Source organism: Cotesia glomerata, linkage group LG2, assembly GCF_020080835.1.
Source record: "Cotesia glomerata isolate CgM1 linkage group LG2, MPM_Cglom_v2.3, whole genome shotgun sequence".
NCBI lineage: Eukaryota > Metazoa > Arthropoda > Insecta > Hymenoptera > Braconidae > Cotesia > Cotesia glomerata.
Window position 1 is genome coordinate 11,178,699 of NC_058159.1, and position 211,618 is coordinate 11,390,316.

Genomic DNA, 211,618 nt, shown 5'->3' on the forward strand with positions numbered 1-211,618 from the left:
AAATTAATTTATTACACTAAGAAAAAAAAAAATACTTTTACTCAATTAACAATTTCTTGGTACAAAAAATTCGATGACGATAAAATATTCTATTATTATCAATAATCAATTTCTGAAGAGAAGAGCATCAATATTTATCTTTGAATAATAGATAAACAAGAGAATAGCTTTATTTAAATTAAGTAAAAATTATTTCAATCAATTTAACAAGTTCTTGAGCTAAAAATATATATTCTTAAAAATTTTCGAGAACATGAATTCTTGTATCAAGAAAATTTTCTTAATAAAAGTATTTTTTTTTTCTCAGTGTATTAAAAAATATGACCAGACTTGACTCTTCGAATGTATTCAATGCCTGCCCCCACGACCAGCAGCACTCGCTTCGCTTGTGCCGCAAATGTCGGGGCAGGCATCAAAAACATATTTATCAACATTTAAAGTTAAAAAAAGTAAAATTAATAACGTACTTTCGGAGAACTCAAAATGATACGAAAATTATATTTTTGAGCTCGAAGATCTCAAAAACGTAATAAGTGCAATTTTAAATGCTTACACTGAAAAAAAAGTTTTCTACTCGGCACGATTTACTGTATAGTAAGAGTGAATCGTTACCGGTACGAACCGTAGAGGCTACGAGAGTAGCATTCTGGATAGTGACCGTCACGATCTATTCGGTGCCTTTCACGAAACGTATTGCTACCGTTAGTATACAATTTTCTTACCCTCACTCTCCTTTAAATAGTAAAGTGTAGATCGTGACAGTAGCGATCTCGTATCGTGCGGTGTAGAAAACTTTTTCTTCAGTGTAAGTATGGAATTAGCGGGAAGTTGCAGGGATGGCCGTTAAGGTCGACCGTTTTTCTAATTTTTAACTTCTCGCTAAGAAAATTGAAAATTTTCAAAAGTCGGGAAGTTATTGGTTTCACCCCGTTTCTTGAAAATCGAGTTTCCATCAGATCTCGACGTTTTGAGGTCTTAGGAAACTTCCCTGACTATTCTCGCGATGGTGCCTGTATGTCCGTATGTATGTATGTATGTATGTATGTATGTATGTATGTATGTATGTACGTGTGTGTGTGTATGTGTGTGTGTGTGTGTGTGTGTGTGTGTGTGTGTGTGTGTGTGTGTGTGTGTGTGTGTGTTTGTGTAAACCTCTTATAACTTTTGAACGGCTTAACCGATCAGATCGAGATTAGTGGTGATCTAAAGCATATCATTGTCCTTAAATTTCGTGAGAATTTGAATTAATTCCGTTCTGTAGATTATGATTTTAAAAAATGATTTGTTCAAAATATCTTTTGAATGACTCGACCGATCAATTCCAAAAACTAATCCGTTCTTATACTTGAAAAACCACGTCGATTGTCACCAGTCCCGTCAAAATCAGTTGATTCGTTCAAGAGTTATCGAAAACGAAAAATTTCGAAAAAAGTTTTTTTTTCACATAACTTCGACATTTCTTTTTGGATCGTTTCTGATGAAATAAAATTATTAGAGCCTAAAAAATCACGTAGATCACCACTAATAATGTGAAAATCCGTTGATTGGTTCGTGAGTTATCGTTGTCGACAAAATTCGGAAAAAGTGAATTCTTCAAATTTCTCTAAAATTTTCGGTCTGATCAATTTGTGTTTAAAAGTTAATCACAGGATTCAAAAAACTGCGTCGAATACTGCAAACCACGTGAAAATCGGTTAATTCATTCAAAAGTAATTTCAGTTTAAAAATTTAAAGAATAGCGTTTTATTAAACTGCTATCAGACTCTTAAGCTCGAAGAGTTCAAAAGCATAGAATAGCTAACTTTTTAAGCTGTATATACATATATAAACTTTTGAACTATATGTATTTTCTGAATCAGAATGACGAGCTGAGTCGAAATATAACAAAATTTTTCGAAAATTCCGTCACGAGGACAAATACAATAATTAGATTTTTATGAAATCTACTAAACATGTTCTTTTGAAATTACTTTTAGATTACAGTGCCGACTGATTCCAAAAATTAATAAGCTATTTCTTAGAAAACTGTATTGAATACCTCAAATAGAATTAAGAGCAGTTTAATCACTTGAAGTATATTATTGTTGAAAAATTTCCAAAAAAAATGTTTTCCTAACCTACTTGCTTTTCATCTTAACAATAATCGAACTGATTTTGCAGTCTTAAAGTTTCAAGTTCTCTCAACTATCTGAGCAAATGAAAAATAAGAATTTTTTTTTTTACTTTTAATATTCATGGTAATAGAATCTTTATGCTAAAAAAAAAACAAGTAAAAATTTTATGTAAGAATACTATATATATTCATTATAGTTAATCAAATAATCAATTAAAATTTTCTATGTGGCATGATTCTCGTTCCGTGATGATATTAATATTGATATCGATGAACATGATTCCTTAGCGCCAAACATTAATTCATTAACTCAAACAGTGTCGATATCTTACTTGACATATATAAAGATTGATCCATCTGATCGTTCAATGATCGTTAGTGTGAATCATAAAGAACGAGAAGACTACAAGCCATCACTTTTTTTCTTAGAAATCACCAGAAACAGAAAAGGAGAAAGAGAGAAAAATAAAAAAAGAGAATCTTTCAGGTTTTGCAGGTCCGAGACGTAGTAACGTGGGCGGTTAGGATAACGTCCTTGCCTTGTACCTTGTTCGGACTCCTTTTTACGGTGCGTTAACCTGAGAGGGGCCGCAAGACTCCGGTTCTAAATCCTCGGCTGCGGTATGTAAAAGCTAACCAAGTAACAAAAGTAATAAGCAACAAAGCAAAATACTATTGAAACACGTGTCATATTTGTATAGTTATAACTATAGTTATGGAGCCTCCGTTTCACTTAAACTATTCTTGAAAAATGTTTAATTTTAGCCTAGTATACTCGACCGATGAACTTGAAAATCTGACCATCTATACTATCTGAAAAACTGCATGAAATATTGGGTTTCATCAATATCGGTGTATTCGTTTAATCGACACTAACTAGATATTTTTGTCAAGAACTTCATACAAAACCGTGTTTTCAAAATTACTTTGAGATTTCTTAACCGATTGATTTTGCAAATCTGGTTAATCTTTTAGGTTAGAAAAGAAACTGCGATAAATACTATAAGTTCATCAAAATTTATTCATCCATTCGAAAGTATTGCTCATAAAATAAATATGCTTTTAACTGAATACAAAATTTCGTCAAATTTTTGTCTTACAGTAATACGATTGCTTTCTGCTGAGTGCATCAATCGAATATTGGATTGCATATAACAGCATATAACCTTTCACATAGATATTATTCTTCTATGTTGATATAAAACCAATTTTAGTAAAAAACAAAAATTTTTCTTCTATGTAATTCTAATTTAAATTTCTTAATGTAAAAGCGTATTGAGCAGACTTAATTATTATATTTTGTTTTGTAGCTCTTGTGGTAGGATATCTACTACTTTTTTGTTACATAAGAAGATCATAACCCAATCATTGAAGTTTCATCAAAATCGAAATTGATTTTTCAGAACTTACTCAACTAACTAAGACCTCTTCGAAAATCAAAATTGTAATGCAAAAGTTGTAATATAATGATTGATCACAAATATAAGTCAAGTTAACTGCAAATTTCGGCTTTCCAAATACAGTGCGCGTCATTGATTCATACCGGTTAAAAATTATATGGTAAAATAGAAAAATCAAAATTTCGACATCTGTAAATAAAGAAATCAATAAAAGGAAAATCTTTATAAGCATCAATTCAAACAAAATTGAAAAAATAATGAACTGTAAATAAATAACTCAAAATATCAATCACGATTAAAATAGAAATTTAAAATATTAGTAATTAAAATTATTACACTTTACAAAATAAATAATAGTAAATTTATGATATTTAAAAAAAAAAGACAACAATATAATTGGATAATTTTAAAATTTATCAAATATAAATATAGACATTGAATAAAATAAAATGAACTGAATTCTGACAAGTCAGTATGAAGACATTTGAATATTTATATTTATAAAAATATTGACAGTTATTAACATGCGAACTCTTAAACAATAGACATCTATAAATATAAACTAGCAAATTTAGAAACCCGTAATTTTAGACATCTGTAAATTTTGATTTCTATAAATTCATAAATTAAAATAAAAATACAATTAAATATATAATTGCAAGCAATTAAATATATAATTGCTTGCAATTTATGAGGTTATAAAAAATAAAAACAAAACTTCTATAATGTTCGAGAGCCCTCGACTACAACCCTTGGATGCTTACGGAGTCGGTTCTCCAGAAGGTTGCGGATCAGGCAGCGGCGAAATTCTCCGCGCTCCAAAAAATAACCTAGACAATTCTTAAATAACGAGTGTCGTGTTTATCAGAATTAGCTACTCATAATGGTTTACGGAGTCGGTTCTCCAGGAGGTCGCGGATCACGCAGCGGCGAGATTCCCCATGCTCCAAATAATAACCTAGACAATTTTTAAAAAGCGAGTGTCGACTTATCAGAGTTAGCTACTTATTGAAGTTGACAGAGTCGGTTCTCCAGGAGGTCTCGGATTAGACAACGGCGGAATTCCCCGCGCTCCAAAAAATAACCTAGACATTTTTAAAATAGCGTGTGTATTTCTCCAGACTGACGTTGTATATGTGCCCTAAAATTTTGCATTCTGTTATAATTTTGTTTTTAATATTATTTTTTTTAATATTTGATTACGATTTTTCTTACGTCGTGGACGCTTGTTTTTGACTGTAAACAAAGAATTTTATAAAATAAAGCAGAAACAGAAAAATAAAATAACCATTTGAAAAATTGACATGAAGATTCAAAACTGTACATAAATTTTTATATTTAATTAAAAACTATATGTAAAAAATAGGTTATTTTTTGCAGTGCAAAAAATCCATCCGCTGCCTGATCCGCAACTTCCTGGAGGACGATAAACCTCCATGAGTAGCTAACTCTGATAAACAGGACATTCACTATTTTAAAATTGCCTAGGTTATTTTTTGGAGCGCAGGGAATCTCACCGTTGTCTAATCCGAGACCTCCTGGAGAACCAACTCCGTCAACCTCCATGAGTAGCTCTCTGATAAGCTCGACACTCGCTTTTTAAAAATTGTCTAGGTTATTTTTTGGAGCGTGGGGAATCTCGCCGCTGCCTGATCTGCGACCTCCTGGAGAACCGACTCCGTAAACCATTATGAGTAGATAACTCTGATAAACACGACACTCGTTATTTAAGAATTGTCTAGGTTATTTTTTGGAGCGCGGAAAATTTTGCCGCTGCCTGATCCGCAACCTTCTGGAGAACCGACTCCGTAAGCATCCAAGGGTTGTAGTCGAGGGCTCTCGAACATTATAGAAGTTTTGTTTTTATTTTTTATAACCTCATAAATTGCAAGCAATTATATATTTAATTGCTTGCAATTACCCAGTCAGCATCCAAGTCAGAAAGATTTCAGTATGAAGTCTTTTAAAAAACTTCTTATAGAAATCCTAATGTGACGTCTTAAGGAGCTCTTTTTTACGAGGTCAGAACTAAGAGCTCTTAATGAACTCATAAGTTTGGAGTCAATTTTCTGACATCTAACTGTCCCTTTTTTGGACTTCTTTTTGAGTTGCGTATAATGAGCTTATAGACATTATAAACAAAAACACAAATTTCTTTTTAATATAAAGCTGTCAAAATCTTATTCATTTTTCATTTATTACTTTCCTGATTGAGAAATTAAATTGAAAATGATTAAAAATAATTCGAATTAAATGATTTAAAACAATTTGAATAGATTAATATATAGATATACACTTGGCATAGGTTAACTCATTTCTCTTAATCCAGGTTAATTAAATTTTTCAAAAATTTTAAATTATATTATAAAGTAATAGGCAATAATGTTAAAATCTGGTTCGTAATCAAACTAATTTAGATAAAATAATAAAATTGGATTCTAATCTGAAAAAATTATGTGAACTTTCTACATTTAAGGAGTACTTTGCATGTATCAATTTTAAACATTTTATTCGAATTTAACGATATCTTATAACTATATACTTATTAATTATTGTTGAATTTTTAATATTCATTAATTTATCTATTAGATTTTATATTGTGAAAAGTAAACAAGATTTATGTAGACTATTTAAAAAAATATTACAGGTAGACTTTTGAATATTTTTTAGTATATAAATATTCGTAAAAGTTACTTTTTCTCTATCGATACACAGTATCAAATAGAATAAATAATATAGACAATGATCGCAACATTTCATCACTATATAAACTTAGCTTATAACAATAATGAGATGTGTAACGACATATCGTTTGAACAGCGTAGGGGGTTAGGTATCGATCTAGCACGCGCGCGATACGGGTTCGAATCTTAGTTACGGCAATTGCGATTTTCACTTTCTCTCTTTAAACCGACAATATTAGGTCTAACTAAAATAATAAACATTCGAAATCAGCATCGGTGCTTCATGAAACTCTGAATTATTTTTCATAATTTACTTTTATTATGTTATTAAATGCTCAGGGGGGTTGTCCCCGAAGTCCGACTCTCCGAGGGCCCAGCCTGAGCTCCATCCATTACTGCTGGACCACTCCGCACAACAAGGCGGTTAGCGGCCACAGCAGGCCAAAGTCATTTCCCTAAGTAGACGGAGGGAACCTAATATTACAGCCTTCTGCATCCTGACAGCCAAGAACTCAGATTTTGACGTGCAAGCTGGAACTTTGGCAAGTGAGGATACAAAAGATTGTTTCATCCCTCCAAGGACGCCAACGATTAGGACGACTAGTTTGACACGGTAACCTGGGTAAAGTTTGCCAATTTCAAATAGGAGATCCTGATATATTTTTCTTTTGTGCTCTTCTTTGGCTGAGATGTTGTGTTCAGCCGGGGCCGAGAACTCAATGACATAAATGTCACGAGTGGCCTTGTCGAAGAGCACAATATCGGGTTTGTTGTGATCGATCCGCCGGGTTGTTGCAAATGGCATGTTCCAGTAAATTTTGCAACTGTCATTCTCAAGAACCTGGGGAATATCTCCTGGTAGATAAGGCAGCACTGGTGTCATATCAATACCGTAGTAATGACGAAGATAGTAGTACAGTACTCTCAGGGCAGCGTTGTGACGCTGGATATATGCACCTCTCGCCAGCACAGGACATGCCGACAAAAGGTGCATGAGCGTCTCCGGGTGTTGTTTACACATCCTACACGACGTGTCCAGAAGCTGCACCTGGAGCACCTTGCTACGGTATTCTAGAGTGTTAATGACACCATCTTGGCAGGCAAATATAAACCCTTCAGTCTCGGACATCAGGCCAGCTGACTTTAAGAAGGAAAAGGTCAGCTGGGTGGACAAGCCATGATCACGCACGTGTTTGAAGTACACGCTGTGCATGGACTTGTCCATCAGTTCACCTAGGAGTTGTTTTTCCTCGGCGTTCCTGATGACGCTCTTAAATTCTTCCTTTCGGAGTTCCATAAGAGCGTTTATCTCTCCAAGACCAAGGGTTCTTGCTGCATATATAGCTGCCTTATACAAGAACGACCCCTTATGCGCATTTTCATGTTTATGTACGATTTGCATAAGGAAGTCATCCTCGTCTGCAGTGAAATTGACAACCTCGAATGTTAAGCCCAGGACCAAACGATCATGCAGCCGCTCCAAACTCTGCAGACCTCTCCCACCGATGGACCGGGAGAGGTATAATCTGGCGACTGATGAATTGGGGTGCATGCTCCGATTCATATTGATAACCTTACGGGTTTTGATGTCGAGATCTCGTAAATCCTTTCGGGCCCATTTCAGGACACCGAAAGAGTATAGTAAGACTGGGACAGCGAGCATGTTAGTGGCGGAGACTTTATTTTTGCCGGAAAGTTCGGAGGACCAAATTTTCCGGAGTCTCCTAACATACTCACTACGGAGAGTTGCTCGGACTTCAGAGACCGCATGCATGCGGTGCTCTTCCATTCCTAGGTATCTATACAACTCTCCGGCGCCTAATTGTCTTAAGATGCTCCCATCTACTAACTCGACATCATCACCCGTATCAGAGCACTTACCCCTCGCCAGATGTATGACCGCACACTTGTCCAACCCAAAAGACATTCCGACATCTGGTGTGTACTCTGCTACGATGTTCAGGGCTGCCTGTAGATGATCTTCATTAGCACTATATAGCTTCAGATCATCCATGTAAAGCAGATGGGTGATCGAGTATTTTCGATCACCCGGAGGCCCCACAGAGTACCCATGGGTTTTACGGAGAGCAACAGACATAGGCAGCAGTGAGATGCAAAACAGCAGAGGGCTCAAGGAATCGCCTTGGAAGACCCCTCGTTTGTACTCTACAACTCCGGTTACGTGCAGTGCGTTTCCATTTCCTATATGGAAACGTGTTCGCCAGAGCTGCATTGTACGCCGAATGCATTCCACTGTTTCGGGATTGACCCCCAGGCACTTGAGGAGGTATAAAATCAACTCATGAGGAGTTGAGTCAAATGCCTTGCGATAGTCAATCCAGGCCATTGACAGGTTGCGTTAATAGTAGATCGCATCTTGTATGACACATCGATCAACTATCAGGTTTTCTTTGCAACCTGACAGGCCTCTTTTGTTGCCACGCTGTTCATATATCTGTTGCCATATAGGTCCTATCTCCTGCAAGATACGGTTATTCAAAATTTTTGTAAAAATTTTATAAACCGCATTCAGGCAGGTGATAGGCCTGTAATTCTTTGGGTCAGACAAGTCACCTTTTTTGGGTATCAGTACGGTTCGCCCTTCTACGAGCCAGTCTGGAATCGGTTCGTCAGCTCTAATGTAGGATGTAAATATACGGGCCAAATGGAGGTGGGTAGAAGTAAAATTCTTCCACCAGAAGACATTAATGCCATCTGGTCCCGGGGCAGCCCAATTTCTGCTGCCATCTAGAGCTAAACGAACTTCATTTACACTGACTGCAGGGCTCTCTTCATCAGCATTCTGTCGACGGTGTTTCCGACAAAATGCTTTGAAGTCATGCAGAGCTGGAGTGTTGGCGTTTACGTTTGGTTGATCTCCATACAACTCAGTCCAAAAGGCTTCCACCCGCTCAGGTGCTGGATAATTCCCGGTAACAACAGTCTTTGGTGTCAGAAAGCGTGAAGGGCTAGATCGAAACAACGAATTGTCGACCAGCCGTTTCAGCCTTTTCTCTAGTGACTTTTTGGCAGTCACTAGAGCTCGCAATTTATTAAGCGACTCTTCCTTGATGACAAGAAGAGTACTTTTATTCAATGTGTGATGACGCCACCGAAGTTCAGCAGCAATGTGACGTACTCGGGGCGTGTATGCTCGTTGAGTTGTTTCGAACTCAATCACACATTGGATGCGAGAGACATGTTTCCGGGATCTGTCAATTTTGTCGCCAAGTTGTGCGATGCGCTGTCTCAACTTTGCCTCGATTGAGAGACGATGTCTCTCTCTCGGAAAAGCCGAAACTGCTGCACCATACACAACCTGGTTCACAGCGAGCAGAGTGGAATCCTCCTGGATCTGTGTAAGGAGATCTTCATTGACCGTGTCAAGTTGTTGTTGGGAGTAAGTTATCTTTTTAGATATACTTACTTGCCGTCCTATAAAGGGATTATTGTTATCCAAGGAGGAACGGCGTCGCTCTTGGTGTAATTGCGTCGGAAAGGAAAGTCTATTAGACTGCCTTCTATCCGGCACAAGCGATCGTCTGTTACGCCGGAGATGAGCGGCATAGTTACGCAGGTGTTTCGGCGTAAAATGTGCTAGCTCCGGATGCATGTCACTCCAAAGAGTGTGCATCCGGGCTATGTAACCGATCATCTCCGGCTCGCTGCGCTGGTAACACGCCAAGAGATCGACTCGCAGTTCCTCCGTCCACTTAAAGTTAGTCCTTAAAGCGCCGGTGTCATCATCATTTATCGGGGCCGGTGTGCTCCTCCCACCTGATAAATGGTCCTCATCCGAAAAGGACCGGTTGTGGGGAGCACTTCTGAGATTATGTCTTGTTGTAACTCAGAGTTTCAATGCAGTGGGTAGTTGGCCCACTGCACCTGTTACGTCGTTTGCCTACAGACCTGGTGTTCTGGTCTGCGTTTCCCGCGGCGCACCACTTGGAGGCCACGTAACAAGCCCGCTTGTTATTATTATTATTATTATTATTATTAATATTATTTTTGTTGTGTTCTTATTATTGTTATCATTATAATAGCGTATAGAGATAAAAAATCATTCATTTGTGCGAGTTCAGAAAAAAGAGCTCTTTAAGAGCTCGTTTTGATGAGTTCTTAAAGTCTACAATAAGCGGCGCATTCGACCTCTTCAGAAGGTCTTAAAGACGTCTTTTAGACGTAGACTCTGACGTCCAAATCAGAAATCTGAGCTCATTCGAAATAACTTAATACGTCATTTTGCTATCTGGGTATATATTTAATTGTATTTTTATTTTAATTTATGAATTTATAGAAATCAAAATTTACAGATGTCTAAAATTACGGGTTTCTAAATTTGCTAGTTTATATTTATAGATGTCTATTGTTTAAGAGTTCGCATGTTAATAACTGTCAATATTTTTATAAATATAAATATTCAAATGTCTTCATACTGACTTGTCAGAATTCAGTTCATTTTATTTTATTCAATGTCTATATTTATATTTGATAAATTTTAAAATTATCCAATTATATTGTTGTCTTTTTTTTTTAAATATCATAAATTTACTATTATTTATTTTGTAAAGTGTAATAATTTTAATTACTAATATTTTAAATTTCTATTTTAATCGTGATTGATATTTTGAGTTATTTATTTACAGTTCATTATTTTTTTAATTTTGTTTGAATTGATGCTTATAAAGATTTTCCTTTTATTGATTTCTTTATTTACAGATGTCGAAATTTTGATTTTTCTATTTTACCATATAATTTTTAACCGGTATGAATCAATGACGCGCACTGTACTGCAATGAGATTACCGTCAATCTAACGCACCTATAGGGGTCAATTATTGCGTTTCAACCTTTGCTGCCAATTTGCTATCAATCTGTGTCTCAGATTAATACCAAACTGAGTCAGTAGATTAAGGTCAGTCTATTACCGAGTAGTTGTTGGGGTTCTTACATTCTAATTTTGAATATTCATTGATTCGATTAAGTATTCAATTGAAATTATTTTTAAAAAGTATTAGCTTTTTAAAATTAATAAAAATATTTACTCATTTAGTGTAGTTTTAGCTTCAACTAAGAAGCCATATCATATACCATTAATCCCGTGAAAAAATATTCTGATCAGGCTTGATATGAGCTGATAAGGCCATATAAATATTTTTGATATGTTCATATCTGGCCCGATATGATCTGATGTGTCCATATTTAATTTTTGATATGTCCTGATATGGCCTGATATGAAAATTGGCCGTATCAGGCCTGATCAAGCCTTATCAATTTGATATGTCTATATCAGACTTGATATAGCTTGATATGCTCATATCTCATTTTACATTATTTTTTAATAGTTCCTGATATGCCCTGATATAACCTTATAAAGTTATATATACTTTGATAAACTTGAAAAAAAAATCCCTGATCAGGATTGATATGGATTCATATAGTCTGATATACTCATACCCTTACCAGCACATAACTAGTCTTATGTACTCATATAAAGGCATACCCGAGTAAAAAAAACTATATATCATTATATATGATTCATATCTAATTATATATAATTATAAATGAATTACAAATGCTTCTATATATGGGGCATTCCACGCCAAATCGACCACTTTTGACCCTGACCCCTTTTGATTTGGCTGAAAGTTTACCATCCTTTTCTACTCTATCAAAAACGTCTCTCATAATTTTTTCAAATTTTTTTACCCAATAAAAAAAAGTTATGAATTTAAAAAAAAACCGCTTTTTTATTTTTAAATTGCCATAACTTTTTCAAAAATTGACTTATCGGGACGTTTTTTTTTTCAAAATTTTTGTTATTAAATGTTCTTTTTGGAAAAAAATATAAAAAAGTTATTCTAAACTATCTTCATCGTTATTTTTTAGATTTTCTGAAAAAACTCCGAATTTCTTGATGATAACCATTTTTAATTTCTTTTTTCTTTCTTTCATATAAAACTTTGACATTTTCTACAAATATCCTGAAATTTTCAGAAAGGTGTTTTTTCGATTTCTATTGTTTTTTTTTTGAGGATTCCCGGAAATTTTTGGACCGGTGTTATGAAAAATAAGATTAAAAAAAAAAAATTTTTTTTCATCATTCCGAGGCCGAAAGTTCGATTTTCTTCTGTTTTCTTGCATGAAGAAAGTTACTCATTTCAGACTGCTGACAATTAGTGACAGTTTCAATTACTGTATTTTTTTGTTTTATTTTTCCTCCCGTGACATTAATGTCAACACGATTATATACGCGGCAATAAAATTATAATTTAATTATATGTGTAGTTTAAAATAATAAAATTTGTTGACTTATATAAACAGAATAATTAAATAAAATATAATTAAAATAATAAATGAAATAATATAATAAAAAATTAAAATTATTTATATAAGTTTCAAGTTTTTTGTGATTTTTACGAGAATTTAATTAAAAATATCACTAAATAAACAAACTGGTGTATAAAAAAAATAAATAATGAGTTCATCGGAGTGTTCGTCTGAAGAATCCGAAGCTGAAGAAGTGCGATGAAATATTGCTGCGGAAGTTGCTGAAATTATCCAAAATTTAGCACCCTCAAAATCTGTGCAACGCTACAGAAATTGCTATGATCAATTTATCAGTTAGAAGGCTTTAAATCGTATTAATTTAATCAATGAAGATAGATAGATAGATAGATAATAATTTTATTTGATTCTGGAGCCTAGGCTCCCTCAGAACCATCATCAAATATACATTTATAATTAATGTATGATGTACAGAGTTTTAGATACATAAGAATAAAATCAAAATAAATATAGTAATTAACAGTAATAACATGTTAATCATGCTTATAAATAATACTTGTGTTATACAAAGCTCAACAACCTTCAATAGCAGTAATAAACGTTCAATATAGCAGATCAATAATTTTGGAAATAATAATCATAGCACAGTCTATGGAATATTTCGAAACTTTCGGCTTTTGTAATTTCAGCTGGCAGCGCATTCCAGATGCGTATACCACGAGCAAGAAACGAGTTATCATACATACAACAATTAGATCTAGGTAGCCGCAGATAATTTTCCCTTACATCGCCTCTACGCAACGCAACCGGCAAAAATTCTAAGTGACATTTAAATAGCTGACGATAATTTAAATATATTTCTTTGTAAAAGAGGCATGCTATAAAGTAGTTTCTTCTGTCACTCAGCTTTAACCAACCCAGCATCTTAAAGTACGGAGTAATGTGTTCAGCACTCGCAATTTTATAGATATAGCGAACACAGCAATTCATTTTGCGCTGTAATCGCATTTCCGAGTCATTAGTAATATTGCAGTAAGCCGTACAACAATAATCAAACACTGGGAATATTAACGTGGTGACAAGCTTTATACGAAGTTTTTCGTTGAAGATTTCATTATTAATGTTCAACTGCGCCAGAACCCGCATTGCCCTATTACAAACACTCATAACCTGATTTTCCCAGGTGAGAGTGCTATCAATTAACACGCCAAGATACTTAATTTTCGTATCGTAATGAATAATGCAATCATTTACGCGAATACAATCAGCATACTTACAATTATTACAGTTAACTTTAACTCTACTACCAAAAATCATAGCTTTTGTCTTCGATGCATTTAACTTAAGGTAATTGATATTGCACCATTCTAAAATTTTAACTATTTCCGCATTCAGGGTAGCAACACATTCATTTATCTGTTCTGGATAGTAGGGCAAGTATATTACTAAATCATCAGCATAAAGCAAATATCGACAGCTCAGCTGTTGAGAGAGATCCGAAATATAAAGATGTTTTATTAGTATATTTTAAAGATTTATTTAAAACGTTGGCACCCCCGACAATTTGGAGTCGCTGGTCAATGCTAAGAACCATGATTAGTATTAATCATAGCATCGAGATTAAAAATTACAATAGATTAAAGACACTAATTAAAAATAATGCTCAAGGTCATCGTCAGAAGAAAACAAAAGTATTCTCATGGAATGAGATAAAGAAGTTCATCGATGAGGCACCGGATGATGGTTATTTAATTGAAAAAGTAAGTAACAATTATTACATACTAATTTTTGTGCCTAAAATCGTCATTTATGTACATATTTATTTATTTATTTATAACAAGATAGGTTTATTTACATGTATTTATAAAAACTTCATTCCAGGTTGTTGCGATTTTTGGTATTGCTAGAGCAATGAGAGGTGGAGAATTTCCTGAATTACGAGTACAAGACGTCGAAGATACCGGCAGTCAGCTGATTGTTACCATCTTGAAGACAAAAATAGACTATCCTCGCACTTTTGTAATTGGCCCGGAATACCGCAATAAAATTTTGCAGTACAAAGCTCTACGACCTAAGAACTCCAATACGGATAGGTTTTTTTTACACTTTCAGAAGGGTCGATGTGTACGTCAAGTCATCGGTAAAAATATATTCGGACAAGTCCCTAAAAAAATTGCTACATATTTGAATTTACCCGAACCCGAGAAATATACCGGTCACAGTTTTCGGCGTACGTCAACAACGTTGTTGGCTGATTCTGGAGCTTCAATGACGACAATCAAGCAACACGGAGGTTGGAGATCAGATGCGGTAGCCAGTGGATATATTGAAAATTCGATCCGGAACAAAAAAGAGTTTATGATCAAATTATGAATATTAGTCAATCTTCGGCTACAGTGACACATACATTAACTTTGACAATTCAAACAGCACCAAACTTGCAATTGACAGCTCATCCAATGACAAAAGCTCCTAAGATTTATTCAACACCTATAACATCATCAGCTGTTACAAATACAGTTACATCGTCATCAGCAGCTGATACTCCAAAGACAATTGCATCACCCATTACACATAAAATTACATCAACAACAACAGCTCACACAACAACAACAACAACAACAACAACATCATCTACTTATCCCATAAATTCAACAGTTTTAAATAATACATCCAGAACATCATCAGAAGATATATCATCACCACTTGAAATGGATCATGATTTGGTAATGGACTATTTCAATGATGATTTCTCAGCTCCAATCGAGGAAAAAAAGACTGAGCACTTAAAATCCTCTTCAAAACCTGTCCGACCGAATACTCACTCTCCCAACAGTGGACTGCTTGATGCGAAGCAGAGGAAAAAAATTTCTCTAAACAATGATGACATCCAAAATATTTTAAAAAGTATTCCGGAAAATGCAAATATCAAATTTGGAAATTATAAATTTGAATTTCATTTTCACTATCATGAAGACAAAGAAAATTAATTACTATTTGATTGCATTAGATTCAATTTTATTTACTGTTTTGATAATTAAGTTCTACTAATTATTGTATCAATTATAATATTCAATGTTTCAAACGTTCAATATACATCCTATTCTCTTTACTATTTAGTATTATTATTTGAAGTATAATTATGTGAATCGTTTAAAATGTTCATATTACTATTGAAAATTATTAACTTTTTTTGTTTTGTCTGGAAGGTTGATTTTTGTTTTTTTTTTTAATTTATTTCAAAAATTAAAAAAATTGTTTTTTTATGACTGGGGGGGCTCCGCCCCCCCCCTACCCCCCGCCGGGGCTTCGCCCCTGGAGCCCATCGAGACTATCCCTGCATCTCAATATTAATTTAAGATTTACTTCAGTAAGTATGTTATATATAAAAAATTGAACTTTATGTGAATTTATATATTTATTTTAACCTCATTTGTCTTTATTTATTTTGTAGAATTATTATCGAACTTTCGGTCCTGGTATGATGAAAAATAGTATACGCGCCACGGGAGGATAGTAGAACATTTTCAACCCCCGCTTTTGTCACCCTCGCCTTCGGCTCGGGTGACAATATCACGCGGGTTGAAATGTCCTACTTTCCTCCCTAGGGACGTAATGTACTATTTTCAATTGAAAAAAAAAAAATAGAAATCGAAAAAACACCTTTCTGAAAATTTCAGGATATTTGTAGAAAATGTCAAAGTTTTATATGAAAGAAAGAAAAAAGAAATAAAAAATCGTTATCATCGAGAAATTCGGAGTTTTTTCAGAAAATCTAAAAAATAACGATGAAGATAGATTTGAATGATTTTTTTATATTTTTTTTCAAAAAGAACATTTAATAACAAAAATTTTGAAAAAAAAACGTCCCGATAATTCAATTTTTGAAAAAGTTATGGCAATTTAAAAATAAAAAAGCGGTTTTTTTGAAAAATTTATAACTTTTTTTTGGTTGGGTAAAAAAATTTGAAAAAATTATGAGAGACGTTTTTGATAGGATAGAAAAGGATGGTAAATTTTCAGCCAAATCAAAAGGGGTCAGGGTCAAAAGTGGTCGATTTGGCGTGGAATGCTCCATATAGAAGCATATGTAATTTATTTATGATTATATAAATGTATATATAATTCATATACAATTATATATCAATCATATAGAATTCTATATAATTTTTTTTACTCCAGTGGGTATTTTGTCATTACCATAAAACATTCTCTTTTTCTATCTAAAAGTCTGTTACTCTAATGATTAACAATCTTTTAATATAGTATTTTTCGGATGAAATAATAGGAACTTAAAAAAAAATTTTATTTCATAAAAATTATTAGTTTAGTTCAAAAATTGTTAGCCAGGCCCTCCAGCAATATATAGTTCCATATACTAAACAAATAATTCCATCAAAATTAGAGGTTGGCAATGGCCTGGTTGGCTCGGTGCTCGCTTTTCGAAAGAGTGGGACCCGGTTCGATCCCAGCACGCACCAATATTTTTCAGTGATTATAATTAAAAATATGTGCGTTACGTTACGTTGCCAGCCTCTGAAAGTGGCAGAGATAGCCGGACGGCACACGTCTGACTTGGGCGATCACACATTTTAAGCAACAACTTGAATGGGTGACCACTCTAGTCAGCGTTGGCTAGCGCGAGGGATCTCTGCACACTAGGAGAGGGGCCTAACGCTCCAGTGGTCGATAAAGAATAGTTTATTATCAATCACTGTAGAATTAACCCAGCTCCGACTGTACTAACATGGGTTTTCTCTGTGGTTTTCCCATGTTACTGTTCCAATAGCCGAGTGGTGAGGATCAGGGCAAATGCGGTACAGAAGGCACAAGTCGGTCCACAGCCGCAATGATAAGGCAGAGTTAACTAAGCAGAATGATAAGGCTTAGGGTGTAAAAGGGCGTTATTACGCCTGTACACTAGAAATCCGTATAATAATATAATAATAATTCTATCAAAATTTAAGCTTTCAATTTTGATTTTACCGCGATTATTTTTTTAATTTCAAAGAACCCAGTTAGCATCCAAGTCAGAAAGATTTCAGTATGAAGTCTTTTAAAAAACTTCTTATAGAAGTCCTAATGTGACGTCTTAAAGAGCTCTTTTTTACGAGATCAGAACTAAGAGCTCTTAATGAACTCATAAGTTTGGAGTCAATTTTCTGACATCTAACTGAGTCCCTTTTTTGGACTTCCTTTTGAGTTGCGTATAAGGAGCTTGTAGACATTATAAACAAAAACACAAATTTCTTTTTAATATAAAGCTGTCAAAATCTTATTCATTTTTCATTTATTACTTTCCTGATTGAGAAATTAAATTGAAAATGATTAAAAATAATTCGAATTAAATGATTTAAAACAATTTGAATAGATTAATATATAGATATACACTTGGCATAGGTTAACTCATTTCTCTTAATCCAGGTTAATTAAATTTTTCAAAAATTTTAAATTATATTATGAAGTAATAGGCAATAATGTTAAAATCTGGTTCGTAATCAAACTAATTTAGATAAAATAATAAAATTGGATTCTAATCTGAAAAAATTATGTGAACTTTCTACATTTAAGGAGTACTTTGCATGTATCAATTTTAAACATTTTATTCGAATTTAACGATATCTTATAACTATATACTTATTAATTATTGTTGAATTTTTAATATTCATTAATTTATCTATTAGATTTTACATTGTGAAAAGTAAAAAAAATTTATATAGACTATTTAAAAAAATATTACAGGTAGACTTTTGAATATTTTTTAGTACATAAATATTCGTAAAAGTTACTTTTTCTCTATCGATACACAGTATCAAATAGAATAAATAATATAGACAATGATCGCAACATTTCATCACTATATAAACTTAGCTTATAAAAATAATGAGATGTGTAACGACATATCGTTTGAAAAGCGTAGGGGGTTAGGTATCGATCTAGCACGCGCGCGACTCGGGTTCGAATCTTAGTTACGGCAATTGCGATTTTCACTTTCTCTCTTTAAACTGACAATATTAGGTCTAACTAAAACAATAAACATTCGAAATCAGCATCGGTGCTTCATGAAACTCTGAATTATTTTTCATAATTTACTTTTATTATTATTATTATTATTATTAATATTATTTTTGTTGTGTTCTTATTATTGTTATCATTATAATAGCGTATAGAGATAAAAAATCATTCATTTGTGCGAGTTCAGAAAAAAGAGCTCTTTAAGAGCTCGTTTTGATGAGTTCTTAAAGTCTACAATAAGCGGCGCATTCGACCTCTTGAGAAGGTCTTAAAGACGTCTTTTAGACGTAGACTCTGACGTCCAAATCAGAAATCTGAGCTCATTCGGAATAACTTAATACGTCATTTTGCTATCTGGGAAATTATAAGTTCTAAAGCAACGAAGTACCTTAACAATACATCGTAGAATCATTTTTGCGATTTCATGTATACATAGATAATTTTATAAATCTACATATAGATACCATTATTATATATAAATATTGGCAATTAATAATTAATAAATTAGATAAAAAATTTTGCTCACTACGAATCGATCATGTATACGATTTGAATTACTTGTAGTTATAATAAACTTTGTTCTTCAAGTAAGTCTCTTAGGTTAACGGGTAGTGAATTAGTCTTTCAATCAGTAGGTCCACGGTTCGACTCCCACTCGCGCCGATTTTTTTTTCCTATGGATATAGTTATACGTAATTATACATAATTATATAGGGCCATTTTTCATTTATAATTATGTAATATAATATACCGGGCGGGTACATAGTCTGATATACTTATATCAAGGCATATATAGTCTGACATGGCCAATTTCCATATCAGGCCTGATATGGACGGTTTATATCAGGCCTGATATAGTCTGATCAGAAAATTTTTTCACGGGATCACATACCATTAAATATAAGAAAAATTGCACTCAAAACAAAAAAAAATAATTTATTGTTTTAACCGTTTGTTACTAAAGAAAAAATTTTTTAACAGAAACAAGCTAATTTCATAAAAGTTTTATTCTATATTATTAATTTTTTTTTTATTTTATTTATTTACTTCCCAAAAAGATAGATATACAAAAATCGTACATATAAATCCTAAAGAGGAAACACAATGTTCCCTGTGCATAGGTTCGGGAAGAGTTAATAGGCATATATGGTTAATTTATCATATATGCCTATTTAACAAAATATACTTAGTATTGAAAAATTTGTACATTATTTATAATAGAAAAATATAAAGCGAAAACATAGAATAGCACCAGAAACGTGCAAGTTTTGTAAAAGTTATAATTATTATTCTTCATACGATTAAATACTATTATTACGACTAGCGCAAGTGACATATCTTTTATTCGGTTGCTAGTTGTTTCTGACTGGACGTCAACCATATTTTAATAATTTTAGCTAAACAAAATTTATTTGCAGTAAGTATTTTCGAAACAGCATTAGATACGTGGCAAAATTCTTCCGCTTGATATTTTCGTATATTTTGAACTTGACCATAGCGTGAAATTCTTGGAGTAGTTTATAGAATCAATCGTACTTCAGATTTTTTTTTCTCAGAGTATGTTGCAAAGTTATCACACAGCGGTATAACTAGAGTCAACGACTGTAAAACGTGCAATAGTATATTTATAGTAAAGGATAAAATCTGATGATTTTTATTTAGTTGAAAATTTGAAAACTGAATTTAATAATGTGCCATGCAATTGGGGATTTAATTTCTTTAGCTACTCAAAATAAAATAATTTAAGATCAATCATGTAAGGTTAAAACTAGTTGAAAAATTTAAAGACATAAAATAAACAAAAAGGATCTAATGGTCGGGAATGAAGTTAGAAATTACTGCATCTGCATCAAGCAGAAACCAGCTTGTTTCTTTCATGATACAAGAGGTGTGTAATTAAACGATATGGAAGAATAACTATATAAAAAAACGAAGAATATTATGAAAGAAGAAAGATCATAAAAAATGCACTCGCAATGTAATATTTATCCTTTTGATTAAATCACACAAGCTAATTATAAAAAAGTTAGGAAAACGGTTGACCCTGAAGGCCATCCCTGCAACTTCCCGCTAATTCCATACTTAGGCGCTTAAAATTGCACCAATGACGTTTTTGAGCTCTTCGAGCTCAAAAATACAATTTATGGGTTATTTTGAGCTCTCCGAGCTCAAAGAGATTGCTTTTCTATGCTTTAAAGCACTTCGAGCTCAAAAGTCTGATAGAGATTTGATAAGACACTATTTCTTGAATTTTTAAACCGCAATAACTTTTGAATGAATGAACCGATTTTTACGCGGTTAGAAGCATTCGATGCAGTTTTTCAAGCCTCACAAAGAATCTCAAATTTTGAATTGATCGCGCTAGAAATTTCGGAGTTATTTCGAAAAAACACTTTTTTCGGTTTTCTTTCGTTCACGATATCTCTCGAACGAATCAACCGATTTTGACCGGACCGATGGCGATTGACGTGGTTTTTTGAGGTTAAGAGCTGATTAGTTTTTGGAATTGAACCTTTAAGCCGTTTAAAAGTTATTCCAAAAAAACCACATTTGAAAAAAAATTTTTTTTCAGTTTTTTTAAGATTTCTCAAAATCTATTGATCTGAATCGGTCCAAATAGTTTTCAAAGTCTAAGTTTAGTCAAGTTCTTTCGAATGGCACCAACCGCGATAAAATCGGTCAAGCCGTTCAAAAGTTATAAGCGGTTCACATACTTTCACACACACACACACACACACACACACACACACACACACACACACACTCGGGGCAGAAGAGATACTGCTACCGGGCGCGTCTCCCCGAGCGGATGGGAGAACGCTCGCTGTCCTTGGATGACACTTAATCTCTTAGTTGATGAGGTACAGCGGGTAGGAGCCAAGCAAAATAACCAAACAAAATACGCTCCCGTGGACAAAACTCCCCTTTAATGGGTTGGTCGCACTAACTGACCTAACAAGACGATCGTTCTCTGCTGTGACCCACTGGGAGTGACCGGAGCCTGTATCGTAGTTTCCGACGATGCAGGCCACGGCTGATGTGAGCTTGCTCTACCGAGGTGTAAGTTGCAGCAGTGGATCAGGAGCCAGCCACTTCGGGCCTTGATCAGGAAGTACGCAGTGAGTGTTAGAGGTCGGAATCTTCACCGCTCCGAGCGAGTCTGGTCCGTCCGTGTATTCCGGGACTGGCTAAGTGTCGGCTAGGCCTCAGGGAACTGGGGTAGGAGTACTATCTCCGAGGGTACACCCGTTCCTAGTTATGACAACCCGCTCCACTCCGTACGATGCGCTGGTAAATCAAAAAGTATGAGTAATTCACAGGAAACAAACAAGAATGAAAACGGGCTTCATGCCCAACAAGCAGCGATTGAAGCGGGCGCTGAAATGAGGAGAGCGCAAGCGCTGGAACGCCTGGAGGAGCTGACTAATGAGTTAAATAATCTCGTTCAGTCAAAAGTCAATATCCACAAGGAGATCAAGACCAAGGCGACTAGTGCAACTAACGCCCTTCGAAGGTTCAAAAAACTGGATGAAGAATGGCGATTAGCATCGCGACGCACTCCCCGTGCTACACCGGGGCAAACCAACGAAGTTGTAGTTGTGACTGACGAAGCAATGGATACCGGAGCCGAAGGTGACGGTGAATCGGTCATCGAAGACAAACGAGAAACTGTCACGAAGACTGGAAAAAGGAAAGATCGATCCTCTCCAGACCCAACGTGCAGCCAAGTCACCAAGAAGAAGGACCTGAGACAAAGCCCTCCACAAAGAGCGACAATGCAAAGGGACGAACGGACAAAAGCGATTGCTTGGCAGAAAGTCCAGTCCAAGAAAGAACAAAGAAGGCAAAGGAAAGAACAGCTCCCAAAGCAATTTCCCGAGGAGCCCCGTCCTGAACCTAAACGGAAGAAATCGCGAAAGTGGATCAGGCCAGACGCACTGATCATCCGCCCAGCTGAGCCGGCGAAGTACGCTGAGATTTTGCGTAAAATAAAAAATGATGTCCCTGACGAGCAGGTCCGTACTACGGTGGATAAGATCCATAAAACTAGGGCCGGAAACATGCTGATTACGCTCTCTAGGAAGAGCTCCGATAAAGGCCAAGCTTTACAGAAAACCATCGAGGGCATCCTACAAGAAGAGGCCAAAGTGATCTGCAAAGGTCCACAGGAAGACGTCGAAATCCGAGACCTTGATGACACTACAACCAGGGAAGACATTCAAGCCGCCTTGCAGATGGCAACCGGAGAATCCTGCGAGGTATCGCTAGAGGCAATTAAGATCCGAAAGGCCTACAGAGGTACCCAGACTGCCGTAGTGACTCTACCAGCAGCTGCAGCGCGGAAGATATTGGAAGGAAGCGGTAAAATCCGTATCGGCTGGGTAAACTGCCGAATTAGAGCCACGAGAAGACCAACCCAATGTTTCAAGTGCTGGCACTTCGGGCATCATGGATTTCAGTGCAAAAGTAGCGTAGACCGATCTAAGCTTTGCATCAGGTGCGGACAAGAGGGGCACAAGATCGCTGGTTGTAAGAATCCAGCCAAATGTGCATTATGCGCTGAAAACCAAAGCGCAGAGAACTCTGCCCACTACGCCGGCAACCACAAATGCCCGGTATTCCAAGAGGCGCTTCAGAGGTTAATAAACAAAAGAACATGAAGATACTGCAGCTCAACCTCAATCATTGTGAGGCTGCACATGACTTGCTTCTGCAGACAGTGCGTGAACTAGGGCCTAACCTTGTACTAATAGCTGAACCATATAAATGCCTTAAAGGCAAATTATGGGAAACGGACACGACCACTAGGGCCGTCATTTGGTCCTGTGGCAAGCTCCCATTCCAGAGCGTAGTTAATAATTGCAATGCCGGCTTTGTAGCAGTATCAGTAGATGGCGTTCGCTTCTATAGCTGCTACGCACCACCTAGCCTCTCTATTGTTGACTTCACTAACTTTCTGGATCGACTGACAGAGGACGCGAAGCAGCATCATCCAGTCGCGATAGCCGGCGACTTTAACTCCTGGGCAGTAGACTGGGGTAGCAAGCTAACTAACGCACGAGGTAAAGCGTTACTTGAGGCTTTTACTGCATTAGACGTAGTCTTACTCAACAGTGGTGACACACCAACCTACACCAAAGGAGACGCAAGTTCCATCGTAGACCTCACGTTCGTCAGTAGCAGCCTCGCGAGAGGTAACCTCAACTGGAAGGTGCTGGATATCTACACTGCCAGTGACCACAACGCGATTCTCTGGGAGATATCAAATGACCAGGATACTAGAGGAACTAGTAGGTTACCTAACCACATTCGGTGGAGAGTACAATCTTTCGACGTGGGTACGCTGACGACTGCTTTTGGATAATGGCCCGATCACCGCTGGATGCGCAGAAGATCAGACTAAAGAACTTATGAAAAGAGTGACCGAAGCTTGTGACGCCAGTATGCCACGAAAACGAGGCATAAATAGAAGACCCGCGGTGCACTGGTGGAACGATCACATCAGCGCTCTTCGTAAAGAATGCCTCAGGAAAAGAAGAATATCACAGCGTGGCTTCCGTCGACCTAACCTTGCAGAACTGGTGGCAGAGTATAAAAAGGCCCGTCGGGAACTAAACAAAGCCATCAAGGATAATAAAAGACGCTGTTGGAAAGAACTCGTCGAAGAAGTGGAGAAAGCACCATGGGGCAAACCGTACAAAGGTGGTCACGGCCCACCTGAAATACCAGCCAATGCCGTCGCCTACGTGTCCGCGGCTCCTAGAGAGGATTGTTACTGTGCTGTTTCCTCAACAACCGGTATTCACCGGCCAGTTAAGGCAGCTAAACCCTGAAGACATTCCATCTGTCACGGAAGAAGAACTAATGGAGGCTTGTAACCGCGTAGGGAATAACAAAGCGCCGGGACTAGACGGAATCCCTAATATTGCCTTGAAAACAGCCATAAAGGCAGCACCAACGTTATTCTTGAAAGTTTACAATACGTGCCTCAAGGAAGGGACATTTCCTCGGAAATGGAAACAACAACGACTGGTTCTACTCCCTAAAGGAAAAAGCCACCAGAAGAGCCGTCATCTTACCGTCCACTTTGTATGCTGGATACAGCCGGTAAGATATTCGAACGCATAATTCATCAAAGAATAGAAGCAGTTGCAGATCCACTCCTGGCAAACAACCAGTATGGATTCCGAAAAGGACGATCAACCCTGGACGCGATCAATCTGGTTGTTACTACGGCCCAGGAGGCAATTGCAGGAACCAGATGGAAGGGTGGTACGAAGAAGTACTGCCTGGTGGCGACGTTAGACATCAAAAACGCCTTCAACTCTGCTAACTGGGACTGCATTATGCAAGCTCTTCAAGAGAAGAACGTGCCAGGATACCTAAGTAAAATAGTAGCTAGCTACTTCACGGATAGAGTCCTCAGATATGACACAAAGGACGGTCCGAAAGAGTACGAAATCACCGGAGGTGTTCCGCAGGGCTCTGTTCTTGGCCCACTGCTGTGGAATATCATGTATGACGGGCTTCTAAGGCTAAAGATCCCAAGAAATATTAAACTTGTAGCGTATGCGGACGACGTGGCCGTAGTGATTGTCGCTAAACACCTGGACGAGATTCACCACATGTTTGATCTAGCATTCCAGCAAGTAAACCAGTGGATGGACACAATGAATCTTCAACTGGCGAAACATAAGACTGAGGCAGTGCTTATTACCAGCAGGAAAGTGTTAGAGACCATCAATCTTAGAGTCGGCGAACAAGAAATCACATCACAACCTTATATCCGATATTTGGGAGTGATGCTTGATGCCCGTCTCAACTTTAAACAGCAAGTGGAACACGTCAGTGCCAAAGCGTCAGTAGTAAGGGCAAGCCTCGCACGATTGATGCCTAACGTCGGAGGCCCAAAGCAGAGCAGGAGACTATTGTTGGCAACTGTAGTCACATCAGTGCTTACGTACGGAATATCCATTTGGGCCGATGCGCTAGAATTACAAGAAGCATGGAGAAAGGCTGGACCAGTATATCGCCTGAGTGCCCTAAGAGTAGCTTGCGCCTTCCGCACAATATCTGAGGAAGCAGTGTGCGTAATTTCTGGAACTCTACCTCTCAGAGTCCTAGCTGAAGAAAGAAGGAACCTTTACCAACGAAAGAGGTCAACAACACTGAGCGCAGAAGAACTCAGAACGGAACAAAGACAGCACAGCATCGCACGATGGCAATCTCAGTGGGATGCCGCAGAGAAGGGTAGATGGACGCATCGTCTCATACCAAAGATCGACATTTGGCTGAACCGGAAACACGGAGAGGTCAACTACTACCTAACGCAGATGTTGTCAGGACATGGCTGTTTTCGGGCTTATCTTCACCGCTTTAGGCATGACGATTCTCCGGAGTGCCCGTCCTGCCCTGGAGTCACTGAAGATGCGGAGCACGTTTTTTTCGAGTGCTCGCGTTTTTAATCCACAACGTGAGGAGCTGGAGAGGATCTTGAAGAGGAGAAGTCAACCAGAGTCAGTCGTAGAAGCAATGCTGTCTTCAGAAGCTGCCTGGAATGCAACGAACACTTTTGTCACAGAAGTGCTTACAGAGCTGCGTTCCATCGAGAGAAAAAGAGCAAAAGACAGAATCTAGAAGGAAGAAATAACATCTTAGCCACCAGAAGGAAGAGCGGCAGCTAATTCCTCCCCCCGCGAAGAAATGCCTTACGGCGGTACCATGGGGGATCAGAGGATAGAAGAGAAAGGGGTTTAGGGTTTAGTGGGTAGGGGCGTTAGCGTCGAGTTTTTAGTATGACGCTGCGTCGAGTCGCCACATATCCAGGCCAAACAACTATGCCTAGAATCCGTAAAAAGGATTCCCCCCCCTAAAAGGGGAAAACACACACACACACACACACACACACACACACACACACACACACACACACACACATACACACACACACACACACATACACACACACACACACATCAGGACATGGGTGCTTTCGAGAGTATCTGCACCGCTTTAAGCACGACGATTCTCCGGAGTGCCCGTCTTGTCCAGGGGTTATTGAGGACGCAAGGCACGTTTTCTTTGTGTGTCCACGTTTCGATCCTCAGCGTGAGGAGTTAGAGAGGATCCTGAACTGGAGAATCCAACCAGAGACAATAGTAGATGCAATGTTGTCGAATCAAACTGCTTGGAACGCTACAAGCACTTTTGCCACAGAAGTGCTTACAGAGCTGCGTTCCATTGAAAGAAAAAGAGCAAATGACAGAAACTAGAAGGAAGGAAAAATAACACCTTAGCCACCAGAAGGAATAGCGGTAGCTGGATCCTCCCCTCACGAAATAATGCCTGACGGCGGTTTCCATGAGGGATTAGAGGAAAGAAGAAAAGGGGTTTAGGGTTTAGTGGGTAGGGGCGTTAGGGTCGAGTTTTAGTATGACACTGCGTCGAGTCGCCACATATCCAGGCCAAACAACTATGCCTGGAATCCGTAAGAAGGATTCCCTCCCCTAAGATAAAAAACACACACACACACACACACACACACACACACACACACACACACATACATACAGACACCGTGACAACCTCGCGGGTATAGTCAGGGAAGCTTCCTGTGACCTTCAAACGTCGAGATCTGATGAAAACTCGATTTTTGCAAAACGGGGTGAAAACAATAACTTCCCGATTTTTGAAAATCTTCGATTTTCTTAGCGGGAAGTTAAAAATTTGGAGCCAACGAAAATAACTTTTTTCATTAACCAAATAATTTTCGCTGCAAATTTAGGTATATAATGTGTTCATCTGCAATTTTTACAACACGTTAAAAGATTTATTATCCCTTTTTATATTATTATTTACGATAAATATTTTCTAATTTTAGATGGCTTTAGCAGTGTACTTATAAGTACGCTTCAAGGAGATCAATAAATCATTCCAAAAAGATCGAAGAACGACTAAAGAATTTTGCATGGGCGTATCAGAATCATAAAACTTTAAAATACGATAGTCCATCGTAGACAGTTTAATTGGTACGTTGTTGTCGTGGATACCAACTGTGATAAATTACACTATCAATACATTTGATTTTTCCAAGACTCTATTGATTATTCATTTTATTCGTCTATTTATAAAAATTAAATGATGATTTTATAACTATAAATAAGAAATTTCGAAGTATCAATTAAGTCATTGAAGATCAGCAAGAAAAATAAATGAGTGAAAACTTAACAAGGAAAGATTTATTAATTACAAATATCCACTATTTACAATAAAAAATGTCTAAAACAATATTTCTTGACAAAACTACGAACATAATGTATTTGAAATACTCTTGAATCTCTCAAAACTAAAATCACAAAATTTAGAGAAAAATTTTACAATAGATTGGATTAATCCACCAAAATTTAATAATTAAAGAAATTGACAATTTTTAGCTGTTTATATAATTTTCTAATGAATTTTATAGTTTTTATTGTTAATGATAAATATTTAATATTGTACAATAAATAAAATGGTTTCAATTTGTCGAATCATAAAGATGCTTTAAAATCTGTACATCGGTTTTGATTCGATTTTGATTCGTTAGGCAGCATTCGAAGTAATTTTTTACGTTAGAAAATTGTTCATGATGTCTTGAGTCGATGAATCGAAGAGTTTAAAAGTTATCTCAAAAAAACGATTATTTAAAAATTTTAATTGGCTACAACTTTTTAACACATCCTTCAATTATGACTGTTATTGTATTTCATATAAGCTAATAAATTATTAATGTATGGAATTTAATTGACCATAATGACGTATATTAAGGGCCAGTTTTTTAATCAATGATATTTTAATTTTAATCATTGATAGAGAAAACTGGCCCTAAGATCTAAATGTATAAATTGAAAACAAATCAATAAAGTTGTAACCCTTGAAGTTGTCGCTACTTCATTTTTTATATTTTTTGTTTGTTTAATATAATTTTTTAACATTTTACATTTCGACGAAATTATTATTTTCAAGGTTTAAGTAATCATTTTAATAATTTTACACTCGTAAAAATATTGATTTTACAAGTGTATTTTTATACCTTATATCTATTTAAACAATTGTAATGCGTTTACAATTTAACTGTTAATAACCAAACAAACTGTTAGTTTTATCAAATAGTACTCTATCATTTTATATAACTTGATCTAGCATACGACAATTCATAGCTAATAAGAAGACACGCAATGGCTATAAAGTGGATATGAAATGAACGTTGGATCTCGAGGGACAATCATCAAGGTAGTATGTCTACCCGCTTATTAATAACATCTGCCACGATAGCTTTTTATATTTTATTGGCCGTGATGCAAAGGTTAATAACCATTGTAAGTTTACTATAATCAGATATTGGTAAGGGTCTTAATATGGTACGAACCTCGCCTGCAAAATTCTTTCATAATGGGTATGACCTACGACTTTATGACGTAACGACTTCCTTAACCTTTTTTTCTGTTTTATTACACTACGGCACATTAAAATAATAAATAATATAATATTATTTATTTATATCGTATAATAATATTTTAAAAATAGTCTATAATTTACTACATGATACATATTATATAAAACGTTAATATTTGTTGAGTTAATTGCATGATTTGAATATAATTGGTATAGAAAAAAAAAAAAAAATAAGTTCCTAATAAAAACAATATCGATTCATAAAAACGATCATTTGCAGTATAACGAATTAAAAAACTATGCTCGTGCGAAATCAAATAACTTTTACGACTGACAGGTCAATTTAATATCGCTTTAATTATAAATTGATGTTAGATATATATCTTTATGTATTTTGTCGATTGCAGTTATACCAAAGTATTGCGGAGTGATAAACGGGTGAACGTTGTAAGTTCTACCAAGAAGTTAAGAATATTTAAATAAAATGAGTTAATTTTTACTAATATTATCATCATCATTGAATAATGAATTAAAATTAACGAATTTTTAACTGAAGAAATAATGTTTCTTTCAATAAATATTTTTGCATTATTACTTACTCAATCACTTACAACAGCAACAGGTATATTTTAAATATTAAAATTTATATTTATTTTATTGCCGTTTTTCTTTTAATAATCAAACTATTAATCTTATTGATTTGTACTTCGTGATTGTTGGTGCGATTGGAGAGTTAGATTCGAAGCCCCGACAGCTTGAATTCGATTATAAAGCTCCTGATAAGTGGAAAAATAAATTTCCGTCCTGCGGTGGAAGTAACCAGTCACCTGTTAATTTAGATTTCAAAAAATTTCGGGAAGTTGTTGATCCACAGAAACTTCAATTTCATCACTATGATAATGTACCCAAAAAAATGATTATTGTTAATAACGGACACACACGTAAAAACAAATTAAAAAAAATTATCCTTATAGTTTATTTCAAATTTTTTTATTTTAGATAGCTTTACTTTATAATTTTAGTGGAATTACGAGGTCAATGGCCGGATAACGAAATACCTTTTATTTCTGGGGGACCACTCCAAAGTCAATACATATTTAAGCAATTACATTTTCATTGGGGTATTAATAATCAAGAAGGAAGTGAGCATACAATTCATGGTAAAAGGTTTGTTTAAATTTAGTATCAATGGTTATTATTTTTAGTTTTTCACACTTATCAATTTACTTTATAAATATTATAGTTTTCCACTGGAAATGCATTTGGTCCATTACAAAAAAGATTATGATTCTTTCAATAATGCGCTGAATCATACCGATGGGATTTCTGTTGTTGCAGTATTCTTTGATGTAATAACATATTTACGATAATATTAATCAGTATATTTTTAAGAGGTATCATGAAAAAATAACATAATCAACGGAGTTTGTAAGCTAATTTTATAATTTCCGATTGACAAGCTTTATGATTTTTAAATTATTTAGCATTTTTCACGTATCAAAGAAGAAATAATATTTATTACTATCGGTTGCATAATTTTGATCATAATTTTAATTATAATTGGATATAAAATTTAAAAACAAAATTTACGGGTATACAATAAATATATATTCATGAAGTTTTGCGGCAAATTGCCAATTTGAAATTTTTAGCTACAAATGAAAATAATCTTAACCTTTAGTGTCTGAAAGATTATTTAAAAAATTCTATATTCATTCATCATTAATTTGATTACAACTACGTTTATTAGCTTTGTTTTTAAAAATATTGAAATACTTTTTTTTCAATCATTACACCGGCACACAAAAAAAATTAAGTAGAATGTGCATTTGACCGGACCTACCTAGGGTACGTATTTTGGTCCGCTAAATCCGAATTCGAGGTCAGTTTGACCCCTACACCCTCGAAATTTCGAGAAAACTTCGAAAAACCGTAAAAATGATGAAAATCAGCAGTTTTAATGACAAAAAAATTTTTTGGAACTAAACTAAGCGTGATTTTCATGTATTTCGATTCGCTGAATATGAATCGAAACTTTATTGAGACCACGAGCCGTTTTAAATGTAAAAAAATCACACAAACCCTCCAAAATTCCGAAAAAAGTAATTTTTTTTGTTTTTTTACTCTCGTTTTTGACTTTTGAAGACTTAATTGCTTGTGCCTGTAACCAGGGTACCTCCACGTGGTGACGGTGGGCAACAGAACCATCTGGCAGAGTCCCTGGGTTAACGGCGTGTGTGCCGTCATGGCAGGTACAAGTGATAAGTACTTTACGATGCAGGGAGTCGGAGCCCCAGTATCGGCGTCTGGTCAGGGTGAGAAAGCAGGCTCGCAGGCGTCGTCATCAAGCGACTGCAGCTCTTCAGAAGTGGGAAACTTGGCTACTGGAGAGTATACTATTACAAGAAGTAATTCTCATCTGTGTAATAAAAGTCCTGATTCATTTTGTTACATTTGTGGAGAATTCAATTTGGAAAGGAATCGAAGATCGTTATCTGATAAGATCAAACAAATTTATGAAGAATGTTTTGGTCTCCAAATTACTAATTTGGATTCAGCATGGATTCCACATACGATTTGTAGTCGATGTAACATGTGGAACCCATGCTACGTACCCTTAGGTAGGTCCGGTCAAATGCACATTCTACTTAATTTTTTTCGTGTGCCGGTGTTATTAAATATTAAAAATTCCGAGAGACTAGCGCTTAAATCAATAAATTTATCAAAAAAACTGTAGATGATAAATAGTTCAATCGAAACTTAGGTTATGAGATTTAGAATTTTCATATAATAATTTTTTTTTTTTTTTTTGTTTCAAAAGATACAACCAGACGGGTCGGAGGGGATAACAGACGTCCTAAAGAATGCATCTAATTTAGTGAGTCCAAATACCGAAGTAAACTTAGAACCATTCGCTCTTTCGAACTTTGACGGAGTTTTTACTGCACCTAAATACGCCAGTTATTATGGCTCATTAACTACTCCACCTTGTACGGAGGCTGTAACCTGGATATTTCCAGTCTCTGTTTTGGATGTTTCTAAATATCAAGTAATTTAAACAAATTTAATTATAAAAATCGTTAATAATGATGAATGTTAAACGTAAATTTTGATACAATTAATAACTTTTTTTTTCTTTTAGATGAAAACATTAAGATGTATAAACTTTAAACATGAAGACTTCCATAATTATCGGCCTGCACAAAAGTTAAACGATCGAATAATATACTTATTCAAACAACCACCAGACTAATATATTTATTTAGATTTAATGATCATTTATAATTGAATGAGATTATCAAGATTAATTATACTAAAACATTCATTGGCTTGCAAATATAAAAATTAACTTTTTTGGAATATTCAATCAAAACTATTTTCATTATTTGAAGAAAAAATAAAATTTTCGATACATTTATCATTATACAACTATCGTACACTTTTTTTTATGATCATGATTGATTGACTTCACTGATAGAAAAGTTAACTTCATTCAAGAAACAAAATCTTGAACTAAGTATACCATTTTGAAGATAATGATTTTTTTGAGTCAAGAGAAAAAATTCTTGGGCCAAGAAAAATTTACCTAAATCAAGAATAATTTCTTGACTCAAGAATTTTTCTTCTCAATGCAAGAAACTCAATGCATTTTCTTCGAAATGGTATTATTGGGTCAACATTTTTTCTCTTGAATCAAGTTATTTTTAACTTCCCGCTAAGATAATTGAAAATTTTCAAAAATCGGGAAGTTATTGTCTTTACCCCGTTTTTCGAAAATCAAGTTTCATCAGATCTCGACGTTTTAAGGTCCTAGGAAGCTTCCCTGACTATTCCCGCGATGGTGTCTGTATGTCTGTATGTATGTGTGTATATGTCTGTATGTATGTATGTGTGTGTGTGTTTTTTTTTTTTTTTTTTTTAGGGGGGGGAATCCTTTTTGCGGATTCTAGGCATAGCTGTTTGGCCTGGATATGTGATGACTCGACGCTAACGCCCCTACTCACTAAACCCTAAACCCCTTTTCTTCTTTCCTCTAATCCCTCATGGGAACCGCCGTCAGGCATTACTTCGTGAGGGGAGGAACTAGCTACTGCTCTTCCTTTTGGTGGCTAAGGTGTTAACTTCCTTCCTTCTATCTTCTGATATTTGCTCTCCTTCTTTCGGTGGAACGCAAGTCTTTGAGGACTTCTGTTGCAAACGTGTTGGTAGCGTTCCAGGCAGCTTCTGATAACAACATTGCTTCCACTAGTGAATCTGGTTGCATTCTCTGGTTCAGGATCCTCTCCAACTTTTCACGCTGTGGATCGAAACGAGGACATACAAAGAAGACGTGCTCCGCATCTTCAGCAACTCCTGGGCAGGACGGGCACTCCGAAGAGTCATCGTGCTTAAAGCGGTGTAGATACTCTCGAAAACACCCGTGTCCCAACAATATCTGCGTAAGATAGTATTTGACCTCGCCGTGATTCCGGTTAAGCCAAATGTCGATCCGAGGTATGAGGCGGTGCGTCCACCTATCCTTCTCTGCAGCATCCCATTGTAGTTGCCATCGGCCTATGCTGTTCTGCCGTTCCTCAATTCTAAGTTCTTCAGGGCTCAGTGCAGTTGACCTTTTTCATTGGTAAAGGGTTCATCTTTCCTCTGCTAGAACTCTAAGAGGTGAGGTTCCGGCAATGACGCACACTGCTTCTTCTGATATAGTGCGGAAGGCACTAGCTACTTGTAGGGCATTCAGTCGATATACTGGTCCAGCTTTTCTCCATGATTCTTGGGTTTCCAGTGTGTGTGTGTGTGTGTGTGTGTGTGTGTGTGTGTGTGTGTGTGTGTGTGTGTGTGTGTGTGTGTGTGTGTGTGTGTGTGTGTGTAAACCTCTCATAACTTTTGAACGGCTTGACCGATTTGATCGCGGTTGGTGTCATTCGAAGGGGTTTGACTAAACTTAGATTTTGAATACAAGTTGGACCGATTCGGACTGATAGATTCTGAGAAATCTTAAAAAAACTGCGAAAAAAAATTTTTTCAAATGTGGTTTTTTTTTAATAACTTTCAAACGGCTTCACCGATTAATTTCAAAAACTAATCAGATCTTAACATCGAAAAATCACGTCGATCGCCACCAAGCCGGTCAAAATCGGTTGATTCGTTCGTGAGTTATCGTTGACGAAAGAAATCGAAAAAAAGTGTTTTTTTCAAATTACACCGAAATTTCTGGTCTGATCAATTTGTGTTTGAAAATATATCATAGAATTTGAAAAACTGCGTCGAATGCCGCCAACAACGTGAAAATCGGTACATTCATTCAAAAGTTATTGCGGTTTGAAAATTCAAAAAATAGTGTTTTATCAAACTTCTATCAGACTTTTGAGCTCGGAGAGCTAAGAACTACACGAAAATATATTGTTGAGCTTTAGTCCTAACTACTAGATTATTGGTGTAACGATTTTTTAGACGGATAGAAAAAATTTTGAGATGAACAGAGAAACTATGCAACAAATTAGAGGATCAAATTTGCATCATTAATCAGTTCAGTGGATCTTATAGCATTCATAGCATTTTTTAAACTTAGTATTTACATTTTTAATCGATCGATCAAACAATAAAAGTTGTTGAAAAAAGAACTTTTTTTGAAAATTTTTTAAAATAGATATATCTTTCAGATGAATTGATAGATTGTGGCGCTTTATACGATACTTGAAATAGACTTTCATTTCTGATATTGTTGTATTTTTAAGAATTCTATTTAAAGATGAGCCGAATTTATTGTCCACTTATCAAGTGTTTAGAAAATGCATTTATTTTAACCTGTTACATTCCCGCGATCTCGCAATAAGAAAAATTAATCGCTTATGTGATCATCAGAAATAACATGTATGTAAAATTCTTAGTCCTTTCACTAAAGTAAATGTTATTGAAGTTTAATAGACATGTCCTAAATTTCATGTTTTAAGAAGTCCTACACTGAAAAAAAAGTTTTTTATACCAAGGAAATGTTTCCTCATAGTTAAAAAAAAAAGGTATTCTTAAAATAAGAATACCAGTTTACTAACCATAGGAATAAGTTTACTGGATATAAAAAAATTTGGTATTCTCATTATTAAAATACTAAAATCAATATGGCCGACTTAACCTCGCTTGGTCGACACGAATCTTCAGGATAGATAATTATGAGATAACATACTTTTATAATTCTTCATTTATAAATAATCTATAGTCCGGCCAATTTAGACATTCGAAGGTGCATAAAATCCCAACAAGCTGAAAATCAGTAAAATTGTTCAAAACATAATTATAAATAATATTTAGAAGTTCCCCATCATTCCCCTGTATGGAAAAAATTTTATTCAAGGTCAAAGGTCAAAAAAATGAGTTTTTCGCGATTTTCAACAAAACGGTAAGTTTTATCATAAAAGTACCTTAGACAAAAATTGTAGATCATAAAATTATCTATAAAAAATGTATCAATACTTTTTTTCTTACGAGCTACCGTTTCTGAGATATAACGATTCAAAAAGTTATAAAAGTTGTTATCGTCATAATTTGCACACGTTTCCGCGCCATCTATGAGGTAGTGTACTTAGCGCGTTTTTTTAACGTGGTTTCCCCAGTAGGCCTACTCCACGGGTCAGTTGTGATTCTGTTTAATGTGAAACTATTGCAAAATAACGGAAATTTTCAAAGATTGGAAAAGATAAAAGCGATGTAAATTAAAAAAAAGTGGTGAAGTTCATTCGCCTGATTCGTAAGTTTCAAATTCTTCTTGTTCTTCTTCTTGATCGTCTTCTTGTTGTTGTTGTTCTTCTTCTTCTCCTGCTTCTTCTTCATCTTCATTTTGGATGCAAGTAAATTGCGTCAATAGCGATGTATCGCATGACACTTCGTCGGAATCAAACGAATCCTCCATTGTTTGTGATTCAACATTAGAGCACGACCGGCCTTGACAATTTGTGCATGCCAGAGAACAAAACAGTCCGACTTTTTTGCAACCACATTTAGCTCTGCATCCCTTTTTGCAGTTGCAAAAAATTGTGTTCAGCAGTTTTTCCGGCGCAGGTGGGAGTAAAGTTTGAACTGGTTCTAATATATTGTTGACCAACTTCCAACCCCAGTCTGTAGGGTCTAGCTGATAACCAAGCCACACTTGAACTTGGTAATATACCCGAAAAAGATGTTGATAAGCAACAACTGAGGTTGGAGAAAGACAAGCTAATTGAACTTGTTTTTTATTTTTAGTATTTTTAACAAAACATGCATATCGATGCTTATCTAAACAGGTAGTTTTTGTTTTTTAGGAGCTCCGTACATAGAAAGAAGAAAGCGGATGCCGTTGGTGATAACTTCTTGTTGAGTTGAATTACTCTTTTTAAAAACTTCAGCACATTGAACTAAATCTTCTTTTTCAAACATTTTGAAAACTGCTGTTTTACCCCTCCTGTAAAATGCAGATGTCGTATCACAGCCAATTATTGCGTGTAAAAATAGTACATGATTTTGACACTTTACAAAAGTACACGGAGAAAAATTAATAATAGTATTTACTATAGGAAAATATTAACTCCTACTATCTGAAATGGTAGTAAAATTAAATAGTCACAAAATAATAGGTGTTATCATTGACAATTGTACTAGTTACTATTAATAATGGTAACGATTACTATCAAAAATGATAATTGTAATTATTTAAAATTATAACCGCTATAATCGAAGATGGTAACTGTAACCATCTCAGATTGTAAAAATTCTGAAAGAAAAAGTAATATAAATTTATTTAATTTAATTCTTTATTTGCATTCATATTTTAGTTATGAACATTTTTTCCTTTAAAATATTAAAACATATAATAACATGATCGTTTAAATCCATATATGATAAAAATTTCCAAATATTGAAGCTGCTATTGATTATTTTGAATGATTGACTATGATTATCAAAATAGTAATCATCCAAGATTTGGGTTACTAAAAAAGTCTTATTGTTATCAATTATTAATATTTTTTCACAAGATAAAATAATGAAACATCATTTGATGGTTCCATTATAATTGAATTAATTGTAATCCTATCATTTATATTATTAAGAGATATATCATTAAGAGAAAATACTCTATCTCTAGATTAATAATTAATAAATGACCTTATATCTTGTGAATTATTGACATTTTTACAGATATAAGCCCACTCCGACATTATACTCATCGAGACATTTCATTTGAGTACCCACATCAATTTTTCATATATTTATATATATTATAAGGTAAAAGACCCAATAGCGGAACGAGACCCAGTACAGGAACGATTTCAGGATTATTATATTATATCTTGTTGAGTATGATGTGGAATTTTAAGAATTTTTATTTTTTCGAAATCTCAATGTTTTGGGTATGAAATAAAATATACGTAAAATTTACAAGTTTATCAAAAATATTAAAAAAAAAAAATAAAAGTTATCGGACCAAGCTGAGTCCTATGACTTACCTCGATTCCTTAAGGAATTTGCTAAGAAAATAGTCAGTAGTCATAAGCTTGTAAAAAATTTATAAAGCAACTTTTTCAGTAATTTTTTTTTTTATGTGTTCGTAGAGCTATCAAGAATTCACAGTCTTAAGTGTTTATAAAAACGAAAATTAATTAAAAGTATTAATTGTTGCTGTTCATCTATTGGTACACTTAAAATTAGCTCGACCCAGTATCGGAACAGACTGCCATGTTTACTCTGCCGCCTGACACATGCAGTGTATTGTACTAAAGAGCAAGATTTAGTGCAATAAAAAAATTATTTGTGGTTTAATAATTAATACAGTGCGTACGTTTGTTATAAAAATATTATCAAATATGCATAAACTTCAGTTTTAAAAATAAAATTAAATTTTTGTAGTCAATATTTTTCTCTAAAACTAATTTATAAAGTTTAACCTCCAAATCTTGTGTTTATTTGTATTACCAAATTTAAATGATATATTTTTTCATGAAATATTATTTAATTCAAGAGTATTTCACACTATGAAAAAATATTCGTCGTTAAATTTATATATCAATTAATAAATTGTGTACAGGTTTTATTAAGATGCCAAAGGTCAAAGGGAATAATAAATGTTCAGTATAAAAATTATATTTTTTATAAATAAAATTATCTCTTTTATAATTAAATACTATTTTTAATAAGTTTAATTCCTCAACTAATCATTAACTTCATTATAATTTAGATGAAGCATAATTTTAGCATTTGGAGAAATTTTTATGATTCACTGTTCCGGTATTGGGACAACTATGTTGCCCGCTATTAGGGCTAGTCATTTTTAGCGTTCCGGTACTGGGTCTTTTAGACTTTTTCAAAAAACATTTTTTTTATATATTAAACTTTGATTAAACTTATATTAGAATTTGTACTCACACAACTAAATGTTTGTTTCAACCGATCTATAAAATTATTTCTTTTTCAAAGTTGCCTGTATAATTTTAAAATAATAAATACTGATACACGGTCTTCGTCGTTCCGCTATTGGGCCCTTTACCTTATATGTATACATTTTTTACAAATATAAATAACGCTGTGAAGCAGGAAAGAATAGGAGTTACGGTAATTATTACGTGAAGCGTTCCACATTCACGTAACGGGATATTGGTAGAAAAGGATTTAGAAAGGAATGTGGAGAGGATTATCTTAATGTGAGTTTATAGAATATGCGAGAAAAAATTATTAGATAGCTTGGACTGGAATTCGAACCCAGAACCTTCCGAAGACATGTCGGCTACTCTACCATTTGAGCTATCCGGTCTATCCGATCTACCAATATCCTGTTACGTGAATGTGGAACGCTTCACGTAATAATTACCGTAACTCCTATTCTTTCCCGCTTCACAGCATTATTTATATTTGTAAAAATGCTTGCCGTAAGATGGACGGTGTGGCTTAATGTATATAGAATAAGCGAAAGGAAATTTAGTATAGACCGGATAGCTCAAATGGTAGAGTAGCCGACATGTCTTCGGAAGGTTCTGGGTTCGAATCCCAGTCCGAGCTATCTAATATTTTTTTCTCGCATATTCTATAAACTCACATTAAGATGATCCTCTCCACATTCCTTTCTCAATCCTTTCCTACGAATATCCTGTTACGTGAATGTGGAACGCTTCACGTAATAATTACCGTAACTCCTATTCTTTCCCGCTTCACAGCATTATTTATATTTGTATATATGTATATATGAAAAATGTATCAAAAATGCAAGTGGGTACTCAAATGAAAGCTCGTTATGATTGTAATATCGGGATGAGCTTATATCTTTATAAATATCAATAGTTAAGAAAGTAAAGTACACTTTAACGAAAATCATTATACAATTAAGCAAAATTTTATTTATTATAGTTCGCAATTCTTGGCAGTCACATAGCGACTGCAGGTTGCTAGTTTTGATAATTTGTGCATTGAATTTCTTCAACAGAATGCATAACTTGAACAGGTCAATAAGTTTATTTCATCTGCTAGATTTAAGAATATTATTTAATTCAATGCAGAAGAAAAATTACATGTAGTCAAGCTGATTCGATGCATTTCAAAATACGATATCATCAACTGGAGCAAAGAGTATGTTCTCTTTAATTGCAATTGTTAAAGGGAAAATTTTAATTTAAATAATTAGATAATTATGATTAATAATTAGTTAAAAGCTTCATTGTATTTAAAATTTTTTTTTGAAAATCTTAGATTGTTTAAAAATTATGTTTTTTAAAAATTTTTTGTAAAATAAAATTTTTTTTTTTTTAATTTTAATTTTTTTTAAATTTGAATTTTATTGAAAATTTTGATTTCTTTGAGAATTTCAATTTTTTTTTTTTAAACTTGGCGTTGAAACTTGTTTTAGACAAATAAAAATTAAAACATATTCAATCTGAATTTAATCCCGATTTTTCGTGTACTACACTGCGCTACAACTGCTTTTAGTTCATTCAGAAATGTATCCACGCTAACGCAAATTTTTAATTTTTTTAATATTTTTTACTAGCTTAGATAGTAGCTATTATTATTATTGATGGTAACTGTAACCATCAGGTTATATTAGGAATTACGATTTTGGTAATAGTAGTAACTAGTTAAAATAATAATAGCTATTATTACTGATTACCATCATAATAGTAGTAGTTACCATCAGGATGGTAACTACTACATCTAATATCTAATATCTAATATCGTCGGATTTACTTTGACACTCACCAGTTAAAATTCTTAAAATTCTTTATTCTATGGTATACATGTGATTACTACCGAGTTAGTTTCTGTTATGTCATTACTGAATGACTTTTGCTTCAGGTGTAAATCTGTGTTGAGAACACCATTCACCTGTGATTCATGTTCCAAATCTTTTCACAGAAGCTGTGCATGTGACTACATTAAATCCAGAGCTCTAGAAGATTGCTGCAGAAAGAAATTTGCATATTTACTTGTTCCACTTGATTCAAAAAATAAAAATAAATCTAGTCAGTCTCGTCTACTGTCTTTGAGATCAGTTACCTCAAACAATTCATCTTCATCCAGTTTCAAATCAGCTCTATCTTCAACCTCTTCTATTCAAAACCGCATACCTAGTACAGAATCAAGATTAAGTATCTCGTCTCCAGTGACCCCTACATCTCCACAATCAGCACTTTCACCAACTAGCGACTCTGTTTTCTATCCTGAACAGCATAGTATTGGAGACAACATGGCGAACTCTGGTTCTTCTCAATCTACCAGTACATCGAAAGTAAATCCTACTGAATCTGGAAAAGTTGAAAATGAGGTATCTAATATTCCAAATCCTATGTTGGAAAACTCTCTACTCTCTGGATGGTTAACTTTATCGACTGACGACAAATTAACGCTAGTTATGCAATCAGTTGCTCAAATACCTCTTCTCACGATGGAATTTAAATCTTTATCGTCAAGAATAGATGTGTTCGGAAAACGTCTTGATGAACTGCAAGAAAAACAGTCATCCCCTAGCGGTATCGACGACTCAGAGTAAACTCGGAGTTTTCGCGGAGTTACTATGGAGTATACTCCCTCTTGGAGTTTAATCGGGGTATAAGCCGAGTTTACGCGGAGTTTTAGAGGTGTATGCAAGGAGTATTGTGTGCAGTTACGACACGGAGTCCCAAAAGTGTATTATTGGAGTTTTCGAGAAGTTTTTGACGAGTTTTTTCGGAGTCGCTATGGAGTTTTCCTCACGTTTTTGTCGAATATTTTCGGAGTTACAGTGGAGTTTTTTTGGCGTTTTCGTCGAGTTTTTGTTGAGTATTTTCGGAGTTGCTAGGGAGTTTTTGTCGAGTTTTTTTCAATGTTTTGCGGAGCTTTATAAGAGTTTCGCTGGTGTTTTTTCGGAGTTTTGGTAGTGTTATTGTGGAGTTTACTCGCAATTAATAATACTTCACGGCATGAAAATTAATTTTAATTTCACAAAGATGACTATAAATAAATCATTTTTCAATTACGGTGTACTTTTTATTAATTAATTAATTTATTTACAAGTTAAAATATATTTATCTACATAGAATATGTTATTTAATAAATGTATTATGAAGTTTATAAGTAAAATATATAATATATAAAAAAAATGACATCATAATGAAATTGTCAAAAGTTTACAGTTGTTACACTGAATCAATATTATCATAACTAAAATTAGAATATTATCAATACATAAAGCGATTCAAAACTTTTTCGGTTTCCGTAAGATAGACAGTGTTGTTTATTACTTGGTGGGTCTTATTATGTGACTAAATAGTTAATACTGATAATGTCTAAGATAGCTTGACCGATTGAGCCCTTGGCTAGAAATCAAATAGTCTGGGTTCGAGTCCCGGTCTGTACGAATTATTTTTTTCGGTTTTTCATTCATTATCCATTAAAAACTCCGATGAAACTCGCAAAATACTCTTGGAAAGCTCCACAATAGCTCGGTAAAGACGCTGACTAAACTCGACAGAAAACCCGTAAAAACACTGATAAAACTCGGGGAAAACTTCATGAGAACACCAGCAAAATTCCAACCAAACTCCGTAACGATCTCGATTAAACACCTATTAACCACTATCGTCTTTATGTGTCACAACTGCACACAATACTCCGAGTTTACTCCCCATATGCGCTGACTATACTCCGTCGTTATGCTGAGTTTCGGACGAGTTTCTACAGAGTTTTATCGGTGGCACCGAAACCGCTAGGGTCTACAAATGAAGTATTGGCCACCTTGAGTCAGAGCTCATCTTCACACTCTGCGGATATAAGAAAACTAAATAAAGAACTTGAAACACTTAAGGAGAACACTACTAAAAACAATGAACGACTGGCTGGTCAAATGTCCTCGTTGGTAACTAATATTACTTCTAATCTTAATTCATCAGTGGTATCTACCGCCTCTCAAGCAATTTCTGAATTGGTGATTTCTGGCATCCCTGATCCAGTTCCTGAACAGTTGTCTCCGTTGGATATCATCTCAAATGTCTTCAGTATGCTCAATGTGTTAGATCTCAAGTCTGACATTTTATCAGTTAGGAAAATAGAGAAAAAATCTATAACTAATAGTAATAATAATAATATTAATAGTAATGACAATATCAGTAATAATAGCAATAGAAATAAACCTGTTTTGTACTCCTATATAGTTAAAATGAAATCACCGCAAGTGCGTGATTACATCATTGATTCTAAAAGAAAAGTCAAAGATTTAACAGTAAACAAAGTATTTCCAGAATTGGTTAGTAATAACTTTAGGGGTAAAATTTATATTAATCAATTCTTGAGCCCGGAAATTCACAAGCTATTACTAAATACTAAACTGAAAGCTAAAAATTGTCATTTTAAGTATGTCTGGGTACAAAATGGTACTATATTTGTAAAGCGAGATGATAACCCTGTTTAAAATTTCCAATAGGATCCCATCAAAAGCGACAAAAGCCACTTAGAAACCCATAAATTTTATTGGTTTCTAAGTGGCTTTTGTCGCTTTTGATGGGATCTTATTGGAGATTTTCAACAGGGAAGTCTCAAAAACAAAAAATTCCTTCTGATTTAGATTTAGCGTCACTTGATTAACATCAAATTGATTTAGCTGATAACTCTTGTCGCAAGTTCACGTCTCTAAGGCTCTTGAGCCTGAATATAAACAGTCTAAATGGTCACATTGCTCAATTTCTTGATTTAGTTGCTGAGACTAAGCCTCATATTATTGCGTTGACAGAAACTTGGTTAAAACCAATGCATGATAATTCAATATTAAAACTTGATAATTACACAGTATTCAGAAGAGATCGTAATTTAACACATCCAGATACAGGTCGATTCATTATGGGTGGTGGTATTGCATGCCTAATACATAATTCTTTAAAAGCTAAAGTGATTTTTATTCCATGCACAGACCATATAAACCAACCAGGATACTTAGTCCTTGATGTCACATCAAGTACTGGTTCTCATCTCTTGTTAGCTGTAATTTACCGTAGGCCGAAAGGCAATTTATTAAACGAGTTCTTTGAAAGTATCTTAAAATTAATGGCAAATTATAAAAACATAATCATCACTGGTGACTTAAATTGTGATTTCCTAGATTCCTTGTTTGTTTCCAATCATTTAAAAACTTTTATCTCTGAATGTTCATTTTATTGTGTACCTTTCGGGGCTACTCATCATACAAATGATAAGGATTCATGGTTAGACGTTGTTTTAGTAGATAATCAACGTAAAGTGAGTAAATTCTACAAATCAAATCAACCATTTATTAATGGGCACGATTACTTGGTCTGTGATTATATCTTTGATACTCAAATTCAAATAGAGAAAACTGTAACCTATAGGAGATTCTCTGAGGCTAATCATGAAGCTCTTTGTACCTCTATTTTTCAGTCATTAAATTTTGACAGGAAATTTCTCGAGAATGCTGAGCTTGATTCTCTACTGAATATGTTTTATACCAACGTTGGTGCATCTCTTAATGAATTTGCTCCGTTGAAATCTTGCAAAATTAAAAGAGCTCCAAATCCCTGGTTCACTAAAGATCTTAAGATTAGATGTAAAAATCGTGATATTCTGTATAAACGAGCAAAACGTAGTAAGGACCCTAATCTCCTTCGACTTTATAAAATGATAAGAAGGGAATTAAAAGTTAATCTAAACAGCGCCCGTGAGAAATATCTGAGAAATGTTTTAATTGATCTCCCGTCTGGAGCTAATGTTTGGAGTAAGTTAAAGCACTTAGGCTTAATTAAAAATTCTACTTCTTCTCCTCTAAAGTATTTCGATGCCCCTGAACTAAATGATCACTTTGCCAACATAGTGAGACATCATCCACCGTGCGATGAAAAAGTCCTTAAGTCAATTGTTACGACATATAGTAGTACAGTTACTTGTTCTTTCTCTTGGGCTGAAATTGACATCGTGGATGTAACCAAAGCCTTACGTCTTACACTTAGCAAATCGAAAGGAAAGAGCCCTGACAATTTCGAACTTCGTTGGATAAAAAATTGCGTTCCTCAGATAACTAACTTTCTCACATTTCTTTTCAATAGATCGCTTGATACATGTACCTTTCCACAAATTTGGAAAGAAATTTTCATCATTCCCTTAAATAAAGTCTCTCCACCGCGTTCTCTCTCTCTGATACCAGGCCAATAGCGAACACCTCTCATTTAAGCAAAGTGTTTGAAAGGATAATAGCCAATCAGGTGGTAGATTATTTAGAGAATAACAATTTACTTGACAAGTATCAATCTGGTTTTAGGAAGTTTCACGGCACACAGTCTGCCATGCTAAGATTCGTTGAAGATATTAGTCGTGCTATCGATGCTCATAAACTAACCTTGGTAGTCTTTTTTGACCTGACTAAAGCCTTTGATTATGTCAATCCAGAAATTATCTTGAAGACTTTAGTAAAGTTAGGTTTTTCTATTGAAACTGTTCATTGGTTTCATTCATATTTAACGAATAGAAGCCAATCAGTGTTAGATGATCAAGGATTACCAGTTGAATTTTTGCATACTACGTCTGGTGTGCCTCAAAGCTCAGTTCTTGGACCTATTTTGTTCCTCCTAGTCATGAATTCGGCAGCAAGAAGGTTAATGCATTGTAGTTATGGTCTATTCGCTGATGACGAATATATATATTTACATTTCTATGCCTATCAATTACAAGAGGCAGTAATACAGATGACTAGAGATGCCCAGAATGTTGCCGATTGGGCGAGAGAGAATGGCTTGGAATTAAACCTTCATAAAACGAAAGTTATGTTACTAGGTTCTAAAAGTAAAGTAGCTTCTCTCCAGCGTGCTGGCCTGCCACAAATTGTGATTGACGGCGTTGCTCTCCCCTATACTGAGTCAACAAAGTGTCTGGGTTTGCATCTAACTTCTGACTTATCTTGGAATCTCCATATCTCTAAAACAGTTAGCAAAATAAACTCTGCACTTTATAGTTTAAAATTACGCAAAAATATCTATACACCCAATATTAAAAAATTACTAGTCTCAGCAACAATATTGCCTCTAATTGATTATTGCTCTATAGTATTGTCAAATTCTACTCATGATAACGACCTGAAACTCCAACGGTCTTTAAATTCAGCTATCCGATTTATTTTTAATCTAAAGCGTGACGAACACATCACACCTTACAGACGTGAACTGGGCTGGCTCACTATAAAAAGTCGTCGTATTTACTATATGTCATGCTATTTTTATAAATTGTTAGATATAAGAAAACCTTGTTATCTGCGTGAACTATTCATTGAGGATCCTAATTTGCGAAGATCTGAAAGACTTGCAGCGAAAAGAAATAATATTAGTTTCGTAATGCCCTTTTTTTCGACCACACAATACGAATCGTCATTTATTGTAACTGCTATTCGATTGTGGGAGGAATTGCCAGCAAACATCATAGAGTCAACTAGTCTAGAGAGCTTTAAAAATAAAATATTTGATCATTTATTTAATCTGGACATTTAATTATAGTTGTTGTTTATTGTCTTTTATTAGCTAAATCGATAAATCTCTGTCATATTTCTTAATATCCGCAAAATCAAAATCAAAATTGTTTTATGTTTCTTCTAATATTCTTGTTATTTATTAGTTATTTTATTATTTTTTTCATAAATTTAATTTGATTAATTTTTAATTATATTTAACTTGTTTTTAATTATATTTGTATACATTAAGAATTTTTTGTAATCTTCTTGTATATGCATGTAAAAAATTGCCATCTGGTACTAACTTTGGCATAAATAAAGTATTCTATCTATCTATCTACTACAATTCAGATGGTTTACATAATTATTTAAATAATATTTACTACTATCGAATTCAGTTAATAGATTTTATCATAACTAGATAATAAACTCTACTATAAAATTTTCTCCGTGTAAATAAACTTTTTGATGAATATATATCTGATTGATGTTGAGCTTTTCCTGGTTTTGAGAAAAAAAATAATTTATAGTTTACTAATTTATAGTTTTTTCAGTTGGCGTTCGAGCAGTGAGTAATACGAGTAAGTCTACATCTTCACCAACAACAATAGTTGTATTTGTCAAATTGAATTGCTCTATTGCTGTTTCAATAATCAATACATCAGCATCATTATTAGCTTGTTTTACCAATATATTTTCAGCAGTAAACTTTTCTTTCAACATTGAAATGAACCGAGACTTGTTATGAGTATTTGTAAGAAATTTCTGTTGACTGGTTGGAACTGTCATAAGTTCATCAAATAAAATATCAGAAGATGAAGATTAGGGTGTCCGTTATTTACCAAGTTGGCTATTTCCACTTGGGTACCGTCAAAATTATTTCTGCTTGACCTAAAAAAAATTTTAGAAACAAAAAAAAATTTTTACGATGCCGTTTAATCCTGCCTAAATAACGATACTTTTTCCATTTAATTAACATGGGATTATTGCACTTTTCAGCAAATAATTTTTATTTCGCTCATTATACTCCCTAACTTACCAACAATACTCGATTCTGTTTCTATTATGATCCCTTTAGATGGAGAAATTTTTAAATTGGCGCCAAAAATTTATATCATAACCTTTGAAAAGGCCAAAATTTATTTTTATAGACTTTTCTGGTTATTTTACTTAAACTACTTACTAATTAATTTTTATTTTGAATTTTGTGTAAGATCTTTTATTTGAAACTGTCAATAATCATACAGGTTATAAATATAAATTTTAACATTCAAATCATTATTGATTTTATTTTAATACATATGTTAATTATTGAACTTTTATTTTTGTTGTCAGGCATTCCTTAGTAGCATTTGAAAATTCATTCTTATACTTTTTTATCACCTGGAGAAGATATTGTTTTTGATTCTCATCTTTAGCTACCATATTTATACATTCTTGAGCCAATTGTACAGCTCTCTCTCTCTCCGCTACATCATTAACAACTTTAATCTTGATAGCAATCTCTTATCCTTTTATATAATCATCATCAAGAAAAGTTAATGCTTCCCCACTAGACATTGATCCACCCGCGCTTGTCAAACGCAATGGCAAATAGTTTTCTGAAAGAAAATCAATTATGTTTTATTGTTAAATAAATGCACTTAATAGATAATTCAACGTAATGATTGAGTTCAAGTCTAATACCTGAATTTTCTCTTGATAATTCAGAATCGTTCAACTGGTGTTCTATATAACAAGATGCTGCTTTAATGTTTTTAGAGGTTAACACTTCGATGGACCGATTATCATTTACAACAAGTGGATTATCAGAAGTTGATACTTCAGTAGGGCGATCATGATCTTGTTTCTTTGAAATACAATATATATTGAATTTTAAGTCACATGAAAAAATATTTTCAAGTATTTTATGAACGTTTCATTTATTAATTGACTAATATTTTATTGATATTACCAGATAAATCAATTACATTTCCTCGTTGATTGTCCGAAAAATTCAGATGGAATTATCTTTCTGATCGTTGATCGATTAAAAAGTTTTTATATCATTGCAGTCCAGTTAAAAACATCTGCCATGAGCTCTGTCAAATAAACTTTATAATTTCACTGAAAACTCTTGCTCTTTTTGTTGGTTTGAGGACACACCTGCATTTTTATGCAGATTTCTGTATTCATCGTGCAATTTTTACAATTTTTAAATACATCGTTTGTCATCTAAAATAAAAATACGAGCAAATATCCAAAACTTTTTAACTTTTTCAATAGTTATTTTACATCCATCGCACACTGTTATTTTCACGTTTTTAGTATAATAAAATAGTAACCTTAAAGCTTGTTCATCAGTAGCTAATTTATTACTATTTATATCATCCGTAAGGTTTTCCAATAAAAACATCGGTTTTCGTAAATTTTTTTCTAAACTCATGATGAAAGTTCTTGATTTTCAATAGATTGGAGCTCTCGCGGTTAGAAAGATATTTTTAGTTGGATACCGATCAATTTTTCCACTTTCAATTCATTGCACTAATCACTTCAACCTTACAATTAAAAATTTAATATTATAACATAAATTAAGGATTGTTCCGTTTACTATCCAAAAATGAAATATTGTCGTTAAAAGAACCACAACAACGAGAATAGACAGTGAGTTAAAAATTAATTTATCGTTTTTATTTACTTTAACGACCGTATACGACAATATATCTAGTTGTTTTATTAAATTTGTGTTGGTAATAACCGTATTACCGTACTTAATTCCTTCACAGAATCACGGTGTAATCCGTACTTAATTCCTTCATAGAATCACTGTGTGACTTCAGATAATTTATTAATTAAAATTATTTTTTTGGAAGAAAAAAATAAGAAACTTTAAATGAAATACAAAATAAAAATTAATTAGTAAGTAGTTTAAGCAAAATAACGAGAAAAATCGATAAAAATAAATTTTGACCTTACAAAAGGTTTTGTGATGAATTTTTTGGGCCGATATGGAAATTTCTCCATCTAAAGAGATCATAACAGAAGCAGAATCGAGCATTGTTGGTAAGTTAAAAAGTATAATGAGTGAAATAAAAATTAGTTGCTAAAAAGTGCAAAAATCCCATGTTAATTAAATGGGAAAAGTATCGTTATTTAGGCAAAGTTAAGCGGCATCGTAAAAATTTTTTTTTGTTTCTAGAATTGATTTTAGGTCAAACAGAAATAATTTTGACGATACCTAAGTGGAAATAGCCAACTTGGTAAATAACGGACACCCTAATGAAGATGTTGCTAAAGTTCGACGACGTTGTTCTGCAGCTTTGATATTTCTCGCGCAATCATCATAGCCATCAAATACGACAGTAACTCTGGAACCAAAATGTCGACGTACATATTGAACGTATTTATCTAAGATAACTTTGAATGTTTCTTCGCTATCCCACACAACGCGTTGTAGTAAGTATCCTCCGTCAATGATGTATGTCGCATTAGTGTCGTTAACCCTTCGTTGGTCGCGCTATGAGCGAATCGCCGCCTAACAACTACTTAACCTATAGAGACTCGCTATAGTGTGAGCGAGAAACTAAAAAAAGCGCGACCAATGAAGGGTTAATATCAATATTTACCTTTTCAAAACAATCGTAAATGCTAGGCTTCTGTGTTTTACGCATCCCGATGTCATCAAATAACGATAATATTATAATATATAATATATAACAACTCTAGAGATGTATATACGTGGCGTACTCATGCATAATTATGACGATAACAACTTTTATAACTTTTTGAATCGTTATATCTCAGAAACGGTGGCTCGTAGGAAAAAAAGCATTAATACATTTTTTATAGATAATTTTATGATCTACAATTTTTGTTTGAAATACTTTTATGATAAAACTTACCGTTTTGCTGAAAATCGCGAAAAACTCATTTTTTTGACCTTTGACCTTGAATAAAATTTTTTCCATCCAGGGAAATGATGGGGAACTTTTAAATATTATTTATAATTATGTTTTGAACAATTTTACTGATTTTCAGCTTGTTGGGATTTTATGTACCTTCACTCTCATTTTTTGGTCTAGATTGACCGGACTACTATCACACTAAAATTAATAAAAATGGAAAATAGTATATTAAGCCTTTCTTTCTTTATTTTTAATTCTTATTGTTGTCAAAAAATTTCAATTTCTTGCTAATAGCATTATTTTACTAATAACATTACTAAAGTAAAAGACCTAGTTATTGACAATGGCAATTTTATTTTAATTAAAAAAAATAAATAAACTCTGATGAATTAATAAACATAATTTTTGAATTATAAATCCGAACAAAAACAGTTTCACTGTAAAAAAAATCGCGCCAAGTCCACGTTCATAAGACTATTAAGAAATAGTATATTACACACCTAGGGAAGTAAAGTAAGAAATGTCTCAGATCACATGTAATTGTTGGCCGAGGCGAAGCCGAGGTCAACAAACATGTGATCTGAGGCTTTCTTATTTACTTCCCGAGGAGTGTATACTATTTTTTTGTCCGACGAAGGCGGAAAGCGGCAACTTAGTTTAGCGCAGCGGGACGAAAGTTGCCACTTTCCGCCCGGAGGGCAAAAAAAAAAATTTTATTTCTTTACAAAAAGATATAAAATAAAAAATTAAAAAATCCAAGTAACCGATATGATTGTATATGATTTTCGGAAATTAAAAAAAATTTTGTTGTAAATTTAAAAATTAAGAAAAAAATTTTGGAACGTATTTAGTGTGCGTGGTTGCAAAATATTTTACTTTTAATGAAATTCGTAAAATCTATTTACTAGGACTTTAAAAAAATTGAAATACACAATGACGCACACCAAGTACGTTCCAAAATTTTTTTCTTAATTTTTAAATTTACAACAAAATTTTTTTTAATTTCCGAAAATCATATACAATCATATCGGTTACTTGGATTTTTTAATTTTTTATTTTATATCTTTTTGTAAAGAAATAAAAATTTTTTTTCTTAATAGTCTTATGAACGTGGACTTGGCGCGATTTTTTTACAGTGAAACTGTTTTTGTTCAGATTTCAGTATTTTTTGTAATTATAATAAAAATTTGCAATTGGTACCAACTTAAATCTCAAGTTGGCTGCATTTTTTATAGCAAACTATCCCCTTGAAGCTACAGTTTATGTAAAAATAATTGCAGCGCACCCTGGCGGGTGTAGATGCAAGCTGTGAAATTTATTTTTTTAACTGTAGTTTCCCATCTATTGGACTATTACCATGCATTCTCGAATTACTTAGTCTGTGGCATGTCACTTTTTATATCGAAAAAAAGTCAGGATCGAAATTTTTGAGCTTGCTATAGTTTGTTCTGATAAAATTTAATAATTTCAAGTAGATTGATTGTTATAATTGAATATAATTAATTAATATCAGTAAAATAAAGTATGAATTACTGTTATAATATAAAATTTAGGAACAAGAAGTACCGTAGAATTAAATAAAATTTTGCAACCTCGAAATACCGTTCTGCTTACAGTAAACACACTCGGTAGTCTGGCGCTCCGTTTACAATGGATTTGAACGGAACTTGGCGCCAGATTCTACCGAATCTGTGGATATCAGTAAAATAAAGTATGAATTACTGTTATAATATAAAATTTAGGAACAAGAAGTACCGTAGAATTAAATAAAATTTTGCAACCTCGAAATACCGTTCTGCTTACAGTAAACACACTCGGTAGTCTAGCGCTCCGTTTACAACGGATTTGAACGGAACTTGGCGCCAGATTCTACCGAATCTGTGGATTTTAAGATAATTGGTTTTTTGAGAACATTTTATTTTCTTAATTAAAATAAAATTGCAAGTGTCAAACAACTAGACCAGTGTAAATAACTGGGTCTTTTACCTTATTATAAAAATTGATAATAAGGAAAGAATGTATTGCTAAAATGAATTATAAATTTGAAATAATAACAAGTAATATAATATATTTTCTATTTAATTTAATTTTTTATTTCTTAATTGTTTTATTTGTTATTCATATTATAAATAGTAAAGATAAAAAACTTTAATTAAAATGCGGCGGTTACTTCTAATAACAATGATGCAATATTATATAATTTTTATCAGCTTTTGATGTAAAACTGAGTTGTTTAAAATTCAATAAATTATCATAGCTGATAATAGAACAGCCTGGCATCATATCTGTAACTTCATAAACATGTTCATGTTATCGGAATATCGTTCTAAGTCTTTGATAAATAAAAAATGAAGTATCATTTCGAGTAAAAATAAATTTAATAAGTCCAAACACTGGTTCATTATTATTTTCATTCGTACATAGCACCATATTCGGCTTATAAGTACTACCATTTTTAGTTACCCAATTAACCTTTTGTATAGTAGTATTTATAAAATTTGGTTGTTAATTCAAGCTGTCGTTGAATATTATTGGCAAATCACTCAATTTACAAGATGACGAAGGCCCTTCTTCAAAAACAGGAGCAATATTAATTGCATAAAGTTGGCTGGTAAATTTCAATTGATGTTTAGTAACAATTGTTTGAGCAATATTTTTTTTGCAGTTACTCACAGAAGCTGGCACTGTTGATTCTCTATGTTAGCCATCTAGTTCTTCCATATAGTTAAAAATTTAATCTGAGGACCTGTTTTTTTAATTAGTTTTTGAATTATTTCCTCGTTGAGGTTTTTAAATGCAATTTCATCCACTTCTTCATCTATAATAGAAAAAAATTATCCTTAATTTTTCACCTAAATGTCACTAATTAGAAATTTTTTATCAACCGCCTAATTTCATACAGGATTATTGGGCGGAGAATTTAGTTTTTTTAAAAGAGAGAGACAGAAGATAGGCATAGCCAAGCTTTCTGATTGGTCGTGATAAATAAATTGTTTTTTGTTTTTCGCAATCAAGTGAAGACAGCAGCTTGAAAAAAAAATAAAAATTGGATTGCTAATCCAATAAGAAAATATCAAAAATATGTCAAAAAAAAAAACATGCTGGTTTGCAGATGTCAAGCTGCTTGTAAACAAATACAAGTCTGTACTGCTCAGATAAATAAAGAAGAGAATTTGAAGCACAGTGATGTGACTGAAATGTTCAATGAAATTAGTTTAAGGAAGTCCTTTCGCTCCAGTTGAGTCACAACAATTATAGTAGTCAATATTCGATAAATTAAAATAAAAAACCTATAAAAATTCCTAAAATTAAAAAATAAATAGTATATGAGGCATTAATCGTTGAAATTTTGAAAACTAAAAAAAAAAAAATAGTTAAATACAAAAATTAATTTGACTTTTGTAAATCAGCTGTTAGTAACCTGTTCGTGATTTGGCAACGCTATATATCGGTTGTTGACATTTTCATTTGCATAATATAACCTTAACCATGTTTAAGTTTTTGCAGTCAGTGTAAATAAATTAATTAATTAAAAATGTTTAGTCACAAAACCATAATATTCTAATGTCTCATGGCAAGAATGCTAGTATTTTTTAATTATTGTTTTATTATTCAATTATAAAATATGAAAATTTCTTAACAGTGAATTAATTAATAAGTAAGTACTATGCGTGACATTAATTTATCCCTGTTCGTGTTACTTTTGTATTAAAGGAAATGTGTATTTTTGGACATTTGAATAAATGGATATGGAAATTTCTAAAAATGGACATTTGATTTTTTGGAAATAATAATAAAAGTACTTAAGTAAAATTAGACATTAATATAAATGGACATTAATGAAAAAGGAAATAATTATAAATGTACAACTGCACTTATGGCCAACTTAAAAAAATGAAATCCCTATTTTTGAAAATATCTCCAAATGGAAATAAAAGTATTTGGTAAAGAGTTCAAATGAACAAATTGATTAATGGACATTTTCTTAAATAGACATTTATAAAAATGGATAGTAATATAAAAAGACATCAGTAAAAATAGTTAAAAATACAAATGTACAATCGAATAAATGGAATAGTCATTTAATGAACATATGATTTTATGAACAATTGAAAAAATGGATATTTAAATTTTAGGAAAAGTGAATAAATGGACATTTGTATAAATGCCCATCAATAAAAATGAACTCTGTAAAAATGAACATTTAAATAAATGAACTTCAATAAAAAAAATACTTACTTAAATGGAAATTAGTAAAAATGGACATTCATAAAAATGTAAATTAGTAAAAATGGACATTCGTAAAAATGGAGATTTCTAAAAATGGATAAATGATTTTAATTTAATTATAAATAATTATGAAGTTGATAAATTATAAAATTAGGGTTTTTGGTGTGCGTAAAGGAAAAAAGATGTCAGAAGAGCTGGGAACTTGGCTACCAAGACATCTTCTTCGTAGGTTTTTTCCGAAAACGATAAAACATCAATCAGCTCATCAAACATTACACTTAAATGATGTCAGAAGAGCTGGAAACGCAGCTACCAAGACATCTTCTTCATCGGTTTTCTCGGAAAACGATAAAACATCAATTAGCTCATCAAACATTAAACTTAAATGATGTCAGAAGAGCTGGAAACACGGATACCAAGACATTTTTTTAACATCATTTAAGTGTAATATTTGATGAGCTAATTGATGTTTTATCGTTTTTCGAGAAAACCGATGAAGAAGATGTTTTGGTAGCCGCGTTTCCAGCTCTTCTGACATCATTTAAATGTAATGTTTGATGTGCTGATTGATGCTTTATCGTTTTCCGAAAAAACCTACGAAGAAGATGTCTTGGTAGCCAAGTTCCAAGCTCTTCTGACATCTTTTTAGTAGATTTCATAGAAATCTAACTATTGCATTTGTCCTCATGACGCAACTTTTGAAAAATTTTGCTATTTCCTGACTCAGTTCGTCAAGCTGGTTCAGAAAATGCCATTAGTTCAAAAGTTTATATATGTATGTATTTATATATATATATATATATATATACAATATAACGCGGCTTATCCGGACGATAGCGTCTCTAATTCATAATGGATCCGTTTCAAACTCAACATACTTCATTTTTAGACGATTACCAAGGCCAAGTTCAAAGATGAGCTTAATCGGTCAAGTAGTTCAGAAATTACAGAGTTTCAAAATTTTCAAAATCCTAAAAATTCATTTTTTGGCAGATTCTTTCGCGCATAACTTTTGAATGAAATAACTTATCGAATTTTTGTAAATTTCATTTTAAAGCCCATTAAACAAGCTTCAATTTTTATGTCATTTTATTTACCTAAACTTAAAATAACCTATTCGTCTGTAGGTTTTTAATGAAATTTTACTTTTGCAGTCGTTTTTCAATTATTTTGTCCAATATGTCTCATAAAAAATCTATTTTTTATAGTTTTTATACAATTTATATTGTGTTTATAAGTAACCTTTTATTATATTCGTGCGTCTGTCAATCTGTCATGACACAGATTTCCGCATCACCTTTGAGGTACTGTGTAAAACGACGCGTTCCCTTTTGTAACGGGTAAAATTCGTGATAAAAGGGATTTTAACCCCTTTTATTTATCTAAACAGTTAAATTAAACCGAGTCTAGTTTTCATGATCCGAAAGTCCTGGAATAGACCGTACTAGACAATATCAATAAAATCCCCGGCTCGAATTTAGAGCTCGCCGATGTCCAGGGTCAACAGGGGATTGTCCGAATAAATCAGAACTAAACGTAATAGAAGAAACAATAGAAATCGTTTATTTAGTAACAATAATTAAACATTGTGGTGAAAAGAACACCCTCCTATCACCTTTACAAAATGGTAGTCACACTCATTCGTCCAAAACCGCGCTTCCCGGTATTTTTCTGTTTTACCGACTGATGGTAAAACAGGAATCTGCTTACCGACTTTTTAGTTTGATCGTTTTCTGTTTTACCGACTGATGGTAAAACAGGAATCTGCTTACCGACTTTTTAGTATGATCGTTTTCTGTTTTACCGACCGTCTGGGAGTTTCCAAAATTCGCGTTATTCAATTCGCGGCACTAGTGGGTCAGTTTCCTACTCGGGATTTCCCCGGAGAAACGAGAGGATAGTCTCCAGCTCCCTTCTCCCGCGGTGCTGCCCCCCAGGTCCCCGAAGTCGAGGTATCTAGCCGACTTCCTCGACCTCCTAATCGCCGTTCCCAAAGATAGAGAGGATAGCCTCCAGCTCGATCCCTCCTACTCGACTATGATCACCTGCCGCACCCTGACAGAAGGTCGGAGTACGGGGAGTCCGTTGTACCCCTAAGAGATGAGCTCCACTTACCTTGGTACAGTCGTACTCTGGGTAACTTGAGGTCCTTAGCGTTTTTCCTTCTGGATAGCCTCCACAGGGAAAATCGTCTCAGTGGTACTCGACGTCTCTTCCGCGATAAATTTGGGACTTTATCATTTTTCCAAAAAGTCACTTGCAACGAAACGGAAGGATCGTTTTAGACACCTATCGCCAGGTTTGGAAGCTCGATAAACGTCAATTAATTCTAAGTTTTTAATTTTCACTTTGAAAATTAAATATCAAATGCATTCAATCAATTCAACAGATTACTTCAATTTTCAACAGAATACGTTTCCATACAAATTTTTGCCTGGGACTTAGAATAATTTTGGGCGTTCTTACAGCTATTCTACGGCGCACTAAAATAATTTACACAGCGTTCTCCAGGCCAATTCTTATGATTTTGGATTCTCCAAAATTCGAGCCTATCCGGGCGGACATTTAGCGCATACCAAAATTAAACATAAATAATCATTACTTAACAATAATTATAATAAACAATCCTCGTTGTGCCCAAAAAAAACGAAACGCCCGAGGCAAAATAATTTTCCCTCATCGGATTTTATCGGCAAAATTCCGAATTCCGTATCAGTTTATACCAATATATGGTCTTTAATTAAACAATTAAAAAAAATGACAAAAGATATAAATAAACAATAAAATTTCGGCTCTTTAATGCCCTCTCGTGCCGGCTTAGCCGGCAGAATATACCCAATTCGCCGGGTGCGTCACACAAATAACAAAAATAATAAAACATACTTTAAACAAAATTAACTAACGAAACACATTAAATAATACATATAATAATTAACTAAAATCTGGATATAGTGTTGGGTTCCTGGGGTCGCCACGATGGTATCTATGTTGTATCAATGTTGCACTTTCTTTTACATGGCGGGTCCCCAGTAGGCCTATACCATGGCAAAATGACTAATACAATCCAAGAGTTTTTATTATTGTCGTGTTTATTAGTAATTTGGTTTATTATCAAATTTTATTTCATTAAGGTTAAATTTGATTATTTTTCATTTTCAACAGTATGGAATAGAATTTATTTTTTTTGCTCTCTTAGCCGAAAGTACGCTCTTCCTGGACGCACTTTATTCCAGGCAGAGAAAATTATATGGCAAGTTTTTTACGAATGATAGTTAAGCATATTTTCTTGGCGGCAGCACAGAACCTCGCTTTTTAGTAGATTTCATATTTTCGTACTTTCGTGGTACGACCGGCCTATACAGCGAATTTCAAATGTATATAACAGTCACAACTTTGTCTGTAGGTAACATGTCAGCGCATAAACTTACCAAAAAATGTCAAATAAATAATAAAAATAATTTCTAACTAGATTATTGTTAATGAACTATTTAATAACAATACTGCACAAATAATTTACATAAAAATTTTAGAAAATAAAATTTAAAAGTTTTCTTAGATTTTATTTGCTTCCGTTTATATTTTGACAGCTAGTAAAGCGATGTTTATAAAATAATCTATGTACTCTTCAAGCATCTAATAATTTAATGTCAATCTTTCTTAGCCGTCTAATAATTAAAAACTAATTTTTAATAAACTAAAAAAAAATTAATTCTGTTATAAAATAGAATTTAAATATTTGTGACAAGTTCTGTGCATGTTACCGATCTTAATCAGAGCGTTTGTTAGTAAATTCTAAAATAACTTATTTTTTTTTTATTTATTATTTTTTACTTTTTTTTTTTTTGCCTGCCCCGACCAGTAAAACCTCGGGGTTAATATTAAATATTATGAAATTTAATACTTCATAATAATATTATTCTATTACTCCAATTAATGAATAAATGAATTATGTTATTATTATATATAATTAATAAATAAATAAATTATTAATATTTATAATTAAAATTTGCTTTATGTGAAATCTACTTCCATTTCGGCTGCCGAATGGCCTTTTTTTTTCCTTTACGTACACCAAAAACCCTAATTTTATAATTTATCAACTTCATAATTTAATTTATAATTAAATTTAAATCATTTATCCATTTTTAGAAATCTCCATTTTTACGAATGTCTATTTTTACTAATTTACATTTTTATGAATGTCCATTTTTACTAATTTCCATTTAAGTAAGTATTTTTAACTTCCCGCTAAGAAAATTGAAGATTTTGAAAAATCGGGAAGTTATTGTTTTCACCCCGTTTTGCAAAAATCGAGTTTTTATCAGATCTCGACGTTTGAAGGTCACAGGAAGCTTCCCTGACTATCCCCGGGAGGTTGACACGGTGTCTGTATGTATGTATGTGTGTTCGTGTGTGTGTGTGTGTGTGTGTGTGTGTGTGTGTGTGTGTGTGTGTGTGTGTGTGTGTGTGTGTGTGTGTGTGTGTGTGTGTGTGTGTGTGTGTGTGTGTGTGTGTGTGAAAGTATGTGAACCGCTTATAACTTTTGAACGGCTTGACCGATTTCATCGCGGTTGGTGCCATTCAAAAGAACTTGACCAAACTTAGATTTTGAAAACTATTTGGACCGATTCAGATCAATAGATTTTGAGAAATCTTCAAAAAACTGAAAAAAAAATTTTTTTTAAATGTGGTTTTTTTGGAATAACTTTTAAACGGCTTTATGGTTCAATTCCAAAAACTAATCAGCTCTTAACCTCGAAAAACCACGTCGATCGCCACCAGTCCGGTCAAAATCGGTTGATTCGTTCGAGAGATATCGTGAACGAAAGAAAACTGAAAAAAGTGTTTTTTCGGAATAACTCCAAAATTCCTAGCGCGATCAATTCAAGCTTAAAGGTTTTTCATGAGGCTTCAAAAACTATGTCGAATGCTGCCAACTGCGTGAAAATCAGTTTATTCATTCAAAAGTTATTGCGGTTTAAAAATTCAAAAAATAGTGTCTTATCAAATCTCTATCAGACTTTTGAGCTCGAAGAGCTCAAAAGCATAGGAAAGCAATCTCTTTGAGCTCGGAGAGCTCAAAACAACCCATAAATTGTATTTTTAAGCTCGAAGAGCTCAAAAACATCATTGGTGCAATTTTAAGCGCCTAAGTATGGAATTAGCGGGAAGTTGCAGGGATGGCCTTCAGGGTCAACCGTTTTCCTAATTTTTTTATCGAAGTTCATTTATTTAAATGTTCATTTTTATAAATTGTTGAATATAGGTAAACCTAGCTACTTACGAGAACTATTTATTGAAGATATTGATACTAGACATTCTGTAAGACTTGCAGCAAAAAAGAATTATGTAAATTTCAAGTTACCTAAATTTACGACAGCTATTTATGAGTTATCATTTGTAGTTACTTGCATTCGTCTTTGGGAAGATTTACCAATCGATATGATAAATGCTCCCAGTATAGAAATTTTTAAAAATAAGCTTTATGATTACCTTTTTAATCTAGACATCTAAATCCAAACTAAATTTTCAGTTAAATCTCTAAAATTATTAAAATCAGTAAAATCTATTAAATCACTAAAATTATTAAAATTAAAATCTTTAAAATCATAATCATAAATATTGTAATCTATTAGTTCTAATTTTCACTTAAACAGTTTCTTCAAAATTAGCATATAAGCAATATTACCTTTACTAATATTTTATTATGTATAATTATAAATAAGTTCTAATTATTATGTTTAAATTAAAAATTTAAAAATGTATTGTATTCACAAAATGTATATTTTTCTTTTGCCATCTGAAGGCCAGTGAAGGCTTTGGCATAAATCAATAAATTCAATTCAATTTTTACAGAGTTCATTTTTATTGATGGGCATTTATACAAATGTCCATTTATTCACTTTTCCTAAAATCATATGTTCATTAAATGACTATTCCATTTATTCGATTGTACATTTGTATTTTTAACTATTTTTACTGATGTCTTTTTATATTACTATCCATTTTTATAAATGTCTATTTAAGAAAATGTCCATTAATCAATTTGTTCATTTGAACTCTTTACCAAATACTTTTATTTCCATTTGGAGATATTTTCAAAAATAGGGATTTCATTTTTTTAAGTTGGCCATAAGTGCAGTTGTACATTTATAATTATTTCCTTTTTCATTAATGTCCATTTATATTAATGTCTAATTTTACTTAAGTACTTTTATTATTATTTCCAAAAAATCAAATGTCCATTTTTAGAAATTTCCATATCCATTTATTCAAATGTCCAAAAATACACATTTCCTTTAATACAAAAGTAACACGAACAGGGATAAATTAATGTCGCGCATAGTATGTATAAAAAACATAAGTGCGTTAAAGTTTAGTTTGAATTTATTGAATGGTCTGAAGTTCGCGCGCTACGCAACGTTGCCAAATGTTCTGACGCCATTTAAATGTAGGTTACTCAAAAATTTTCTGTGATTTTATAATTATAATTTCTCCATAAATTCTACGGCAACCTATATATTTTATTGCAAAAAATGAAACCTGAATATTTCGAAAACCTTATTTTGAGTTTTTTTTTACCCCATCTAATCGGTGGTTAATCCCATAATTCGAGAAAGTTGTTAAGGTCTGACTTTCTCGTAAGACTCGGAAAAAATACTAACATTTTTAGAAAATTTTGTTTTAAAAATTTGCACGTCGAAGAATAAATTAAACTTGACTAGTAGATAAATAAGGACTTTAACTATTAGATAAAACTTAATTTTATGCATAATCTAATATTTTTTATTTAACATTGATTCCGAAAGGACCTCCTTAAAGTGAACAGTGAACAAGCTGGCAATTTCACTGGAGATCGCGTAAAGGAATTGCTCCGATCACACTGGTAATTTTGCTGGAGATCGCACTGACGGTCTTTTTGGAGGTCTCGCTAGAACTCTTGCTGACGGTCTCGCTGGAGATCACACTGACGGTCTTTCTGGAGGTCTCGCTGACGGTCTCGCTAGAGATCACGCTAACGGTCTCTGAAGGTCTCGCTGGAGATCACGCTGACGGTCTCTGAAGGTCTCGCTGGAGATCACGCTGACGGTCTTTCTGAAGGTCTCGCTCAAGATGACGCTGACGGTCTTGCTGGAGATCACACTGATGGCAGTCTTTCTGGAGACCACGCTGACGGTCTCGCTGAAAATCACGCTGACGGTATTGCTGGTGTTTTCATGATTAGTGTAATATGGTAAGCAAACTAACCCGCATAACGTTCAGCGAGATGAACAGCAAAAGAGTCAGTTAATGGCCATTTGAAGTCATTAGTTAAATAAGTATTCAAATCAGTAGTTTAGTTAAATTTCCAGCGAGACCATCAGCGTGATCTCCAATGAGACCGTCAGCGTGATCTCTAGCGAGACCTCCAGAAAGACCGTCAGTGTGATCTCCAGCGAGACCGTCAGCGTGATCTCGAGCGAGACATTCAGAAAGACCGTCAGCGTGATCTTCAGCGAGACCTCCAGAAAGACCGTCAACGTGATCTCCAGTGAGACCTTCAAAAAGACCGTTAGCGTGATCTCCAGCGAGACCATCAGCGCGATCACTAGCAAAATCACCAGCGAGACTGAAACGGGTGTTTTGTTTCCCTTGTCACTGGTGTTAAGAAGAATCACGTCCAGTGTGGCCATTGCCTTGAGAAGTGCTTTTCCACGTGTATTAGTGAACTTGCTGCCCCAGTCTGCTGCCCAGGAATCGAAGTCACCAGCTATTGTCACGGGAAAGTGTTTCCTTGCGTCCTCAGTTAGCTGATCAAAGAAGTCTTCAAACTGTTTATTAGAGAGACTAGGTGGTGCATAGCAACTGTAGAAGCGGAGGCCATCTACCCATGCTGCTACGAAGCCGGCTTCTTTATTGTTGACTGTTCTCTGAAAAGGACATTTACCGCAGGACCAGATGACGGCTTTGTTAGTGCTGTCGGATTCCCAGGGTTGGTTACTCAGGTGTCTATAAGGCTCACTTATAAGTGCTACGTCTACCTCTAATTTGCGCACAGTTTGCATGAGCAGGTCATGCGCAACCTCACAATGATTGAGGTTGACCTGCAATATCTTCATGTTCTTGGCTTCGTTATCTTCTGGAGCGCTTCTTGGAAGACGGGGCATCTGTTCGTGCCTGCATGGTGAGCCGCCTTTTCTACGCCGTGCTGTTCAACACACAGTGCACATTTAGCTGGATTTTTACAATCAACAATTTTGTGTCCTTCTTTTCCGCACCTTATGCAGTGCTTAGACCGGTCGACTTCGCTTTTGCACTGAGATCCGAAGTGCCCAAAGTGCCAGCATTTGAAGCATTGTATGGGTCTCTTCGTTGCTCTTATTCGGCAATTGACCCAGCCGATCCTTATTTTGCAGTTTCCCTCCAGTAACTTTTTTGCTGCAGCTGCTGGTAGTAACACTGTGGCTGTCTGCGTACCCTTAAAGGCTTTACGGATTTTGATTGCCTCTAGTGGGATTTCACAACTTTCTCCAGCTTCCCTTTTTAGAGCGGTCTGAATATGCTCTTTCGTCGTGTCGTCATCGAAATCTCGGATCTCGATGGTCTCCTGTGGTCCTTTGCAGATCACTTTGGCCTCCTCCTTAAGGATGTCTCCGATCGTCTTTTGGAGGGCTTGGCCTTTGTCAGTGCTCTTCCTCGAAATCGTAATCAACAAGTCGCCACTTCTTGTCTTGTTGATCTTATCTACCGTTGAACGAACCTGCTCATCTGGGATGTCCTGCTTTATGCGACGCAGAATCACGGCATACTTTGTTTTCTCGGCCGGGCGGATGATCAGTGCGTCGGGTCTGATCCATTTGCGTGGTTTTTTCCGCTTAGGATCTGGCCTGGGCTCCTTCGGCGGCTGCTTTGAGAGTTGCTCTTTAGCTAGCTTCCTCTTCTCCTTCTTAGACTATACTTTTTCCCAATCAGTCGCCTTCTTAAGTTCGTCGCCCTGCCCTGCCAGTCGTTAGAGAGGGCTTTTTTTCAAGTCCTTCTTCTTTGTGACTTTGTCGGTTGGCTCTGGCGAATTTCGGTCCTTTCTCTTTCCAGGCCTTGTGTTAGTTTCACCCTTGTCCTCAGCAGCAGATTCGCCGTCATTCTTGAATCTTCCAAGAGCATTGACTACACCGGTTGTCTTGGTCTTTATCTCCTTGTGGATATTGACCTTAGTTTGGACAAACTCTTGCAGCTCAATGGTCAGCTTTTCAAGGCGCTCCAGCGCTTGCGTTCTCTTCATTTCAGCGCTTGCTTCAATCGCTGCTTGTTGGGCATGAAGCCTGTTTCCACTCTTGTTTGCTTCCTGTAAATTACTCATACTTTTTGATTTACCAGCGCATCGTACGAAGTGGAGCGGGTTGTCATAACTAGGAACGGGTGTACCCTCGGAGATAGTACTCCTACCCCAGTTCCCTGAGGCCTAACCGACACTTAGCCAGTCCCGGAATACACGGACGGACTAGACTCACTCGGGGCGGTGAAGATTCCGATCTCTAACACTCACTGTGTACTTCCTGATCAAGGCCCGAAGTGGCTGGCTCCTGATCCGCTACTGCAACACACCTTGGCAGAGCAAGCTCACATCAGCCGTAGCCTGCATCGTCGGAAATAATCGACACGGGTTCCGGACACTCCCAGTGAGTTACAGCAGGGAACGATCGTCTTGCTAGGTCAGTTAATGTGACCAACCTATTAAAGGGGGGGGGGGAGTTTTGTCCACGGGAGCGTATTTTATTTGGCTCCTACCCTCTGTACCTTATCAACTAAGAGACCTAGTGTCATCCAAGGACAGCGAGCGTTCTTCCTGCTGCTGCAGTGTGTGTGTGTGTGTGTGTGTGTGTGTGTGTGTGTGTGTGTATGTATGTGTGTGTGTGTGATTTCATCGCGGTTAGGTCCATTCGAAGGGGCTTGAACAAACTTAGATTTTTAATACAACTTGGACCGCTTCAAACCGGTAGATTTTCAAAAATCTAAAAAAAACTACAAAAAAAAATTTTTTTAAATGTGGTTCTTTTGGAATATCTTTTAATTGGCTTTACCGATCGATTCCAAAAATTAATCAGCTCTTAACCTTGAAAAACCACGTCGATCGCCGCTGGTCCGATCAAAATCGGTTGATTCGTTCGATAGATATCGTGAACGAAAGAATACCGAAAAAAGTGTTTTTCGGAATTCCTTCGAAATTCCTAGTTCGATTAATTCAAGCTTAAAGGTTTTTCATGAGGCTTCAAAAACTATGTCGAATGCTGCCAACCGCGTGGAAATCGATTCAGTCATTCAAAAAATGCGGTTTAAAAATTTAAAAATTAGTGTTTTATTAAATCTCCATCCGACTTCTGAGCTTGGAGACCCATACAGGACAATACGACAAGTAGTCGTATAAAATAAGTAGTTGTTAGTTGAAATTATAAAAAAGGAATTTTTTAATTTCAATAATTTATTTCAATTTTGATGTAGAGCTAACGCAAATTTAGACGACTTAACTCTTAATTTAGACCTAACTTTCGCTAATTATAGAAATAAAGTGAAAATCGCATTTATCCCAACCGAGATTTGAACCTGAGCCGCTCGCTTGCCAGACCGACCACTAACCCCTACGCCGTACGACCGATAAGTTAACGCATATCTCACTATTCATATAAGCTAAATCTATATGGTGACAGAGTGTGACGGTTTATTATTTATATAATTTATGTTATTTAATATTGTGTTTTGATGAAAATTATCTATTTTTTACAAATGTTTATTAATTTAAAAAAAAAGCAAAAGTCAAGTCCCTGATAAAAAAAAAGTATTGAGACAAAGAAAAAAGTATTGAAAAGTATTGGTTTTCTAGTCAATCCAATACTTTTCAATACTTTTTTCTTTGTCTCAATACTTTTTTTTATTCAGGGGTTCTTAGACAAGATTCAAGATTCAAGATTCCTTGGACAATTAGCTGGTAAGATCCTTAAAATAAGCGAAATCCTTTAATTAGTTCAAAAATAGTAGCTTTTCAAAATGATCAAAATATTAAAAATTACGTTTTTGGTGACTTCATTTATGTATATATAGAGTTCAATTGAACCATTTTCAGGCAATGTGTAATACAACCTACTTATGTATGTTATTTGTTTAGTTATGTATCTTAGTCTTTTATAAGTTATGAAAAAATTGTACTATACTGTTAAGTTTACTCATGTTTTTTGAAATATTCGACAGACCTTTAACAAAGACGTAATAAAACTTAAAATTCGGAAATTTATGACAGTCAAACTCAAGTAGTTACCATTGTCAAATAATCCCTTTAATGACTTAGACTAACCTTCGACACAAACGGACAAATTTTACAACCCATCTGTTTATCAGATGGCAACCAGACTTTTTCCAACTTAGCAATCTTCTCACACTTAGTTTAAACAACCCTTCTTTAAATAAATAATACCCTCGCCAGAATCCTTTCATTTAACAACAATTCCCCAACTCCAGTTATTTTCCACCAACTAAAAACGGAAATACCCTTCCCAAAACTGCACTCTCTGACTGACGATAGTTTGACTAAAAATCGAACAAGACAGTTACTGATAAAACCTCTGACCACGCTCGCCGAGCGCCTTATACCTGACCTTTACCGACTTTAAAAGTATAGTCAGTTCTCAATTTAATAAATCATTACAAAAACGAAATATTTGTGATCTTTTTAATTAAAAATCTCAAAATTCTTGTTAAATTATTACCAAATTAATTTGCAAGAAACATTATTTTATCAAGAATTCTCAACAGATTCTAATGAAATTCGGTACACATATTTCTCGGACAAAAAAGATGAAAATAGTTTCTTTTCTAGTTAATTATACTTTTTTTTTTTTTTTTTTTTTTTTTTTAAGAAATCTGCCTTCCATCTCGGCTGTGGCCGAATAGGCTTTTTAGTAGATTTCATAGAAATCTAACTATTGCATTGGTCCTCATGACGGAACTTCTAAAAAATATTGCTATATTTCGACTCAGCTTGTCAAGCGGATTTTTAAAATGCATATGGTTCAAAAGTTTATATATGTTTATATATATAAGTTCTGTTTTTTGTAACATTTTCTGTTTTCTTCTGGTGTATCTCTTGTTAGCATCCAGCAAAAATCTGACGTCATGTTGACATTCTAATTTACTCGATACCAACGCTTCATTTCACTTAAGTCTTGATAAAATCGTATTCCTTGTTCCTCGCTGTAGTCTTCAAGATTTTCAGGAAAGTGGTCGACGTGAAAATCCATGAAGTGTAGTTTGAGGTTTATTAATTAACCTAAGAAAAGGAACCCACTGCGTAAGTCATTTGAAGATAAAAAAATTCGATACAAATGAACGACAGTCTGAAATTCGAAAATATGGTTTCGTACCTCCTTCTTACATGCTATTTTTTAAAGATTTAAAAATTTTTCAATTCTAAGATCATATTCCATCTATAAAAATGCACCCAAGTCATTAACAATCGTGTTTAATAGATTTTTTTCTCATATTCATAACTGTAATTTTCCCGATTTTTTTGGTTTTTTGAGATTTTTTTTTTTTTTATTTTAAAACGTTAAAGGAACAAGATTTCAGATTCAAATTTAGTGAAACAAAGTACATACAAATCATACTCAATCTTAATCCAAAAAATTTTTTTTATCTCAATAATTTCGATTTTTCATGATTTATTGCAATTTTTTTGGATTTTTTGTTATTTTTTCAAATTTTGACGGCTCAACGGGCTAATTTACGTTCAGATTCAGATTCAGTGAATTGAAATACATAAAAATCATACTTGATTTGACTCCACAAAATTTTATTCATCGCCGTGACTGCAGTTTTTCGTAATTTTTTGTCTTTTTTTGGGTTTTTTGGATTTTACTCAAAATTTTGATGGTGTACGGGCAAAATTGACTTCAGATTCGGATTCAACGCATCAAAATACCTAACGATATGTAGGTCCGATCAAAAGTACTGACAACTTTTTTTTTGTGTGCTCGTGTTATCGAAATAATTAATTTTAAGCTAATACACTGTAAAAATTTTTTATTATTGATGTATATTGAACAGTAATAAAGTAAGGAAATTGAATCAAACAAAGTTTTATATAATTTTAAAGAAAAGAAATTGCATTTTGGATCAAACTTATATTATTACTTTATTATTTTTCTATCGTATAATAATAAAATCTCAAATGTAAGTTAAATCTAAAGCCTTATGAAGCATTTAATTAAATTAATAGATAGTTCTTTTTTTTTGATACTCATCATAATAACATTTTTAACTTAACCCACAAGTAAATTTCGCTGCTTTTATTACCAAATGCATTTGAAGATAAATAATCATCTATTTATCATGCTTAACTGACTGTGTTGTAAATATTTTCTTCTTCTATCGTCGTGCTTGATACATTTGATACTTCTGAATGAGTAGCCAATTTCATGTACCCCCGATCTTTTCTATTGGTACATATTTTACTCAATTATGAATTTACTTTTGATGATCGACAGAAATTTTCCTTGGAGCCAATATTTGATGGATCACAGATTTCTGTGTAAATATCTTCTACTTTGAGAGGTGAAGCAGATGGAATTTGAGTTAGACTATCTCGTACTTTTGAGTAAGGAAAATTTGAACCAGTTTTTTTTTTGGATCTCAAGGGCACTAGTTGATATTGACCTATATACAAGCTGTCTCTGTGCATTGTCATTATAAAAATTTGAAGTTAATGCATTTGTATCAGATTCAAGACTACCGTATGGATCTGACACCTTCATACCAATTTCAGGTCGAACGGCAAAAGTAAAAGATGCTGATTTCTTAGCTGGATTCCTACTTTTATTACTATGAGTAATTTTTGATAACTGTCCAAGAAAGCTTGGATTACTGGAATTTCCACTACTTTTTGAGTAAGAGCGATCACAAATTGTTGTTTTCTTCATGTGTTCTAAACTGTCTTTCAAGCTTTGCAAAAGTGGTTTAGCTTCTAGTTGAGATTTTATTTCTTTAAGATGCAATTCTTTCAGATGATTATCACTGTTTACTAGTTTTAGTGGCACTATACGAGGTTCAGTTGCTCGTTGATCCAAGGCACGCCTGAAAAACAATTTATTTATTCATTATTTTATTATATTACAGACTTATATATATTTTTTTATCAATTTCAAAGAATTAATATCATAAAAATATACCTGCAAGCTGAAAGTAACCGTTGCATTTTAGGAGATCCAAGTAGTCTTGATTCAGACGGAAAACCTAATCGTACTCGTTTAACTCGTGGTACACCAGGACCTGTTGTAACTAATTCCAAAAGTTCTGGCGTGGTAACAGTAGGTCGTTCTGGTATCATAGGTATAGCACATCCTAGAACTATAGGACCATGTGTTGCATTTTCAAATTGCATTAAGCCATTATAATTCCTTGGCAATGGTATAGGCAAGGGACCAGCAATTAACCGTACCTGAAAACACACATTAATTTCTGCTAATCTTTCTTGTATTTTACTGTGGTAATTAGTTTCTGTTACTCTTTTCAATCAAATTAGTAGATTTCCACTATTTAGTAGTGCAATGTATATCAGTGATAAATATTGTCCAACAAAATAGTAAATATTCACTACCAAGTAGTCGAAGTCTACTAATTCGATTTAAGAGAGTATCTAATTGTTTTATATGTTAATAATGTAATGTTATTTCTTAAGAATAATATTAAATTGAAAAAATTATTTTTTTTCATAATTGTCATGATATAAGGTAAAAGACCCCATTAGTGGCACCTTTAACCCCTATTAGTGGCACTTTTTCTTTCAATGAAAAAATGTTCTACTTGGAATAAAAATTAAAAATTTTTTTGATCTAAAGGTCTTAAAGATTAGAAATAATATATTTTTTATTGAAATTATTGATTTCATCAATTAAATAAGTACCAAAATCAAAGAAAGTGTCAGTAATGGGGTCCCCGCCACTAATGGGGTCTTTTACCCTATTTATTTCTGTTTGTTGGTTCATTTTTTTTTTTAAAGTTCTTTATCGCATGTTTTATAGGCCGGAAAAGTGTGAGCAATATAATATGATACGCCTGGGTAACGATTATTATGAATATTTTATTTAAGGGGGTTCCTCCGTGCGATGGGTTCCAAAAATCGATTTTTTTGCATATATTGATTTCTTAACATGTGTAGAATATTCGTTATCTTGTAGAAAATTAAATTCTCTACAAAGAAGGTCTCCTTCATTTTTTTGCTAAAATGCATAGAAAAAAAGTTACAGGGCTTTAAAAAACGAAAATTATAAAAAGTCAAAAATAGGTTTTTTTTTTGTTTTTCGACAACAAATTATTTTATTTCGTAAAATTATTTATATAATTCATCTATATTCAGTCTGTCAAATAGATCTAAATTTGATCTATATATAGAAGAAAAAAAATATATTTATTTATATTATATTTTTATATTATACATGGGCATTTCATGCCAAATCGACCACTTTTGAACCCGACCCTTGTCGATTTTTCTGAAATTTTGGTATCTTTCTCTAAACTATTGAAAACAATAGAATTTTTTATTGTTTATAGAATTTTTAGATACGAAAATAATAAAATACGAAAAAATAATTCAATGTTTCTTTTAATTTTTTATCTAACTTTATTGGAAATTAATCAAATGTTATCGATGATTGTCACTTTTAATTTTTATATTTTTTCTCAGATTTTAAAGTTTTCAAAATCTGCTAAAAAATTTTCAGAGTGGTATAACAAAAAACAAACATTTAAAAAATAATTTTTTTTTTTCATTTCTAAAAAAAAATAGAAAGAAAAAAATACCACTTTGAAAATTTCAGGAAATTCGCAGAAAATAATTAAGTTTTTTATAAAAAAAAAAAAAAAAAATCGAAAATCAAAAATGTCAATCATCTCGAAATTTTTGTTTTTTTCAAAAATTAAAAAAAAAAAACGCTGAATATGAATGCGAATTATAATTTTTTTTTCTAAAAAGTACATTTAAAAACAAAAATTTTAATAAAAAAATCATCCCAATAAGTTAATTTTCAAAAAAGTTATGGCTATTTAACAAAAAAAAGGTGTCTTTTTTAAATAACTCGTAACTTTTTTTTGATTGGGTAACAAAATTTGAAAAAATTCTGAAAATTATTTTCAATAGGGTAGAGAAAAATACCAAAATTTTAGAAAAATCGAAAAGGGTCGGGTTCAAAAGTGATCGATTTGGCATGGAATGCCCCATATATAATATAAAAATATAATATAAATAAATATATTTTTTTTTCTTCTATATATAGATCAAATTTAGATATAATTAACAGACTGGATATAAATGAATTATATAAATAATTTTACGAAATAAAATAATTTGTTGTCGAAAAAAAAAAAAAAAAGTTATTTTTGTCTTTTTATAATTTTCGTTTTTTAAAGCCCTGTAACTTTTTTCCTATACATTTTAGCAAAAAAATGAAAGAGACCTTTTTTGTAGAGAATTTAATTTCCTACAAGATAACAAAAAGGGAAATTAAAATTTTTTTTTGAAGATTTACAATGAAAATACAGAAAAAAGTTTTTATATTCCATATTTATGTGTTCATATTAATATTAACTTTTGTATGGAACTTTTCACTTTCTGTTAAAAAGAGTTATCATTACTGGCTAAGGTTTAAAGTCAAATTCAAATTTTCTACAGAATTCTCAACTAACGCCCTCTGAGTATTTATTGACTTTTTGCATAATTGATCAATTATCCGCTCGAAATCGGCAATTAGAGGACTCTATTGTCTTTAATTATAATTGGTCCTTAATTGAGGTTGGTTTTTTAATGAATCATTATCGTATCAACAATTATACCAGTTTATTGATGAACAATGTCTTGTAAAACAAGTAAAAATTACATTAACTTGGTTGGGTTCGAGTCAAAAACTTTAAGTGATTTGAAATTACCCACGAATCGTGATGTTTTATGTTTATTTTTCTATAAACATCGAACAGATAAACTATTCATTCGCGAAAGTGCTAGATTTGTTCTGTGTGAGGTTATCAAAGTGTGGAATAAGTTCACATTACCAGGAAACAATTCACATCGTTCAATTGGAAAAATTGAAAAATTACATAAAAACTGGCAAAAAACTCGTGCATAAAGCTCGCAAAAAATCTCTCGCACAACAATTGGCCGAAAAAACTTTTATCAATTCTCTCGACAAACTGTTCGATACTGCACCGCAGAATGTTTTGACAACATTAAGCTCACCACAAAGGAAAGTTTTGATTGCTAGTCGGGAAATTTGCAAACGTAGTCAGTTGATAAAGATTTCAGCCAATATTGAAGATGGACAAAATACATCGACCTTTTGTGTGGAAGACAATTCAAATTTTATTTCGATGGAAAGTGCTGGGAAAAATGTAAATACTAATGAAGTTGATGAAGCAGGTAAAATCGAATAGTTACTCGTTGCTTTTATTTTTAATAATCCATTTTAAAGAATTCTTCTCACAGCAATAACTTTACAATTAATTTTTAATTTATTATTCTGTGAATGATTTTTACACAGTAAAAAAATTTTCGTCTAATTTAACACAAATATTTGTTTTACTGACTGTTTTTACAGTCAGTAAATCGAGCACTATTATTATCTTATCAAATTTTTCTTTTCATTGTCAAAATTCTCGTCTACATTTTTTGATCAAATGAACCTCTTTCAGAAATAGATTTGAAAATCAGCAAATTTTAAAAATTATTTTGATTAATATTAGTTCTGATCGGGCTGAAAGGAAAACCTATGTGTTCGGTGAACAAGGCCCGGTAGCGATTAACTCGCTCCTGGGGGACTCCCAAATTCAAGAGACGCACCTGTCCACCGCTAGTTCCCGCAAAAATCGAACCGCCAATAGAAAATCAGCCTCTCGATCACGTCATGAATCGACCGCTTTATTGGCTGATCGCTCCCACTAGACATGCGCAATAGCCTTCTTCCCCAACTCAACGAGGAAGAAGACGGACTATTGTTATTATCTTTCGCTTCTACGCTTTCGCTGCATCAAGTCGCCATTAGTATTTCTTTACTTTCGCTTTTTGTTAATAAACCGCATTTCGCTTATTTTATAATTTAAATTGCTTAAATTAACCGCTAATAATTCGCTTTAATTTGTTATAGGTAAATTGTGTTAACAGTGCATTTATTTCACCGCTTTTTCAGTGCCGGCAAAGTGTTCAACCACGTGTCAACCGGCTTCGCTTTTGCAAACCACGCTGTAATTTACAAATCCGCTTTTATCTTAACAATCCGCTATTAAAAATATTAAATATTGAGTGTAATTAATGTAAATAAATTACTAGTGTTATTTTTGATAATAATTTACGCGTTTTAATTGAGATATCCAACCCTAAACCTGATCCCCGCTTTTCCGCTCTTTCTGTAATTATTCATTGGTCCCTCGAGCCGGATCAGGCTGGCTCTATCTCAATTAATTTAATTAATCATACCGCTAAAAATTGTTTTGTGTTAAGTGAAGTGTAATACCGCTAGGAAAGGTCGAGTGTCAGGAGCATCGCAGAGCACATCGGGTGCTGCTCCTGATAGTCATTCGTACACCGGTACGCTGAACTTTCCGTTTATTACGACTGAAAACTCGACTTCGGGCCTTAAATAACCTCGCTATGGACAATTACACAAAATAGTTGAAAAATGCAATTTGTGCTTCAACTTTCGTGTTCCGCACCGCGCCGCAGATTGCAAGACCGCTCAAGATTGCCGAAAATGTGGTCAACGTCACCACATGTCCATCCATTTTGGATGCACCAACGAAACCAGCTTCACCGCAGTCTACATCTTCCGCACAGATCCGCTTTCCGCTCAAGTATTGCTAGCTACCGCTTTAGTCCAGGTCCGCCCACATCATGGTAATCCAATCACCGCCAGAGTGTTGATTGATCAAGGTTCAGAGCTCTCATTTATGAGACAGTCGCTCTTCAAGAAGCTTGGACAACCGCTACAGCGTGACATGGTCATGCTCAAGGGCATTGGCAATGTCTCCGCAGGAAGCTCACTAGGTGTGAGCACGATTGAGCTTCGTTCGCTGTGTACGACCGCATCAATGCATGTCAGCATGCATATTCTACCAACACTGACGGTAGATCTTCCATCGTTCGTGATCGCTGATCCGAAATGGCCGCATCTTGAGAATCTCAAGCTCGCTGACCCGCAGTATCTACAGCCACGCCCTGTAGATATTATTCTAGGTGCATCACCAGCCGCACAGATTATGAACGCAGAGATTCAACGAGGACCTCGCAATGCTCCTATTGCACAATCCACCACGCTTGGTTGGATTGTCTATGGAGCTGTCACCGCTAAACACGCTTCAACATCACACGCAGCACTACATGCGTCAGTAGATACTGAATTAAAAGACGCTATCGCTAAGTTTTGGGAACAGGAAGAGGTTCCATCAGGTAATTCACCGCTCAACACCGCTGAAGAAGACGAATGTGAAATTCACTTTCGTCAAACGCATTATCGACAGCCTGATGGACGCTACGTAGTGAGATTACCGCTTAAGGCCCTTGAGAGTCAACTTGGCGACTCTATCAACGCAGCTATGGGGTCACTCCGCAGATTAATAACTCGCTTGTCACGAGAAAGAGAATATTCTGACATGTATCGGGCATTCATGGCAGAATACATTCAACTAGGACACATGGTACGAGTACCAGTCAACGAATTGCCCGCAAACGCTTACTTCTTGCCTCACCATGGGGTATTGAAGCTTGATAGTGCCACTACGAAGCTCCGCACAGTGTTCAATGGTTCCTGTGCAACATCTACAGGAATTTCATTGAACGACATTCTCCACGCAGGACCCAAAACGCAAATTGACATTTTTGATGTGATGTTGAGAATCCGTTGCAGCAGGATTCTATCCGCTACTGACATCACCAAGATGTTCAGACAGATTGAGGTCGACTCGCTTGATTGGCCGCTTCAGTGCATTCTCTGGATAGATGAGAATGACTTAATAGACGCTTACTGTCTCAAGACAGTCACATACGGAACCGCTAGTGCACCTTTTGACGCTGTACGTGTGCTTATCCAACTAGTAAAGGATGAAGGACACCGCTTTCCGCTAGCTGTTGCTCCAATGTTGAAAACACGCTACGTAGATGACATCTACGGTGGAGCAGACAACGAAGAAGACGCTATCAAGGCTGCAGTACAAACAAAAGCTCTGTGTGCAGCAAGCTGCTTCCCGCTTGCCAAATGGGCTAGCAAAAGCCCACGGTTACTCGCTGAAGTCGCTCCAGAAAAGCAACTGGATACACCGCTTAAAGAAATCAGTGATGCACCAGTAAAAGTCCTGGGCATGTACTGGAATTCACGCACTGACGCTCTCCAGTTCAAGTACACGCTACCGCCAGAGACGCCCAAGACAAAAAGAGCTATTTTGTCTGAAATCGCAAAGCTGTATGACCCGCTAGGACTTCTCGCACCAATAGTCGTCAAAGCCAAGACCTTTATGCAAGATCTGTGGCTAGATAGAGTGTCATGGGATGAACAATTGTCACCATCACTCATTCACAAATGGACTGGATACCGCGAGGATCTTCGAAACATCGAATCCATCCGCATTCCACGCTGGAATAATATAGCACCTGGAGCAACTATGGAATTGCACGGGTTCTCAGACGCTTCGCAAAACGCTATGGCTGCCGCTGTTTATTTGAGAGTCACTGACGCTGATGGGAACACAAAGGTCTCACTTTTGTGTTCAAAAACGCAAGTAGCACCGCTGAAGACCATGACAATCCCACGCTTGGAATTATCTGCCGCATGGTTGCTAACACAACTGATACTTCATGTCAAAGAAGTTCAGTCGCTTGAAAATGTCAGGATCAATCTCTGGACTGACTCCGCTGTGACTCTCGCATGGATTAAAAGTCCAGCAATCCGCTGGAAGACATTCGTCCGCAATAGAGTGGGAAAAATCCAAGAAACGCTTCGAGATGTCTCCTGGAAATTTATTCCAGGAAAACAAAACCCCGCTGACTGCGCTTCAAGAGGTATACCTACGCTAAAACTGAAACAACACGCTCTCTGGTGGCATGGACCAACTTGGCTTCATGAACCAGAATCCTCTTGGCCCACTCTGGAGCCTCCAACCGACAACGCAACGCATCGAGAAGAACGCCAAGGTCTGACACTAGTAACTTGGAAAGCAGAAAATTGCCTGCTCCAACAATTACTGTCGCATTACACGCAGCTGTTTCCACTGCTACGGAAGCTTAGCATCTGGCATCGTGCCATCGACCGCTTTAAAAGAGTTCCACAATCTTCGCTGGCCTACCCGCTTACTCCATCAGACCTGGAGCGCGCTAAATTGACCTTGATTAAGTTCACTCAAGGACAATACTTCGCTAGAGAGATTCACACGCTACAAGATGGTGATGGTCTGCCTAAAAATAACAGCATCACTAAGCTGACTCCGTTCATCGACCATCAGGGGGTCCTGAGAGTCGGTGGCCGCTTGAAAAACGCATTGCTGGACCCAGAAGAGAGGCATCCAGCGATTCTACCGCGACAATCACCGCTTACATCAATTTTGATTGATGATTCACACCGCAAAACGCTTCACGGAGGTACTCAGCTTACGCTCGCTGATTTACGAAAGCGTGTCTGGATCATTGGAGGCCGTGTTCCAGTCAGATCATTTATTTTACGCTGCGTTATCTGCACGAGACACCGTGGAGAACGCGCTCAACAGTTGATGGGTCAACTACCCGCCGCACGAGTACAGCCAACTCGAGCCTTCTTGCATACAGGACTCGACTACGCTGGACCTATCACGCTGAAAACGTTTCAAGGACGTGGAGCAAAAACATACAAAGGCTGGATTGCAGTCTTTGTATGCATGTTCAGTTCAGCTGTACATTTAGAGCTAGTAACTGACTACACCGCTGCCGCTTTCATCGCCGCTTATCGCCGCTTCACCAGTCGCCGAGGTATCTGCCACACGCTATATTCAGACTGTGGAACCAATTTTGTAGGAGCAGATAAAGAGCTGAAACGACTATTCGCTGCAGGATCCCGCACATTACGAGAATTATCAACCTTGATCGCTCAAGATGGCACGAACTGGAAATTCAATCCGCCTGGAGCTCCACATTTTGGAGGAAAATGGGAAGCCGCTGTGAAATCTATCAAATTTCACCTTCGAAAAACAATCGGAGACTCGCTGTTGACGCTTGAGCAACATTCAACGCTACTGGCTCAAATTGAAGCCATATTGAATTCCAGACCGCTCACACCGCTGAATGAAGATCCTGCTGACCTGGCTGTACTGACTCCAGGTCACTTCTTAATCGGACAGTCACTGACCGCTATCCCAGAGCCATCGCTGACAGATTTACAACCTGCTCGGCTCTCGCACTGGGAACAAGTCCAGCAAATGGTTCAACATTTCTGGAAACGCTACTACCAGGACTGCATCCACCGCTACCAGGCCATTTCAAAGTGGCATCATCGACGCAACCAGATCAAGGTGGGTTCAGTAGTACTGATCACCACTGAGGATCTCCCGCCAACCAAGTGGCCATTAGCCAAAGTAATTGCTGTCCATCCAGGTGAAGATGGACAAATCCGCGTAGTAACTGTTAAGACAGTTAACACAGAGCTGGTACGTCCAATTACAAAGCTCTGTGTCCTGCCGCTAACGCATGAAGAAGATGATCTTGTCGACGCAGCCGCCAACCCGGGGGAGAATGTTCGGTGAACAAGGCCCAGTAGCGATTAACTCGCTCCTGGGGGACTCCCAAATTCAAGAGACGCACCTGTCCACCGCTAGTTCCCGCAAAAATCGAACCGCCAATAGAAAATCAGCCTCTCGATCACGTCATGAATCGACCGCTTTATTGGCTGATCGCTCCCACTAGACATGCGCAATAGCCTTCTTCCCCAACTCAACGAGGAAGAAGATGGACTATTGTTATTATCTTTCGCTTCTACGCTTTCGCTGCATCAAGTCGCCATTAGTATTTCTTTACTTTCGCTTTTTGTTAATAAACCGCATTTCGCTTATTTTATAATTTAAATTGCTTAAATTAACCGCTAATAATTCGCTTTAATTTGTTATAGGTAAATTGTGTTAACAGTGCATTTATTTCACCGCTTTTTCAGTGCCGGCAAAGTGTTCAACCACGTGTCAACCGGCTTCGCTTTTGCAAACCACGCTGTAATTTACAAATCCGCTTTTATCTTAACAATCGGCTATTAAAAATATTAAATATTGAGTGTAATTAATGTAAATAAATTACTAGTGTTATTTTTGATAATAATTTACGCGTTTTAATTGAGATATCCAACCCTAAACCTGATCCCCGCTTTTCCGCTCTTTCTGTAATTATTCACTATAAAAAAATTCTGTGTCTCATTTTTATTAGTAGAGAATTTAAGAGTTAAAATGCTTTATTTCATCTCGAAATAGCAGCTTTTAATAAAGTAACATCCTTTCAGCACTCACTATAACAAATTGGAAATTATTTTACTCTACTAATTTTCTGACTTAGTAGCGTTATTCGCCTAGTACTCATTTAAAACCGGATCATAGTGTTTTCTTCAAACTCTAAATGATAATTGCGGTTAATTTATTGATTAGTCACAAATCTTGATTCAGATCCTCAAAATTCAATTACAAATTTTATATTTCAGGTAAAGCATGACCGAGACGATCATAAAGAGTTTTTAGAATTGGTGTTGATATTTTTAGGCGGTTCTCCAGAAAATTGAATAAGCTTTAAAGCTCCAGGACCCAACCACCGTGCCAGATGGATGTCAAAAGCTCTGTACGTTTTGAAACTGTTTATGTTTCGAAAAAAGTTTCAAATTAATTCCACTGAGGTAAATGGACTAAGATATGTCTGCTTATTCCTCGTCGAATTTTATGTCATTTCATGGTTTCAAGCACCTTCTGCGATAAAGTCACCTAATCAAGATTTGAATATGGTTAAAAATTTATATCAATACCGTTCTGTTCATAAAAAAATTGCTGACGTAGCAAGCTCGACATTATTAAGACATTTATGGTACTTATCCGAAGAGTTAGTCGGCTTAGCGTTATTTGATGACAGTGTAACCTTACAAATCAAAAGGCAAACCGTAGCTGCAATGAAAGTGCGAAACAGTAATGCTGCAAACTCGAAAAGGTTTATTGCCAAAGATATAAGCTTGTTATTATCGAAAAATCTCTGTGATTTTGATAGCAAGCAATCATTTCTTTTATTTCAACAGTTTGAATTACCGCATCAATTCATGGACAAGGATCCAGATCTCTGGGCATCTGATCAAAATTATTTACACTGTAAATCAGTGCTGTCTGACTTACGAATGATTAATGATCTCGCTGAACGAGGCGTAGCATTAATTCAGGAGTACAACAACTGTTTGACCAGGAGTGAAGAACAAAGGCAATATTTATTGCAAGTTGTTGAAGAGCATAGGAAAAAATTTCCTAACGTTACTAAGAGTTACTACATTACTAAGTTACAAACCAAATACGTTTAAATGTCTGGAAATATAATAGATCTGGTTTTTATATAGAAAACTTGTAATTGATGCCGGCATTATCCAATTTATTATTGTGTATCTGAATATAGTTTTAAAAATAACAATTATTTACTTGTAGTAAATTACTTCAATAAGGGCTCAATTTTTCAAAAATACCTTTTCTTATTCTTATGTATTCTGTTGAAACTAGTTGCTCCTCAAATTTGTTTTTTATACTGTGTATTTAATCCTTAACCATTTATCCGAAAATTCAGTTGATCCTGCAGACTATCCCTAAAACTTTCTGCTGGAGATTATGATTAAAAGCCTTCAAAAATTTTATTATTGGAACATTAAAACGCTTTTCTAACTCAATATAGAATTTAGTATGTTTTTCAGTTCGAAAAATAGAAGATCGTTTAAAATAGAAAAGAATTACAAAGTACTAGAAAGAATTTTATGTTTGATTATATCGAATACTTTTTAATCATTCAATTTTCTTATTTTTAATAATATATCTTGTGGGAATGGAATGTGTCAAATCATTTTCAATATGTTTACTTAATCGGGGTTGTCTTGAGGATTGGTTAAATAACCTCAATAGACCAAAAACGAAATAAATAACAATAATATTTGTTGACGTATTAAGCAAGTTATAATGTAAAAAATTAATCTAGGCTAACTTTTTAGAGAATTAAATATACTTTAAATTTTTAATTGAAATTTGTCATTTATCGTCAATAATTTAGAAAATATATTAAAGTTAATATTATCGTCCATAATTATCATAAATAAATTTTTTATCTCAGGAATGTGGACAAGATAGGATCATAATAACAAATTACATTATTATTTCTGCGACGTTTCGGTCATTTATTTGACCTTCCTCAGGCATCTGAAAATTTCACATGTTAATAACCAACAACATAACATAACAATTGTTACAAATACAATATACAGTTACCATAATACGAATTCTAACAATCACTATCTTACATTGCACAGTTGCCTTAGTCATATAAATCTTTACAGAATTAATAAAACTGGTAAATTTATTAATTAATTACAAACTCCAGAAATAAAGTCAACACGACACTTATAAAAATTGTTAATTGCATGGCACCAATTAGCCCGCCTCCAAAACATTAGGTACATGAATCATACTATACAATCTAAAAACATCTGTCATCTATACTAGCGCCAAACGCGCTAAGTATTAAATTCAAATTAAATATAAATACAAAATAAATATCAACTTTCCTTACAATGTAAAAATTATACAAATCACAATTACAATTAAAATTATTTCCTTCTTTTAGATTTATAATCTCTTAATATATTATTATATAAAATACTTAAATTATTAGTGTCAGTTCTTTTATTCACAGTATCATTTATTTTGATAAAGATCATTTCACTTACATTACGCTTCCACCAATTAATTTCTTTGTCTAAAATTTCTACATTTTCAAACGTGAAATTATGATGTTGATCAAAATAATGCGCTGCTAGTGCCGTTTTGTTCTCTTTTACTACGTTAATATTTTTACAATCGTATATATGTTGTTTTACTCTATTATTTAAATATTGTTTGGTTTGTCCAACATAACACTGCCCACATGAGCAAGGTATTCTATACACTATTCCAGCTTGTTGTTGTTTACTTACTGGATCTTTTAACTTCGAATAGATGGAATTCACTCCTAAGATGTTATAAAATGCTAATCTCACATTCGTTCCTATAAAACACCTATCTACCCAGTGAACACATGACGTTCATCTGACGTCAGTTGAATGTCATAAGAATGTCACAAAATTTTGACATAAGTTTGACGTAAAACTGATTTTCCCTATGATCTTATTATGATGTCACAACCTGTGATGTCATTTTTACATCATTCTGATATAAAAAATGTTATGTCGTATTAAAGTCATTATTGTACGTCATAATGACGTAACTTTACCATCAAACATTTACGTCACTGGTAAGTCACGGTTTTACGTAATACTGATGTAATTTTCAAGTTATACATTTACGTCACTGGTAAGTCACGATTCTTCGTAATACTGATGTGAGTTTCAAGTCCCTATTTTACATCAGTTAAAAGTCACAGTTGTACGTAATATTGATATAAGTTTAAAGTCATCTTTTTACATCACTGAAAAGTTCTGATTGTACCTAATACTGATGTAACTCTGAACTCTTTTTCTTACATTAGTGAAAAGTCACGATCGTACGTAAGGCTGATTTCATTTTGAAATCATCTTTATACCCTGTTAAAAAAAAAAAGTATTGAAGGTAATAGAAACCAGTTATGAAAAAACCAATACTTTTCAATTCTTTTGCCATACTTGTTTTTATCAGGATGCGTCAATGTTAAGTTACGGTTTGACATGATATTGATGTAACTTTGGAGCAATGGTTTTCCATCATAGATTCGTTGGAATTAAGCAGTAAAAAATTCATTCAAAAAAAGTATAGGGGAAGAGGGAGAACGAAATGGAATTTATCTAAAGAAATATTAAGTTTTTGGGGACCCAAATATTATTGTAAATCGTCTTCATTTTAATTCTGTTTAAGATAAATAGCACTAATTTTAAACTGCCGTTTAGAAAAAGATTTTTTATTTTTGAAGGCGAAACGGGGTACTCCTTAAAAAAAAGTCAAAAATAATTTTTTTACAAAATCAGTATCAGCTTTGACCAAGTCAAATTTTTGCGAGCAATTTTGCTACAAAAACTCACTTTTGACCTAATGAGTATGAGAGTGAAATAAGGCAAATTTTTTGTGAAACTTATTGTATTTTTTGGTAATTATTGTATCTATAATAGAAAATGAAAAATTTAATAGTGAGAAAAAACCGTGATCATTTAGAAGTTGGAATAAATTATTTTCTATGCATACTACCCACAAAGAAGTCTGAATTTTTCCCGATTTTTGACCTGCTGTATCTCAGTGAAAAATGATCGTATTGCATATCTAAAAAGATGCATTTTAAGGCTTTAAAACTCCATGATTATAGTTTATAGATTTTCTGACAAAAAATTTTAGCTAAAAATGGGATGAAGGAGAACTTTTTCAAAATTTTTGATTTTTTTTTTTCGTCTCAGAGGCTTAGAAAAATTTTTTCGATTCATGACTTGACAGGTCCTCATAGAAAATTCATTCCAGCTTCCGAAAATGTCTTCTAATTTGCTGTGCGACCATTGGTAGCTGAAATATTAATAGTTGAAGACAAATGGGCTTTTGCAAAAGTATTGCTTTCATGAAAGTAATATAATTCTCTTTAATTATGTTTTATGAATTTTCTTGAATTTAGGAAAATTTTATCAACTTTAAGTGGCATTTTGCGTTTAATTGGACAATCTAAACATTTTTGTTTTCAACTTTCAGAATTTATGACGTTAATATGACATCGTTATGACGTTCTTATGACCAATGAAATATTAATTCATGAAAATTCTGAAAATTTATAAAATTTAGAAAAAATTCATCAATTTCTATGCAATCTCATCATAAATCTTAATAAAACTTGAGAAAAACGTATAAACTTAATCCTTTCCAACTTTTAAATTCATATAGATTTAAATAAACGTTTTTAATATCAATCGTGATGCAGACAAGTGAGCAGCATTCAAGACTCCAAACTCAATGGACCCGAGTTCAAGCCTAGCACACGCCAGGATTTTTCAACTCCAAATCTTCTTCCTCAGCATGTAATCAGTCTTGAAATTATTATTCGAACCCAAAACCGCATAATTAAATGTTACTTTTTTTTCAAAAAATTTTCTTCCGCGTAATTAATTTTGACATCAGTTATATATCATAAGGACGTCATAATTACGTCATATAAACGTCATAAATGTCATGCAAGCGTCACACTTACATCATAGGTACGTCATACGTATTACGTAAGAATCTTACGTCAAGAAGTGGGAAATTATGAGTCATATGTGACTCATATATGACTTACATTTTACGTAAATCATGACGTAGCATGACGTCATTCTGACGTCAGTTTGACATAATTGTGTTCACTGGGTATTCTCTGTGATAGTTCTGCTACATAAGGAAACTGACAATATTTAATGCTATTATTAATATTACCCAAACTAGATGTTTTATTTTTCATGTTCTCTTTAAATCTATTAATAACGCTATCCACCAATGACAAATCATAATTATTCTTCAACAACATATTCCGAATCTTCTTGAAATTAACTTCATTGAAGTCACTACTACTCAGCCTCGACATTCTATCCAGTAAGCCTTTGATCATACCTATTTTTTGAGACCGAGGATGATTCGAATTCCAGTTTAACAGTCGACCTGAACTAATTGGTTTAATAAACCAATCAGTTAATAATTTCCCATCGGGTCTTTTAACTAACACATCCAAAAAAGATAAACTATTATCTTTTTCCACTTCCAAGGTAAATTGTATATTACTGTCAAAACTATTAAATAATTCCAAGATATTATTTACTTCACCCTCTGGTATCGCTACAATAGTATCATCTACATATAACCTCAAGAAGTGAACATCGAACGGCAAAAGCATTAGAATCTGACCAATCACGTAATTCATAACGATGTTAGCTATTACTGGACTCGTAGGGTTTCCCATGCTGCTTCCTTCCATCTGTGAATAGAACTCCCCTTGATACACAAAGTAACTTGAGTCATAACAAAATATTATGAGGTCCTCCAATACCTTCCTAGGAACTCTTACCAAGTGTTTGATATTATCCCATGTTTCCTCAATTACTTTAAGTATCAAGTCTCGACGTACATTTGTGAACAATGACACCACATCTAATGATATCAGTACATAACCTTCTGGTAAGCTAACTGTTTTACTGAACGCCACGAAGTCAAATGAATTTTTTACATTATATTGAAACGTTTCAATCACTGGAGACAATATTTCATGCAAGAACCTTACCAGATTATAGCTCGGGGAATTGACACAACTGACCACTGGTCTTAAACTACAAGTTTGTTTGTGAGTTTTCCTCAAACCATAAATCCTAGGTGCAACAGTATAATTTGCTTTCAGATGTTTACCTTGATGTTCATCCACTATTTCCAATGTTACTAACTCTTTCACTAAATCATTTGCTACCTTTTGCCATTTGTTTGTAGGATCCTTGCTTAATAATTTATACGTCTGTCATTTAACATCTTTCTCATCTCTCTTTCATACTCATCTTTAAACATTACCACTGTTGTGTTCCCTTTGTCAGCTCTTGCAACAATCAAGTCAGGTCTCTCTTTTAGAAATTTTTTAGTAATGTATAAATTCTTTATTATCACTTTATGATTCAGCTTATCTTCTTTATTATAAAAGTTCGACATTACATTAATAGCTTTTGATCTCCAATTGTTTTTAACAATTTCTTTTTCCGCAATGTTACAATTATCCAACTTCACAGCTCCAATTCCAAATTCCAAATCTTTGATCACAGTCGGTATTACATTCCATTTCTCTTTTATTTCAATATCAAACTTTGGTTCCAAGTTCAATATCATTTCAACTTCCGGTGGAAGCTGCACATCAGTATAATTGTAAATATGTTTACCATCACTTGATAGATTCTGACAGTTTATCTTCCGTTTTATTAATGTATCAAACTTTCCAACATTTCTATCTTTTATTTTTTTAAAAGTATAATCATATCTTCTATTGTTCATTACCACACATCTATTAAATAATTGCTCAGAGACTAAACCTTTAACATACTCCTCTATCTCCAAGATCCGTTTCTTTAGCCATATCAAAGCAAATTTTAAGGGAGTTGGGAAAGAACGGATAGGGGAAAGGGGGGACCTACTCAGTGGGAATTTTTCCGTAATTGAAAAAATAATCAGACAGCCCAGACTGGGGATCGAACCCAGATCTCTCGGATACGCGCCAAGGGCTCTACCAGTTAAGCTATCCGAGACAAGTACTGACTACTTTATTCAGTCACGTATATAAGACCCACCGAGAAAACAACGCCACCGTCCATCTTACGGTAAAGAGCCATATCAAAGCAAATTTTAAGGGAGTTGGGAAAGAACGGATAGGGGAAAGGGGAGACCTACTCATAATAATAATACGTGAGGTGAAGTTAAAAGATCCAGTAAGTAAACAACAACAAGCTGGAATAGTGTATAGAATACCTTGCTCATGTGGGTTGTGTTATGTTGGACAAACCAAACAATATTTAAATAATAGAGTAAAACAACATATATACGATTGTAAAAATATTAACGTAGTAAAAGAGAACAAAACGGCACTAGCAGCGCATTATTTTGATCAACATCATAATTTCACGTTTGAAAATGTAGAAATTTTAGACAAAGAAATTAATTGGTGGAAGCGTAATGTAAGTGAAATGATCTTTATCAAAATAAATGATACTGTGAATAAAAGAACTGACACTAATAATTTAAGTATTTTATATAATAATATATTAAGAGATTATAAATCTAAAAGAAGGAAATAATTTTAATTGTAATTGTGATTTGTATAATTTTTACATTGTAAGGAAAGTTGATATTTATTTTGTATTTATATTTAATTTGAATTTAATACTTAGCGCGTTTGGCACTAGTATAGATGACAGATGTTTTTAGATTGTATAGTATGATTCATGTACCTAATGTTTTGGAGGCGGGCTAATTGGTGCCATGCAATTAACAATTTTTATAAGTGTCGTGTTGACTTTATTTCTGGAGTTTGTAATTAATTAATAAATTTACCAGTTTTATTAATTCTGTAAAGATTTATATGACTAAGGCAACTGTGCAATGTAAGATAGTGATTGTTAGAATTCGTATTATGGTAAATATTGTATTTGTAACAATTGTTATGTTATGTTGTTGGTTATTAACATGTGAAATTTTCAGATGCCTGAGGAAGGTCAAATAAATGACCGAAACGTCGCAGAAATAATAATGTAATTTGTTATTATGATCCTATCTTGTCCACATTCCTGAGATAAAAAATTTATTAGAAAATATAGTTGAAAAATTATGAAAATATGACTTATCAGGCTTGTTACTCTGAGCTATTGCGGAGACAACGAATCTTTCTTATACAGCTTTGTAGCAAATTTAATGTACTAAAAAATAAGAACCAAATTTTTCGTATTTTTATCGATGGTTCACTTGAACAAAGCTAAAAATTAGAAAAATAGGATTTTGTTGGTCTGTAACTTTGAAAATATTGATGATACAAAAAATTTATCCAGCTGTTTTTTGTAGTGCGTCAAATGGACTACAAAATTGTCGTTTGATGTTTTGTTCTATCTTGGATAGTTTAGCTAAAAATTACGAAAAACACGAAATTTGGGGAAAATTGATACTGTAAAGCTTTATAAAAAGTCAGGCTTCGATGGTAGCAATATGACCCAATGAAATTTTTTGTTCAAAATTTAATCTCAAATGAGGTCTAATAGTTTATTTTATGAAAAAATGAAATCTTCAGACGTTGCGGCAGTAAAAATGGAAAAAAAAAAATTTTTTCCCGTGTTATTTAAATGGGAAAAACTTGAGAATCGATGGAGAACCTCTTAAAATTAAAATTAAGAACTCTCCTTTGGACAGGCCTTTTATTTCGACATCATCTACGATATTTTGAGCGGAAAGTGAAAAAAAAAAATTAGGAAAACGGTTGACCCTGAAGGCCATCCCTGCAACTTCCCGCTAATTCCATACTTAGGCGCTTAAAATTGCACCAATGACGTTTTTGAGCTCTTCGAGCTCAGAAATACAATTTATGGGTTATTTTGAGCTTTCCGAGCTCAAAGAGATTGCTTTCCTATCCTTTAAAGCTCTTCAAGCTCAAAAGTCTGATAGAGATTTGATAAGACACTATTTTTTGAATTTTTAAACCACAATAACTTTTGAATGAATAAACCGATTTTTACGCGGTTAGAAGCATTCGACGCAATTTTTTAAGCCTCACAAAGAATCTTAAATTTTGAATTGGTCGCACTAGGAATTTTGGAGTTATTCCGAAAAAACACTTCTTTCGGTTTTCTTTCGTTCACGATATCTCTCGAATGAATCAACCGATTTTGACCGGACTGGTGGCGATCGACGTGGTTTTTCGAGGTTAAGAGCTGATTAGTTATTGGAATTGAACCTTTAAGCCGTTTAAAAGTTATTCCAAAAAAACCACATTTGAAAAAAAATTTTTTTTCAGTTTTTTTAAGATTTCTCAAAATCTATTGATCTGAATCGGTCCAAATAGTTTTCAAAATCTAAGTTTGGTCAAATTCTTTCGAATGGTACCAACCGCGATGAAATCGGTCAAGCCGTTCAAAAGTTATAAGCGGTTCACATACTTTCACACACACACACACACACACACACACACACACACACACACACACACACACACACACACACACACACACACACACACACACACACACACACACACACACACACACACACACACACACACACACATACATACAGACACCATGACAACCTCGCGGGGATAGTCAGGGAAGCTTCCGATTTTTTCAAAACGGGGTGAAAACAATAACTTCCCGATTTTTGAAAATCTTCGATTTTCTTAGCGGGAAGTTAAAAATATCCGATTTTTTTGGCACACCCTATTATATACTATATATATATATATATATATATATATATATATAAATATAAACTTTTGAACCATATGCATTTTCTGAATCCGCTCGACGAGCTGAGTCGAAATATAGCAAAATTTTTCGAAAGTTCCGTCATGAGGACCAATAAAAATGTCCTAAAGTTATCTAAAAATTTTTAATATTTTTATTTTTTTGTAATGAAAAAATTGTAAAAAACTCTGGAAAACGGTTGACCCTGCAGGCCATCCCTGGAACTTCTCGTTATTATGTACAAAACAGCCAAAAAATTATCACTTTAAAACTTTAGATCTCTTCGAGCTCAAAAACACAACTTTTACTCTTTCGCGAACTCTTCGAGCTTGGAATTCTTATGATTGTTGAGGACATACTTTTTTGAAAATTGAGCGAAAATCAAGCAAAAGATGATATGAAAATGACAGATCAATTTCAAATATCGTCTACGGTGCAGAGGGGGGATACCTCAGTGCCGGCGAGGGAAGGCGTGCAAACGGGCCTGAACTCGTCGTTATCAAGCGACCGTTTGAACAGCGGAGTAGACCCCATGACTCTGCTGTCTAGCAATGCTAGCAAGGTTACAGGGAGTACGAAATCAGCCTAGATGGCAGAGAACGGACAGCTGAGCAACATTCCTCCAAAAAGTGGAGGACCTTTTGCTCCTGTCACTAATCAAACCTACCGAGGAAGAATCAACTCTGTATCAACCGTTACAGGCCAACATTCACCGATGGAAAGGCTCGGCAGCAAGATCGAAGAGTTAGCCGACTTCATAAAAAACAAGAAAAATCTCCATCATGAGATCAGAAAATTGGTTACGTCTATTAGTATGGCATATAGGATGGCCAACAAATCACCAACGACGTCGGCATCAACGACTCAAACATCTCCGAGTCTAAGCAAAAAATCACAGCCACCTCTGGTCACTCCTAAGAAATTATCCCAGCAAGGAGAGGGCAATAACAAGAATAGGCCGCTGTCCACGCCCAGTCCTTCCGCAGAAATTGACAAGCCAGCACAGAAAAAGACAGCCCGGGATGGAAGAAGACAAGAACTAAAGCTGTACTTGTTCCACCAGCTGAAGGGCGAACATACGCCGATCTCCTCAAGGAAATCAAGGCCAAGGTAAGCCCTGTCGAGACGGGCGTAGACATAAAGTTTATTAAAAAGACGAAACACGGAGGCGTTCTTCTTGAAATAGCTCGAAAGACCGAAGACAGCAAGGCTTTCACCGATGCAGTAAAGGCAGCCACTGCAAACATCGGCACAGTCAAGACGCTAACACCAACAACAACGATCGAGATCCTCGACTTGGATGAAATCTCTACCGAGAGCGAAGTCCGTGAAGCACTTAAACGTGAATTCACTGACAGCCTGGATGTCGAACGGGTAAATTTGACAAAACCTACACCACGAGGCAATCGGGCAGCCTTCTGCTAAGTAGACGAGGCCAGTGCGATTAAGGCCCTTGACAAGGCCCGTATAATGATCGGTTGGGTGAACTGTCGTATACGCCCAGTTGCAAAAGTAACACGCTTTTTAAAATGTCTTGGTTTTGGACACCAAACACGTCAGTGTGTGGGACCATACAGAAGCAAGTGCTGCTACAAATGTGGCGAAGAGAACCACAAGGCTGTAAACTGCAGGGAGAAGCCAAAATGCTTCCTTTGTGCTCCGGACAAAAATGCCCAGGATGGTCTATGCCATATTTCTGGCACTAGAGCTTGCAAGGCATTCCGCACAGCACTTGTAGAAGCCACGAGAGGGCAGAAATGACACGCATACTACAAGGCAACCTGAATAGGTGCACCTTGACGCAAAACCTGCTGCGCCAGCGTGTCTTTGAAGATAAAATCGATGTCTGCTTTATCTGCGAGTAATATCTAAACATCGAAGGTAAAACATGGTTCGCAGACGAAACTGGCATGGCAGAAATTTGGATTGTGAACACAAAGAACGTTACCGTCAACAACAGCGGAAGTGGAGCAGGTTTTATCTGGATTCAAACCCCCACAACCTACTTCATGAGCGTCTATCTCTCACCTAACGAAGGGATTAGTGTGTTCCGACAGAAACTGGCAAATATAGAAAATGCGGTCACTAAATTCGACGGCGAAGTCATCATAGCCAGAGACTTCAACGCTGAATCGGCTGAGTGCGGCGCTGCTTTCTCCGACACCAGAGATAACGAGGTCACTGATGTCGCGACTAGACTCGACCTTATAGTGCTGAACATCGGGAGCACCATGACCTTTAGAAGACCAGGGTACCAAGAATCCATCCTCGACATCTCGTTGGCGACTCCAAGGACTGCCAACATGATCGAAGACTGGACTGTATCCGAAGAATGCAGCGGCAGTGATCACCAGTTCGTGACATTCAACGTTGGATTGGCACCTGCTTCGGTTTCACAACGCGACCTTTCTAAGCGGAAGTGGAATGCCAAGAGGCTTGATCCAGAGGCATTGTAAGCTTCAATTGCACGGAGCTGGTCTATCCTTCAGAACAACCCAACTCCGGATACCTGCAGCGAGACGGAAAAGGCAGTGCTAAATACGATGAAGGAAATTGCTGCCGCATGTGACGCCTCTATGCCGCGGCTTCTCTAGGCCGGCGTTCTGGTGGTCAACAGACATAGCAGAACTCCGGAAAAAATGCCACAGACTACGTCGGCTAGCAACGAGAGCTGCGAAGCGCTCCCCCAATCAAGATCTACATTTGAGCGAGTATAAGCAGGCCAAAAAGAACCTAAACCGGGCAATCAAAGCAAGCAAAGCGAAATTGTGGCAAAAGATCTGTAACGACCTTGATAAAGATATCTGGGGTAAAGCCTACCAAATTGTCACCAAACGACTTGAAAAGGCTCCACCAGAGGCGCCGAAGTCTCCAGCCTTAATGGACAGCATTGTAGCGGAGCTTTTCCCCAAACACCCTCCGCGGGAGAAGAAACACTACACTAAAAACAGCGAAGTAACACACTTCACAACTAAGGAACTACAAGACGCGGCCAAGTCACTCAAAACAGGAAAGGCACCCGGCCCTGATGGCATCCCAGCATCGGTAATCAAGACTGTAGCCCTGGAATACCCAGACATACTCCTGAACACCTACAACGCATGCTTGGCAACTGGCACGTTTCCCGCGGTCTGGAAGCGGCAGAGATTGGTTCTGCTAGAGAAAGGCAAAGGTGGCCCTGTAACACCCTCGTCGTTCAGACCACTTTGTATGCTGGACATTGCTGGGAAATTGCTCGAAAAGCTTATACAGGGAAGACTACGAAACAACATCGATCGTGCTGGAGGCTTTGCCGCAAACCGACATGGCTTCCGGAAAGGACGTTCAACAGTCGGCGCGATCCAGACAGTCGTAGGGACAGCGAGAGAAGCATGAACTGGTAGCCTCAAAGCTCGTAAAGTATGCATTCTCCTCACGCTAGATGTCAAAAACGCATTTAACAGCGCGAATTGGGGAGATATCCTAGACGCTCTGGAACAAATTTGACGCAAAGCCAGTGAATTTGGCACTAATCGACAACTACCTTGAAGAAAGAAAGCTAATAGCGGAAACTACAGAAGGACCACAACAATACGCCATAACGGCTGGCGTGCCACAAGGCTCAATAATAGAGCCCGATTTATGGATCGCCGACTATGACGAGCTTCTTAAGATTCTATTACCAAAGCAAGTAGAGCTAACGGGCTTTGCAGACGACGTCGTGGCAACGATAATAGTAGACAGCGTAAAGGAGGCCGAACTACTAGTTGGGGAAACCATTGATGCCGTCGAGACTTGGCTCGATAAACACCACCTGAAACTCGCCAAGCACAAAACCGAGATGGTCGTTCTGACTAGAAACGGTAATGATAAACAAGAAACTATCTTTTCGCGAACATCTCAATAATACATGCCAGAAAGCCAGCAAGACGGTGTCTAGCCTAGCAAGAATTATGACCAACACCATGGGACCAAGAACAAAAAAGAGAAGAGTTTTTCTAGAAGCAGTCCACTCGGTACTACTACTACCACTCGGTAACATCTATGGGGAAAGGAGAGAGGAGGATGTTTAGTCGGTATTGTTGCAAAATAATATTGACTTCTGAGTCCGACATACCCAGGCACCAACACCTAGTCCTGGCACCAACACCAAGTCCTGGCATACGTAAATGTATTTTACCTCCTCTATAAAAAAAAAAAAAAAAGAAACACACACACACATACATACATAGATATACAGACACCATCGCGGGAATAGTCAGGAAAGCTTCTTAGGACCGCAAAACATCGAGATTCGATGGAAACTCGATTTTCATAAAACGGGGTGAAAACAATAACTTCCCGATTTTTGAAAATCTTCGATTTTCTTGTTGGGAAGTTGAAAAATTTGGTGAATTTTCAAACAACTATAACTTTTAAATGCCTCGTTCGATTTTCTTATTTAAGAAAGCATTCAACGCAGTTTTTTAAGCAAAAAAAATTAGGAAAACGGTTGACTTTGAAGGCCATCCCTGCAACTTCCCGCCAATTCTATACCTAAACGCTTGAAATTGCACTTATGACGTTTTTGAGCTCGTCGAGCTCATAAATACAATTTGTGTATTATTTTGAGCTCTCCGAATTACTTCGAAATTCTTGGCTCGATCGATTAAAACTTGAAGATACTTCAAGTCCCGCTAACCGCGTAAAAATCGGTTCATTCATTCAAAAGTTATTGCCGTTTGTAAATTTAAAAAATTGTGTTTTATTAAACTGCTATTAGAGTTTTGAGCTCGAAGAACAAGTACTGGTTGTTGCTGATTTTTCTGAAAATTATCCGTTTATACTTCAAAATAGCATTCAAGGAGTATATTAGAATAATACACAGGCAACAATTCATCCAGGTTCTTTTGCCCATTTACAAAGTTCTTCGGGTGTCTGAATTTGGTCATCAGTCGTTAGATGAAGGTTGGCTTGACTGGCATTTTGACTTCCTAAAAAACTCTTGGACTCTTCAGCAGCTTTCAGTAAAGAGTGGCCATTGTTTTCATCAGAAATAGATAAAATATCATCTTGTTGTACTTTTTCTTTCACCTTTTTTATTATGTATGTTGATGCGCCAAAAATATTTACAATTTTTTCTGTTGACCATCTTGATGGTAATACAGATAATATTCGCATTCTTTTAATATTGAAAATAACAAAATTAAATAATTATTTAACTTAACATCATCCGAAGTTTAAAAAAAAAAAAATTAGGAAAACGGTTGACCCTGAGGGCCATCCTTGCAACTTCTCGCTACTTTCGTAATTAAGCACTCAAAATTGTACTTATTACGTTTTTGAGCTCTTTGAGCTCAAAAATAAAATTTTCGTGTAGTTTTGAGCTCTCCGAGCTCAAAAGTCTGATAGAAGTGTAATAAAACACTATTTTTTGAATTTTCAAACCGCAATAACTTTTGAATGAATGTACCAATTTTTACGTGGTTGGCGGCATTCGACGCAGTTTTTTAAATTCTATGATATATTTTTAAATTTAAAATAATCAGACCGAAAATTTCAGTGTAATTCGAAAATAAACACTTTTTTTCGATTTCTATCGTCAACGATAACTCACAATCGAATCAACCGATTTTGACCGGCTTGGTGGCGATCGACGTGGTTTTTCGATGTTAAGAGCTGATTAGTTTTTGGAATTGATCAGTCAACCCGTTTGAAAATTATTAAAAAAAAATTAGGAAAACGGTTGACCCTGAAGGCCATCCCTGCAACTTCCCGCTACTTTCATAATTAAGCACTCAAAATTGCACTTATTACGTTTTTAAGCTCTTCGAGCTCAAAAATATAATTTTCGTGTAGTTTTGAGCTCTCTGAGCTCAAAAGTCTGATAGAAGTTTAATAAATTACTATTTTTTGAATTTTCAAACCGCAATAACTTTTGAATGAATGTACCAATTTTTACGTGGTTGGCGGCATTCGACGCAGTTTTTTAAATTCTATGATACATTTTTAAACTTAAAATGATCAGACCGATAATTTCAGTGTAATTCGAAAAAAACACTTTTTTTTCGATTTCTTCCGTCAACGATAACTCACGAACGAATCAACCGATTTTGACCGGCGATGTGGTTTTTTGACGTTAAGAGATGATTATTTTTTGGAATTGATCGGTCAAGCCGTTTGAAAGTTATTCAAAAAAACCACATTTGAAAAAAATTTTTTTCGCAGTTTTTTAAAGATTTCTCAAAATCTATCGGTCCGAATCGGTCCAACTTGTATTCAAAATCTAGGTTTAGTCAAACCCTTTCGAATGGCATCACCTGCGATCAAATCTATCAAGCGGTTCAATAGTTATGAGAGGTTTACATACACACACACACCCGTCGGAAGAAGCCAAACTCCCACCGGGCGCGTCCCCAGGTAGCGTATAGGAGGGGTCCTAACCGGTCGTAAGATCGGTGGATTGGGGCGAAATAAAATAGCCTTCGCGGACCAAATCAGGCATCGGAGCTGAAGAGTAACAGCCACCGTCCGTGTATCCTTGTGGGTCGGAGAAAGCTCGCTGTTCTTCGGAGCAGAGGGTAAGAGCGAAATAAAATAGCTCTCGCGGTAAAAAACGAAAACCCCCCTTTCGGCAGGAAGGGTTGGTCACACCATCTGACCTAGGGTCACGTACGCAAGCGGATACGGTGACGCTGCTCGAAAGAGATGTGCAAAATGATCCTTATAGCGCGGTGTACGTGGTAACTCCCGGCATCTACGTGCCGCACCCACGGGAGCAAGAGAAAGCCGATGAAGGAAGCAGGTGCAGGGTCGAAGCGGTTGAGATTTCCCGCTTCAATGACCGAAAGCTCTTATAGTAATGGAGGTAGCTGTAAGAGTGATCACCCCTCCACTTCCAGAGGCATCGCGTTCGAAGACGACCTTTTGCTTTAGAGTATCACTCAAAATCATGGAAGAAACGAAAAAACAAGAAAAGGACAGGAGTATTAGTGGGCCTCACGCTCAAGAAGCAGCGATTACAGTAAGCGCTGAGATGAAGCGGACGCAAGCGCTGGAACGCCTCGAAAAGCTGACCAGCGAACTGCATGAGTTTGTCCAATCAAAGGTCAATATCCATAAAGAGATAAAGGCCAAGGCAACCGGGGTAGTTAACGCCCTTCGAAGGTTTAAAAAACTGGACGAAGAATGGCAGTCACCTCGACGACTCACTCCTCGTCTTACGCCGGAGAAGAGCAGTCAACTTACTGTGGAGATCGAAGAATCAATGGACACCGGAGGCGATGGTGACGGTGAATCTGATGCTAAAGACGAAGGTCATACTTCCAACAAGTCTAACAAGAGGAAGGACCGAAACTCCCCAGATGGAATAGATGGGCGATTGACGAAGAGAAAGGACTTGAAACCAAGTCCTCCGAAAAACGTGATGAAGCAGAACGCCGAAAAAAAAGACGCGACTGATTGGAAAGATGTCCACACAAGGAAAGAGAAACGGAGGCTAGCCAAAGAACAGCTCCCAAAGGAGCCTCCAAAGAAGCCCAGGCCGGAGCCTAAGCGCAAAAAACCGCTCAAATGGATCAGACCCGACGCACTGATCATCCGCCCGGCCGAGAAAGCAAAGTACGCCGAGATTTTGCGTCACATAAAGAAAGACGTCCCTGATGAGCAGGTTCGCACAACGGTGGACAAGATCAACAAGACCAGAAGCGGGGACTTGCTGATTACGATTTCGCAGAAGAGCGTGGACAAAGGTCAAGGCCTGCAACAGACCATCGCAAACATTCTTAAGGAGGAGGCCGAAGTGATCTGCAAAGGGCCACAAGAGACATCGAGATCCGAGACCTAGATGACACCACAACAAAGGAGGATATTCAGGCTGCCCTGCATACGGTAACCAAGGAGCTCTGCGAAATACTACCAGAGACAATCAAGATCCGCAAAGCCTACAGAGGTACCCAAACCGCTGTCGTGACACTACCGGCTGCAGCAGCTCAGAAGATATTAGAAGGAAGCGGTAAAATCCGAATTGGCTGGGTCAACTGCCGAATTAGAGCCACGAGGAAACCTACCCAATGTTACAAATGCTGGCATTTCGGGCACCACAGATCCCAGTGCAGAAGCAAGACAGATCGATCCAAGCTATGCATCAGATGAGGCCAAGAAGGACACAAGATTGTGGACTGTAAAAACCCAGCGAAGTGTGTATTATGCGCGGAAAATAAGAGCGCAAAGAACGCTGCCCATCACGACGGCACATACAGGTGCCCGGTATACAAAGAGGCACTCCAGAGAATGACAAGCAAGCAAACATGAGGATATTACAGCTTAACCTCAATCACTGTGAGGCCGCGCATGACCAGCTCGTGCAGACCGTGTGTGAATTAGAGCTTGATTTAGTAATAATAGCAGAGCCATACAGATACCTGAATAACCAACCTTGGGAAACTGACAGCACCACCAAGGCTGTCATCTGGTCCTGTGGCAAACTCCCCTTTCAGAGCATAGTGAGCAATGATAGCATCGGCTTTGTAGCAGCGTCTATTAACGACATCCGTTTTTATAGTTGCTATGCACCACCTTGGCTTTTCCATTGCCGACTTTACTGACTTCCTGGATCGACTGACCGAAGACGCAAAGCAATACTACCCAGTAGCTATAACAGGGGACTTCAATTCCTGGGCGGTAGACTGGGGCAGCAAGCAGACTAATGCGCGAGGCAAGGCACTATGTGAAGCAATGGCCTCACTGGACGTGGTCCTTCTCAACATCGGTGAGACACCAACATATACCAAGGGAGAGGCTAGTTCGATAATAGACCTCACATTCGTCAGCAGCAGCTTATTGAAAGGAAACTATTCTTGGGAAGTCTTAAACACCGACACCGCCAGCGACCACAGTGCAATACTTTGGGAAATATCGGCTGGCCGGAGCCCTCAAAGAGCAACTAGACAAACTAATGCAGCTGGATGGAAAGTGAAAGACTTTGACTCGGAAGCTTTGGTAGTAGCCTTAGACATTGACTCGACCATCATCACAGGAAATGCTGTAGAGAAGACGAAGGACTTAATGACGAGAATTGCCCAGGCGTGCGACACCTGCATGCCCCGTAAGCGTGGCATCAATAAAAGACCATCGGTGCACTGGTGGAATGATCAGATTAACGCCCTTCGCACAGCCTGTCACAAAAAGAGAAGATTATCACAGCGTGGCCACCGACGACCTAACTCTGCGGAGCTGGTCGCAGAATACAAAAAGGCCCATCGAGAACTAAACAAGGCCATCAAAGATAGCAAAAGACGCTGTTGGAAGGAACTCGTCGATGAGGTAGAAAAGGACTCATGGGGCAGACCGTATAGGGTGGTCATGACCCACCTGAAGCGCCGGCCAATGCCATCACCTACGTGTCCACAGCTCCTGGAAAGAATAGTTTCTACGCTGTTTCCTCGACAAAGTAAGTTCGGCTATTCTTCATTGCCAGTAAATCGAGAAGACATTCCACCTGTCACAGAAGAGGAACTGATGGAGGCGTGCAATCGAGTAGGGAATAATAAGGCGCTGGGATTGGATGGAATCCCGAATGTTGCATTAAAAACAGCTATTAAAGCAGCGCCAAATCTATTCTTAGATACCTACGATTCGTGCCTCAAAGAAGGGATTTTTCCTAGAAGATGGAAACAGCAAAGACTTGTACTTCTCCCTAAAGGGAAGAAGCCACCGGACGAGCCATCATTCTACCGACCACTCTGCATGCTGGATACAGCGGGTAAGATATTAGAGCGTATAATGCACCAACGAATAGAAGCAGTCGTCGATCCACTCCTAGCAGAAGGCCAGTATGGTTTCCGGAAAGAACGATCAACGCTGGATGCGATCAACCTGGTGGTCGATACAGCTAAGGAGGCAATCGCTGGAAAGAGATGGGAACGTGGCAGAAAGAAGTATCGTTTAGTGGCTGCCTTGTACATCAAAAATGCCTTCAATTACGCTAACTGGGACTGCATCATGCGAGCTCTCGAAGATAAAGAAGTGCCAGGATACCTGCGCAGAATGGTATTAAACTACTTTACAGACAGAGTCCTCAAATATGACACGAAAAACGGTCCAAGGGAGTACGAAATAACCGGAGGGGTGCCACAGGGCTCGGTTTTGGGTCCTTTGCTGTGGAACATCATGTATGAAGATCTCCTGAGAGTTGCATTACCATCAGAGGTGAAACTTGTTGCATATGGCGATGATGTAGCGGTAGTGATTGTCGCGAAACACTTGGAAGAGATCAATCTGGCTTTCGATATCACATTTAGCCGGATTAACCTATGGATGGAGATGATGAAGTTGGAGTTAGCCAAGCACAAAACTGAAGCTGTGCTTATCACCAGCAGAAAGATCGTAGAAAACATCAAGCTGAATTTCGGCGAGCAGGAGATCGCATCGCAACCATTTATCCGATATCTGGGGGTGACGCTGAATGCCCGACTGAACTTTAAGCAACAGGTCGAACACGTAAGTGCTAAAGCATCAGCAGTGGTAACTAGCCTATCAAGACTGATGCCGAATGTTGGAGGCCCGAAGCAGAGCAGGAGACTATTGCTGTCGTCAGTAGTCACATCAGTGCTCACATATGGAATATCCGTTTGGGCAGACGCGCTGGAGACCCAAGAATCATGGAGGAAAGCCGGACCGGTCTACCGATTAAGTGCACTGAGAGTTGTAAGCGCCTTCCGCACAATATCCGAGGAGGCAGTGTGCGTCATTTCTGGAACTCTGCCTCTTAGAGTCCTAGCTGACGAAAGACGGAACCTATACCACCGAAAGAAGTCATCTACACTGAGCGCTGAAGAACTGAGAACTGAAGAGCGACAACATAGTATAGCAAGATGGCAACAACTATGGGATGCTGCGGAGAAGGGAAGATGGACTCATCGACTTATACCAAGGATTGACGTTTGGCTTAACCGGAATCACGGCGAGGCCAACTACTATCTGACCTAGATGTTGTCAGGACACGGCTGTTTCCGGGAGTACCTTCATCGCTTTAAGCACGATAATTCCCCAGAGTGTCCGTCTTGCCCAAGAGTTGCTGAAAATGCGGAGCACGTTTTCTTTGAGTGCCCTCGTTTTAACCCACAGCGTGATGAGTTAGAGAAGATCCTGAACAAGAAAATCACACCAGAGTCAATAGTAGAAGAAATGCTGTCATCCGAAGCTGCCTGGAACGCCACAAGCACGTTTACCACCGAAGTGCTTACAGAGCTGCGTTTCATTGAAAGAAAAAGGGCAAATGACAGAAACTAGAAGGAAGGAAAAATAACACCTTAGCCACCAGAAGGAATAGCAGTAGCTAGATCCTCCCCTCACAAAGTAATGCCTGACGGCGGTTTCCATGAGGGATTAGAGGAAAGAAGAAAAGGGGTTTAGGGTTTAGTGGGTAGGGGCGTTAGCGTCGAGTTTTAGTATGACGCTGCGTCAAGTCGCCACATATCCAGGCCAAACAGCTATGCCTGGAATCCGTAAAAGAGATTCCCCCCCCCCTAAGTTAAAAAAAAAAAAAAAAAACACACACACACAACACACACACACACACACACACACACACACACACACACACACACACACACACACACACACACACACACACACACACACACACACACACACACACACACACATACATACATACATACAGACACTATCGCGGGAATAGTCAGGGAAGCTTCCTAGGACCTCAAAACGTCGAGATCTGATGAAAACTCAATTTTCGAAAAACGGGGTAAAAACAATAACTTCCCAATTTTTGAAAATTTTCAATTTTCTCAGCGGGAAATTAAAAACCACATTTGAAAAAATTTTTTTTCGCAGTTTCCTTAAGATTTCTCAAAATCTATCGGTCCGAATCGGTCCAAGTTGTATTCAATCTAAGTCTAATCTAAGTCTAATCTAAATCTAAGTTTAGTCGAACCCTTTCGAATGGCACCAACTGCGATCAAATCGGTCAAGCCATTCAAAAGTTATGAGAGGTTTACAAACACACACACACACACACACACACACACACACACACACACACACACACACACACACTCGGGGCAGAAGAGATACTGCTACCGGGCGCGTCTCCCCGAGCGGATGGGAGAACGCTCGCTGTCCTTGGATGACACTTAATCTCTTAGTTGATGAGGTACAGCGGGTAGGAGCCAAGCAAAATAACCAAACAAAATACGCTCCCGTGGACAAAACTCCCCTTTAATGGGTTGGTCGCACTAACTGACCTAACAAGACGATCGTTCTCTGCTGTGACCCACTGGGAGTGACCGGAACCTGTATCGTAGTTTCCGACGATGCAGGCCACGGCTGATGTGAGCTTGCTCTACCGAGGTGTAAGTTGCAGCAGTGGATCAGGAGCCAGCCACTTCGGGCCTTGATCAGGAAGTACGCAGTGAGTGTTAGAGGTCGGAATCTTCACCGCTCCGAGCGAGTCTGGTCCGTCCGTGTATTCCGGGACTGGCTAAGTGTCGGCTAGGCCTCAGGGAACTGGGGTAGGAGTACTATCTCCGAGGTACACCCGTTCCTAGTTATGACAACCCGCTCCACTCCGTACGATGCGCTGGTAAATCAAAAAGTATGAGTAATTCACAGGAAACAAACAAGAATGAAAACGGGCTTCATGCCCAACAAGCAGCGATTGAAGCGGGCGCTGAAATGAGGAGAGCGCAAGCGCTGGAACGCCTGGAGGAGCTGACTAATGAGTTAAATAATCTCGTTCAGTCAAAAGTCAATATCCACAAGGAGATCAAGACCAAGGCGACTAGTGTAACTAACGCCCTTCGAAGGTTCAAAAAACTGGATGAAGAATGGCGATTAGCATCGCGACGCACTCCCCGTGCTACACCGGGGCAAACCAACGAAGTTGTAGTTGTGACTGACGAAGCAATGGATACCGGAGCCGAAGGTGACGGTGAATCGGTCATCGAAGACAAACGAGAAACTGTCACGAAGACTGGAAAAAGGAAAGATCGATCCGCCCCAGACCCAACGTGCAGCCAAGTCACCAAGAAGAAGGACCTGAGACAAAGCCCTCCACAAAGAGCGACAATGCAAAGGGACGAACGGACAAAAGCGATTGCTTGGCAGAAAGTCCAGTCCAAGAAAGAACAAAGAAGGCAAAGGAAAGAACAGCTCCCAAAGCAATTTCCCGAGGAGCCCCGTCCTGAACCTAAACGGAAGAAATCGCGAAAGTGGATCAGGCCAGACGCACTGATCATCCGCCCAGCTGAGCCGGCGAAGTACGCTGAGATTTTGCGTAAAATAAAAATGATGTCCCTGACGAGCAGGTCCGTACTACGGTGGATAAGATCCATAAAACTAGGGCCGGAAACATGCTGATTACGCTCTCTAGGAAGAGCTCCGATAAAGGCCAAGCTTTACAGAAAACCATCGAGGGCATCCTACAAGAAGAGGCCAAAGTGATCTGCAAAGGTCCACAGGAAGACGTCGAAATCCGAGACCTTGATGACACTACAACCAGGGAAGACATTCAAGCCGCCTTGCAGATGGCAACCGGAGAATCCTGCGAGGTATCGCTAGAGGCAATTAAGATCCGAAAGGCCTACAGAGGTACCCAGACTGCCGTAGTGACTCTACCAGCAGCTGCAGCGCGGAAGATATTGGAAGGAAGCGGTAAAATCCGTATCGGCTGGGTAAACTGCCGAATTAGAGCCACGAGAAGACCAACCCAATGCTTCAAGTGCTGGCACTTCGGGCATCATGGATTTCAGTGCAAAAGTAGCGTAGACCGATCTAAGCTTTGCATCAGGTGCGGACAAGAGGGGCACAAGATCGCTGGTTGTAGAATCCAGCCAAATGTGCATTATGCGCTGAAAACCAAAGCGCAGAGAACTCTGCCCACTACGCCGGCAACCACAAATGCCCGGTATTCCAAGAGGCGCTTCAGAGGTTAATAAACAAAAGAACATGAAGATACTGCAGCTCAACCTCAATCATTGTGAGGCTGCACATGACTTGCTTCTGCAGACAGTGCGTGAACTAGGGCCTGACCTTGTACTAATAGCTGAGCCATATAAATGCCTTAAAGGCAAATTATGGGAAACGGACACGACCACTAGGGCCGTCATTTGGTCCTGTGGCAAGCTCCCATTCAGAGCGTAGTTAATAATTGCAATGCCGGCTTTGTAGCAGTATCAGTAGATGGCGTTCGCTTCTATAGCTGCTACGCACCACCTAGCCTCTCTATTGTTGACTTCACTAACTTTCTGGATCGACTGACAGAGGACGCGAAGCAGCATCATCCAGTCGCGATAGCCGGCGACTTTAACTCCTGGGCAGTAGACTGGGGTAGCAAGCTAACTAACGCACGAGGTAAAGCGTTACTTGAGGCTTTACTGCATTAGACGTAGTCTTACTCAACAGTGGTGACACACCAACCTACACCAAAGGAGACGCAAGTTCCATCGTAGACCTCACGTTCGTCAGTAGCAGCCTCGCGAGAGGTAACCTCAACTGGAAGGTGCTGGATATCTACACTGCCAGTGACCACAACGCGATTCTCTGGGAGATATCAAATGACCAGGATACTAGAGGAACTAGTAGGTTACCTAACCACATTCGGTGGAGAGTACAATCTTTCGACGTGGGTACGCTGACGACTGCTTTGGATAATGGCCCGATCACCGCTGGATGCGCAGAAGATCAGACTAAAGAACTTATGAAAAGAGTGACCGAAGCTTGTGACGCCAGTATGCCACGAAAACGAGGCATAAATAGAAGACCCGCGGTGCACTGGTGGAACGATCACATCAGCGCTCTTCGTAAAGAATGCCTCAGGAAAAGAAGAATATCACAGCGTGGCTTCCGTCGACCTAACCTTGCAGAACTGGTGGCAGAGTATAAAAAGGCCCGTCGGGAACTAAACAAAGCCATCAAGGATAATAAAAGACGCTGTTGGAAAGAACTCGTCGAAGAAGTGGAGAAAGGACCCATGGGGCAAACCGTACAAAGGTGGTCACGGCCCACCTGAAATACCAGCCAATGCCGTCGCCTACGTGTCCGCGGCTCCTAGAGAGGATTGTTACTGTGCTGTTTCCTCAACAACCGGTATTCACCGGCCAGTTAAAGGCAGCTAAACCCTGAAGACATTCCATCTGTCACGGAAGAAGAACTAATGGAGGCTTGTAACCGCGTAGGGAATAACAAAGCGCCGGGACTAGACGGAATCCCCTATATTGCCTTGAAAACAGCCATAAAGGCAGCACCAACGTTATTCTTGAAAGTTTACAATACGTGCCTCAAAGGAAGGGACATTTCCTCGGAAATGGAAACAACAACGACTGGTTCTACTCCCTAAAGGAAAAAAGCCACCAGAAGAGCCGTCATCTTACCGTCCACTTTGTATGCTGGATACAGCCGGTAAGATATTCGAACGCATAATTCATCAAAGAATAGAAGCAGTTGCAGATCCACTCCTGGCAAACAACCAGTATGGATTCCGAAAAGGACGATCAACCCTGGACGCGATCAATCTGGTTGTTACTACGGCCCAGGAGGCAATTGCAGGAACCAGATGGAAGGGTGGTACGAAGAAGTACTGCCTGGTGGCGACGTTAGACATCAAAAACGCCTTCAACTCTGCTAACTGGGACTGCATTATGCAAGCTCTTCAAAGAGAAGAACGTGCCAGGATACCTAAGTAAAATAGTAGCTAGCTACTTCACGGATAGAGATCCTCAGATATGACACAAAGGACGGTCCGAAAGAGTACGAAATCACCGGAGGTGTTCCGCAGGAGCTCTGTTCTTGGCCCACTGCTGTGGAATATCATGTATGACGGGCTTCTAAGGCTAAAGATCCCAAGAAATATTAAACTTGTAGCGTATGCGGACGACGTGGCCGTAGTGATTGTCGCTAAACACCTGGACGAGATTCACCACATGTTTGATCTAGCATTCCAGCAAGTAAACCAGTGGATGGACACAATGAATCTTCAACTGGCGAAACATAAGACTGAGGCAGTGCTTATTACCAGCAGGAAAGTGTTAGAGACCATCAATCTTAGAGTCGGCGAACAAGAAATCACATCACAACCTTATATCCGATATTTGGGAGTGATGCTTGATGCCGTCTCAACTTTAAACAGCAAGTGGAACACGTCAGTGCCAAAGCGTCAGTAGTAAGGGCAAGCCTCGCACGATTGATGCCTAACGTCGGAGGCCCAAAGCAGAGCAGGAGACTATTGTTGGCAACTGTAGTCACATCAGTGCTTACGTACGGAATATCCATTTGGGCCGATGCGCTAGAATTACAAGAAGCATGGAGAAAGGCTGGACCAGTATATCGCCTGAGTGCCCTAAGAGTAGCTTGCGCCTTCCGCACAATATCTGAGGAAGCAGTGTGCGTAATTTCTGGAACTCTACCTCTCAGAGTCCTAGCTGAAGAAAGAAGGAACCTTTACCAACGAAAGAGGTCAACAACACTGAGCGCAGAAGAACTCAGAACGGAACAAAGACAGCACAGCATCGCACGATGGCAATCTCAGTGGGATGCCGCAGAGAAGGGTAGATGGACGCATCGTCTCATACCAAAGATCGACATTTGGCTGAACCGGAAACACGGAGAGGTCAACTACTACCTAACGCAGATGTTGTCAGGACATGGCTGTTTTCGGGCTTATCTTCACCGCTTTAGGCATGACGATTCTCCGGGTGCCCGTCCTGCCCTGGAGTCACTGAAGATGCGGAGCACGTTTTTCGAGTGCTCGCGTTTTAATCCACAACGTGAGGAGCTGGAGAGGATCTTGAAGAGGAGAAGTCAACCAGAGTCAGTCGTAGAAGCAATGCTGTCTTCAGAAGCTGCCTGGAATGCAACGAACACTTTTGCCACAGAAGTGCTTACAGAGCTGCGTTCCATCGAGAGAAAAAGAGCAAAGACAGAATCTAGAAGGAAGAAATAACATCTTAGCCACCAGAAGGAAGAGCGGCAGCTAATTCCTCCCCCGCGAAAAATGCCTTACGGCGGTACCATGGGGGATCAGAGGATAGAAAGAAAGAAGAGGGTTTAGGGTTTAGTGGGTAGGGGCGTTAGCGTCGAGTTTTTAGTATGACGCTGCGTCGAGTCGCCACATATCCAGGCCAAACAACTATGCCTAGAATCCGTAAAAAGGATTCCCCTAAAGGAAAAAAACACACACACACACACCCCGTGTCGGGCTGCTGGGACTCACATCGGGCGCCTCCCCAGGTGGCGGATAGGGGAATGCCTGACACATATGTCAGGTAACGAGGAAATCAAATACTCGGGGTGGACCAAACCCTGCAGAACAAAACGATATGGAAATGTCACAGAACTTTCAAAAATCGTTTACCGCACAGGGGAGGGATACTTCAGTGCCAGCGAAGGAAGGCGTCCAAACGGGCCTGAACTCGTCGTCATCAAGTGACCGTTTGGACAGCAGGGTGGACCCAATGGCTCTGCTGTCTAGTAGTGCTACAGGGAGTAACACAACAGCTCAGATGGAAGTAGACGTACAGCCGAGCAACTTTTCTATAGAGAGTGGAGGGCCTATTGCTTACATCAATACTCATGCTCACCGAGAAAGGATCAACTCTCTATCGACCGTCACTTGCCAAAAATCACCAATGGAACGACTCGGCAGCAAGATCGAAAAGTTAGCTGATTTCATTAAGGACAAAAGAAATCTCCATCACGAAATCAGAAAATTGGTTACGTCCATTGCCACGGCATATAGGCTGGCCAACAAATCACCAACGACGTCGGCAATAACCACGCAAATATCTCCGTAGATGACTACAAAAGCACAGTCACCTTTAGTCACGCCTGAGAAACCACAACAGCAAGGAGAGAAAAACAACAAGAAGAGGCTGCTGTCCACGCCCAGCCCTTCCTCAGTAAATGACAAGCCAGCGCAGAAAAAGACAGCCCGAAAAGATACCTGGACTAAACTGACTTGGCAAAAGAAAAAGAAGGAAAGAGAACAGGAGCTAGCGGCTCAATCTGCTACAGCCCAAAACCAGCCAAGCAATGATGGCTCCAAGAAACCGAGGAGGAAAAAGACAAGAACTAAAGCTGTGCGTGTCCAACCAGCTGAAGGGTGAACATACGCCGATCTCCTCAAGGAAATCAAGGCCAAGGTAAGCCCTGTCGCAGTGTTGCCGATGGGTCGAATCTCGATTACCCTTTCCTCAAAGTTCGATTACCCGTTTTTACCCAACACTGTTGCCAACTCTATTTTGAGAGCGGCAAATAATATGAAAATTTATTTATAATTTTATACCCTTACAGTATTGACAATATGAAATGCATAAAATAATTAATTATTAAATAAAATCCTTTATTTTATATAAAAATGTTATAATGTTTGTAGCAACATTATTATAAATTTAATGTTTAAAATTTTTACAAAAGTCATAACGTAACATGCATAAATATACTAATATTTAAACGTCTTTCTTATCCCAAATATTAGTATTTAACATTTCTTGATTTGGTTCAAAGTTAATAGTATCACTATCTTAGATTAGATTAGATTAGATTAATTTATTGTTATGCCAAAGCCAATTTGGCCAGATGGCAATATTCAGAAATTAAGTACATAAATTTGTTTAACAGTTAATTATACAATGATTATTTGCTATACCTAAATTATAACAAAATTGATATAATAAGTATTTATAAATATTAACGATTTTACATATCAAGTAACAATGTTAAAAATAAGAGTTTAATTCTGATAATAGTAAACAAATAAAACGATTTAACCAATTATAGTTAATGAGACAATAGAGATTAAATATCCAGATTAAATAAGTAATCGAACAGTTTATTCTTGAAGATTTCTAGGCTAGATGAGTTAAAAATGTCTACTGGAAGTTCATCCCAAAGACGTATGACCGTTACAACAAAAGAATATTCATAATGAGTTGTAGCAAAATTCGGCATTTTGAAACTACTGTTTTTCTTTGCTGCTAATCTTTCAGAGTGCCTAACAGTAAGATCTTCACAGAATAAATCTCGCAAGTAACAAGGTTTTTCTATGTCTAAAAGTTTATAAAAATAGCAAGCAACATAATAAATACGGCGACTTTTAATAGATAACCAACCAAGCTCACGTCTGTAAGGCGTGATGTGTTCATCCTGCTTCAAGTGAAAGATAAAGCAAATAGCTGAGTTTAACGCACGTTGAAGTTTACGATCATTTTCATATAATGAATTTGTTAAAACAATAATGCAATAGTCAATTAGGGGTAAAATAGTTGCTGAGACTAGAAGTTTTTTTATATTAGCAGTGTAAATATTTTTACGTAGTTTCAGACTATATAATGCAGAGTTTATTTTGCTTACTGTTTTTGCAACATGAAAATTCCAAGATAGATCACTCGATAAATGGAGTCCAAGACACTTAGCCGAGTCCGTATACGGGAGTGTCACACCATCAATGATGATAGGGGGTAATCCTTCACGTATAAGAGATTTCACTCTATTATTTGATCCTTACAGCATGGCTTTTGTTTTAAGAAGATTTACTTCTAAGCCATTCTCTCTGGCCCAATCAGCAACAGCTTGGGCATCAACATTTATCAGCCTTATTGCTTCATGGAGCTGATACGAATAGAAATGTAAGTAGATGTATGTGTCATCGGCAAATAGACCATATCGACTATATGCCAGCCGTTTAGTTACTAGGTTCATAACTATTAAAAATAATATAGGTCCTAGGACCGAGCCTTGAGGAACACCAGACGTGGTTTCAACAAAACCCACCGGAATCCCTTGTTCATCTACCACTGACTGACTCCTATTAGTCAGATATGAAAAGAACCAGATGATTGTATCAATAGAGAAGCCTAATTCAACCGAGGTTCTCAAAATAACTTTATGGTCAACATAATCAAAAGCTTTGGTTAGATCAAACAAGACTAAGAGCGTCAGTTTATTATTATCCATGGCTTTGCTGATGTCATCTACAAGTTTTAACAAAGCAGGCTGAGTACCATGATGTTTTCTGAAGCCAGATTGATAGTTATCAAGCAATTCATTGTCCTCAAGATAGTTCATCACTTGATTGGCTACTACTCGTTCAAATACTTTACTTAGATGCGAAGTATTAGCTATCGGACGAGTATCAGATAACGAACGCGGTGGAGAGACTTTGTTTAATGGGATAATGTATATCAACTTCCACGCTTGTGGAAATATGCCAGTATCTAGAGACCTATTAAAGAGCGCAGTGAGAAAAATAGAGATTTGCGGAATGAGATTTTTTAGCCAACGGAGATCCAGTCCATCAGGACTCTTACCCTTGGACTTACCTAATGTTATCTGCAATGCTTTAGTAACATCTACTATGTCGATTTTAGACCAATTAAAAGAGGAGGTAACTTGACTTTTGTAAATGGACTCCAACGATTGAACAAATTCAGAGTGACAAGCGGGATGCCGTTTAACTGTATTTGCAAAATGAACATTAAGATCTGATGCATCGAAATGTTTCAGTGGAGAGGAAGAAGATCTATTAACTAAGCCTAAATGTTTTAACTTGCTCCAAACATTCGTTGATTGTGGGAGATTGACTAACTCATTCTTCAAATAATTTTCACGGGCACTATTTAGCTGCAATTTTAATTCTTTTCCAAGTAGTCTATAATGTTTAAGGAGTTCAGCATCGTTGTTCCTTTTTGCACGTTTATACACAGAGTCACGTATCCTACATTTCTCTTTTAATTACTTAGTGACCCATGGGTTTGGTGCCCGAGCAATTTTACGTGATCGTAGGGGTGCAAATTCATCGAGTGAGGCAATGACATTGGTAATGAACAATTCTAATAAGTTATCAGGATCAGAGTTATTTAAAAGATTTCGGTCAACATTGAGTGACTGGAAGAGAGTGGTACATAGAGAATCAAAATTTGAATCAGGGAAACTCCTGAAAGTCACAATCTTATCCATTCTTTTTGGGGTATGAAAGAGATACTCACATACTAAGTAATCATGACCATTTATATATGGCTGATTTGACTTATAGAATTGACCCAATTTGAATTTATTGTCTAGTAAAACAACATCTAACCAAGAGTCTTTATTAAACGAATGGTGGGTAGCTCCAAAAGGAACATAAAACAGTGACAATTCGGAGATAAATGATTTCAAATGATTCGAGATATAAGAAGACTCTAATAAATCACAATTTAGATCACCAGTAATAATCAGATTATTATAATTTGGCATTATTTTCATAATAGTCTCAAAGAATTTATTTAAAAGATTACCTTTTGGTCTTCTGTAAATTACTGATAATATAAGATGCACGGCAGAGTTAGAAACGACATCAAGAATTATATATTCTGGCTGATTGATATGGTCTGAAAACGACACATGGACTATCTTTGCTTTCAATGAATTGTGAATCAAACATGCAACACCTCCTCCCATAACATGTCGACCAGTCTCTGGATGCACCAAGCCACGGTCTCTCCTGAATATCGAGTAATTATCAAGGCCAAAAATCGAGTCATCATGTACTGACTTAAGCCAGGTTTCAGTTAACGCAATAATATGAGGTTTTGTCTCAGCAACTAAATCTAAAAATTGAGCTATATGACCATTAAAACTATTTATATTTAAACTTAAAAGCCTTAAAGACGTGGACTTATTACTAGAATTATCACTGAATTAGTGAATTACTGAATTCAGAGTAGGTGTAGCTTCCTTTGAGATTGATCCTTCAGAGTTTCGATCCAAATTGTCCCTTGAGAAATTATCAGATTCCGGAAAAAACACTGAGTCACTAGCAGGAGATAGCAAGCCTGTAGGAGTACTCGGAGACAATATACTTGTTTTCAATTTAGTTTCATCACCCTGAGCAGGCGAGTTTGTTGATTTAGTATATTTAAAGCTGGAAGTTGACGAATTATTTGAAGTTACCGACCTTAATGAATTTACCCGGATATTATTAGTAATTCTAATTTTATTATTATTGATATTAGTGTCCAATGGTTCAAGCAAGTATGCGAACTTTAATCTACAACAATCACCCTTCGGTCTCGATTTGATGTAACCACACACACAACTTTTATGGAAAGATTTATTGCATGTATCACAGGTGTACGGTCTTCTGAGTACAGATTTACATCTGAAGCAGATATCATTCAATAATGACATACCGGAACATTAAGACATACAATAAAAACAATGCATGTTCACTCTGGGAGTTGTTGAGTAGCTAACATCAATTACATAGTGCATTTAGGCTTATAAGTGAAATACAACAATACACAATCTTGATGTCAACTATAGATGACAATCACATATATACACAGAGAGTATAGTGAATGGAACAAAGCAGATATCAGATTAGTAGAATGTGTGGCTCGTTGAGTTGTACACTTGCACTAGTGCAGTCTCCCGAAGATACGTGAAACTTGGACACATGGATGTACACTAATGACCAAGGACACTTCTAATTTAATCAACACACAGATACTGTTACTATAAGTGAAGCGCTGGAAAGTTGCGCAGGAAAACAGCTCAAACTTAACCTTACACTTTCTTATAAATTTTCACCTTTTAATTATTAAAATTTACTATAAAATACAACCAATTTATAAGAATTATTATATCACTTTGTAGAACAGAACCCTGCGTTTATAAATATACCAAAAACAGAATTTATATTCAGCACTTGATCACAGAAAAAATGAATTTTAGCCAGAGCAACAAATAGACAGTGTTTGTATCCACATGTCCACATGTCCAATATTAAATTTAAACGTCTTAATCATAATAGTCTAATAAGTAACATTTATAAATAATATCTAACTTGTATACATAGTTATAACTATGATAGATAAACTTTACATAATTATATTTATAACATTTATAACAATTTATTTTTTATTTTCCTTACTGGTGTAGTTCAGCTGGCCTCTATGAATCTTAGGATAAAAAGTTTTTAGTCATTAAAATAGACTTTAATGTATCAGTTAATAAGTTATTTCTATGATCAGTTTTTACATTTTTAATGACATTGAATTTATTTATCACTTGAAAATTTTTTAATTTTTTGTAACAAGCAAATTTCTTGAAATAAATTATTTTTAAAAAATTGCATTTTTAATTTTTTAAGATTTCTAAATGTCAATTTTTTTTATAATTATTTATTGTCATAATTTATTTGTTACAAAAATTCTTAAAATTATCAAATATCCGCTAAATTAATTATTATACATTTTTAATGTCACTGAAAATTCTCTCAACGGATACATTTGATAATGGTAAAACTTGTAATAAAAAGTATGTAACTTTTTTTAGATTCTTAAAGAATAGTTCACCATTAATGGTGAAATTAATTGGCTTTTTTTATATTAAATTTGATATCTTAAGATTTCCCTCCAATAATCTTCGGAGTCTAAATTTACATAAATATTGAAATCAGTCAAATCCAACAACGCGTGTCGATTCCATTTATTATCTAACTCTTGCAGTACAATATTTTTACAATATTCCATCTTGATTAACCCTTCAGTACCCTCGCTATGAGAATTTTTCTCACGCAACAACATTCAACTTATAGGATGTCGCTGCAGTGCAAGTGAGACACTAAAAAGAACGTGGGTACTGAAGGGTTAAGCTGATTACCCGATTTTACCCACCCAAATGTAATTACCCGTCGACTTACCCATTCGATATCGAATTACCCAAAAAAAGGGTAATTACACGGACATTGGCAACACTGCCCTGTCGAGACGGGCGTAGACATAAAGTCTATTAAAAAGACGAAACATGGAGGCGTTCTCCTTGAAATGTCTCGAAAGACCGAAGACTGCAAGACTTTCACCGATTCAGTAAAGTCAGCCACTCCAAACATCGGCACGGTCAAGACGCTAACACCAACAACAACGATCGAGATCCTCGACTTGGATAAAATCTCTACCGAGACCGAAGTCCGTGAAGCACTCAAACGTGAATTCATTGACAGCCTGGAGGTCAAACGGGTAAATTTGACAAAACCCACACCATGAGGCAATCGGGCAGCCTTCTGCGAAGTAGACGAGGTCAGCGCGATTAAGGCCCTTGACAAGGCCCGTATAATAATCGGTTTGGTGAACTGTCGTATACGCCCAGTTGTAAAAGTAACACGTTGTTTTAAATGTCTTAGTTTTGGACACCAAACAAGTCAGTATACGGGACCAGACAGAAGCAGGTACTGCTACAAATGTAGCGGAGAGAACCACAAATCCGTAAGCTGCACAGAAAAGCCAAAATGCTTCCTTTGTGCTCCGGACAAAGATGCCCAGGATGGTTCATGCCATATTTCTGGCACTAGAGCTTGCAAGGCATTCCGCACAGCACTTGTAGAAGCCACGAGAGGGCAGAAATGACACGCATACTACAAGGCAACCTGAATAGGTGCACCTTGGCGCAAAACCTGCTGCGCCAGCGTGTCTTTGAAGATAAAATCGATGTCTGCTTTATCTGCGAGTAATATCTAAACATCGAAGGTAAAACATGGTTCGCAGACGAAACTGGCATGGCAGAAATTTGGATTGTGAACACAAAGAACGTTACCGTCAACAACAGCAGAAGTGGAGCAGGTTTTATCTGGATTCAAACCCCCACAACCTGCTTCATGAGCGTCTATCTCTCACCTAATGAAGGAATTAGTGATTTCCGACAGAAACTGGCAAATATAGAAAATGCGTTCACTAAGTTCGACGGCGAAGTCATCGTAGCCGGAGACTTCAACGCTAAATTGGCTGAGTAGGGCGCTGCTTTCTCCGATACCAGAGGTAACGAGGTCGCTGACGTCGCGGCTAGACTCGACCTCATAGTGCTGAACACCGGGAGCACCACGACCTTCAGAAGGCCAGGGTACTAAGAATCCATCCTCGTCATTTCGTTGGTGACTCCAAGGACTGCCAACATGATCGAAGATTGGACTGTATCCAAAGAATACAGTGGCAGTGATCATCAGTTCGTGACATTTAACGTTGGATTGGCATATGCTCCGGTTTCACAACGCGACCTTTCTAAGCGGAAGTGGAATGCCAGGAGGCTTGATTCGGAGGCACTGCGAGCTTCACTTGCACGAAGCTGGTCTATTTTTCAGAACAACCCGACTCCGTATACCTGCAGCGAGACGGAAAAGGCAGTGCCAAACACGATGAAGGATATTGAAGCCACATGTGACGCTTCTATGCCGCGGCTGAAAAATCGGAGTTTCCACAGGCCGGCGTACTAGTGGTCACCAGACATAGCAGAACTCCGGAAAAAATGCCACAAACTACGTCGGATTGCAACGAGAGCTGCGAAACGCTCCCCCAATCAAGATATACTTTCGAGCGAGTATAAGCAGGCCAGAAAGAAACTAAACTGGACAGTCAAAGTAAGCAAAGCTAAATTGTGGCAAGAGATCTGTAACGACCTTGATAAAGATATCTGGGGTAAAGCCTACCAAATTGTCACCAAACGACATCTGACCAAACACCAACCAAGGGAAAGAAGACATTATGTGAAAAACAGTGTAACATTTTTCACAACCAAGGAGTTACAGGATGTAGCGAAGACCCTCAAGACAGGAAAGGCACCCGGCCCTGATGGCATTCCAGCATCGGTGATCAAGACTGTAGCCCTGGAATACCCAAACATACTCCTGAACACCTACAACGCATGCTTGGCAACTGGCACATTTCCCGCGGTTTGGAAGCGGCAGAGATTGGTTCTGCTAGATAAAGGCAAAGGTGCACTTTGCATGCTGGACATTGCTGGGAAATTGCTCGAAAAGCTTATGCAGGGAAGACTACGAAACAACATCGATCGTGCTGGAGGCTTTGCCGCAAACCAACATAGCTTCCGGAAAGGACGTTCAACAGTCGGCGCGATCCAGAAAGTCGTAGGGACAGCGAGAGAAGCATGGACTGGTAGCCTCAAAGCTCGTAAAGTATGCATTCTCCTCACGCTAGATGTCAAAAACGCATTTAACAGCGCGAATTGGGGAGATATCCTAGACGCTCTGGAACACAAATTTGACGCAAAGCCAGAGAATTTGGCACTAATCGACAACTACCTTGAAGAAAGAAAGCTAAGCAGAAACTACAGAAGGACCACAAGAATACGCCATAACGGCTGGCGTGCCGCAAGGCTCAATAATGGGGCCCGATTTATGGAACGCGGACTATGACGAGCTTCTTAAGATTCCGTTACCAAAGCAAGTAGAGCTAACGGGCTTTGCAGACAACGTCGCGGCCACGATAATAGTAGACAGCGTAGAGGAGGCTGAACTACTAGTTCGGGAAACCATTGATGCCGTCGAGACTTGGCTCGATAAACACCACCTGAAACTTGCCAAGTACAAAACTGAGATGGTCGTTCTGACTCGTCAAAAATGGTTCCCAAAACCATTCGCTGTGGACATGGGAGGAACAACACTAACGTAAACAAGGGCCATGCGCTATCTGGGAGTAATGATAGACGAGAAACTATCTTTTCGCGAACACCTCGATAATGCATACCAGAAAGCCATCAAGACGGTGTCTAGCCTAGCAAGAATTATGACCAACACTATGGGACCAAGAACAAAAAAGAGAAGAGTTCTTCTAGAAGCAGTCTACTCGGTACTGCTTTATGGAGCGGAGATATGGGCAGACATATTAAAGCAGAAGACCTACCGGCGAAAGATAGCAGCAGTACAGCGGCGAGGCGCTCTCAGGGTTGCCTGCGCCTACCGCAGTTTCCGAAGCGGCTGTATTGGTCATTGCGGGAGCCACGCCCATCGACCTATTAGCGTTCGAGAGAGCTAAACTCTATGACGCTAAAGATAGTGACAAAAACATGAAGGCCGCAAGAACGAGGATAAAGGCGGAAACGCAGCAAGAGTGGCAGGACCGATGGACATCGGGAGAGACGGGGAGATGGACAGCGCGCCTGATCCCAAACATCAACGTCTGGCTTTCTCGAAAGCACGGGGACACGGACTTCTTCCTGACCCAGCTATTGACGGGACATGGGCAGTTCAATGCCTATCTTTTCAAGATAGGTTTGCACAGCACACCAACGTGCTTATACTGCCCAGACAAAATTAACAACGCCGAGCACGCGTTTTTCGAGTGTGATCGGTGGAAGGACGACAGAATCAGCACCGAAGAAACAATAGGCACAACGCTCTCCTCTGAGAGCTTGGTCACCTGCATGATCAAAAAAGAAGAAAACTGGTCAGCTGTCGCAGCCTACGCGCTGCGCCTTTTAAAAGAAAAAATCGCAGAAAGGGATTAGAAACCAGTAGTAACAAGAAGTAGATGTCATGAGACACAACATGGACTGGATCGAAGTAATGTTAACACGGTCCCGATCCAGTCTTCCCTGTAACATCTATGGAGAAAGGAGAGAGGAGGATGTTTAGTCGGTATTGTTGCAAAATAATATTGACTTCTGAGTCCGCCATACCCAGGTACCAACACCTAGTCCTGGCACCAACACCAAGTCCTGGCATACGTAAATGTATTTTACCTCCTCTATAATAAAAAAAAAAAAAAACATACATAGATATATGTACATACATCCAGAGTGTGGTATGTATGTGTATTACACACATACATACCAGAGTTGCAAATAATGCATTAAATTTCTTAATGCATTAGCATTTTCATTGGTCATTAAATTTAATTTATTAATGAAAAATAATTTTATTAAGAATGTTATGTCCGAATTAATTATAATTAAATAATTATTGGTAGAGTGGGCCTTGAGGAGGGTCGGACACGCTTTTAGATAGATTTTCTCTTGTAGATAAACTACAAGAGTTTTATTTTTAATGTGGATTTCGAACGCCTCCCGGTAGCCAGGAGTTCCAAACGGCGAATTTAAAGAGAAGTCGATTACGGGAACTGAACTTACCTTCATCCCTTATGAATTCTATTGTTGATTTAGATTTGAGCTGCTGATCGGTAGATCCTGGATTGGTTTCTCTTCCTTCTCTCGTGGTTGAGATCGATGTAATGAAAGAGGTTCAGGAACTAATCTTAGAAATGATGGGTTCCACGATATTCGGAGTTTTACTATTTATTCAAAATTTTAGCCCTATTCACTTATAACTATATTTTGTGATTTAGAATGTTTAATTATGAGTTCGTGAACAGAGTAACGACTCCGGCGAATACTTAGATCCACCCTTAATTAAATAACAGATCGAAAAGTTGAAATTTAGAGAAAGATATCACTACGGACAACGGGGCCCTCGATCCTGCTCGAAGAGCACACTGGCGCGATTCGTAGACGATATAATTTAAAGAATCAAATAGGACAATAGTGAATTTAGAAGTTTGTATAAGCGACCTAGTGCTTTATACTGCCTCGTACGTAACGCGGTATAGGGACACACACGCGTTCTACGAGAATACCTTCCCTCGTATTCTTTGATAAAAAATTGAACGCGCGTGCCGCGGTGCTTAGGGTTTTTAAGCACTCGGGTCGTGACTTTTTGGGAGGGAATTGAACTTTGTTATTGGTCTAAAATTGCAAGTTTGACAGAACGTGGGCATGGTGTGCTCAAGGCGTGATCGAGGTGTTGTCCGATTGTCCTTCAAAGTGCAAGCGCTGCACTTTTCGTCGTGAGGCAGAGACCGCGAGTGTTATATGAGGCGACGCCGGATATAACAGCATCCTTCCCCAAAGAAGGGGTGCTTCGGCATCCCTACTTTTGAAAATTCGGGAGTCTCTCTCCCGTCGAAAAGTCATCGCTTGACTTTATTTCTTATTTAATAGTTTTATTTTTAACATTCTAATATTTATCTTTTACTTATTGAGTGAGCTTTTGCCCTTTACATGAATACATATTTATGGTAGTAGATAATTTATTGTATGTAGTTAACAAAACAAAAAAAAAAAAAAAAAAAAATAGTTATTTTATAATAGTATATTGTTTAGCCGTTACATTTAATTTAAATTTGCCCGCGTTGTCTTGTTGGCAGAGTTACTGTTTTATCAGTAGTAGGGGCACTTTTAGTTTTTGTGTGATTATTGCGTACAGATGGGGTTCTTGTCTTGCGCGCGACGATTTAAAGTTAGTCATCTGGTGGCGCATTAAATCTTATTATATTCCCGCTCTTTTATATCTTTGCTGAGCAAGGGTTTTACTGTTTTAACTCGTGGCAAAGTGTTAAGTGTCGGCGTAAGGAGAAATAGCGAAGGTTTAGTATTAATAAAATAGTACTGTAAGGTGTTTGTGTTGCGTAGTGGAAGAAAGAAAAGAAGATTTTGGTGATGTATACCAGTAAGAGGAACTATGAAGGATATGGAACTTGGTTCCAATATGTGACTGCTGTTTTCCAGGAGCGGGTGAGTTTCTAAAATTATTAGTAATAATACAAAGAAAATGAAGAAGTTAAATAATGAATTTTTATAGGATTTGCGGTACGGAGTGGAACTTACGTGCTTTGCAGGGACCAATTACTACGGGAGAGGCTATCGGGGTCGTTAGGCACCTTTGCGATCTTTTCGGGCCTGTGGCTCCAGAAGTAAGAAAGGCCGCCGCCTTCTATTTTTTGTTTGAGTTGGAGGATCCAGGCACTTATGAAGAGGTGGTCGATCCCAATTTAAAAAAAATAGAAAGAAAAAAAATACCACTCCGAAAATTTCAGGAAATTCGCAGAAAATACTGAAGTTTTTTATAAAAAAAATAAATCGAAAATCAAAAATGTCAATCATTCTAAAATTGTCGTTTTTTTCGAAAATTTTCAAAAAAAACGTTGAATATGAATCCAAATTATTATTTTTATTTTTAACTTCTCGCTAAGAAAATTGAAGATTTTCAAAAATCGGGAAGTTATTAGTTTTACCCCGTTTTGCAAAAATTGAGTTTTCATCAGATCTCGACGTTTGAAGGTCACAGGGAGCTTCCCTGACTATCCCCGCGAGAGTGTTACTATGTCTGTATGTATGTATGTATGTATATGTGTGTGTGTGTGTGTGTGTGTGTGTGTGTGTGTGTGTGTGTGTGTGTGTGTGTGTGTGTGTGTGTGTGTGTGTGTGTGTGTGTGTGTGTGTGTGTGTGTGTGTGTGTGTGTGTGTGTGTGTGTGTGTAAGTACATAAACTTCCTATAACTTTTGAACGGTTTAACCGATTTCATCGCGGTTGGTGCCATTCGAAATGGCTTAGCCAAACTTAGATTTTGAATACAATTTGGACCGACTCGGACCAATGGATTTCGAAAAATCTAAAAAAAACTGTAAAAAAAAATTTTTTCAAAAATGGTTTTTTTTAAATAACTTTCAAACAACTTTATCGATCAAGTCTAAAAACTAATCGGCTCTTAACTTTGAAAAACCACGTTGATTGCCGCTAATCCCGTCAGAATCGGTCGATTCGTTCGAGAGATATCGTGCAGGAAAGAAAACCCAAAAAAGTGTTTTTTCGGAATTACTCCAAAATTTCTTGATTGATCAATTCAAACTTAAAGATTCTTTATGAGGCTTGAAAGACTGCGTTGAATGCCGCCTGAAAATCGGTTCATTCATTCAAAAGTTATTGCGGTTTGAAAATTCAAAAAATAGTGTTTTATCAAAATTTCATTAGACTTTTCAGCTCGAAGAGCTCAAAAGCATAGAAAAGTTATCTCTTTGAGCTCGGAGAGCTCAAAATAACTCATAGATTGTATTTTTGAGCTTGAAGAGCTCAAAAACTTTGTAGGTGCAATTTTATGCGTCCAAAAATTTAAAAAAAAAACCGTCCCAATAAGTTAATTTTCAAAAAAGTTATGGTTATTTAACAAATAAAAGCTATCATTTTTGAATAACTCGTAACTTTTTTTTGGTTGGGTAGAAAAATTTGAAAAAATTCTCAAAATTGTTTTCAATAGGGTAGAAAAAGATACTAAAATTTCAGAAATATCGAAAACGGTCGGCGTCAAAAGTGGTCGATTTGGCATGGAATGCCTTAGATACAATCATATATTTTATTTAAACAATTCAACATATCAAAGATACATATTTAAACAGTATTTTGAGAAATTTTTATTCAAAAATTCCGAAAGCTCAGCCGTTGGTACCTCATCTCCCTTGACGTCTCAAAAAAAAAATTATTGCGACGGTTGACCCTAAAGGCCATCCCTGCAACTTCCCGCTCATTTTGTATTTAAGCGCCCAAAATTACATATTACGCTTTGAGCTCTTCGAGCTCAAAATCATGGTTTCTGTGAGATTTTGAGCTCTCCGAGCTCAAAACTCTAATAGCAGTTTAATAAAACACAATTTTTTGAATTTTCAAACCGCAATAACTTTTGAATGAATAAACCGATTTTTACGCGGTTGGCAGCATTCGACGCAGTTTTTGCAGCCTCATAAAGAATCTCTGAACATGAATTGATCGAACTAGGAATTTTGGAGTGATTCCGAAAAAACGCTTTTTTCGGTTTTCTTTCGACAACGATAACTCACGAACGAATCAACCGATTTTGACCGGACTGACGGCAATCGACTTGGTCTTTTGATGTCAAGAGCTGATTATTTTTTGGAATTGATCGATGAAGCCGTTTAAAAGTTATTTCAAGTAAACCACATTTGAAAAAATTTTTTTTTGTAGTTTTTTCGAGATTTCTCAAAATCTACCGATCCGAATCGGTCCAAAGTGTATTTAAAATCTAAGTTTGGTCAAGCCCTTTCGAATGGTGCTAACCGCGATGACATCGGTCGAGCCGTTCAAAAGTTATAAAAGGGTTACATACATACATACACACACACACACACACACACACACACACACACACACACACACACACACACAGACACACACACACATACACGCACGCACACACACACATACGAACATCGTCGCGAAAACATTCAGGAAAGCTTCCTAGGACATCAAAACGTCGAGATCTGATGAAAACTCGATTTTTGAAAAACGGGGTAAAACCAGTAACTTCCCAATTTTTGAAAATCTTTAATTTTCTTAGCGGGAAGATAAAAATTGTTTTGCCGTGGACAGCATAACTCATTATTGGTTTATCTAAAATCAACGAACCAAACATATTTCGTTAGTACATAGATAAATTTCGTTATTGGACGAAGGTTTTTTTTTTTTTATTACAACTAATTTTTTCGAGCAAATACATGGTGAAAATTTGACCAAAAAATGTGTTTTTTTTTCAAAGTCTGTCAAAAAGTCAAATTTCAATTTTTTTTCTTTCTCCTTCGTCCAATAACGAGATTTATCCATGTACTCACGAAATATGTTTGGTTCTTTGATTTTAGATGAACCAATCTAATGAGTTATGCTGTCCACGGCAAAAGCATTTTTTTTTACTCGTCAAGGAAGATGAGGTACCAACGGCGAAGTTTTCGGAATTTAAAAAAAAAATTTCACAAAAACTGTTCAAATATGTATCTTTGATATGCTGAATTGTTTAAATAAAGTATATGATTGTATATACTAAAAAAAAAAAAGTGTGTGTGTACTTATGTACGCACGTTAGAAGTTATATTTCTTTGGCGTAACAAGATGAAAATCTTTCTAAATATTTTATCTATCGCGTTATCCTACGTTTGTAGAAAAAACGACACTTATAATAGAAAAAAAGGTATTTAATACAATGAAAGTTTTATTATAACGCATTATCTAGTTAAATAAAGTTTATTTAAATATCATAAAAAAATTATTTCTACATAATTAAAGAAATCTGGAAATCGGTTGACCGTGCAGGCCAACCCTAGAACTTCCTGCTAAGTTTGCATTTCAAGCACGTTAAAATGTGTTTTTTGATTAATATTTGAGCTTTTCAAGCTCAATGCACAGTTTTTCACATTTTGAGCTCTTTGAGCTCAAAATGTATTTATTAACCAACGATAACTTTTGAATGTGTTGTTCGATTTTCTTTTTTAAAAAAGTATTCGACGCAGTTTTTAAAGCACAATAAAAAATGTACAGGTTTATATTGATTGGTTGAGAGATCTCGAAGATATCATAAAAAAATACCGAAAAACAGAATTTTGCAAATTTTTAAAGAACTATAACTTTTGAATGCGTCGTTTGATTTTTATTTTCAAAAAAGCTTTCGACGCAGTTTTTTAAGAACAAAAGATGTATACATAGTTTTGTCATGATTTTTTCGCACGCTTTGGAGTTATTTGTAAAAAACATAAAAATTCAAATTTTTTTTTTAATTTCTTCGGAATGGCTTGATGAATTATTTTTTAATTCTAATCAGATCTACGTTTTGATAGACCCTTTTGAATGACGTATCATAGAACTCAATCGGTTGATTCGTTTTTGAGAAACCGTACGAGAAAAATTTATTGACACTCACACACGGTCGGACACATCGGCAGGAATAATCAGAATGGCTTCCTGGGACCTTAAAACGTGGACGGGAGGTTAAAAGCGGGAAGTTAAAAATATATATTTGTATGAAATATCGTGAATACATAGTTGCCAATTCTCATGCAAACATACGTAGATGTACTTATTTTTATTTTGTTGGTAACTTTTTTTAAAAAACTAAAATATTAAGTAGCCAACTTCAGGGTGTCAGTTTTTCGTGACGGTGTGCGCGCGCATCGTAAAAATTTACCCTCATCATTTTTGCCTAACGCGCCAAAAGAAGTATAACTTAAAAAAAAAAAGTACAAATACCCTTTTTTTGAACCTCTGAAACCCACCTAACCCCTTTCATAATTACTGAAATTATTTTTACTCTCCAATTGATTAGAGTTTTGACCAATTATGTAAATAATTAAATTTAAAAACATGGATTTACAAATAAATATACATACCTATTTTAGAATGTGTTAAACTATAAGCTCGCAGAGATTTTGCCAGAAGAAAAGCAGGAACACCCGCTCTCACTAGAGCTCCGATTTTTCTATAAATTCTTGCACTACCAGTATGGTTGTTATTTGTTACTACAGAAAACCAACCTGTAAGAATAATACGAAAAATTGTAATAAACAAATTTTTTAAAAGGTTGATTGTAGGTGTCATACCAAGATATAATTTTTTTACTTCTCGCTAAAAAAAATTGAAAATTTTCAAAAATCGGGAAGTTATTGGTTCCACCCCGTTTTTCGAAAATCGAGATCTCATTAGATCTCGACGTTATGAAGTCCTAGGCAGCTTCCCTGAATGTTTTCGCGATGATGTCCGTATGTGTGTGTGTGTGTGTGTGTGTGTAAACCTAAGTTTTATTAGCTGCTGTTAGGACATGCTAAAATTAAACAACGCTTTTCGAAAATTCACGAGTTATACATTTTTGCAATTAAACGATGATATGAGAGTATTAAAATAACAGACATTTATTTCGAAAGTCTACTCAAACGAATCCAGAGTAGGAGCAAAAGCAAGAAATATGTTTAATACTTTCTCCTCGCCAGCATCCAACCTTGTATGGTGTAGTCGACTCACTCAACGTTCTAGATTTACTCTCAATTTCAGATAATTTAACGCTGTAGCAAACAAAATTCATTTGGCAAAAATTTTATTAATATTCAAACTCAGTAATATTTGAATAGATCATATAAATTTTTTAATGCAAGAAATCGTTTAATATAGTCATATAAAATAGTATCAAGTCATAGAATATAAAAATATTATTTTAGGTTCACTTGATAGGTAAATCAAATAAATTTTTCAGGGGCTAAAAAATTATGCTAGACAATGGCAAAATCTGAAAAACTTATGACTGGTTGACTTTGAAAGACTACAAGTTTCTCTCTATGTTATAGCAAGGTAAGATCTCTTCATGACCCTGCAATATTACTGCCGCCCGGTTAGGTGTTACGAATAAGATCCTAGAATGTTTCTTTATGCTTCTTAAAATACCCGAATGAAACAGTCGTCAAGTTACATCAACTGTATGTAGTATTTGCTTATTGTTCAACTACTCAAACCTTTTTTCCATAGATTTTGACAGGATAGATGTTATTATTCAAGTCAAAAATTAAACAATGCAAATGTAATCAACTAATCATATAATTTACTGGTTATGAGAACTATAAGTCTTACGATCTCTAATTAAAAAGAGCTATTTAAAATTATTGAAAATAATTTGAAAAGATTAAAAAAAATTGATTTGAATACTGTATAATGTTTAGATATATATTTTGTATTGAGGCAATCTTTTTAAATCTCTTTGTTTAATATTAAGGTTTTCTGTATTATACTCTTGTTTAAGAAAATTAAAATAATTGAGAAGAATCGGATTAATGCAAACTGTATATAGGTTATTTTAGATAAAGTGATTGTTGTAAGACAAATTTAAAGTATTGTTTTTATCATCGATTATATATTTATTGTTATATAAATTAGATCCGTCTAAATATCGCTGATCATTATTTAATTAATTTTTGCCTTAAGTTTTGTGATGAATGAGTATTCATTTGATCTGGTACTGGCATTCGAATGATTACTTGCAACCATAACGAATTAAGCTCAAATATTGCAATACATTTGTAACATCGACGTAATCGATCATTCAGATCGATTGAATGATCATTCAGGTTTCAGATATCGTAGCAACATCATGATTTATTTACATTAGACAAAACATTGAGCATTAATTAATAAAACTTATAAGTTTTTAGAAAATTTGTAACCAATTAGTCCGAAAATACTTTTCACTTTTAGATTGCTTAAATTTATAGAATTGGAATGAGTAATTTTTATCAATATTTAAATGGATAGACATTTCTAATGTATTGTGTTTTGAAAATTCGTTAGAAATATCAAGGCAATGGAAAATCTTTTATCCTCCAGATGAATATCTGGTAATTATAATTTGATCATCGAATAATTTAATTCGAAATAAGTTGGAAAACTTGTTAAGCTTTTCAATAAGTCTTTTATTCGTAAATAAAGTTATGTGATTTTTCAATTCATTAATAGCACTGTCTGCCACCGAATCCAAGTTTTATATTGGACACCCACTTGTAGTTAACTGGTTTTATTGTTGAAGTTCAATAAAACTATTTCAAGTTCTGATGATTTGAAAAGATTATTTTTGCATATTTCTGAAATTATATCGCTGTATTCATTAAATTATGAGCAAAAAACTGCCAAATGTTGCAAATTTTGATAAAATTGGTAGATTCGTTTGAAGAGATATTATTCAAATAGCTTCAACATTCCTAATTTATTTAACTACAATCCGATAGAATTTAACACTATAGAAATCGCAACAATTGCCGAAAGAACAGTTCAAATTGATTGACTCGTTAAACCTATATCATATTCACGTAAGTACTGAACTCACGTCTATTTTTTCGCTCGTCGTTTAGAACACTTTTTCTGCTTTTTTGCCTTCGGGCTTTTTGTTACAGACATCAGTTGCAAGCGCCTTTTTGCAATCTTCTGAGATTGCTAAAAATTATCAAAATATTTTCAATTTGGAGCTGGAGATCAATTTTTATTTTCCCAAGATATTGTGTTGAGGTTATATTCTATCTGGACGTGATTTTAGTTGATTTTAGTTGATCATTATTCTGTTTAAGTGACTTCAGCCTACAGTGTTACGAAAATCTACTGTCATCGCCACTTGCCAACGTACCGCTAATACCTCATAGGTGTCACTACACATCATAAACTGTTATCTACAAAATTTGACAGCTCGTTGTTTACATTTTCATTCTTATGGCCCTGTTATGATTTGTGTTAGGTGTAAGAGAGCTGTAACTAAATCTGTTTTCTGCAAAATCTGCAAGTCCACATATCATCCCAGTTGTCACAAAGAAGCACTAAAAACCAAATTACCAAATAGTTGCTGCATTACAGCGTGTATTACGCCTTCATCACCGATTGAATCAACTTCTACTGCTCATATACAGCCCTCACGTTTCAACTTTCAAAGACCGCCCAGTGTTTCTAGTGTTAGTCTGCGAAAATCGACTTTGTCTAGCACATCGACTCAGTCTAGCTTCAAATCGTTAACTTCCTCACCAGGAACACCGCCTATAGTATCTGTAGGAGAGGATTCTGTTTTTTCTCCAACAATCATCTCAAATTCACCAAAAATGACTGAATCCTCACAGAATAAACCAGATTGGTCTAATTTAAATATGGACGAAAAAATGAATTTGTTGCTTGACATTTCGTTTAAAAACAGTCAACAAATACAAAATTTCTCAGATAGCTTAAGTAAACATAGTGAAGATATAAAGAAGTTGTCTGAGAAATTTGAAATGAGCAACGATAAAATTACCAAGCTATCAGAAGATTTAACTACTGTAAATGGAATATTAGCTGAGGTCTCGGAACAACATGCTTCTTCCGTAAGACAAATCAAGAAACTGACAGATAATGTGTCTTCAAATACCAAGAAATGCGAAGAAAATTTCAATTCTATTGTGTCTCTAAATTCTAAAATGGATTCGCTTATAATTGTACCTAATTCTCATCAACAACTTGATTCTTCTTCTTCGTCTCAATTATTGGTTTCTGGTGTTCCTGAGACAGTGGTGTCTGAATTATCATCTTCGATAATTATAAAACAAATTCTGGATAAACTTGAGCTTTCTAACCTTGAAAACGACATCCTGAACATTCGGATATTAAAAGGAAAGAATGATCATTCAAGAAAATCATCATTCACTTCATTTATTGTCAATCTTAAATCACCGCAAATCCGTGATCATATTATTGATACCAAACGTCGCTCACAGAAGCTGTTAGTTAAAGATACTTTCAAGATTAATGGTATTTCTGCATTTGGAGGACAAGTCTTCATAAATGAATTCTTGCAAACGGAAACCTATAAACTTTTAAAGCTTACCAAAGCAAGAGCCAGAGAAATAAGCTACAAATATGCATGGGTATATAAAAGCATTGTTTATATAAAGAAGAACGATGATTCAGGAAAAATTGCCATTCATACTGTCGATGATTTAAATAAATTAGAATAGCCATCATTAAACCAGCCTACTATTTCTCCTACTACTCTCAAATTACTAAGTCTTAATATTATTGCAGCGACTTGTTAATAATGCTATTCGATTCATTTTTAATCTGAGGCGAGATGAGTACATCACACCATATCGACGGTCATTAAATTGGTTAAATGTAAAGTCACGGAGGTTATACTTTCTAGCCTGCGTGTTCTTCAAATTGTTATCAACAGGCGAACCAAAATTTCTACGTGATTTATTTATTGAAGAAGACCCTGTTATCAGACGATCACAAAGAATAGCCAGCAGAAATAATAATGTCACTTTTAAAATACCCAACTTTGTTACCACAATCTACGAGCATTCGTTTGTTATATCAGCTATACGGTTCTGGCAAGATCTACCTCCTGAAATTACAAATTCTCTTGGTCTAGAATCCTTCAAAACAAAAGTATTTGATTTTCTTATAAATCTCGAAAAATGACAAAATAGTGAGCTGGTTAATAACTTTAATATGTTTAAAAACATTATGTCCATTTGAACATTATATAAATTCTATATTTTATACTATCATGCAAATTTCATATTTCCATTATGTATATATTAGCTGTACTTATGTGAATTATAATTTTATGTATATCATTTTTGCCATTCGGCTTTGTGCCTTGGCATTTACACCAAATAAATAAATAAATAAAATAAATATATCGCTGGTTAATAAACTTGAAAATTATTGCCTCTGCAGCAAACTTTATAAATAAAAAAACTTAAATTTTCAATTTTAGAACTCGTAGATCTCATAAACGTCTCTTTTATTTTCATTTATGTCTGAAAAATGATCGATACATTTTTTTTTTAATTTTAAGTATGACACGCTTTCTAAATATTATGTTGCAGCATAATTGATTTATTATTTGCAATACGAAATCAACATGAAATGATCGAGTAATATGTATACCGTAAAGTGTAATATATTAAATTATACGATTATGGATTCGCGAATAACAATTATCATATGAGCCACTCCTTTTTTCCTGGGATCCTTCAAGGCGTGTCTGGCATTGCCTAAGCGAGTTTGTGTTTACTCTCAAAGCGATTGATCGATTTCCGGCTGTAGGCGTATGGTACGCACACGTGTGGCACGTGCCAAGTGCAAATGCATATACTCTTGTTTTCTATACATAAAATGAACTAACGCTAATGCGTTAGATGAAAATTTTTTATGTATAGGTAGGAAAAAGCAGAATTGATCAGCCTAAAAAATTGGTGAAAAAAAATTATTTTCCTGCGATCCTTTGATTGAAAGGCATCAACTTAAAAAGGAAAGTCACTTTTTATTCAAACTCCAACAGCAAAAATTTATATTTTTTTTTATTTGTAATTTTTCACGCCTTTGATTGAAGATTAGTTAACCCAGCTTTTCGATGGTTATCCATACCCGCGAAACTTCAAAAATTGTGCATGTGGCAGTAAAAATGAAGAAAAAATGTTAGTCCAGTTTTTCTGGGATAAAATAGGTAACCTCTCATACGAATCTCAGTAAAATTATTACTCGCCTGGATATCCTTCAGGGATAACAATTTCTGGACCAACTTTAATATCATGTCGATAACGATTCATCAGTAAAGTTGCAGTGACTCTTAATGATCGTGGTTGTTGCTTGTACAACAGTATTGGTCGACTTCCGCCATCTTCAATTCGTACGACTCTTGGTAAAGGAAATTTATCCAAAAATTCTCTCAGAGGCACAAAGCCACCATTTGATCCAAGAGTTTCTGTTGTCACTTTTTGAGAACTTAGCAAAGAATACTCATCAGTACCAGTTGTTTCACAACTGGAAAGAGCAGAACATTCGACACTCGATGACATGTTTGATATTCTATCCTATTATAATTTTACAATTCTACTTTCATATGAATTTTTACTTTTTAGCTACAGTCTGAGCATAAATTTTACGACACTTATTTTCACCATTAGAACTTTTGATATACTTTTCAAGCCCATCGACAAGGTATAACTTAATACAATCTAAAATAAAAGAATAAAATACATTCGTAAAATTGATAAATATTTCAAATTTATCCCAAATTATTTAATTAAAATCTAATTATGCTTCAATGACATTAGTTATTACTTGCGTAACATTGCGTATCATTATAATCAAATATTGGTTTTTTTTTCTTTAAAAAGAGTTAGATAGCACCAAGAATAAAAAAAAATATCCTTCTTGACAAATAATTACATCTAAAATTTTGAATGCAATTTATGATAACAATAATTCTGATCATGATTGTTATGGACTTATGAAGGTGATTAGCTCGTGATATTTAATTAACTGGTTAATTTTTTTACTTTTACTCTATTAATTATAACCAATTAAATACTTTCAATTGCATTATTTTTTCTATAAAATTTTTAACAAATACTAAGAAGAACAAAAGCACAAAAAATTAAAAACCTTAGCTATTTAGTACAAATTAAAATTTACAGAAAATTAATAGTAGTATGTCGTTATTATTATTTAGGTATTTTAAATATCAATAATATTATATATAAACATGTTGAAATTTTAGATAAAACTTAAGTATTTTAACGTTCACAATATTTTTAATGAAAAACCCAATATTAGTATACTTTCGGCATTAATCAGTATACCAAAAAGTAAATATTAATAGACTTTCATAATTGATTAAAAAATTACAGAAATTTAACACTAGCTAACTTAGCGAATGTATGAAAATAGTACGTTTTAAAAAATAATTGTAATAAAAATACGTTTATAGAACTTCATTTTATCGATATCGAAAGTATCATTCGTACTGACACAGTGAACAAGAGCGTAAGACTAAAGCACATTACATGCGTGTAGTGGCGAAAAGTCTGCCGTTATACTTTCAAAACTCCCTCCTGTATAATTGAATAAATGTCATTTTGTATTTTCCTATACGCCATAATAAACAAATAGAAATTTTGTTTCCTAAATTATTATTATTATTATTGAAAAAAAATTTTTTTAATTTCGTCAGTATATTAAAATATTTCTTTTGTATATGAGTATATCATGGATTAATGGATTTTGAATAAATCGCTTTATTCGCTGCGTTACTAGCATTACTGTACAAAAAACGTTCATTCTGTTGTCTATAACTTAATTTTTTTTACAGTTGTGAGTTTGAAAATTTGCAGAAAATTTTTTCCAAAACTATTTTCAGTTTAAAAATAAAAATAACTTAGTAATTAGTAGACTTTTTTAAGTAGTTTTCCATACTTTCCTTTTTTTTTTTGTCAAATAAATTATTTCTGTCATACATATTATTGGCAAACTTCAATGTAAATCAGTAATAACTTTAATTTACAAATCATTAAAAGTTTAGAATTTTTTGGCAGGAAGTAAAAAAAATGTGAGCCGTCACGGGATGCCTGGCAGATGTGAAACATCGACATTATTTTGTAAAAGTAATATGCAGAAAAGAACAGATTGTAATAGGAACTAAATATGTCATAATGATAAAATAAAATATTACGATTTTTTTTCCAGATAACGATGACTATTTATTGAATAAACATTTATTTTCATTAAATATAAAAATTTACGAATTTATTTCAAATCGTGACTACTTAATTCGTTTAATCAGTGACTTCGGTAATAGTTATATTCGATGTTGCCTCTGAGGACGGTATTACTGTGACAATTGGTCGATGGTAACTGAAGTATGTTACAAAAGTATTGGACATAACATTATCAAGATATCTAATAAATACAGCATCTATTGTTGTTCCGTATCTGGTGGTAGGTTCTCTTGGATTGTTATTAATTTGCAATTGAAATTCTTCTTGGAGAAACGTAATTAATGGCGTTGATTCATCTTATGCAAAATTTACATTGAAATCCCCAGCTAAAATCAATGGTAGTTTGTCTTTATTGGTTTTGAAAGTTATTGAACCTCTGTGACTGTACGGAAATAATCTCTCGTGTAAAAATGAAATGATGTCATTTATTTTTTTATTAGGAGAAATGTACACAACAACAATCATCATCAATTCACTTCCATCTTCTAGTTTAACGTGTGAAGCACATATATCGCCAATAGCCCAGTGAACACATGACTTCAATATGACATCATTTATAAGTCATAGGAATGTCACAATATTTTACGTAAATATGACGTAAAATTGACCTGTCGTAATCCAATTATGATGTAAAAATATATGATATATTTTTGACATCATACTGATGTAAGTTTATTACTTCTCTATGATGTAACGGAAATGACTTAGATATTACGTACCACTGACATAATATATAAACTACAATATTACGTAACATTAATGCCATCATTGTATGTCATAACGACGTAAGTTTAACATCATGCGTTTACATCAGTGACAAGTCACGGCTGTACGTAATCTTGACGTAAGTTTAACATCATGCGTTTACATCAGTGACAAGTCACGGTTGTACGTAATCTTGACGTAAGAATAATATCATGTGTTTACATCAGTGACAAGTCATGGTCTTACGTAATACCGATACCATCTGTGAGTCATTATTTAACATCAATAATTTGTCACAATTGTACATAATACTGACGTAATTTAAAAGTCATTTTCTAAATCAGTGACAAACGATTATTTTCCATAATATTGATAAAATTTGGGGGATGTATTTTTTTAATATTATCGATTGATCAAAATTTATCAAATATAAAACTTCTTCAACAAGATGTCTAATTTACAATTAATCGCTAAATATTAGTGAAAATTGGTTTAAAATTTAGTAAGAATCAGGAAGAGGTAAACAGCTGATTTAAGCTGGTACCTTGCAAATTTAAGTCTGCTCTTAATAACAAAAATTTATAATTTATAATATTAATGAATATATTTAACATATTAGCAAATAACATACAAAATATTTTTCATTTAAATTTCGTGAATGAAGTCAAAATTTCTTGACACTAAAACACTTCTTGCTCCAATATAACTTCGGCCTCCGTCAAAATTTTCTTGGTGCAAGAAATACTTTTTTTTCGTTGCATATGTTTCTCACTTATATTTTTTCCATGAATTTAGGTACTTTTATCCCTTGTAAAAATATTTTCGACTTCATTCAGTATAAATGATTTGGTGTGAAACTGATAACAAAATACTGAGTTCAATTTATGTGGCATGAACTCTAAATTTTTAAACCGTCAAGCGAGTAAACATATAATTTCTTATGATTTCGCGTCAAGAAATTAAATGTCAGTCATTTAAATATTGCACTATTACTTGAAAAATAATTTTCTGACATTAGTGCTGCTACTTATGAAACATTGTATTTGAAATAATTCAAACAGTTCCATGATTGTTATTGACGAGACTAATAGTATTTTACACAGTAAAAAATTTTGCGTCATTGCGTCAAAAACTTTAGTGTTAAAAATTTTTGTGTTAAATATTTAACTTTTTTAAGTGTAAATTTAACATTTATTGTGTTAAATCAACATAAAAAAATGTTAAATATTTAACATAAAAATTTTTAACACAAAAATTTTTGACACAATGACGCAAAATTACTGTGTACATCAAGACTTCATAATGTTGTTAGTATGTTAAATTAAAGAAATTCAAATTTCGAAAAAAATTGAAATTAAAAAGAAATATAGATAAAAAAAATGGTATACTTAAAAGAGTTGAAATTAAAAAAAAAAATCTAAATTTTGTAAATTGAAATTTTGAAGAAGAAAAATCCAAATGAAAAATACTAAATTTTCGGAAAAAATTAAATAAAAAAAAAATTCGAGTCTTGAGAAATCAATAAGTATTAAAAAATATTCAAATGACACGGATACATCGTTTACTCTGAAAAAATTTCACTCTGTGAAAGTTCTCTGTGTCCGCAGAGAGTCTAAAGTTCTCTGTGTCCGCTTTTAGACGAAAATTTTTGAAAGTGTAAGATTCAATCAATTCTTATGAAAATTTATAAATTGCCTATTCATTATCACAAGTTTCACTAGAGAGCCTTTTATAAAAGTTTTTACAAATTTTTATAGAACTTTATAAAATTTCATGAGTTTAATGAAATTTTATAAAATTGTATAAATTATTAGACTTGAATTTTATACAATTCCAGCTCTTAAAATCCATTTAATCTCAGAAAAAATTATGAAATAAGCATTTTTCGTCATGTAAGGCTTATCACATAAGTTATTTACTTCGTAACATGAACCGGTACTTGGACAAGTGAGCAGCGTTCCAGACTTCGATACGTGAGGACCCAAGTTCGAGCCCAGTATATTTCAGGATTTTTTCATCAAGTATCAACATATAACTAGTGTTTCAAACTTTGTAATAAGTCCACAACACTATAATTAATTTCAAAATTGCCATCTTTTTATTTTTGAGAAATTTTTTTTTTAATATTTTTTCTGAGGTACAATTCTTACATCACTTACATCACTTTTACGTCATAATGACATCATTATCATGATATAGACATCACAGGTATGTCATATTGACGTCATAAATGTCATTGAGACATAATACTGACGTCATGACTACGTCATATTTTTACGTCAGAATCTTACGTCAAGAAGTGTGAAATAATGAGTCATATATGACTCATTCGTGACTTGTATCTTACGTAAATCCTGATATAGCCCAATGTCATTTTGACGTCACATTGACGTAAACGTGTTTACTGGGAGATGTTTGGGATACATGAACTTCTGTAGCATTTAGAATTACTAAATCCATGTTGAATGTAGTAATATGTGAAGTATTGTTGTTTTTATAAATGGCAACTCCAGCGGCTCTAACATTTTGTCTCTTAAATTTAGCTATACAATGAAAATTAGGTAAGTCAACTGATTCATCTGCAGGAAGCCATGTTTCAGTTAGTAATAAAAAGTTACTCCTTTGACAAATAGAATCTTGTAAATCAGTAGTATGTTTTCTGAGACTTTGGCAGTTTAAAGTATAAATGGTGAATTTATTTCTGGAGTTTATAAATTAAGTGATTAGTCCTTGCAATGTAGTAAGTTTGCTTAGAGATAATCTTTTAAATTCTTGCTGTAAACTTGAAACTGATGGATCTCCCGAGTCAAAATTCGAGTCCCGTTTTGACCGTAAAAATGTCCCAACTCTTTGAAGTCTAATATGCCGCTAAAAATCGAGTCTGTTTTGACCGTACAAGACGGTATCGGAGAATAAGTACGGTTAAAACAGGCGTACGCAGGTCTGTTTCGACCGTAAAAATTTCCAGGAGTATAATATTATCATTATAAATATTATTACTATATTTGTCATCTTGTTGATTATTATTATTTCTCTTGCCATCTTGTAATTCTTAGGCGCGAAAATTTAAATTAATAAAAAACATGAAAAGTTGACATTTAAAAATTAAAAATTTAATAATAATAATAATAATAATAATAATAACAATAATAATCTCAGAGAAGGGTTTTTCTTTCAAAAATTTGAATTTTGGAAAAAAAATATTATTCTTTTCTAAATTCAGCTTAGTTCACATATTTTCACTGAAACAAGTTTTAAAATATATAAGAATCGCAGGTAATTGTTTAATTTCACATTTTTAAAAAGTAATTAATTTTTGATATTTTTTCATAGTTTTTTTTAATCCAACAACTGACGTTTTTCATATTTTTTACTCTAAAATTGAAATTTTTCAAAAAATTAAAAAAAATTTTTCTATTTTAGATTTACTCTGATAAAAAAAATATTTTACAAGTAGAAAAAAAAAATTTTTTTAATTATCGATTTTTCGATATTTTGCTAAAACTTTTTTTTAACCCAAAATTTGAAATTTTTCATAATTTATTTTTAGTTAAAAAATTGAAATGTTTCATAATTTTTCTTATCCCAAAATTAACATTTTGAAAAAATTTGAAAAATTTTTCTATTTTAGATTTATTCTAAAAAAAAAAATATCTATTAAGTAGAAAATAATCTAATCATGTTGATTTCACACCCTCGTGAAAATAAGCAGTTACCGAATCTTACAATTGAAAATAGAAGTATAAGATTAATAATTGAGAATGGATAGCTAAATTTCAATTTTGAATGTCTATAAATATAATTATTACTATTCATTTAATTTCTCCGTAAAGTTCTTTTTTCAGATTCCACTCAGAACTTAGTTATTTCAAGACGCGTCTTTTAAAAGTTTATGAGACTACTGAGATTCGCCTTTTACCAATCGGCAGTGTAGCGATGCGGGTAGCGCGTAAGTCTTGACGAGCGATAGGTTCCAAGTTCGGTTCTCGGTTAGGGCAAAGCGATTTTTATTTATTTCTTTATTTACGAAGCGTATTAGGTTAAGTTACCATAAGTAATCCTTTCCTCCCATCTCCTTACTCCTTAATATGTATAAACTGGACAATAAATAACCCCTGTTCGTAAAAAAATCAAATTTGGGAAATCATCCATTTTGTTTTTTATTACAAAATTAATTTATACATTTTTGTGTGCTCATAAACGATCTTGATAGTTGTAATTGTAATAATTGTTAATTACACATTTTTATGTTAATGACAATTATTATTAATTACTATTACTTATTTCTTATAACAATAATAATTATTATTCATAATAATAATTATTATTGCAGTGATTAAAGCAAAAAAAAAATAAATAAATGGGATTTCAATTGGATTTGAACCCGGATCCCTAAGAATTTTAAAATTTAATTTATTATTATTATTATTATTATCATTATTTCAAGCCTGGTTTGACCGTAATCGTGGTAGAATGGGACAAAACTCCACTAGTTACGGTGAAACCAGGCTCAGTTTAAATGAGCTATCAATACAGCGCCAAGTCTGTTTTGACCGTAAAATTGAGATGGGAAAAAATTACGGTTAAAACGGAACTCGAATTTCGACTCGGGCTACTCTTCTTCCATGATAAAATCTTAAATTATCGGGTGAGGCCTATTTCCCCGAAGCCCAAAATCCCGAAAATCTGTTTACCTTTAAATCAGATGACGACAAAGTTGCGCAAAGAGACAAGAGATGGTGCTAAGAGTACGATTAAGAGAAAATAGAGCATTTAAATGATGAAACGTGAAATATAGATGGGGATTGAAATACAAATGGGATACTTCGAATAAATACAAATAATTCGTGACTTGCACGTTTAGAAACTGCACGGGTGTACTTAATGCTCGTAAAATAAAGAAGGAACACAATTAGCTGACGACAGAGACAAAATTGATGTAAATAAAGATGACACTCGGTAACCTTTGACAATAATAAAGTGAAAATTAGTATCGAATTTTGAAAGATCCTCAAATGCAAGACACCCGTGTCGTTGTAAACGAGTGAATGAGATATTGACAATGAGAAATAATGAATAATATGACCTCACAAATAAAACCGATGTTAATTATTATTACAGGGTTGCTTTGATGAATAATGTAAGTGCCAATATTAAGTTAAATTTTAGAAATTGGAGGCATAAAAAACGCCCGTATGAATTTACGGGAGTAAACTTCGGATTTTTAGCTGCAATTATTGATAAAATTACTTGGCTATGCTAATTAATATTAATTAGGATAAGCAGGCAATTTTGAGTAACATAAATCCATAATTAAAGTCCAATTTTGAAAAATCTTCGACTGACATACACCCGTGTCAATTTGCACGGAAGAACTTGACAATTTGTACTTAAAGTTAAGAATAAAATCTGCTCTGTGTGTAAATCACTGGTAGTTTTTAAGATCAGGTAATTTTCAGTATAAAAAATTCAAAATTCAGTTCGAAATTTGAAAAATTGTCAAATTACACACGCCCGTGTGAATTTTCACGGGAGAACTTGACAATTTGTACTTCAAGTTATTAAAAAAATGTGTTCTCCGGATAAATCACTGGTACTTTTTGAAATTAGATAATTTTCTGTATAAAAAATTTAAAATTCAGGTCGAAATTTGAAAAATCGTCAAATTACACACGCCCGTGTAAATTCCCACGGGAGAACTTGACAATTTGTACTTAAAGTTAATAATAAAATCTGCTCTGTGTGTAAATCACTGGTAGTTTTTAAGATCGGGTAATTTTCAGTATAAAAATTTCAAAATTCAGTTCGAAATTGGAAAAATCGTCAAATTACACACGCCCGTGTGAATTTTCACGGCAAAACTTGACAATTTGTACTTAAATTTAATAATAAAATCTGCTCTCAGTGTTAATCACTGGTAGTTTTTAAGATTGGGTTTTTTATTAGTAGAAAAATTTCAAATTTCAGATCAAATTTTGAAAAATCGTCAAATTTAACACGCCCGTGTAAATTTGCACGGGAGAACTTGACATTTTTCACTTAAAATTGATAATAAAATCTGCTCTCAGTGTGAATCACTGGTAGTTTTTTAGATCGGGTGATTTTCAGGATAAAAATTTCAAAATTCAGTTCGAAATTGGAAAAATCGTCAAATTACACACGCCCGTGTGAATTTTCACGGGAGAACTTGACAATTTGTACTTCAAGTTATTAAAAAAATGTGTTCTCTGGATAAATCACTGGTATTTTTTGAAATTAGATAATTTTCTGTATAAAAAATTTAAAATTCAGGTCGAAATTTGAAAAATCGTCAAATTACACACGCCCGTGTAAATTTGCACGGGAGAACTTGACATTTTTCACTTAAAATTGATAATAAAATCTGCTCTCAGTGTGAATCACTGGTAGTTTTTAAGATCGGGTGATTTTCAGGATAAAAATTTCAAAATTCAGTTCGAAATTGGAAAAATCGTCAAATTACACACGCCCGTGTGAATTTTCACGGGAGAACTTGACAATTTGTACTTAAAATTGATAATAAAATCTGCTCTCAGTGTTAATCACTGGTAGTTTTTAAGATCAGGTAATTTCCAGTATAAAAAATTCAAAATTCAGTTCGAAATTTGAAAAATCGTCAAATTACACACGCCCCCTTGTGGAAAAATTTCTCTGAAAAAACAGTGAAAAAATTTTTAAAAGTACGAATAATAGTTCAAAAAGTTTTTTATTTTCTTAAAAAGTCCGAAAAAGTCTTATTAAGTCGGAAAAACTCTTCACCCGACTTAGGAAGTTTGATTTTTTGCAAGATTTTAGACTCTGCCAGAAGAGTTATCCAGAGTTATTAAAACTTCTTGTAGGAAATTTGTGCGGCTACGTAAAGAGTTATTCTGAGTTTTTTATACCTCATAAAAGTTTGTGTAAAAAAAATCGTGCGGCTGTCAAATGAATTATTCAGAGTTTTTCTGACTTATTAAAACTTTTTGTCGAAAATTTGTGCGGCTGCGTAAAGAGTTTTTCAGAGTTTTTTATACTTTTTCAAAATTTCTGTATAAATTTTGAGCGGCTGCGTAAAGAGTTATTCCGAGTTTTTTGTACTTTTTAAAATACCGCAGATAATTACTATTGCTATTAAAAGAATTCTTGGCAATTTTCCTTATAGATTATTAGATGAAAACTTACGTGCTTGTGAAATAATTAAATTAAAGAAGATAAATAGTACAACTATTTTAAAGGGTAAGTACTGTTAAGGTATATGCTATAAAAAGAAATGATTGAAAACACATTTTTATTATTTTTTATAACATATTTTTTAAAATATATTAAAATATAAATTATTTAATTAAAATATAAAAAAAAAAAAAAATAATTCATATCTTTAATAAAATTAAGAAAAAACTTTAACCATTATTCAAACTTAAAAAATTTTAAACTTTTAGCCTTTTAGGTAATCTTTTTTTTTTTTTTACTACCGATATAACGTTTCTATTATCAACTTACATAAGAATAAATTTTAAAATATTTTATATATTAAATACAAGCAATATTTCAGTTATATTAAATTTTATCATTAAGGTACTTTGTAACTATACCATTATTAGAGTCTTAATTTTTTCTTTGCTGACGTTATTACTCGACCTAAGTATGTATTGAGTTTTTTAAGCTCAATACGAATCCTTTCTTGCGAAAAATTTCGCGTTCTCATGAAGTTTTCGAAGTGATACGACAACAATTCAACTTTCCTCGACGTAAGAGGGTCTCGTTCACCTGTATTTTTTTGTTTTCTTACAACTCTTGTAGCCAACAGCTCTGATCTCCATATAGCATGAGCCATCGCAGTGATAAATCGTGATGGTGTATCTTCTTTGCTTGCATCACGAAACGAAGCGCTCGAAATGAAAAAATTATCACCGAGCAGGAACTGGTCATTATGCAAGTAGTAGTCGTTATCATTGTTAAGTCGCTGCTGTTGTTGTTGTTGTTGTTGTTGTTGTTCAGCTTCTAGTAAGCGTCGTTGCTGTTCTGCTCGCAAATGTTGACGTCGCTCAAATTCTTGTTGAGGTAGTGCCTGTTCTCCTTCTAATCGTTGATTTAAAGCTTGGTTTCCCATTCTAAACATTTAATACATTTATTAATAAATTAAATATTATTTGAATAAATTAGTTTGAACAAATTAATATGATTTTTAATAATTTAACGTTCATTTATAATACTATATTCATTTACAATACCAACAATAAATGGTTATAATTAAAAATTTTTCTAAAAAGTTCCACCAAATTAAACATGCTTTAATAGATTTTGTTAATTTTTTTTTTAAACAAATACAAGCTTAACAGCGATTTAAATTTATAAAATGAATGTTCAAATCAAAAACCCTGGATTAACTATAAAAAAATTTTTTTTTATAGTAGATACTTCTGCATGACTTTTATTAAATTATAATTAATTTCTTTAGGCTCGATTAGAGTTCTGCGAATAAGATATTAAATGCATCATTAATTTTACATTTTAAAAATTCTTAATTCAGAAACAAAGGTGATTATTTTGAAATTGAAATGGGAGTAAATTTGTCATTGTATTAACTAACCTGTTAAAAAAATAAAAAATCGATAAAATGCCACATCAAAATTTCATTCAATAGACGAGAAATTTTTTATCAACAAAAGTTGACGGAATAGAAAATTTCATTACTAAAATTGATTATTGATTATAAAATTCATATTACAGCACAAAATTTATATTGAAAAGAATAATACCTTGCTAGTTCCAGGTGTGACATCAAATGTTACCTTCTTGGCTGCTAGTATTGGATTCTTATTTTCTTTTGCAAGCAAAAATTTTCCTTTGCCCATTTTGATAATTTTTGTAATATCATTGCCATCATGAAGGTTGTGATCATCGCCTTCGACATCTCCTATATCTTCTGCAGTTAATTCAGACAAATCCCTCTAAAAATTATTAAATTAATCAATATTTGAAAATGTCTTTTATAATTCACATAATTTATAAAAATGTTAATTATTTATCAGATGGAATGAAAATAGATTTATCATTGTATAATCTGCATTAACGAGCAAATTTGAAAAAAATATCACTGTCGAATTTCATTAAGTTTATTGTACTTCGAAATAAGCTAACAGAATGGGACATTTCATAAGGACTTTCGTAATAAAATTACTCAAGAGACAAACAATTAAACGAGTTTTGTTGGTAAATTGAAAATGCTGCTATTTCTAACTTACTGATTCACTTTTTTTTTTCCTTAATTAATATTTAAAATTGTTTAAAGAGTAAATCTGTTATTTGAAATGATATTGCATTGAGCTTTTTAGCTATAAATTTCTTTCTGTTCATAACAGGTTAGTAGCTTATTGACATTTTTATTTTTAAGTAAACTCAAATAAAAAATTTCAAAGAGACGTTTTGAAAGACAAATTCGTTGGATTTAAAATAGTTAAAAAATTAAAAGTGTGTTTTATTCATTAATCTAAAGACAATTTACTATATGTATGAGATATTTCTAATAATTAAAATAGATCAAATACAAAATTCATATTACTACAAAAATACATTAAAAAAAAAATAATACCTTTGTAGCTTTCGATATGGAATTAAGTTTTTTCTTGTTGATTTCTTTCGATTGATCCAAATTCTGTTTTGCCTCGGTGATTTTATTGCCATCATGCAACTTACAATTATTGTTTTCGTTGTCTTCTTCTACGGGTTTGTAATCTGTCACTAAAGATTCCCCCTAAAAAAGATTAAATATGTCAATTCTAAATTTTCGAAAATTTCTTTTGTAATTCTCTTAATTAATGAAAAAAGTAGTGAAAACTTTTTTTTTTTTTATCATCAGCGTTCAGATGATTTTTAAAGAAATTCACAAGCATGATATATCGTATAGTTTAATTATTATTATATCAACTTAAAACCAACAAGTAGAATGTATGTATTATTGACAGCGCAAAAAATTCAAAGAGCAGATTATTTTGACATACCATTGATCCTATTATTGACAGGTCTTTTATTACAATTGAATTTATATTAATAATAGTATCATTTTTAATAACTAATGCAAACGTATCAATAATTTTTATTATTTTAAAATTCGTTTAAGCTCTAGCTTTTCTATATTTTTTACCAGATTTTTTTTTTAGCAATTTTTTCTAGTCAAATGTTCCCATCATTGACATCCGCTATTTTAAAATTAATTTTAACTCGATCAAGTATAAATAAATGATTATATGGTTATTTAGACTATAAATAATCTAAAATAATTTTAAACAATGCAATTACATTAAAAAAAATATTGAGAAATCTGGATTTGAAAATAAGGTCTTTTTTAACAATATTTTTAAGAAATTACAAGCATATAAGCAGTTTTGACCTATTTCAATAAATGAAATTTTTTGCAGTGAATTGTTTATACCTTGGAATTAGATTTAACTATTTTTTTTTTTTAAATATGTAAAATTGTCATGAAATATCAACAATTGTGATTATTAACAGATTTTAATAACGAAATAATAAAATTAAATAGGGTATCAATAGTAGAGGACCTGTCAATAATAGGGACTTTTACCTTAGCATATTCATATTTACATTTTTAAAAAGTAATGAAAAAAATTTGTCATTAAAAATTTCGAGGAAAATAAAAATCATTTGATTTAAAAAATCTAAAATATGAAGAAGATTTTTTATCTGGGACAATAAAAAAAAAATATGCAATTCCTGTGAGCAACATTAACACGAAAGGCTTACTTTTTGTATAATTATCATTCTCTAAACGCATATCACTGCCAAAATGTAAAATAAATTTTACCTCATATGTCTCAGGAATAATTGTGCTATTTCCATTGCTGATTTGCTCTGGCAGGTCCAAATTTTTATTTCCTGATAATTGTTCACCATTACCTACATCATTGATCTCTCTATCCATGTTTTCATTCTCTGCATCCACAGTTTCATCTGAACTATCAGCAATGTTGTTATCATTAATCTGTTCCTTAAAAATTTTGAATGATATTCGTTAAAAAGTCTAACTATTGTATTATTGTAAATGAGGCATTTTTTAAATAGTTTACTTTATTATAAATACGTACTGTGTTTTTTATTTCACTGTTAAACTGATAAGCTTTCAAAATTTCGTCTATTCCCTGTTTTTTAGATGCAACTATGTTTTGTTTTTTATTCTAAAAAAAAAAAAAATAATAATAATAATAATAATAATAATAAATAAAAAAGTTAACTATAGATAATTAATTCATATAAGTCTTTGTTACTGAACTAATATGCTTAAAGCAATTATGAACACTTACTTTTCGACGTCTTTTAATTTTTGTCAGATCGACTTCTTCATCCTCTGAAGTTGATGACTCGAGTGCTGATGGATTTTTTATTTTTGGAATCCGTAAACGTAACTGTGGATCTTCTAATTCTTCTCGAATGTCTGAAATGGATCATATTTTTGTTTAATTGTTATAAGCATATCTAATTGAAAATTTATCTTTAACAATTTGATTATTTTATAATTAGAAAAATATTGATGTTGACTAAATTCCGATCGTTTTTCAAAACATAATAGTAATTTGTTTAAGTAATATCATTAGAAAATTTTTTATTTTAATAAAACAAGTTTTTTCAAACACAAATTCTGTAAAACATTTTTTAACGAACAAATTGATTGAGAATTTACTACAAAAAAAAGTTAAATTAGCTTCAATTACTTGTATTTAACTTATCAAACATTTATGAAATAAAAATCGTTACATTAAAAATGTCCATCGATTATATTGTACATAATTCTATCCCACACTTGCTTAGTCAGTTTAATAAGTGAAATTTATATTTATGTTGAATAAATATTTTTAATTTTTTGCGTTAGAAAAAATACTTGCATTTAATTATTTCTCTTTTTTCTACTGTATCTATGCTAAAAAACTTATCTTGGTTGTTTTTTTTTGACACCTTTAATTTCGAAATATTGAAAAAAACTTTTCAAGTGTTAGTTTGAATTTTCTTTCGTATTGCTATTTTATAAGTAACTAAATTTTTTTCAGGAAATATAATTCTTTAATTTTGATATTTATTATTTTTTCTATTCTATGTATCACTAAGTTTTCAGTTTTCAAGGCCAGTTTTTCAATACAAGATAAAATTTAATCCGATGCCAATTTATACATAGATTGGCATCGGATAAAATTTTATCCCGGATTGAAAAACTGGCCCTCAATTTAACAGCTTCAGCTACACAATACTGTGTTATAAAAATACATATATTTTATAGAACGTTTAACAGCGATAAATTTGAAGTTGATTTAATGAATTATTGTGATTTTGTTTAATTAATTGGTTACTGAAGAAAACAAAATAAGTAGCACGATAATTTTTTTGCCGGAAAAAATAAATAAAATGATTAGATGTGTGTAAATTTAGAATGTTAAACATTTTTTCTGAAATTAATTTTAATGAATTTATTTATTTAATTCAAATAAACATCTAAAAAAAAAAAAAAAAATATCAGAAATTTAACTAATAATATTTAAATGTAATTAATATAATGTGTAGAAGATTTGATAAAGACTTATAAACATTTTTTTTATTTTCCAGAATATTGACGTTACGGTGATTTAGAAGCTGGAAAAAATTCTCAGCGAGTAACTAATTATGAATAATTAAAAATTTTATTTTACTAATTTATTTTTTTAATTACGTCTCAAATAAATTTAAAAATCAAATAAAATAAAGTTTTTAGAAAAGAGCATACAATTAACTATTGCTAAAGTTTTAAAATAGTTCATATGAAAATTTCTTCAAAAAGTATATAATGAATTAAATATCTGAAAATGCTTTTGCTACGACCCACCTTAAGAGTCAAGCCAACGGGACAAAGATAAACGCATATACAGTGTATAGCGTGGAGAGAACAAGTTCATTCACTTGTTCGTCTGCAGTTAGTCTGCTAGAATATCACTCTCTAGTAGTGTGGCCAGATCGCCCGATTTTTTTACCCCCTCTATAGCGCCGAGCGCGCCTAGCACTCATGTAAATGACGTAAATACTTCTCTAGTGACATCTAATTTAAAACTATTGTAGTGGGGGATGTAGGCCCAAGAGGATCGCTGTCGATGGTGCCTGCAGAGTTGGGTGTCTAATCAGTTAGTATACGGTTATCTACGGTCTAGTGTGCGTTTAATTTCTGTGTCTTTATGCGTTAGTTAATAAATTTATACTGTTTTTATTAATTAATAATAAAAATGAAGTACGCATTGGTACAATTACCTCGGGATTCAAATAGAAGGGTGATTATAGAAACATGCTTCATTGAAAACTTTGAAATTTATAATGCAACAACCAAAAGTCAGGTATTTCGTTACGAGATGACGGCGAAAATAAACTGAAATGCATTATACTGCATTTGTCTGGTAATTATTGGAAATATATACTTTTTATTATTCATAACATTAATTGAATTTAATGGCATCTTATAAATTTTTTCATAATTAACTACCAAAGTGTGAAAAATATTTTTATAACAATATATATATATATAAAAATAATGAGCACCTCTCAAAAGTTTTCCACTTACTAATCATTGCTTTTAAAAAATAAATTAGTAAAATAAAATTTTTAATTATTCATAATTAGTTACTCGCTGAGAATTTTTTCCAGCTTCTAAATCACCGTAACGTCAATATTCTGGAAAATAAAAAAAATGTTTATAAGTCTTTATCAAATCTTCTACACATTATATTAATTACATTTAAATATTATTAGTTAAATTTCTGATATTTTTTTTTAGATGTTTATTTGAATTAAATAAATAAATTCATTAAAATTAATTTCAGAAAAAATGTTTAACATTCTAAATTTACACACATCTAATCATTTTATTTATTTTTTCCGGCAAAAAAATTATCGTGCTACTTATTTTGTTTTCTTCAGTAACCAATTAATTAAACAAAATCACAATAATTCATTAAATCAACTTCAAATTTATCGCTGTTAAACGTTCTATAAAATATATGTATTTTTATAACACAGTATTGTGTAGCTGAAGCTGTTAAATTGAGGGCCAGTTTTTCAATCCGGGATAAAATTTTATCCGATGCCAATCTATGTATAAATTGGCATCGGATTAAATTTATCTTGTATTGAAAAAACTGGCCTTGAAACTGAAAACTTAGTGATACATAGAATAGAAAAAATAATAAATATCAAAATTAAAGAATTATATTTCCTGAAAAAAATTTAGTTACTTATAAAATAGCAATACGAAAGAAAATTCAAACTAACACTTGAAAAGTTTTTTTCAATATTTCGAAATTAAAGGTGTCAAAAAAAAACAACCAAGATAAGTTTTTTAGCATAGATACAGTAGAAAAAAGAGAAATAATTAAATGCAAGTATTTTTTCTAACGCAAAAAATTAAAAATATTTATTCAACATAAATATAAATTTCACTTATTAAACTGACTAAGCAAGTGTGGGATAGAATTATGTACAATATAATCGATGGACATTTTTAATGTAACGATTTTTATTTCATAAATGTTTGATAAGTTAAATACAAGTAATTGAAGCTAATTTAACTTTTTTTTGTAGTAAATTCTCAATCAATTTGTTCGTTAAAAAATGTTTTACAGAATTTGTGTTTGAAAAAACTTGTTTTATTAAAATAAAAAATTTTCTAATGATATTACTTAAACAAATTACTATTATGTTTTGAAAAACGATCGGAATTTAGTCAACATCAATATTTTTCTAATTATAAAATAATCAAATTGTTAAAGATAAATTTTCAATTAGATATGCTTATAACAATTAAACAAAAATATGATCCATTTCAGACATTCGAGAAGAATTAGAAGATCCACAGTTACGTTTACGGATTCCAAAAATAAAAAATCCATCAGCACTCGAGTCATCAACTTCAGAGGATGAAGAAGTCGATCTGACAAAAATTAAAAGACGTCGAAAAGTAAGTGTTCATAATTGCTTTAAGCATATTAGTTCAGTAACAAAGACTTATATGAATTAATTATCTATAGTTAACTTTTTTATTTATTATTATTATTATTATTATTATTATTTTTTTTTTTTTTAGAATAAAAAACAAAACATAGTTGCATCTAAAAAACAGGGAATAGACGAAATTTTGAAAGCTTATCAGTTTAACAGTGAAATAAAAAACACAGTACGTATTTATAATAAAGTAAACTATTTAAAAAATGCCTCATTTACAATAATACAATAGTTAGACTTTTTAACGAATATCATTCAAAATTTTTAAGGAACAGATTAATGATAACAACATTGCTGATAGTTCAGATGAAACTGTGGATGCAGAGAATGAAAACATGGATAGAGAGATCAATGATGTAGGTAATGGTGAACAATTATCAGGAAATAAAAATTTGGACCTGCCAGAGCAAATCAGCAATGGAAATAGCACAATTATTCCTGAGACATATGAGGTAAAATTTATTTTACATTTTGGCAGTGATATGCGTTTAGAGAATGATAATTATACAAAAAGTAAGCCTTTCGTGTTAATGTTGCTCACAGGAATTGCATATTTTTTTTTTATTGTCCCAGATAAAAAATCTTCTTCATATTTTAGATTTTTTAAATCAAATGATTTTTATTTTCCTCGAAATTTTTAATGACAAATTTTTTTCATTACTTTTTAAAAATGTAAATATGAATATGCTAAGGTAAAAGTCCCTATTATTGACAGGTCCTCTACTATTGATACCCTATTTAATTTTATTATTTCGTTATTAAAATCTGTTAATAATCACAATTGTTGATATTTCATGACAATTTTACATATTTAAAAAAAAAAAATAGTTAAATCTAATTCCAAGGTATAAACAATTCACTGCAAAAAATTTCATTTATTGAAATAGGTCAAAACTGCTTATATGCTTGTAATTTCTTAAAAATATTGTTAAAAAAGACCTTATTTTCAAATCCAGATTTCTCAATATTTTTTTTAATGTAATTGCATTGTTTAAAATTATTTTAGATTATTTATAGTCTAAATAACCATATAATCATTTATTTATACTTGATCGAGTTAAAATTAATTTTAAAATAGCGGATGTCAATGATGGGAACATTTGACTAGAAAAAATTGCTAAAAAAAAAATCTGGTAAAAAATATAGAAAAGCTAGAGCTTAAACGAATTTTAAAATAATAAAAATTATTGATACGTTTGCATTAGTTATTAAAAATGATACTATTATTAATATAAATTCAATTGTAATAAAAGACCTGTCAATAATAGGATCAATGGTATGTCAAAATAATCTGCTCTTTGAATTTTTTGCGCTGTCAATAATACATACATTCTACTTGTTGGTTTTAAGTTGATATAATAATAATTAAACTATACGATATATCATGCTTGTGAATTTCTTTAAAAATCATCTGAACGCTGATGATAAAAAAAAAAAAGTTTTCACTACTTTTTTCATTAATTAAGAGAATTACAAAAGAAATTTTCGAAAATTTAGAATTGACATATTTAATCTTTTTTAGGGGGAATCTTTAGTGACAGATTACAAACCCGTAGAAGAAGACAACGAAAACAATAATTGTAAGTTGCATGATGGCAATAAAATCACCGAGGCAAAACAGAATTTGGATCAATCGAAAGAAATCAACAAGAAAAAACTTAATTCCATATCGAAAGCTACAAAGGTATTATTTTTTTTTTAATGTATTTTTGTAGTAATATGAATTTTGTATTTGATCTATTTTAATTATTAGAAATATCTCATACATATAGTAAATTGTCTTTAGATTAATGAATAAAACACACTTTTAATTTTTTAACTATTTTAAATCCAACGAATTTGTCTTTCAAAACGTCTCTTTGAAATTTTTTATTTGAGTTTACTTAAAAATAAAAATGTCAATAAGCTACTAACCTGTTATGAACAGAAAGAAATTTATAGCTAAAAAGCTCAATGCAATATCATTTCAAATAACAGATTTACTCTTTAAACAATTTTAAATATTAATTAAGGAAAAAAAAAAGTGAATCAGTAAGTTAGAAATAGCAGCATTTTCAATTTACCAACAAAACTCGTTTAATTGTTTGTCTCTTGAGTAATTTTATTACGAAAGTCCTTATGAAATGTCCCATTCTGTTAGCTTATTTCGAAGTACAATAAACTTAATGAAATTCGACAGTGATATTTTTTCAAATTTGCTCGTTAATGCAGATTATACAATGATAAATCTATTTTCATTCCATCTGATAAATAATTAACATTTTTATAAATTATGTGAATTATAAAAGACATTTTCAAATATTGATTAATTTAATAATTTTTAGAGGGATTTGTCTGAATTAACTGCAGAAGATATAGGAGATGTCGAAGGCGATGATCACAACCTTCATGATGGCAATGATATTACAAAAATTATCAAAATGGGCAAAGGAAAATTTTTGCTTGCAAAAGAAAATAAGAATCCAATACTAGCAGCCAAGAAGGTAACATTTGATGTCACACCTGGAACTAGCAAGGTATTATTCTTTTCAATATAAATTTTGTGCTGTAATATGAATTTTATAATCAATAATCAATTTTAGTAATGAAATTTTCTATTCCGTCAACTTTTGTTGATAAAAAATTTCTCGTCTATTGAATGAAATTTTGATGTGGCATTTTATCGATTTTTTATTTTTTTAACAGGTTAGTTAATACAATGACAAATTTACTCCCATTTCAATTTCAAAATAATCACCTTTGTTTCTGAATTAAGAATTTTTAAAATGTAAAATTAATGATGCATTTAATATCTTATTCGCAGAACTCTAATCGAGCCTAAAGAAATTAATTATAATTTAATAAAAGTCATGCAGAAGTATCTACTATAAAAAAAAATTTTTTTATAGTTAATCCAGGGTTTTTGATTTGAACATTCATTTTATAAATTTAAATCGCTGTTAAGCTTGTATTTGTTTAAAAAAAAAATTAACAAAATCTATTAAAGCATGTTTAATTTGGTGGAACTTTTTAGAAAAATTTTTAATTATAACCATTTATTGTTGGTATTGTAAATGAATATAGTATTATAAATGAACGTTAAATTATTAAAAATCATATTAATTTGTTCAAACTAATTTATTCAAATAATATTTAATTTATTAATAAATGTATTAAATGTTTAGAATGGGAAACCAAGCTTTAAATCAACGATTAGAAGGAGAACAGGCACTACCTCAACAAGAATTTGAGCGACGTCAACATTTGCGAGCAGAACAGCAACGACGCTTACTAGAAGCTGAACAACAACAACAACAACAACAACAACAGCAGCGACTTAACAATGATAACGACTACTACTTGCATAATGACCAGTTCCTGCTCGGTGATAATTTTTTCATTTCGAGCGCTTCGTTTCGTGATGCAAGCAAAGAAGATACACCATCACGATTTATCACTGCGATGGCTCATGCTATATGGAGATCAGAGCTGTTGGCTACAAGAGTTGTAAGAAAACAAAAAAATACAGGTGAACGAGACCCTCTTACGTCGAGGAAAGTTGAATTGTTGTCGTATCACTTCGAAAACTTCATGAGAACGCGAAATTTTTCGCAAGAAAGGATTCGTATTGAGCTTAAAAAACTCAATACATACTTAGGTCGAGTAATAACGTCAGCAAAGAAAAAATTAAGACTCTAATAATGGTATAGTTACAAAGTACCTTAATGATAAAATTTAATATAACTGAAATATTGCTTGTATTTAATATATAAAATATTTTAAAATTTATTCTTATGTAAGTTGATAATAGAAACGTTATATCGGTAGTAAAAAAAAAAAAAAGATTACCTAAAAGGCTAAAAGTTTAAAATTTTTTAAGTTTGAATAATGGTTAAAGTTTTTTCTTAATTTTATTAAAGATATGAATTATTTTTTTTTTTTTTTATATTTTAATTAAATAATTTATATTTTAATATATTTTAAAAAATATGTTATAAAAAATAATAAAAATGTGTTTTCAATCATTTCTTTTTATAGCATATACCTTAACAGTACTTACCCTTTAAAATAGTTGTACTATTTATCTTCTTTAATTTAATTATTTCACAAGCACGTAAGTTTTCATCTAATAATCTATAAGGAAAATTGCCAAGAATTCTTTTAATAGCAATAGTAATTATCTGCGGTATTTTAAAAAGTACAAAAAACTCGGAATAACTCTTTACGCAGCCGCTCAAAATTTATACAGAAATTTTGAAAAAGTATAAAAAACTCTGAAAAACTCTTTACGCAGCCGCACAAATTTTCGACAAAAAGTTTTAATAAGTCAGAAAAACTCTGAATAATTCATTTGACAGCCGCACGATTTTTTTTACACAAACTTTTATGAGGTATAAAAAACTCAGAATAACTCTTTACGTAGCCGCACAAATTTCCTACAAGAAGTTTTAATAACTCTGGATAACTCTTCTGGCAGAGTCTAAAATCTTGCAAAAAATCAAACTTCCTAAGTCGGGTGAAGAGTTTTTCCGACTTAATAAGACTTTTTCGGACTTTTTAAGAAAATAAAAAACTTTTTGAACTATTATTCGTACTTTTAAAAATTTTTTCACTGTTTTTTCAGAGAAATTTTTCCACAAGGGCCCGTGTGAATTTTCACGGGAGAACTTGACAATTTGTACTTCAAGTTATTAAAAAAATGTGTTCTCCGTATAAATCACTGGTATTTTTTGAAATTAGATAATTTTCTGTATAAAAAATTAAAAATTCAGGTCGAAATTTGAAAAATCGTCAAATTACCCTGATAGCCACAGTTTCAGACCAACCAAGTTGGTGTCAGATAGTTGCCACCAACTTAGCGACAACTTGCGGTCAACTTCCGAATTTGTAACTGTTGGCGCCAAGTTGGCTACAAGTTTCTGAGAAAAAAGAGACCAATCTACTGCCGCAATATGTCGCCAAATTTCTTGAGAAACTTATCGTCAACTTGGTGTGAAAAAGTTTCAGAGCAACTTTTGCCGACAACTTGGTGAACAAGTTGACACCAACCGAGTTACTTTCCAAGAGTTGCCGCCAAGTTGGTGACAAGTTGCGGCAGTAGATTGACAGAAAGTTGCGGCCAACTTGGCTATCAGGGTACACACGCCCGTGTAAATTTTCACGGGAGAACTTGCCCTGATAGCCAGCGCTTTCTCAGTAAGTGTTGACTTCCAGCAGTTACGGTTAATTTATACATTAAGTTGGCGGTAATTCTTTACTCAACAACAGTTGTAAGCAAATTGACGGAAATCTACGGCCGCAACTTGAATACAAGTTAACAATCAAACTTGTAGTTAAATTTCCTTTCAACTTTACTACAATTTGACGGAAATACTTGTACAGTAAGTTTTGACGTCTATTTGCAGAATAAGTTATAGGTTACTAATAGGTAATCGCTCGCTTTGCCAACTCTTTCCGTCAAGTTTGCTTCAAATTGTGGACGTAGATTGACAGTAAGTTATAGGTAAGGTGGCTATCAGGGTGACAATATTTTTTTTTTTTTTCGGTAAGTAATTCATGAAAGATAATATACCGACTAAGTATATCGACATTTCTAACTGCCATCTAGTATATACAATATAAACTATTAAATAAACCTGTGAATTACGACTGACACCTGCAACAATATTATTTGACATCACTTTCATACACACACATACACACATACATTATTTATTATTCTCTGGACTCGACAAAAACGATTAAGTGTAACAATATTGTCTGTCAATTGAATAGTGGTTAACAATATTCAATAGGGTAGTAGATGGTAATTTCGTAATGTGTGAAGACGTCACTGATAACGTATTAAACATGTCATCATTACCACCACCACCATCATCAACTAGTGAAATTTATTAATTACTCCAATTTCGGTTGGTTTAATTTAAAGATTGTCAAAAAGATAGTTTATTCACTTGAATTGAAATTCCTCTTGTGTGTGGGTTTAAAAAATGGGACGGTCAACAATAGTGATGGTGTAATGCCAGTTAACGTTGATATTAAATAAATATAAGTGTACATAACAAATTGATAAGTGTCACTAGTTTAATTATTCATTTGAATGTACAAAAATAATTATTAGCAGAATGTCATCTGTAATACGGTTCGTTGATGATACCTGTTTCATCTGAGCGAGCAAGTGCTTCATGGAAGAGTGTTTTTGAACGGTGCTTCATCCTAGAAAAATTATAAGATTTTTAGTACTATAGCTACAAAGAAATAAAAATAAAGCATCACAATTCAACGATCCACTTAAAAGGTAATTTTGATTTTAGAATGAGTCCTAGTTTTTCACTAGTGAAAATCGTTAGTCAACTGCGACATTGAGAGGTAGTTACATATATAGTTACTTACTTTTAAATATATGTACACTGTTAACTGAATATGTACATTATTTTTACACTAGTCAAAGTTTTATTTATCCAAGGTTAAAATGGTTAATCAGAAGTAATGGTGATTCATTATTCTATTAAATGTCTACTTTTTCTAATCAAATTTTATAACTTATTTTTATCCATTTATGATAATATTTTATAATTACTTGCTCATTAAACCAAAGATAATTATTTTCATTAATTAATGTGAGGAGTAGATTTAATACAGTTATTTATGTGTTAAATTTACGTAATTGCTTCATTTTGTTGTTAATTAATAGGGTATTTTTAATAAGAATAATTGTAGCAAACATTTAAAAAAGTTGTTTAAATTTAAATATAATTTATTTATTACATAAATAATAATATAAAAAAAAATATACTTGAAAATTTTTAAATACTTCATATGCAGTTGAAAAAAAAATTATTTTCAGTTATTCAGGTACAAATTATTTGAAAAATTTTTTCAAATTATTCATCTGCTACATTCTCACTTACATTTTTTAAGTTATTATTTTGTATTATAGAAAAAACATTGATTTAACTTTTAAAATGTGAATGTTATGTAAACAAATTTTTTAATTTTTAAGTATTCATAACAAATTGAATTTATTTATTATTTATTATTATATTTATTGTTGTAGATTTATTGAGTTGCAGAAAATATAAGGACTTTAAAATGGATCAAGAAACAGTATATGGAACCCATGAGGATAATCATGTGGTGATGTCTGAAAAAGTTCAGTCATTAGCTGGAAGTATTTATCAAGAATTTGAAAGGATGATAGCTCGATATGATGAAGATGTTGTAAAAGAGTTGATGCCATTACTAGTCAATGTATTAGAGTGTTTAGATATAGCGTATACTGAAAATCAAGAGCATGAAGTTGAATTGGAATTATTGAGAGAAGACAATGAACAATTAGTCACTCAGTATGAACGAGAAAAACAGCTACGGAAAGCATCGGATCAGGTATTTTTTTATATTTATTTTATTGATATTAATCCTCAGTAGTCGACCATGCCATGTGGGGTCATCATATTCCAATCAAATTTTTAACTTCCCGCCAAGAAAATTGAAAATTTTCAAAAGTTAGGAAGTTATTGGTTTCACCCCGTTTTTCGAAAATCGAGTTTTCAACAGATGTTGACGTTTTGGGGTCCTAGGAAGCTTCCCCGAATGTTTCCGCGATGTTGTCCGTATGTGTGTGTGTGTGTGTGTGTGTGTGTGTGTGTGTGTGTGTGTGTGTGTGTGTGTGTGTGTGTGTGTGTGTGTGTGTGTGTGTGTGGGTTGTGTGTGTGGCCGTATGTAAACCTCTCATAACTTTTGAACGGCTCGACCGATTTCATCGCGGTTGGTGCCATTCGAAAGGGCTTGACTAAAGTTAGATTTTGAATACAATTTAGACCGATTCGAACCGGTAGACTTTGAGAAATTAAAAAAAAAAAAAACTTTTTTCAAATGTCGTTTTTTTGAAATAACTTTGAAACGACTTTACTGATCAATTCCAAAAACTAGTCAGCTCTTAACATCAAAAAACCACGTCGATCGCCGCTAGTCCGGTCAAAATCGGTTGATTCGTTCGTGAGTTATCGTTGTCGAAAAAAAAACTAAAAAAAATGTTTTTTCGGAATTACATCGAAATTCCTACTTCGATCGATTAAAACTTGAAGATTCTTTACGAGGCCTGAAAAACTGCGCCGAATTCCACCAACTTTGTGAAAATTGGTTCATTCATTCAAAAGTTATTGCGGTTTGAAAATTTAAGAAATAGTGTTTTATTAAACTTTAACCAGATTTTTGAGCTCGGAGAGCTCAAAATGACACGAAAATTATATTTTTGAGCTCGAAGAGCTTAAAAACGTAGTAAGTGCAATTTTGAGCGCTTAAGTATGAAATTAGCGGGAAGTTACAGGGATGGCCTTTAGGTTCAACCGTTTTTCTAATTTTTTTGTGTATAGTGATAATACTTTTTTATTTGGCAGAATTTTATAATTCGTGTGATGTTTCAATTAACAAGTAAAAAAATTTTTTTTCACTGGTATTAGACACACTGTTTAATTGTTACCTGTTTAATAGTTACTGTATAATTGATACCTTAAAATAATAAAAAAAAAATATAACTGGAGTTTAATATTAAAAATTTTTGTCAATTAGAAACTGTTGGAGCTCGAAGATGTTGCTGAAGATGAACGAAAGGAGTTGCTATCGAAGATTGATAGTTTGGAATCAATACTAAAAATGTTGGAGCTCAAGACTAAAAATTCACATGATCATGGTACAATTGCAAATACCACTTCGTGTTACTGCCCCCACAGAGCACAATGCCACAGTAGAGTCGATTATTTTTTTATTATTTTTTTGTAGCTGATGATCATCTATCCTGTATCATTTTTAATTGTTGATGATTTTTATCCAAATTTCCTGCACCTTGCTACTGATATTTTTTTTATTTTTAAATTTTTTGAATTGCAACCTGTGGTACTTGTGTTTACTTCAATAACGTTTACATGATTAATAGAATATTGACATAACACTTTTGAAATGCCACACCTTTTTTTTTATATTATATTAAATTTATATGCTGATTGTGTAAATTTTTTGCATCATTATTATGAATGAAACTATCATAAAATAGCTTGAATTCCTCATTTGAGAATATTTATGTGCTAAAAAAGTTTTATACATTTAATTTTAATTGTTATTGTTTTTAGTTGTTCGCTTGGAAGAAAAAGAAGCTGAATTAAAACGTGAATATTCACGTTTACATGATCGATATACGGAACTATTCAAAACCCACGTCGATTATATGGAACGAACAAAAATGTTAGTCGGTAGCTCGGAAAGACTCGAAAATTCAACAAATAATCGTGGTCCAAATAGATTACCTGGGCTTAATTTAGCTAATATGTCACGAAGCTCTGGACCTTTAAGTTATGGATTTCAGAGTTTAGAAGGTAGTATGAATGCTGAAGATATACAGGAAGAAAGTCCCACACAAGGTACTAGTTTAAAATCTGAAATGCAAGACAGTAGTAGTGAGGCGGTCATCGAAACTTCAGATAAAAGTCAACTGACGGACAATCCAACTCAAGATAATCAAGTACCGAGTTTATCACGACGTAAGTTTGTAACCAAGTATAATAATTTAATCGTTGAAAAAATTCAATTAATAATAAATTTTTCAACCAGCATACATTGACGAAAGTCCAGAAACTGATGTTCCACCTCCTGCAATAACAACTCCAACAACCCCAATTATAGATAAGCAAGTAAGTACTCCTAGTGGACGAAGTCGAACTGAACGAGAGCAACGTAGTGGTAATACGCTGTATCAAGAGCTCAGTTTCCAAGATGCTGACGCTTTAGGAGAAATGGACGAAGGTGCAGACATTACTGGTGAGTAATTTTTCGTCCGCGTTATTAACGTTATCATTTATATAACTAACTTATTATGACAATTGCCGGATTTACAGGCAGTTGGGTTCATCCAGGGGAATATGCATCATCGGGTATGTTGTAAATTGAATAAATAAAATCATTCCAAATAACTAATTTCATTATAATTTTATCATAATATAAATGATAAAATGTGAATATTGAAATACATAATGTTTTTTATTAAATAATAAGCTTACTAATAATTTTTGATTTTTTTTATGTCGGTCTACTCATGTTTGATTAATAATGCATGCAACGAATAACAACAGTTAATGATAACTTTTTTGGTAAGATTTTATTTTTTATATTCAAAAGTGATATAAATAGTAATAAAAAAAATAATTATATTTTTACTTGATACAAAAAAATTTATTGTTTATGATTTATGAATTCATAAAATAATTATTTCTTTCCAACAGGAATGGGAAAAGAAGTTGAAAATCTTATTATGGAAAATAATGAACTCTTAGCGACAAAGTGAGTACTTTTTGTTTTTACTAAAAATATAAATTCTTAGGTATTATTACATAATTTTTTTCTTTAAGGAATGCTTTGAATATTGTAAAAGACGATTTGATAGTCAAAGTAGACGAATTGACAAGGTAAAATAAAATACTTAACAATGAATTAAAATGAAGTTTTAAAGGCCGTTAAACAAAAATTATTTGTAATACTTCTAGTGAACAAGAAATTTTACGTGACGAAATAAGAGTTCATCAACAAGCTCGTGAACGACTACGCCAAAAAATAGCGACATTGGAAGAAGAATTGAAGAAAGTTAAAGAGGAAGCTGAAGCTGCTGCAAAAGCGACCAAAAGTGACGATGAAGAAGACGTACCATTAGCACAAAGGAAAAGATTCACCCGAGTTGAGATGGCGAGAGTACTTATGGAAAGAAATCAATATAAAGAACGATTTATGGAGCTTCAGGAAGCTGTTAGATGGACTGAAATGATTCGAGCTAGCAAAACAGACCCAGCTAGTATTTCTGGTGGAAAACAATCTGTTTGGAAGTTGTAAGTATTAAACATAACTTAATATTAATATATTTAAAAATAATAAATTACATAAATAAATTTTTTGAACTTTTAGTTTTAGTAATCTCTTTACCGGACCAGCTGATCGGGGGTCTTTACATCGAAATCCTCATGCATTGCCTCATATTCGATATAGCGCTCCAACTAATCAAGTTGTACCAGCTCCACCATTAGATGCAATGCGTAGACGTACACTAAAAAATCGTCATGAGATTTTTGACCAAGGAGATACAATGTGAGAATCAAAATTAAGTTAGAAGCACTCAAAATTTTAAATAGTTGTAAATAGTTTTTTTCAAACTCCGAACTGTATACATTTTAATTATATTTTCTTGTTCTATTTATACTATAGATATATCTTTATCTTCACTCAAATTTTCTAATCTTGACATTTAATTAAAAAAAAAAAATTAGATTTAATCAGGTGTGAATACCATCTTTGATCTTTATAACTGAATTAGATTAATATTTTTAATCAAGACCTGAAAACAATAAATATTACTCATTATATCTATTTTCATATCAATCATTGGTATTTTTGATTTCTATTCTTCATTTATTTCATAATAATTATTTCATCACATCTCCAAGCAACATTCTCACTTAAAATATTTTCAGCCATATCTATTTTTTATGTGATTTTTAATGGAATTACGTACTAGTCAAAAATTTTTTAAATGTAAAAAAAATATTCTGTAATCAATGAACGGTTCTACTTTTATATTATTTCAACTAAGGTAAAAGCCCCAATATATGATCATGTACCAGTATATGATCACTCCATGTATTTGTATACCTATATTTGTGAATATAGATATATAAATACATGGAGTGATCATATACTGGTACATGATCATATATTGGGGCTTTTACCTTATCTAATCTTTATTGGAATAAAATAAATTTTCTTTTCCATCGCATGTTCGCTTTCTATTTTTTTTACAATTTTTACTGCTATCAATTTTTGTTTAATATTTCGCTTTTTTTGTGTGACTATGAAACCTTATTCACCCAGTAGACATTTCAGCTCATCAGAAAAACGAGTGGCCAGACTTGCAAACGAAAGGAAAGAACAATATCGACAAGTTAGGGCACACGTGAGAAAAGAAGATGGCCGATTGCAAGCTTATGGATGGAGTTTGCCTGGAAAACCTAGTGCACCTGCTAGACAGCCAGTTCCAGTTCCTGTTTATTGTCGTCCACTTCAAGAAACTGAACCGGGAATGAAGGTACAGTGTCAATCCGTATTATTGAAAAGTCGGTAAAAAATGTTCTTCTAATTCTATAGATTCGAAAACATCATGTGAAAAGATAGTCGTTAATTCAAAGTTTGAAAAATATAGTATCGCGTTTTTTGATTTAGTTAAAAAAAAAAAAAAAAATAATAAACATGTAAACACTTTAAGTTAATTTGTTACATTATTTTTTCATTGTTCATAGTATATCAAAAAGTGTGTTTGAAATCTCAGTATTATTTTAATCAATTTATTCAAGAATTTAATATATAATTGAGGCCTATAAAGGAACCATACAGATAATACGCTCTTTTATATAATTTTGGGGTCTACCCTATTTTTGGCAATAAAATATCAAAAAATAAATATCTTTTAGCATTTTTTTTTTCTTAATCATTCTATTTTACGCCACATTTGTGATACCAATCATTAATATAATCAAAAATGAATTTTTGAGTTAATTTTTAACAGAAGTTAATAATTGTATATCCTCTGAATTTAAAAATATAGTTCATTAATTGCAAGGATTCAAAAAATTTATGATAATCATAAATAATTTTTCTTTTCAATAGCTGACTAATCATAAAAATTGTTAGTTGTAAATAAATTATAAGCTTATACATTTCTTTATAACGTATTTATTATTTTATTTTTTAGTAAAAAATACTGTATTTTAATATATTTTAGATATGGTGTGGGGCTGGAGTTAACTTAAGTGGTGGCAAAACCCGTGATGGTGGATTAGCTGTCGGTGGAAGTGTTTTTTATGCTGACGAAGCTAAAGAAACATCAGTAGTAAAAGGAGAGGTTGAGGATGCTGTTGAACATCTGGACAAAGAACTACAGGAATCTGAACAACGTCGCTTGGAAGCTGAACACCAAGATCAACAATTAAGTTCTCTTGTATGGATCTGCACTTCAACTCAAAAAATGTCCAAAGTATCTGTGATAGATGCTAATAATCCAGCAGATATTTTACAAGTGTTTAATGTTTGTCAGAGTCATTTGCTCTGCATTGCAAGTGTACCTGGTGCCAAACAAAGCGATTATATTCATAATACAGATGACTGTTCACCTCGAACAATGAATGGAATGGGTGAAATAGATCTTGGTAATCTTAAAAATGCCAATCATAACAGTGATAATTTAATTATTGGAGAAGCTACAACGAATAGTGACACTAAAAACTGTCAGAAAACAGAAGACTTTATTGATCGCAGCCAAGCAACCTCTGAAGGACCTAGTTCTTTGGAAGAAAAACCGAGCGATGATTCTGAAAAAATTACTGACATTGATCATAGTTTAAATACTGAACCTCAAAGTTTAGAAGCAACTGATGGTGAATCAGTACTTATAGGTAAAATACACTTTGTTCAAAGTAGTATTGACAATCCGTCAATTAAAAAAGAAATAGATTCAAATGTGCCGAAAGCCAACGTTGATAGTGATACAACTATTGAAAAAATGTCATCAATCCAACCTACTATGTGGTTAGGAGCTCAAAACGGAGCTATTTATGTTCACTCAGCAGTTACTCAATGGTCTGTCTGTTTGCATACAGTAATGCTCAAGGATGCAGTGTTGGGAATAGTGTAAATATTTTTTTTTTTATTCATATTTCTGTTTATGTATTTAAGTTTCATAGAACTTAAGTAATAATATTTATTTGCAGTCACATACAAGGTAGAGTGCTAGTAGCTCTTGCTGATGGAACAGTGGTAATATTTCGACGAGGATCTGATGGGCAATGGGATTTATCCAAATATCATGTTATAACTTTAGGAAGTCCACAACATGCAATTAGATGCATGACATCTGTATCAGGAAAAACAGTTTGGTGTGGATATAGAAATAAAATTCATGTAATTGATCCAGTCCTCATGACTCTCGAGGTAAATTAATTATAGTATTATCAATCACTGTAATTCAATATTAAATACTTCACAAAATGTTAAATTAATGATGTTGTTTGTTATATTAAATTATTAAAAATATAAGAGTGAAAATTAGGAATCTGTTTTTAGTGTACCGTTGACGCACACCCAAGACGAGAATCACAAGTCCGACAATTAGCTTGGCTTGGTGAAGGTGTCTGGGTTAGCATAAGATTAGACTCTACATTAAGATTATATCATGCTCATACGTATCAACATCTTCAAGACGTAGACATTGAACCGTATGTCAGTAAAATGCTTGGTACTGGAAAACTTGGTTTTTCTTTTGTTAGAATCACCGCATTGCTTATTTCCTCTAACCGACTGTGGATTGGAACGGGCAATGGTGTAATCATATCTGTACCATTATCTGAAAGTAAGTTGCTATGCGAAAATTTTATCTTAATTAACGATCATAAAAATTATAACACAATGAGAGAATTATTTAAATATAATAAGGTGCTGGAGGATCTTTAGCAGTATCTAGAGTACAAAGTGTGGGAAGTAAAAGTGATGCGCCTGGAGTTGGAGTAAGGGTATTCGCGTCAGAGCATGGGGTAACACCAGGAAGTTTTGTACCATATTGCAGTATGGCACATGCTCAACTCAGCTTCCATGGACATCGAGACGCGGTCAAAATGTTTGTTGCTGTCCCTGGTAATACATAGTTACCACAATTTGATATTCATAAACATTTTAAACTTAGTTTTAGACTTTTCTCATATATTTACAGTAATTATTTTGTGATCAACAAAAAAAAATAATTTTTTTTTTTTTTTTCTACTATTTAACTATCAGGGCACGGAGGTCAAAGTGCTGTTTCAGATGGTTCTCAACCAGCAATGTTAGTTTTATCAGGTGGTGAAGGCTACATTGATTTTCGTGTTGGTAAGTCACAAAAATATAATATACTTTCTATAGTCTAGTCGAGAAGTTGATTTCTTGCAAAAAATAGAACTCCTCCTAAAATTATGGTCGATGGCTTAAACGATCCGGAATCGCATCTAGAAAAAGACGTTTTTTGGATTTTTTCTGGAGAAGAAAATTACAATTGTTATTAACAAAAAACTGTTAAAAAAATTAGCCGTCCAGCTTTTTGGCAAAATCTCAAAAAGTATAAGTGATAGCTCAAATATTAAAAAAGATTCTGAAAGAGCAGAAAGTTTTAGTAAAAAAGTTATCGACTCCCGAAATTGTAGCTTCAATGTTTATAATTTTAATTAAGCGTTGAAAATCGGCTTTCGCGCGGCAGTTTCGGCATGCGCGCGCCGCCACTCTAGTGAGCGTAGTTTATAAATAATTTTTTTAAGCTATTAAATATTAATTAAAAAAAATATGTGTGTGTACCAGAGTACACAGGTAAGAAGTGAAACTTCTTTATGACATATCATTTTTTTACTATTTACAACTTCACAGAAATTGGTTAGATGAGACTTAAGAAAAAAAAAATTTTCCGGATTAAATTAAAGCTATTTTAGTATTATAGACATGCATAAAAATAATATGAGTAATTCATTTTATCATTGCTCTTATCTATAGTATTAAGAGAATCCGAACAAAAACAGTTTCACTGTAAAAAAGTCGCGCCAAGTCCACGTTCATAAGACTATTAGGAAAAAAAAATTTTTTTTTTCTTTACAAAAAGATACAAAATAAAAAAATAAAAAAATCCGAGTAACCGATATGATTGTTTATGATTTTCGGAAATTAAAAAAAATTTTATTGTAAATTTAAAAATTAAAAAAAAAATTTTAGAACGTATTTAGTGTGCGCGGTTACAAAATATTTTACTTTTAATGAAATTCGTAAAATCTATTTACTAGGACTTTAAAAAAATTGAAATACACAATGACGCACACCAAGTACGTTCTAAAATTTTTTTTTTAATTTTTAAATTTACAATAAAATTTTTTTTAATTTCCGAAAATCATAAACAATCATATCGGTTACTCGGATTTTTTAATTTTTTTATTTTGTATCTTTTTGTAAAGAAAAAAAAAAATTTTTTTTCCTAATAGTCTTATGAACGTGGACTTGGCGCGACTTTTTTACAGTGAAACTGTTTTTGTTCGGATTTTAGTATTTTTTGTAATTATAATGAAAATTTACAATTGATAACAACTTAAATCTCGTGTTGACTGCATTTTTTACTGCAAACTATCCGCTTGAAGCTACAGTTTATGTAGATGTAATTCTAGTGCACCCTGGCGGCCATAGATGCAAGCTGTGAATCACTTTTTTTTACTGTAGTTGCGTGTCTATAGGAAGGATTACTACACATTTTTATTTTATCTAGTCTGTGGCGCTGATATTCCCCATCGAAAAAAAGTCAGGATCGAAATTTCTGGGCTTACTATAGTTTGTGCTGATAAAATTTAATAATTTTAAGTGAATTAAGTGGTATAATTGATTATAATTAATTAATATCAGTAAAATAAAGTATAAATTAATTTTATAATATATCATTTTGGAAAAAGGAGAACCATATAATTAAATAAAATTTTGCAACCTCGAAATACCGTTCTGCTTACAGTAAACACAGTCGGTAGTCTGGCGCTCCGTTTACAACGGATTTGAACGGAACTTGGCGCCAGATTCTACCGAATCTGTGGATAAGCGAAATTTTGTGGCCAGTGTATTTATATGATAAAATGGGTTTTCATGGTTAAATTTGGTCTCGTTGGAAAAATTTTGACCTGGAGTTGTGCCTTTTTAAGGTTTCATATCATTCTCACCAATAGTTAGTTTATGATGATAAGTACTTAGGCTGTATTCGAAAATGTTCTATCTCTAGATACATAGTTAAGAAATGACCCTAGAGCCTAGATCTATTGACGTTAAAGAAGATATAAAGTTTCGATGTTCATCAAGACCTTTCATTTAAGTACCCACATCAATTTTTCATATATTTATATGTATTATATCTATCTATATATGAAAAATATATCAAAATGCATGTGGGTACTCACATGAAAGCTCTTGATGAGTGTAACATCGGGATGAGCTTATATTTTTAAAAACGTCAATAGTTAAAAAAGTACAGTGTAATTTAACAAAAGTCATTATTTAATAAAGCAAAATTTTATTTATTTATAGTTCACAAGTCACGGCAGTCACATAGTGACTGCAAGGTTGCTAGATATAATTATTGTAATTCATCAATTATGATCTCATCGTCATTACCATTGTTGTCATTTTTTAGATTCTGACATTATTTAATCTAAAAATTAGTTAATCAGTTTACAAAAATTATATAAAGAACTTTAATATTCATATTTCATGCCATAACTTATTAAAAATAATTCAAAGCAGATATTTAATAACTTACTCAATCACACAAATTATGAGTAAATAATTGGAATTACCTCCCGAGTAAAAATAAAAATTGATTTTTAAAAAATAAAATTTTTATTCACTGCCGCAACACCGCTGCACTACAGCCGTTTAGAAGACAAAATCGCCGCAACACGAAATCTGTATTCTCGACTCGCATAACCGCAACACAGCTGCACGCTGCTTCCCTGATAGCCATCTTAACTTAAACTTTTATTCAATCTACTGCCGAAATTTGTAGCCAACTTGATGAAAAAAGTTGCAAACCAAACGTTTTTACTTAAGTTGTCTACAAGTTACAGTGCAATTTGACGTCAAGACTTGCAGTACAAGTATTTTATTCAAGTTGTAGTAAAATTGTAGTACAATTTAACTAAAAGTTCGGTGTTAACTTGTATTCAAATTGGGGCTGTAAATTGCATTCAATTTGTTTACAACTATTGTACTATAAAAATTTACGGCAAACTTGATGTCAAGTTAACTGTAACTGCTGAAATGCAACTACTTTTAATCAAAGCGTGGCTATCAGGGTTGATGTTATTCAAATCCGAACAAAAACAGTTTCACTGTAAAAAAATCGCGCCAAGTCCACGTTCATAAGACTATTAAGAAAAAAAAATTTGTTTTTTTCTTTACAAAAATATATAAAATAAAAAAATTAAAAAATCTAAGTAACCGATATGATTGTTTATGATTTTCGGAAATTAAAAAAAATTTTGTTACAAATTTAAAAATTAAAAAAAAAGTTTGGAACGTATTTAGTGTGCGCGGTTGCAAAATTAAAAAAAATTTAAATACACAATGACGCACACCAAGTACGTTCCAAAATTTTTTTCTTAATTTTTAAATTTATAACAATTTTTTTTAATTTCCGAAAATCATAAACAATCATATCGGTTACTTGGATTTTTTTATTTTTTTATTTTATATATTTTTGTAAAGAAAAAAACAAATTTTTTTTTCTAAATAGTCTTATGAACGTGGACTTGGCGCGATTTTTTTTACAGTGAAACTGTTTTTGTTCGGATTTTAGTATTTTTTGTAATTATAATAAAAATTTACAATTAGTACCAACTTAATTAAATCTCGCGTTGGTTGCATTTTTTATAGCAAACTATCCCCTTGAAACTACAGTTTATATAAAAATAATTCCAGCGCACCCTGGCGGGTGTAGATGCAAGCTGTGAAATATCTTTTTTTAACTGTAGTTTCCCATCTAATGAAGGATTACTATGCATTCTCGAATTATTTAGTCTGTGGCAGATCACTTTGCTCATCGAAAAAAAGTCAGGATCGAAATTTTTGCGTTGCTATAGTTTGTGCTGATTAAATTTAATAATTTCAAGTAGATTAATTGTTATAAGTGAATATAATTAATTTATAACAGTCAAATAAAGTATGAATTACTATTATAATATACAATTTAGGAAAAAAAAGTACCGTAGAATTAAATAAAATTTTGCAACCTCAAAATACCGTTCTGCTTACAGTAAACACAGTCGGTAGTCTGGCGCTCCATTTACAGCAGATTTGAACGGAACTTGGCGCCAGATTCTACCGAATCTGTGGATTGTCGCCGCAACATCGCCGTAACACCCCTGCAACACTGCTGTACCCCAATGCTAAAGCATAGCTACAATTTCACAAAAAATGGCATCATAATTAATTTATCACGCAATAATTAATTAATAAATAACTTGAACATAAATTTTAATGTAAGACCTATTGTTTAATCTCCTTTTATTCAAATGCCTAATATTCAAACGAAAAAAAAATTTTTAATCAGGCCAAAGTACCGCGAAATTATTGATTCTTTTTAGTCGTATTATTGAAGTATATTTTTAATTCTGTCCCCTGGGTTGAACAGAAGCGGCACGCCTATCGAAATACAGTCGACGCTCTCTGTATTGGACCTCTCTGTATTTGACCGCTCTCTGTATTTGACCACATTCTTCCTCTGTATTTGACGATTTTACACAGCTCTTATAGACAAGGACGAGTCAAATACAGAGAATGGTCCTGTACGGGCGAGTCAAATACAAAGAGCGTTGACTGTACCCTGGAAAAATTTTATATAATGATTAAACTGCGATGGGATTCGAACCTGGGTCGTCTGCATGAAAGTTTCGAACATTACCAACTGCGCTGCAAGTCGCATTTAATTAAAAGAATTTAGTTTAGCTATTTGAATGATCAACAAATATTTTATTTCAATGTATACGACATCATCAACGTTTCATCAAACGAAGGTAGTGCAGCGGTGTTGCGGCGGTCGATCGAAATTTATTATTTTTTAGTAGAAAATAATAATTTAATTTTTACTCGGGACAGTGCAGCCGTGTTGCGGTGATGTTGCGGCAATCACAATTTTATTATTTCGTCACAGATTTGTTGCAGCTGTGTTTCGGCGGTGTTGCGGGATTTAAGAAGTATTTTAGAAATATTTATTACAGTGCAGCTGTGTCGCGGTGGTGTTGCGACAATTATAATTTTTTTATTTTATCACAGATTTGTTGCGGCTGTGATGCGGCGCTGTTGCGGGCACTTAGCCCTGATTAAAAATATTGATTGAAAAGTATTGGGAATCAGTCACCCCATGTAAACTGTATATCTATATATACATGAAAAAGAATTGAAAGTATTCAAAAGTATTCAAATTTCATCATTTTTAATCCTTTTCAATCAATATTTTTAACCAGGGAGACTCCGTACGGCGCTGTTGCGGCTATTTTATGTTTTTACTCGTGCTATTCATAGTAATACAATTATTTGATGACAGCTAATTTTGTAGACATGCAATGATTTTATAGAATTCAAAATGAATAGATAAATTATTAGAAACGAATAATTAAAAAAGATGTACATATACATATTTTTATTTACCGATAATTGTTTTGTTTTATTTTTAGATTATCATTTAATTTGTTTTTTTAATTGTTTTTAGAATTAATAATGCTGACTAGATTTATTCTTTACGGTGCTATACTGAACTTTGATGAAAAAAAAAAACAACATGGCGCGTAACGGAAAATCGTGACGATTTTTTACCGTAACCAATTTGGCGCCGAATATTTATTTTTTTTTCAAAAACTAAATGCCAAAAAATTGCTCATGAATTGCTCTTTCGATATAAACAATTGCTCCGCTGCTATAATTAATAATTTATTAATTAATCGTAATTAAAAAATCAAAATTTAATTCCCGATTATCTCTAATTGTGAGGACTTATGTTAATTGTAATAAGTGCCAAAAAATTGCTCATCCTTTTTTCTATTGGGAATGATAGTTATTTTGTGCGTAAAATCGTTTTTAATTAATTAATACTATAAATACTTATATTGCACCTTTAAACCTGCGAATGACAATTGTGACGTCATCGTCACGACAATTTGAAATTATACAGTAAATTTTCTTTCTTGAAATATCTTATACTAATAAAGAAAGTCAGTTTTGTTTGTCCTATTCAATATTGACTCGAAAAAGGTCTGCATGTTGAAAAAATATTAGTAACTAATTTTACAAATTGCTAATTAAATAATTAACTTTTTTAGGATTATTGCATGCCTTAAGCGCGAAGCGTGCAGGTATGCTCTACTCTCGCCTAAAAATCGTGATTTCGATTAAAACGTGATTTTCATAATTTAAACGAAAAAAATTATGGATAAAAAGCATATTGAAATAAATAATAGTAACCACAGAACCCGTTAAAAAAATTTTCTTATCGATTAAATAAGATTTCTCAGAAAAAACTCGTTTTTCTGATGAATTAAATGGATAAGAGCGTGGTATTCACGGAAGCTATGGGCTTGATAACATAACAACTTTGTCAAAAATCACTTTCACGATTTAATTTTTTTTTTTGTTTTATTCCTGAGGAAGTTTATCAAAATCCTTGTGAAAATTGCGTGTCAAAATAATTCCGTTTCGATACAGTTAATTTTTTTCGATTGTCAGTTCGGTGACTTTTTCTGCGATTTCGGCAGCCATATACATTATTTTTCATAAACAGAATTGAAATAACTATAAACAAGCAGAAACTATACATACATGATGGTATAATTACTAACTGTTTTATCATCTGTTAAAATTTTTCTTTAGTTCGACCTACAGAGGGGATAATACTACTCGCGGGAAAATTCAAATTAAAAACGAATAATTTTTGTTATGATCTAAATAATTTATGTATGACATGAACGCTTAAGGCATGCTCATTTGGATTTTCCAAACTTTATTGTGTATGAAATCAAAAAAAATAATTTTATCTATACAGGTCAATTCTTTATTTTTATTTCATTTCACCATAATTTAGTTTTTAAAATATAATAGATATTATCAAATTAAAACATAAAATAATAATGAAATTTTAATATTAGTAGATTTAGAATTACAAGGGTTAGGTTTTGAAACCAAGTCATCAATTTTTACCCAATTATTGTTAATCGATCTTGTATAAGCTACATAATGACCGATTTTATTCAAATATACTGGTGGGACAAACTCTACTACACCAAATAATAAGTAATTTTTGTCAAGTATCTTTAATTTTGTTGGAATACTACGTAAGTTCTCGGTTAAACGTTGATGAAGTTTTGAGAGAGAAGTCGAAGGTATATAAAAATGACTTATGTCTAAGCTTAAAATTACATTATATAGTAAAAGTAGATTTTTGGACAGAGTTTTGTGAACACGTAATGCCACAGACCTGCAGTAAAGGGATGATTCTACCTTTAATGCATCTGAAACACTGTCCTGTAATTCAATAATCCAATAATTTCAGCATCACAAAAATAATTATTCTTTCATAACTAAACATTGAGCCTAAATAGAAAAAAGGCTATTCGGCAGCCGAAATGGAAGTAGATTTCATGATGAATAATTAAAATACTACTAGGGTTACATACGAAAAAAAAAAAATAAATAAATTTCTGTCTGATAAAACAACAATGCTATTATTCCTAAACTATTTAATTTGGAGAAATAAATAAGTACACAAATTGAAGCTTATTAAATAATCTTTCAAATGCAATTTACAGAAATCCGATAGGATGTCGCGTTCCATTGTTATTGTACGGAACTAAGGTAAAAGTGAAAATTTTTTGCGATTTTTGAAAATTTTTGAATTGCTCTTATTTCTAAACTAATCAACAGATTTGGCTCATCTAAGAACTTAACCTCGGAAATCGTCCTAAGAATAAGTATGTTACGTTTTATTGAGATCCGTATAGAATTTCGAGAGTTAGAGAAGAGACAATGCCGATTATATCGTATATATATATATATATATATATATATATATATATATATATATATATATATATAGCAGTGTGCCAAAATGTAACTCCCGTGGAGAACCTTTTAAAATTGGAATTTTTAGTTCTGATTTTAACAGGGGCTGCGTTTGGGCATTTTCTGATATATTTTGGTGTGAGACAATGTATTTGATTTTCATAGAATTTTTTAACAGAAGCTCAGTTTGGGTATTTCCGGTGAAAATTCAAAATTTAGCCGGAAGTGCCTAATTAAATCTCCTGTTAAAAACCCTATAAATAATCAAATGAATTCTCTCAACCCGAAATATCTCAGGAAATGCCCAAACACAGCTGCTGTTAAAAGTGGAACTCAAAATTCCAATTTTAAAAAGTTCTCCACGGAAGTTACATTTTGGCACACCCTAATATATATATATATATATATATATATATATATATATATATATAGAGAGAGAGAGAGAGAGAGAGAGAGAGAGAGAGAGAGAGAGAGAGAGAGAGAGAGAGAGAGAGAGAGAGAGTCCCAGAAGTAACGGACGCCATTGTAGCATCTGATAAACAAAATAATTCTGAGACGAAAAGTCCTTAGCTATTTTTTAATCAGACGCATAGATAACTAATTATTAATTAAAATAACGTCCTCTTATGCGTTAAAGAGAGAGCGCTAGTGTCCAGTCAAGTGCGTTCCAAACGAAGACGCTTGCACGTGTGAATGTGTAAGTAAATATGTGTGACTACGTTAGCTATAGAAGCTAGTTAGTCATACAGTTAGTTGTGTCTCTGTTTGGCACATACTTTACTGGACACTGACGCTCTCTCTCTAACAAATAAAGAGACGTTATTTTTAATTAATAATTAATTATCTATGCGGTTAATTTAAAAATGGCTAAGGACTTTTCGTCTCAGAATCCACAGATTCGGTAGAATCTGGCGCCAAGTTCCGTTCAAATCCGTTGTAAACGGAGCGCCAGACTACCGAGTATGTTTACCATAAGCAGAACGATATTTTCAGGTTGCAAAATTTTATTCATTCTACAGACCTTTTTTTTTTTCAATGATACTCTATAATAATACGTTATATGTTATATTATCAATATTAATTAATAATGGTTTTTGAAAATAATAAATTCTATTTAAAATTAATTAAATTCACTGGCACAAACTATAGCGACCCAGATTTTTAGATCCTGACTTTTTTCTTATGGAGAAAGTGACATGCCACAGACTAAATAATTCGAGAATCCATGGTAATCCTTCTATAGATAGGAAACTACAGTTAGAAAAAAATATTTCACAGCTTGCACTTACACCCGCCAGGGTGCGCTGGAATTATTTCTACATAAACTGTAGCTTCAAGAGGATAGTTTGTTATAAAAAATTCAGCCAACGTGAGATTTAAGTTGATACCAATTGTCAATTTTTATTATAATTACAAAAAATACTAAAATCCGAACAAAAACAGTTTCACTGTAAAAAATCGCGCCAAGTCCACGTTCATAAGACTTTTAAGAAAAAAAAATTTTTTTTTCTTTACAAAAAGATATAAAATCAAAATATTAAAAAATCCAAGTAACCGATATGATTGTATATAATTTTCGGAAATTAAAAAACATTTTGTTGTAAATTTAAAAATTAAAGAAATAATTTTGGAACGTACTTGGTGTGCGTCATTGTGTATGTCAAATTTTTTTTCAGTCTTAGTAGATAGATTTTACGAATTTTATAAAAAGTAAAATATTTTGCAACCACACACACTAAATACGTTCCAAAATTATTTCTTTAATTTTTAAATTTACAACAAAATGTTTTTTAATTTCCGAAAATTATATACAATCATATCGGTTACGTGGATTTTTTAATATTTTGATTTTATATCTTTTTGTAAAGAAAAAAAAATTTTTTTTTCTTAAAAGTCTTATGAACGTGGACTTGGCGCGATTTTTTTACAGCGAAACTGTTTTTGTTCGGATTATTTTTTTCATCAGATGCTACAATGGCGTCCGTTACTTTTGGGAAACCCTGTATTTATCTATATATATAAAAGAAAGTCGTGTTAGTTACACTATTTATAACTCAAAAACGGCTGAAGCTATCGGGATGGGACTGCTACCATTCGACGTAGAATTTTTCGTAGATGGTTATAGGCTACTTATTTATTGGATTTTATCAACCCTTCCTCATTTTTCTTACGATTTAGTTTTATGTACATTTTTCCCCCTGATTAAAACAAAAAACTCATTTTTCATTCATTTGTTTTTAATACGATTTTCTTTTGTTTTTATTAGATAGCCTTTATAATGTTTGATTAATTTAACGTCATTTAAAAAAAGTTTAAGAAAGAAGCTAATTATGTCTGGTGAACTAAGTGTTGAAAATTTATATTTATATGCTGATCGTGTGTTTGGTGATGATAATTGGTTCCATAAAATGGAATAGTTAGATTTATACGAAATCTACTAAAAATGTTGTCGTTTATAAACTAAGACTTTTTGAAACATGAAATTTAGGCCGTGTCTATTGAGTTTCAATAACGTTTACTAAAAATTTCCTAATAACAAACGTTTCTTTAGCAGCGAGGAAAAAGTCATTGTAAAGTTTCTAAAACTTAACATTACATGTAGTGATTCAGTCAACGGACTAAGAATTTTACATAAGGTAAAAGCCCCAATAGATGATCACGTACCAGTATATGATCACTCCATGTATTTGTATATCTATATTCACAAATATAGGTATACAAATACATGGAGTGATCATATACTGGTACATGATCATATATTGGGGCTTTTACCTTACATGTTATTTTTTTGCGATTACATAATTTCTAAATTGTTCTTATTGCGGGATCACGGGAATGTAACAGATTAAAATGAATGCATTTTCCAAACACTAAATATGTGAAAAATAAATTTGGCTACTTATTTAAATAGAAATCGTAAAAAACATGTTAAATTTATTTTCTATAAAAATTTGATGTTACTGAGAAAATTTTCAATAACAGAAAAATTCTTCGCACTTGAAGCTAGACAGATTTCAACTTTACTTATAAGACTTGCAATGACTTGAAGTCTAGATCTAAAAATGCAATTCTATAAAGTGCTCAGCGAAGCGGGCGGGTATCAGCTAGTATATATATATATATATACATATATAAACTTTTGAACCATATGCATTTTCTGAATCCGCTTGACGAGCTGAGTCGAAATATAGAAAAATTTTTCAATAGTTCCGTCATGAGGACCAATGCAATAGTTAGATTTCTATGAAATCTACTAATAACCATAAAAAGTTTGTTTACATGGACATATACGCATGTAACTTAATACATCACTATAGCTTGTCCTCATAAGAACGACAATCAAATTGTCGCCACGATGACGTCACAATTGTCATTCTCAGGTTTAAAGGTGCAGTATAAGTATTTATAGTATTAATTAATTAAAAACAATTTTACACACAAAATAACTATCATTCCCAATAGAAAAAAGGATGAGCAATTTTTTAGCACTTATTACAAATAACATAAGTCCTCACAATTAGAGATAATCGGGAATTAAATTTTGATTTTTTAATTACGATTAATTAATAAATTATTAATTATAGCAGCGGAGCAATTGTTTATATCGAAAGAGCAATTCATGAGCATTTTTTGGCATTTAGTTTTTGAAAAAAAATTAATATTCGGCGCCAAATTGGTTACGGTCGATTTTTTTTTTATATACATTGCTACAAAATTTCTCTCATACGTCGATAAAGAAGTTTCACTTAAAAAAAAAAAAAACGATTCCTTAATCATTTATCAATCAAATTAAATCCCTTAATCATTTAACAATCAAAATATGAAAAAAACGATTATAAACAATGAGATATTGTTTTTAAGAAAAAAATTTTTTTTTAAATCATAATTTTCTTACGCTAATAATATAGTGAAAAAAAATTTTCAAAAATATATAATTAATTCATTTGTTTATAACAAATTTATAAACAAATGGCATAAAAAGATTTGAAAAATAATCATTTGGTGCCTAACAACAATATAAATAAAATCAGTAATAACTTAAAATTAAAAAAAAAAAATTATTTAACATACATTATTTAAATTAAAAATTTTTTTTTACTTCAAAAATTAATAATTAATGGAATAATAATATTTTATAAACTTTTATAACGCCATATCATTGAGTATGTTTATAAAAAGGGGTCCAAGAAACAAAAAATTTATAAATTAATTATTTAAACTTTTATACCGCCTTTTATGACAACACAAACCCGTAAAAAAAATGTTAATTAACAATTGAGTAATTTTTTGAAAAATGGTGATACAAATTTTATTACCGCGGAATCATATTGTTTGAAGTATCTAGATGACACCAGAATTTTTTCAAATTTTTTAATTAATATTTAATAGCTTAAAAAAATTATTAATAAACTACGCTCACTAGAGTGGCGGCGCGCGCATGCCGAAACTGCCGCGCGAAAGCCGATTTTCAACGCTTAATTAAAATTATAAACATTGAAGCTACAATTTCGGGAGTCGATAACTTTTTTACTAAAACTTTCTGCTCTTTCAGAATCTTTTTTAATATTTGAGCTATCACTTATACTTTTTGAGATTTTGCCAAAAAGCTGGACGGCTAATTTTTTTAACAGTTTTTTGTTAATAACAATTGTAATTTTCTTCTCCAGAAAAAATCCAAAAAACGTCTTTTTCTAGATGCGATTCGGGATCGTTTAAGCCATCGACCATAATTTTAGGAGGAGTTCTATTTTTTGCAAGAAATCAACTTCTCGACTAGACTACTAACTAATAAACAATTTTTAATAAACACTACTTCCAAAATGTTAGCTAAATATTTATATGATGAAGTAATTACATGAAATGATAATTATCAGGATAATTAGATAATTCATAATTTCAGCAGAAGAAGCTGAAGACGAAAATGATGTCGCAACTCATCTTATAGTTTGGCAGTTGGTCAGGTATGCCCCCAGAGAGTAACATCATGTATTAGATTGTCACTCACAATTTTACAGTTCCAACAATTAATAATTCTAATATCTTAAATAAGAAAATAAAATGCTTCTCTAACATAACTTTTGACCAATCACTTAAAAATAAATGAAATATACTAACAATGCGTATGTATTGATCGTTATTTAATAGCAAAAATTTTATTGTATCAGTAATTTTGTACATACATTATGCCAACCATAAATATTAATTTTTGTCATAAAATCACTTATTTTCTGGCTCTCTGGGGGTAAAGTGGGAAATCTTTTAACTGAAATATATTAGGTAGTCAATAGTAATGAACTCGACTTCTTCAAAAATAACTACCACTTTTATAATTAAAACATTTTTATTTATAAAATAACATTGATAAAATTACTGCAATGTTTTTCAGGTGATGGTGATGAAACTGAAGAAGGTTTGGAGCGTACAAATGTTACAGTCGCTAGTCATGAAGAACACAGTGAACAAAGTCATCTTATTGTTTGGCAAGTTCAATCGCCTATTCAAATAAATGGCTAAATTTATTGTGGTTGTTGAGATTCAATATTTCAAACGGTGCATACCTTAAAATAATTTATAAAAACATAATTAAATATTAAAAAAAATTTGGATTAACGGTCAAGTAATTAATAACTTAATGAAAATAAATTCTTTAAATGCCGGAATAATATTATACACTATCCAATTTGTTCAATTATTGTAGACACGGTTACTATAAGATGAATGTAGATTATGACACCAAAGTATGACAATGATGGGGCTTGATTATTTATTTTTAATTGATAAAAAAATTAAATTCAAATTTTGAACATGACTAATATAATTGTAAATTAGCTAATTAAATAATAATTTATAGAAAACAAAAAAATACAGATATATGCGTCTCTTTTTGTACGGAGCAATAGTACATCGTTCTAAAAAAAGTAATCACTATTTAGTTTTATTATGCATTAAAAACTCAAAAGTAGTATAGAGATTCATGTGAAGTACTTTTTTTTTAATTTTTATTTTTAAGTATAGTTATTTTTTTTTAATTGTTTATCTCAGGTCTTGTATGAAAGAATTTTTTTTTTATAGTCAATGTTATATTTATATAATAAATACATAATATTGATTTTATTATTAATATTAAACTAATGGAGTTATGTATATAGTTAATATAATTTCTTAATTTATGTGACACTTAGTTTTAATCAAACAATGCAATTGATGTTTTATATAATTCATTTTTGTAGACATTTTGTTGAATTGACGTGAGCTAGTCACTCATTAATTTTCATCGCTAAATTGAGACTGTATTAGCTTGAAATTCTTCAAGTGCATTATGCTTTAACATTGAGGGCCTTAGAGAGTAAGCGTAAATTTTAAAACCATTATAATATTCATAACATTTGTAATGTTACCGTCATAAAGTTAAGCTCTGAAACACTTTGTATAAAAAATATTATTTTTTAAAAATATAATTATAATATATGCTTTCTCTCGCTTCAATGTTTCTGCTCAGTCTTTTACCAAAGATTTAACAAAATTCGATTTAATTGGTTTATATTTGTCGAGTGGAAAATTTTCTCGAGAAAGTTTTTATGCATTCCGATAATTTGAGTTATTGCTAATTAAATTCGATCATGCTGTTTTATTTATATAAAAGTTGTACCTGGTTCAAACGGAACCCTAACAACATTAAAATAAAAAGAAAAAAACTATTAAAATAATTATTGTTTTTACTTATTTTTCAAGTTTGTTAATTTTGTATAATTATTATATCTCTCAAAGAATTTAAATTATTATAAAATAACACAAATAATTGAAAACAACAAACGCCTGAAAAATATGTTTTGTTTTTTATTTGTTAATAAAGTACATATTAATAAAAATTATTTGAAAGTATGTACATGAAAATTCTTTACATGAACTAGCTAGAATTCTTTTTTTATATCTATTTATGATTTTATTAAGTATTTTAAATAAAAAATTAATAGGTGTTTGCTACTTTTACTACCATACTGTTACTATGTCATGAAGTTATGCTATAACCATACATTTTTATATAATTTATTGCAAGTAATGAGTACATTGAACTTAGTCTATAAGGAGTAAATTATTTTTTTTCTTTCACCGCCTAATACCACATTTTAATGACAGTTGTACTTATAAGTAAATTAATCTATTGTCGTAATTAATTTATTTATAAAGGTGAACAATAAAATAGCTGCTATAATAATTGAGTGATGAGATTATCTATATCAAGACCTTGCCAGACTTTACAAGTTATATCAACACGTAAATCATTTTTGCAATTCGCGCTTGCTTTCCCCTACCAAGTTCAACTGAACAGAAGTAATAAAACCGCGCGGTTGTTGTCGTCGAGTGCAAGTGTATCGTTGCGGACTTTGCATTGTAACTTATGTTTATCATCTCTTAATTTTCCAAAGTATTCTTCGCTCAGTAATAAGCGTTTTATGAGTAATTGCGCCGATAAAAATAAGAATAACGAAATGGACCGAGATCCAGCTTCTCAACAATTAAATGAATACAAAGAGTCAATGAAGGTATTATTATTTTTATATTCATATCTACGCTTATTGTATATAAATTTATCATCTATATTATTCATCTCGATTTTTATTCGAATCATTTGAGAATGATAATTCAATTTTTTAAAAGTTTTTAGAAGATAAAAACATGTTTATATTAGAAGAATGCTTTCTTACAAAAGCAAGTTAAAAAAATAATTAATGATGCATTGAAACTGGTTTTCTTTAAGTCCATTTATCAATAAAAGAAAAATAATATGCCGTTGCAAGGAAATATGTTATTTAATTTTATACTGAAACTAACAGATATCTGACAAAATTTCAAATTTTTTCTAACAAATAAAATATGATGAAAAATACAAAATGAATTCTCCATTTAGAAATCAAAAAAAAAAAACTCATTTAAGTATGATTACACAATAAAATTAATACATATTTTTTTTAAACAGTTGTTTACTTAACACAATCAATTTTTGATCAAGTAAATTGATTTATTTCTGCGAATTATTTTTTTCTCGATTAAGTGAAGAAATAATAAAAAATTTTTTGTAAATAAAAGGCAGTGGTTCAGTATGGGATTGCTTAATTACATGTAATATTTCAAAACCCAAGGATTACACAGTTGAGAATGATGGCTAAAAATGAAAATTTTTCTTGAAAATCAATATTTGATAACATCTTGCAATAAGATAAGTGATTATAAATATATTACTTAATCTTCCAAAACGTTAACATGACATGCAGTAACGTTTATTATTAAATATTTTTTTTTGAATTGATGATAATTGTAATTTTTTACCATTCATTATTTATCCTATATTATAAAATAGATGAAAGTCTTGAAGTTAGTCAAAGGTCGAAACTGGTTAAAATTTAGGCGCACGCGTAGTTTTTTATTAAAGCATGTATTAAATTTTTATATTAAATAAATTACTTTTTAATGTAATCAAACCAAAAATGTCAAGGTTGGAAATAAAAATAGTTTTCTTATAAAAATTTTTGTTTTTTATTGAAATACGTTTAAAAAATTTTCTTATAGATATATTTTTGAAAGTAACTACAAATGATATCTATTTAACGAAAGTTGAAATTTTTATAGAACCCATTATATTTACAATTCTGAATTTATTATATTTACAGCTCGGAATTCAACCGAAATAAAATTGTGACTTCATTTTATGATTACAAATTATCAAGAATACGTAAATTTTCAAATAAATAAAAAATTATTCTCATTCAATATAAAAACGATTATATTTAAAAAATATCAAAACTGTTTTCATTAATATTTTTAAACCTTGTATGAACTAATCGGATGAGTGCAATCAATTGCTCCATCAACCCCGGGTATTCCAATTGCTCCATTATCAAATCCTAAACGTTCAAAAAGTCTCTGGTTTTCTAATTTTGCTGCTTGAGTTCGAGGCATTTTAACGTTATCACGAATTTTGCTTGCAAGTAAAACACTCACACGAAAATCTATTCTGAAAATTGTTGGTTGTGATACTGTCATGGTATCACCTAAAATGAGCTGTAAGAATAGTTTTATCAAAATATACATCTTTTTGAAAAATAAAAACGCTCTTTTCAGCGTTCTCTAAGTTAGCAAATAACTGTAAATAAGAAATAAATATTCTCAACTTAATTTATAATTACCTGAAAACTTGCAGTTGCATAAAATCTAAAACATATTAATAATATGTTTTCAAACACAAATTGATCAGACCGGAAGTCTTGGTATAATTCGAAAAAAAACACTTTTTTCGGTTTTCTTTCGTCAACGATAACTCACGAACGAATCAACCAATTTTGACCGGCTTGGTGGCGATCGACGTGGTTTTACGATGTTATGAGCAAAATAGTTTTTGGAATTGATCGGTCAAGCCGTTTGAAAGTTATTAAAAAAAAACCACATTTGAAAAAATTTTTTTTCTCAGTTTTTTTAAGATTTCTCAAAATCTATCGGTCCAACTTGTATTCAAAATCTAAGTTTAGTCGAACCCTTTCGAATGGCACTACCCGCGATCAAATTGGTCAAACCGTTCAAAAGTTATGAGAGGTTCACACACACACACACACACACACACACACACACACACACACACACACACACACACACACACACACACACACACACACACACACACACACACACACACACACACACACACACACTCGGGGCAGAAGAGATACTGCTACCGGGCGCGTCTCCCCGAGCGGATGGGAGAACGCTCGCTGTCCTTGGATGACACTTAATCTCTTAGTTGATGAGGTACAGCGGGTAGGAGCCAAGCAAAATAACCAAACAAAATACGCTCCCGTGGACAAAACTCCCCTTTAATGGGTTGGTCACACTAACTGACCTAACAAGACGATCGTTCTCTGCTGTGACCCACTGGGAGTGACCGGAACCTCGTGTCGTAGTTTCCGACGATGCAGGCCACGGCTGATGTGAGCTTGCTCTGCCGAGGTGTAAGTTGCAGCAGTGGATCAGGAGCCAGCCACTTCGGGCCTTGATCAGGAAGTACGCAGTGAGTGTTAGAGATCGGAATCTTCACCGCTCCGAGCGAGTCTAGTCCGTCCGTGTATTCCGGGGCTGGCTAAGTGTCGGCTAGGCCTCAGGGAACTGGGGTAGGAGTACTATCTCCGAGGGTACACCCGTTCCTAGTTATGACAACTCGCTCCGCTCCGTACGATGCGCTGGTAAATCACAAAAGAATGAGTAATTTAATGGAAACTAACATTAGTGAAAACGGGCCGCATGCCCAACAAGCAGCGATTGAAGCAAGCGCTGAAATGAAGAGAACGCAAGCGCTGGAACGCCTGGAAGAGTTGACAAATGAGTTAAATAATCTCGTCCAGTCAAAAGTCAATATCCACAAGGAGATCAAGACCAAGGCGACTAGTGTAACTAACGCCCTTCGAAGGTACAAAAAACTGGATGAAGAATGGCGATTAGCATCGCGACGCAGTCCTCGTGCTACACTGGGGCAAACCAAACAAGTTGTTGTTGTAACTGACGAGACAATGGATACCGGAGCCGAAGGTGACGGTGAGTCGGTCATTGAAGACGAACGAGAAACTGCCACGAAGACTGGAAAGAGGAAAGATCGGACTTCTCCAGACCCAACGTGCAGCCAAGCCACCAAGAGGAAGGACCTGAGAAAAAGCCCTCCGCAAAGAGCAATAATGCAAAGTGACGAACGGACAAAAGCGTCTGCTTGGCAGAAAGTCCAGTCCAAGAGAGAGCAACGAAGGCAAAGGTCAGAGCAGCTCCCAAATCAACTGCCCAAGGAGCCCCGTCCTGAACCTAAACGGAAGAAACCGCGCAAGTGGATCAGGCCAGACGCACTGATCATCCGCCCAGTTGAGCCGGCGAAGTACGCTGAGATTTTGCGTAAAATAAAGAAGGATGTCCCTGAAGAGCAGGTCCGTACTACGGTGGATAAGATCCACAAAACTAGGGCCGGAAACATGCTGATTACGCTCTCTAGGAAGAGCTCCGATAAAGGCCAAGCCCTACAGAAAACCATCGAGGGCATCCTACAAGAAGAGGCCAAAGTGATCTGCAAAGGTCCACAGGAAGACGTCGAAATCCGGGACCTTGATGATACTACAACCAGGGAGGACATTCAAGCCGCCTTGCATATGGCAACCGGAGAATCTTGCGAGGTATCGCTAGAGGCAATTAAGATCCGTAAGGCCTACAGAGGTACTCAGACTGCCGTAGTGACTCTACCAGCAGCTGCAGCGCGGAAGATATTGGAAGGAAGCGGTAAAATCCGGATCGGCTGGGTCAACTGCCGAATTAGAGCCACGAGAAGACCAACCCAATGTTTCAAGTGCTGGCACTTCGGGCATCATGGATCTCAGTGCAAAAGTAGCGTAGACCGATTCAAGCTTTGCATCAGGTGCGGACAAGAAGGGCACAAAATCGCGGACTGTAAAAACCCAGCCAAATGTGCACTATGCGCTGAAAATCCAAGTGCAAAGGACTCCGCCCACTGTGCCGGCAATCACAAATGCCCGGTATTCCAAGAGGCGCTTCAGAGGATGACAAACCAAAGAACATGAAGATACTACAGCTCAACCTCAACCATTGTGAGGCTGCGCAAGACCTGCTCATGCAGACTGTGCGCGATCATGAGCTAGACTTAGTACTAATAGCAGAGCCATACAGGCACCTGAGTACCCAACCATGGGAAACCGACTGCACCACAAAAGCTGTCATATGGTCCTGCGGCAAGCTCCCCTTCCAGAGTATCGTTAAAAATGGCAGCGCCGGCTTTGTAGATGGCATCCGTTTTTACAGCTGCTACGCACCACCTAGCCTCACTATCGTTGAATTCATGGATTTTCTGGATCGACTGACGGAGGACGCGAAGCAGTACTACCCAGTGGCAATAGCTGGGGACTTCAACGCCTGGGCAGTGGATTGGGGCAGCAAACACACCAACGCTCGGGGTAAAGAACTACTAGAAGCTTTTTCTACGTTAGACGTAGTGTTGTTGAACAGTGGCGATGCGCCGACGTGCACTAAAGGCGACGCAAGTTCTATTGTGGATCTTACTTTTGTCAGCAGCAGCCTCATCAGAGGAAACTACGACTGGAAAGTGATGGAGACCTACACGGCCAGCGATCACAACGCGATTCTCTGGGAAGTATCAAAGGACCCAAATCCTAGAAGACCGGCTAAGAAACTTGACATCGTTGGGTGGAAGCTGAAATCCTTTGACCCAAGTGCACTAGCAGCTGCCCTAAATAGTGAACCGCTTACTACTGGATCTGCAGAAGAAATGACCAAGGAGTTGATAAAGAGAGTGTCCCAGGCTTGCGACACCTGCATGCCCCGTAAACGGGGCATGAACCAAAGACCTTCGGTGCACTGGTGGAACGACCACATCAGCTTCCTACGGAAAGAGTGTTTCAAGAAAAGAAGAATATCTCAGCGTGGTTATCGGCGGCATGACTCAGCGGAACTAGTCGCAGAATACAAGAAAGCTCGTCGAGACTTAAACAAAGCCATCAAGGATAGCAAGAAGAACTGCTGGAAAGAGCTAATCAACGAGGTGGACAAAGACTTGTGGGGCAGACCTTACAAGGTAGTCATGGCAAACTTGAAATACCAGCCAATGCCGTCTCCTACGTGTCCTCAACTCCTACAGAAGATCGTGACTGCACTGTTTCCACGACAGCGCGTTTTCAACTACCTGTTGACACAAGACGAACTGAATGATATCCCACCTGTGACGAAAGAAGAACTGATGGAAGCTTGTAACCGCGTCGGGAATAATAAAGCGCCGGGATTGGACGGAATCCCTAATATTGCCTTGAAAACATCTATTAAAGCAGCGCCAGCGTTATTCCTCGATGTCTACAACATCTGCTTGAAAGAAGGGATTTTTCCTCGGAAGTGGAAACAACAACGGCTGGTACTACTTCCTAAAGGAAAAAAGCCACCGGAAGAACCGTCATCTTATCGTCCACTCTGCATGTTGGATACAGCCGGTAAGATACTCGAACGTATAATCCACCAAAGGATAGAAGCAGTTGTCGATCCACTATTAGCAGACAATCAGTACGGATTTCGAAAAGGACGATCAACCCTGGACGCAATCAACCTGGTTGTCGGTATAGCCAAAGACGCAATCGCCGGTACCAGATGGAAGGGTGGAACGAAGAAATATTGTCTGGTGGCAACCCTAGACATCAAAAATGCCTTCAACTCCGCCAACTGGGATCGCATCATGCAAGCTCTTCAAGAGATGAACGTACCAGGATATCTACGAAGGATAGTCGCTAGCTACTTCACGAATAGAGTCCTTAGATATGACACGAAGAATGGTCCAAAGGAGTATGATGTTACTGGAGGCGTCCCGCAGGGTTCTGTTCTCGGTCCACTTCTCTGGAATATCATGTACAACGGATTGCTGAGACTGAAACTACCAAGAAATGTCAAACTGGTAGCGTACGCGGACGACGTAGCCGTAGTAATCGTCGCCAAGCATATTGATGAGATAAATCATATGTTCACGATCACCTTTGAGCGAATTAACCAGTGGATGGACACAGTAAACCTACAACTGGCTAAACAGAAGACCGAGGCTGTACTTATCACTAGCAGAAAAGTGGTGGAAACGATCAATTTAAACGTCGGAGACCAGGAAATCACATCCCAACCATTCATTCGATATCTGGGAGTGATGCTCGATTCCCGACTTAACTTCAAACAACAAGTTGAACACGTGACCGCCAAAGCATCAGCAGTAGTGGCTAACCTAGTACGATTGATGCCCAACATCGGTGGCCCGAAGCAGACAAGGAGGTTATTGCTATCATCAGTAGTTACATCGGTCCTCACGTATGGTATATCCATTTGGTCCGACGCACTTGAGACCCAAGAATCATGGAGGAAAGCATGTCCGGTTTACCGACTGAGCGCGCTAAGAGTAGCCAGCGCCTTCCGAACAATATCAGAGGAAGCAGTGTGCGTCATTTCTGGAACTCTGCCGCTTAGAGTCTTAGCTAAAGAAAGACGGGCCCTTTACCATCGAAAGAGGTCAACTACACTGAGCGCTGAAGAACTAAGAACAGAAGAACGGCAGCACAGCATCTCGCGATGGCAACTTGAGTGGGACGCCGCAGCAAAAGGAAGATGGACACACCGCCTCATACCAAAGATCGACGTTTGGCTGAGCCGAAACCATGGTGAAGTCAACTATTACCTAACGCAGATGTTGTCAGGACATGGGTGCTTTCGAGAGTATCTGCACCGCTTTAAGCACGACGATTCTCCGGAGTGCCCGTCTTGTCCAGGGGTTATTGAGGACGCAAGGCACGTTTTCTTTGTGTGTCCACGTTTCGATCCTCAGCGTGAGGAGTTAGAGAGGATCCTGAACTGGAGAATCCAACCAGAGACAATAGTAGATGCAATGTTGTCGAATCAAACTGCTTGGAACGCTACAAGCACTTTTGCCACAGAAGTGCTTACAGAGCTGCGTTCCATTGAAAGAAAAAGAGCAAATGACAGAAACTAGAAGGAAGGAAAAATAACACCTTAGCCACCAGAAGGAATAGCGGTAGCTGGATCCTCCCCTCACGAAGTAATGCCTGACGGCGGTTTCCATGAGGGATTAGAGGAAAGAAGAAAAGGGGTTTAGGGTTTAGTGGGTAGGGGCGTTAGGGTCGAGTTTTAGTATGACACTGCGTCGAGTCGCCACATATCCAGGCCAAACAACTATGCCTGGAATCCGTAAGAAGGATTCCCCCCCCTAAGATAAAAAAAAAAAAAAAAACACACACACACACACACACACACATACATACAGACATACAGATACCATCGCGGGAATAGTCAGGGAAGCTTCCTAGGACCTCAAAACGTCGAGATCTGATGAAAACTCGATTTTCGAAAAACGGAGTAAAAACAATAACTTCCCGATTTTTGAAAATTTTCAATTTTCTTAGCGGGAAGTTAAAAATATGAAAAACGTCATTTGTTAGATTAAAAAAAAACTTTAAAAAATATCAAAAAATTCATATTTTCCACTCGGAGAAAAAAGTATTGCTATTTACCACGATACAGTATAGTGACGATCACGATCTCCGCATGACTATACTTTAGATGCGCATATGCCCAATCTAGTGGATCGTGATTATCACGATCCACATGGATTCGGATATCGAGTGTCTATATTGCTATGGCTTATAGATGATTAGTTGTCTTGAATTAAATATTGATTATATTTTATTGCAGATCATTATTTTTTTGGTATATTGTTGTTATTAACATGAATACAAATTCCTTTTGTAGCTTGATTAGTTAAAAATTTTCGTGTAGATTATGACAGTCAAGAATTGGGTTAGGTTTACAAATGTTTAAATAATGACTTACAGCAGTACTGTTGGAATTTATCTCATATGACTTTTTTTTTATTTCTACAAATATTATTATTATTAGTCTAGCAATTTGTATTATCGAAGTATTCATTTAAAAGAAGCAAATATTTTTATCATAAGAAAAAAATTTTTTAATGGAATTTTTACTCCTTTATTACTGTACATATTTCATACAATAACATATTTTTGTATAAAACAGTATGGGATCAAATCATTTATGCTAAAAAAGACTTTTATGAAAACAAAAATTTTATTTATTTAATACAATATATAATGTACATTGTTTTTCCTCATCAACGCAGTAGAATTATATACAATAACCACGGACACAGCATTAACACAGTTAACATAGGAAGATTTATTTCTTTACTAGCCTTCAAAAATCGACACAAGTTTTTCAAGATTTCACTTGAGTAATTTATCAACAACCCAATCATCTATATCGCTATTATTATTAATTAACTAATTTATGTAATTATTACTATTTCACCACCAAAATTGTAAACAAATCTACTCGTGAGTTTCAGACTTGGTTATGCGTGGTGGCGCTGAAGGCGTCGTGGATCGTGATAATCAGGATCCGTTTCGCCGTAGTAAGGAAACGTTTCTTTATGATCACAATACGTTTTGACATATTCACATACCACGGCAAGTGAATATAAGAATCCGAATTATTGAGTATATCAGGTTATAATATTGTGAAAATGACAATACTGTTTTGAGCAAATCAAAATACTACGTTCACGATCCAGTGGATCGCTACAATAGCAATACTTTTCTCTTCGTGCAAACTTTTTCTTTTATTTGTTTATTTTTATTCATAGAATACGAAACAACTCACCAAAAATTGATAGACCAAGTAGATGGATTTTATTGACGATTTTCTATCAGAGCACAATTCAAGTTAACATTTAAATTGCGACAACTGTAGTTTACTTTTAAAAACATGAAACTAAACAATTACTTGCGATTTTTATATATTTCAAAACTTTTTGCAGTGAAAATATGTGAACTAAGCTGAATTTAACAAAGAATAATTTTTAACTTCCCGCTAAGAAAATTGAAAATTTTCAAAAATCGGGAAGTTATTGTTTTTACCCCGTTTTTCGAAAATCGATTTTTCATCAGATCTCGACGTTTTGAAGTCCTAGGAAGCTTCCCTGACTATTCCCGCGATGGTGTCTGTACGTCTGTATGTGTGTGTGTGTGTGTGTGTGTGTGTGTGTGTGTGTGTGTGTGAACCTCTCATAACTTTTGAACGGTTTGACCAATTTGATCGCGGGTAGTGCCATTCAAAAGGGTTCAACTAAACTTAGATTTTGAATACAAGTTGGACCGATTCGGACCGATAGATTTTGAGAAATCTTAAAAAAACTGAGAAAAAAAATTTTTTCAAATGTGGTTTTTTTTTAATAACTTTCAAACGGCTTGACCGATCAATTCCAAAAACTATTTTGCTCATAACATCGTAAAACCACGTCGATCGCCACCAAGCCGGTCAAAATTGGTTGATTCGTTCGTGAGTTATCGTTGACGAAAGAAAACCGAAAAAAGTGTTTTTTTTTTCGAATTATACCAAGACTTCCGGTCTGATCAATTTGTGTTTAAAAATATATCGAAGAATTTAAGAAACTGCGTCGAATGCTGCCAACCGCGTGAAAATCGGTTCATTCATTCAAAAGTTATTGCGGTTTGAAAATTCAAAAAATAGTGTTTTATTAAATTTTTATCAGACTTTTGAGCTCGGAGAGCTCAAAACTATACGAAAATTATATCTTTGAGCTATTCGAGTTCAAAATTGTAATACGTGCAATTTTGAGCGCTTAATTACAAAAGTAGCGGGAAGTTGCAGAGATGGCCTTCAGGGTCAACCGTTTTCCTAATTTTTAACTTCCCGCTAAGAAAATCGAAGATTTTCAAGAATCGGGAAGTTATTGTTTTCACCCCGTTTTGCAAAAATCGAGTTTTCATCAGATCTCGACGTTTGAAGGTCACAGGAAGTTTCCCTGACTATCCCCGCGAGGTTGTCACGGTGTCTGAATGTATGTATGTGTGTGTGTGTGTGTGTGTGTTTTTTTTTTTTTTTTTTTTTTTATAGAGGAGGTAATAGTATATTACACACCTAGGGAAGTAAAGTAAGAAATGTCTCAGATCACATGTAATTGTTGGCCGAGGCGAAGCCGAGGTCAACAAACATGTGATCTGAGGCTTTCTTATTTACTTCCCGAGGAGTGTATACTATTTTTTTGTCCGACGAAGGCGGAAAGCGGCAACTTAGTTTAGCGCAGCGGGACGAAAGTTGCCACTTTCCGCCCGGAGGGCAAAAAAATACATTTACGTATGCCAGGACTAGGTGTTGGTGCCTGGGTATGTCTCAGAAGTCAATATTATTTTGCAACAATACCGACTAAACATCCTCCTCTCTCCTTTACCTATAGATGTTACAGGGAAGACTGGATCAGGACCACGTTAGCATTACTTCAATCCAGTCCATGTTGTGTCTCACGACACCTACTTCTTGCTACTACTGGTTTCTAATTCCTCTCTGCGATTTTTTCGTTTAAAAAGTGCTGCGCGTAGGCTGCGACAACTGACCAGTTTTTTTCTTTTTTGATCATGCAGGTGACCAAGCTCTCAGAGGAGAGCGTTGTGCCTATTGTTTCTTCGGTGCTGATTCTGTCGTCCTTCCACCGATCACACTCGAAAAATGTGTGCTCGGCGTTGTCAATTTTGTCTGGGCAGTATTTGCACGTTGGTGTGCTTTGCAAACCCATCTTGAAAAGATAGGAATTGAACTGCCCATGTCCCGTCAATAGCTGGGTCAGGAAGAAGTCCGTGTCCCCGTGCTTTCGAGAGAGCCAGACGTTGATGGTTGGGATCAGGCGCGCTGTCCATCAGCCCGTCTCTCCCGATGTCCATCGGTCCTGCCACTCTTGCTGCGTTTCCGCCTTTATCCTCGTTCTTGCGTCCTTCATGTTTTCGTCACTATCTTTAGCGTCATAGAGTTTAACTCTCTCGAACGCTAATAGGTCGATGGGCGTGGCTCCCGCAACGACCAATACAGCCGCTTCGGAAACTGTGCGGTAGGCACAGGCAATCCTGAGAGCGCCTCGCCGCTGTACTGCTGCTATCTTTCACCGGTAGGTCTTCTGCTTTAATATGTCTGCCCATATCTCAGCTCCATAAAGCAGTACCGAGTGGACTGCTTCTAGAAGAACTCTTCTCTTTTTTGTTCTTGGTCCCATGGTGTTGGTCATAATTCTTGCTAGGCTAGACACCGTCTTGCTGGCTTTCTGGCATGCATTATCGAGGTGTTGGCGAAAAGATAGTTTCTCGTCTATCATTACCCCCAGATAGCGCAGGGCCCTTGTTGATGTTAGTGTTGTTCCTCCCATGTCCACAGCGAATGGTTTTGGGAACCATATTTGACGAGTCAGAACGACCATCTCGGTTTTGTGCTTGGTGAGTTTCAGGTGGTGTTTATCGAGCCAAGTCTCGACGGCATCAATGGTTTCCCGAACTAGTAGTTCGGCCTCCTCTACGCTGTCTACTATTATCGTGGCCGCGACGTTGTCTGCAAAGCCCGTTAGCTCTACTTGCTTTGGTAACAGAATCTTAAGAAGCTCGTCATAGTCGGCGTTCCATAAATCGGGCCCCATTATTGAGCCTTGCGGCACGCCAGCCGTTATGGCGTATTCTTGTGGTCCTTCTGTAGTTTCCGCTATTAGCTTTTTTTCTTCAAGGTAGTTGTCGATTAATGCCAAATTCTCTAGCTTTGCATCAAATTTGTGTTCCAGAGCGTCTAAGATATCTCCCCAATTCGCGCTGTTAAATGCGTTTTTGACATCTAGCGTGAGGAGAATGCATACTTTACGAGCTTTGAGGCTACCAGTCCATGCTTCTCTCGCTGTCCCTACGACTGTCTGGATCGCGCCGACTGTTGAACGTCCTTTCCGGAAGCCATGTTGGTTTGCGGTAAAGCCTCCAGTACGATCGATTTCTTTTCGTAGTCTTCCCTATATAAGCTTTTCAAGCAATTTCCCAGCAATGTCCAGCATCCAAAGTGATCTGAACGACGAGGGTGTTACAGGGCCACCTTTGCCTTTATCTAGCAGAACCAATCTCTGCCGCTTCCAGACCGCGGGAAACGTGCCAGTTGCCAAGCATACGTTGTAGGTATTCAGGAGTATGTCTGGGTATTCCAGGGCTACAGTCTTGATCACCGATGCTGGGATGCCATCAGGGCCGGGTGCCTTTCCTGTTTTGAGTGACTTGGCCGCGTCTTGTAGTTCCTTAGTTGTGAAGGGTGTTACTTCGCTGTTTTTAGTGTAGTGTTTCTTCTCCCGCGGCGGGTGTTTGGGGAAAAGCTCCGCTACAATGCTGTCCATTAAGGCTGGAGACTTCGGCGCCTCTGGTGGAGCCTTTCCAAGTTGTTTGGTGACAATTTGGTAGGCTTTACCCCAGATATCTTTATCAAGGTCATTACAGATCTCTTGCCACAATTTCGCTTTGCTTGCTTTGATTGCCCGGTTTAGGTTCTTTTTGGCCTACTTATACTCGCTCAAATGTAGATCTTGATTGGGAGAGCGTTTCGCAGCTCTCGTTGCTAGCCGACGTAGTCTGTGGCATTTTTTCCGGAGTTCTGCTATGTCTGTTGACCACCAGAACGCCGGCCTAGGGAAACTCTGATTTTTCAGGCGCGGCATAGAGACGTCACATGCGGCAGTAATTTCTTTCATCGTATTTAGCACTGCCTTTTCCGTCTCGCTGCAGGTATCCGGAGTCGGGTTGTTCTGAAGGACAGACCAGCTTCGAGCAAGTGAAGCTTGCAATGCCTCTGGATGAAGCCTCTTGGCATTCCATTTCCGCTTAGAAAGGTCGCGTTGTGAAACCAAAGCAGATGCCAATCCAACGTTGAATGTCACGAACTGGTGATCTCTGTCGCTGTATTCTTCGGATACAGTCCAGTCTTCGATCATGTTGGCAGTCCTTGGAGTCGCCAACGAGATGTCGAGGATGGATTCTTGGTACCCTGGTCTTCTAGAGGTCGTGGTGCTCCCGGTGTTCAGCGCTATAAGGTCGAGTCTAGCCGCGACGTCAGCGACCTCGTTACCTCTGGTGTCGGAGAAAGCAGCGCCCCACTCAGCCGATTTAGCGTTGAAGTCTCCGGCTACGATGACTTCGCCGTCGAATTTAGTGACCGTATTTTCTATATTTGCCAGTTTCTGTCGGAACACACTAATCCCTTCGTTAGGTGAGGGAAAGACGCTCATGAAATAGGTTGTGGGGGTTTGAATCCAGACAAAACCTGCTCCACTTCCGCTGTTGTTGATGGTAACGCTCTTTGTGTTCACAATCCAAATTGCTGCCATGCCAGTTTCGTCTGCGAACCATGTTTTACCTTCGATGTTTAGATATTGCTCGCAGATAAAGCAGACGTCGATTTTATCTTCAAAGACACGCTGGCGCAGCAGGTTTTGCGCCAAGGCGCACCTATTCAGGTTGCCTTGTAGTATGCGTGTCATTTCTGCCCTCTCGTGGCTTCTACAAATGCTGTGCGGAATGCCTTGCAAGCTCCAGTGCTAGAAATATGACATAGACCATCCTGGGCATTTTTGTTCGGAGCACAAAGGAAGCATTTTGGCTTCTTCGTGCAGTTTACGGCCTTGTGGTTCTCTCCGCCACATTTGTAGCAGCACTTGCTTCTGTCTGGTCCCACACACTGACGTGTTTGGTGTCCAAAACCAAGACATTTAAAACAGCGTGTTACTTTTGCAACTGGACGTATACGACAGTTCACCCAACCGATCATTATACGGGCCTTGTCAAGGGCCTTAATCGCACTGGCCTCGTCTACTTCGCAGAAGGCTGATCGATTGCCTCGTGGTGTGGGTTTTGTCAAATTTACCCGTTTGACCTCCAGGCTGTCAGTGAATTCACGTTTAAAAGCTTCACGGACTTTGCTCTCGGTAGAGATTTCATCCAAATCGAGGATCTCGATCGTTGTTGTTGGTGTTAGCGTCTTGACTGTGCCGATGCTTGCAGTGGCTGCCTTTACTGCATCGATGAAAGCTTTGCTGTCTTCGGTCTTTCGAGCCATTTCAAGGAGAACGCCTCCGTGTTTCGTCTTTTTAATAGACTTTATGTCTACGCCCGTCTCGACAGGGCTTACCTTGGCCTTGATTTCCTTGATGAGATCGGCGTATGTTCGCCCTTCAGTTGGTTGGACAAGCACAGCTTTAGTTCTTGTCTTCTTCCTCCTTGGTTTCTTGGAGCCACAGTTGTTTGGCTGGTTTTGGGCTGTAGCAGATTGAGCCGCTGGCTCCTGTTCTTTCTTTTTCTTGTTTTGCCGAGTCACTTTGGTCCAGGTTTCATCCCGGGCTGTCTTTTTCTGTGCTGGCTTGTCAATTTCTGCGGAAGGACTGTGCGTGGACAGCGGCCTCTTCTTGTTGTTGCCCTCTCCTTGCTGTGATAATTTCTTAGGAGTGACCAGAGGTGGCTGTGATTTTTTACTCAGACTCGGAGATGTTTGAGTCGTTGATGCCGACGTCGTTGGTGATTTGTTGGCTAGCCTATATGCCGTACTAATAGACGTAACCAATTTTCTGATCTCATGATGGAGATTCTTCTTGTCTTTTATGAAGTCGGCTAACTCTTCGATCTTGCTGCCGAGCCTCTCCATTGGTGACTGTTGGCCTGTAACGGTCGGTACAGAGTTGATTCTTCCTCGGTAGGTTTGATTAGTGACAGGAGCAAAAGGTCCTCCACTTTTTGGAGGAATGTTGCTCAGCTGTTCGTTCTCTGCCATCTGGGCTGATTTCGTTCTCTCTATAACCTTGCTAGCATTGCTAGACAGCAGAGACATGGGGTCTAATCCGCTGTTCAAACGGTCGCTTCATAACGACGACTTTAGGCCCGTTTGCACGCCTTCCCTCGCCGGCACTGAGGTATCCCCTCTCTGCACCGTAGACGATGTTTGAAATTGATCTGTCATTTTCATATCATCTTTTGCTAGGTTTTGGTCCACCCCGAGTATTCTATTTCCTCGGTACCCGACGCATCTGACGTGCAGATATGCCGGACATTCCCTTATCCGCCACCTGGGGAGGCGCCCGATGCGGGACCCAGCAAGCCCGATACGAGGTGTGTATGTGTGTGGGTGTGAAAGTATGTGAACCGCTTATAACTTTTGAACGGCTTCACCGATTTTATCGCGGTTGGTGCCATTTGAAAGGGCTTGACTAAACTTAGATTTTGAAAACTATTTGGACCGATTCAGATCAATAGATTTTGAGAAATCTTCAAAAAACTAAGAAAAAAAATTTTTTCAAATGTGGTTTTTTTGGAATAACTTTTAAACGGCTTGATGGTTCATTTCCAAAAACTGATCAGCTTTTAACCTCAAAAAACCACGTCGATCGCCACCAGTCCGGTCAAAATCGGTTGATTCGTTCGAGAGATATCGTGAACGAAAGAAAACCGAAAAAAGTGTTTTTTCGGAATAACTCTGAAATTCCTAGTGCGATCAATTTAAAATTTGAGATTCTTTGTGAGGCTTGAAAAACTGCGTCGAATGCTGCCAACCGCGTTAAAATCGGTTTATTTATTCTAAAGTTATTGCGGTTTAAAAATTCAAAAAATAGTGTATTATCAAATCTTTATCAGAGCTCGAAGAGCTCTAGCAAAGCAATCTCTTTGAACTTATTATAAATAAATTATAAGAGCTCAAAATAACTTATAAATTGTATTTTTGAGCTCGAAGAGCTCAAAAACGTCATTTGTGCAATTGTGAACGCCTAAGTATGGAATTAGCGGGAAGTTGCAGGGATGGCCTTCAGGGTCAACCGTTTTCATAATTTTTTTTTTTTCAAAATTCAAATTAGAATAATTTTCTAGGATATTAATACGTCGAAACCTGCTAAAGACTCGATTATCGAAAATTGGGGTGAAACTAATAACCCCTATTTTTTTTTAAATTTTCAATTATCTTAGCGGGAAGTTGAAGATGTATACTAATCTTAACTGATGCTTGCTGTAAATATATTGACCCAAAAGTATAAAATCTATCAATTGCATACTTCAAGATTTTTGTCCTCTATCTATGTTACCTAGCACATGTATAGGTCAAAAGAATTGATAAACAGCATTTTTGAATTATTCGATGCATTGAACATATGGTTCGAGAAAAGTGTCCTGAAATTATTCGATGCATTTATTATATAGTTTGAGGACATTTTCCTGAACTATTCAAAATGCATTGAGCATATAGTACGAGGACATTGTCCCGAAAGTATTCAATTTATTGAACATATAATTTGGAGACATTTTTTCTAAAAAATGGTATATAAAAAAAAATTTTCTTTTTAAGCTATAAGGTAAAAGCCCCAATAGATGATCACGTACCAGTATATGATCACTCCATGTATTTGTATATCTATATTCACAAATATAGGTATACAAATACATGGAGTGATCATATACTGGTACATGATCATCTATTGGGGCTTTTACCTTAGGAAAAATAAATACAGAATGAAAAACAAAAAAACAAGTAGTGGCTCAAACTATACATTACACATACGTATATATATATATATATATATATATATATATATATATATATATATATAGCATATATATATATACAAAGTGTCCCAAAAGTAACGGACGCCATTGTAGCATCTGATCAAAAAAATAATTCTGAGACGAAAAGTCCTTAGCGATTTTTCAATTAACGGCATGGATAATTAATTATTACTTAAAAATAACGTCTCTTTATTTGTGAGAGAGAGAGCGTCAGTGTCTAGTAAAGTATGTGCCAAACAAAGACACAACTAACTGTATGACTAACTAGCTTCTATAGCTAACGTAGTCACACATATTTACTTACACATTCACACGTGCAAGCGTCTTCATTTGGAACGCACTTGACTGGACACTAGCGCTCTCTCTCTAACGCATAAGAGGACGTTATTTTAATTAATAATTAATTATCTATGCGTCTGATTAAAAAATGGCTAAGGACTTTTCGTCTCAGAATTATTTTGTTTATCAGATGCTACAATGGCGTCCGTTACTTCTGGGACACTCTGTATATATCTATACATATATAATGAAAGTAGGTTTCGTAGACCGTCAATCACGCAAAAACTACTGAACGTATTGACATGGGACTAGGACCATTCGACGCGGAATGAATTGTAGATGGTTATAGGCTACTTATTTTTTCGAATTCCATCAATCATTCACCATTTTATTTCTATTTAACTTTAATAAACATTTTTTCTCGCCAATAAAAACAAAAGACGAGCATTTTTCTTCAATTCATTTGTTTATTTATCGATATGAAAGGAAATAATTTGTATTACGTTTCTTTTTTCAGAATTTAGTTCCATCTACCTACGCATGGGCAGACGCGTGGGTGGATACGTAGGCGGATGCGTGGGTGGATGCGTGGGTGGATGCGTGGGTGGATGCGTGGGTGGATACGTGGGTGGATGCGTGGGCGAATGGGTGGGTGTAAAATATACATATATTAGCAAAATAGGGTTCCTTTGACTAAAGTTAACGTCAAGACTACTGAAGCAGAATTTTTCGTAGATGGTTATAGGCACTTATTTTTGGATTTTATCAATCCTTTCTCATTTTTTTACGATTAATTTTTATATACATTTTTTCGCGCTAATAAGAACAAAAGACTCATTTTTCATTCATTTGTTTTTAATACGATTTTCTTTTGTTTTTATTACATAACCTTTATATTTTATTGATTGAACATCATTTAAGAAAAGTTGAAGAAAAAAGCTAATTATCTCATGTTAAATTGATTTTTTATAAAAAATTGATGTCACGGAGAAAATTAAAATTTTAGTTAACAGAAAATTTGTCGCCCTTTAAGCTAGGCAGATTTCAACTTCACTTATGAGACCTGCAATTACTTTAACTGAAACTTTAATGCTCATTTCAACTTTTTTTCTCCGTATCAATGATTATTAAATTTTGTAAGAAAGCCACGGAAATATTATAGTGATTGCACATCGAAAGTTACAATGAATATTAGCTAGAAAAATCAAATGGACAAAAGGTACTGGCTAATTCGATGGAATTTGGAATCTGTGCAAGTCAAAACAATATCGATGCTTACAATTCTATCCACGAGGCATATTTATGTTCATACAAAAATAAAAAAAAAAGGAGAATAATAAAAATCGGAATAAATAAAAATAAAAATGAAATATAAAATTTAATTTATTTCCTTTTACAATTCGCCCAGCGAAGCGGGTGGGCGGGAACGGCTAGTATATATATATAACCATACAGGAAAATACGACGGGGCCAGATATGGGCCACGCTTGGCGCAATGCTGTCTATCTCTGGCCCATGCTTGTAAACCCGCTTTGGCCCAGCTTTGGTAGAAGTCTGGAGTGATAACAGGGTGCCAAGCTTGGTTGCCAAGACTGGCCCAAGCATTATAACCAAGACTGGCCCAAGTTTGTTAACCAAGACTGGCCCAAGTTTTTAAGCCAAAGCAAGCCCAGGCTTATTTACCACTATAGAATTTACTAAAAGAAGTCGATTATAAAATATATTTAGAATTTAATTGTTTAATGTTAAACCAAATTAGTATTAAGAACCCAATTTCGAATAAATTAAATTCTCTGAAATAAAATAGTAAAATTCTACGAAACGGTTAATTATTTTGTATAAAATGAGTAGTTTTTAGTTGAAATGATAAAAAAGGAAATTTTTAATTGTCATTGATTTATTTCAATTTTGATGTAGAGCTAACGCAAGTTTGGACGATTTAACTCTTAATTTAGACCTCACTTTCGCTAAGTAGAGAAATAAAGTGAAATTCGCATTTGCCCTAACCGAGATTCGAACCTGAGCCGCGCGCTTGCCAGACCGATAACTAACCCCTATGCCGTACGACCGATAAGTTGATATACATCTCATCATTCATATGAACTAAATCTATATGGTGACGGAGTGTGACGGTTTATTATTAATATAATTTATGTTATTTAATATTGTGTTTCGATGAAAATGATATATTTTTTACAAATGTTTAGGAATTAAAAAAAAGCAAAAGTCAAGTTCTTATATTACTTTAAACTTTGTAAATCATTCTGTATATTTTTAATATCATATTATAAATTTTAATGTTTAAAATTATTAATATTAAAAATTCAACTGTAAATTATTATATTTTAATTTTTTTTAAGATCATATCAATTTAGACGATACACAATTGTTTTTTTTTTAAAATAAATTTTCAATTTCAGCATTTGCTATCAAATATTCGTTAAGCAATAAATATTTACTGTTCCAAATTCTGTTACTTAATGATTAATTAAGTTTGGATTTTCTATTAAATGACCAAAGTTAGGTTGCTCAATTCTGGCTCAAGTCTGGGTTTCCATTCGAAAGCCAACCCGTTCGGCATAAAAGTCAGGAAGATGACATAATGTTGTCTGAAACATGTTAACTTTTAGAGCTCAGCAAAATGTTGTCTTTTCGATAACTTTTTGCCGATGTCATTTTAAAGCAATCTCAATGATAACTAAATGATGACTTTTCGAGGACTTGTGTTGGTATCTTTATGACATCAAAGGGATAATTTTCCAATGTGTTTATAATGACCTTCTTACTATCAGCTGATTTTTATTTATATTGTGTTCCCTGTAACCTCAAATAATTCCAAGTGTCAGTGTGTGAAATAAATAATAAATATATCATTTGCAATAATACCGAAGAGAAAAATATTCAAAGAATTATCAAAAAGTCAAAAAAATAAACGTTTACGCCAATTTCAAATTAAATCAGAAAATTTATTAGATGCATCTACCAGTAAAACTTGTGAAATTAGTGAATCTAATTGATACGTTGCGAATAATAAAAATGTAACGGATAATAATAATTTAAACTGCAGTATTTTAGACAATATTTACAACAGTGAAATTAATAATCCTATTAATAATAATGATATTGAAAATATTAATGATAATGACATTGAAATGAATCATCCCATTAATAACAATGATATTGATGATAATAATAAAATCAGTGATACTAGCGATGATAGTGATGATAGTAGTCCTGATGAAAATTTGGATGTAAATTTAAGTTTATCAACAAAACTCTGTCAGTGGATAACTGATAATAATATTTCACGTGATGCAGCGGGTAAAATTTTACGAATATTGAGAACATCGAACCACGAAGAAGTTGTTAATCTGCCGTTGGATCCTAGAACATTACTCGGTACACAAGAAGCACCTATAATAACCCGTAAAGTTCCTCCTGGTGAATATTATCATTATGGACTAGAAAAATCATTAATTGATCAATTCAAACTAGTTGATTACCGTACTCTGCCTAATTCTATTGTCATCAATATTAATATAGATGGATTGCCAATCGCTAAAAGCTCAACCAGCCAACTGTATCCTATCCTTGCTCAAATTCATCCTAAAGTTTCTCGGCCATTTGTTATAGGAATATATCATGGCTATGAAAAACCCAATAGATGCAAATTATTTTTGGAAGAATTTTTAAATGAGTACACAAACTTAAATACAACAGGTTTTACTTACAAAAACCGTCATTTTAACGTCGTCATAAGGGCTGTTATTTGTGATAGTCCAGCAAGGTCCTTCGTTACTTGTATAAAATTACACAATGGATATTATGGATGCGGAAAATGTAGAGAAGAGGGTGATTACAAAGATCATAGAATGTTATTTCTGAACGTAAATGCACCTTTACGTACGGATCAAAATTTTATTGATCGTGTTGATGAAGAACATCATACTGGCGAATCACCATTTGAAGAAGCAGGTATAGGCATGGTTTCCCAGTTTCCAATTGACTACACGCACAACTGCTGTCTTGGAGTGATGAAAAAGATTTTGGTAACGTTTGTAAAAGGTCCTCACTTTTTCTAATTTTTGTCTTGTAAAATTTTTATTTTACAGATATTCCGCTTAGAATCATAAGGGATTACTCTCGTCAATCAAGCATTAAACAACCGTCCCCTCCCCCTATTCAACCTCTTGCAGAACTTAAAGATGATGATGACCAGATGTCTTTGCTTGGTTCAGATACTCATGGTCACGGCTGTTGTCGTAAGTATTAATCCAGTAATAAAATGTTCAGATTTTTACTTGTATTATCACTATCATACATTTTTCAAAAACTTTCAATATTCATGTTTGGACAGGAAAAGTTTTGAGTGAACTAAAAAGCTTAAAAACTTTGATTTCGTCGATTTATCTAACAATATCAGATAAAAATAATAATGCCAATAATGATACTGTCAAAGAAACAGTAGATTTTGGATTGTCGATCCAAACTCGAAGTCAGTTGGCAGGATTTGAGAGTAAAATTCAAAATGTGGTCGCATCTACTCAATATGTAAGTTTTTTTATTGCAAATTTAACTTCCAATCTATAAACTATTACTATTGATTTCATTACTTAAGAAATTAATTTATTTTACTTTACGATAATCAATTTATCGCTACTTATTATTTATTTATGTCCTACACTTATTTTTTTTAAATGCTATAATTTTATTCTTTTACTTTTCTTTGATATTATTTCAAAGCGAGAAAATATTAAACAGCTTGGTGGTGCAAGTTTCGAAAAGCATGTAAGAAACACATTAGTGTTTACTGTTTCTGATACGATGGCATATAAAATGAGTTGGACAGGTGTCCAAAATACGATTAAGATCGACGGATTAACATTTATAAAATTGATTAAAGGTAAAGCTTGCCTATCCTATAAATAACGCAACTATTGGAACTCCTAAACTTTTATTTTTTTCTGACTCAGTTTGTCTTATTATATTGAATAGAATATGAATTAGTTAAATCGTAATGTAAAAGTCCCAATAGATGCTCATGTACCAGTAAATGATCACTCCATATACTTGTATATCTATATTCACAAATATAGATACATAAAGTGATCATATACTGGTACATGAGCATTTATTAGGGCTTTTATCTTAATTGTAACATTATACATTCAAAATTATGTAAAAATTATATTAATAACTTTATACATAATTCTATTTTTTCAGAAACAATTTTACAAAAGTGGAGTGCCTCTGATAAAGAAAAAATTGAAAAAGTTATCAAATCATGGTTTCAGCATGCTGGCGATCGCCTTAAATAACTTAAATAATTATAATAATTACTTGAGCCGTAAAAGTATTTATAACTTTAATCATAAGATTATTTATATTGGTATGTAATATCGTTATTATTCATTGTGTTATCAAATAAACAATAATTAAACCTATTTTCCATGTCAATTTTAATTTTACACTAGCCTCTTAATTTTAACATAAAAACGTTAACTTTATGATCTCTAGAAAATGTTATCTTTCTGATATCTTTTTAATGATCTCTAAAAGACGACACTAGATGGCTCATAAAAGAGGTTTATGTTAACTTTATGTTAACTTTTTGATTATCATTTCTGATATCAGATCTTGAATAATGTTAACATTAAGAAAACTTTATGCTATCTTCTTGCCGAACGGGAAGGCTAGGCTTCCCAGTCTTGGCTAACGCTCGGGTGATCATTACGTCGGCCAAAGATAGGTTTCCCAGTCCTGACCCAAGTCTGGGTCACCATATCACAATGTCACGTGAATATAAAGACTTCAAAACCCAAGTTAAGGTGTCTCTAGGTTTGGCCAAAACTGCGTTATTCAGTCGAGGCCCATGTAAGGGTTACTATTCAACGGCCGAGGTTAGGTTATACAATCTTGGCCCAAGTTAGGGTTACCATCGAACGGCTAAGGCTAGGTCATTCAGTCTTGGCCCATGTAAGGGTTACCATTCAACAGCCGAGGTTAGGTTATACAAACTTGGCCCAAGTTAGGGTTACCATTCATTGGCCAAGGCTAGGTCATTCAGTCTTGGCCCATGTTAGGGCTACCATTCAACAGCCGAGGTTAGGTTACACAAACTTGGCCCAAGTTAGGGTGACTGTAGGCTTGGCCAAGGCTAGGTTATCCAGTCTTGGCCCATGTTAGGGTTACCATCCAACGGCCGAGGTTAGGTTACGCAAACTTGGCCCAAGTTAGGGTGACGCTAGGCTTGGCCAAGGCTAGGTTATTCAGTCTTAGCCCAAACCTGGGTAATCATTGGAATGGCCGCGGCTGATTGCCCAGTTATGGCCCGGGCATGGGACAATATAGGTTTGCCAAGATAGGCTTCCCAATAATGTCCCAGGCATGGCCCCGTCGTTCAACTCTGGGGCTCCTGTATGGGTATATATATATATATATATATCCGAGCAAAAACAGTTTCACTGTAAAAAAATCGCGCCAAGTCCACGTTCATAAGACTATTAAGAAAAAAAAATTTTCTTTCTTTACAAAAAGATATAAAATAAAAAATTAAAAAATCCAAGATACCGTACTTGGTGTGCATGATTGTGTACTTTAATTTTTTTTAAAAGTCCTAGTCGATAGATTTTAGGAATTTCATAAAAAGTGAAATATTTTGTAACCACGCACACTAAATACGTTTCAAAATTGGTTTCTTTTAATTTTTAAATTTACAAAAAAATTTTTTTTAATTTCCGAAAATCATATACAACCATATCGGTATCTTGTTTTTTAATTTTTTATTTTATATCTTTTTGTAAAGAAATAAAATTTTTTTTTCTTAATAGTCTTATGAACGCCGTGGGCTTGACGCGATTTTTTTTACAGTGAAACTGTTTTTGCTCGGATTTCAGTATTTTTTGTAATTATAATAAAAATTGACAATTTTAATTTAATACATTTCCGGTGGAAAACTATCCCCTTTAAGCTATAGTTCATGTAAAAGTTATTATTGCGCCGCCTGGCGTGTGTAATTGCAAGCTGTCAAATATCTTTTTTTCACTGTAGTTTCCCATCTATTATAAGATTAGCATGCATCCTTATATTATTTAGTCTCTGGCCGTCCGCTTTTTACATAAGAAAAAAGTTAAAATCTAAAAATCTGGGTCGCTATAGTTTGTGCTTATTATTTTTATTAATTTTAAATAGAAAGTATAAAAATAATTGATAATAATCAAGTAATACGCGTAATAAAAAGCATGAACTACTATTATAAAATATCATATAAAAAAAAATCAAAATAAATTTGAAAAAAAAAATGTAACCTCAAAAAACCGTTCTGCTTACGGTATATACACACTCGGTAGTCTGGCTTGAGAACGGAACTTGGCGCCAGACTCTATCAAGTCTGTTGATATATATATATGTCGGAGAATAAAGTACAGTGGAGTATTTTCTGACGAAGTGATGAGAATATTCTTTAGGATATTTTTTTTATTTTTAGCAATTTTAAGAAATGTACTGTTACTTTAATATTTTTTAAAATAAGGTTTAACGAAATTGTTTTATTGCGGTAGGCTTAGGCCTAGGTAGGCACATGGTTGTCAACGTAGTCGGGATCCCAGGACGATAGGGGTATTATAAAATTAATAAGGAAAAGAGAAATGTGCAGCAGGCAGACTATTTGAGAATAGTTTTAAAAAAGACAGTCTTGCTTTGGAATTGAGATTGAACGGACGTCCTGGTGATCGCGAATTCGTTATTTTTTAAGTCTCGGTCTATCGCAAGATATTATTAATACTGTTTGCATTGTAAATTGAGTTAACCTTGTACGAGTTTATCTACTCATTCTTAATAATTAATCATGTTGTAATTGTGAATATTAATTAATTGTAATAATGAAAATGAGTAAATCACAAGATGCTGAATCTCCAACAAACCTTCTAGCCTCTCTCTGACATATATATCCGAACAAAAACAGTTTCACTGTAAAAAATTGCGCCAAGTCCACGTTCATAAAACTCATCTCAATAACATTTGCACTTTACAAAAAAAATTAGGCTCGTTTTAATAATTTTCATTCTCTACAAAAAGATGTGAAATACAAAAAAATACCAAGAAACCATCATAATGTTGAAAAAATTGAAAAAAATTTGTTGAAAATTAAAAAATAAAACAAAAAATTTTTTATCGTACTTGGCGCGCGTCATTGAGTACCCCAAATTTTTTCGGAAGAATTTCAACTCAAGAAAAATCGATTTCGCTTGTATATATATATAATCATATTATATATTTATATAGATTTCATTAGTCAAGGATACTGAACTCATTGAAAACATTGCTTAGTGTATTAATTATCAGTTTTAGTGAAAAAACCCGTTCTTAAAATTTTTTTAAGATCTTTAGTGAGAACAACTGTCAATATGGTGGTATGTTCAAGAAATCTGAAATTATATAAAATTTTTGGATTCATTTTTTTTCAGCTTCGTCATTAATCTTTAATGAAGAACCTTATGCAATATTAAAGTTTGATATTGCTTCGTTTAATTGTAATTAACACATTTTGATTGGCACTCACACCGCATTGTCCCAATTTAGTCGGCCATATATTTTATTTTTTAGTAAACACAATTCTCACAATGCAACCGACCCAACGTATGCATGCGTATCGACTTATATGTAGTTTGCATAACTGCGTATGACAGGTCAATTTTACCTAACTTTTGTAAAACTTATTATAAAATAACATAGGTTGACTTACTTATAAATTTCTCAGCATTAAAAGGATATTTATTTATCCTGAAAAAATTTGGGGCACTCAATGACGCGCGCCAAGTACGATAAAAAATTTTTTTTTTTATTTTTTAATTTTCAACAAATTTTTTTTTCAATTTTTTCAACATTATGACGGTTTCTTGGTATTTTTTTGTATTTCACATCTTTTTGTAGAGAATGAAAATTATTAAAACGAGCCTAATTTTTTTTGTAAAGTGCAAATGTTATTGAGATGAGTTTTATGAACGTGGACTTGGCGCAATTTTTTACAGTGAAACTGTTTTTGTTCGGATTTCAGTATTTTTTGTAATTATAATAAAAATTGACAATTTTAATTTAATACATTTCCGGTGGCAAACTATCCCCTTTAAGCTATAGTTCATGTAAAAGTTATTCTTGCGCCGCCTGGCGTGTGTAATTGCAAGCTGTCAAATATCTTTTTTTCACTGTAGTTTCCCATCTATTATAAGATTAGCATGCATCCTTATATTATTTAGTCTCTGGCCGTCCGCTTTTTACATAAGAAAAAAGTTAAAATCTAAAAATCAGGGTCGCTATAGTTTGTGCTGATTATTTTTAATAATTTTAAATAGAAATTATAAAGATAATTGATAATAATCAAGTAATACGCGTAATAAAAAGCATGAACTACTATTATAAAATATCATATAGAAAAAAAATCAAAATAAATTTGAAAAAAAATTTGTAACCTCAAAAAACCGTTCTGCTTACGGTATATACACACTCGGTAGTCTGGCTTGAGAACGGAACTTGGCGCCAGACTCTATCGAGTCTGTTGATTTTTTCATTTTTCTATTTTATATCTTTTTGTAAAGAAAAAAAAAAATTTTTTTTTCCATAATAGTCTTATGAACGTGGACGGCGCGATTTTTTTTACAGTGAAACTGTTTTGTTCGGATTATAATTACTATTATTGTTGTTGTTATTATGATTACCAATATTATTTATTGTTATTATGATATTGTTGTTAGTAAATGACACAATGTATCAAACGCATAATTATGTTACGTATTATCAAGAGATTAAGATTATTTAAAACCCGCCGAATTGAATGACAGTGCCATCTACAGGCAACAACCATGAGATTATAGAATGTACACTATCTTCAATGAAAATTCCCCAGACACTGAAAAGCTGGTTTATCCCAAGAAAGTAGAACTCGAACAACGTTTAGTCTGTTGTTTATTTAGACTGGTTAGTAAATATTATGTAAGAAATATCATCATTTCAAACTTCGCTCAATTAACAAGTAGTGCCACCTACAGGCAACAATCATCAAGACGTTTGTAGTATCTGTACATTGTTCGAACAGAATTACTCAGATCTTGATAAGCTGACTTTTCCAAAGAAAGCAAAATCAAACAATTCTAGCTCTTTTAGGGCCAGTTTTTCAAATCAAGATAAAATTTTATCCAAGATAAAATTACGATGCCAGTATATTTATATATATGAAATATATAGATATATTTTATCATTAGATAAAATTTTATCCTAGATTGAAAAACTGGCCCTTAAATATTGACTCTAGTTAATAAATACAACTAAATGAAAAGAAAGTATATTTAGAAAAATACAGATGGAAAGTTATTTAATAATTAATTCTAAGGATTTTATATTAAAAAAAATATTTTAACATTATTTGTTTTTAAAAAAATTTTTAATTCAAAGTTTGTATTTTTCCAGCGGAAATTGAATGTTTATAAAGTTTTAATATAAATCATTTAAAGTATCACTTTTCGTACAATACCTAGCAGCATTGATAAAATTTTATATCAGTAAGCCGCGAATACTTTTTAGCTCAGATTGATAAACTAAATGATCAGTTGTAAGCTTTTAATTTCACATATATTTTGAAAAATTTTTTACATTTTTGTAGTTGTGATAGTTGTAAATTTGAATTTAATACTTTAATACTTAATAATTAAAAAACAATATCAATGATAATAATGATAAACCATATTATCAATTTATTTTTACCATTATAAATATTTTTAGTATTATCCTTATTGTCATTGTTAATATTGTCGTTATTATAATTATTATTATTTTCATTATTATTAAGTGTCAATATCATATTGTTGTTAGTAAATATCACATTTCGTAAACTTATAAATAATATTCGTATTATGTAAGAAATATCATCGTTTCAAACTTTGCTTAATTAACAAGTAGTGCCACCTACAGGCAACAATCATCAAGACGTTTGTAGTATCTGTACATTGCTCGAACAGAATTACTCAGATTTTGATCAGCTGACTTTTCCGAAGAAAGAAAAATCAAACAATTCTAGCTCTTTTAGGGCCAGTTTTTCAAATCAAGATAAAATTTTATCCAGGATAAAATTATGATGTCAGTATATTTATATATATGAAATATATAGATATATTTTATCATTAGATAAAATTTTATCCTAGATTGAAAAACTGGCCCTTAAATATTGACTCTAGTTAATAAATGCAACTAAATGAAAAGAAAATATATTTAGAAAAATACAGATGGAAAGTTATTTAATAATTAATTCTAGGGATTTTATATTAAAAAAAATATTTTAACATTTTTTGTTTTTAAAAAAATTTTTAATTCAAAGTTTGTATTTTTCCCGCGGAAATTGAATGTTTATAAAGTTTCAATATAAATCATTTAAAGTATCACTTTTCGTACAATATCTAGCAGCATTGATATAATTTTATATCAATAAGCCGCGAAAATTCTTTACCTTAGATTGATAAACTAAATGATCAATTGTAAGCTTTTAATTTTACATATATTTTAAAAAAATTTTTACATTTTTGTAGTTGTGATAGTTGTAAATTTAAATTTAATACTTTAATACTTAATAATTTAAAAACAATATCAATGATAATAATAATTATAAATCGTATTATCAATTTATTTTTACCATTATAAATATTTTTAGTATTATCCATATTGTCATTGTTAATATTGTCGTTATTAAAATTATTATTATTTTTATTATTATTTAGTGTCAATATCATATTGTTGTTAGTAAATATCACAATTCGTAAACTTATAAATAATATTCGTATTATGTAAGAAATATCATCGTTTCAAACTTCGCTTAATTAACAAGTAGTGCCACCTACAGGCTACAATCATCAAGACGTTTGTAGTATCTGTACAGTGCTCGAACAGAATTACTCAGATCTTGATCAGCCGACTTTTCCGAAGAAAGCAAAATCAAACAATTCTAGCTCTTTTAAGTATTGACTCTAGGTAATAAACGAATTGAATTAAAAGAAAATATATTTAGAAAAATACATATGGAAAGTTATTTAATAATTAATTCTAGGGATTTTATATTAAAAAAAATTTTTAACATTATTTGTTATTAAAAAAATTTTCAATCCAAAGTTTGTATTTTTCCCGCAGAAATTGAATGTTTATAAAGATGTACTTGAAGTTTCGAACGTTCAACTGAACGAATTATATAAATTGTAAAAAAAATTATCTGGTCACAACTCAGGTCGGACTAACCTTCAGACTGACATAGAGGTACTCATCGGTAATCATGAAATAATGTAAAAAATATTTAACCCCTGTTTTAGGTTATCAGACCAATAACAACTCACCCTCCTATACCATGTAATTTAGGAAAGTTATTTTGAATAAAACATTTAAGCCTAGAATAAAATACGTTAAAAAATAGTCGAACTCCTTGAAAATAATGTGTAAGTGATTTTCGATATTTTCCTAAAAAAAAAACCACCCCTACGACCCTCCCTTGGATACTGAGTCGTATTTTTTACCGATAACAATTTTAAAAAATTTTCTAAAAATTCATATAAACTATTTCGGTTTTATAAGAAACCATTCCGACCATTTTCAAATTTCGGAACCACCCCTGAACCTCCCTTAAACTATTAAGCCGTGTTTCTCACTATTAACAATTTTTGAAAATTTTCAAAAAATTATTGTAAATTATTTCGGTGTTGAAGAAACCATTCCGAACATTTTCAAATTTCGGAACCACCCCTGAACCTCCCTTAAACTATTAAACCGTGTTTCTCACTATTAACAATTTCTGAAAATTTTTTAAAAATTATTGTAAATTATTTCAGTGTTGCAGAAACCATTCCGAACATTTTCAAATTTCGGAACCACCCCTGAACCTCCCTTAAACTATTAAGCCGTGTTTCTCACTATTAAACTCTCCCTTAAACAATCAATTAAGCCGTGTTTCTCACTATTAACAATTTTTGGAAATTTTCAAAAAATTATTGTAAATTATTTCGGTGTTGAAGAAACCATTCCGACCATTTTCAAATTTCGGAACCATCCCTGAACCTCCCTTAAACTATTAAACCGTGTTTCTCACTATTAACAATTTTTGAAAATTTTTTTAAAATTATTGTAAATTATTTCGGTGTTGAAGAAACCATTCCGACTATTCTCAAGTTTCGGATCCACCCCTGACCCGACCTTAAACTAATAATACGGGTTTCTTACCATTAACAATTTTTGACAATTTTCTAATAATTCATGTTAACTATTTCGGTCTCGAAGAAACCATTCCGACCATTTTTAAATTTCGGAACCACCCCTGAACCTCCTTTAAACTATTAAGCCGTGTTTCTCATTATTAACAATTTTTGAAAATTTTTTAAAAATTATTGTAAATTATTTCGGTGTTGAAGAAACCATTCCGACTATTCTCAAGTTTCGGAACCACCCCTGACCCGACCTTAAACTAATAATACGGGTTTCTTACCATTAACAATTTTTGACAATTTTCAAAAAATTATTGTAAATTATTTCGGTGTTGAAGAAACCATTCCGACTATTCTCAAGTTTCGGATCCACCCCTGACCCGACCTTAAACTAATAATACGGGTTTCTTACCATTATCAATTTTTGACAATTTTCTAATAATTCATGTTAACTATTTCGGTCTTGAAGAAACCATTCCGACCATTTTTAAATTTCGGAACCACCCCTGAACCTCCTTTAAACTATTAAGCCGTGTTTCTCATTATTAACAATTTTTGAAAATTTTAAAAAAATTATTGTAAATTATTTCGGTGTTGAAGAAACCATTCCGAACATTTTCAAATTTCGGTACCACCCCTGAACCTCCCTTAAACTATTAAGCCGTGTTTCTCACTATTAACAATTTTTTAAAAATTATTGTAAATTATTTCGGTGTTGAAGAAACCATTCCGAACATTTTCAAATTTCAGAACCACCCCTGAACCTTCCTTAAACTATTAAGCCGTGTTTCTCACTATTAACAATTTTTGGAAATTTTCAAAAAATTATTGTTAATTATTTCGGTGTCGATGAAACCATTCCGACCATTTTCAAATTTCGGAACCATCCCTGAACCTCCCTGAAACTATTAAACCGTGTTCCTCACTATTAACAATTTTTGAAAATTTTTTGAAAAAAAATTTGTTTCCACAATATAGGTATCAAACAATTCAGAATTTCATGAATCGTAAAGATATCCTATCGTGTGGAGAACTTTTTTCATAAATAATTTTTTCTATTTGTTTAAAAAAATTGAAAGTTAACAAAAAAAATTTGTTCCTGCAATGTAGTTATCAAACGATTCCAAATTTCATGAATCGTAAAGATGTTCTATCGTGTGAAGAACTTTTTTTATAAACAGATTTTTTTTTGTTAACTAACAATTTTTTTAAACAAATAGAATAAATTATTTATTAAAAAAATTGTCGACACGATAGGATATCTTAACGATTCATAAAATTTTTTAATCGTTTGATACCTGCACTGCGGAAACAAATTATTTTTTATCAACTAACAATTTTTTTAAACAAATAGAAAAATTATTTACAAAAAAAGTTTTCTACATAATATGATATCTTAATGATTCATAAAATTCTGAATCGTTTCATACCTATATTGTGGAATCAATTTCTTAAAAGTTAATTAAGGCTTAGAAAAAAAAAATTACAAAAAAGATGAAAAAACAAATAACTCCGATTATCTAAGCGTCCGCTTTCTAATGTTATTTACACACTTACAATGTTTCTATGTCAATAACAAATTAAAACTTTTATCAAAAAAAAAAAAAAACAACATTATTTTCAGAATTCAATTTCGAATCGAATGAATAATTGTCCATATTTCTATCGCAATATCTAAAGTTTTTCGCGGCAATTTTACATAGAATTCTAACGAAAATTTCGATTGATATGTTACATTATGATGGTTACCATTCTACCTGGAAATAAGATTAATTCTTTTCTCTCTGCGATAGAGTTTTCCTTATTTCATAATATAATTGATAGAATATACTTACCATAAATAACAAATATAAGCTGTGAAATTTGGTAAAAATATAATCATTGATTCTTTACATAGAAACAAATATGCATAGAAAAAAAATGCGTAAAATAAATTTAAAATATTAAAAATATAATTTTAACTGTCCGATCTTTCAGATTCCACAAAAAAAATGCGGGCGTACAAAGTACACATGTCAGGAGTGAAAGTTCTTTGGCAAACGAATTATTAAAAATCTCATCTATGTTTATACTAATATAAAGCTCTAGATTCCCGAGACTTAGAGGGAGGAAAAAAGGAAAATCGTTTCATTAATGCTATTATTATTGCGTTTCGTCCGTAAAACTTCTACTCTCATAGTGCAAAGAAGTTCCACTTCAAAAATCGCTGATTCTTAACAGGCGAGACCATCTTTTTCTCGCTTTGCTCTCACGGAGTTCAACGGAACTATCTCTATCGCACTCCCCACAGCAGAGCAATTGCAGTTTCGATTGGTTTCACGATACAAATGAAATTTTTGAAAAAAACTTTTTGTGGTGAAATAGTTCATTAAATTATCTATTTTCTCTAAAAACGTTTTTTCAAAATTTCCATTCGTTTCGCTAAGCCGATTGAAACTGCAATCACTGGTCTCGGCTGTGTACAAATATTTCATTGATTGAATAACTTGAGGTGAAGATTATTCAGCAAAAATTATTACAAAAAAAAAAATTATCCACTGGTAAAAAAAAAGTATATTATGACCTGATAAGTGCATGTATTGGCTTTTGATATGATCATTTATATATCGATATATTTTCTGAAATGTTTATTTATAAATGGGACCACCGTGAGTCAAAATTTAAATAGTTAACGGTAAAAAATACGACTAAATATTTTAAGGGTAGGTCTGAGGGATGGTTCCGAAACTTGAGAATAGTCGGAGTGAGTTTTTGAACACCGGAGTAGTTAACATGAATTTAAAAAAATTTTTTTTAAATTGTTAATGCTGAGAAACACGGCTTAATAATTTAAGGGTGAGTCAGGGGTGGTTCCGAAACTTAAGAATAGTCGGAGTGGGTTTTTAAACACCGGAGTAATTTACATAAATTTTTAGAAAATTTTAAAAAATTGTTAATGGTGAGAAACCCGGCTTAATAGTTTAAGGGTGGGTCAGGGGTGGTTCCGAAATTTGAAAATGGTCGGAATGGTTTCTTAGAAAACCGAAATAATTTACATGAGTTTTTAGAAAATTTTCAAAAATTGTTAATAGTGAGAAACCCGGCTTAATAGTTTAAGGGAGGGTCAGGGGTGGTTCCGAAATTTGAAAATGGTTGGAATGGTTTCTTAGAAAACCGAAATAGTTTACATGAATTTTTAGAAAATTTTTTTAAATTGTTAACGGTAAAAAATACGACTCAGAATCCAAGGGTGGGTCTTAGGGGTGGTTTTTCTGTAGGAAAATATCAAAAATCAATTACACATTATTTTCAAGGAATTTGACTATTTTTTAACGTATTTAATTCTAAACTTAAATGTTTTATTCAAAATTACTTTCCTAAATGGTATAGAAGGGTGAGTTTTTATTGGTCTGAGAACCTAAAAGAGGGGTTGAATATTTTTTTCATTCTTTCATGATTAGTGATGAGCACCTTTATGTCAGTCTGAAGGTCTGTCCGACCCGAGTTGTGACCAGATAATTTTTTTAAGTATTTATATAATTCGTTCAGTTGAACGTTCGAAACTTCAAGTACATTTATAAAGTTTCAATATAAATCAATGAAAGTATCACTTATCGTGCAATATTTAGCAGCATCAATAAAATTTTATATAAAGAAGCCGCAAATACTCTTTGGCTTAGATTAACAAACTAAATTATCAATTGAAACTTTAATTTTACATGAATTTTTACATTTTTTTGTAATTGAGATAATTATAAATTCAAATCTAATCCTCAATACTCAATAATTTAAAAATGATAATAATAATAATAATTATTATAATAATAATAATAATAATAATAATAATAATAATCATAATAATAATAATAATTATAATAATAATAAATATCTTTGTTATTATATTTATCAATTTATTATTAACATTATAATTATTTCCATTTTTTAACTATTATTATTATTATTATTATTATTATTATTATTATTACTTCATTTATTCTGTAGTATGTGTACGACTTTGTACATGTGCCATTCTACAAGCGTGTATTACGTATAAAATTTGAATTTCCCGGGATTTATAACACTCCGTATATATACGGTATTGTTTGTGTACGGTGTCGTATCGTTTGCTCCTGTATATTACTATCATATTATATTAATTATTAAAATAATAATAAATTTCTGTATTAATTATTAATAATAATAAATTTCTGTATACGTTATTACGTTCTATAGTATGATACAGCCGTATTGTATCTATCTATAATTAATCCCGTTCTACATAGTACGTTCGCGTGCTATAGTTAATTGCGTGCTATAGTAAAACCTGCTCTTTTCTCATCAAAAAATATCCAGGATCTAAAAAACGGCGTTGCTATAGTTTCTGCTAGTGAAGTTATCGAATTTTAATTAAAAAAATAATGACTAGTGGACTATAAATTAATTAAATTAGCAATTCACACCATATAGAATACATATTTATTATCAATTGCATCAAACAGTCAGTTAAGGTGGTTTAATAATTTTCAAACCTCACAAAACCGTTCTGCTTACGGTAAACACATCGGTAGTCTGGCGCTCCGTTTACAACGGGATTTTTGAACGGACCTTGGCGCCAGATTCTACCGAATCTGTGGATTACGGTAAACACATTCGGTAGTCTGGCGCTCCGTTTACAACGGGATTTTTGAACGGACCTTGGCGCCAGATTCTACCGAATCTGTGGATGGGTCATTCCATGTCAAATCGACCAATAGTTGGAATCGACCCCTTCCAATTTGGATGAAATTTGGTTACAAGTTTGCTTTTATCATAAAATAAAGTTGTGCCAAAGGAAAAAATTAAAAAAATTTTTATCGAAAAGTTATGCTAAGAACTGGGTAACCTAGCCTTGGCTATTCGATGGGAAATCCAACTTTCATTAATCATTAAGTAATAGAATATTGAACAGTAAATGTATTTATTGTTTAACGAATATTTGTTAGCAAATGCTAAAATTGAAAATTTATTATTTAACAAAGACAATTGCAGTTTCCCATCTAATGGAGGATTATCATGCATTTCTCGAATTATTTAGTCTGTGGCATGTCACTTTTACATCGAAAAAAAAGTGAGGGGATGAAAATTTTGAGCTTGCTTATGGTTTGTGCGGGTAAAATTTGTAATTTCCAAGTAGATTAATTGTTCATAATTGAATATAATTAATCAATATCAGTAAAAATAAAGTATGAACTGCATTTATAATTTAAAATTTAGGAACGAGAAGTACCGTAGAATTAAATAAAGTTTTGCAACCTCGAAATACCGTTAACTTTACAGTAAACACACACTCGGTAGTCTGGCGCTCCGTTTACAACGGATTTGAACGGGAATTGGCAAGCCAGAATTCTACCGAATCTGTGAACAAATTGACGAAAGTGCTGACGGATTAATCAGGAAAAACTGCGAATTTTTTGAATTTCAGCGAAATCAAATCTACTAATATAGCATTACGCATTGCAAAATGTTATAAACATATAATAAATTTTTAAATAAACAGCATGGCGATAAAGTGAATTTCGGAGATTTTAGATAACACCTATTACCCTATGAGACTATTTAATTACTAATAAAATAAACGTATTAAAAACATTGTATGGAGTATTTGGGTTGTCATGCATTTTTTATAATTTAGAATCATACATTTTATATTTTTTTAAATATTCTATAATTTGCTTGCAGCTATTCTGGCACACTTTGCATAGCTGCGTTAATCTGGCTGAATACAATGTAGCTTCAACATCTGGAACATTTCGGTGAGTCTCTTTTATTGAAATTCTGTGTGACTCATATAGTGCTTGTTTGAAAAATCAATACACGAGGTTTTAAGAATTATTAGCAAAAGTCCGGATGAAAATTCTCCAAAAGCAGAATTCATAAATTCACAAATGATTGAATTCACAAATTAACTCAAATTTATTTCAAATCTTTTTTATAAGAACACACTGGAAAAAAATTTTTTTTTTATGAATTTTGAAATAGAAACACTAAACCCTTAAAAACTGCTACTCAAAAATAACAGTATCATTTGCAAGTGTTTTACGTAAGACACTGGTAACTGGTAAAAAACATATTTATTAGAATTTTCTAGAAGTTTGGTGCGTAATGACTTTTATAATCAATCTTGTAGCAGATCCCAACATAAAATTAGCAGAGATAAAATATATGTGAAGTCAAGTTTATTCATAACATTGATTTGTAAAATATATCATAAGCATGAAAATATAGACAAACTCTATGTTCAGGGCGCGCAGCATGAAATTAAATTCTAGTTTAGAAGAAAACATAACATAAAAATGTTATTGTCTATGGGCTTTTTGGTGATCACGCTCAAGGTGAGAATTTTGACCTCAATGGGGTGGGAGGCCGGTCTTAGGTCATGTAAAACCAGACCCGATTGGTATCGTTAAATGCTGGAGAATAAGGTAAATTCTCCGAGTCACAGCTAAGCCGTCACTCAAAATCATAACTGCTTCAGTGTCTGACGCTTGTTGCTCTTCTACAGTTGTTCCAGTCCTTGCAAAAGAGACAAAGACGCTGCCTCCGGAATTCACAGGATTGAATTCCAACATGGGTTGGACAGCATTACGTCAGAAGTTTGCGAGCTTAGAAAAGACACAAGTTCAAATCAAAGAAATCTCAAGGGAGGAGAATGTCAAGTAAATCGTTTGCCAAGAGGAAACGAGGTCTCCAAAAATTACAATTACTATATCAAACAGAAACCCAAAATTAAAGGAATTCACGATTAAGAACACCAGAGGCATCAACACCAAATTTGCTATCATATATCATTCAAGACCATTATCTGATGCCGATATTCATTACACTTACTGGTTGCACTCATTGTACTTACTGGTACCTGGCTGACCTCCGATAAACTCTTCTTAGAAGTTTTTTGAGTTTAATTACCTTCTTGTATCTATAAAGCTGATGAATAATAAAAGACTAGATCAGGGTGGGAGATGTTTTGCCCCTATTCGCTGTGTCGCAAGTTAATATAAATGCTAATTATGGTTGTTTGAATCGTCGGTGCAATCGCGCGAGGAATTTCTTTATTCATTCACTGGACATTTGCTCAGACGTTCGCTTCATTAGGCCAGTTCTGGACGACCTTGGTTTCTCTCTGATCAT

General features: G+C 34.1%; 9 protein-coding genes and 3 long non-coding RNA genes across 28 annotated transcripts; 7 read left to right on the forward strand and 5 right to left on the reverse strand.

Moving 5' to 3' along the window:
* The first annotated feature begins 21,882 nt into the window (after positions 1 to 21,882).
* Positions 21,883 to 24,333, forward strand: LOC123258427 (triadin-like). The gene is made up of 2 exons (XM_044718428.1): positions 21,883 to 22,660; positions 24,155 to 24,333. The coding sequence occupies exons 1-2, from the start codon at positions 21,883 to 21,885 to the stop codon at positions 24,331 to 24,333; spliced, it is 957 nt and encodes a 318-aa protein (XP_044574363.1).
* A 5,006-nt stretch (positions 24,334 to 29,339) lies between these two features.
* Positions 29,340 to 32,260, forward strand: LOC123258751 (carbonic anhydrase 2-like). Of its 2 annotated transcripts, none has more exons than XM_044718959.1 (6): positions 29,340 to 29,555; positions 29,665 to 29,874; positions 29,956 to 30,100; positions 30,177 to 30,282; positions 31,755 to 31,982; positions 32,076 to 32,260. In XM_044718959.1, the coding sequence occupies exons 1-6, from the start codon at positions 29,495 to 29,497 to the stop codon at positions 32,184 to 32,186; spliced, it is 861 nt and encodes a 286-aa protein (XP_044574894.1). In that variant the 5' UTR covers positions 29,340 to 29,494; the 3' UTR covers positions 32,187 to 32,260. The 2 variants fall into 2 exon arrangements, with proteins under 2 accessions (XP_044574894.1, XP_044574895.1); XM_044718960.1 differs by having other exon boundaries at positions 29,671 to 29,874.
* A 13,820-nt stretch (positions 32,261 to 46,080) lies between these two features.
* Positions 46,081 to 66,168, reverse strand: LOC123259285. The gene is made up of 5 exons (XR_006508206.1): positions 66,159 to 66,168; positions 60,913 to 60,917; positions 49,380 to 49,390; positions 46,291 to 46,294; positions 46,081 to 46,200 (listed from the first exon to the last, which is right to left on the reverse strand). It is a non-coding gene; the product is annotated as an uncharacterized LOC123259285 (long non-coding RNA).
* Positions 47,165 to 47,905, reverse strand: LOC123259283. Its single transcript, XR_006508205.1, has 3 exons — positions 47,815 to 47,905; positions 47,547 to 47,709; positions 47,165 to 47,461 (listed from the first exon to the last, which is right to left on the reverse strand). It is a non-coding gene; the product is annotated as an uncharacterized LOC123259283 (long non-coding RNA).
* A 984-nt stretch (positions 66,169 to 67,152) lies between the features above and the next one.
* On the reverse strand, positions 67,153 to 149,094 carry LOC123258445. Its single transcript, XM_044718446.1, has 4 exons — positions 149,074 to 149,094; positions 120,895 to 121,038; positions 68,167 to 68,435; positions 67,153 to 68,071 (listed from the first exon to the last, which is right to left on the reverse strand). The coding sequence occupies exons 3-4, from the start codon at positions 68,376 to 68,378 to the stop codon at positions 67,579 to 67,581; spliced, it is 705 nt and encodes a 234-aa protein (XP_044574381.1). The 5' UTR covers positions 68,379 to 68,435; positions 120,895 to 121,038; positions 149,074 to 149,094; the 3' UTR covers positions 67,153 to 67,578.
* Positions 70,931 to 78,528, forward strand: LOC123258428. The gene is made up of 4 exons (XM_044718429.1): positions 70,931 to 71,405; positions 72,483 to 72,569; positions 72,654 to 76,732; positions 78,256 to 78,528. The coding sequence occupies exons 1-4, from the start codon at positions 70,931 to 70,933 to the stop codon at positions 78,526 to 78,528; spliced, it is 4,914 nt and encodes a 1,637-aa protein (XP_044574364.1).
* Positions 82,515 to 84,287, reverse strand: LOC123258432. Its single transcript, XM_044718433.1, has 4 exons — positions 84,255 to 84,287; positions 83,873 to 84,061; positions 83,618 to 83,681; positions 82,515 to 83,581 (listed from the first exon to the last, which is right to left on the reverse strand). Exons 1-4 carry the CDS (start codon positions 84,285 to 84,287, stop codon positions 82,515 to 82,517), a joined length of 1,353 nt encoding a protein of 450 aa, XP_044574368.1.
* On the forward strand, positions 106,296 to 106,948 carry LOC123258448. 3 transcript variants are annotated; one of them, XR_006508073.1, is made up of 3 exons: positions 106,296 to 106,379; positions 106,447 to 106,583; positions 106,651 to 106,751. It is a non-coding gene; the product is annotated as an uncharacterized LOC123258448 (long non-coding RNA). The 3 variants fall into 3 exon arrangements; XR_006508075.1 differs by adding an exon at positions 106,845 to 106,948 and having other exon boundaries at positions 106,300 to 106,583; positions 106,651 to 106,761; XR_006508074.1 differs by adding an exon at positions 106,845 to 106,948 and having other exon boundaries at positions 106,300 to 106,583.
* LOC123258447 lies at positions 136,884 to 142,146 on the reverse strand. Its single transcript, XM_044718448.1, has 7 exons — positions 142,136 to 142,146; positions 140,589 to 140,710; positions 140,373 to 140,462; positions 140,093 to 140,275; positions 138,860 to 139,021; positions 138,027 to 138,218; positions 136,884 to 137,378 (listed from the first exon to the last, which is right to left on the reverse strand). The coding sequence occupies exons 4-7, from the start codon at positions 140,207 to 140,209 to the stop codon at positions 137,313 to 137,315; spliced, it is 537 nt and encodes a 178-aa protein (XP_044574383.1). The 5' UTR covers positions 140,210 to 140,275; positions 140,373 to 140,462; positions 140,589 to 140,710; positions 142,136 to 142,146; the 3' UTR covers positions 136,884 to 137,312.
* LOC123258446 lies at positions 142,351 to 147,953 on the forward strand. Its single transcript, XM_044718447.1, has 7 exons — positions 142,351 to 142,694; positions 144,120 to 144,250; positions 144,377 to 144,466; positions 144,564 to 144,746; positions 145,817 to 145,978; positions 146,619 to 146,810; positions 147,459 to 147,953. The coding sequence occupies exons 4-7, from the start codon at positions 144,630 to 144,632 to the stop codon at positions 147,522 to 147,524; spliced, it is 537 nt and encodes a 178-aa protein (XP_044574382.1). The 5' UTR covers positions 142,351 to 142,694; positions 144,120 to 144,250; positions 144,377 to 144,466; positions 144,564 to 144,629; the 3' UTR covers positions 147,525 to 147,953.
* An 832-nt stretch (positions 149,095 to 149,926) lies between the features above and the next one.
* On the forward strand, positions 149,927 to 172,750 carry LOC123275483 (JNK-interacting protein 3). Of its 10 annotated transcripts, none has more exons than XM_044743629.1 (19): positions 149,928 to 150,571; positions 151,331 to 151,659; positions 152,845 to 153,019; positions 153,402 to 153,809; positions 153,880 to 154,086; positions 154,164 to 154,199; positions 154,398 to 154,415; positions 154,548 to 154,605; positions 154,674 to 154,730; positions 154,809 to 155,144; positions 155,221 to 155,400; positions 156,181 to 156,394; positions 157,088 to 157,992; positions 158,073 to 158,292; positions 158,425 to 158,710; positions 158,794 to 158,991; positions 159,133 to 159,222; positions 171,854 to 171,914; positions 172,340 to 172,408. In XM_044743629.1, exons 2-19 carry the CDS (start codon positions 151,366 to 151,368, stop codon positions 172,341 to 172,343), a joined length of 3,747 nt encoding a protein of 1,248 aa, XP_044599564.1. In that variant the 5' UTR covers positions 149,928 to 150,571; positions 151,331 to 151,365; the 3' UTR covers positions 172,344 to 172,408. The 10 variants fall into 10 exon arrangements, with proteins under 10 accessions (XP_044599567.1, XP_044599564.1, XP_044599566.1 ...); XM_044743631.1 differs by having other exon boundaries at positions 171,857 to 171,914; XM_044743623.1 differs by lacking the exon at positions 171,854 to 171,914 and having other exon boundaries at positions 172,340 to 172,750.
* A 1,002-nt stretch (positions 172,751 to 173,752) lies between these two features.
* LOC123275484 lies at positions 173,753 to 196,690 on the forward strand. Of its 5 annotated transcripts, none has more exons than XM_044743636.1 (5): positions 173,758 to 174,497; positions 195,359 to 195,508; positions 195,604 to 195,797; positions 195,990 to 196,149; positions 196,470 to 196,690. In XM_044743636.1, the coding sequence occupies exons 2-5, from the start codon at positions 195,466 to 195,468 to the stop codon at positions 196,562 to 196,564; spliced, it is 492 nt and encodes a 163-aa protein (XP_044599571.1). In that variant the 5' UTR covers positions 173,758 to 174,497; positions 195,359 to 195,465; the 3' UTR covers positions 196,565 to 196,690. The 5 variants fall into 5 exon arrangements, 3 of the variants coding, with proteins under 3 accessions (XP_044599571.1, XP_044599569.1, XP_044599570.1); XM_044743634.1 differs by lacking the exon at positions 173,758 to 174,497 and adding an exon at positions 193,765 to 195,295; XM_044743635.1 differs by lacking the exons at positions 173,758 to 174,497; positions 195,990 to 196,149 and adding an exon at positions 193,765 to 195,295.
* Positions 196,691 to 211,618: the final 14,928 nt, after the last annotated feature.

Coding starts and splice junctions, on each gene's coding strand:
- LOC123258427 (XM_044718428.1), top strand. CDS start 21,883: ATGAGGAGAGCGCAAGCGCTGGAACGCCTGGAGGAGCTGACTAATGAG. Junction 22,661..24,154: donor GGCCAAAGTGATCTGCAAAG/GTCCACAGGAAG, acceptor GCTGTTGGAAAG/AACTCGTCGAAGAAGTGGAG.
- LOC123275484 (XM_044743634.1), top strand. CDS start 194,399: ATGAATCATCCCATTAATAACAATGATATTGATGATAATAATAAAATC. Junction 195,296..195,358: donor GAGTGATGAAAAAGATTTTG/GTAACGTTTGTA, acceptor TTTATTTTACAG/ATATTCCGCTTAGAATCATA.
- LOC123258432 (XM_044718433.1), bottom strand. CDS start 84,287: ATGGCTAAAGAAACGGATCTTGGAGATAGAGGA. Junction 83,682..83,872: donor GGAGATCAAAAGCTATTAAT/GTAATGTCGAAC, acceptor GTTAAATGACAG/ACGTATAAATTATTAAGCAA. Junction 83,582..83,617: donor GGTAGCAAATGATTTAGTGA/AAGAGTTAGTAA, acceptor TGGATGAACATC/AAGGTAAACATCTGAAAGCA.
- LOC123258447 (XM_044718448.1), bottom strand. CDS start 140,209: ATGGATAGAGAGATCAATGATGTAGGTAATGGTGAACAATTATCAGGA. Junction 139,022..140,092: donor TTATTCCTGAGACATATGAG/GTAAAATTTATT, acceptor AATCTTTTTTAG/GGGGAATCTTTAGTGACAGA. Junction 138,219..138,859: donor CCATATCGAAAGCTACAAAG/GTATTATTTTTT, acceptor AATAATTTTTAG/AGGGATTTGTCTGAATTAAC.
- LOC123258428 (XM_044718429.1), top strand. CDS start 70,931: ATGTTTTATGTTTATTTTTCTATAAACATCGAACAGATAAACTATTCA. Junction 71,406..72,482: donor TAATGAAGTTGATGAAGCAG/GTAAAATCGAAT, acceptor TTTTGTGTTAAG/TGAAGTGTAATACCGCTAGG. Junction 76,733..78,255: donor CCGCCAACCCGGGGGAGAAT/GTTCGGTGAACA, acceptor TTATTTCAACAG/TTTGAATTACCGCATCAATT.
- LOC123275483 (XM_044743623.1), top strand. CDS start 151,366: ATGGATCAAGAAACAGTATATGGAACCCATGAGGATAATCATGTGGTG. Junction 155,145..155,220: donor AAACAATCTGTTTGGAAGTT/GTAAGTATTAAA, acceptor TTGAACTTTTAG/TTTTAGTAATCTCTTTACCG. Junction 157,993..158,072: donor GATGCAGTGTTGGGAATAGT/GTAAATATTTTT, acceptor ATTTATTTGCAG/TCACATACAAGGTAGAGTGC.
- LOC123258751 (XM_044718959.1), top strand. CDS start 29,495: ATGTTTCTTTCAATAAATATTTTTGCATTATTACTTACTCAATCACTT. Junction 29,875..29,955: donor TGTTAATAACGGACACACAC/GTAAAAACAAAT, acceptor TTATAATTTTAG/TGGAATTACGAGGTCAATGG. Junction 31,983..32,075: donor TGGATGTTTCTAAATATCAA/GTAATTTAAACA, acceptor TTTTTCTTTTAG/ATGAAAACATTAAGATGTAT.
- LOC123258446 (XM_044718447.1), top strand. CDS start 144,630: ATGGATAGAGAGATCAATGATGTAGGTAATGGTGAACAATTATCAGGA. Junction 144,747..145,816: donor TTATTCCTGAGACATATGAG/GTAAAATTTATT, acceptor AATCTTTTTTAG/GGGGAATCTTTAGTGACAGA. Junction 146,811..147,458: donor TCACACCTGGAACTAGCAAG/GTATTATTCTTT, acceptor TTAAATGTTTAG/AATGGGAAACCAAGCTTTAA.
- LOC123258445 (XM_044718446.1), bottom strand. CDS start 68,378: ATGCAATTTGAAAATGCAACACATGGTCCTATAGTTCTAGGATGTGCT. Junction 68,072..68,166: donor CGGTTACTTTCAGCTTGCAG/GTATATTTTTAT, acceptor ATTGTTTTTCAG/GCGTGCCTTGGATCAACGAG.